Raw genomic sequence first — 288,358 nt, 5'->3', positions numbered from 1 at the left:
TCGAGTGTATCGTATCGCTCCAATTCAAACTTGCGCCCTCTTTTTCTCATTCTTTTGTATCCCGCTTCAACAGCTTTCGGTGATCCAGCAATGGATGAACCATAATCCAAAATGAGTACGTGATCTACACCCAAATGCTTCAAACGCTTCCTGTAATATCTTTCCAAAGGTCTCCAATCCAATAGACCGTCTGAAAATTGAATACAAGATAGCAAGGGACACCTGGAAGTGATGATGGTCCAGTTGGATGCGCAGGTTTTTTGCAGGGTGGATACCTTTGCTTGCAGTCGAGCAGCAAAATTTTCCAAGACCAAGTAGTTGCGTAACGTGTCATTGTTTGAGTCGTGAAAGAAATCTGGGTCAGTCTCTATCATGTCGACACAATCATCTATGTAACCATCAACCGTTGGATAAGAAAAAATTTTCATAACGGTAGTTTTGCCGATACCTACAAAGGAGGCTTGAATCTCTACAAGTATTTTGACCATGTCCGTCAGCAGTAATAATTTGATTCAAGCAAGAAGCCACATTTTAAATAATCAAAAAAAAAAAAAAAAAAAAAAAAAAAAAAAAAAAAAAAAAAAAAAAAAAAAAATTTTTTTTTTTTTTTTTTTTTTTTTTTTTTTTTTTTTTTTTTTTTTTTTTTTCAATTGAACAAAATAACTGTACTAAAATTTTTCTTGTCTTCTTGGAGCATTTGTTTCGTTGATTATTCTTGTTTTCCATTATTACCATATCTAAGGCTTATTGCGTGTTCGGATGGAATTTCAAAATAACAGCTATCGTTATTGCGATCTCCACTCATCTGTATAAACTCCAGTTCAGCTAATAAGTCACCTTTGGATATTTCTACCTTCTCCTTATCTGAATAATTAACTAAAACCACTAAAAGCCGACTATGACTGTCTAAAGGCCGAACATACTTGCTTGATTCATTAAAAATGTCAGCTAACACACGTACTGTTTGATCCAACCATAGTTCTGGACTTGGACGAGGTATCACAAAACTAAATCTTGGTAAGAATTCCACGTTTTCTTTTATGATTACGTATTTTGATTGTAAAGGTTCAAGTACTATATCCTCTGAGCAAAACAGCTTGTGTTCGATTGCAACACGTGATTCTGTTACTAGATTCATCATGATATTTGAGCTATGATTCTTGATGATATTTGAAAGTGTGAAGCTTCAAGCAACTCGCAGCAACTTAAGTAGTCACAAAAAAAAAAAAAAAAAAAAAAAAAAAAAAAAAAAAAAAAATTTTTTTTTTTTTTTTTTTTTTTTTTTTTTTTTTTTTTTTTTTTTTTTTTTTTTCATACATTGTTACTACTCAATAATTTCATCAATTGCTCTCGTCCAACTTGTTGCCAATTTTCCTCACAAGACGCATAGACTTGACCCAAGTCATTTAAAATTTCTGTCGTTACTTTTCTAACGTCGGTAAAATATTCCGCATTTCTATGTAAAAATGTTTCGGCCCACACTTTGACTCGATGTGTTTGCATCGCAATTTCATCGTTGAGCATGAGGCTCTGCAATTCCCGAGTGTACAGTTGCAACAATGCCAAAAAAACGACGCAGCCTGAATCCGTTCCACCCAAACTACTTAGTTCGGGTTTGTTATCCAACCATTTATACATTTCGCGTACAGATCGAGCGTGTGAGCGATAGTCGCGACGCATGCTATTTGGATGTATCATTGCCAACAAGTAAGTTTTCAAATCTTTTGATTCAAGTCCGTCAAACCCGTCTACTGCCAATAAACGATACATGTCACGGTTGCCCACGTCATGACTTGTTGTATTTTGACTTAACCACTGTTTGAACAATACGCACCAATCCGCTTCATCAGAGGGCAAGAGCTTTAAATTTTTTCTCTTTACGCCTTTTGAGAGTATCGATACCAATTCTTCGCGAACCAGTCCATCGTGAAAATCTTCCAAATCATTGTCAAGATGTAACCATTTAGCGACTTGCTTCAACACATCCCATCGATGTTTTCGAATCGTTTGCCGTCCCAGGAAACAGTGACGCGCCACTTCTTGGTGCAACAACCTCTTCAAAACGTTATGAGAGGAGCCAGTCTCGAAAAGTTTCTGGTGAAACTGTTTTAAATGGTTTGTGCTCTGGCCAAATTTTGTTGATAATCCAGGTTGGCGCAACAACCGTTTGTGTGTCATAGGTTTTTTGAAAGAGCTTTTGAACGATTCTGGATGAGACATCTTGGGCAATGCGTCCGAAATGATTCAATTCTCTTTGAACAAAAATATCTGCGTATTCCACTCGAACACAAAGTCTGGTAAATTGTTTAATAAACCACACCAATGGTTTGCTTCGTAAAGACAAATGGCGTTGCAAGTCTTGTTCAACGTTAAAGTTTTTGGTTGTCTTCATCAAAATGACGTATTTGCAAGCATCGGGAGACACGTCAGCTCTTGTATTTACTAGTTTTGCATTATGCCATTGATCAAATGATGTGTCCATGAAAAAAGACAATGATGCAGCGTAGTGGTAGAAGGTTTACTGTAGATCAAATCAATGACATTCGAAAAAGAGTAAAAACCTTGAGACACGTTGATGAAATGGCTCTATTGGTGTATTTGTTGCTCGAAACTAAACTAAAAATGAACGATTTGCTGACGTGGTTCAACACGGATAAAACTAAACGTATGGAATTTTTGAAAATGCATCCAGAGTGTATGGCCGACTATGCTCGTGCACCCAGACTCTTTCCTAAAACACACCAAGGGTACTTGAAGCAATGGAGTAGAAAATGTCTCGAGTGGTACGGTGTTCAAAGGGCAACGTTTGAAATGTTGAAACGTTCAATATCGTTCTATACTGCAAGCTGATGAGTTGTCAGAGCTTTAGAAAAATTTTCATGCGTTTAAAGTATCAAGACTCACCGCCTGCCTTTAACAGACAACTTAGAAAAAAAAAAAAAAAAAAAAAAAAAAAAAAAAAAAAAAAAAAATTTTTTTTTTTTTTTTTTTTTTTTTTTTTTTTTTTTTTTTTTTTTTTTTTTTTACAAGGTTATTGACGTTTAAGCTAAAGTTGCAAATTCTAAATTTGTGTGAAAAGATGACAACATGGATTTATAAACATTTTTTTATTTTTTTCACAAGCGTAATACAAAATTATTTTCATAATAATAATAATAATAATATATATTAAATGCGAGCATACTACAAAAATAAACACTCACATTCGATGTGGGATCGGTTCCATTCCCAAATGCAAAAATTTTGAAATGCCTTTCGTCACGGCAATCCACCTGTGACATTCTGCCCTCGAGCAATATACACACCTGCTCGAGTCTATGGTGGCATCTGGTTTCAATACCACCGCTTTTAGTTCCCTGGCTGGATGATAGGGGGGTAGCCTCGCCAATACTTCACCCCATTTTGATTTGGTGATGGCGTCCGTGTGGATCAAAAAACGGACCCGCATGTCGTAGAGTTTCTCCAACAGATGCTGAGGGTGCATGGGTCCATCCATGACGTCATATACGTAACCGTTGGTCAGGGTGTGTCCGTCTTTTCGAATGCACAGCACGGCAAAGGTCTGTGAATGCCGCCCTGTATAATGAGTCTTTCGCCTACGTTCGTAGCCGTCTCGACGATAGTTATGACTCGTCTCCTCGAAGGCTGGCGGGGGAGAGTGAGAACGCACGTCGTTGATGGTGCTGGGCTTGGCAGGTGGGGCAGACGTTTTGACAGTCTTCGAGGCCTTAGAGTCCACTGGTGTCTGGCTCGAGGTGCTGGACTTGGCAGGTGGGGCAGACGTTTTGACAGTCCTCGGGTCCACGGGTGTCTGGCTCGAAGTGCTGGACTTGGCAGGTGGGGCAGACGTTTTGACAGTCCTCGAGGCTTTAGAGTCCACGGGTGTCTGGCTCGAGGTGTTGGAGTCTACGGGTGGAACAGAGATGAGACAGGTGGGAAGCCTGGACCTGGAGATGGGTGATTTCAATCTTTTGGGTGGATTGGAGAGGCGAGGTGGAGAGGTGGAGATTCGCTTCTCTCGGGATCGATAGTCAGAGGCCGAGACCAAGGGTATTCTGGCAGGATGAGCACGAGAGGGGGCCACTTGGACGATGGAGCGTGGAGTGGGTTTCAGTGTGTTGGTAGGTGGTGAGGCCACAGGCATGGGTGGCGACATGGGTTCAAAGAGCTGAGGCTCAGGTGAGGGAGGCAACGGAGAAATCAGCTTCATCTGGCCAATATCCATAGAAGTGGGTGTCGGAGGTGATGGAGGAGGCGCCGACTGGAAATTCAATTCGGTCAAATCGTCTTCGTCAGAGGAGGAAGACGACGAGGAAGACGACGAGTCAAAGTCCGAAGAGTCAGCCATGGTTAGAAGAGCAGAGAGAACTGGCAAAGGCAAAGCACTGGCTCTGAATGATCTGAAGGCTCAGAAGGCTCTACCTTATATACTGCTCAGGCAGGAAAAAAAAAAAAAAAAAAAAAAAAAAAAAAAAAAAAAAAAAAAAAAATTTTTTTTTTTTTTTTTTTTTTTTTTTTTTTTTTTTTTTTTTAACGTTGGATATTTAAGTCGAGCATCGAGTCGGTACTCTCAGCGATACTCTAAATTTTTTTTTTTGCTCGACTTAAATATCCAACGTTTAAATTTTTTTTTTTTTTTTTTTTTTTTTTTTTTTTTTTTTTTTTTTTTTTTTTTTACGTTGGATATTTAAGTCGAGCATCGAGTCGACACTCTAAATTTTTTTTGCTCGACTTAAATATCCAACGTTTAAATTTTTTTTTTTTTTTTTTTTTTTTTTTTTTTTTTTTTTTTTTTTTTTTTTCCTACGTTGTTGTGCAACACGTAGCTCGTCTAAAGTGTTGAGAGGTTTTTTAATTTTTTCATCATTCAACTTTGCAAGTTGTGAGAGCTTCAAAAAATTCAGATTCTAAAATTTCTGTTACATTACTCCAAACGAAATAAAGCAAAGATGAATCTTCCGAGGTACAGCACGTTGTATAGCAATTTTCATGGTTATACGGAAGCCAAAAATGAAGGAGATTTGATTGTGTTAAATTTTGCAGATGCGAAATTTGATCCTTGGTCCGTGTTGCATTTGTATCGATACGATACCATCTGTAGAAATACAACAAAACCTTTTGCTCAAGCACTCAAAGTGTTTTTCAATACAGAAGATCCCATCACTGTCGTGTGCCAAAATAATACTTGGAGCGCTCTGTTGGGTAATTCCAAGACCATTATGCCTATGCCCGAGGAATCTGCTACATTTCAAATGTATGCCACCCCTTACTTTGTAAGCGATCCCGCTCTTGTCGCCGAATACATGCGAGGAATATCTCATCAAGCGTCAGATATTATATTTTCTTACAAAAACTGCGTTGTCTATTTGGATAAGGAGGATTTACCGTATCCCGGTGGAAACTATTTTGGAAATTGCAGACCGTGTACAAATGCCATGTATCGCATTTGCATTTTGAGTAAGGAACCATCCCAACACGTATTGTCAGTTGCTGAAGAATGGCGCAGCAAACAGAATCTGGGTATTGAAACTCGATTGTATTTGACCAAAGATAAAATTACAGATGCAAAATTGATTCCCTTTCAAGTTGTTGAAAGACCTTATTTACCAGAAGAGAGGGCTGTCGGAACCGGGGCGATACAAAAACGCTTGTCCATAAACAGGCCCCACCTTATCATACAAGACATTTTAAATTCGTATCACCGTAATCATGTCGTCACTCTCCAAGGAAAACCTTCAGATGACGTTTTGCAGCGATTGGGCGTTATTGTGGAATGGCCATTTCGCATTACGTATGAAGGAACGCGAGCCCATTCACAGGAACCCAACGAATTTGTGGCGTTATCTGTAAATGGTCAATTGCCTAAACGTATTTTGTACGTCCGATATCCATATGACGTGTATACAGAATTTCATGAAGTTCCCACCACCGCGTGGACACCCATTTATTATGTCCCGACATTTTTAAAATTACCACCCAATACAGAAAAAGTGAGCGTAGACTCGACGGTGCTGGGATACGCGTACAATGGAGGATTTTTCTGTTTTAGCTTCCCGATTTTGGAAGGACGCCCTGCGTTAGAATCGCAACGAGGCATTCAATACATTTTTCAAACTGCGACACTCACGGATGAATTTCAAGTGATGGAATCGTTTCGATTTGATCACGTACACGCAGTCAACAAAGGTATTCAAAAGGGTGTAGCGTATCCATCGTGGTGCCTCACAAAATCCGACACTGTACTTCCTTCAAAAGTTCAAATGCCAAAGTTGGTGATGGAGTGGTTGAATTTGTTTCGGCACAGCAAAAGCAATTTTGTCGATGTCAAAATGGTTCCAATGGCGTTAACATTAGTTCAGCACAAAGTTTGCTTTCAAACAAAAATTACAACCCCTCATAAAAAGGAGGGCTACGTGTACATGTTGAGTGATGACGACATTGAGCTGCAGATGGGTCAAAACGAGACAAATTACATCAACAGTAATCGTGTATCTAGAGGAGATGAAAAGACTTTGGAGGAACAGAGTACATGTGTGATAAGTTGATTTTCAAGTCGAGCGAGTTTCAAGAAATTCTAAAGTTGAGGTCTTGACGAAATTCTAAAGTTGTGAGTTTAGAGAAATTCTAAAGTTGCGATTTGAGGGCTTGAAGAAATTGTGACGATTCTGAGATTATCAAGACTCAACGCGTGGCTTTAACAAACAACGTTAAAAAAAAAAAAAAAAAAAAAAAAAAAAAAAAAAAAAAAAAAAAAAAAAAAAAAATTTTTTTTTTTTTTTTTTTTTTTTTTTTTTTTTTTTTTTTTTTTTTTTACAATGTTAATTTCTTATTTTTCAACAGACGATGAGGTGCAACAATTAGATGGGTATGATTCCTGGTTCCTTTCAGCAAAAAATCCACAGCCACCCAATTCAAATGAGGGTTGATTAGCAAAACCAAAAAGTATAACAATTCCAATCGAGTCACTTCATAGAGCATTGTATTTTCTCTCTCCCAGGTTTTGGCCAAGTCTTCAATGATTGTGACAATTTCATCCCTTCGTGAACATTGAATGGCCATTTCCCCATTAAATCGAATGTCTAATTTGACAAAAAGAGGTTGATTAATTAAAAAATACAAGTATCCGCAATCATTTTTGTTTTTCAAAAGATGTTCGATATACGTCTTGGCCATTTGCTGTACCGTAGGACATTTGACCAGCTCTAGTGTTATTCTTTTGGTAAATGGTTGCATTGTTTTACATGTTGGGATTTCTTTCTCAATGTCCATCCTGTGTCGTTTGCGCATGAGCTGAATCAATTGATCGTTTGGTAAATCCAATTGTCTCAGCTGTGGAATCATATCGCTCTTGTCTTTTTATAAATTTTCCACGCTATCCACAACACTATAAGCGCTGTCGTGATTCCCGCTGCCCAATAGAGTAACGGTACCAAATAAGCCACCCAATTCCAAGCCCCCAACGTTAAACCTTGAGCATAATGGGCCAACGCTTCTCCAATCGTGGGTCGACGGCATTCCATTTCTTGACCAGGCAAACAATTATAAAATTGACAATCGCATAATTTACAGCACGACTTTTCCTCGTCTTCGTCGAAATTTAAACAAGGATCACCTTGCACGGTTTGCGAGCAGAATGAAAGCTCATCCACTGGATCCGGTTGACAACAACTGAGGTCTTTCACTTTACACACAGAGTTTTCGGATTTTAAAAAACAACCCGAATTGGATTGAATGTAATCGTTGATGGCCGACACGCCAACACCCACCACAGTGGCAGCAGTGACCGCCACCAAACCTTTTTTGGTAAACACTTTGGAAATGACGCGACGCAGTGAATCATTCTTACTCACAAAAGATCGTAAGTGCTTTACATTTTTTACCGTCCCCCTAAACCCTTTGAAGCTTTTTCCTATTTTGGGGCGCTTAAACACCCATTTTTTCCAAGCGGCCATTGCTTGATTTTCAAAGTAAACAAAGTAAGGAAATGGAATCAACTGCTTGCCTTTTGAGTGGAGGAAATACCTTTTGCACTGGACGTAAGAACAGTCACTTGAACAACCTCTTGTGTGCCAAACATTTGAAAGAATATTACGGACTCGAAATATATGCGCATTGCATAGAAAAGCCTACTTCTTATAATTTTACGGGTTGGGTTTTGAAGCCATGCGATGGAATCATTTTTAAACGAAACGAAGTCATTATCCCCGTGCAAAGTTTCATCGATAAAACGTATCGAAATAAAAATGATGCAAATACGCCAGCGCTGACTAATAAGGAAAAAACGTATTCCATGAATCACGTATTGGACAAATTTATGCGAAGAGCAACTGACAAGACTCAAGTCGTTAAAGGTGATCGGAAAACATTCGAAATGCTTCGAAATTTATCCGAAGTATCTAAAAACGTAAACCTTAACCCTAACACAGCTTGTGAACTGGATCCAGTCAACATTGGTTATATCCGATCGAAAATGACAGTATCGGAAACGTTTATTGAAAATCATGCCAACAAGGAGCATATGAATGGAATTGTATTAACCACGGATAAACGAATGAGTCTCATGGAAGCACAAGATTTGTCTCTATGCCTTAAATACTTTCTCAGTAGATTTGAAACCTCCCAACACATTGTACAGGATTTAAATTCAAAAACGTTGGAGGTGGACAATACAAGCTACAGTTGTGCGTATATTGAAGGTATTGGTGTTGTGGCCAGCAATGATGTTGAGTGTAGTGCCCCGCTCGTCATTTTCGGATCTTCCAGAGGAGTTCACGAAGTAGGGGCAGCATCCGACTTGGGATTCTATGCGGAAAATGTTATCGTGTATCCCAAAGAAGTTGTAAACCAAAAAGTCTCGAAAAATATGATTAATCAACAAAATGCATTGCGTAGAACAATAATTGCTGGACGTGCCTATTAAATACATACTCGATTAAAAAAAAAAAAAAAAAAAAAAAAAAAAAAAAAAAAAAAAATTTTTTTTTTTTTTTTTTTTTTTTTTTTTTTTTTTTTTTTTTTAGCAATAGGCAGTTTTTTTTAGTTGAAATCAATAACTTCTTCTTCCACGACAACGCACTCAGGTTTCTCCATTTTCATCATTTTGCACGAGTACACATCAATTATCCCGTCGTCATCATCGTTGTCCAAAGCTCTTTTCTGAGAAGCATCTTGTGGTACGTCAGGCTTAGGTTCCCAAAAAACGTCTCCCAAAAATACTTTCGATTCTTTTAAATTAGATTCTGGAAAGGCAATCATTTTCAACACGTTGCCACCTAGACGAACACATTCATCCCGGCTTTCCTTTAACGTATAAAAATATCGGATATTAAATTCCAATTTGAGAATAGCGATAAATGTTCCCTCAAACATTTGCGATATTTGAGTATCAAATCGATTCAGAACCCTACGCCCATCATAGATGGCTGTTTTCACGATACAACTATGAAAGTTGTTTAATTTTAAATGTGCGCCTTTACTAATCATTTCTTCTCTGGCATCATTGCAGTACTTGCAAAACATGCTGCATGCACCAAAATTTAATTTGCTCGTGTCTGAAAACTTTACATTTTCCACATCGCTGTTCATCGCTGCACTCAATACGTTCAAAATGGGACACTCTTTTAAATTAATGGCGAAATACTTGCTGTCACTGCGTTTTGAATCCTTGTCGTACGAACGATAGACTGAGCATTGTCCAACTAGAATCACTTTAACGGATTCGTTGTTCAAGTTTTGAACGCGAAATTGTTGGTTGTATGAAACTTTTGCAGGACCATAAAGAGATCTGGCATCGGTTTGTAATCTCTGGTAAAATGAGTCGTTTTCCAATACTTGCTTCCAGTCTTGTGTTGTGAGATTTAAGGCATCGCCTTCGGCAGCCAACTCCTTAATCTGTTCGGACAGGGTTTCATTTTTCAAAACTCGAGCGATGAGAGAACTGTAATCTTCCATGTCTTGATTTGGTTGGTTTCAGTTGTGAGTGAAAATTGTTTCGAGGCAACCGAGCTTTTAAACACAACATCGTAAAAAAAAAAAAAAAAAAAAAAAAAAAAAAAAAAAAAAAAAAAAAAAAAAAAAAAAAAAAAATTTTTTTTTTTTTTTTTTTTTTTTTTTTTTTTTTTTTTTTTTTTTTTAACGAAGCTATTGACGTTTGAACTTGGACCAGTATTATCTAAAGTTGTGAGCTCCAAGAAATTCTAAAGTTGTGAGCTCCGAGAAATTCTAAAGTTGTGAGCTCCGAGAAATTCTAAAGTTGTGAGCTCCGAGAAATTCTAAAGTTCCGAGGCCCCAGAAATTCTAAAGTTGCGAGGCCCCAGAAATTCTAAAGTTGCGAGGCCCCAGAAATTCTAAAGTTGCGAGGCTCTAGAAATTCTAAAGTTGCGAGTTGGAGGGCTTCAAGAAATTCTGATAAGACTGAGATCATCAAGACTCAACGTCTGACTTTAACCAGCAACGTCAAAAAAAAAAAAAAAAAAAAAAAAAAAAAAAAAAAAAAAAAAAAAAAAAAATTTTTTTTTTTTTTTTTTTTTTTTTTTTTTTTTTTTTTTTTTTTTTTTTTTTTTTTTTAACGAAGCATTGACGTTTGAACTTGGACCAGTATTATCTAAAGTTGTGAGCTCCAAGAAATTCTAAAGTTGTGAGCTCCGAGAAATTCTAAAGTTGTGAGCTCCGAGAAATTCTAAAGTTGTGAGCTCCGAGAAATTCTAAAGTTCCGAGGCCCCAGAAATTCTAAAGTTGCGAGGCCCCAGAAATTCTAAAGTTGCGAGGCCCCAGAAATTCTAAAGTTGCGAGGCTCTAGAAATTCTAAAGTTGCGAGTTGGAGGGCTTCAAGAAATTCTGATAAGACTGAGATCATCAAGACTCAACGTCTGACTTTAACCAGCAACGTCAAAAAAAAAAAAAAAAAAAAAAAAAAAAAAAAAAAAAAAAAAAAATTTTTTTTTTTTTTTTTTTTTTTTTTTTTTTTTTTTTTTTTTTTAACGAAGCATTGACGTTTGAACTTGGACCAGTATTATCTAAAGTTGTGAGCTCCAAGAAATTCTAAAGTTGTGAGCTCCGAGAAATTCTAAAGTTGTGAGCTCCGAGAAATTCTAAAGTTGTGAGCTCCGAGAAATTCTAAAGTTCCGAGGCCCCAGAAATTCTAAAGTTGCGAGGCCCCAGAAATTCTAAAGTTGCGAGGCCCCAGAAATTCTAAAGTTGCGAGGCTCTAGAAATTCTAAAGTTGCGAGTTGGAGGGCTTCAAGAAATTCTGATAAGACTGAGATCATCAAGACTCAACGTCTGACTTTAACCAGCAACGTCAAAAAAAAAAAAAAAAAAAAAAAAAAAAAAAAAAAAAAAAAAAAAAAAAAAAAAAAAAATTTTTTTTTTTTTTTTTTTTTTTTTTTTTTTTTTTTTTTTTTTTTTTTTTTTTTTTACAATATTTGTATGTTTGAGGTTCTCGAGCCAATATTGTCTAAGGTTGACAGCTCCCGGAAATTCTAAAGTTGAGACCTTCGACAAATTCTAAAGTTGTGAGCTCCGAGAAATTCTAAAGTTGTGAGCTCCGAGAAATTCTAAAGTTCCGAGGCCCCAGAAATTCTAAAGTTGCGAGGCCCCAGAAATTCTAAAGTTGCGAGGCCCCAGAAATTCTAAAGTTGCGAGGCTCTAGAAATTCTAAAGTTGCGAGTTGGAGGGCTTCAAGAAATTCTGATAAGACTGAGATCATCAAGACTCAACGTCTGACTTTAACCAGCAACGTCAAAAAAAAAAAAAAAAAAAAAAAAAAAAAAAAAAAAAAAAAAAAATTTTTTTTTTTTTTTTTTTTTTTTTTTTTTTTTTTTTTTTTACAATATTTGTATGTTTGAGCTCTCGAGCCAATATTGTCTAAGGTTGACAGCTCCCGGAAATTCTAAAGTTGAGACCTTCGACAAATTCTAAAGTTGAGACCTTTGACAAATCCTAAAGTAGGTCAGGTAACGGGTCTCGATAATCTCAACTCGTGAGAATTTATTTTTCATTTAAACAAACTCAATTTTTTTCTTCCAGGTCTTGATTTTTCCACGGGAGGAATTATCTTTTCAATCGTTGATCCTCCCCATTTTCTTTTATTCAATATACTATGTATTTGATCTTGTGTGTTTCCCGTCATACGATCAGTCCTCTCACGCAAGACACGACCATCCGATATAGAAACCTCGTAAATGTGGCCGTTTATCAATGCATCTTCTTCCAATGATTTGAACCGATGCTGAGGAATGTAAAAGTATCCATCGTTGTACATGACATCCAAAGAATGGTTTTCTTTTACTTTAAAAACATTATCGCTTTCCGTATCATGGATAATATAGCCGTCTGTATTGAAATCTGGTTCGGGTAACTGAAATGCTGAAAAATAATATTTTTGCGCGCGATACCCTTTAGGCAAAGAGATACTTGGCAAATACTCCAAAAAAATGTTTCTCTTGCACCAAGGTGCTACCAAATGTCCACGGACTTGATACACATCCAGCAAAATAATTGTGTGACCCAAGTTTTCTGCAGAAAATACAATTCCGTCATCAATTGTGATGCCCTTGCGGAGTTTTTGCAATCCACCTTCCCATTTTTCTACAATGCGATCCGAATAGCTATATACCATTCCAAACGTACCATCCCATTTATGAGCCACCAAATGGGTATCAGAGTAGATGAGATCAGGAATGCACGTCACTGGTTTTCGGGACATGTGTTCATCTAATGTGTAGGTTGGGTGTGGAAAACCGCGTAAATAATTATAGATTTTTTGATATTTTGTTAAACATGATAACAACTGCTCTCCGGGAATGGATTCAAGGGATTTTTTAAACACACCATACTCCCATTCAAATACTAACCGAAACATTCCATCGATTGCTTGAAACGTGTAAATTTGGGCACAATCATCCAATTTTAAAACACGTCGCTTTTCGATCCGAAACGGACATTGAAAATTGCCCACTGCATCCAGAAATGTCTTGTGATTCTCCATATTCCATTCTTCATATGGGATTTCCTTAGAATGTATCCATCTGAACCATAAACGATCGTGATAAACCATTTTTGTATTTAAAATTGTTTTGATTTCAAGAGCTCTGTCACGAAACCGAAAATGGGGTTTTATATAATAGACTGGGCGAGTCACAACAGAGCCAAGCCATTCAGACGCAATGTGATTTAAAATATAGTCGAGACTAGAACTGTTTTGAACGACCAATCGAAATTCGTATTCATGCATTGTATAATGCGTGGAATTGTTCTGAAAGATACAGCAGCCAATTCAATCGGTGCTGAATAACAAAATATATGCTTCCCAAGTACAAAATCAGAATGAATACTCCCCAATAAATATTTTTCCAAACGATATGAAGCACTGCTGGTATGGATACTGCTGGAACCGCAACGAGAACCAATACAATCTGGGCCAGTTGTTTTTCACTAGAACCAAATGATTCCTTTACACGATCTGCATCATCCGCGGCCAATATGTTTTCAATTCTCTGTGTTAGAGTAGTACTGGACATTTCTTGTTTCGTCTTTACCTTTTAACAAGGTTAAAAAAAAAAAAAAAAAAAAAAAAAAAAAAAAAAAAAAAAAAAAAAAAAAAAATTTTTTTTTTTTTTTTTTTTTTTTTTTTTTTTTTTTTTTTATCTGATTGTTGTCTGTTGCCTCACAACTCCAAATGGCGGTGGTTGCGTGCTGCGATTCATAAACATACGTATGCTCAGACCAAGACCTACAATCAATAATCCCATTATAATGAGTAGGGTCACCACCAACCAATTGTTTGTTGAAACTGGTGTTGTTGGTTTCACAGGAGGACCTCTTATGACGGGAGGGTTGTTTTGAGCTGGAGGGTTGTTTTGAGCAGGAGGGTTGTTTTGAGCAGGAGGGTTGTTTTGAGCAGGAGGGTTGTTTTGAGCAGGAGGGTTGTTTTGAGCAGGAGGGTTGTTTTGAGCAGGAGGGTTGTTTTGAGCTGGAAGTTGTGCATTTTTAATAAACGGTATTGTATTATATTTTTTCTTGGGTACCCTTGGACTACTAGTATGTTGGACCTTTGTTAAATAATCGACATATCCTTTGTGTTTGCGATATAATCTCCCAATGATATTAACTTCATTCACTTGGGGATTGATACCTGTATTTATATAGGGTTTGTTGTCGAAAGATGGGACGATCACGTACCCATCGTTCGTTTTGGGATATCCCAATGGAAAAAGTGTTTGGATAGTAGGACCCGGTGTCGAGAAATCCTTAGTATATTCGTTATTGTATTCATCTACAGGATATCCGATAGCGTCTCCAAATACTCGAGCATACGTTTGGTTTAAAATGACTTCCTTTCTGTCCAAAGACAACTCATCTGTTTTGATCCGGGGGTAAATTTCCTTGCCGTCGGACCGTTTCGCGTATCGGTCAATGTCTTTACCATTCATACGTGTGACATCACTCTCTGTAGTTGGATCTGTAATGTAAAACTCGTTCCCGTCTTTGTCTTTTGGAAATATAACTTTTCCATGTTTGGTAAGGGCATAAATGTAGTTGCCATTTTTCAATCTTGCAAACGACATAATGGTTGGGTAAAACTCATCTCCGTTCGCCTTTCGGGCGTACACCTCGTCACCTCTTTTGTTTGTTGCTATGTTGTCCATGTAATATTCATCGCCGTTGCTGTTTTTTGGATAAACGGGTTTACCGTTGTGACACAAAGGGTAAATTATAAGACGATTTATATCCATAATCCATTCATTGTCGACCACAAATTGACACCCTTTTCTATATTTTGGATAAAATGGAGCTCCTGTGCTCATTGTGGCGTATTCGGGACGTTTATTATCCCTAAAGACATACTGATCACCATTACGAAGTTTTGGATAAAATTCATTTCCCAAGCGATCGCGAGCATATTTAAACGATCCGGTACTCGTTTTGAGGAGTATTTCAGGAGTCGGGTAATATTCGTCATTGGAAGCAGTTTTCGCGTAATACGCTTCACCTCCGCGCTTGGCAAACACAGAATTCTCACTTGTCTCATCAATATCATCACTAGTGGGATAAAGCTCACGTCCATCCAGGCTTTTTGTATAGCTTTCGTTGCCAAATGCATCCACGATAAAATATCTAATGTCGTTTTCGTGATCTTCGGACATGTCGGAATCCCCCATTTGAACGTCAGGCTGTGTGTACATTGTACTTGATTTATCAGATTAATGCAGAGTCGCACCTGTAGGCTTCAAACCTTTATAATACCTTGGATACATGGCTACACCTTTTTCATCGACTGCATAATAACCGTTCAAATTGTCTTTAGCGGGTACTTCTTTCCAAACACGAAAAATGTAATACTCGCTTCCGTTGGCTTTTTTAGGATAAATCTCCTTTCCAGACAAATTGCGCGCATAGTAGTACTCATCGTTATTTTTAGGCGCTACTTCGAGATTATGAGAATCTTTGGCATAGATTGGATTTCCCAAGGCATCACGCGCATAGTGTTCCACACCACCGATTTCAAGGTAAGTTTCATCGCCATTTTCATCTTTAGGATACAAGGGTTGTTTGGATGTCAAGTCGAATGGATACACGATTAAATCGTCTTTGGTAAACAAATATTGCGGAATTCCATCTACGTTTTTTGGAATGTATTCAACTGTACGCAATATTCCATCGACTATAGATTGATAGGAGGGATAACAGTTAAATTTTTCATTTGAAATTAAAAATGGGAGATGAAAGGGATTAGGGAAATAAATGCCTTCTGTATCGATAGTCGCGTAACGCACAACCATCGGTATGATGGTTGATTCAAAATGTTCATCTGGTTCATGCGCCGTGTCCATCGGGGGCAGTGCAGGTGTATCTTTTGATGGATTCAAAGAATTTTCAATTTTGTTTGTGGGGACAGGTGTTTCTTCGAAAGGAGTTGCAGTGTCATCGGCTGGTGGTTCGAATGAAGAATTTGCAGTATCACTGGCTGGTGGTTCGACGGAAGGATTTGCAGTGTCCTCGGCTGGTGGTTCTTTAGAAGAATTTGCAGTATCACTGGCTGGTGGTTCGACGGAAGGATTTGCAGTGTCATCGGCTGGTGGTTCTTTAGAAGAGTTTGCAGTATCACTGGCTGGTGGTTCGACGGAAGGATTTGCAGTGTCATCGACTGGTGGATTTTCGGAAGGATTTGCAGTGTCATCGGCTGGTGGTTCGACGGAAGGATTTGCAGTGTCATCGACTGGTGGATTTTCGGAAGGATTTGCAGTGTCATCGGCAGGTGGTTCTTTAGAAGAATTTGTAGTATCACTGGCTGGTGGTTCAACGGAAGGATTTGCTGGTGGATTTTCGGAAGGATTTGCAGTGTTATCGGCAGGTGGTTCTTTAGAAGAATTTGCAGTATCACTGGCTGGTAAATCTTCAAAAGAATTTGCTGGTGGATTTTCGGAAGAATTTGTGGAGTCATTTGCCGGTAGTTCTTTGGAAGAGTTTTCAGTTTCATCCATTGGTTCTTCCTCAGAAGTATTTGGCGCGTCATTTGCTAATGGTTCTCCCGAAGAATTTGCAGTTTCATTTATTGGTGGTTCTTCAGAAGGGTTTCCAGCGTCATTAGCTGGTGGTTCTTCGGAAGGGTTTCCAGCGTCATTAGCTGGTGGTTCTTCAGAAGGGTTTTCAGTGTCGTCCATTGGATCTTCTCCATTTGAACGACGCTTTTTTGGAGCAGGAATCGCAAAAGTGGAATAATCATCGCTTTTTACTTCGAGTTCATCAGGTTCTATCGTGAGTGGTCTACGGCGATGTTTCGCATTGTCAAAAGCCATATCAGGATTCATCACCGGAATGATTGAATTTGGAACGTCATACCATACTTTACCTCCGACCATACCTATTTCGGAATCATTGGGGACAGCCTCAAGTCTCTCCAATCTAGCCTTTCGACGTCGCTTTAGAATGGGTTGACTTTGATCACGTCCAATATTCATACCTTTATTTATGTTTAAGAAAGATGATTGTGATACTGTTATGTGTGATTATGGTTTTTGTTGGCTGGAATCATCGGTTTTATAGAGCCTATATAAAACTTTCATGGTATACATTATACAAAAACGTTATGCCTAAAGAGTGGCGCTTGTATATGATTCAAGAAAAACCTCTGGGATGGATCGTTTAATCATCGGCACGTTGATGGCTACAGCTGCTTATACGACAGGCGTTATTACGTTATGCATGCTAATAACAAGAAAGTGGTATTTATTGCTATTTTTTATCATAAATATATTAATATTTATTTTTTTCTTCTTCAGCTACATCAAAAAGTGGTTGTTTTTGGAATGGTTTAGTGATGTATTTGATCTGTGTTATTGGTTTTGCAAAGCGAGACAATGGTGGCAGACTCCTTAACTCTCATGAGCTTAAGAAATTTTTTTTCGTAGACTGAATTAAGAAAATTTTGATGAGCTGAGATGATCTAAGACTCGACGCTAGTAAGTAGTGAGGGCTCCATAAATTTCGATGAGCTGAGATTATCGAGAGTCAACGGCTGACTGAAATTATTCATGATACAACATTTGTAAGTTGTAAGGGCTTTGGAAAGTTTTGCTGAGCCTAGATATTGAAGACTCCACTGTCGCAAGTTGTGAAGGTTCCAAACAAGGCTATGGACGTTTGAGCTTGAGCCAATATTGTATAAGATTGAGAGCTTCAAGAAATTCTAAAGTTGCGAGTTGGAGGGCTTCAAGAAATTCTGACGAGACTGAGATCATCAAGACTCAACGTCTGACTTTAACCTACGACGTTAAAAAAAAAAAAAAAAAAAAAAAAAAAAAAAAAAATTTTTTTTTTTTTTTTTTTTTTTTTTTTTTTTTTTTTTTTTTTTTTTTTTTTTTTTAACGAAGCTATTGACGTTTGAACTTGGACCAGTATTATCTAAAGTTGTGAGCTCCAAGAAATTCTAAAGTTGTGAGCTCCGAGAGATTCTAAAGTTGCGAGGCCCCAGAAATTCTAAAGTTGCGAGGCCCCAGAAATTCTAAAGTTGCGAGGCTCTAGAAATTCTAAAGTTGCGAGTTGGAGGGCTTCAAGAAATTCTGATAAGACTGAGATCATCAAGACTCAACGTCTGACTTTAACCAGCAACGTCAAAAAAAAAAAAAAAAAAAAAAAAAAAAAAAAAAAAAAAAAAAAATTTTTTTTTTTTTTTTTTTTTTTTTTTTTTTTTTTTTTTTTTTTTTTTTTTTTTTTTTTAACGAAGCTATTGACGTTTGAACTTGGACCAGTATTATCTAAAGTTGTGAGCTCCAAGAAATTCTAAAGTTGTGAGCTCCGAGAGATTCTAAAGTTGCGAGGCCCCAGAAATTCTAAAGTTGCGAGGCCCCAGAAATTCTAAAGTTGCGAGGCTCTAGAAATTCTAAAGTTGCGAGTTGGAGGGCTTCAAGAAATTCTGATAAGACTGAGATCATCAAGACTCAACGTCTGACTTTAACCAGCAACGTCAAAAAAAAAAAAAAAAAAAAAAAAAAAAAAAAAAAAAAAAAAAAAAAAAAAATTTTTTTTTTTTTTTTTTTTTTTTTTTTTTTTTTTTTTTTTTAACGAAGCTATTGACGTTTGAACTTGGACCAGTATTATCTAAAGTTGCGAGGCCCCAGAAATTCTAAAGTTGCGAGGCCCCAGAAATTCTAAAGTTGCGAGGCTCTAGAAATTCTAAAGTTGCGAGTTGGAGGGCTTCAAGAAATTCTGATAAGACTGAGATCATCAAGACTCAACGTCTGACTTTAACCAGCAACGTCAAAAAAAAAAAAAAAAAAAAAAAAAAAAAAAAAAAAAAAAAATTTTTTTTTTTTTTTTTTTTTTTTTTTTTTTTTTTTTTTTTTTTTTTTTTTTTTTTTTAACGAAGCTATTGACGTTTGAACTTGGACCAGTATTATCTAAAGTTGTGAGCTCCAAGAAATTCTAAAGTTGTGAGCTCCGAGAAATTCTAAAGTTGTGAGCTCCGAGAAATTCTAAAGTTGTGAGCTCCGAGAAATTCTAAAGTTGTGAGCTCCGGGAAATTCTAAAGTTGTGAGCTCCGAGAAATTCTAAAGTTGTGAGCTCCGAGAAATTCTAAAGTTGTGAGGCCCCAGAAATTCTAAAGTTGTGAGCTCCGAGAAATTCTAAAGTTGCGAGGCCCCAGAAATTTAAAGTTGCGAGTTGGAGGGCTTCAAGAAATTCTGATAAGACTGAGATCATCAAGACTCAACGTCTGACTTTAACCAACAACGTCAAAAAAAAAAAAAAAAAAAAAAAAAAAAAAAAAAAAAAAAAAAAAAAAAAAAAAAAAAAAAAAAAAATTTTTTTTTTTTTTTTTTTTTTTTTTTTTTTTTTTTTTTTTTTTTTAACGAAGCTATTGACGTTTGAACTTGGACCAGTATTATCTAAAGTTGCGAGGCGCCTGAAATTCTAAAGTTGCGAGGCCCCAGAAATTCTAAAGTTGCGAGGCCCCAGAAATTCTAAAGTTGCGAGGCCCCAGAAATTCTAAAGTTGTAAGTTGGAGGGCTTCAAGAAATTCTAACGAGACTGAGATCATCAAGACTCAACGTCTGACTTTAACATGCAACGTCAAAAAAAAAAAAAAAAAAAAAAAAAAAAAAAAAAAAAAAAAAAAAAAAAATTTTTTTTTTTTTTTTTTTTTTTTTTTTTTTTTTTTTTTACTTTGTCGTTTGAACTTCCATCAATTCATTACTGGCTGTTTCGACAAATCCATGTTCCATTGCTACACGGTCAATATACTCAACCGTTTTCTTGAAATTTTGTTCGAGTAAAGTTTCAAGATTTGGATAAACGTCATCGCCACGCTTAATCAATTGCATTATGTCAGTTTCATCATCAATTATAGTCTTTAAATCATATCGGACGTAGTAAAGCAAAAGTTGAAAAATTGCACTTGCTCTTGATTTAACATCTATTTCGCTTAAACGTTTCAATTTTTCTCGTATTTCGAGCAATAAATCCTGTGGAATTGAGGGAATGCGTTTCCATTTAAAGTGTGAATACAATGAAAACACGTTTTGATAAAATATTATAAACAATTGGGTCAATTGAGCCACGGTAATTTTGCTATTTTCAACAGCATCATATTTCTTTTGCAATCGTTCAAATTCCATTCTCCAATTTTCATTTTTTATTTCCTCATCTGCTTCCATGCGCTTGCGTTTTCCTTTTACCTCTGGCTTTAAATTTGAAAAGTTTTCATTTAAGTGAGTAATTTCTTTTCGTAAGTTTTTAACTTCCAACGTCAAGTTTGAATGTTCGCGTCGCAAATTAACATTATCCTTCTCTACTATTTTAATGTGTTCTTGTAGTTTGCTGGCACCAGGATACTGTACACTCGTATAAATTTTTAATTGTTCGTGGTTAAGTTCCTTTTCACTTTGTAGAGCTCTTATTTCCATGTTCTTTTTGTCGATGTTTTCGTTTAGCATATCGATATCCCGACGCAATTTTGAAACAGATTCGGAAACTGATCTCTCGTTTATTTTTTGTGTCAGTGTTTTTTCCACGTCACGTAATTTTTGCAATTCCTCAAACATTGCTTTTTGCGCACTAGTGTTTTTCTCATTCGTTTCTTGGAGAGTAACGTTTTCTTGAGTCAATTTTTCGAGAGCGGTTTTACAATTGTCAAATTCAATGTCTTTTGCCTTTAAATACTTTTTGTCGTTTTCCCTTTCTTGGGTCAATTTTTTTATATCCTCATTCATTGTTTTGAGATTGTCATTACATTTTTTAATTTCATCGTTTTTCTTTTTTATTTGCCCCTTTAGCTTTTCGTTTTCTTGGGCCCAGTTTTGTGTTTTGTCATTTTTTGTTTTGAGATCGAAATTACATTTCTCAATTTCCTTGGTTTTCGCTTCTATTTGCTCTTGCAACTCTTTCAGTTTTTGGAGATGAGTATCGGTCAAATTCTGCAGTTGATCGCTTCCTTCTTTCTCGAGTTTTTCCTTTTCTCGTTTTAAAGTCTCATCGAATTGTGATTGCAATGATGCTACTGCTTGTGTCAACCCTTCCTTTTCTACAGTCAAAATATTTACAGTTTCAGTCAAACCCTGTATTTTCCGACCTTGTGCTTCAATGGTTGCCCAATGTTCAACAATTTTTTCTTGTTTTATTTCATTTTCCTCTTTTAATGCAGAGAGAGATTCAACTATGGAATCTTCACACACTTGCATTTTTTCCGTTTCCAATTCTTGCGATAGTTTGATGTTGTCTGCTTTCAAATTGCTTACAGTGGTATTCAATTGACTGATATTGTTTCTCAGCGACGCAATGTTATTATTAAGTTGTTCAATTTCATTACTACAGTCGTCATATTGTGTTTTCAATTCCTTTTCCTTGGCGTTTTTAGCGTTTTCGAGTTCAGTAATTTTATCCTTGTACGGCTTTACTTTTTCTTCTATAGACTGTTTCAATGTATAGAGTTTAGACACCCATTCAGATATATTACTAGAAAATTGCGTGTCATAGACATTTTCCAAAGCATCTTTCAATACTTTTACATTAGACCTGTACAGAGTAAATTGTTTATTCAGATTGTCAAATTGTTTTTTCTTTTCCAACATTTTGGTTTGGATTTTGGCCCCCCATTCACTCATAGGGTTAGAAAAATCCTCGCTATGGACATGTTCCAAGACACCTCTCAATGTTTCTAAATGGGTTGTATAGTACTTTAATTCATTTTCAATTGATTCGTGTTGATTTTTTATTTCAAACATTTTGTTTTGGATATGATCACCCCATTGATTCAAGGTGTCAGGAAATGTGTCACCATAGACATTTTTCAAAACACCTTTCAATATTGCTAAATTGTCAATATAGAGATTTAATTCGTTATTCACTGATTGGCATCGATTGTTTAAATTTGTAACTTTTTCTCTGATTGGCGACTCCCATTGGTTCAGATCCTCAGGGAGTGTCTCGTGTAAAACGTCTTCCAAAACATTTTTCAACGTTTGTATGTCTTCATTCTGTTCTGGTACACTTTCGATGGCCAATTGGGCGGTACTCGGTAAGGCCTGTTGCACCGACGATTCATTTTCAATAAACATGGAATCAGAATTGGACTGAGCTTCTGGTGGTTCCTCAATCTGGGGTCTTTCAATCCATTGCAGTTGCAGGGTCTCCAAATGCGCCTGTAGATCCATGAAACGTGATTGAATATAATTTTGTAAATGGTCAGTTTGGTTCAGTGTGCCCATGCGTTCATGGATAGACGAAAGCGTCGCTTGTACGTCTTGCCGCAACGCATTATTGGTCGTTACTAAATTCATATTTTCATCCACCAAAGGTTTAAAAAGTAACATTAAATCTAGTCTAGGTTCAGTCTCCTCACTCGTTATCATGGGTATTTCGACTAGAAGCCGTTGCGCCATACTGTTTCTAACCCGGTGATATTGACCCATCATATCCGTTTGGAATTTTTTGTATCGTTCAATCAGCTCAATCAGTTGCTCTTGCCAATTCTCTCCGTATCCAATCTCTGCAAAATGCATTTTTAAATACTGAGTAATTTTGGAATCCTTATCGATGCGAGCCAGTTGAGTATTGCTTTCCGTGAGATGCTGTTGCAACTCGTCGATGCGATTGGACAAATGGACGACCGGTAAATTATTACCCAATCCCGTAGATACTTTTTGCAACAATTCTCTCGCCAGTCCCATAATATTTTGCTGGCTGCGACTAATTTCAGTTTCCAATTCAGTGTAGGCTACACCTGCTGTGACATAAGTTTTCAATTTTGTTTTGAGCGATTCGAAATGAGCCTCTACTTTAAACATGCCCAACATTTCAGTCATTTCTTCGTGTGTAATGATACGATTCATCAGTCCTTCGAGTTTTTGATACAGCGCGTCGCCAATGAGTTGCACGTTGAAAGTGGGCAACCTTGACATTAAATTGTCAAATTTTTCATCTTTATCCTTTTCAAGTTTCGACAACAAGAGATTCATTTTTTCCTCGTGTTCTTTGGATGTCGAAAACTCTTTCGACCATTCCTCTTTAAAATTGACCAACATCTCCTTGAGAGCAGTCTTCCATTCGCTCCTGTGGATATCCGTCAAACGCTCAGGCTCCATATTTTCTCGTAATTTTTTATTCTCCTCTCCAACACCGGCAATTTGATTCCGTAGACGCGAATTTTCCATTTCAAGGTCTTTCAGTTTGGCTGTCATAGACTCGACCTCTTCTTTCATTTGATTCTCTAGCTCTGCATTTCTCTTTTCATAGCATTTCAGTTGGGCTTTCATAGACTTGACCTCGTCTTGTAATGACTCGAGTTGATTTTCAATATTCAGCTTCTCCCCTTCCAATGCGTCGACTCTGTCTTTGAAATGATTCTTGGACGCTTTCAAATTTTTTATAGTTTCGTCCCAGTTTGACGTTTCGACAGACACCTGGCATACGCGTGGCTCCTCGGATGTGTCCACGTGACACATCTGAAGCAAAAAATCCAAAAAACTCTTGCTGTGTCGATACAGTTCGGGATGGCGTTCCACCAAAGGTTGACTCATGACGAATGCCTCGGAAATGTCACGGGACACATTCCTTTTCAACGTTTGCACGTGCTGCAAATGCACCAAGTCGTTCGGATTCCTTTGGGATTGTAAAATCGCCGCCACTAATGATTTAAAGACCATCTTGTTTCAACGGATCCATTTAAAAGTTGATACACTTGCAACAAATCGTTTTTAATGTGTCTATGCGGTTCTGTTTTTTGAATCGACAACCAATCCAATAAGGCCATCAAGATCCTTTTGTAACGTTCCAAATTGCTCTCGTAAAACTGACATCCAAACGTCCGCCAAGTAAGGATATCTTTAAAGAGTGGAAACCAGTTGCGGCACAGGGTTAATTTGGAAGTGGGTACAAAACAGCAAGCCTTATTATTCGCGTCCAAGTACCATTCTTTGGTGTAGCTAATAATCATCAAAGATACGTATTCTACTTTACCGTTTATCAATCGAAAGGCAATTCCCACGGGGTGCTCATTGCCGAAAGTGATTTGACACGTGTAAAAGTCTGGTGGCGGGAGATGCGGAAGAGGTACAAAGTGTTCCGTGCGTTCTGCAATTTGAAACAATCTTTTTCCAAAGAGTGCGCAGGGATCGCGACCATGATGTCTTACCGTGTCCCTTTGAACCATCGCGAAAGCCAGGGCATACCACGTACTTATAACGTTGATATCTCTTGTATTGCGTTTAAAATGCCTCATCAGTGCCGCTGTATTTATGTCAAACATACATTTGGATGTGTGTAAAACGCAACACTCTAAGAATGTCTTTAATGCTTCAAAGGCCTTTGTCTTTCTCGCACGCTTCCAAATTTTTTTAAATGGATTCCTTGTGGTCACAATGTACAGGGTTTCTCTGTCAAACACTGAAAATATTACGGATGATCGTGGGAAAAACGACAAGAGAATGCTGTGCTCTGTAGGTGTAGCGTTTGAGTTTGCAGGCATGACAAACATCAGAGGGGTTCCAACATATCGTACTTGGAGTGGACGATTGCTTGCCTCGACCAACATGCAAGTACTACGAGGAATGTCTATAGGATTGCAGTCCCCTCCAAAGTGTTTCAAGACAATAACTGGATTCGTGAAGCGCACGGCGAGAAAAGTAAAACTTTTGTGTTGATTGCCACTCACGCACAAAACGTCAGACAGCACTTCATGACTGATATCATATTGAGCCAATTCTGGGCCAGCAGGCAACACTATAATGGCATTTGGAGGATTGGAGGCCTCTGATGATTCAGTGGATGCGTTTTGTCTCTCGTTGGAAGAGGCGACGGGTGGTTGGGTGTCCATCGAATCGAGTGGCAATTCTCGAGACACTGGTTCGGATTGTAAATTTTCCACATCGGGAGAGATGATGCGTGGTAACTCGTCGTGGGCTGGATCAGACTCTACCGCTTCAGCGTTTAAAACAGATAAATTCTCGTGCGTTGGATCAGGTGATTCGACAGACTCTGCTTCCATGGATAACTCGTCAGGCGATGGATCAGACTGTACTGCTTCAGCGTTTGAAACAGGTAAATCTTGATGCGTTGGATCAGGTGGCTCCGCTTCCATATCTAGAGGAGGTAAATCCTCATACAAGGCATCAGGTGATTCGGCTCGCCCCGCTTCCATATCTAGAGGTGGTAAATCTTCATACACTGCATCATATGATTCGACTCGTTCCGCTTCCACCAAAAAATCTTCATTCTCAAAAATAATCTCTTCATCAATGAACACAACGCCTTGCCCACGGGGAAAAGACATTGCTTTTTTTAAATATATATGCTTCAAAGCAGAATTTCTACGTTGAATGCTCATCGAGGTTTAGGATTTGAAAGGATCCACTCGCCATGTGCTCTGAAAGTTATAAGGACAATTTGAAAAAAAAAAAAAAAAAAAAAAAAAAAAAAAAAAAAAAAAAAAAAAATTTTTTTTTTTTTTTTTTTTTTTTTTTTTTTTTTTTTTTTCGTTGTTAGCTTTCGATGAAAGCTTCCATGCTGACATACAACGGATTCTTCAAATGTGCATTTCGCCATTGGTTTTTCAAGTTCTGCTTTGCATGCCAAGTTTTTGCTTCAGCTTTTGCAATGTTTAGACACCACCAAACGTTTATCCCCTCTTTTCCCAAACGTATAGCTTGGTAAAGGCGATATAGCAACATATACACGTGAAATACAATCAATGTCGGGAAAATGCCATACACGATCCAAAACACTTTTCTGTACACGCTATTCAAAGGCAGCAAACATCTAAATTTTCCTGTAGTGATTCCTCCTCCAGAATAATAATCATAGTTGCATGAAGCCATTTCGGGAAATAATAAGGATATGGTATTCCAATGCCAATCAGACTGCGACCAAGCGTAGTTGAAAAAAATATTCAAAACTATCGGAATCAAAACATTTTGCGCGAGGTAAACACATTCTAATCCAAACACTTTCCAAAACAAGCGGTTTCCTTGAGATGCCTGAATAATTTTAAAAACTCTCACGGAATCATCTGTGGTTTTGATTTCGTGTGTAATTTCTGTCATAAATTTAGACATTTGATTCGACCAAATACGAAAGGGATAATGAAACATAAACGCCAGCAATAAAAGTACCACCGATACCCATTGATAGTAATTGTGATATAAAATTCCACTTGAAGACTCTGTAAAAGTACTATTAATGAAGCATTTGGTGTCCAACAATTCTTGGTGGACACGATGCCCATCTACTTGACAGATGATGTTGCTACCGAAAAATTGTCTGGTCATGGCAAGTCCAAAGCAAAACAAGAAAACATTTCGTACATGTATTTGTTGCACGTCAATCAATACGCTAAAGCTCTTTTGTGGAACCTGGGAGCGTTTCCATTTCAGCAGTTGCGTAACGTTAAACATGATTGCTTGTTTTGAATGTGTAATAAAGTAAAAAATATGAATCTACAGATGCTAATGATTGGCGTACTCTTGGTAGTAGTGTTTATAGGATTTTTGTCCTTTGCGTATTCAGCGTATGGAATGTATTACAGTACTGCAACTGCAACCACGGGAGCGGCTTTGATCAGTTCGCATCAAATGCACTATATCATACAACTGATTACATATCTCGTATCGTTTGGTGTGGGTGCAACAATGTTTTATACTAGAAAGCGCTGATGAGTAAAAAGAGACCTTGATGCTGTAGCTGGATGGTCCATCAACAACTGACTAGTTTGACAAACGTAAAACTTTTGTAAGCATTTGAAAAAAAAAAAAAAAAAAAAAAAAAAAAAAAAAAAAAAAAAAAAATTTTTTTTTTTTTTTTTTTTTTTTTTTTTTTTTTTTTTTTTTTTTTTTTTTTTTTTTGTCTTAGTCTCGAGTCTTAAATCTCGATGCATTTATGACGGCTCTTCATGAATTTTGTCTGAACACGTATCGCAGAACCTTATTGAGCGAAAGGGTCTATTGCAACCGTTGTTACACAAATACAACTCCAAGACTTTTTGACATCGTATACAATAAATTTCAGAACACATGTTTTATTTTTTTTCGGCGTTCGTCTTGACTTTAAGAGATTTTTGTAAGAGGATGTCGAGGATATCTTCAATTCAGAAATGATGATTGTGAGATAAAGCTTATTAACAAAAATAGTCTAAAGTTGAGAGCTTGTTGAAATTCTAATGATGCTAGTTCGAAGTAATTCTAAAGTCGAGGGCTTCAAGAAATTCTGACGAGACTGAGATCATCAAGACTCAGCGCTTAACTTTAGAACACATTGTAAAAAAAAAAAAAAAAAAAAAAAAAAAAAAAAAAAAATTTTTTTTTTTTTTTTTTTTTTTTTTTTTTTTTTTTTTTTTTTTTTTTTTTTTTTTTTTTTTTTTTTAATTTGTGTTATCAAATTTGTCGTCGTCATCTCTAACATTGTAATCATACTGTCTCATATAATCAGTAGCCAGACTAATAGCATCAAGCTTTGGTCCGCAATATCTCACACTATCCATAGGTAGTAATGCATTCAAATACATAAATGTGCCCATATCCAGAGTCGCTATTTTTGCTTGCCATCCATGAACTTTTTCTGCGGGTTCATTCAAATGCTCGTGGTAAAATTCCGTTTTCAAATATAGTTTCATCTGTGTAATAGGTATCTCGAAATGCTTGGGTGGTAAATTGTGCCAGTCCTTAAAGGGTGATTGAGGTAATGCCCAATTTTTCAAAACTTCGTTAAACGTGAAAGACGTTAGAGAATCCTTTTTTGCGACCACAGCGTAATCGTGGTTTTCCTCATAGGTGGCAGCAAAGTACAAAGAATACGGTACACACTCTCCATTGTAATGCATCCATTGAATCTTTGCAACGTAATCAATATTTGTAGGCCACCTAATAGTCGGTAGTTCCATCTTTTAACAAGTAGTGATGAGAGAATGTCCAACAAGTAGTGATGAGAGAATTTCCAACAAGTAGTAGTGATGAGAGAATAGCATATGAATCCTGGGTTGATCGCGCAAGCTTTTAAACAGTGCTTTTAAAAAAAAAAAAAAAAAAAAAAAAAAAAAAAAAAAAAAAAAAAAAAAAAAAAAAATTTTTTTTTTTTTTTTTTTTTTTTTTTTTTTTTTTTTTTAGCGATATCCTATCCGTCTTTGTGATCGAGTAGCAAACTCTTCATAGTCAGAAAAGCTGACTCTGTAGGTATGGTAACGCTTCTTCTTAAACGTATTATTCCATCGTCAACCATATATGTCCTTGTTGTCAAATATCCAATTCTTTGGTACTTTTGCAACACAACAGTCTCATTTCCCTCTGTAGATAATTGCAATTCAATTTGTCCTTCGTATCCAAGGGGAAAGAATTCATTGTGTACTTTAACACCTTTTAATTGGTTGCAGAATTTAGCTGCTTCATTTGGTCGCAGTTTAATTATTCTTTCTATTTTTACAGTTTCAATTTTTCCAGGGTTTAAAATGATTTCTCTATTTGGCAAATGCAATGGATCTTCATCGAACCACAATAAAAACTCTGTTTCTTCTTCGGGAATTTGATTTTCTACCTCAGCTTGGCCGTTTAACTCTTGTTCAGTCGTGTGATTTTGCACTTTATCCTTTTCCTCGTTGAGCAAGTGTAATATACGTTCCGACATCTTCCAAGTAGTGATGAGAGAATGTCCAACAAGTAGTGATGAGAGAATAGCATATGGATCCCGGGTTGATCGCGCAAGCTTTTAAACAGAGCTTACAAAAAAAAAAAAAAAAAAAAAAAAAAAAAAAAAAAATTTTTTTTTTTTTTTTTTTTTTTTTTTTTTTTTTTTTTTTTTTTTTTTTTTTTTTACAGTTTCAATGTTTTGCTTAATAGATGTTGGAAGCTTTCGCTACTCATGACATCTGTAAAATGTAACGCGTTCAATACATCCATTTCAATAACAGTTTTGCCATCCATCAAGCGTCCCTTGTAATCTACATACAACCCTTGTAAATTGAAAACCATCTTTGAATAACTGTAGCCGGGTTCCCAAATTTTACACGTTTTACTGAGCGCATCGTTTGAAGTTTTGGCATGTGCCAATGCTTGCACTGCGTCCAATCCATCCCAAAACGAACTTTTAACGTACATGTCTTCCTGATAACCAATGCACCCAAACATTTGATACAAGTGTTCATAACTGCCTTTGGCACCCGATTTAACCATAGACACCAGACATCCATTGGTTTCTTCAGCTTTTTGCTTAAACGTTTCAAAGGATCCCCTTCCAAACTCGCTCAACATGTCCATTTCTTTCAGCGTCAAACCGAAACATATTTCGTTTTGCAACACTTCCAAATAAAATAATCTCAGACGGTCAATGTATTCAAACGTTTTCTGGGATCCATAATGGTCGTACAACACTTTAAACGTAGTATGTAAATTTTTCGCCTTGAAAGGTAAAAAATCAATCTCCTCATACTTTAAGAAATAGACCACCAGCATGTCCTGGTTGGGCGTCAGCTTTGGGCCCTGCATGACAAAACAACCCAAAGAATATTCGGAATTTAAAATGGTGGCGGCTTCGGCTTGCGACAAACCATTGGGTATCACGTACAAGTTGCATTCATCCCCATCGAAATCACCATTAATAGCTTGCAAAATAGTTAATGGAATTCCAAAACAATCATATTCCCATCCAGGAGACGAAACGTACAACCCTACAAAATTACCGGGTTGTAGGGAGGGCATACGATTCAAAATGATCCATTTCTTATGCAAGTTGAATGATTTTACAATGTGGATAGGTAATCGGATTTCGTTGGGCCGTAACGTGGCGTCCGGAACAATCATGCCCCGCATGGACAAGGTGCATCGCTTGCCGAATCCATGATATCTCATGATGGTGTATTTGCCACCCGATCTGCGTGCTATGCTCCCGTAATTCAATGGCGTTTCCAAGATATCCATCAACATTTTGTCTACTTTTACCTTGGGTTGAACCACTTTGGTGCGTTGCGTCATGGGTTTACCTTGTACAAATTTCATGACTTTTTCATACGTGAGTGTGGATTTGACTTGCCAATAAATGGGATCGGGAAGAATTAAAAAATCTTGATTCGATACTATACGAAACTTGTCCAACGTGCGTTTCAACACGGGTAAAGCAAACGTATACCCAGGCGTGGGGACTGCAATCGATTGGACGGGGTAGGACCGAATACTACCATCATAATAAAACTGCTTACAACATACTGTCCACGACACCTTTGTAAATTTTAATGTATCTTTGCAAACTAAACATTTGGTTTCGTTGGTGTGACTCTTGCGCCATGCTTTTAAAATTTCAATTACATCCTCAGGATGGTATTGAATAGGACAATCTTGTAAAGACAAGAGAGATATCTTGTAATTATCAATCGCCATGGAACGTTATCGACGACGAAGAAATGGTTCCGAGTATTATTCCAAAGATAAGAAGGGTTTTTTAAAGAGATTAGGTGGTGAGGTGTATGCCCGTGACAAGTACGGAAACCAAATATATCCAGACCGTCAAGATTATATATTTGCTCGTGACAAGCGGTTTGAAGAATTTTACGCTAGTGACGTTGATGGAAACGAGTATTATCCTCTTCGAAACAAGAAAAGCTGTTTAATACAACAAGGACAAAGTGTCAAAATTGCAAAAATGTATGACGGCACACAACGTTATCCGGTGGACAAACACGGTAACGAGTATTACTTATTGCATGAAGGGAAACCGTTTTTATTGCGAAAAAGCGATGGTACGCCGTATTTGGCAAAAAATCATAAAGGTATTTCAATGATTCCTTGGAATTTTTTGCTAGAGTACGTAAAAGATGATACTCCGTATCTCTATTGCAAAGACTCTACAGGTAACGGCGTGTATGTACGTGGTTCAGAGTTGCCAGCAGGTCTCGAAATGTTGTGTGATTGCATATGCCGGTTGACGTTATCTCAACCCTCCTTAATCCCTTGTTGCCTGCGATGTGTTGTTTAATATTTACGTTGTCTTGGCATCGAGAGATTATCCAAATTCTTCTTCATTTAAATTTTGCAAGTTGCGACAGCTCCAAAAAATTCTGATGAGGTGGGAACATTGAGACTCGCCTTAAAAGCACAATGTCAAAAAAAAAAAAAAAAAAAAAAAAAAAAAAAAAAAAAAAAATTTTTTTTTTTTTTTTTTTTTTTTTTTTTTTTTTTTTTTTTTTTTTTAGAATTGTCGTCTTGTGCCCTTGAGCAGTTTGAAACTCTCACCCCCCTTGGATTTTAGGATTCTATTGTCCTACGCAAGTTTCTAATGATGATGTGATCATAATACACAATTGCAGATTCCACTTTTCGTTTTTTGTTTGTCAAATCTTCAAACGTTGCGCTTCTTTTGCTTTTGTTTTCTTCTTGCAAGATACTGTTTTCAAATGTCAAGGGCTCATCCTCTTGATCCAATATACTATTGTGACGTACCGATCCCAATTGTAAATCAGATTTACGGTATTCGCTAAATTCCTCCTCAAACTTTACAATTAAATCTGCCTCTGGAGTTGTGTTATTTTTGGTATTTTTCAGAAATTGACGCACCGCTGATCGAAGATCCGTCATGGTGGTAATGTGATCATCGCTCATTTGCACATCCATATGCGTTTTAAACTGATTGTAAACATCCGTATTAAACAAATACATTTGAGTATATTCCACTACACTGGGTGGCTCGTCTCGATAATGCAGCAACCCATCTTTAATACTCATGTGTTTTTTCAAGTGATACAAGAGTATTAAAAAACATCCCACAAATGATCTTTCGACGGCATATTCATCTTTTCCATATCGATTCAGCTGCACTTGTTCCGAAGTTGTTTTCGGTGGCTTGTTGACAAATCGCGACAAAAAGGGAATGGCTGTGACGCGATCTTGAAATGCTTCAGTGGCTTGACAATCTGGTACGTTGTTGGTCGACGTAAACAGCTTGGCAGTGGGTATGCCGCCTTGACTGGCCTCATACATGTTTCGAAAGGTTACGCAAGAATTTCCCGTAATTTGCTTGACACGATTTTCGTTCAATTTACCTTCCAGTTCTTCGGATGTCACGATGCGACAGTTGAAAATGGTCGAAGCCAAGTCGGGAGTCGCGTTACCCGCGGCATTGCTGGGTTTCAAATTGTCCGATTGGATACAATGGTAATAGCCTCCAAACACGCGGCCCAGAATCTCAAAGAGTTTGCTCTTTCCGTTGGATGTTTTGCCTTTGCACACGAAAAATTTTCTCTCATAATTGGTGGCAATGAAAATGCTCGCCAACACATCGCACAAGTACATGAGCAAATCGTGTTCAAATGCAGTGTACTTACACAAATGAACGTAAAAATGCATCATGGATTTGGCATAGGGATCGTAAGCAATGTGCGACATTTCTTCTTGAATCATTTCGTGTAACGTGTCAAACAAATCGTCCGTCCGATCCGTAAACAACGCTTTTAAATATTTTAAAAAGAAAAATTTGTCAGTCATCAATTCGTACAATTTTTCCAAATCGGGAGAGTTGTGATACAATTTGATCATTTCTTGCCTGGAAACGTCGATGCCGAGACGCTTATCGGATAAAAACAACTCGGGTACCGTAGCTCCAATGTGTCCAGTCAAGATGTCTAGTAAACCGTCCTGCAAACGGATAAACCACTTGTGACGATCCATTTGAATGTATTTCTGTTCCAGATTCGAATCACTTGTAATGGTGGACGTCACTGCCCTGAGGTTAAATTTCTGAATCGTTTCATCGTCGGGTCCACCCAATTTGCCACACCTCTTGTACTCTTGCAACCACGAAACGATGGATTGCCACAAATTGCTCAGGTGCGATTCCTTTTCACTTTCGCTCGAAATTTCTTTCCACGATTCAATCAAATAATTCCAAATGTACGTCGATGGTTTTCGCAACGAATTGAGCATGCGCAGCACCTTGATGGGAAAGTGACTCTCTTGGATGCGTCGATACAGCTCCACCATTTGCTGTGGCGTCGTCACACTCAGAATGGCCCGCTGTGAATCGGTCACAATTTGCTTGAGCTTGTCCTTGTTGCGGACGTAGCGATTGCACAAATTGTTGCCACAAAAATAGATGGTTTCTTCTGTGAAATCCTTCATGGTAACGTTGGTGTGTTCCACATCCACCAGTTCCATGCGATCCAAGAGCGGAAAAAAATCCTTGCCCAAGGTTCCTTTTAAATGCGCCACCATCACCACAGAGGAAGTGTTTAAGCATTTGCACAATGCATAAAACATGGGTAAAAAGTAAATACCGTCGTTAAACTCCATGATGGTCTTGATGGGATTGGAATCTCTTACAAACTTGTCGTTATTTTCTCGCAATCCTTGATTCATTTTATGAAAAATGGGATTGACATTGGTAGAGTTGGGTGTCAAACGTGCTCCGCGCTCGTACCAACTCTTTAAGGCGGCGTTATTGGTTTCGAAATTGCTTAATAAAAATGTATTGAAATGTAAATAATGATGGCTTTTCAAGAAATGAGTGCCGTCAAACAATAGTTTTTTCCCTTTGAAAATGTATCCCATGGCCGAAGAACTCTTGTATGAAAATGAACAAATGGCTTGAAAATCACTCGATTCATTTGGAATGCATCCAATCAGGGTCGGGTAGGACAATTTATACAAGGCAGGGAAGGGTGTTGCGACGGGCATCATAAAATTCAAAATGTGTTGTCGAATCTGTTGCCTTTCGACAAACAGAAATTTGCGAAAATACGACTCTAGATTGTATTTGACGCGTTTAAATGATTTTTTAATTTTTTCCAGTTGAACATCCAACGGCTTACTGAAATCAATCATGTATTCATTTTTCTCGTCCACGTAATGTATTTGAAGCGCCATGTAGGGTTGTGTGTCGGGTTTGGCTGATCCCGCAAGTGTCATGTTTTGCAAAATATCGAGCGTATAGGTTCCCCTGTTTACAATGGAATATCGTAAGATGGGTTTCAAAGATTCACACAACAGTATGTAATCGTCGTGCGATATGAGAAATTCAGGTAAATGAACGTGAACACCATGCCCGTCGGATCGAGCAGCAATAATATATGTAAAATGGTTAACGTGTGTCAAAAATGTCATTTTGAGGGTGGAATGAATCTCAGGAAGAATGATATCGAACAAGGATTCAGTCGTTTGGCCATCCGCATGGAAATCCAAATCCAAAACCACAGAATGACATTCGGCCGATGCCAAATCCAACGTGCAAGCTATAAATGTATTTTGTAAGCACCAATGATGAGCAAAATGGAGATAATCTTGCTTTTTTACATAGGAAATACCACCTGTAATGTTATAGAGGAGGTATACATCGGAGACGGGAGCTTCTTCCACAGTATTGACTCGATGTAGATATATAGACATTGCTCTCGGCTGACGTCTTTATTACACCATCGCAACGCATCAAAGAGATTTTTTTTCAGGCAATCGAGATAAAAATCCATTAAAAAAAAAAAAAAAAAAAAAAAAAAAAAAAAAAAAAAAAAAAAAAAAAATTTTTTTTTTTTTTTTTTTTTTTTTTTTTTTTTTTTTTTTTTTTTTTTTTTTACACTATCTCTGACGCAATTTTAAGAGCACTGATAAACGCCACAGCTCAACTTCACGTATGACTTTTAAAATAAAAATATGAAGCCGCTCATTCACAATATCCAGGCGTTTAACATGAGCGTCGATTTGAATTTGTTTAGTTGACGTCGTACATTTAATTTGTTCCACCAAACGTTTAGATATTTCGTTGTAACATATGGGACAAGTCTGATGCTTATTCATCCATAGATTGAGACATGGCACGTGGAACACGTGGTTGCAGGGAGTTTTATAAATTTTCGTAAGTTTAATAAAAGAAACGAAACAAATTGGTCATATCCTATTCATCTGACGATTCCGAGTCCTCTTCATCTGACGATTCCGAGTGCTCTTCATCCGACGATTCCGAGTATTCTTCATCTGATGATTCCGGGTGATAATCTCGATTATCATGATATTTATCACAGGCAACGTCAAGAAGTAATTCTGGTGTTACGTTCTGTATAAATGAATCTATACTAGTGATTGAAGTTGGATAAACAACAAGTTCTTTATCTTCATCTAAGCACACTACAATCTTTCGTGTCTTTCGATATCTTCGAACTTTTAGATAAAATTCAACTACGTTCACGTCACCGAAATATATTTCTCTAACCTTTGGCAAATGCCCCTTATCGATATCCATACTTCTATAATCTCCTTGTATGTTTTCCAAAATAGCTCTAAAATGTCTGTTTACAAACAAATCCCTGATTCCAAAGACCGAACCATCAAATCCTTTAGTCATTAAAATTCGAAAATTCAGACGTTGGTTTCCCTTACGTCTATGACAAAAAACATAACTCTTGTAAAATTTGAACTGCTTTTTTATAACGTAGCTCATGTTTGGATTAATAAAATCTATTCCTCGGAACTTTTTTAAAATTTTGTTTTCCAAAATGGCAACCATTAAAAAGTTGATGGGTCTCAGTTGAGGTTTCGTTTTTCTTTGAACAAATTTATATTTCAAATCATATTCAAACCACTTTGGTAGTTTTAAGTCATTTAAATGATCATAATTTTCAATAGAATCCGAAACTGCGGCCATAGACATTTGGAAAAGGCTTGGACAAGTGTTAATATCATTGGAATCGCAATTTCGTAGCTCAGTCGGTTCAATCATTTTCGCCAAATATCTTGCTTTGCATTGAATATGTATTTTTCTAGGATATATTTTATGTTCTACAGATGAAATCAGAGGATCCATAGCCTTTGGATATTTTCGAAAGTTGATGGAATTTAAACATTTTATTTTGATGGAATCGTGATTACCAAAGATTTTTTGAAAGAGTTTGAGTTGATTTATTCCATCTACAAAAATAATGGCGTTGTTTGGAATAAGTTCTAAACTGGATTGTCTGTCTGTTTCATTATCAAGTACTTTCAAATAGATCATTTCTTTCGTCAAAATGTTGAATAATGCATATTTCAATCGCTTCTTAAATGTATTGTACGCTATATATCCAGAAAAAATCATGATTATAGGTAAATAGTTTGCGCTCAGACCTGTGCAGCTGATGATGATGTGACGAATTCAGATATCACCAACAATTTTTATATTCTCTAAAAAAAAAAAAAAAAAAAAAAAAAAAAAAAAAAAAAAAAAAAAAAAAAAAAAAAAAAATTTTTTTTTTTTTTTTTTTTTTTTTTTTTTTTTTTTTTTTTTTTTTTTTTTTTAAAACTCTTCTACTTAACGCTTGGCACTGGATGCAAATTTAAAATCTTGTACGTGCTGCAATTGTTTAATGCTGACGCCATCTCTGCAATACCGTCCAAGAGATTGTTCTCTCTTTCATTGTTGAGTAGCACTTCCTTCAAAATGTCATCTGTGTATTCAGAATCTTCAAACACCAGTTGGTGAAAGCTTTGACTTGCCCGTTTTTTCGATATAAATCCAAACAAGTCAAACTTTTCAACTTTTTTGCGTCTACCATTTTGCACAACTTTTGGAGTTAGATACTTGCGTTTTGAAGCATCGTATATATTTTGCGAACAAGCCGATTCGAAATTTTCTGATTGTAGATCCTCTGGAGAACAAAAATCCCCTTGCACCTGTTGAGCATACCACAGGCTGTGAAAAATTTTGTAATTCCCATCGAGTACAGCTGGATATAATCTTTTAAACTCTGCTGCCGCCAGCTCACTTTCAGCCGGTTGAATATTGGCATACTCCAGTTTCTCGTTGAAAATCTTTTGAAAGACGGCGTTTTTAGTTAAAAGATCCTTTGCAATTTTTTCTACATCAGGAGTTTCCATCGTCTTGTTTAAGTCATGGAATTTTACGCAAGCGTCATCAGAAACCTCGCTACCAAACCAATACGCAGCATCGGTTTCAATTCAAATACAGTATGCGTAGAATATGAGGATGGTCAAATACTTTCCGAAAAATTTGATTTGGCATGTAGAATGTTCTTAATCACGTTGCAAAATGTTCACTATCGACGAAAAGAGGCCAGTCCTGATTGCATTTCCATACCTTTAGGATATTTTCAGCTGTTTGGATGGAAAGAGGGTGATGTCGTTGGGTTTTATAGAGATGATTTAGAATTGGCTATCGTATTTTCATAGACGCTACAATATCATCCATTTTCTCGCATGTATACCGATATTTCAAGTATTTAAACATGGTGATTGACACGAGTGCCAAAAAAATAATCAATGTGAGCACAATGAAATGCAAACGAAATGTAGTTTCATGAGTCTGCAATGTCAAAACACCAATAGAGTATAGTAAACCACTTGCTAGAGATAAAATTCCAAAAGGTTCCAAAATGGAGACACTCAACATTGTATTCGCTCCTTTGCTGCAAGCAAATTCAAATACACTTGATTCCAAAATGTTTCGTGGAAAGTCAAAGAGTTTTGTAAATTTCTATGAAAAGATTCATCCGCTGACAGCATATGAGCTAAACTGGAAATTGTTTCTTCCCGGCGACTCAATGAATGATTGACGAGAAAAAAGTAGAGTCTTTCCCACAAGTGATTCCAAGTGGGGAAGAGGTTATTCTTTTGAATAAGGAAAGCTTGAAATGAATTGGGATCCAAAGTGTTTTGTAGAAATGTTTCCAGCCCAGCAAATGTCGTTTGCAAAATTTCTTCAGACGTGTATGAAGGATCCATGTATAACCTTTATTTCAATCCAATAGTTTTAGCATCGACACTCAAAGCAGAGCTTAAATATACAACTTCAAAAAAAAAAAAAAAAAAAAAAAAAAAAAAAAAAAATTTTTTTTTTTTTTTTTTTTTTTTTTTTTTTTTTTTTTTTTTTTTTTTTTTTTTTTTTTTTTTTTTTTAATCGTTATGTTTACGCTTTTACTTTTATACTAAAGCCGCAATTCTTACAAACGCGATATAAACTCGGCGGTTCATCTATAGCGCGATCTTGACGTAAGGTATTGTTGAAATCTGGTTGTTTGCAACAATCACGCCGCTGTTTTCTTTTCAACCACTTACTAGATGTTTCATCAGAGAATAACAATTCCATTTTAAATGGCGAATGGAATGACTTGCTTCAATAGGTTGTTTCTCTAGTATAGTGTTGAGACCTTCAACAAATTCAAAAGTTGCTAATTCCAAGAAATTCTACAGTCACTAATTCCAAGAAATTCTACAGTTGCGAGTTCCAAGAAATTCTACAGTTGCGAGTTCCAAAAAATTCTACAGTTGCGAGTTCCAAAAAATTCTACAGTTGCGAGTTGAGGGCTTCAAGAAATTCTGACGAGTCTGAGACCATCAAGACTCAACGTCTGACTTTAACCAGCAACGTCAAAAAAAAAAAAAAAAAAAAAAAAAAAAAAAAAAAAAAAAAAAAAAAAAAAAAAAATTTTTTTTTTTTTTTTTTTTTTTTTTTTTTTTTTTTTTTTAACGAAGCTATTGACGTTTGAACTTGGACCAGTATTATCTAAAGTTGTGAGCTCCAAGAAATTCTAAAGTTGTGAGCTCCGAGAAATTTTAAAGTTGTGAGCTCCGAGAAATTCTAAAGTTGCGAGGCCCCAGAAATTCTAAAGTTGCGAGGCCCTAGAAATTCTAAAGTTGCGAGGCCCCAGAAATTCTAAAGTTGCGAGTTGGAGGGCTTCAAGAAATTCTGACGAGTCTGAGACCATCAAGACTCAACGTCTGACTTTAACAAGCAACGTCAAAAAAAAAAAAAAAAAAAAAAAAAAAAAAAAAAAAAAAAAAAAAAAAAATTTTTTTTTTTTTTTTTTTTTTTTTTTTTTTTTTTTTTTTTTTTTTTTTTTTTAACGAAGCTATTGACGTTTGAACTTGGACCAGTATTATCTAAAGTTGTGAGCTCCAAGAAATTCTAAAGTTGTGAGCTCCGAGAAATTTTAAAGTTGTGAGCTCCGAGAAATTCTAAAGTTGCGAGGCCCCAGAAATTCTAAAGTTGCGAGGCCCTAGAAATTCTAAAGTTGCGAGGCCCCAGAAATTCTAAAGTTGCGAGTTGGAGGGCTTCAAGAAATTCTGATAAGAGACTCATCAAGACTCAACGTCTGACTTTAACCTGCAACGTCAAAAAAAAAAAAAAAAAAAAAAAAAAAAAAAAAAAAAAAAAAAAAAAAAAAATTTTTTTTTTTTTTTTTTTTTTTTTTTTTTTTTTTTTTTTTTTTTTTTTTTTTTTTACTATGCTGGTATCATTTCTTTTACTCGTTGCATTCCTTGGGAGAATAAATTCTCCACCCAGACTCCGACCGATTTCAAGTGTTCATCATTGTGTGACGTCATGTACATCATGTAAGCAGTCAAACCGATTGTCAACAATATCAATAGTAAAAATATCCATCTCCCCGTTAGAATAGCGACAGAAAGCAATATACAGTTTACATAAACTGTCGTATAAAACAATACACCGTGTATAATGGATCGGTCACCCATCCTTGTTTCTCATTCCATTTCAAAGTCAATCGCCTTATAATTCAACGTGTAGGTTGGAAAACCCAAAGATCTCGTTGTAAAGTCTCCTCTCTTCATTAAAAATCCACCCCCAAATCTAGACACTCGACCTTGCAAGTCTTCCGTCAACACCACGTCAGGTGGATAAGTGAGTTGGTATTGGTATTCTATAACGACTTTATTTCGAAACGTTTGCAAATTAAAACCCTGGGGGTATTTTTTGTCATCAATCTCGTATCCTTCTTCTGGAATGCGGACGTCTAAACCGTCAATCTTGACAATTGGTGTGGGATCTCCCCACACTATTCTTTTGACCTGGTTTTTTGTAAAATAGGCCGTAGAGTAGCTTGGCATGGTAAAACTCATGCTCGGCGCCATACAAGCAAATTTTTTCCCTTGTATCAGTTCAATGCCCGTCGTGCTGGAGGATGGGCAAAACAAAAAGGGTTCGTTTTCATCGCACGTCATGTAAATGGTAGAGTCCCAGACGAAATTTCCAGACCGGAGTCGATTCCCGGGCTCGCATGGATCGTCGTACGTCTTCTCCACGGGCCTCTGGGACCAATACAAACGTTTTTCGAGCGATTCCTTTTTAATCAACCTTTCATTTTCCATCAGGCACTGCGAACCGTCTTCGAGCGATAGTTTAAACGAGGGTATGAGGGAAAGAAACGGATATTTTGCGCACTCTGGATGACTGCACACGTTAAACGCTTCCAAATATGTCTCAGACGCCTCGCAAGTTTTGGTGGGGAGCTTGTAGTTCCACGGCTTTATCCAATTACTGATGCTCAACGAATCAAAGGAAAAGAAATCGAGTCCTTCGAACGAAAAGACATTTTCTCGGCGTGGCTGACACAATTTGGTATCGAAATAATGGTTCGCAGGGCATTTTTGGACTGTTTCCGTCTGACAATCATAATACGCGTCGGGTTGTCCACCCATGGGTACTTTTTGAACAGTGTTGTCACAAGCCGATTCTCGCTTAAAACGTTTGTTTATCCGTTGCCCTGGATCCAAGTGAACTCGTTTTCGCGTCTCTTTGAACTCGTAACCTGTGACGCGATCCATTTGAGATGAGTACTTCCAGTTGGGTACGTGTTTTAAAAAGTGATAGGCTGGCACCACAATTTCTGGATCGGTAGAGTGGACGTTTTTACCAAAGGAAGGGACGGAGCATTTCTTGCCATCAAACACGAGTGGTAAATGAGTCAAATCATCCCCTTCGGATAAATAGGGGTCCCAATTTGGAGAACACATGTTAACGCGTTCCACTTTACCACCCATGCACACTCTATATCCTGGCGAAAATGTGAAAGGTCCATTTTGCTGATCGGGGAGAGGGATGAGCGTTCCATCTGGTATATTGAAACAGGCATCCGACTCGCATACGGCTGTGTCGAAATATCGAAACCCCTCTGGACACGTGTCGTACGTCATTTGATTGTCTCGACAGACGAGTAGCGTTTTGGAATTTAAAATTTTGGGTTCCTTGTGAAACTGGCAATACACGGACGCATCAGACGTGTTGACACATTTGTCGTGCATGAAAATTTCATCGGAAGGGCATTTTTTAGCCGCTCTCGTTCCCTTTTCGCATTCATAATACAAATTTAACTCATAAGGATTGGCAAAACGTTTTCCATCCTTTTCACCCGAGCAAGGTTGGATGGGTTCACATTGTTGGTTGGTAAACAGGTGACCAGGAGGGCACATGTGCAGTTTATCGATTTGGGAACCTTGGCACGTAAAGTAAAAAACTCGTTTGTCTCGTAACGTGGTAGTGGCATTGGATTCAAATTGCACATTATTTTCGAGAGTTTTATCCCTTTTTAAGTACTCGTACAAGGGTTTTCCAGTAGCCAACACGCGAAAACCGTTGGGTTGACCGTGGCAAACATCTCCCAAAGTAATGGTTTCGTCTTGTATTTTGAATTCATTGGGCAAATCTACTTTCCAATCGACAGTAGAGTGGGTCGAGTATTGAAATGTGGATCCATTCAACTCGAGTTGTTGAGTAAACGTTGGTTTGGAAGGGACGTATGGAGTCGAGGGTTTAGAAACGGATAAGGAGTCAGATTGCGCCATGTAATAGAAATACAGTAAAAAAATGACTAGCGCTAATGCTGTCACCCACATTGTAAACTTGCTTTTGTTGTATCATGTGGGGAAACGCAATGAAAATGATCCCGCCACCAAATCTCGTTTCCCCGTGTTTCCAAGTCTAAAAGGTCGAATATCGTGTAAGAGACAAAGAGGGGGTTCGGGATATTTTACACGAGTGTTTGGCTTCCTCGTTCTAATTTTATCCATTTCCAAAATCATTTCAAACCAATAGTGTCCAGAAAAGAGTTTGTGAACAAAGCTTGTGGAATGTGACGAGGGTGGGAGGCGAGAGCCTAGGACACGAGCAAACGCGCTTTCACGTATCTCAACGGGTGGTGTTTTCTTTTCCGTCAAAACTGTGGAAGCGAGTGTGGTCATCCAATCATAAAAATCAAACGCTTCAAACATTTCATTTTCAGTCGAATCATCGGGCGGGTATTCGGTCGGCAAGTCGGCCAACAATTCTTTGGTGAGGTCATCCATAGATTTCAGAGTGTTTGAGAGCTGCAAGAAATTCTAAAGTTGAGGCCTTTAACAAATTCTAAAGTAGCGAGTTCCAAGATTCAAGAGATTCTAAAGTCGAGGGCTTTAAGAAATTCTGACGAGTCTGAGATCATCGAGACTCAACGCTTGCTCTTAACCTACAACGTAAAAAAAAAAAAAAAAAAAAAAAAAAAAAAAAAAAAAAAAAAAAAAAAAAAAATTTTTTTTTTTTTTTTTTTTTTTTTTTTTTTTTTTTTTTTTTTAAACGAAGCTATTGACGTTTGAACTTGGACCAGTATTATCTAAAGTTGCGAGGCCCCAGAAATTCTAAAGTTGCGAGTTGGAGGGCTTCAAGAAATTCTGATAAGACTGAGATCATCAAGACTCAACGTCTGACTTTAACCTGCAACGTCCAAAAAAAAAAAAAAAAAAAAAAAAAAAAAAAAAAAAAAAAAAAAAAAAAAAAAAAAATTTTTTTTTTTTTTTTTTTTTTTTTTTTTTTTTTTTTTTTTTTTTTTTTTTTAACGAAATTATTGACGTTTGAACTTGGACCAATATTATCTAAAGTTGTGAGCTCCAAGAAATTCTAAAGTTGTGAGCTCCGAGAGATTCTAAAGTTGCGAGGCCCCAGAAATTCTAAAGTTGCGAGGCCCCAGAAATTCTAAAGTTGCGAGGCTCTAGAAATTCTAAAGTTGCGAGTTGGAGGGCTTCAAGAAATTCTGACGAGACTGAGATCATGAAGACTCAACGTCTGACTTTAACCAACAACGTCAAAAAAAAAAAAAAAAAAAAAAAAAAAAAAAAAAAAAAAAAAAAAAAAAAAAAATTTTTTTTTTTTTTTTTTTTTTTTTTTTTTTTTTTTTTTTTTTTTTTTTTTTTTTTTTTAAACTTGTTTCTAGTTATTCTTTTTCTCGTTCGCTGTCATCTCTCGCCGGTTCAACTTCATCACATGGAGTGGATGATTTTGAAATTCCTTCGAGTAGAGCCAATGCTACTTCGATAGCTTCAAGAGTTTTGTTCAACTCAGTGTATGACTCTTTATATTTTTTCAGATGATTCTGCAAAATATTAAAACGAACATCAGTCCGATCTAACATATTTATAATCTGTGTAATATCATCCATAATGCTTACTGCATCATTACTGAGGTGTCTTCGGTCACGATACATACTTTCACGGTACACATTAATCTGACATTCTAAGTGGTCTTCAATCAATTCACTCATCTTGTTTAATCAAAACTAACAAGATCTCAAGACAAGTCATTTCAAGGCATGACTAGATACAGATTTTAAAAAAAAAAAAAAAAAAAAAAAAAAAAAAAAAAAAAAAAAAAATTTTTTTTTTTTTTTTTTTTTTTTTTTTTTTTTTTTTCAATAATGTGTGTATAGAGAAAAACTTATTTTTCTTTGTCAATTGGCAATTGGTTATTTATAATTGGGTGATTAAATACATGCATTTCCGTGTTGACCATGGAATTGTGAAACTCCATGGTTAATGAGTGAACGACATCAATTTCTCTTTTCAAAACGATATATTGTATTTCATCTTTGTTAAATTTTGCAAGCAAGTTTGACAAAAAATATTTGAGATATCTCATGCTTGTCTCGGCCCTATCTCTGGCCCGACATGCTTTTTCCTTTTCGATATTAATGAGGCATTGTCTATGTGAATTCATCTTTATTTATCTTTTTTGCTCGATTCTGAATTTGCGTGTTTAACAGTGGCCTTTGTCGAATCCATTGGATATTTTTTTTTTCTTCTTGGGAGCAGTGGATTCAGATTTCTCACATTTTCGTTTTTCCTTGGGAGTGGCAGATGCTTCCAGTGCTCGTTTTTTCTTGGGTGTGGCAGAACGTTTGGATTCACATTTGCTTTTCTTTGAAAGTGTGGCAGATTGTTTCTTCTCCAGAATTTTATTTTTGATGGGTAATGTGTTTTTAGATGGGTGGCTGGTAGTGGGTCCATCATCCCACTCGTCCGGCTGCAATTTTCGTGTGATACGCACTTTTTTATCAACCACATGATTGTTGACACTGAATGTGTATTTTATTCCCTTTTCCACCAGCATGACGATATTTTGTTTTCGAGCGTGCCAATACAACAATTCGGCATGCATCAATTGTTTCCATTTCAATGTATTCATGACCATGTCACATTCTTCTATAGGCGTCTTTGATCTTTTCCAAAAGGCCATGTTTAACAAAATGCAAAATGTCTTTTTGGTGTTGATAAACATTTGCGCATAATCCACCCATTTACATTCTCGCGCGTCCATGATAAACGATCGGCAATGCTTTTCGCTCACATCTGCTCGAGAATACGTGTATTCAATGTAATCGTTTGCCTTTTCTGGGTACCTTTCCAACATGCGGTAAGCGGCGCAATTTTGGGATTTGTACTCGCTCACGTGTTTTGTTTTCTTGATGATGGAGTATTTCGTCGGATCTCTGCATTTGTAACAAGCCTTTTGAATCAATTCGACCCACAGTAACCATCCACGACTTTCCAAGGAAAGACCCTCCTCCAGCCAAGCGTTGGATACGGCATTTTCTGGCACATCTTGTATGGCCATAGGAGTTGAACGGGTCGAGTAGATGAAATTCCACACATTTTCCAACACCAAGGCTGTCATGAATTCAACGAGTTCATTCACCCGTTTCTGAAAACATTTGGCCACCACTTGTCCCTGCACCGATTCGTAAATGTAGCGTTTTCTGGATAAGACCAGCAAGCGTTTAATGCGTTTCTCATATTTGAGCTCCACGTGAGGCAAGTTTAAAAAAGCATTGATGCTTTCGCAATGGTCGTGTGGCCATTTTTCCACCATCAAGCTATCGGTGTCGGCATAACACACGCGATATCCCAAACGCTTGCAGTAGTGATACGACCCCAGCAATTGATAGCGTGCGAGTGTGACGATAATCATGGCAATGGGCAAGTACGACAGACACGACTGTTTGTTGCCCATGATGCCGTAGAGGGAATTTATCAAAATTTTGATGCACAGTTGGACATTGTGATGATAAATATCCTTGGTCTCCTTGTATTGGCGCTGGTGTGATTTGCGTAAATTGATAAAATGCTTCACGATACAAGGCAGGAAACCCTTGGTGTGGGGGTTGATGACCATGACGAACGATTCCGACTCGTAAGATGGATATCGAAAATGCTCGACGTTTACATTTTTTTCAAAATCCTCGTCTCCATGAATCTTGTACGGAATGGCCAACATGGTTTGGGTGTTGGGGGAGGCCAACCATTCTTCTCTCGTCAAAATGGTGCAGGTGCTGTAACAGAGATTGCAATTGAGAAGGGCACTCGGGTACATGCTCACAAAATCCATTTCGGCCACGTCCTCGTAAGCCGTTTGAGGAATGCAATAATTTAACGCTCCCTGATAGGTTTTGGCGTTGGTTACCATCAACGCATTGTATTTTTTGGGATCGATGGGACTCTTCATAAACTTGCTGTTGAAAAAATAGCCCAATCGTGAGCCATACGTTTTGAACAGTTCCAACAAAAAGCTTGAATTACCCATGTACAACGCACGCCCGGCATCCCAAGCCGTGAAATTGGCTCGTTCCACTAGAAACGACAAGACCATTTCTTTGGTAAAGAGCTTGTACACTAGAAAGGAATCCTTTAAACAATAACGCACATAGTCTTTGAACGTTCCAAATTGATGCTGGAGCAAACGACGCGGTTGTAAAATTTTGAAACACTCCTCCGCCTGATTGGAGAGAACGAGGGAAGGAGTCACATTGGGATGGGTATACCAAGACCAAAGACCCGTTGAATGGATGGGTACTTTGGTTTCACCGAGCTTTGCTCGCGCCACATCATCCAATTTCAATCCTGGTAAATCGTATTTTGAAAAGACGAGAAAATACTGATACAAATCCAACACCAACTTGTTTTGAAACGTGGCTACGGTGGTCGTGCCCACGAGTTGGGAAGTGTACAGTTTCAAGATTTTGTACATTTTTAGCCACAGCAAGCGTGCAAACACACACGGAATGTCAAATCCAGTAATGTTGTAACCCGTTAAAACGTGACAGTCTTGAATAAACACGTGAAAATCGTTCAGCATGTGTCGTTCGGAGGTGTAGGCGATTGTGTCTTCCATGGAAAGGCCCTCCATCTCACAAGGCAAACGATACAATAGCCATTTGCGCACACCGTCCCGCTTATTCCATTTGTACAAGCTAATCATGACAATTTCGTCCGATGGGTCCATTCCGTTTGGAATATGATCGGTCCCGTCCATCGGCACCGTTTCCAAATCAAACGCTCCAATGGTCCAATCGGGAGACTGTGTTTGTTCCGGATGCATCTGAAACGATTCCAATAACCACTCAGACTGATGAGACACGGTGTACCATTTGTAAAAAAATCCGGTAGAATTGTATTTGAAGCAAAGATCAATGTACAGCCGAACCAACCAATCATCTTTTTCGTAATAACTCAATTTGTACTTGGACAAGAGCCTTCCCACATCAGCCACCGAAACATTTTTGACAAACACCTTGTAAAAGGGTTTGGTGGGAGAATCCAGTTTTCCAGAATGCAATCGCGATTCAAAATAGGGTAAAATCTTGCGAGTAGATCCCAAACTAACATGTCGGACGGGACAATTTGGAAAATTTTCTCGAATGGATTCCACCACCTTGTCAATGTGGTTTGTACAAACACCTATCCATTCCTCATATTTTCGAGTGACTTGGTTAATTTGTCCAGACTCATCCAAAAACGTGGTTTTGACTTGAATAATGTGAGGTTCATAGCTTTTCTTGTTAAAGACGGAAACCACCTTCTCCCAGCGGATCGAGTACAGCATTCTTTGACGTGAGCAAGCCTCGAGCCTCTAGCATTTAAAAGGTGATTACAAAAAAAAAAAAAAAAAAAAAAAAAAAAAAAAAAAAAAAAAAAAAAAAAAAAAAATTTTTTTTTTTTTTTTTTTTTTTTTTTTTTTTTTTTTTTTTTTTTTTTTTTTTTTTTTTTAGCAAAGCTATTGACGTTTGAACTTGAGTAAGTGAGCTCCGAGAAATTCTAAAGTTGCGAGCTCCATGAAATTCTAGAGTTGCGAGCTCCATGAAATTCTAGAGTTGCGAGCTTCATGAAATTCTAGAGTTGCGAGCTCCATGAAATTCTAAAGTTGTGAGTTTCAAGAAATTCTAAAGTTGTGAGTTCCAAGAAATTCTAAAGTTGCGAGCTCCGAGAAATTCTAAAGTTGCGAGCTCCGAGAAATTCTAAAGTTGGGAGGCCCCAGAAATTCTAAACTTGCAAGTTGGAGGGCTTCAAGAAATTCTGACGAGTCTGAGATCATAAGACTAAACGTATAGCTTAAGACTACAATGTCAAAAAAAAAAAAAAAAAAAAAAAAAAAAAAAAAAAAAAAAAAATTTTTTTTTTTTTTTTTTTTTTTTTTTTTTTTTTTTTTTTTTTTTTTTTTTTTTTAGCAAAGCTATTGACGTTTGAACTTGAGTAAGTGAGCTCCGAGAAATTCTAAAGTTGCGAGCTCCATGAAATTCTAGAGTTGCGAGCTTCATGAAATTCTAGAGTTGCGAGCTTCATGAAATTCTAGAGTTGCGAGCTCCATGAAATTCTAAAGTTGTGAGTTCCAAGAAATTCTAAAGTTGTGAGTTCCAAGAAATTCTAAAGTTGTGAGTTCCAAGAAATTCTAAAGTTGCGAGCTCCGAGAAATTCTAAAGTTGCGAGGCCCCAGAAATTCTAAACTTGCAAGTTGGAGGGCTTCAAGAAATTCTGACGAGTCTGAGATCATAAGACTAAACGTATAGCTTTAAACTACAACGTCAAAAAAAAAAAAAAAAAAAAAAAAAAAAAATTTTTTTTTTTTTTTTTTTTTTTTTTTTTTTTTTTTTTTTTTTTCAAAGGTATGGTGATTGCAAACTTTTTCGGCAAATTGGACAAAAATTATTTATCAGCATCCAATTGTATAAACAAGCCTTATGGAAAATGTGATTGCATCCAGTCTTATTTGCAACGTCATGTGGTTTATAGGTAGCCAAACAAATTGAACAATCAGTTTTCAAATTTTCGACCGCCATGTCTTTCTTCTCAAGTGAAGAATTGTATTTCCACATATTCGAATCCCAATCTTTAGAAATTGTTCCAAAGCTTTTAAAAAAATCAAACCAGTAGCTTTGGGTGTAACTCTGATAGTTACATGTGCACCTGTTACTTTTCCTAGTTTTACATTTTAATACTCTTTTCATTGCTTGAAACATGTTTGTTGCGGATAATGGCATTGGACGTGATACGGATTACCACAAGAGAAGACCCAATGGAATGAGTGTGGTAGATGATGCCGAGGTAAATATCACGAGATCCAATTCAACCAAGTCAATTTGTCAGAGGACCATCCGTAATCCAAATCGTCAGACACAGATTTTCTTCATTAAAATTATCAAGCAAAAAGAGCAAGTTGTCAGAGCTTCAAAAAATTCCAATGCGATGAGATTATATAGTTTTAGTGTTTGGCTTAATACTACATTGTAAAAAAAAAAAAAAAAAAAAAAAAAAAAAAAAAAAAAAAAAAAAAAAAAAAAATTTTTTTTTTTTTTTTTTTTTTTTTTTTTTTTTTTTTTAAATGTGTTTTGTTTTTAATCTCCTTCGGCAAAATGGACAAGAGTTTTTTATCAACATCCATTTTTGTAAGCAAGTCTTATGAAAGATGTGTTTGCATCCAGTTTCATTTACAACCTCATATGGTTTAATGGTATCTAAGCAAATTGAACAATCCTTTTTCAAATTTTCGACCAACGTGTTTTTAATCTCAATTAAAGAATTACATTTCCAAATAATCGAAACCAAACCTTTAGAAATTGTTCTCAAGTTTTCAAAAAAAATATTCCAGTAGCTTCGCGTGTAACTCCGATACTCACATCTGTTCTTGTAGCTTTCCGTTACTTTATACATTATTACAGCTTTAATTGCTAGAAAAATGCTCGCCGTGGGTGATGGCATCGGATGTGATGTAAATTGCCTAGCGGGAAAGAGTCTGGTAGGCAGAGGTAAGATCACGAGGTCCAAGTCGTTTTCGTCTCCAGAAGGAGAACGTTCGTAATCTAATTCAACCGAGTCGTCTTCGTCGGAGGAGGAAGACCAACTGTTATCGAAATCGTCTTCATTCATCCAATCGTCGGAGTAAGACCATCTGTTATCGAAATTGTCTTCATCCATCCAATCGTCTTCATCATCAGTCGATATCATTCTTCATCAAGTTGTCAGAGCTTCAAAAAATTCCAATGCGATGAGATTATTTATATGCTATGAGATTATTTATATTATTGCTTCATACTTTTTTTTTTTTTTTTTTTTTTTTTTTTTTTTTTTTTTTTTTTTTTTAACAAGAATTTATTGACACAATTTTGCAAGTCTTATGAAAAATGTGTTTAATTTGTTTTCAAATTTTTGACCAACATGTCCATCTCGAGTGAAGAATTGTATTCCCATATATTCGAATCCCAATTTTTAGAAATTGTTTCAAAATTTTCTGAAAAATCATGCCAGTAGCGTTGGGTGTATGCTTCTAGTAAGTACGACCGAACAAATGAAGGCATCCAATTTAAAATCCTCCTGTTTACCAAGTCCTTATCAATTATTCTTTGTACTTCGATGGAATCTAGACTCAAGTCCCGTATCATTTCAAAAGCACTAATTTTTTGTCCATGAAAGCGTTCATTCCGGAGATGAATCAATCTATTATTTGAAGAATTGGCCGGTTTGCAGTGCGGACATGTCTTATACATAACATTCCACAAATCATAACACCTTTGGTGAACCGTATGTCGACAACACTTCCAAGTGCTCACGTTATAATCCAGCAGACATATTCGGTCACTGCAAATGAAGCATTCTCCAGGTAGAATGGTGTATAGCATATTAACAGAATTATGCTTTATGTATTATTGAGTTGTATCGAGCTTGTGACACGTCATATATTCAATAAATTCTAAAGTTGCGAGTTGATGGCTCCAAGAAATTCTGACGAGACTGAGATTATCAAAACTCAACGCCTGGCTTTAAACTACAATGTAAAAAAAAAAAAAAAAAAAAAAAAAAAAAAAAAAAAAAAAATTTTTTTTTTTTTTTTTTTTTTTTTTTTTTTTTTTTTTTTCACGCTGAGCATTGAGTCTTGTTGTAGTTTAACCAATCCATATGAGCAGCATATTGGTGATTCATGTTGCAGTTTGTTACATAATCAATTGTGAGCCAGTTGGCATGACGATTGACCAACAACGCATAAAATATCAGCAGATACAAGCACGTGGCATCAAAGTGATCCGTTTCCTTTGGATAAAATTCCTTGGCAATCTCTTCAATTTCGGGCAATGCATTCTTCTCTATTAATGAAAAATCATTGTATTTAATATACACTGCATGGGAGCACCGATCGCGATCATCAATAATATTGTATAGAAAACCATAGTCCACCAGTCCCGTTTGTATATTTTTTACGTGAGCAATGGCTTCTGGTTTAAACTCTCGTACCAACTCTCTCGGTACTGTGTAAAAGTCTTTTAAAACGTGGCTTTTGATTTTGAATTTGCTGATGCGATACTCGTTTCTCACGGCAACGGAATCTACGAGGCGATCCAAACGCAAGTTTTGCGCTTTCAACATTTTTAAATCGTAATACTCGCTAGGCTGGGTACGCTTACAAGACATGTTCTTTAATTATCCTTGTCTATTGAATGGCCATTGACACAAAATCTAGAGGAGAATTTCCAGATTTCACAGGTACGCGAAAACTCAACGCCTCTTCATCAAATGGACAAAAAATGGGTTTCTTTTTCCAACTAAAGTTTGTCATGCAATTCACGCGTCCGGTAAAAACGTTTTGCTCCACCCGCGAGCGTTCCACCACACAACGAGATGTTTCATCTTTTTCGTGTAAATAAGGTCCGCACTCGCATTTGTTACCGATAAACTTCATCATGGGTAAAGGATTTGGAATGTCTTGAATGCAATAATCAACTGAACACGTAAAAGGTAAAGTGTTTACCATCGCGTGCCCACGGGCGTCGGGAGAATCACATTTGCATCGGAAACGTAACGTTTTTCCATCAGACAAAGTTTCGTATGCATTTTCAATATTTTCTGCTGGTTTGTTTTTTAAATGGTCCCACAGCACATTTTTACTGTTGTCTCGAGCATCATCACTGTAACACGGATTTTGAAAAATGGATTTGTTTCTCGGAATACAGGTCCAGCCAGATGACGAGAATACGTGATGCGATGTTGTTTGATTGCAGTCACCCACTCCTTTGGGTAAGCAATACGTTCCCGGTACCAGTTTCTGATCCATTAAATATATGGATTCCCCCTCCATCACCTGAAAGGAGACATACTCTCCATTTCCGCAGATTTGATGACAGTCACAGGCTTCGTCCGTGGGACATTTGAAACCGTATAAAGGACAGGCGAACGCGTTGACGGTGGATATCCACGGACCTTGCAATAAATGGGCCACAGGAGACTCGTTCAAAAATGGTTTGTAAAACAAATTGATGATGGTCACGATCAAAATCAAGAACAAGATGTATTTTCTCTTTACCATTCTTTGTCTATTGTTATTATTGTTCCATTTAGATCCGATTCCGGGTCGACCGCATCACAATCATTATGCCCTCGTGTATTCGTGGAACGAATTTAGGGTCGTACGCATATTCCCACAAAACTGGTACGTGTTGATCGACAAAAATGGTGTGTTTTCGTACGAGCCCACGGAATCATTGGAAACGTATATCCCGGCTATTCGTTTGGATAATCATCGAAAATATGACATTTTTCACTATCGTTATTTACTAGATTGGATGAAGGAAGCACCCGTTGTCATATCGTATCCATTGGAAAAGAAAAACTTGGTCGACATTTTAAATTACATTACGTCGACAGCTTAGCCATTTGGGCACACACCAACTTGAACGCGCCAAAGGAACTGGAACCATAAATTTTCAAATTTGAACATTTTTCTTGGAGCGTGGAAATGATTTTGTCTGTATAACTCATCTTTAGAAATCCAATTCGCTCAATTCCAGTCATTTCCAAATACATGATGAGCACATCCAAACCATCTCGACTGCATACCGTCCCATGTTTTTTACAAATCCGAAAAGGATACATGGGGAAGACACTGACGCCTTTCATGGAGCCTTTCATGGTATTGGGGAAGGGCACAATGAGCACACCGACAGCTTTGGAAACTAAACGATTCAATATTGGAATTTTGGGATCGAATGAAACAAAATCCTTTTCTTGAGAATACATTTCGAGTAGATTCAACCAACGATCAATGAATGCCGCCAACCTGTCAGATTCAATGTATCGCAATGTGCTATAATAGTGATCAGCGACAATCTCCTTGGCTCGCAGCAAGTCAAACATTTTTAAATGGAAATGTTTCGTTAGCTTGATCGTTCAGCTTAAATACAACACTGTAAAAAAAAAAAAAAAAAAAAAAAAAAAAAAAAAAAAAAAAAAAAAAAATTTTTTTTTTTTTTTTTTTTTTTTTTTTTTTTTTTTTTTTTACAGTGTTGTTTGAATCTCTATTGAATCAAACGCTTTACGATTATTTTTCTCACGATCCACTTGCAATTCATTCAGAATATTTTGCATGTCCAGACTTTTCAAACACAACAATTGTTTTAAATCTGATTTAATGTCTTGTTGTTTCATCAACTGCTTAAATGCCTTATTCATGGACACCACTTGACCATGATATATGAGGCGATCATCAGTCCAAGATTTTATTTGTTTATCAGCAGCATAGGATGATGTAAATGAATTAAAATAGGAGTGTCTCTTCAAATGCTTCACATTTTCTATCAAGAAATAATGTTGCTCATACACAACGCCATTCAATCCTCTAAATGTTAAATGTACCATTGGAAGATTTTCAATTTCAGATTTTGGAATATCAAAATGAAATCCAGTTTCTTCTTCAAACTCTCGATAGGCGGCTCTAAATAAACTGATAGTGTTTATCTTTTCGTGTCTTTTGACTGAATATGGGAGTTGACCATGAGGAAAATCATACACGTCCTCAAATATCTCGTCATTTTTATAGCGTTGATAATCTATAACATCATGTTGCGGCAAATTTACAAGAATTTTCTTTTCAAACCATTCGTGTACAATTTTTTGATTACTCTCGTACGGTATCTTCTTTTTATGTAGGTAATGATAAAAATCCTGTACACAGTATGGAACTTTTCGGCGCAAAAGAACAATTTTGTCGGTTGATGTCTTTACGACAAGTCCATAAGACGTGGTTAATTTGCTTTTCATATTGATACTTGAGAATATAGGAATGGCTGGTTTTGCTCTTGCTTTCAAACAAGTGTTAAACATTCACTCGTGGCGAACTTTTAAACCAGCCTTAAAAAAAAAAAAAAAAAAAAAAAAAAAAAAAAAAAAAAAAAAAAAAAAAAAAAATATTTTTTTTTTTTTTTTTTTTTTTTTTTTTTTTTTTTTTTTTTTTTAATTATTTATCATCTTCTGTTGTTGCATCATCTTCTTCGACACGCTTAACTTTAATTTTTTTGCGGTGGCCTTTTTCTCCACCATCGCCAGGTCGCTTGTTGCTACAATCTCCTCTCTCACCTTCTGTTACATCCTCTTCTTCGACACGCTTAACTTTAATTTTTTTGCGGTGGCCTTTTTCTCCACCATCGCCAGGTCGCTTGTTGCTGCAATCTCCTCTCTCACCTTCTGTTACATCCTCTTCTTCGACATGCTTAACTTTAATTTTTTTGCGGTGACCCTTTTCTCCACCATCGCCAGGTTGCTTGTTGCTGCAATCTCCTCGTTCACCTTCTCCATTTTTCTTTTTCCATTTTTCATGTGAATCCAACCGCCAGCTTGCGACATCTACGAGATCTTTTCCAATTTGTTCCAAGTAAAAGTTTGAATAAATACTTCCTTTTCCTTGGAATACACCCTCCAAAATCTCTTTCATATGTTTGGGATTCGCAATGCCATCAAAATCTCGATACAATTGCCGAACTGCTCTTATATGCTTCCCTTTAATGTCGTCCGGTCCAAATTTAAAGGCATCCACATATGATTTTAAATCATCTCCCAAGAATCCGTCGACGGCAAAAAATATCCACAACTGCCTCTTGTCCTTGACGAAGCGATTGAAACAGGTTGCTATCCTTGACAAATCCGTTAATCTAACATAATCTCTTCCCAGCACTCGTTCAACGCAATGCTGGTCTTCAGCATTCTGAGTCTTTTTCCTCTGCTTCCAAAGATCTTGCAACATTTTATGCAATTCAGCATCCATCAAACATTGCCCCTGTTTGATGGATTCTTGTATTGCAGTCCATGACAATTTGAAATTTTCTTCTGCCAATCTTTTTAAAATACGAATCACCAGAGTCTCATGTGTTAAATGTGGGTTGTTTTGAGCAAGAGTCAATTCCTTATAAAATAACCATGTAGAAGTTGCATACTGCTGCTCATTAGTAAAACTTTCTGGTTCGAAAATTGCAACAGTGTTTTGAATATCATCCATGGTCGAGCAAGGTCCGGCTGGAGAAGTAGAACAATCCTTGGATGTGTAGAACTTGATTTTGATGTTTGCAAAGACTCGAACTTATATAGCTTTAAAAAAAAAAAAAAAAAAAAAAAAAAAAAAAAAAAAAAAAAAAAAAAAAAAAAAAAAATTTTTTTTTTTTTTTTTTTTTTTTTTTTTTTTTTTTTTTTTTTTTTTTTTTTTTTTTTTTTTTTGTAATTAAAATAATATTGTCTAAAGTTAAACAAGATTTCTCAAGACTCAAACTTTAATTAAAATTGTATAATCAATAATCGCCCAAAGTAAAAAAATTACCTGGAACGTAATTCAATTTTTTGCATCTCGGAATTAGATTTCACGACCTCAACTGTCAAATACAACACATTTCAATGTTGTATTTTTTTTTTTTTTTTTTTTTTTTTTTTTTTTTTTTTAAATCACACAACACTATTTTAAAAACAAAACACATTTATTGATTCAAGTTTACATTCAATTATTCTTTACATTTAGCATTTAACAACCAGTTACATTACGCACGCTCAAGTTTAACGGCTCGATAAACTTGATTGCTGACCGATTGCTGTAGGATCCAGTCTTTCGGCTTGTTGTCAAATCCAGAGGCACGTCTGGATCGTCTTCCTGGCACGTCTCTGACGTCGGATGTATCGCAGGCACTAGATTGTCCAGCGTGGGCATGTCTCGTGTCGTGGGCCATTCATACACCTCGCAAGTTTCTTGTAATTCCCTTATGACGCTGTTATAGTCGTTTTTTTCGTTTTTTTCCTCTAAGTTGAGCATCATTTGCTCAAAGAGTGTGTCCTCCATGTCTGGTTGGAAGAAATCTTCCAACAGAGTCACTTCCTCCGTTTGACTCGCCCCCAGGGAGGGAGGCGACTCGAAAAGGACTGGCTCAGATGGATCAGGCATCATGAATTCTGGCGCTGGTGGATCAGGCATCGTGAATTTTGGCTCAGATGGTCCAGGCATCAGGAATTCTGGCGCTGGTGGATCAGGCATCGTAGGCTCTGGCACTGGTGGATCAGGCATCGTGACTTTTGGCGCAGGTGGACCAGCCATCGTGAATTCTGGCGCAGGTGGACCAGGCATCGTGAATTCTGGCGCAGGTGGCCAACTGATGGGCTCTATGAATGCTAAGGGTTCCATTGGCTCGGGATGAAACACCGGAGGCGGTGGCGGCGGATTTATTCGAGTCTTTTCAGCTGGCGGACCCAATCGAGATCTCTTTGCCGGAGGTGCCTCCTCCGGCATGGGCACGGGTGTGGGAGGCGGCAATTTGTAAGGCTGGGGCTCAAATTCCCGGTGGTCTCTGTAATCATATCCCTCCGGCACCGGGCAGTCTCTCTGGACAATGTCCAAGGTGAAGATTGTTTTCTGTACCGTCATCACCACATACTCGACATTTTCTGGAATACTATAGCGTTTCCATGGCTGAAACACAAAGAGGTCATATTTAAACTGGTCCGTTGGCTTTAAGCTCTTTCGCACCGTCCAAGGCTTTTGGACCCGACTAGAGAGCACGTACAGTTGGAGGGGTGCGTCTGAGGTCTGGTAGACGTGCTTCGTTCCACTCTGCACGGTCCTAAATCCAAACGTAAATCCAAATTTTACAATAAACATATTGTCCATTCTGAATCCCAGCCGTTGGTCTGAATTTTTCAAGTTGTTTCTGTTTGGGTTTTTGATCAGCTTACGGACTACCTTGTCCCATTGCGGCTTACTCGGCGAACAGTGCCGCGCCTCCGACACACACCGCAGGAAATTTTGAATTGCTTTTTTTTTCTCTATCCACTTTAATTCAAGTATCGAGTAAAACATTCTATAATTCTCTTGCTCCTGAAATGCTATGAATGCGGTGACTCGTCCCATCTTGGCAGCATGTTCAAAAGCATCCAAGTTATCCTCCAGGCTAAGAGAACGGAGTGAAGAGCTCAGGGTATTCGGAAACACATCCATGGTTTGACACGAGTTGAAAGGCTTTTCGATCTCTTGAGTCGAAAGTGAAGTTTCTCTCGCGGTGCCTCTGCTTTTATAGCCGAAAAGCAGGATGTGCATCCGTTTAGTGGGCGAGTCTATTTAACAGATGACGTCAGGGGGTGTTTTGCTTCCAAAAGGTTTTTCGCACACGGGAATCAAGCTTGGCGCAATCTATCTTGAATTGTTTTGGGTAGAAATTTCTTGGTAAGAGTTGTGCAATGACTCAACAAGCTTGATCCTATAGATGATTTCGAACCATTGAAATGTCTCATAGATTTTGAAACTGTTTAACAAGCTGGGTTAGATTTGGCATTTGACTCAGTAGATGATTTCTTGAAGAACTGACTTTATCATGGTTGATAGGCAACGTTATATACATTCATACGAAAAAAAAAAAAAAAAAAAAAAAAAAAAAAAAAAAAAAAAAATTTTTTTTTTTTTTTTTTTTTTTTTTTTTTTTTTTTTTTTTTTTTTTTTACACTATTGAACAACGGCTCAACTTTTGTTTCAATTTCAACAGTCGTTTACTTTTTCGAATCGATCCGTTTCGAGTTTTTCTTCTTCCAATTCGTGCCAAAGCGGGTGGTTTTGCTTTGGGTGTCTCCTGTTTCTCCAGAAGCTCCATAAGATTTTCTACAAATTTCGCGTCTCCGAATTCACTTGGCACGTCGCAATCATCTACACTAAAATTTTCCGGTTCATCAGGATTGGGTAGAAGCACAACGTTTGAAAAGTATTTTTTTAAAAACATAAAGGTATCCTCGTGTATAACCCCGATGGTTTTAGATGGTAAATCCCAAGAATGCAAAATTTTAGCGATCCATGAATCTGTTTCAGATATTTTTCTAGCGGCCAGCTGGGTCAGAAACGAGTGTATTTGACCCAAATTAACTTGAACATATTCCACATTCTCGTAATATCTTGGAGCAAACGATTCATCAGAATCATATAGGTAAACCAAACCCATAGTCTTGACGGATTGAGGAGATGGAATCATGACAAATGTTTCTTTGGGATTGAGTTTGTTGCTAAAGGTAATTTCCCAAGGAATCTTTGTTGGTAAAAAATCTCCGTCATTATAGTATTCCCATTGGGTTGCAAATACAACGTTAATGTAGTAGTCTGTGTTAAAGTTGGCCATGGTCACAAATCTTGAACAATTTAAAATCAAGATTCGACACTTGCTTTATACTAGCTTTAAAAAAAAAAAAAAAAAAAAAAAAAAAAAAAAAAAAAAAAAAAAATTTTTTTTTTTTTTTTTTTTTTTTTTTTTTTTTTTTTTTTTTTTTTTTGACGTAGCTTAAGAACACATGTTATATTTAACTATGGTTGGTTGCTTTCAACAAATTTTTTTAGAGTTTCGAAAATGTCAGTGTCTACATTCTGTTTTCCAACATTGACGCTTTGAAGTGCTTGCTCAACAAATTGCTTTTGTTGTTTCAATGTATTGTATTCCTTGTACAACTGTTGGAGCTGCTTAAAAAAGTTTTCCTCCACCGGGTCCTTGTCAACAGTTTGAGACATTTCGTCTGTCGTTTGAGTTGTTTCATCGATGGTAAGAATCACTTTAGGTGTTTGAGCCTCTCGTGACATTTCATCCGCCGCCGTCGCTAGAGTCCTTTCCTCAGCAGCAGTTGCTAGACTCCTTTCCTCACCAACAATTGGGTTTGCTCGAATCACGTCTCGAGAATTTTCAGGCCTCACAAGTTGTGAGCCATCATTCAAATCATCTTTCCAAACTTGATTCTCAGATTCCATGCCACTATTGGAAGGTATATTCATCTCTCCAGAGTCGTCCATTATCATTCTATTATCACGTGCACTCTCTATAAACTGTTCTAACCAACTTTCAAATGTTACGCCGGTGGGATGAGGTTTCAGCACATGACAATCACTGTACAATTTACCAAATTTCACGTGTTCGTAGGTCACATTAAATTTTTCAATCTTTAAGATGTATAAAAAATAGTCATACATTGTTGAACTTTTCGATTTTATAATCTCCAATGCCGTTGAAGTATTGATTAGTCTACATCTACTACTAACAGAATGTTGGGCTAATCCTTCTGATAAAATGTCTGCACCCATCACAGATCTGGTGATGACGTAACTAGACCTTTGCAAATCGTAGGGTTTGCTCATTTGACACAGAAAACCAACATCTACCACTCGCCAATAAAGAATTCCATCCTTTCCCACAACACATGACATGGGAGGTGAAGAGTGATCCTTATACAATCTTATCCACATGGTTGCAGAGCTTTCAATCAGGGACGAATTCATCTTTCTATACAGGCAGATCTGAATTGATCTTTCTATATAGGCACACCTCGACTTAAATAACAGAATCAAAAAAAAAAAAAAAAAAAAAAAAAAAAAAAAAAAAAAAAAAAAAAAAAAAAAAAAAAAAAAAAAAATTTTTTTTTTTTTTTTTTTTTTTTTTTTTTTTTTTTTTTTTTTTTTTTACGCTATTGGTTTTAGGAGCTAATTAATTTTATGCATCAGGCGCTTTTGTCAAGAGTCCTACAACTCTCAAAATTTCAACGTTTAACATTTTCAATCTCTCGTTCATCTGTAAAAGTCCTTGCTCCAAATGATTCTTTTGAAATTCCAGGTTTGTGTTGGTTGAAAGCAACAGACGAAGTCGGTTAAACAATGCTTTATCCACCTCGACAACCGATTGATCACTTGAACCAGCATCATTTTCAGACTCGGGTTTGTTTGGAAAAGATTGATCCACCCTTTGAGGTATTTCAGGTGCATGGGATACCGTTTCATACGCAGCCACTCGAGGCATTTCGTTCTCAGTCTGAGGCATTTCATACACTTCCAACGGAGGTATTTCATCAGCAGTGTGAGGTACGTCATTGGTATTGGATGTCATTTCATCAGCAAACGGTGAAATTGCTAACGCCGAATCTTGCGTATCCTCTGGCTCCGTAATGATCGAGTCTTCATTCAAAACTTGATTGGCGACATTCGCAGTACTAGTCGAAGGAACATTAATATCTTTAAGGATGATTTTTTCCCGTTGCACATGTTGAATAAACGATTCGATCCATTCGTAGAATGCAGCACCCTCAGGACTGGGATACATTGCAATACAACTCTTGAAAAATTTACAACCCTTTGTGATTTGTAGCGTTGTTTTAAATTTGGCTTCCTGTATCGCGAACAAAAACTTGTCAAGCATCTCTCGCTTCCACCATTTCAAAATGATAATCACAGTGTCTGTATTAACCAACTTGCATCTCTTTAGAATAGAATGGTATAAAGATACCTCGGGTAAAACGTCTTCACCCTTAACAATATTACGTACAATGCATCGGATTTTGTGCAATCTATAGGGTCTATTCATTTTACATAGTACACCCACTTCGACCAGACGCCAATAGATACATCCATCCTTTCCCACAACTCCAGATAGAGAAAGAGAATCGCTGGAATCCAAATGCAACTTGAACCACATTGTTAAAGGCTTAACAGGACTCGTGGATCAGAATCAAATCGTTACAAGTTTAATGTGATGTGAGGACCTACCGACTTGCATTTATAAGACTGTCGTAAAAAAAAAAAAAAAAAAAAAAAAAAAAAAAAAATTTTTTTTTTTTTTTTTTTTTTTTTTTTTTTTTTTTTTTTTTTTTTTTTTACAATGTAATTTAGAATTTCAGAGAGTTTTTAAATCAGAGAGTTTAGAGAGTTTTCAAATCAGAGAGTCTAGAGAGTTTTCAAATCAGAGAGTTTTCAAATTTTTTCATCCTGCAACATTTGCAACTTCTCATTCTTGAGGGCCTCCATGGCTCCTTCAATTCGGTGCAGACTCTCGTTTGCCAACGCGTATGATTCTGTAAACCGTTTAAAATCGTCTTTTATCTCGCGATGGAGGACGTTGCTCTCCTCACTCAATGTTAGCACTTTCTCAATATCAAGTTGGAGTTTTAAAACGACGTCTCTGAAGATTTTTCGCTTAGGAGGTATGCAATTTCGATAAAAGTCGATTTTGTCACGTTCGTCTGGACGTTGGCTTTGCATGTTTATTCCATCACTCCTGTATTTACTTGTTAGATTTCCGAGTAGTGTTACAATATCAAGAAGGTTGTAAAGCGCCCAACCGGACGATTCATAGAACTGTTCGCCTAGTCCACAAATCGATCGAAATAGGGATTCGTCTTCCTGAAGCAATGGTTTCACACTCTCCAGGCAGTGTTCAATTTTTGAAAAGCATCGTCTGAATTCAAATTTCGCATTATACAGCTCAGTGTCGTAAAAATCAATTTGACATTGCGTAGGCATATTAAATGTTTTTCTGTGGTAGTAAGTTGTTTCACACAAATCTCTCGATATTTTTTTGCGGCACACGGGGCAAGTCTGACGTACACGGACCTTCAACCATAGATCGAGACATGGCCTGTGGAACAAGTGTTTGCAGGGAGTTTCATAAATTGGTTTTAGCAATTTAAAAGAAGTACAACAGATTGGACATTCATCCTCATCCACATTCATCCTCATCTCCATTCTTAAAGACAATGCAGAAAAAAGAAATGTTTGCTCCAAGAAATCGAGATGAGTTAAGATCGTAAAGCCTCGATACTGGCTCTTTAATACTATAAAAAAAAAAAAAAAAAAAAAAAAAAAAAAAAAAAAAAAAAATTTTTTTTTTTTTTTTTTTTTTTTTTTTTTTTTTTTTTTTTTTTTTTTTTTTTTTTTTTTTTTTTTACATTATTCGAAAGGATGAGACATTGTTCAATAAAACCTTTTTTATTAATCTATTCAAAATGATTTACAGCATCAATGATATATTGGTTTAAAGTACATATTCAGGTAGCGTGAAATACCACCCACTACTGCAATCCAACGGTGACACTCTTCTCGACCACAAGACTCGCATCGTCCGATGGGCGGCTCAGGCAAAGTATCCAGAGTCACAATCTTTATATCATGGGCTGGATGATATTTCGGCCACCTGCTCAGGATGTCGCTCCATAATTTCCGTGTCGTGTCGTCTGGTAAGACGAGGGTCGTTGCGTTTAGGCTCGACAGTTTATCAAAGAGCTCCTGCTTCGGAATGGATCCGTCGCCCGACTTGCACACATAACCATTGGTGATTGTAAATCCATCAGAGCGCAAGCACAGGACTGCAAACGCATTTCTGTGTTGGTAACGGTAGTATTTGGGTGGTGGCTGAGCACGAGGCGTCTCCCTCCATCTCGAAGGATAGCGTTGGAAGGCAGACTGTCTAGAAAAATCCAATCTACGAGGTGTGCATGAGAACTTTGTCGGACGATGACGAGGCGTATAGAAATCTCTGGGACGCTTCCAGCCAGAGGCATCAGAGTTTGAATTTCTTGGACGCTCAGACATTCTTCGCCACGTGCCATGTTGGCTGGAATCGTGTATCCTCTCCGTAGACTTTGTCGAAATGGGTGGATCCACAGGAGTAGGAGTCATGGGTGGCGAGAATAGTGAAATAATTTCAGTGTCCTCTTCATTTTGGTCACGAGCATTGGCTTGCACTCGAGCCAATGTGGCTGTAAATTCACTATTGTCCTCATCAGTTGAAATGTATGGATGATTGCTGGCCATGATGCTATTCAGTCGTCCAATTTCCACAGGTCTTTGGGTTGTGATCAAGTCAAGCTAAGAGTTTTTTCAGACTTTATCTCCGGATGCTGGAGCAGCAACGAGTGATTTTCAACTGTGTGTGAGCGCCTTTTATACTCGCTGCTCAAAAATTTGAACCATTCACAAGCGACTTTTAAAGAGGCTGGTTCCAAGAAATTGGCAAGGTGTGACAGCTCCAAGAAATTTGCAAGTTTTGACAGCTCCAAAAAATTCTGATGAACTGAGATTCTCAAGACTCTACGCATGGTTTTAAATAGCAGCTTCAAAAAAAAAAAAAAAAAAAAAAAAAAAAAAAAAAAAAAAAAAAAAAAAATTTTTTTTTTTTTTTTTTTTTTTTTTTTTTTTTTTTTTTTTTTTTTTTTTTTTTTTTTTTTTTTTTTGAAGCTAAAAAAATTTTTTAAAGTTGTGTTTAGATTTTTCAAAGTCTATTTTCAAGGTCATCCAAGTGGCAAAAAAAATTCACTAGATCCACACTAGTGAGGGGATGATGGGGGGTACCATCATCCAACTTAAAACTAATTGTAAATCTAAAACTAATTCTAAACAACGCAAAATTTTCAAAGTCCATTTTCAAGGTCATCCAAACGGCAAAAAAATTCACTAGATCCACACTAGTGAGAGGGATGAGGTACCATCATCCAACTTAAAACTAATTCTAAAACTAATTCTAAAACTAAATCTAAAACTAAATCTAATTCTAAATCTAAAACTAAATCTAAACCTAAATCTAAAACTAAATCTAAAACTAAAACTAAATCTAAATCTAAATCTAATCTAAATCTAATCTAAATCTTAAACATTCTATCCATGGATAGGGTCATGATCAACACATAAGCTCCAAAAAAATATCTCATAGGGGGGTGCAAAACCCCTACGGAAACGCTACCTCGGTATTGCCAAAGCAACTCCGACCTGCAATATGTGCATCATAGCCGCCGTAGCGACTACGGGTTCTCTCGTTGGGCCGAAGCCCCTACGGGAACATGCTCTTCTCGATGACATCGTCGTGATGTCACCATCCTCCCTCTCTCCGCTGGACCGCAGAGTCTCCCTCTCTAATGAAACATTAGAGTTTTTAATTCAGCTATTTCTCTCGATTTTTTTTTAATTCAGCTATTTCTCTCGATTTTTTTTAATTCAGCTATTTCTCTCGATTTTTTTTTAATTCAGCTATTTCTCTCGATTTTTTTAATTCAGCTATTTCTCTCGATTATCTCCAATTTCTCTCGAATTCTTTAAGGCAACGCTTCTTCTGTCATCTCATGGCTGGAACATTCCATCGGGTCGTCTCCACCTGAAAAAAAAATACTTACCTGCTGGTCTGGACCTGAAAAAAATAAGCTCTCCTCATAGCTGCCGAAGCCACTACGGAAACGCTACCTCGGTATTGCCAAAGCAACTCCGACCTGCAATATGTGCATCATAGCCGCCGTAGCGACTACGGGTTCTCTCGTTGGGCCGAAACCCCTACGGAAACGCTACCTCGGTATTGCTAATGCAACTCCGACCTGCAATATGTGCATCATAGCCGCCGTAGCGACTACGGGTTTTCTCGTTGGGCCGAAGCCCCTACGGGAACATGCTCTTCTCGATGACATCGTCGTGATGTCACCATCCTCCCTCTCTCCGCTGGACCGCAGAGTCTCCCTCTCTAATGAAACATTAGAGTTTTTAATTCAGCTATTTCTCTCGATTTTTTTTAATTCAGCTATTTCTCTCGATTTTTTTTTAATTCAGCTATTTCTCTCGATTTACTCCAATTTCTCTCGATTTTTTTTAATTCAGCTATTTCTCTCGATTATCTCCAATTTCTCTCGAATTCTTTAAGGCAACGCTTCTTCTGTCATCTCATGGCTGGAACATTCCATCGGGTCCGGACCTGAAAAAAAAGCTAATCTCGTTACGACAGACGTCCACAGCTGAATAGGATTGTTTCATCCGAAAACTCAATTTGCGCAGCAAGCAAAGAGACATGCAAAGAGAAAGACATTATCCGCTTCCAGTTGGCCAGGCTAGTCGCAGATAATGTTGAAAAGGAGCACACACATGCAAAAGGTATAAGATAGAGAGTAGCAGCGGCAGCGGTCCCTGCGCACAATCCTATTCAGCTGTAGATTCATCCATCGTAACGAGATGACTGTAGAGGCTCTCCAGGCCTGGTGACTGCTTGCCAATACAGTGAAGATCCCAGATCTCACCAGCGCTTTTAAAGCCCAATCTCAAAAAAAAAAAAAAAAAAAAAAAAAAAAAAAAAAAAAAAAAAAAAAAAAAAAAATTTTTTTTTTTTTTTTTTTTTTTTTTTTTTTTTTTTTTTTTTTTTTTTTTTTTTTTTTTTTTGAGATTGGGCTTTAACTAGCCAGCGAGTACCCAGTCTCTTCACTCCTCATTCAGGATTTGAAAGTTCAAGAAGTATTTTGTCATCAATATCATTATTCAAAAGTTCTTCCTCGAGTCAAGACGTGTCTTCAATTGCTCCTGGTCGACGGCAAAGGCTGCAGATCGTTCCGGCAAATATCAGAGAGAGCTTCGGCAAGGCAGACGGCAATCGTCGGCCAGTCGTTCATCTAGTTCAGACTTGTAAATTTTTCAGGCAAATCTTCTCAAGGTGGAGTCGCGGCTGCGACTGATTTCCAAAGCTGAAGGAGCTCCTTTTAAACCCAATTTTGAAAAGTTTGAACCAATCAGAAGCGACTTTAGATTATATAAGAGATTGATAGTCAATCTATAATTTGAATGCTCCCGGGTCCATCGGACCCCCATGGGACATTATTTAAAATTCAAGCAAAGTATATCGTGTGGGGTATCAATAGATTTGTCTCGATGAGCTGAAAATTTTGCTGGCCCCCGGGGTCGGATGGACCCCCCATGGTACAATTTGAAAAATTCAAGCAAAATATATCGTGTGGGGTATCAATAGATTCGTCTCGATGAGAAAAATATTTTGGTAGCACCCGGGGTTGGATGGACCCCCCATGGTACAATTTGAAAAATTCAAGCAAAGTATATCATGTGAGGTATCAATAGATTCGTCTCGACGAGAAAAAAATTTTGGTCGCACCCGGGTCCATCAGACCCCCCATGGATAAGAGTTGGAAAAAATTTTCGAAAAGCATATCATGTGGGGTATCAATAGATTCGTCTCGACGAAAAAAATATTTTGAGGGCCATGAGACCCCCCCTGGAGCAGAGTTGGGAAAAAATTTTCACAAAGCATATCATGTGGGGTATCAATAGATTCGTCTCGATGAGAAAAATATTTTGGTAGCACCCGGGTCCATCAGACCCCCCATGGAGCAGAGTTGCAAAAAACAGTTTCGCAAAGTATATCATGTAGGGTATCATGTGGGGTATCAATAGATTCGTCTCGACGAAAGAAATATTTTGAGGGCCATGAGACCCCCCCTGGAGCAGAGTTGGGAAAAAATTTTCGCAAAGCATATCATGTGGGGTATCTATAGATTCGTCTCGACGAGTAAAAAATTTTGGTAGCACCCGGGTCCATCAGACCCCCCATGGATAAGAGTTGGAAAAAATTTTCGAAAAGTATATCATGTGGGGTATCAATAGATTCGTCTCGACGAAAAAAATATTTTGAGGGCCATGAGACCCCCCCCTGGAGCAGACTTGGGAAAAAATTTTCGCAAAGCATATCATGTGGGGTATCAATAGATTCGTCTCGACGAGTAAAATATTTTGGTAGCACCCGGGTCCATCAGACCCCCCATGGAGCAGAGTTGGAAAAAACAGTTTCGCAAAGTATATCATGTAGGGTATCATGTGGGGTATCAATAGATTCGTCTCGACGAGAAAAATATTTTGAGGGCCAAGAGACCCCCCCTGGAGCAGAGTTGGGAAAAAATTTTCGCAAAGCATATCGTGTGGGGTATCTATAGATTCGTCTCGACGAGTAAAAAATTTTGGTAGCACCCGGGTCCATCAGACCCCCCATGGAGCAGAGTTGGAAAAACGTTTTTGTAAAGTATATCATGTAGGGTATCATGTGAGGTATCAAAAAATTTGTCTCGACGAGTAAAATATTTTGGTAGCACCCGGGTCCATGAGACCCCCCATGGAGCAGAGTTGGAAAAACATTTTCGCAAAGTAAATCATGTAGGGTATCATGTGAGGTATCAAAAAATTTGTCTCGACGAGTAAAATATTTTGGTAGCACCTGGGTCCACGAGACCCCCCATGGAGCAGAGTTGGATTTTACGCAAAGACTTTCCAACGAAATATATCGAGTGAGGTATCAAAAAATCGATGAGTCTGCCTAGAATAACCTGGAGGAACCCCTCAGGGATTCACTCTATGATAACCCACTTCCAAAGGTTGCATTGGAAACGTGTCTGCCTCCTCCTGTCACAGGGGGTCCACTGAAAAAAGGTCTTTAACAAGGCGTCAATGGCGGGAGCCGTCAAACCAGACCCCAGATTCGGTTTGACGGCTCTCCACGGCTCTGCGCCTACTCGACACGCAGTCACTCGAAAAAATAGCTGAGCACCGTGACCCTTGCAAAATAAAATTGGAAACGCAAAACGACACAATAAATAGTCTCAAGCCTCGATTCTCACTGCTCTTTTGTCGTGACACCATGTTTGGAAACGTTCTCACTGCCCTCTCGTGAAGCAGTCCATTGTGTATGTGAAATGGGTGACCCCCCAGAAAGCCCTGTCCAATGCATTTTCAAGGGGTCTGCACCCAAACGCCCAATGTTGGCGTTGTGTGTATTTTAAAAAAATGGGACGAGTCCCCAATGAGGGGGACTCGTCCCATTTTTTTAAAAAAAAAATGGCTTTTGACACAGAGTTAGATTTCGTGTCGGCAAAGGGGACATGTCCTGTGTGGACGCGTGCGCAACCAATTGTCCAGACACTGTGCGTGAAACACGTGCTGGCAACGAGTTGGATGAGGCATTTCCAACATTTCCTCCAAACAAATCGGACAAGGCTCGGGTGGGGCGTAATACCAGCTTTCAAAAGGTAACGAGAACAGACAATTTCGAATTTCGCTGGCTAAGCGAATCCGCAAATCGTCTGTCAAGTTGTAGCCTTTCCTAAACCAGTCACGCACAATATTCGACAACCATCTCATGCCGAAGCTATCAAAGCTCCGGTAAGCTGGGCTCACGTGACTGACATTATTCTCGAAACGCAACTCTCGATCGAGAAATTGCTTAAAAGCACCCCTCAGTGGTCTTGTACTTGTAAAAAACGCCCTTTCTGAAAAGGTCTAAATTCCTTGGTCTAAAACGGGTAAGACTAATTGAGCCAGTTCTATAAATAGATCCGTTCTATAAATAGATTCTTTTTTTTTTTTTTTTTTTTTTTTTTTTTTTTTTTTTTTTTTTTTTTTTTCAATCGTCTGACGACTTGGGCCGAGGCAAAAAAATTTTTTTCAATCGCCTGGAGATTTGGGCTGAGGCAAATTTGGGTCGAGCCGAAATTTGAAATTTTCGAAATGCAAGTTTTGAGTTGTCATGGGCAAGCGTTGTCGTTACGTCACATACCACTTCCGGTTTATAAAAAAAAATTTTTTTCACTCGTCCGGAGATTTTGGGTTGAGCAAAAATTTTCTCGAGACTGAATGCATGGCACTTGGATCTGACATCCTGGAGCAGGGTTGGATTTTTGGGTTGGATTTTTTTCATCTATTATATTTCATCGTTTAAAACGATATTTCCCACGCTTTGTGGGTTGGTGAAGGTGTGTATTATGAAAAAACGATGTTTTTTTTGAATGTGCAAACTGTTAACTAGGGTAGAAGAGCTGTTTGATCATTTTTTAATTACAAATAAGAATTTTTTTATTCAATTAAAAATTAGAATATTTTTTATAACTACAAAATTGAAAAAAATTTTTTTTCACTCGTCCGGAGATTTTGGGTTGAGCAAAAATTTTCTCGAGGCCACAGACTGGGGTCTAGCAAAATTTGGATCGAGACAAATTTCAAATTTTCGAAATGCAAGTTTTGAGTTGTTGGCCACGCCCACTTCCGGTTAATTTTTTTTTTTTTTTTTTTTTTTTTTTTTTTTTTTTTTTTTTTTTTTCACTCGGTCGCAGATTTGGGTCCAGCAAAAATTTTCTCGAGACTGAATGGGATGGCCATCGAGCGTCACATGCCAATGGATGGATTGGACTGTAGACCAATGGACGCATTGCTTTGGATGCGTCACATGCCAATGGATAGGTTTGACGTGTATTGGGATGCGGGTTTTGGGTGAAAATGGGCTTTGGAATCACGTGACATTTTTTGGAAAACCCTTGCCTTGAGACACTTATCTTTTCACCACTTCCGGTTTATGAAAATTTTTTTTTCACTCGGCCACAGATTTGGGTCCAGCAAAATTTGGGTCGAGACAAAATTTGAAATTTTCGAAATGCAAGTTTTGAGTTGTCATTTGGCCACGCCCACTTCCGGTTTAAAAAAATTTTTTTCAGCTGAGCCCCGAGCCTCGAGTCTCGAGACAATCTCTCCATGCATCATCCAAACATTCTAATGACCTTGGGTCATTGACCTTTCAATCACAATTCCCATGTCCTGTCACGTGATATCCTAAAAGTGCATCTGGTGAAAGTGTTTTGTCGCTCGACTTCTTGGAATTACATCCGGTGATATTCTAAAAGTGCATCTGGCGAAAGTGTTTTGTCCCTCGACTTCTTGGAATTACATCCGGTGATATTCTAAAAGTGCATCTGGCGGATATGATGTGTCGCTCGACTTCCTGGAAATGCATCCGGTGATTTTCTAAAAGTGCATCTGGCGGATGTGATGTGTTGCTCGATTTCTTGAAAGTGCATCCGGTGAGGTGAATCTCATCACGTGACTTTCTGGAAATGCATCGTCTTTTCAGGTCACGTGGCATTTTCTAAAACATTTCAGGACGACTGGAGCGCCCTCTGTGGGTCTATAAAAAGGGCTTGCACGCCGAGGAGCCGTTATATTTTTTGACATAGAGTCGATTCAAAATGGCAAATCTTTTTATTGTAAGAAATCTCGTTCTCAAATCCCCCGATGAGGTGTTTCCATGCTATGCTTTTCCTCGGGAGGTGTTGTTGATGGGAGAGCCAGAGGTCGTGGAATTGGGGGACGAGGCGCATCCAGTGCTTCGATTCCTCGACCCGGAAGGCTATTCCGATGTGAGGCAGGTGAGGGGTGCTTTTAAGCAATTTCTCGATCGAGAGTTGCGTTTCGAGAATAATGTCAGTCACGTGAGCCCAGCTTACCGGAGCTTTGATAGCTTCGGCATGAGATGGTTGTCGAATATTGTGCGTGACTGGTTTAGGAAAGGCTACAACTTGACAGACGATTTGCGGATTCGCTTAGCCAGCGAAATTCGAAATTGTCTGTTCTCGTTACCTTTTGAAAGCTGGTATTACGCCCCACCCGAGCCTTGTCCGATTTGTTTGGAGGAAATGTTGGAAATGCCTCATCCAACTCGTTGCCAGCACGTGTTTCACGCACAGTGTCTGGACAATTGGTTGCGCACGCGTCCACACAGGACATGTCCCCTTTGCCGACACGAAATCTAACTCTGTGTCAAAAGCCATTTTTTTTTTAAAAAAATGGGACGAGTCCCCCTCATTGGGGACTCGTCCCATTTTTTTAAAATACACACAACGCCAACATTGGGCGTTTGGGTGCAGACCCCTTGAAAATGCATTGGACAGGGCTTTCTGGGGGGTCACCCATTTCACATACACAATGGACTGCTTCACGAGAGGGCAGTGAGAACGTTTCCAAACATGGTGTCACGACAAAAGAGCAGTGAGAATCGAGGCTTGAGACTATTTATTGTGTCGTTTTGCGTTTCCAATTTTATTTTGCAAGGGTCACGGTGCTCAGCTATTTTTTCGAGTGACTGTACTTAATTTGCTCTTTCTTTATTTGATTTTTATAAATTGTAATGATTAATAATAATAAATAACATTCTGTCTTTATGAACACAAAAATCTGAAATTCGCTCATTTTATAACACATTTTTTCCGAATTTTTTAGTAATTTATAATTCATAAATTTTAAAAAAAAACTAATATGTTCTTAAAAATAATTCCTTTATATCATTCTGAAATTCAAATACTCGAAATAAAAAAAAAGCACAATTTATATACTTACAAGAAATAAATAAATAAAATAAAGAACATTTAGTAAGCAATCTAATCTACTCAAAACATTAAGGCTGGAATTCAACTGCAACAAGTCCCGCAGTGGACTGATCGTTAAGACGCGGTTCCCAGCAGATCACCGAAGTCAAGCATCACTGGCTGCGGTCAGTGTGCGGGTGGGTGACCCACTTGGATCAGTCTGCGTAGGGACCGAGGGTGTGCGGTATTGGTCCTCGTTAAACTGTGCTACCGTAAAGTGCTCGACTTCGCGTGCAGGTCGTTGGGCTACCGAAGCAGGGGTGCCATCCCCTCTGCAGAGGATCAAAATTGTGATGGCATGTCTTCGGATCATCCTCAGGGATGTTTCCCAGACCGTCGCCAATAGCCCATTGTGCAGATCTAGTGCGACGTAAATGAACTACAACTCAACTGCAACAATCTTAAGACACGCCACTCGCCAGCTATTGTCTGTTAGCTTTCAGTTAGTTTGTTACTGAAACGTTTTCCTGGTTTTCACTTGTGCGTAACGGAAATTCTAGTTATTTTCATTCAAAATATGATTTCACTCCTCTATTTCAATTACAAGTTACTTTGATATCTGGGTTGTGTACAAAAATAGGAAGAGCATTTCACAACATTTACTAAAATGATATGCTATATATCAAGGATGATAAAAAAAATGATTGATTAATACAAAATAATTTCATTGCTATAATGAATATTTAGATGGAATCCTATTATTACCGTTCAGCAATCTCAAAGACTTTTTCGTGGTTTTCCTTTGCATGTAACGCAAAATTTGATTTGTTTCAATTTTAATTAAATTGATTCAATTTAAATTGATTTAGTAAATGGGCAAAATTAGAAGAATGTTCTTCCCAAATACACTATTTCCCTAGTCAATAACACAGGAAAGTGAGTTCTGCTATGAGGTGAGAAATGTAAGTTAAAATATTACTTTCTACGTGCAGAACCGTCAGTGGGTTAAATAATATATAGGTTACTACAATAGCTTTTATAAATATGATTTTACTCTGCTACTTGAATAGCAAGTCACTTTGATTTCTGGGTTGTGTTAAGAATTAAAAATATAAGAAACGTGTTTCACAACATTCACTAAAGTGACAGATTGTCTGTCATGGATGATAAAAAAAATTATTGATTAAAAAAATAATTTCATTGCGATGCGATAATGAACATTTAGCTGCAATCCCGTTACCGTTCAGCTATCTAAAAGACTTTTTCAAGGTTTTCCTTTGCATATGTGACGCAAAATTTAAATAATTTGATTTAATCTTAATTAAAGTAAGTTATTCTTATAACTTTAATGATTATGATTGTACTCCGATACCTAAATTACGAGTTACTTCGAATTCTGTGCTCAATTGCATGAAAATATGAAGGGCGTTTCGTTATATGCACAAAGATGATCAGCCATTTATCAAGGATGATAAAAAAAATAATTGATTCCTGAAAAATAATTTCTTTTCGACAATGAACATTTAGCTGGAATACCTTTAACCGATAAAAGCAATCTAAAAAAAAATTTTTTTTTTTTTTGTTTTCCTTAGCGTGTACCGCAAAATCTTATACTTTTAATTTTATCTTATCATGGGTTGAGTTAAAAAGAAGAGCTTTTCGTTATATTCAGAAAGATGATACCCTACCTATTTTATAATTTTATAACCGACGTCGAAAAGCCGACCTAATTTTGTGTTTACGACTACTGATGTTCAACTTCGTTGACTTGTAATTTTGAACCCCATCCAGCTGACAAGGCAACTCCTGGATCAAGTATGGGGAGAAATTTGCCTTCGCGGAGGACTTCTTAATGGAATTGGCCCGCAATTGCATTACATGGAGAGGAAAATCACGAAAACCTCACGCAGTTTGCCTGACGGTCAGATCTATTTTATTTTATAACCGTTGTTGAACAGCCGACCCAATTTTTTGGGTTTACGACGACTATATGCTCATTACCGTTACCTTGTAATTTTAAATCCAATCCAGAAGACAAGGAAAGTCCTGGCTCAAGTATTGAGAGAAATTTGTAACCGTGGAGGACTTTTTGATGGAACTAATCTGCATTTGCTTTACACGGAGAGGAAAACCTCCAACGGTTAGCCTGACGGTAAGGGGACTCCTGATCTTCCGAGCCGCAACGACTCCGCCCGATTAATAATAAAAAATAAAAATGGTTGCATGTAAAAAATAATTTCATTGAAGTAATTATGAACATTTAGCTTGAATCCTATTGCAGACAAGTGATCTGAAAATATTTTTCGTGGTTTTCCACTTGCGTGTAACGCAAAATATGGTAATTTTAATTTCATCTTAGTTAAAATAGATTATTTTTATAACAACTATAATTATTGTTTTACACCTATACTTATTAAATTGCGAGTTACTTTGATTTTTGGGTTGGGTAAAAATCACAAAATATATGAAGAGCATCTTGTTATATTTACAAAGATGATTGGCTGTCTGTCAAAAACGCTAAAAAAATTATTCATCATATAAGAAAATTAATTGCCATTACTGAGCATTTAACTGGAATTCTTTAAACGTCAAGCAATCTGAAAGATATTTTCGTGGTTTCCCTTTACGTGTAACGTAAAATATGATTGTAGTCTTAAAAAAATGTTCATAAAGGCAGCAATGCTTAAATATTTGCATAAATTATGAGTTATTTTATCTTTTTTCCTTGTAAAAATAAAACAAAATAAAAATAATTTGATTGATTATAATTCATTAGCAGGGTAGATAGTCATTTGCGGATATTAAAAAATGATTTGGCAGATTTTGATACGGATATATATATTATATATCTAATAATAATAATTGAAATAATTATTCGTGCAAAGGCATTCATAAAGATCAGAAATTGATAGATGCTCCATACAATTTAATTCATAATAAATGTTACGAATAATTATTTTGATGAAAAGGAATTATATTTTAATTCTCATAAGAAAATTTAACAAATTTACGGTCGCATTGCTTATATTTGTCAAAAAAACGCTTCATTTAAAGCATTTTTAATTATAACGATTTTAAAACATAGTAAACTAATAAAATTTTAAGTGTTTTAGTTTTGAATTCATTCTGTTAAATCATATATTTAAGTGTAAAAAAATTGCTGAAATAAGCATTTATACATCAGTTATAACAGAACCAGACGCTTCAAACTAGTAACTATGGTTGAATAAACATATATCCTTCCTTCGGTTTTAATTAACACAAGTTCTGAAAGCCAAAACTAAACAAAACCGAAACTTAAGTATATAATTGCCCGTAATCTGAATAATCTGTGGCTTTAAAACTTCAATAAACAAATAAATAAATTACGAGTGATCTAAAGACATCTTTAAGATATATACAAAATAATGTACTGGTTTTCAGAAATAAAAAAAAACTAGAATTGAAATTAAATTGCTTTTTAATGATCAACACTGATTACGTGCAATGCTTAGAAACGGCTGGGATGTCGGAAAATAATGTACTTAAAGATGCGAGCGCCGCTTTCTGTGCGTTGTTTTGTGCAATAGCCTGTAGCTTATATTAGTCCTTGGGAAATACAGAGCTATAAACTTACGCAAAGAGCTCGTCGGTCGTGTTTCAATAAACTACAATCAATCTATCATAAATTATGTTTACTATTTGAATCTGTTTTAGTGTTTACATCAAACTCCTCGCAATTTTTATAAATCTTAATAATAAATTGTACAATTTGTTCTTGTGCATGTAGTACTTATTTAATCTTTATAGTTTTTTTTTTTAAATCTGTACTTTTCTTGTATTTAGCACTGTTTATCAAAATGTCAGAATTGAAAATGTAGGTTCTCAAATTGCTTCTCATTATTTATTTGTGTTGTGTTCTCCCTTTGCATTTGTATACATACTGATATTGTTTAGTTAGTAGTTAATATAAAATTGTTCAACTTTTAAACTATGAAAAATTTTGTAATTCCTTTTTCGAACTAGAGATCGAAAAAGTTATTACAAAATTTCTCCGGTGCTAATGAGAACCTTACTTTGTATAGGCTCAGATTAACCAATCAGATACTTTGACCGCCTCATATAAACCAAAATTATTATTAATTGAATGAATTAGTCTGCCCTTTCAAAACTATATACTGCAAAGTAGCAGAATGATTTTTAAAATTTTATTTCAATTACATTGAAAGTTAAAATGAATGCCCCTATTTCGTACTTGCAGTACGCAAAATGTGATTTTGCGTATCGTGATCTGTGGCAGAGTAATCACCACGTCTTGGAAACTTCCAGGTAGTGGATCTCGAGAAACTAAAAAAAACATCACTGAAAGGGAGCAAACCGAAAGGTATAACTCAATGCCTCCCCCAGACAAACATCTACTTGTTTTTTTTTTTTAAATTTGCAAGTTTTAAATCTATTTGGCACCTATGTGATTGTAGTTGGTGCAACAGATCATGATACGGAAATATCCCCTAAAATTATATATTCATATGAATGTACATGCATGTGGTGGTAATATATAAAAGTTTTAAAGCCCGAAATAATATTCTTGACAAACTTTGTGTAGCGAGGACGATACAGCTGTTATGCAAGCTTTCAAGGTGTCTACTTGTCGCTAAAATCATATAAGCTCTGAAAAAGTCACAAATTTGAGAAAAGGGCACAAAAATAGGAAAAATGTTTCTTTTCTAAAGTCACAATTTTTTTTCTTTTCAAGCACTATGAAAAGTGAAAACTCAAATTCGAAATTTTAGCTTCATAATTATTATTAATAATATTTTAATAATTGTCGAAAAACTCAATTGTATGTATAATGAAATTGTTATGAATAGAGTCACTCGGAGTAGTTATCTTGATTTCATAATTTATGTGTCATAATAGCTTCTTAAAAACATCTATGTGGAAATCGCCAAAAAAATTTATACCTACAGAAAACGGCGTGCATGCTGTATATACTATGGAGTCATTGAAAACCAAGCGCGTCTAAAAGTGAAAACTCAAATTAACAATTTGTGTATCAAATTAAAACTATCAGAATTTTCTTTTAAAAGAGAAGGGATCAGAAATGTCCTAGATTACAATAGAGTTGTTGTGAATAGAGCATGCAAAAAGTGAACTGAAATGTGTAATTGGCGTATCATAATAACATAAAAATTTAAAAATCACATGGAAATGGCTAAAAATTATGTGCATTTACAATTTAATTGTTGAGAATGGAGTGCCTCAAAAAGTGTAAAATCAATTTCAAAATTTATGTGTTGTGATAACATTATTTTAAAAATATTGGAATTTGAAAAACTAATGCATAGTTGAAGAAAAACTATTGGAAATTGATGGATATTTACAATAGAAACATCAAGAAAGATTTTTTTTATTTCCAGCAGCAGCGCTTGATATACATTATTCTCTGGAGTGTAAACACTCTGCACAGACCCATAAGGAATAACAACAAATTAAACAAAAATTTAAAAACATCAAAACATTCAAAATACTAAAACAATTAGAACAAAGAAACATTAAATAGAATATCAACAATAGAAATGTAAACAGAAAATCAGTCAGTTAGCAGTGCCTGCAACTGTTCCCTAGCATTCCAGTATCTGTCATAGTTGTTGCCATTAACTGCAGGTCAGACCCCCAGATGCTCAGCATTCATTGGGAAGTCCTCCCCACACAAGACACAGTTTAGATCGGGAAAGATATTAAGTCTATGGAGATGAGCAGCAAGGCAGTTGTGTCCGGTTTCCAACCTAAAGCAGCAACCGCATTTCGTCTCGGGTGATCAGAGATCTTATTCCTCGGGTGATCAGGAGTCCCCCTCCAGACCACATCACTAATTTGTTCATTTAAATTATTTTCATGACTCTTAATTATCGTGTTTTTAATTATTCTGCTTATGGTAAAGTAAGTAATTTCTCTCTGGGAACTCTATAAAATACCAGTTCCTCTTTTAGCAAGAAGATTTACCATCTTGTTTCCATAGATATTACAGTGAGAAGGAACCCACTGTAACACAATATTCTTTTTTAAGGACAAAAGTAAGTCAGGAGAGAAGAACGTAAAAAATTGAATAGTAAAATTCGCGTATTATTGTATCATATTAAAAATAACTGAATTTAATAAGGAAAAGCATGCAGAGAAGGTTGAGAAACTGTCAGAAAATAACATAGATTTTCAATGAAATAGTTAGTTGAGCACATCAAAAATTGATCATCAAATTTGAAATTTTTGAGTCATTATAACATCACATTAAAAATATGGGAATTAAAAGAATAAGGAATAGATAATACGGTACATAACTGATTATTCGGTATCCAAAAAACAGGAAAAAATTTTACTTGGTTTTCCCGCCATTTCGAACGAGAACAGTTGAGGCAAGATGCAGAAAGTTTACTCATCCTTGAAGTTGAGTAGAGGAAAAGGAGGAGTACTATACTTTAAGAAAATGTAATATGCTTCATAGAGACTTCAATATTTCTTCCTTAACCTTGAGATCTTTAAGTTGAAAGGGGGTGGGGAAGAGACAAATTTTTTATTTTCTCCTGTGTGTCAGAAAGAATCAGTGGTTCTCTGATAAGCTGCTATTAATCAAGCATAAGCTGTTAATCAAACATTTGTTTTCTCCTTTTTTGATTTAAGAGAGGGAGGGGAAATTCATTGCACATGCATGTCAGTGAATAGTAGGCAGGGTCTAATACTGGTTAATTTTACTACCATTTATCGGCAATTTCACAAAAAACAACATGGCTAAAATAATAACTTCAAAAAAATTGTTGCAGTAAAATTGGCACATTCACAAAAATCTTAAATATCTTAGCAAAATCAACACCTTCCCAGAAAGAATAAAAAAATGGGATCTGTAAAATTTTATTAAACATGTGGCCCTTTTGCAGAAAAGTAATTCATGTACATATTTCATTAGATCGTGAAACTAGTGCGAGAGAGAGAGTTTAATGACACATTCTCCAACCTAATCTTATTCAAATGATTTAAAAAATCACAATTAGTATTCACGCGTTTTAAAAGTCAGAAGTGATTCTTCTTGTAATTTATAAATCACATCATGATTTGTGCTCAGGAGCTTTGAAAATAATGTGTTGCCACTCTTCTTTTCACAATTTAAAAATCACACATTTCGTATTCACAAGATTTAAAAATAATATGTTGTCATTTTTCTCACAATTTAAAAATTACGCATTGTGATTCATATTCACGTAATTTAAAAATCACATACTTCAAAAGGATGTTCCTTTTATTAACTGTATATCTTGAAAGCTTTCTACTGAAAACAATTTTCAGTGTTATAAATGACAACAAAAGCTATTGCACAATATAACACTCTCAAATCTCTTTTATTGCTATTTTAGCATTACGTGTATTTGATTATAATCAAAAGCTCACTATATTCCATGCACAATAATGAATTGTTGCTGTAAAAGACTTTTACTGTATTTTATCCTAGATGATATTGGCATTGATAGTAGTATGTTATCGTTTGAACTTATAATGCATATTTTGTGACGGTAGGAAATAAATTTAAAGTATTTGCTTTGTTTTCAGATTAGTTTGTGGAGATGTCCAAGGTCAATTTAAATCCTTTTTCAGTAAAGTTGGCATGATTCATCAAAAAAAAGGTCCTTTTGAAGTAATATATTTTTATTATTGATAATAAAAAAGAAAAATAATTTTAAATGACATTAAAAAAATATTCGTATTTCCTGGTTTAAGAACATGTTGAAGTTGATTGTAACTATTGAACATTAGTTTTATTTACAAATCATTAAAAAGAGCAATTACTAATGAAAATTGATATTTTGTAACAAAGTTTGAAAATGATATTTTGTAAGATTTTAATCAAACTCACTAAAATGTCCCTTTACCTGTTCTGCTCCTAAAATCTTCAAATATGTCTTTCTTTTATGTATAGTAAATTCTTCAAACAACTGTGCTTTGCATGACTGTGTTTCCTTATAGTATCAAATGTGACAGTTGTGTTACAAAAACTTAGCTTAGAAATATTTCTGTGGTTGCAAAAATATAATTAAATATTGTAAAAAACTTCCCTGTTGATTACCAAAATTTCAAAATGTCCATGTCATAAAAAAAATCCGAAACATTTTAACCAAAATTTAGAACACAGCAAAAGGATAGCAATTGCACATGTATTAAAATGGTTGCAAATAAAATTAAAAAAAAAAAATTTCTATTGCGATTTGATTTCAGAAAGCTTCCAATGAAGATCAGTCAACTTAAGATTGTTTGCATAAAATTGCTTTTGAGTATTAGAATTCGTTCAGAACTGAAGAATTTCAAATTGATTCATTAAAAAGAAATCCTTTTTATTATAAAAGTGAATTTATCAAAACAAATTTAAAGACTGAGGAAAAGTGAGAATTTTTTTTTATCTCTTCTTGTCATACAAAAGTTAATTTTAAAATAAATTGACTTAAATGTTGAAAGAAAAAATTAAAAAAAATTATAGAGTTATATGAATACAAATTAAATGCTTCAGTTAAAGGAAATTTATGGTGTTTAAAATGATTTAAATTAAAAAAACAAAACAATACCCGAACTCAAAATAAGATTCAGCATTTAATTAGAAATATATTTTCAACTTAAGAAATTTGATGTTTAGTGAATTATGTGAAGTTTATAATTGTTATTTCTGTAATGGCGTTTTAAGCTACAAAAAATTAGAAGCAAAGTTATGAAGAGTTAACAGTTAAAAATTCATATAATCCTATATTTTTAAGTTTTGTGTGTGGTAATTGTATTAAATAATATCGTTTTTTTAAATATCACGTGAAAATGCAAAACAAAACTGCAGAAAAAAAGGTTAGAAAAATAACTCGCAATTACGAGGAAATCAGCACAAATTAAGCATATCAAAAAGTGATTATTTAAATGTTCGAGTCATATTAATACCTTATTTAAAATCTTGAGATTTTCATTTAAAATCTGAGAAAGATTTCATTGAATTACGATGAAATCCGCAGAAATAAAGCATACATTTAAAGCACCGAAAAGTGGTCGACTTCGCTCTCAGGTCGTCAGGCTACCAAAGCAGATGGGCCATCCCCTTTGCAGAGGATCAAAATTGCAATGGCTTGTCTTTGGATCATCCTGAGGAATGTTTTCCTGACTGTCGCTAATAGCCCATTGTGCAGCTGTAGTACGACGTAAATAAAGCACCTACCTTCCTGGATTTTCAAAACCACAGAGAAATTTGCAGCAATAACTACCAGAAAATAATAGAAAAATTATTTATGATGGAAAAAGTGGTATGTTAGAACCTTGCTTTTGAGCTAGACTGTTAACTGAAGCTCTGAGATAAACAATACAAGAAAAGAATTATATATAATATTTTATTTCTTGTGAGAAAATAAGATGTTTTCTTAAAAACATGCATATTTTATCAAAATAAAGTATCACAATCTAAAGTAAACAAACAAAGGAATCTGTAGGGAAGTTATATATTTAATAATTTCTTTTTTTGGACAAAAAATGTTATAAAAAAAAGTTGCAATTACTTTTAGAATTTTGAATAGTAGTTTAATGAAAATGAATTTTATGTTTTTTCATTTTATATTAAGTATTATATAATATATTTCTTAGAATCTTTCTTATTTTAATATAAAAGGCTAGATAAAAATTTATAATCACCAGTTGTCTAAAAAAATCTCTTTTATTTCTGATTATTAATAATTAAGTAAAAGTTATATGTTAATTTTTATTTAAAAAAACTGTAATTCATAAATATTTATTTGCGATGTTTTTTAACAAATATTATCAGTTTATAAATTAAACATGCTATTTCTAATAAGTAAATTATAAATAAATATATTTAATTATGCAGATTTTTGTATTTCATATTAAGTAATAATTTGCTCAACTATGTTAATGAAACACTGATTCTGTTTTTGTCAGAAAAAGAGTATTATAATTTTGAGATAATATTGTGTCATATTTCATTGTTTATTTGCAAGAAATTTTTATACATTATTCTAATTTTAGGGTGTTGAAAGTTTTATACATGTAAACATTTGTTTGTTAATTTATGAATACTTTAAAAGATTTTTTAATCTAGTAAATATATAATGTACTATTATATCAATTTTTTTTTTAAAATTTATAGTTTCAGATTAGATGTAGTTAAAAAATTACAAAATATGTTAAGACTACATCAATGAATTTGCTTTTTAAAACAGAATAAATGTCTTTAATAATCACAATAGTCAGATCATTTAAAGTGCATCGTTCAGATAACCTATCTATGAAATACAAATTTTATTATTAAAATTATATTAATACTAAAATTTGCATGTTTTACACAATATTTATATATCGAGCACAGTAGTAACAAAGTCAAGCTTCAGTGAGCAAATATATAATTGTTTTTTTTATTTACAAATATTTTTTTCCCTCTTTAAATTTAACATTACAACACTTATTAGCATATTTTACCTTCTTAATTTCACTCACAACTGCACATCTAAATCAAAGCAAAATTAATTCGAGCACCTTTTGACACGGAAGCATTGTTCTAATGACCTAAGTTGACCACTCCACAAACAGGCCAATCAGGGTTTAATGCTCTGATAGTGCTGATATTTAGTTATGCAAACTTGCCATAACAAACCACATCTTTAGGAGTAAGTTTTACCCAGTGGACATTTTTACAAAGCCTTTAACTAATTTTGATCATAAAAAATTCAGTTCAAAATCATTTGTAATAATGATGGATTTGTATCAATGTGTCTGATATTTTGTACTTACAACTTGAAGTAATCTAGTAATCTACATGAAGTAATCTAGTATATTTTGTATCAATTAATTTTCAAAGTACAAAATTTTTTCTAGCTGACAGCTTCAAAAATGCTTTGTATCGTTTATCAATTGCAAAATTATTTCAATTTGTCCATAATATCAGTTTCATTTGGTTCTGACAGAATTACTAATAAGTTTTGAGTAGCAGTTGCTTTTGATCTGGATTAAAGTAACCGGACTAATCTATGGACTCCACTTGTGGATTAATCATTACCGAAGCAGTTTGTTTTTATAATTATTTTAATGCAGCTAATACCTGATGTTTAACATAGCTTTATTTGTAGTTAATTAAACTATTTGATTTTTTTTGTGATGTATTAAATTACTTTACCATAGTTTAAATTTTTTTTTCTTTTTTGTCAAACTACAAAAACTATTAAATAATTAGCTCAAATGCTTATTGTTAAAAAAATTGTAAATATTTTTAGATTTTGCATTCACTTTAGTTTTTTGATGAAATATTTTCTAAATATTTTGATAAAAGTTGCAACAGATTTATTGATTTCACTTGTTAAATATAAAAAAAAAAAAATCTTTTTTAATTAAAACTTTCCAAAACTCTCAATTTAAAAATTAAGTGTGTTATGTTTAGTGTTAAGCTATGCAATGTTACTAACCAAAGAAGGCATTTCTAAATATGCTTGTTTCAAATGTCTAAATATTGAAGAATGCCCTATATGGCTCATTGACATTTGTATTAAACTTGCAGTACTTACTTTGTGTTGGAAACTTTTTTGGTCCTGGAGATGAAGAATGGCAAGACGTACTGAAGGGTAAAATAACAGGTACAAGTAATTAGAATTTAGTTGTTTTTAAATGTTTTTTATATTTGCTTGGAAAGTTATGGTTGAAGGAAATGTATAATTTGCTAAAATAAAATTTTACTCTTTGAATAATATTTGACCTTATGAATGATTAAATAATCAGATTTTCATGTACTATGAAACAATTCTTAATGGTTTAGAGAACGCACCTTAAATACATTAATTAATTAGTTAGTATAGAAAATATTTTAAATTACAAAATGAGATGCAGCTTACTCTTATTACTCTTTTTGAAAAATATTAAAAATTTTTTATGAGATTAATATTTCACTCTACAGTATTTACAAGTATTGCACCTTTCTAAATTTTAAAAGGGGTACCTTTTTTTATTTTGTGACCCTTTAATCCATGACCATTAAATACTACTTTACGAGAAGTTGAGGATTGTGTGGGTGTTTTTCTTTTTTCATTTATGCCTTAATTTTTCAAAAATTACTTTTGTCTAAAATTCTTAAAAAAAAAAGTAAAGTATTACATCAGGTTTTAAATGTACTATGCCTCTTTCCTGCTGAATGATGAGTGACACTGTCATATTAAACTGGGACATAGTCAATCTGACTTTCGACTGGTAGCTATATTCCATAACACACCAAGTCAAAATTACTAGAAGATTGGTTAAAGTGTCACAATATCACCTTGAAGCCTATAATATACCAGAGAAATATAACGAAAATTTTATTTTTAATTTCTGTTCGGATCGGTTAACTTAATTTATGAAAAATTCAAAACATATTCATAATATTCCTACTCCTGGAAGTTTCTCAGTGTAGGAATGTTGTAATATTAATTTGCTGCAATAAAATGTATTTCAGTTGGAAAAAAGAAATTTTTTCATAATTTCTATAAATACCCAGCTGTATAGTTTTATCCGATCAAGTTTTTGCGCACTTCCTTAGAATAACAAATTTACAGTCAAAAATAAAACTTTTTTTTACATGAATTTTTGTTTTTATTTTTCAAGCTAAAGATATGATTTATCATGCAAATAAAAATTTAAGTAGTTCTGTTATTGAAATTGCTTGAAAAGAAACCTTAAGGACTCAGTTTTGTTCATTCCCGTATTTATAAAATTTTTCTATATTCAAATTTTTTTAAAAAAATTTTTCTGTTTTTTAAAAAAGTTATAATTTTTATATTCAGAATTTTTCCAAATCTTACTAAAACTTTTCATTCAAAATTTAGTTTTTGTAATTATTTCCCATTGATGGTCACTTAACAAATCAAGAGTAATGTTGAATTGAAAATACTTTTTTATAATTATAATTACCTTCAGTTCCAACAAAATAGAAAGTTTATTGCCTTTTTATCACTAGCATTTGCTTTGCATTTCTTTATGAAGTATAATAGTGTGTTTCAAAATTATTTTCTGATAAAACAAACATTCTAATTTTTTTAAAATAACTTTTTAAATAATGGCAGATAAAAATAAAATTGATTCTTTATGAAAAAATAAATAATTAATTAAAAAAATACAGCTTTCTAATCTTTTTGCAACACTTAATACCAGCCACCTTTTTCTCATTTGCGGAACCTTTTATTTTTTAATGATATCAAGAGTAATGCTTTAATTTTTTTTAATTCTTTCTTGGTTTAATGAAATTAATTTAAAGTTATCCTAATTAGTATAAATAGAATTAATTTAAACAGATTGATATTCATTTGAATGTCTATTTAAGTTAGCGTTCTAGTTCCCAGTTTTTCTTCTAAAATTTCTGTGTACAATTGACTGTTAATATTCATTTCGCTACCACTAGAGATATCCACAATAAAGAGCAAAAAAAGTAAAATGATATGCATTTAAATCTAAACTCTGTTCATGTGTGCATGAATAATTTTAAAATGAGTAAAATAAACTCCTGGAAAAAAAATTTCTACAACTAGTTTTAAGCAATTAATTCAAAATATTTTTAGAGAATTAAATTTAAAAAAAGTGTCTGTCAATGCATTTTTCACAATTAACAAAACATTCTCAAATAGTTTATACCTGAATAAGGTTAGGAGATTAATCCTGCCTTATAATTTTAAAATTTATCTTAGCAAACAAAATGGAATTTATAACCTTTTTGCAACATTTCTTATTTTGTATCATTATAATATTAAATTAATGATTTTAAAAACTAAAATAAGTTCATTTTTAGTTCCATTAACTACTTATATATTGGGACCAAATAGAGCAGAACATGTGAAGCATTTTCCTGATAACTCAGAAGAGCTTGCTTCTAATATTATTCATTTGGGTGAGTTTCTAATAATATATTCTGCTAGGATAGTTTTCACTTGCTTAATTCAAACTGACTTTGTAACTGTTTTGTCATTAACAGTCTCAAACCAAATTTTTTATGTTAAATTACTGCAAAGGTTAGAATAATGTGAACGGCATTGTTTTAAGTCTTATGCTTGTCATAATTTCACTCATATGTAAGTGGGAACTTGTCTCTTTACGATGGAGTAGTTATCAAGGAATAGGTGTAGTCTACAGCTTTGGGTACTAGACTCACCTTTACATCTGGTTACATTTAGTCCATTTTTGGCCTGTTGAATTCAGATAAGTTTAAATAGATGGGTTATTTTTTTAATAGTTAGATTAAAAAATCTACCTAGACATAACTGTAGCATATGCTGAAAAATATTTTCCTGAATGCGCTTTTCAAAATTTATATTGATAAAGATAGAACAATTACTGAAGCAAAAATATCAAATATATATTTATTTAATCAATATGTATCTATTGTTTAAAATCTTGTTATATGCATCTTTGATTTAAAAAATTATTTAATTTGTATATATATTATGTAATTTATTATTTATTATCCAATGAATAAATATTTTAAATATGTTTCAAGTAAAGTATGTATTTAATGAAAAATATGAAATAGGTATTTTTGTGATTCCATCTAAGATCAAATCTTTAATCTTTGGGCTACTATTCACAAATTTCTTAAGAGGCCTTATCTAGTATTCTAAGAAAAAGCAGATACATGGTAGAATAAACCTTAAAAGTCTCCATTTAAAAATTGTTTAGTACAATTCAACCTGTTTATCTTGAACCTCTTTATCTCAAAAAACTTTATCTCAAAAAACTTTATATCTCAAAATTTCTAAAATTCCCTACATTTACCATCTAAAATCAATGTATTTTCCATGTTTATGTCGAAATTTTTTTTTAAAAAAAGAACTTATGTTTCTCGAATTTCTAATAATAGAGCAAAATGTCAAAACTTTCTTTATCAGTAGAACTTGCAGACAGAGATGAATTTTGTGAGCCCACAGGAAGTAGAGATGAACAGGTTGGGGGTTTTTCTTGGAATTTCAATCACTATCCATGCACTTTCTTAACTAGAAAGGAATAAAATGATTCTGGCAGTAAGCGAAGGATTAATGAGTAGTAACCACAAAGGGTTAGCTTTTTTTTGAAACATAGATAAGAAAAGCTAAGAGTAGAAATTCATTTTAACTTCAAAATTGCAACCAATAGATCAAATGATAATTAGGAGTTTTAAAGTGAACTATAGAAAACAGTTGGTGTGAGCAAAGTTGTAGATGCCATTGATGAAAAAAGTTCTCTTCCAAAAATAAATGTCTTAGATGCTATTGGAATTACTGTTTTGCCTGGAGAAATGTGTTTCTAAAAAAACTATCCAAAATGGTTTTAAAAAGCTGGTTTTAAGAACAGCTGTGAGAATGATGAACAAGAGGTTGATGGCATCAGTAAATAAGAAGAAACTATTGACGCTGAAAATGCAGTGACAGATTTGCCAGAATGGAATGCAATAAAATCTGGATTTAATGTTGGCATTAATTATGAAGATTTTTACAAAAGGACAACTGCCTGGCAACACGCAGAACATTGAAAGATGCAGAAATCATAGATAATGTCAAAGGAATATCAGATGAAGAGGAAGAAGCTGAATATCACATTGATGAACCAAAAATGAATACAAAAGAGGTAGAAAAAGCTGTAGAATTCTTATAAACTATTCTTATAAACTATTCTTGAATCCCAGGAAAATGTTGGCTATGACGGATTTGCGCTCTTTCTAACCTTAAAGAATAATCGAAACAAATAAGGTTATACATCAAAAATCTTTGAAAAATTATTTTCAGTGTAAAATGTATGTTAAAAAATGTTATGTCAATAGATGTATGTGATATAATTAAAGAAATGCCTATATTTTTCTACTAAAAACAATTAAGGTACTTTTAATTAAATTTAATTTTTCACAAGTATCTGTATAACTCGAAACCTCTTTATCTCAAATTTTTGGCCTTTCTGATGTAATTCGAGATAAACAGGTTCGACTGTAGTTTAAATTGAATTCAAAATTTATACATACTAACAAGGAGAGAGTATAATTTAGGAAATCCCATTTAGGATATAACTTGGTAAATTAGTAGTATATCTTAAGGGTAATCAGTTCTTAAATAATAAAGCACACTAACTAGCCAGCCATTTCTGAGAAAAACATATTTTAAAATTTAAGCATACTTTATATACTAGTTAAATCGTCACTTTTTTAATAGCACAGTCTTCTAGTGGCAAGTAACCCACCTAATAATAAGACACTTGGTTTTCGAATTGTACAACAGACTATTTTTTACTGTTTACAAATATTATTAATTTAATTCCATATTTTTTACTGTATTTTTTATTACTTGATATTAAAATTACAGTAATAATGAATTTTTTCAATAATAGGATGTTAGTCAAAATAATAATATTTATAAACAGTGACTGTAATAATTAAAAAGTTACGTTTTAAGGTGATTCCTCCAAAATATGCAAATTTGGTATTACCTTGCAGTGTTAATTATTTTATTTAATTTTTTTAAAATATTATTTTAACTATTATTTAACAACAAACAAAAAAGAAAAATCTAATAAAGCATTTATAAAATTCTGCATAGTTAATTGGAAAAATTCACAAAATAAATTTTTGTGAAGATTTTATTATATTTTAATAACTATATTATTTTTGTAACTTAATTAAGTTATTAAAATCAAAAAGCAGTTCATTATCAATTTCTTTTGCCAAGTTTTGATAAAATGAACATGATTGTTATGTTTCCAAGTTTCAAAAGATTGAGAAATTTTTTTTAATGTTACTGAAATATGTTTTTCTGCAGATCAATTTTAAACACATTATTCTTGTAAACAATCATCTTGTATTAGCTATTCGTAAAACAAAATATGCAATGAAATTAAAGTTAACGTTTTATAAATATTATTTTATTAAAAGATGAAGTTATTATTGTACTTTAAATATCAATAAACATCTAATAATTTAAAAATACAGTAAGTAAAATGAAATTGCATTTAAACTATTTGTAAACAAAAAGAAAACCTTTTTTAAGAGAAAAAAGTAAAAGAACAATCCACAGCATGATTCGAACCCCACGTTTCTCATAATTATGTAGGTTCCCTGCCTCTAGACTACAGCTTCTTTACCAGAGTGAAGATTGAACTAGTATTAAAAGTAAGCTTGAATTTTCAAATGTATTTTTCTGGAATCGGGAAATCATCTCGATTATTTTTAGGGGTGAACACTCTTAAGGTATACTACTAATGCACCAAGTTTTTTTCTAATTTGAATTTCCCTGGTGATACCCTTTTCTTGTGAATTTTTAGCTACATAAAATTTTCCATTTTCAAATATGTTGAAAAATTGTAATATTAAAAAAAATGCTGATGAGGCTGAAAATGCTGATGAAGCTAAAAATGTTGATGATGCTGATAATGCTGATGAGACTGAAAATGTGGATGAGGGTGAAAATGCTGATTCACTATTTGTCTTAGAACCATTTGCTCTAAATCTTTCAACACTTTGTATTCATATTTTTAAACTTTCTATTTTATTTCTCTTTTTAAGAAAAATTGACAGTATGGTAATAAGTTTCAATTTTTAAATCAAGTAATATAAAACATTTTTAAAATGGGTAATATAACTGATTTCGTGCTTGTTTTTAGTTCATTCTTTATTGAAATAAAATAATTTTATTTTGTGACTATTTTCTGTCGATGGCTTGGTTATTTTTTCTTTTTTCTAATTATTTTCAGTTTTACTCTGCTTTAGTATTGGTGTTCAATATTTCTATAAAAGAAAGTAATTTTGTTTAATGAAGCTGAGAGCTTTTAAAAAAATTGCCTCCTTGTTGATTACTTTTTAAAAATTAAAGGGATGAATCAGAGAACACCAAGTACTAACATTTATACCATAGGGTTCAAAACACTTTAGTCTTTCTCGCTATGCCAAATGTTATACAAATGAGGTTAATGCAGGTGGCCATATGCCTGTCTACTAGAAGTCAGTTTCAACTAGGACAGATTTTCTTAATTGTAAATGACATGTCATTGATGGGTATACTATTTTTTATCACTTTGTATGTGATTTGCATTAAAGTAAAAACGTCTTCTTTTTCATTTAAATAAATTTAAATGACATTATATTTACAAAACACGATTATGGTATAAGTCTGATGTTCTGTAGGGGGATCTGGATTAAAAATTTTCGGTGCTCAACCTGAATTTTCCTCAATCATTGTTTGTGTTTTCTGACTTATTCTGCATCTCTGATTTTTAACAACTAATTTTTATAAAATACTATTTTTAGAAACCAGTTTTTTCTACATGAAATCTACATCTATTAATTTTATGATTTTGCTCATTTAGTATATTTTTCTGCAATAAAGGATGTGCCCAAAATGTTTAAGTTAACAAAAATTGCTTAAATATAGTGGATATTCTGAGAAAAAGGGAAATACTTTGAAATTTGTGAACAGAGAGGATATTATAAATTTTTAGTACAGTGTGAGGATTGGTTCTTTGATGTATATTTATGCTAAGCACTTTAATGAATGCTTTACTTTTTAATCAAATTCTTATATATGTTTGTTTTTTTATATTTTTTTTTGACTAATTAAATCTACATACTTCATTCCTATGACAAAAAGTATTTTTTTTAATACTAAATAAATTATTTCTGATTAGGGAAACGAGGAATGTTTACTGGAGTCTCTGGATTACGCATTGCTTATCTAAGTGGAGTTGAGCATAAAGATTCTAGCCGCTACACATTTAATAGAAAAGATGTGACAGAGATTTTAACATATACATCCCAATTCAATATTGATATTTTATTAACATCCCAGTGGCCTAGAGGAGTTTCAAAATTTGCTAAAGAGCCAGTAAGTATTAAAAACTACAGTTAATATTTTTCACACAGACATTTACAAACTTGTTTATTAACCTTCTGGGTATTATTAATTGAAATAAGCTTATATGGTATTTTCCGATCAAATTTACTACACTGATATCTCACCTAATTGTGATGCTACTTTTCAGGCCTAATGGGAAGAATAGAATTTTACCTAATTCAAATTATTGCTTAATTTGTTTGTGAAAACTTTTCTTTTATAGAAAATGTATCACTCTTTATAACATCTTAAACGGAAATAAATAAGAGTATTTTTTTTAATTCTCTAATGTAATTGTAATGAATTGTATTTCATTATTTAAATTAATAATATGACAATTTATAAAAATGGACTTTTATCTAAGTCATGTACATGTGTTTTGTACTTGCTTTTAACTGCAATTTTCCTCTGTTACAGTTCTGTAGAATTGCTGCAAGTAATCAATGGAATAATATATTTTAGAGAATAATATAATGGAATAATATATTGTGTTTTACCATTGTTTGAAATAGAAAATTTCAAAAATAAATATTTGGTTTAGTTGTTACATTTTTAGGTTTTAATTATTTCCTTTATTTTTCTTCTTAGGAGCACATTGAAAATAAAGATTCTAATTTAATTGCTTATTTGGCTAAGGAGTTAAAACCTAGATATCATTTTTCTGCTTTATCTGAAACTTTTTATGAGCGACTGCCTTACAGGTAATGTATATTTGACTTTTTTTTTTCTATGTTTAGAAAGTTGTATTTTCATTCATTCAAAAAGAAATTCTTTGTAGGCTATTATTTTTTATAAATTAAATGGTTTTCTTAACTTCTGAAAAATTTGGTAAATATTTTAATTAGGGAAAAGATATATTTTTTAGCATTAAATTACTATTTTTCACCTATAACAATATCCATATCACCATGTTTTGCAAGGTTTTTTGCCCCAGATTAGGAAGTTCTTTTTTAACTATCGACCATCCTGACTTATAAAATTTTTTACTAGAAGGATATCAGGTTTTATTAAACTTAAATTTAGTATTTCTATTGATGTATATATATTATATATAAACCAAAGAACCTGCTGTTTTAACCAAGAACATGTAGTTATATCAAGTTGATGGCTTGGTGTAGCCATTTTTGGCTCTTGTCTCAAAACCAAAGTAATTAACAAACTTTTTTGAAAGAGATTTAAATAAATATTTCATTCTTGAATTAACATATTGCTTTAGGTAATTTTGAGTATTTTGGAAAATACAATATAAGAATGACTTTCTGGAATTAAATGAACCGGAATTTTTGAAAAGTTTAAAAAATGTGTAAATTTTTTCCTATTTTTTTATAACAATCTCTCTTGTTAAAATAGGTTTCTCATGAAATGAAAGAGGGATTGGAAAATTCGAAAATCTACTATAACTTATGCCTAAAAGAAATTATGCCTAGTGGAATAAATGCCCTTCCCCATTAAGTTCATTCAAATTTAAACTAGCAATTACAGGGTGGGCTTTCTGAAAAAGAGGAAGCCTGGAATTCCCAGAAAATTAAAAATACCTTGAATTCTCAAGAAAATTCACAAATTAGCTTTGAAGATTTTTTGATTTTTAGCAATTAATAATGATCACAGATAATTTCACTGTAAATATAGATCAATCTATTGTTATGCATTTTTAAAACTGTTTTATATAACCTATTCTGTGGCACTGTTATTTTTTTTCTTGTCGTCAGTGTTGTTTCCACTTTCTATTAAACAAGAATTATTTTTTAAATTCGAACTATATTTTTTAAAACATTGAAATATTAAAAATTTTCTTTAGCTTAACCTAATTTCTCTAAAACTTAAAACAAATTATGGTTTTTATCAAACAAAATTATGGCTTTTATTCATTTCCTTATTTTGTTTTATATCATAAAATGTTTAGCACCACAAATTGAAAAAATTCAAGTAGAAAAAAATTAAAATTTTAATTTAAAAAAAATTCACATTTATAATTATTTCTTTATCATTGTTATAAATACGTTAGAATATTTCTAAAGTATGATTAATATAGTCCTAATTTAAATTGTAAAAATCTAAATAAGTTTTAGAATTTTATTCTGGAAATGTCAGAGAATTTGGCTTTGTCTGGAGAGTGAGTACTTTGAATTAGTACTGAAAGAGCACTTTTCTCCCTATTTTGTAAACCATGATCCATACAGCACCAAATGTAACAGTTACATTACAAAATAGAAATATTTTGGTAATTGTAAAATGTAACTAAATTTTGAAAGTATTTTCCCTGTTGATAACAAAATGTCATAATGTCCATTTCATAACAAAAAATACAAAAATAATAGTTACAAAACTTTTCAAATGTTTGACTAAAGAAAGGTTTTTGAAATCAAACTGATATCACAGTTTGATTCTAGTAAGCTTATAATTAGGTAAGAGATAACTTGCATAAGATGAAGTGATGGAGGGGTGGAATAAAAATGGGGATGGTATTTACCAAACATTTTAGCTCTTTTGCTCAGTAAAATTTTAAAACTGCATTTTTCAATTAAACTAAAAAGGAGAAGATAGATTTGTTTTATTCGGACCAAAAACAAAAATCGTAAGGCTTGAAGAATCATTTCGTAGAAGTTTATTACTAAAGTAATTAGCAGTTATATTGCTAAAATAGTAACCGTACAACCTCTTGCAAACTTGACTTTATAATAATAGAGAATAATGATAAAAGAATCGAACTCCAGTCCAAAGGGGCAATGGTTCGATCCTTGACTCCACCAAGACCCACAGATTACATGCGATATGCATGTTTGTAAATTCTGTGGAATCAAAAATTGTGTGATCAGTCTCTGAGCAATATCTGGAGACAATTTCCTTCCCTTTCAAATATGTGTCTAAGTTGAGGAAGTGGCCTTACAAATGATTGGTTGCTGCCATCTTTTCATGGGGTTCTGATCTAAGAAGTACTTTTGTTCTTGCAGTGCTCTCTTGTCTAACAAAAAGCACACCTTCCTGACTTAATTTGTAAAAGGCTAATTGTTGGCGAGCTTGGTTTGTCCTTGTATCATTAAAAACAACTACAACAGAATCCAAACAAATTTGCTCTAGCCACAATGAAAGTTTTGAGAAATAAAAATTATAAACACTCATTAATGGTTAGACAAACTTAAAATATTATTGCTTACAATAAATTAGTTCAACCATTAAGAACTATGCAAGTAAAACAGAAATGCCAAGAGAAATATGAAATACAGAGATATTATAATCTCCTCTTTATGAAAACATAAACAAATTATTTAATAATACCTTACAATTAATCAAAATCAATAAAATTTCTACAAAGCAAATTGAGTAACAATCACAAGACAAATAATATATCAGGAATTTCTTTGATAAACAAATGAAATAACACTAAAGTATAAAATTTATAAGTATTTTTATTTTATTTTAAAATAAAAATAAATGACTTCTGACATAACAAATTGATAGGAATATTATACGTATAAAACTTTCTCACTTATTCTTTGGATGGTACAGAAAATATCATTGTATCACTGACTTAATACAACTTGATGATGCCATTACAGCTATAAAGAATACAATAATTGCTGATAATAGTTGTCTATGTGGTTGAGTTTCAAAACAAGAAATCTGATGTTACAACTCAAGGCAAAAATTTATAGCTTCTTAAATTATTTTATTATAAAGTCAGAAAAACAATTGTAGCAGAAAACAAAATTATAAAAATTTTAAGATATGTGTGTTAGCAGGATAGCACTTTATCAGGGGACACACTGCCCGCTAACACACAGCAGCCTTTCTGTTGTCAGTTGTGAAACCAAAGACCCAAAGTGCTCTGAGGCCCTATAATCGAAAATCAAATAAGAAGAAGCAATTAGAAAAATTGAAATGCAAATAAATGCAAAGAAAAATAAATGACAAACTATTACAAAGTAAATCTTAATGACTTATAAGTACACAAAATAAGACATAATAAAGAAACACTCACATATAAGAAAATTAAATAAATTTAGTTAGAATAGTCACATCAAAATAACATATAAATTGCCTAATCATTAAGAAAACTTTAGAAATAAATAAAGTGCTGACTCCTTGGTGAAAATCTTGAAAAAATAAAATAGAAAACGTTCAATTAGTAAAAATTTGAAAAAGGTGCTGCCATCTATATTCTTCAGGAACATAAAATCCTAAATTTCACCGCATAGGCATATTTATGCGGGCTTAAGGAAAATTATTATTCTCTATCATAATCCTGAAATTCCCAATAGCTGGAAGAAAATCTATTTTATTATTACAAATAAGTTTAAATCTAACAATTTGACCAATCAAGATATTCTTTAAAATCTTAAAGTAAAGGTTAGAATTAAAATGTGTTAAACTAATGACATTATACTTAAAATCTCTTCTTTTATCGTATAATCTGATGGTTGGTTGGTTTCGTATGCCTGTTCAGGCAGAGGGGTGCGATTGTTCTTCATTTCCAATGGCGGCATCTATGGTCAAGAATTCGACTTCTGCCACACCCATTTGTTGCACCCGTTTATAGCCCGGACCCATTCATTCAGCCATAGATCGTAATTTTGACCTAAATCAGAGAACGATTGATCTCCAATCCAGTACCCCCAGAGGTATTGATTTGCTATGGGAACATGGAGGACTTTCTGACTCAACATATTTAACGTGCATCAGTCATCATTTTACTACACGGGGTTCGAACCCACAAACTCTCAGACTTAGGCCCAGAACCCTACCGACCAGGCTATCCCGGCCCGTATAATCCAATGAAACGTTTTTGGTTATGAAGTTTGATATCAAGATCTAAAAAATAAGCAGAATTTTCATCTGAATTAGTCTTAATTAAATTTAGTTCTTTATAATAAAATTAGTTCTTTATGTAATTAAATCAAAATCATTTCATTCAAAAATAATTAAATCATCAATAAATCTAAATCAAATTAATAAATTATGTTGTAAGAAATTTTGTTCATAAAAATGTAAGAAAATATTAGCAAATGCACTTGAATAACAATTTCCCATTGAAATACCTTGAATTTGTGTGTAAAAACAAATACCATTAAAAAGATAATTTTCAAAAATGTGTATATTACATAAATATATCCGGTCTTCCTTATTAATGTCCTCATTATTCAAATATTTGTCAAATATTTCCAAACAAATATTCCTTAAATTATTGTCTGCTATACTCGCAAAAAGATTTTCAAAATCACATGTGAGAACAGTATTAATATTATTGTAATTCAAATATTTAAAAACGTCTTTGTTGTTATTAAAAATTAAATGCTTATCATTTAAAAAAATCTTATTTAAAATAATGTTTAAATAATTAAAAAATCTTTTACCAAAAACAGAATTATAACAGCCAGTACTGCAAGTTACAAATCTAAATTTAACCGGTGTTTTATGGAATTTAATTGTAGGAAATAAATAAGGATTACTAATGCTATTGATTTTTAAACCAATTTTCTACAGCTATTTCTCTATATTTCTAAAATCTAATATTCGATTATCAATTTCATTTTTAGAATTATTAATTTTGTCAAAAGTATTGTTATCATATTCATTACTCATTAAATGTCTAAAAAAGTTTGCAAATAAAACAAAAATTATTAGAAGCTTTGTCAACAACACATATAATAAAATTATATTTTAATTCCTTAATAGATTTAATAATATGAGAATTCAGATAGAAACCTTGGTATTTTATTTTATTGTTCAAATATTTTTAATTTAAAATAATTTAAAACACAAAATTTCCATTCACTAAATCCCTCTATAGGCCAAATAAATTTTCTTGAGCATTTTGCAATAAAACAATCTAAATAATTGCTGATTGAAACTATTTTGATTTATTATTTTAAATGTTACTTACTTATTTTGTCTTTTTCTGAATTTGTAAATTAGTTTCATTCTTTGATTAGATTATTTTATTATACTATGTTTAAGTTATATGAAAATTCTTTTCCTGATCATACAGACAATTTTATTTCATAGATATAAGAATACAAACTAACAAAAATATAAATTTTTCCTTCAAAGATTGAACTTAAAATTTGTTTCCTTATGTAAGCATTTAAATTTTAAAAACCTAACAAATGCAAGATGTAAACAAAAAGTCTAAACATTACAATACAAAAATTATTTGTTTAATACCCTTGAATAATTTTTTGATCGTCAAATTTTAAATGAATATTCATATAATCAATACATATAATTATATAAATATTGATTATATAAATAGTTTGAGATCTCTTGAAGAATTTCAGCATTGGTGATAATGTCATTATTTTGCTATGATCATATTTCTAACTAAAAAAATAAGAATTATCTGTTATTAATGCAATAATGTTATTTAAAAATTAATATAATTCTTACTGAAAGATAAGCCAAAACTTTTCAATAACTCTTGAGAAATGTCTTTAACAGGTTTTAGCTGGATGTAGTTTATATCTGTACTAACATGGTCATGCCAAAGTCACGTGTTGCTCATAGTAGTTATCAGGTTTATCGCAAAAATAGTAGCTGCAGAAACATTTTTTCAATACCTTTTGTTATGCTGATTATTTCAACTCTGAATTACTGAGAAAGAGATGAATGGAACTAGCCTTGTGTGTAATAATGCAATGTTGTATCCACAGATTTTTTTAAATCAATGGTGAAATCAGTCAATGACACAAAATATTATGTATTTGATATTTTTATTGTAATATAAGGTACTTGTATATTTTTAGGAATCATAAAGTTTTGCAAGAAATACCTACCCATGTAACCAGATTTATTGGACTAGCTTCAGTTAACAATAGCAAGAAACTAAAAGTAATTTTTTGGAATTAAGTTAACATTCTTAAAAGTGTCTATGAAAAATTCTGATTTTTTTCATCAAAAAATTTTGTGTTTGTATTTTTTTAAGGATTGATGAATTTTTAATTACCATGCCACTTGGACAAATTAGTAAGAATATTTTCCTGCCAAGCACAATTGCTCCATTGAATATGATAAAGAAAATCTGGTTTTCTGTGTATGAAAGCAATCATCCTATCTCAAAAAGTCCTATTATCCTATCCTATCTCCAAAAGTCCTGTCTCAAAAGGAATTCATGGTTCACATTTAAAGGGTTAAGGAAAAATTAGTGACAAACAAAATCTGTTAATTATACAGGGATGAAAGACTTCCACGAAAAAGTGGAAATCCGCTTTTTTCTCCCAATTTTTAAAATTTCCAACCATGTTCCAAAAACTAAAATTTTTGGGGAGTCCAATTGAAGAACCCAAGCCCCCTGAACGATAGTCGGATTACCGCGACTTCTGTTATAGAGTAGAAAGGAGTCTAAGCGTTTCGTTTCTGACCACCGATATTTGATTTCTTTTGTTTGGCTGATTTTCGGAATTTTAAATATTAGGAACTGTGCCGGAATCTGCTAAAATCACGATTTTTAATCAGACGATTTAATATCAATCATCGATTTTCGTATTTAACTAATTTAAAAGTTACGTGCTTTAAAAGTCGTACTAGCAATTCCTATTCACTCAATTTGAAAATCCAATATCGCGAGTTTAAAATCCAACGTCGCGTTTAGTTTTCACGCATTTTTAAATCCAATGTTGAGGTTCATTATCGCTCAGTTTTAATATCAGATATCGTTTTCGTATTTGTACGCTATTTAAAAATTACTCATTGCGATTCGTATTCACGTGATCTAAAAATTATGCATCGTGATTCTTAATTACGCTATTTAAAAATTCAATATCGCAATTTGTATTTTCGTGTTTTTAAAATCCAACAGCGCGATTTATATTCACATGATTTTAAAATCCGAAAACGCGATTTTAAAATTCAACCGCACGATTCATATTCACGCTATTTTAAAATCCAATATCGCAATTCATATTTACGCGATTTTATAATCGAAAATCGCGATTCATATCCCAAAATCGCGATTCATATTCACGCCATTTTAAAATCCAAAATCGTGATTCATATTTACGCGATTTTAAAATCCAACATCATGATTTGTATTCACGTGATTTTAAAATCCAAAATCGCGATTCATATTCTCGCGATTTTAAAATCAAATATTGCGATTCATATTCACGCGATTTTAACATTCAATATCGCTTTTCATATTCACGCGATTTTAAAATTCATTATCATGATTCATATTCATGCGATTTTGAAATCCAAAATCGCGATTCATATTCACACGATTTTAAAACCCAATATCGCAATTCTTGAAAGAAGTAGAAGTAAGTTTTCTCTTGAATTAGTTACTGTAAAGATGTGGTATATTTTTCATTAGTAAGTAATTTATTAGTTGCGCCTTCCTATAATTGCTTAATTTTTTTTGATATGGTAGTCAAAATTTTGAAATTCTATTAAAGAAAAATTTAAAGTTAACTATCTAAATGCTTCTGCCACTTTAAATGTTAAATAAAAATCTCCCAGCATAGTTAAAAGTTGCTTTTATAAATCTCAGTTTCATATAGAGCACCCCCCCCCCGTCCTCCCAGTGACCTGCTTTGTAAAAGTTCAGCTTTTTTTATTTTTGTCACTTTCATGCCTGATTATATTTAAAACATATATATTAACAGTAAAGGAAATTATTATTTATTGCATTTTTCTTAGCTATATTAATTTTTTATAGCTTTTTATTTGCAACTGAAAACACAGCAAATCAATTTTCAACTTGATAAACTTATTTCAGCCATGATCATATATATACAGTAGGGAACCGATTATCCGGAACGATCGGGACCATCGCTATTCTGGATAACTGATTTTTCCGGTTTTCTGAATCGCTACAGAAAGCCGTTTTTTTATTGTTAAACCCGACTAAAAAAATTTTTTTTTAGAAATCTTAAAAAGAATAAAAAACGATGAAGTAATACACTAATGATAATTTCCAAAATGATGGTAAGGTGAACGTCTTTCAAAAAAGAAAGAAAAATCCTAAAATCCGAGGAAAATTTTTTTTATTAAAAAAATGGCGGGAAAATGTATCGAATTTCGTTCCGGTTTTTTGGTTTTCTGGTTTCCGGATAAAGGGTTCTGTACTGTATATATATATATATATATATATATATATATATACATATATACAGTAGAGTCCTGATTATCCGAGTTAATGTGGTCTCGAGTTAATCTATCTCGGATAACCGAAAAACTCGGTTAAAAGAAAGAGTATAAAAATGGAGAAAAAAAAGAGTAGGTATAGATGTAATTTATTTAACAGATGCAAGACTTATACGAGCCCACCACATACAATTTTTATTATTATTAAAATCTTACTTCAAAGCACTTAAAGAGCATACTTAACGAGAATTAAAGAGTTTTCACTGAAAAAAAGTCCTTAATCATTCTTTGTTTTACATTATTTCGACATGTTTGGCCATTTTTTAAGAGATAAACAGGAAATCTGGTGTCCCCTCCTCTTGTTGTTCTATATATTCAATAGCACTTTCGATAGTTTTTATGATGATTTTTTTTATGTTGAGAGATTTTTAAATGTTGGTTTTTATCGTCACTGTCTTCATCATCTAAGCTAGATTCATTTTCACTATTGATGATATTAACGATTATTTCATCGGTAATCTCGTGTTGTCCTTCAGCTTGTTTTACTGAGTGTTTGGAAGATAAAATTCCGAAATTTTTTTGGCGGTAGTTTTAAGAATAAAAAATAAACTAGAAAAAAAAAGATGTGTGAAATATTTGATAGCTCGGTTAAAGCGGAAACTCGGATAATTGGGGCTATATATATATATATATATATATATATATAAATAGATATACAGTAAAACCTGTCTATAACGATACTGTAGGGACATAAATGAAATATTGTTATAGGCAGGTTATCGTTATAGACAGGTTTGAAATTTAAAAGTATACGTTTAAAGCTAATGATAAATTAAACTTCTTTTATAGGCTCCAAATAAAAATTTTTCTTAGAATTATGAAACAGCACACAAGAAAAATTTACTTACAATTTTATGATTAAAAACAGAAATTATTTAGAAAAATAATCGGTTAGTTTTGTTTGCTTATTTTTGGAAGCAATTGCCATTTCTATGCACATAGATTTCAGTCCATCTAATGAATTCAAATGAACATCAGTTGCATTTGGTAATGTTGCAACAAAAACTTGCAAAGTGTTAATTAGCAATATGGCATTCTCGGGTGAAATTTGAGTCCTATTTTGAGAACAGTCAGCTGCTTCTTCCTCATCACTTTGATCACCCGGGAAAACTTCTGCTAAAATCTCTTCATCACTTGCACCACTGAAAACCAACACATCATTATCTAAATTTGAAAATTCATCTGCGTTAAATAGAAATGATGTATTAGATGATCTTTGGAAATCATTGACAATCGAATTTAAGCCTGCCACACATTTTTCTTCTTCATCAGTGATTTCAGTAAGCTCAGTTTCTACGTTTCCGTTGCTTTTATCCTCAAAGAAAGAAGCTTTCTTCCAACAATTTTGGATGGTGGATTGTGTCAATTAATTCCACCCTTCGGAAATCCAATCACATGCATTTTTTACATCAACTGCATAAGGATTTGGGAGTTTATTTATCCAGATTATAAACAACGTTCTGAAGTAATCTTTTTCGATAGTATCCTTTGAAAAATTTTATTATTCCCAAATCTAATGGCTGTAGAATCGACGTGCAATTTTGGGGAAAATAAAACGATTTTATATTTTTCAAACTTGGAGGATTGCTGTGAGGAGTGCAGTTGTCAACTAAGGGACCTATTTTTTTCTTCTTTCTTTTCATCTCCTTATCCACATCAAGCAGCCAGTTGTTAAATATTTCTTCTGTCATCCAGGCTCTTTTGTTTGCCTTGTAGTCAACCTCTAAACTTTTCACATTCTTAAAACATCTAGGTTTAGCGTATTTGCCTATAACGAACGGCTTCAGTTTATCGGTTCCAGTACTGTTTGCATAAAGTAGAACAGTTAACCTCTGTTTTGATTTTTTACCGCCTTTACAATTTTATACCTTAAATGCCATTGTTTTATCTGGCATGAGCTGATAAAATAAGCCAGTTTCATCAGCATTGTACACGTTTTCTGGAGAATAAGTTTTTTTCAATAGTCTCTTTTTCTCGTTGCTTCCAGGATGCAACATCATTCACTGGAGCTGACTTTTCTTCACCTGAGATGGTTTTAAAAACAATACCATGACGTTCTCGAAATGATGTAATCCACCCATTGCTAGCTTTAAACTCGTTGTTGCCTAGCAAAGACGCAAATGTTCTTGCTTTTTCTGCAATCATTGGACCACTAATTGGCACATTTTGTTGTCTCATTTCGTGGAACCATCTTAGGGTAGCTTTGTCTACATCCTCATTAACTGCACCTTTAAATATTTTCCTTTTACCATCAATTTTGCTTCCTTCCACAGCATCTTCGATATCTTTTCTTTTCTTCAAAAAAGTAGCTATTGTTGATTGTGAAATCCCATATTTCTTAGCAGCGTCAACTTGCTTCAATCCTTGATCAATTTCCGATATGATATTTAATTTTTCTTCAAAAGATAATGCTTTACGCCGAGCCATCACTTCAAAATTAAAATTAACTTTATTGCAAGGAAAACATGCCAGTCCGTAGTGAGTAACGATGAGGACTTACTTATGAATGAGAAGATTTGAAAGTGACCATTCTGAAGGAAGAGCGCCCCCTTGCAACTTGTCTCCTTTCCACAGCTAATGAATGGTGAGGAAAGCAAAACGATTGACCTTCGGAGTGTTCTTTTTAAAGCAGGGATATCATCATTGGCGAGAAACTCCCCCTCCCCCCACCTAAGGGACCACACATTGACGAGACATCGATGCAACAGTGACACGACAAGAGGGGAATCCCTATTCAACAGCATTAAGACGCGCACATTACCTCTGCACTTTCTAATGCTATTGAATAGGAATTCCCCTCTTGTCGTGTCGCTGCCGCATCGATGTCTCGTCAGTGTGTCACCCGTTTTTCTGACGAAGCTCTGTCCCTCCTACAATACCCCTTCACCCGTTTCTACTGCTCTAATTTCCCCTAAAAGTGGCTTTTTTCTCAGAAACAACGAAAAAATATTGCATACAAAGGAGATGAAAAAAACAACAACATTTTGTTATCTCACATTTAGGCTCGATGGGGAGTCATTTTCCAAATCGGAATAGAACTATCAACTATCAAAGGAGGAAAAATTATCGTTGTAGACATGTTTAACTGAAAAGTGGTTATCGCTATAAACAGGTTAAAAAATACATTGAGTAAATAGGAATTTCACCAGGACCTCAAGGAAATATCGCTATAGACAGGTTTATCATTATAGACAGTATCATTATACACAGGTTTCACTGTATATATATATATATATATATATATATATATATATATATATATATACTAGCTGACCCGGCAAACGTTGTTTTGCCATATGAATTATTTCTAGAGTATGAATATGCATCTTATTTATAGTAAGTGTGTGCGCATGTGGTATATGAGTGGAAGAGGCATGGAGCGCTGTGAACGGTGGCAAAATGTGAAAATAACAGCACACCAAATAATAGTTTTTTTAATTTATTGTAACTTTTATTTATAAATTATATATACAACGAATTCTGAAAGTATTAGTCAACAATATTAATCTCTTAGTGCAATGGAGTGTACAATATTTTTTGTCTTTCCATCTTAAGCTAACACAAATAAATTGGATGGTTTGCCCACTCGAGAGCATGCCACGTATGAATGCTTATTATCCACGTATGAATGCTTAGATTTGAGCACACCGTGTGAAAAACATGGTGTGCTCAAATCTAAGACAAAAACAGACATTGTTTGGCCTTGTTATTGCAAATGCCAATCTAATGGAAGTGTTTGTCCGAAATCACCTGAAAGGAGTAACAGAGTGCCGCCAAATAATTTGTCATTGCTTTTTATATCTTTCAATGTTCTGTTCAACGCTTAAAGCGAATGTTTGTGTGCCATAGTGCATTCATCCCAGGTGATAATTTTACAGTGTTTCAACACTGTGGCCATAGACGATTGCTTTTTTTATGTTGCACACTGCATCTGGGTTGTTTTGAATATTTAGCTGCAGCTTAAATACTGAATGAGCTGTTCTGCCTGCATCCAATAAAGTTGCCGCAATGCCAGATGATGCAACGGCCAACGTGAGGCCATTATTTGATCGCATTTCAGCGAGAATTAACGAAATAATAAATGTTTTGCCAGTTCCACCTAGTGAACCCAAAAAAAAAATTCCCCTTGTTCTGCCAAAACTGCGAGCATAATGCCGTCATAAATGTTCCTTTGTTCCTCATTCATTAGTGGAGTATTGCGAGTAACAATCGCTGCCATTTCTATCGTATTGTATTGAAGTTCACGATTCATGTCAGTGGTTAATAAATCAGATGCACTTCGATTTGGCGAAGGCATACCGAAATGACTGAGTTGCAAGTTCGCAATAATAATGTAAAGATCCTCAATAGCAATCAGTGCTTCATTGCACATAGCATCGCTGAATGCTATCGTTAGATCGTTGCAACGTGTGCGATGTTGATACCGTATGTCATCAGTCATCGAATCTTTGTGATTATCCCATAATGTTCCTGTACGGGCCGGGAAACATGTAGTTAATACTATAGCAAATAGTAGAAGAATTTGCTTTGCAGTACAGTTCAGTGCTGCTTCAGCAAGCATACATTTCCACGGGTTGTCGTCTTCCATCAAGCCGAGTGCAAGGCATGCATCTTTATACTTTGGATGCTGATGTCCATCGACTTTACGTATATCTTGAAATGACAATGAGCCGGTGACATTAGTCAACAACAGTCGAAAATAAAAGCACTCAGTCTGCCTTGGATTGACTGTAAATACTCTCCCCTATGTTGTTTGATTTGAATAAACCGGGACATGCATCAACGTGCGTGCCTTGCTTGCAGCGTGTCCATTTTTTCGTTTGAGCCCATGTGAAATAGTGTGGTACTTCTGAGTAGAGTAATGTCCGTGCAAAGGCACCAAAAGCATTCGCACGATTACACAATTCAAAAAAATTCGATTAGTGTAGTTTTTGGTGGATTTATAGCTCGGTCAATCGCAGTCTCGTTCGTGAAATATACGCTCTGACCGTTTTCAAGATGGACGGCTAAATGACTAACGGTTGGATCATGAATTGGGAATCCAAAGTTACGCCAAACAGCTTCATTGGAGCTGATGTACCGGCCAATTTGGTACAGCGTTATTTCGTCGTTGTTATTCACTGGAAGAGCAGTCACATTGGTATTTTCAACTCGAAATACTGCCATATCACTGCCTTCATTCACATACTTGCAAATATGTTTGATGCTCTTCTTTTAAGGGCGAGCATAAGTATTAAAGTTTAATGTGACTTGTTGCAACGTGCGTGAATATTACTTTTGATTTATCATGTCTCTATGTCTCTTTTGGATCCGAATACGATTAAATAAAGATATATTTAAAATATACGTTAAATTTGTCCAAAAAATGAAAAAAAAATTAGTTATAAACCTATTCTCAGACCTACTGAATATACGTATAAAAGTTCGCCAAAATCAGTCGAGCCGTTTAGGAGGAGTTTAACCACTAAAACTGTGACAAGAGATTTTTATATATATAGATATATATATATATACAGTGAAACCTCCGTTAAGCAGACATTCATGGGACCAAAAAATTTGTCCGTTTATGAGAGTTGTCCGATTACGGAAAGGGTACCCTAATAACGAAATTTAACACCGTAAATTGTTTTTAGAATATTCTCAAATATGTAGAAATAATTAAATAATATCTACAAGGATACTGTAATTATCTACAAGAATATTTATTTAAACAATAAGAAAGATAAAAAGGAATATATAAAGAAGTTTGATATAAATACATAATTCTGGATGTAGCTACAGATAAATAAATATAATTTTCTTCTTAGCATAGATACTCAAGTTAGACATATGATACCAAATAGGAGCGTACTGTCCTCAGTCCGTTTCAATTATTAGGTGCACACCCTCTTACCATTTGATAGGGAACATGGTTAATACCTTCTTGGAAAATAAACCTCCCATGATTCACAGAAAAAAAAGTAATGCATACCTGTAAGTCATGAGGACTTATGGAGATGATTATTTACAATTGATCAGCTATCAAGTGTCTGAATAAATGTTTCATTTATATGAACACCTCAAAGATTATACTTCTGTTCTCTTATTTTTACCCCACTTGTGTTAAATACAGTCTTCAAATTGATAAGAAAATTAAAGAAATTTTCAATGGGGAAGAAGCACTAAGAGAAGTCATTTCAACTTGAGGGGTCTCATAACCTGTGTGCTCCAGATGAAAAGATCAAAAGATGCCGATGTCAGAATTATTTCAGGAGTGCAGTACCATTTTCTCTCCTTCCTTTACAAAGATAAGGCAAGGTGACAGGAGAAAGATTGATTTTTCGGTGGTGAAATAGCTTAACAATATTTTAAGTTATGGATAAGGCAAAAAGTTTTATTTACATGCTTTAAAAATAGTGAAAAGTTGTATTTCTTTAGCTTGCAATTTATTTAGAAAAAGTAGTGCCCAGTTTGTAGAGATAAAAAACAACGTTTCAGGATCAAAATGACTGTCCGCGTCCGATTACGGGAGTGTCCGCTTTGCGCAGAATATACGTGATGGTTTATTCATAGAAGATTCCCGGGGAATTAAAAATATGTCCGTATTGAGAGGCGTCCGTTTTGCAGGAGTGTCCATAACAGGAGGTTTCACTGTATATATATAGAGAGAGAGTAGTTAGTATTATATATATGTATATAATACTAATAGAAATAAACAGAATAATATCAAGTGTACAATCATTAAAAATTGTGTTGCATATAGTATATTCACATGAAAATGTGATAACTGTCTGTGAAGTTCAAGACATTGATTAAAAATATTTTAATTAAGTTGCCATGCAACTCTACAATCAATAACAGATATAAGAAAAGAGTATCAGTTTTGAAACTGGATATTTTTTGCCTGGAATCATGCAATAACTGATAACTGACGAAATAAAAAATTAATACATTTTCTTCAATGCTCTTTCCAGTTCATTCGCAAGAAACTTCCTTAAGAAACTTTTTGTGCAAAATTTTGGATTTCATTATACTTGTCTTTATTCTGGTTTGAACCTTGCAATCACCAAAGCAGGGTAATTTTAACCCTCTTTGTATGTTCTTTCATCTTCCATGGTAAAATTGCTCTAAACCCTAAGCTAAAAATATATTAACAACCTTAACAGATATGCCATAATTAGGCTACATGCAAGAAACTTTTTATTGATGCCACACAGAAAATCTAACACACTTTTCAAAAGTAATGCACCCTACCTTTTTTTTTCGTTTTAGGTGTGATATAGTTAAAATTATTTTCTCTTTTTTAATCCCCTGAAAGAAAATAATTTTTAAATTTTTTGGTATTTCTATTATAAATGATGTAGAGAATGTATTTTCTCAGGAAGTACCAATTAAGAAATCAATTCAACATTTATTACTTATGATTCCCAATAGCAAATTCAAATGGTTGAGAAAATTTTGTTGGTAAAATTAAAGTGTTTTATTAAACTTAAGTGTTTATTAAATTTAGAAAAAAAATGAAATAATTGTGTTTTTTTATAAATTTATTCTGATAACTGTATGTATTATTCGTGTTCCAAAAATATTTTGTTATTTCAGTGGATATATGCATTTAATATCAAACCTTATTGTTCAATGAATTCAAAGCAATTAGCTGAAATAAGTGGACCAGTAACTGAATGTCCATATGAAGATCTTGCAGAAGACCATATAAATGAGGTATATTATTTTAATATCTTAAATGTTTTTTTTTAGTTTTGTAAGAATTTTGTTTGAATATTTGTTTACAATATTTTATAGCATTTGTTAACAATATGTTATGTTTTAGAAAATATTCGGAAAATAAAGTAACAAAATAATGCTTATTACAGCAATAGCAACAATTAATACTTATTCATCACATTATGTTGCATTTCAAATATTACTTAAAACTGAAATAAAATATATGTTTTATAAAGTTTGAGAATAGTTCTCATACAATTTATACTATATGGAAATACAGGGATTCACTATTATCTTATACTTCCCAGCCTTTACTTCCCAGAGAAGCTGGTGCCTATCTATCTGAAGCAGGGTGGGCTTTAAGTCAGCATTGACAATCCAACTATTTTTACCTTTTTCTTGTTTACGATATAGACATTCGACTTTCTAAATTTAAAGTGTTGGCTAAAACTGGATTATATTTACTCTACATTATGCTTAATTTGCTTTCATATTTTAAATTTCTAAATTTTTTGGCTTATTATTGTCTCACAATAAGATGTTTAAAGAATTTTACACATTGTTTCGCTCTGAGCCTGACAAAATCTGACAACAACTCCGTTTTAAGTAGTCCTGCAGTGCACAAAAAAGACCATTCTGATTAATCCTTGTTCTAATGATCGGATCTTCATGCTCTAGGGCTCAATCTCAATGTTTCAAGGGGGTGAGGCGACCTCAAATTTGCTTTTTAATTGGTGCAGATGATATTTTAAGTTACAAAATCAGGCATAAAAACATACTTTCTCTGAATAAACATATTTTTTTTTTTACAGATCCAGATTACTAACCTCTAAATATAGAATCTGGAAAATATGATCCCAATAGTATGATCAGGAGAGCAGTCCAAAATTTGAAGCTTTAATTTTATTTTTTGTGTATTTCACCATTTCTCAAAAACTTTTTAAATGAATTGGCAAATTTTATCTTCACTAAAATTAAGTTTTTAGCTGAAATAATTGCGCACAATTTTAAACTTCGTTTATCTAAAGATAGTTCCATGTAGAAAATAACTTTTTATTATTTTATTTAATAATAGTAGAAAAAATGTTGAATTGTAAGGTATTCCAATTTTCAACATCATTTTAAAGAATGTAATTTTAAAAAATTTGAGCAAAATCGGTCGGGGAATGGGAACCTGGGAATGCCAATTCCAAAAATACCACTTTAAGTCTTTTTAATGGGGTCTAAAATTACATGACATTCCTACCATGGCCATTAAGAAAAAGAGTCCTGAAAAATCAGGGCTATGTGTTTTCCCATGGTTGTGTGGTAACATATCATAATTAGTAATGGACTTTAAGTAACATAACTGGCAATGTCTAGTTAACTCTATTTTTTATTCTCACATTATTTATTTATTGCAGTTGAAAAATAATTAATAATTTTCAATAAGTTTTGAAGTAGCATCTTCTTGTAATTTCATTTTGTAACATTCCTTGGTCGTTTATTAAATATTTCGACTTTTTGGGAAGTTTGCACATACTAGGAAGTGTTTTATTTTAATGATAAGGATTTGTACACTATTTCTGTTAGTAAAGAAAAAAATGAATCATAAGGTAGTTACATTTAATTTTTCTTTTACTTTACCTTCAGCCAATTTATATCAGAATCTTTTTCAATCTTTTTCTATATTTTTTATTGTATTTTATTATATTCTGGTTCTATATTTTTTGACTGATATTTTGCACAGAACCCAGTATGTTTGCATTCAAAAAGTTCTATTCTAATTATATAAACTTTTTAAGATTATATAGTGGGATCACACCAGTAATGAAAATTTAGTGTTCCAATAAGACCACCTAGATATTCATTTAGCGGTCCAAAAACTTAACATGGTAGACAAAGTTGAGGAAAAAAAATCAAATCTTACAATTACATAATTAATGTTATAGTACACATCAAAAATTAGTAATTGCCATCTGTTACACCCTAAAACTAATTTCCATTGCCCCATAATGAATGAAAATTGGTATTTAATAAAATAAAATTAAAAAAAGCTAAAATAATATTAGTAAACAGATTTAACAAAAAGATTAAAATGCTTTGACCAAATAAATAAATGAAGAAAACAGAGATGTAAGATATTACAATTATATATACCTAAATATTATATACACCTAATAAAATATTATATTTAAAATTAATTACCTAAAAAATATAAAATTCGAATTAAAGTCAAGTCCATTCTTAAAGAGTAAAAAACAATGTTTTATTGATGAACAATTACACTGTCTGTACATGAATAATCTCACTTACGCATCTGAAACCTGGACCTTGTCCCAAGCTGATGAGAGGACCATCGCTGCTTTCGAGAGGAAGATACTCCGGTCCATTTTTGGTGGTGTGTGTGACAAGGGAGTGTGGAGAAGGAGAACTAACTCTGAACTCTACAGGATATTCAGAGAACCGGACATTCTGAAGTACCATAAGATCCAGCGCATGAAATGGGCCGGACACATTGTAAGAATGAATGATGACAGAACAACTAAAAGAATCTTTTTGGCAAGGCCAACTGGAGCTAGAAAGAGAGGCAAACCCCGACTGAGATGGGCGGATTGCCTCCAAAGGGACTTTACCACAATCAAGGTCAGAGACTGGAAAGCCGTGGCATGCAAAAAGAAGGACTGGTGTAGTCTTCTTGAGAAAGCCAGGGTCCACCGAGGACTGTCGAGCTACTGATGATGTACATGAATAAAAAGCACAATACAGCATGCAAATTAGAAATATCAACATATAAATTAAAAAATTTTTGTACTAGACACTTTCAATTATTCTGTTTGAAAAATTTTAAAACTAAATTCTAACCTATGCATAGAACATTGAAATAAGTACAACAATTAATTTCAAATGCTAGGCATTCGATGCAAAGAAAAAATATTTTCATTACTATTTTGTAATTTTGAACATATTTCAAAATGATAATTTTATTGCCTGGTCCCTGATTTTAGCAATATTTGTAGAACATTTGGCGATAACTGTCGCCAGACTGCTGTGAACCCTATTTATTCTGAAATTATTCATAAGCTGATTATCAAATTCTTGTGAATAAAATAAGTAATTAAATGTGTTTTTCGGAATGTTTATATTTTTTTTGCTATATATTTAGTTAAGTTACCTACCAAATTGAAAGCTATTGTTTAATTTTTTTTTCAATAAAGTTTTTCTATGATACCAATTCTAAGAAGCAGAAACGAGCTTTCAATATGGGAGAAGAAAATAAGCCGAGGAAAAGAGAAAAATTTTCTGGTAATTAATTTTAGCTTATTATTAATGATTTTTCAATCATACAATGCATGTCTATCATTGCATTTATGAAAAAAAAATAATATTGTAAATTTATTAATATATTAATTTATTAACTCACTGTTATTTATTCTTGTTACACTTATTTGGTTAATTAAATTAATAACATATTGGTTAATTTAATAAGTCTTTTTATAATAACCAATAATAAAAAATGTGTTCTTTCTAAAACTCTTACTTCATGTGAATAGTGTTATGCATCTTATATCAAGCATAAAGTTTAGGTTTTTAGACATTGTTCTTAATGTTTTGAACTGACTTGGTTTTGTAAGGCTTGAAGCAGCAATTACTTTTGGGCTCTATTTACTTGAATCTGTAGTGTCTGAAAAAGCAGTAATTCCAAACATCAACTTTTTCTGTAAAACAACGTTAAAAGAAAAAATACTGCAAAAGGGGGAAAAAGCCAAAATTTGGTTAAAATCACAAAACTTTACAATTTATGTGTTACCTAAAAATTAAATATTTTTTCTATATATGAAAAAGTATTTTAAAAAGAGCCGCTTGAATGGTATTAGAATAAAAATTTAATTTTTTTTATTTAAATAAATTTTTTCTTTTTTAGAAATTTGACCTTTTTTAAACTTTGCAGACCATGTGTGACCTAAAGACAGATATTTTTTTTACAATAAATTAAGAATGTCAAAGTACTACTTTTTTACTATTAGAAGTCCCTTATCTAAGATATCCATTTTTCAGGGTCTGCTCTAATATATATTACTTGAAAAAGTTTTGTGTCGACAAAAATATAACCATATCTAAAAACTTTCATTATCTTCTAAAATGTGGTAGTTATGACTTTTAAAACATTAAGCCAGGAAATTATGTCTCTGTATACCTTGCAATTAATATTATTCATTTGCATTAGTTAAAAGTTTTATATTTACCCTGTTTTTCTAATTGTTCTGTCTCTCTCTCACAAAATGCAAAATAGTCTATTTGAGTTTTAAGAACATGTTTACACCAGAACAATAAAAGGGTTAATATCAGTACATAACAAAAAGATATCAATAACTATCAGATGCCGGAGCAAAAATCAAATCACAACTTTTTACTGATCTTTTGCAACTGAGTTAACATCAATTCTGATAATTTTTTACTTTTTCGAAACTAATGTCAATTTTTAAAGGTGTTTTATTTTTAATATGTGTTCTCTATTTCAGCTACTTTTTGTCTTAAATCATCTTTACTTTCTGTTTCAAATTGACTAGAATTTTAATCCATTGAAAATGAATTGAGTTGTATCAATTACTCAGAAGGTAGTTATAACTCGGTACTGTATAAATTCACTAAATGGTGAGTTAGTTTCTTTCAAAGTTTCAGTCCCATCGTCCTGTTGTAAGCAAATTCTCACTCCTAAGTTTGAGTTGTGTTGGTGTTCTTCTTTGGGAGTGCAATATATTGTTTGTATCACTCTTAGACTGATTGCCTTGTGGAGGGGTAACTATTTTAAGAACAAATTATTGTGTTTAAGATGACTCATTAAACTAAATATTTAAGCAAAACTTTAGTTTTGTTAGAAACCAAAACTGTTTATTGGATAGGTGCTTATACATACATCCTAACATAATTGCAGACATTATACTGAAGATGGCACATTCTTCAAAGGAACCTATTTATTATTTTCTTGAAATTCAAGCATTGTTAAACCATACTATTTAGCATGTTATTTTTAATAATGGTTATCTTTGTTTTAAAAGTCTGAAATATGATAAAAATCTCATTTGTCTTTATGCTTTGCTAAAAAATTAATTCTAATATAACTATTTTTTTATTCACATTTACAGTTACTCAAGATAATTGCTGGTTTTGCTTAGGAAATCCAAGTGTAGAAAAACATCTATTAATTAGTGTTGCTGATTATGTGAGTATACTATATTATGCAATTTTTTTTATGTCTTCTTTATATTTGTGTTTATTCCTTATAACTTATTGTTTCTATAATTTGCTTAAAGAATCTTTATAGCATTACATTTATTTAAGAAAATTGTTTTTTTGCCAATATATACTGTTTTAGTATTTCTGTTCTTCCATATATTTTCTATTACCTCTTCCATTGGTACCTTATGGTTAATGATAAAGTTTTGTATCTTTCTATATTGTTTATTTTTCATATCATACCAATAAAAAATGAACTATAAATCACAAACTTTTTCATGAAAGGTAAAGGAAATGACCATTTTCAGTAAAAATTTAAGTGGTTTTGCTGTAGCATATTTTTAAATGAAAAATGTTCCATTGAGACGAAATTGAATACTGATATAATAGTAGAAATTAAAAATGTAGAAAGTATAAATAACATTCACAAAAATATTCAATAGTTTGTGTAACTGTTTGCATTGTATGAATCCCAATAATTATAAAGTTGCAAAAATTAAAGCTTCAAAATTATCCATAAAACAATAAGAGACATTAACAAAAATAATGTCTGAACACTCATCTCTAAAATCTATGATTTCTTGGTTGTGTCAGTTAATTGAAATGAAACAAGCCATTTTTGCTTCCTTGAAAAAGAGAGCAAAATTATATAGCCTCGTGCTAAACCAGTTTTTAATCATTCTGTTGAATAATTCTAAGAAAGCAAAAATCCTCTTTCTCCCCCATTTCTTTATTTTTCCTCAATGCATTTTCAACTTGATGTAGTTAGGATTAAAATAAAAAAGCCTGTTTGCAAGAGTGGGTAATGGAAGGGCATTTGATATTGATAGCTTGTTCAAATTTCTTAAAAATTACAGGGCGTGCTTGTTTAGTGTAACAGGATATAAATCTTTATTTAAGAGTTTTTATGATTTATTTTATGTAATAGTACTAAATTATAATCTCAAGTTTACAATTTTCTATAATTGGCTAGTTTTTTATTTGCATTTTTGCTAATAAAATTGTTGAAGCAGTTTTAACGTTTACTAAATTAGACTGAAGAATTATATTTAAAAAAAAATTCATATAGCATAGCTGCTGATTCACAGATTTTCTGGAAGATTTTATTTTTATATTTAATATAGAGCAGAAATTTGCAGTTTTTATTTAATTTAAAACAGTTTTCGCCACCACAATATATGAATAAAATAAATACAGTGGAACCTGTAAAAGTGACCACCTGGGTTAAGTGAACGCCTGAGTAAGGTGACCAGTTTCTACTAGTTTTATTTCAAGAGTCCTTTTTAAAGAGTCTTCGTAAAGTAACCACCTCTATATAGTGACCATTTGACTTGGTCCCGAGGGTGGTCAATTTAGACAGGTTCCACTATATATATAAATTCATGATAATCATATAACCTTGCATTTATGGTATGGCAAAATATATATATAAAAAAAATAGTTAGGCCTAAAATTGTAATTCAATTGTGCACTTATTCCGAATCATCTTCAGAAAGATTAAAAGTTAGCATATGATTACAAGAGATTATTAAAATATATTTTTTAGAAATTCAAGTAACATATCTTCTAAAAATTTTTGATCGATATGTAGAGTAAATGCAAAATATTTTCATACAGTTTTTTTTAATCACAAAATGAAGCTCTAAGAATAAATTTCACTTTTATTTAAAATTCAAATATCAATACCTCTTGTTTTTTTAAACTTTTCATTTGATTATCTGAACTGCAGTATCTTTGCTGTTCTTTGCAGTATCTTTGGAGTTGATAACTAATATGTTGATTTTAAAATTCTTACTTTTTAATCTAAATTTTTCAAGGTTCTAAGAAATTAAAAAATTGAAAACCTTAAATTTAAATATGGGTACTGAATGGGAATGCTATAATTTGTAAATACAGTTATATTACCAATAGTGCAAAACCAGTAAAAGAAAAAAATTGTATTGTAAAAATAGCATACGTTTTTGGAATGTAAATGTGAAATTGCTGCATTTTCCAAAGAGTGTTAATTGTGCTTGAACTATTCCTATTTATACTCAATTTGTATTTAATATTGCACAAAAAATAAGTACTCTTATTTAAATTGCTTTTTGCATTTAAATTTGATTATAATTTTTGAATTGATTTAATATTTTCATTAGAGTTATTTAGCATTACCTAAAGGAGGCCTTGTTGAAGATCATTTGCTTATTTTACCAATTGAACACAAAGATGCTGTTGTGAATGTATCAGAACCAGCTTACGATGAAATTTACAGATTTAAAAAAGTACTTTCCAAATATTTCTATGATAATGGAAAAGATGTAATATTTTTTGAAAGAAATTTAAGTTCAGCTCATCTTCAAATTCAGGTAATAAAAGTAATTTTCACTGAATTAATTATTCAACGTATTTATTGTTAAGAGAAATTGAAGTTTAAAATTTTAATCAATTAAAATTAGACACATATGAATTTTTAAAGCTTACATTTTTACCATTCACTTTTACTTAAAATCTTTGTGAACTTCGTTTATTATGAACTATTAGCTACGATTTTTTTTTGCAGCTAATTATTTATATTAGCCTAAATATGTTTAAAAATTCTTTTACAAACATAATTCAATTTTGTTTTATATAATTCATGTTCTACTACTAAAAATGTTTCTGCAGGTGGTTCCTGTTCCAGATAGCGTAACTTCAAAGGTTAAAAATACAATTCTAGAATTAGGTGCTGCTCATGGAGTTGAATTTGATGAATTGCCTGAATTTTCTTTGATTAAACAGGTGAGTTTTGTAGCCCTATACAGACACTTATTTTCATTGAACATTTAACTAAATTCTTTTTGTACAAGTATATTTTTGTACGCGGTAGCAGAACTAACATAGTGTCAGATGATACAGATTTATTCTGAACTAGCAGGCAAAATTAAGTTAAACTAAAAAAATTATGTCCTGTGTTAACAGTTCATTTTTCAGCTTTTTAAAGAGTAGGACCCACAGACAATAGTTCAGAATCGAGGGCATCCAAAACATTTCGAATAAATTATGAAAACATAAAAATCACGAGGATGGAAAAATGCTAAGAACAAATGTTTAAAATTGATAATATAAAAATTTGTTTCAAAACTGAGAACCTTTAATAATTGTTTGCTCTTAAAGTGGTCTTTTTTTCAATTTTAATTATTATATTGACAAAATGTGATAAAGCGAATTTTGATCCTCGATAAACAGGATGGAGTCTTTTAGAAATGAAGAAAAAAAATTATGTTATAGGACCTATTTCTTCTTCAGTTAATATCTGGGAATAAGGTTTATGATAGTTCAATATGAAATACTTTCTTTTGATGAACTGGATGATCTTTTCTCTGTTCTTTTGTTTATCTAAAGCAGAACATTGGTTGCAAAAAGGGGTGCTACTCAATTTTTTTTACAGGTTGCAGGGTTGCAACATTTAAAACACTTTGTTTTAAACTTGTTTGAAACATCAAATAAAACAAACATATGTTTCAAATATTTTTTTTAACGTTTAAGTTAGAAAAACAATTTTATTTTTTGTAGTATAACAGTGTCTAGTCTAACAAGTAGTTATTTTCTACTTTTACCTATAGACAATAAAAATTTTACAAATCCTAAAATGTTTGCTATTTTTTTAAAACTTTTCTTATATAAACTATAATTTTCGATTATAAAAACTATAACTAAATTATACTGTTCTATATTTATATAATATTTTTAAATCTAATGATGCAACAACAAAAAACCATTTTACTGTGGACCCATGCTTTAGAAAAGACTCTTAAACACTATAAGAACAATGGAATGGACTACTATGCTGCTGGGCTACACTCTGAATTGTTGTCCAAAATTATAAATTTCCAAGTGAAGCTAGCATAATTCTTTCCCTCTATGTTTGTTGCGGTTGATAGGATTGCTGAACAGAAAAGAAATAACAGCAATATTTACTGCTAAAGCTACAAACATTGAAAAGAATTAAACTTCTGAAGAATTAGTAAAACTAAAGTATACTGACTTTACCCCATTATTTTGGTAGCTATGCCTATCAAATGATATTGATGAAAATGTTATTACAAAAGAGTTGCATACAGCTGTAGGATTAGAAAGAATATTCCCAACATTTGGTTTTGTACACATAAAATACAGAATAGTTTGGATATTACTGAATCTCCAAAGCTTGTAACATTATTCAAAGCTCTGAATAAATAATTTCTTTTTACATTCTTAAATTAAATATGATTTAAAATAAGGTTCTATCAGATTTAAAAAAATTAAGAATGTGTATAAAAAGTATAATGGCTCTCAAATAAAAAACAGTTTTTCTCCAACCCTGAGGGTGACAGTAAATATTGTGGTTGAACTTTAACACATTCTTAAACAAATTCTCTTTTGGCTATAATTTTTTATTAATATTTTATTTTAATTTAGTCGAATAATTTTTACCTTAGCATATTCTATACACGTTTTTGTACTAATGTTTGTTTCATTGGTTTGGTATTGTTTACTTATTCTGTTTCTTTTGGACATCAAGTAAATGTTCAGCTGTTTTGGAACTGTTTCTTTAGAGGGAAAGACAGTACAAAATCGTTAGTTTGCTAAATGTACCTCAATAAACTGTTTCCATGGGTGTCAACAGCTTTAAAGAGCTTGTACATAAGGGTGATGAGGAAGAAAATGCACTGATATCGCATCTAGGAATAGTACGATTGTCAATAAGCAAGTAGAATAAGTTCAAGTCTTCATAATACAAATCTTATGTGAATCAATCGTAAATCAGAGTAGTAAATAGCAAAAGAGAGGCTAAAATCTCAAGCACAGACATCAAAAACTTAAGTTCATTAAAGAAGAACAAGCATGAGCCGGGATAGCCTGGTTAGTACGGTGTTGGACCCATGTCCAAGAGAGTTCGATTTCTGCCAGCCAAAGACTTTCCGTGTAAATAGTGATTGGTGCACATTAAATTTGTCAGGTCACAAAGTCATCATGTTCCCTTAACAAATCAATACCTACTGGTATTGATTTGTTAAGGGGTACTGGTTGAGGTCAAAATTACGATCTGTGGATGAATGAATCAATGGGTCTGCCCTATGAACGGGCTGTGAGGTATGTGTGCTCAAGTCATATTCTTGGCCATATATGGGACCACTAAAAAACAAGAAACCTACTCACTGCCATAAATTCGCTTGGTTTCACCTTGCAGGCTCACTGATATTGGTTATTAGCATTAGAAACAACAACAACAGAACAAGCATGCGTGACTCCAAAGATGGCTTCAATTTAAATACCAGGCTGCAGGTCAGTTATGAAAGTGTATCCTCTTCATAGACACGGAAGTATTCACAATAGAGCTGGTGCACAAACACCGAAATGACAGAACTTGATCCATTGATACTCTCAGTAACTTTTGTTATCATTGAGAAGTGGCAAGACACCTCTTGTTTTAGTAGATCAACTGGTCAGAATCAATCAAGAAGTGAACTGGCGGCACATCCTAGAGTTTGTGGTACTTCTGTAGTCCTAAAAGCACTTCAGCAATGCAGATTGGGTGTTTAAATCGGACAAAACTCCAGCTCACTAAGCATAAAGGACACAGGAGTTGTTCAAGGAATATTTCTGGAATTTCCTCACAACTGCAGAATGGTCTCCCTACTAACAAGATCTCAAACCCGAAAGTAGCAGTCAAAAATATACATATTTATTGTGAAAATGTGTTCTAATGTAGTTCTACTGATTTGTAGACATTTAAAGAATTTATTAAACATGTTTGCATGGCAGAACTTTCAATTATTTTAGATAAATATTTACTTTTCATGATATCGCTCTTTAAAATGGTACCCTACATAATGCTTGGCATTGTCTAATAACTCCAATACACTCCTGGCTGTATTGATTAAGAACATGCAAAATAAAAGTATTCAACATAGTGATGATTTAAAAATACACAATTCAAGCTTCATACATTCAATAATTATTTTTTTTTTGTTAACTTTTATAGTGTTAAAGTTTTTCTGAACAATTTTATAGCTTTGTGTAATAAGACTAAGAATATTAGGACATTTTATTTAGAATTTTTAAAAAAATTTTCTTTGAAAGTTCAGTACATTTTTTAAGTACACATTATTTTACAAAAACTGCAATAACTAAAAGATCTGCTTTTCTTAGTTTTCTCAAATAATTAGCATAATACATTTTATGAAAAGATAAGGATATAGGGACTGAGAATAAGTGAGACTTTTTAAAAAAAAATTAAATTTACCTTTTCCCAAATACTGTAATAATCAAATGTTGTAAAAGGATAAAATATCATGCATAAGATTGCTGAATAATAATTTGATTTGACTTTCTTTGATTTCAGATTGTTCCAGAAAATAAGCCTTACATTTATTTTGAGATAGTGAGGAATAAAAAAATATCTACAAAACTTTTGTGTGTCATCAACAAGCACATTCCAATACAATTTGGAAGGTAAGCTTTCTCTTTTTTAATATTTGCTTGTATAATCATTTTATGCATTTTAATATTGTAACACAATTCTTTTTATGAGTTAGTTCATTGACAGATGATATCTTTTTAAACACACACGTTTTAGTATTTTTACATAAAAAATGGCAATTTTTTTCTCAAAATAATTTAAACGGACATGTAATTTTATTGAATTTTGAAGGGATAGTATTTCCTAAGAATAAAATCAGATTTACGTTTGAAAATATTAAAGTGCAAAATCATCAATATCTTAAAATATGCTGATATATTTGCATTCCAAAACTATTTTATTATTTTAATTGGATCACATGTCTAAGTAATAAGATAAAATAATACATAAATGCATATAAAATACTAGAAATTACATTAAGCCCAGTGGTTGAGTGGTAACTGTCAGTGGGTGGATAAAATAAATAACTAGCATGCTTGGGGACTAAACACTGGAGGTTCCACGTTTGACTGACCAGACAACAGGAACATCTGCCACTGCACTACAGAGCCCAAGCTTAAGAAAACTAGGATGTGCAGAGTAGGCCTTGGGGTGTTGTGTCATTAAGTTTATTGCTACCAATGTTTGTATTTAGAAATGAATTGTTAATTCCTGATTATTCAATTTCTGTATTGTTTCTTTTAAATTCTGAACACTCAGTATGTGTCATCATAATACAACTATATTACTCAGTCGATCAAATTTAAAAAAGTCATTCAAAAACAGTGTTCCAAATAAATAATTTCATTAAATAAACAAGACTTAAGCTTTAAAACCTTATTTTATTCTTTTAGCATTGATAGCCCAGCACAAACAATAAAAATGTTGTAGTGTAATACCATTTTGTTTCCCTTATTTTAATCCAGATTTTCCCTTATTTTAATGTCAGTTTTTTAAAAAAAAAATCCTGATGTAGAAGGGCTCTTGAACAATTTTTTTTTTAAAAAAAAGAAAGAATGTATTTACACTAGACAGATCTATAGTTTTATTTTAAATGTTTAGATCATTTTTCTTTCTTTATGCATGACTCTAGGACAGTGAAGTCTTGTCAATTGCACATACCCAAAACTTGCTCTGAACTCAACCTAATATTTGTACATAAGATATATTTGTTTAAAACTCTGAAATACTTAAAAACAAAGAAAATTTATCTATCATAATTTTAATAAACTATTACTCATACATGCAATAGTAAAATGGAATTGATTACACTCACACCCCTTTAAGAAGGAAAATAAAACTGCTTTCCTAAGAGGTTTAGTGCAGTCATTGATTTTCTGAGGGGGAAATATAGAAAACATGAGAATAATTTCAAGTTAATGGATACCAAATTATATAATAATTGAAATTTGGACTTTTAAAAATTTAAATTTAGGACCTTTTCACTTTCTTAAAGATTTTAGTGTGTGTGATTGTTACTTTTCTATCACATTACTGAAACTTTATAAATGTGTATTTACTGAAATATTTGAATAATTTTACGATGCAATTATTACTTAATGAGAATTTTGAGCTAAAAGTAATTTTTCTCCAAGCTTTGTCAATAGAGTTAATAATTAAGTATTTTGCTAAAATTTTTTAAAAAAGTTGGGTAATATTTAAACCAAGAGTTTTGATTTGTTGGTGTATTAATATATGGTAAGATTTATCATAATATTGCATAATGCAATTATATGTAGGAAGACTAATGATTTTATATTGGAATTGAGCAACTTGATTTTATTGGTGTTTTTTGTTTTCATATATTACTCTCTTTTTTTTGCATTATATTGCTGCATACAATTTTTCAGAATTGTTATCATAGGAATTTTTTCACAAATTAGCTATGACTTGTTTATTTTGCAATATCTCGAAAACTTTTTAATCAAATTGAGCAATCGTTGCTCACAGTTATAAAATTCATTTATCCAAAGATAACTTCATGCAAAACTGACCTTGTATGTTTTAATGTAGTTTAAAAATATTTTTGATTTAAAATTTTTTTTTTTTTACAGAATGGTTCTAGCTAGCAAACCTATACTTGATTTACCAGACCGAATTGATTGGAAATCATGCGCTTTAACTGAAGAAGAAGAAAGAAATCTAGCAGAACAATTCAGAAAAAAATTCAAGGCATATGACTTTAGTCTATAAAAATATATTAAGTATTTTCACTTGTAAATAAACTCATTTTATTTTTAGTACAAGTAGCTCTCTTATGGCAACTGAGCCATTTTCACAGAATAAAACAAAAAGTGATCTAAGCAAATTTTTGACATTTATGCAAATGCGCACTATATGTCCGAAAATTAATTTCATAAGTTGGATACTAAAGTCACTAATATGTTTAATACAATGTTCATAGCTGTTCTGATATTTCGGATAAAATTTGTGATGTCCTGATTTAGTATTTTTAGAACTTACAGTTATCTACAAATAGACTTTAAAATAATCTATTTGAACAATCAAAAGATTTTGATTTATGATCTAACATTTTTATTTTAATCAATGGTGTTAAAAATCGTCCATATTTGAATATTCAAAACCTAAGGGCCATAGATTAATTATGTACATAGTTCAGGCACATAGTCCTATTCACAGAATTCATTGTTTCAAACTTTAAGTAGGGATTGTATGAAAAAGAAACTAAATTAACAATAATACATTATCAAGTGGTTATGAATTCAGGGATCATTATCTTTTTATTTTCTGCAAAAGCACTGTAAAATCTTGTAGGGGGAAATTTTAGTTTTTTAATTATTGATTCATTCCTTTCATATGATTTGAAAAATTATTAATTCCAAACAACAATCATAAAAATTTTTTAAATGGAGAATTGAGGGATCATCCACTAAATTACTTTAGCATAAAAGTGCTAAGCAGTATATTCATTATTTTCTTTGGGCAACTACGAAGCCTGTATAATGTCAAATTGAAAGTGATTAGTGAACAGCATGATTAAAAAGAATTGCTTAAATGATTAATTTTCTAGGTGTAGAAACTAGCAAAGTCGCACTTCTGTTAAAAATTTTGCTTTTGTCTCAGCAGATCAGAGTTATTGCAAATTGACAGTATGGTATATAAAAGGAAAAACTCTTACAAAAATTCACCATTTAAAATGGCAGAGTGCATAGTAGCATAAATTTTTGTTAAACAGTACAGAACTTCTAATCCGAAAATCAGAATGATATTCCATAAATTTTTCTGCCATATAAAAAAAAAAATTTTTTTTTCCTTGTAAGATTTTAGGATTTTTCTTTCTTTTTCAAAAGATGTTTACATTACCACCATTTTAGAAATAATCATCAGCTCCCTACACTGGCAGAAGTACTAAATATCATCAATCATTTCTTTTCAATCATGGCACAGTGAGAAAGGGTGACTCATTGAACACCTGTTTTCTTATCATCTGGCCCTTAAGCAGGGGGAGTCTGTTGATTGCTTAGTCCAGGAGAGTTAAAACAAATAATTTTGTCTTTGATTGTTAGAAATCTCTTAAAGTATTCCTTAAAATACTCCCCCGAAAAAAGCACTATCTCTTCCATACGCAGTATCCCCTTGTTCACATTAGATTCGTTTCTTTTAGAATGCTTCATTCTCCTCATTCTAGGCAAAAGGAAGAATATATTAATAAAAGAACCATTTATATTAATGACAGGACATGATTTCTTTCCCTTGCATGTAGCTTCCTCACACACATTCCTTCTAGTCTCTCTAAAATGCACTACAATCAATGCTTGGTCACAGGAGAAATTTTTGTTTTAAATATTTTTGTAAGACTGAAAAATTGTTCCTATGAACTATAGTGATGCTGAAAAATTAAGCACTTTTAAAAAACCTTGCTCCAAAATTACTTTTAAGAGTCCTTATTTTTCAAAATAAAAATTTAGCAGTTTTAAAGAACCGTAGGAACCCTGAAATAACTTTTTTAGTTGGGTTTCATAAACAATTAAAAAATGGTGATTCAGAAAACCAAAAAAATCAGTTATCCGCGGAATAGTGATGGTCCCGATCGTTCTGGATAATGGGTTCTTTCCTCCTACGTATAAAACAATTTAGGATTGATTTTTTTTAACCTTCTAGTTGGAACAAAGACATAAATGTTACAGTGAAAATAATTTGATTTTACGGAAGTAATGTCTCACCAGAATCTTGAAACTATGCATAAAAATTTTGTTTGACATCAAGATTTCATGTCAAACTTGATGCCTTTTCTTTGTCAGTACCAGGTTGATATATTACTAAGAGTAGGTTAATTTTGAGAACTTATTGTTACATGATGGTCTTGGGTCAGAGATGCTAAAAATGGCAGCTTTCCCTATTAAATAAAATTTAAGGATATCAGCCCAAGTAAGTTTTTATGATAAAACTGTCATTTTTAAAAAAATTAGCAAAATATTTTCCACCAAAAATTAACTTATTTTTGAGAATTTATTAACAATCTCATAAAAATTTTGTATTTCTACATTAAACATGTCAGTGTTTTATTTTCTAGCAGTCTTTTCATAATGTTACAAAAAGTCTATTAAATATTTGAAATGAACTTCATAACTAAGAGTAAACAAACTTTTTTTTAATAAATAATATTGTTTATTCTTAGACTTGGAAAATTTTGAAGCAGATTATTAATGGAAGAAACAAATATAATACACAACATTCATATTCTAAAACAATATTTGTAATTCCCAAATCACCTCAATAAATTTCTATATTTTTTTTATAACATATAACATAGACAAATTGACAGACATAAGCTGTATGAAAATTAGCTATACAACAAAATATTTCTATTTTAAAGCACTAATTTCAACAAGTAATTTCTTTTCAAAATATTCAATTTAACTGATATATTATAAATTAAAAAATGAATTGCTTCTATTCATTTTTTTAAAATGAATTCTGCTAAATCTACTTAAAAAAAATAATGTATATTCCCTCCCTTTTAAAAATACTAGACAGAACAAATGCACAAAACCAAATTATTATAAATAAGAACAATGCGACTTCTTGTCTCTAAAAGAAATAAAAAACAAGATTTTCTACATTTTCATATTCACATAAACATTTATCGAAAAAACTCCTTTACAACACATTAACTGTTTTACAATAGAAACAAACCATTCTTTAAAATAAAATAGTCACATATACTATTTTTTTAATCTTTAAACTACTTTGAATTCTGATAAGCACTAAGTACAGGTATTAAAATGTGATAAATGATTTCTATACTACTTAAAATTAAACCAAACGAAAACAAAAATTGCAGTTAAATTTAAGAACTATTTAAAACAAGCAATTAATTTCATACATGCAAATGTTATTTTTGACACCAATTAAAACATTTAAACTGATCAGTTCAGTCCCAATTAGCATCCAAAATTTTGATGCCTCTCCCAAAAGAAAAAAACTGCACTTCCAAAACAAATATGGTTTTATTGAGAATATTGATAATTTTACAAAATTAAAAGATAGACCTGTGAAAATCTGCATGGATCTTACACATTTAATACAATAAAAAAAAAGGTAATTTTTGTGCATTTCTTTATAAACAAATTTATCAAAACTTTTTTTTTTACTTCAAAATACCACTTTTGAGGTTTATGTTTAAGTTAAAGATTTGCAGTATTTGTGTCAGTCATCCAAGATTATTATTATTTCTTCATGCAATAGTTCTTTAGTTAATATTTTTTTTTATCTTACCCCTGATAAAGACTTCACATTATACTATTTGTTTTCCTTTGGGCGACTAGTGTAATATTGAACACTGATTGTATTTTATTGATCTTTTTAAAGGTTCTATAAGTTCAAGCACGAAATCTAATCTCCACAGAATTTTGTTTAAAATGTTATTTGAAGCAAAAGAAGCAGTTTTAGAAATTTGACCACTTGTGAGAGTGCCAAAAAATTAATCTAGCAATAACTTGCTGTGCCAACGTCAATTAAATTTATGTTAAGAAACTATTTAAAACTAAATTTTGTCTGTACTAGAAAAATAGAAATGGGTTTGAAGATAATAGAATTTATTCTCAACTACAAAATCGTGCTTACACATAGCTCCAATAAACTAAGTAAATATCTAAAAAGCCTATCAAGAATTATGTGGACTTTTTAGCCATTCATCCAAAATATAATTAAATTTGCCTCAAAATTAAAGCATTTATAACTTTACTTAAATACAAAGAAATAATAAATGTTGTAATATAGCATGTATTACCTACAGCTTACCTTTAGGTATATAATTAAGAACATGTCATAAATTATATCTGAATTTAACCTGTAATTTGAAAAAATCACGCTACACAAATTTGGTGTCTAATTGCATAATTAAAAGCTTTTAATTTAGAGTTCTTATTAATTGGTGAGTCAATAATTCACCCTCAAATTTACTGCATTCTATTGTTATAGTTTTTGTAGCTGTATGCAAAGGTGAAGAATTTTTATGTACAGAAATTCAAACTAATATGCTTTACTTCAAATGAAGAAACCAGTGATCCAAAATTAGAAGGCAAAAAATTTTATAAATTATTTCATCATAAAATAAAAGATTTTTATATGTCTTTTATGGTTATGTTTAGCCACATTTGAATTTAGTCAAATAAATATAACATTAATATACTTTTAAATATTAATATTTAGTTATTTAATACATAAAGGATTTTTGTACTTATAGTTACAATTAGATGTACTTTGTCAAACAATCAACTGACTAATAAAAATATTTTTTTCAAAATTTAAGTTTCATAGAAAAACACGTTTTTATTTTTATTTTCCAGAAACAAACTTTAGTGGAATAAGTTTTTTTTAATCACTCATTCATTTATGTTGCAACCAAAAAGGAAACGGAGTGAATTCTCCTAGAGGTCATGTTTTGTCTATTTTGGTATTTCTAGTTTACACTTGCTCCTTTTCTTGGGGAATATCATTTAATATGTGACTACACAGACTATTTTAATCTTAATTTTTTAAGAAAACAATTACTAGAGTTCTCTTAGAGATTATATGGAAGAAAAACTGACAAGTGCCAACGAGACATACAAGGTTTGCTGCAGGAAAATGTCATGAAAGGCTCTCTACTACTTTTACCTTCACTCCTTATTTATTGTGATAGTTGAAATCCATTTCATGGCAAAATTATAACTATTATTGCTTATGTAATTATTTGTTTTAACATAATTTAATAATTTTAAACCTAAATTTATTTTTTTCCCGAGGGAAAAAATTAACTATTTTAATTTGATCAAAATGAGATGATTGATGTTGATTGAACTTAAGTGAAAATCTGTAATTAGAATCCATTTTTATTGATTCAACAAAAAATAATTAGCAGTGGTTAGAGTTAGGGAAACATTGCAATCTCACATGTCTTAAGAATAATATTAAGAAACATTTTGTGGGAACAATTCATTGAAAAGCAAAGAATACTTTTTTTTATCTACTCTATTAATGCAATGAGTAAAGTAATTATAAGTTTAAATTTACATAATAAATTTAAACTTATAATTACTAGTCTTGCTCATTGCATTATTTTTGCAGAAGTGATAGATGCATATATCTTTCTAGTAGTATTAGTGCTTATTTATGTTATGCAATAAAAACTAAATACTGAAACAGATATCACTGGGCAATATAACAAGTTTGTAGAAAACAAGGTGAAAAATCTTTTGTTATCTTGACACATGAATTTTAAATGCTATGTGTTTCTTGCCTAAAGGATCTAGGCATATTTACTCACATTTACATTACGTCTAAAAATAACAACATATAGAAATTGCTCTTTGGTGAAAATCTTATGTTAAAAATTATTGCCAATGAATGAAGAAATAAGAAGTAAAATGAAGAAATTGAAAAATTTCTTAAATGCTCAACAAATACAAAACATTTCTAAGAAAATTTAAATTTGAAATACACATTTTTCATTCATTTTTTTTGCAATCATCTATGTTTGATTAAAGCTCTCCCTGGCTTTTTTTTTCACATTTGTGCTATTTTGATGAATTTGTCAATCACATTTTGATTGAACCTCAATGCCTCCCTTCTAAGGTTAGGATGGTTATTTCTTGTTAACCTTGAATTAATTTATTTATTTTGGTTAAATAAAGGTGGTTTAATGCCTTCAAATTGAAATTTGCAACCAATGGCACATTTACCAGGGAATTTTATTATGATGATAAAACCCTGCTTTGTTTAGATGCTTGTAGAAAGGTGATACATTGAAAGGACTTTCAAAATAGAAATAACATCCACATAAAAACTGCTGACTAACATATAATTTTCAAACAAAAGCAATAAAACTTAAGAGTTTGCTTCATTGCAAAGATTATAGTTAATATGCAATTGTTCTTAAAATAGGTTTCACAAAGGTTGTATTTTTTAAAAAACTATTAAAACCATATACATACAACAAATCAGAATATTCTTCAGTTAAAAAATATTACAGATTAGCCAAATAAAAATGTTTTCCCTCAGATACACCACATATTACACCGAAGAAAGTTTCATTGCTAGAATTAGTATTAAAGGTTCTATTAGTCAACAATTTGTAACAAAAATGAGTTACATACAACTGTACCAACAATTAGTGACTCAGTACTCTGTCATATTAAAGAACTTCACAAGTATTAAACGTATAATGTACCTGGTAGTCATTTTTATGCAATCAGTATAGGTGAGTTCCACACATTAGCATTAATAAATAAAGACCTCAAAAATAAGGCAAAAAAATTATTCCTTTTGAAAGCCTTACAAAAGTACACAAAAACTGAGCAGTTTCTAAAAGTTTACAAACTTTATAAAAATGGAACTGTTTTAATTTCTATCGCACTGAGGGTCTACCACCAATAATTCACCTAAAATATTTTAACTTGTAGTTTAACTGAACCCTCATCAGTTTGTGATAGAATCAATATTTTTATTTTTTAGAAGAATATGAAAATAAAAATCCTAGCAATAAGGTGATATATTTTAATAACAGGGAGTTAAATGCAATTTTTTTTTGCTATTTGTTAAGTGTTGTGGAAATCAGAAAATTTACTAGAAAACAACAAAATTTAACCAGGAATGCAAAATTTGAAGGAAATCCTTATTACAAATTTTACATTAAAGGCTTGAATAAAAAGTAGTCACAAATAAAGGCTTTTGCACAGTCTTTTTAATGAGACTTTAAAATTGCATTTTTCAAGAGCTTGGACAAATGCCTACAGAGTAACTCACGTAAGGAACACAAAAAATAAATATATTTATTTGAATATGAGTAATAAATACGTTTGTCAAATATCATAAGACAACTTAACCAATATATTAATATACATACACTTAAATAAATCTACAGTACAGTTGGATACTGAAAAAATATTCTGATGAATATAATAGTCTACTGAGTAAAGATCTTTTCTTAAGAGAAAATAATTTATCAGAGTGAATAATGAAAATATATTACCTGCCTATCACAAATTTACAATTTGGGATGTTAAAATACAATACCAGTTACAGATCAAATGTTAATACAAGTAAATCTGATTAATTTAATGAAAATATGTACAGGCTTCATTATAAAAAGGCTAATCTATTTTGTGCCCTAACTACTTCCAACATTGAAAGACTTCAAAAATGTGAATAAAACAATGAAATTTTTTTTTTATTTAGAATATTGCAAGATGTGAAAATAAATATACATTATATAATAAAAAGGCATGTATTAATAAATAACAATCATTTCAACTTATACAGAGAAAAAGCAATAAAAAACAACATATATTTTGTTTTTGAACACAATACTGAGTATATATTGCCTTAAGATGTTTAAAGTATGTTATATAGTCAGTGTTCCAAAGGCTTTTAGCAGGCTATTTTAATCAGAGAAAAATAAGTGCTGTTTCATTATTTTGCCTCTTTACACCATACTTGAAAACCCAACTATCACATAAACCTAAAAAAAAAATAATAATAAAATGCACCAAACGCTCAATTTAAAATTATCAAAAGACAAATTGTCATGTTAAGAATTCATTAAGATTAATTTAAAAGACAAAAAAGATGGGGAAAAAAAGAAAGATCTGACCATAAGGGTGGGAAAAGCAAAGAAGGGATTAAAATTATCACAAACTAGATCAGCTGTCTTGAGTAATTGTTTTTATCCAACTTTCATTAGGAACTGCCTTTAAGCTCCATTCTATAATAAACTGATTTCAGATCATTTTTAGCTCTTTTTATTCATTATTGACATTAATGGTGAATGGTCGGAAATTGAAAATGTTCTATTTCTTTTTAACTAAAATATTAATTTGCAATCCATAACAAGCAGTATTTTGGCTTTATTTTTAACAAGCATTCTAAAAATATATATTAGACTCTTATGGAACATTCAGTGTATTTGTAATAAATATTAATTTATTTTCATCAACAAAAAGTTTTTCTAACATGGATTCCTTACCTTAAACAGACTAACTTTTGTTTTATATTACAGTACAACACAAAGAAGCTCAAATAATCGAAATTTTTGAAAGCTTATATAAAAACTTTTTTTTAATTTCAATTTTTATAAAAAATAAACATTTTATGTGTAAAAAAAAGCTGAACTTCTGAAAGCTGAAGCATATAAAAATCCTCATAGAATATGCAGGCATGTCATTTGTTTAAAATCATTTTGATATATCCTTTCCCAACTACCCAATATTCACCTGATGGTATTATTTTAATTTCAAACACACAGATATGAAAAGGGGTAAAAAATTTAAATAAGAATTAGACAATTACTTACATTTAAAAATGATTATATATGCTCTCATGTATTAGGTGGTAAGTGACATGTAGCAGAGGCTTGATTAAAATGTGGAACTGCTAACAGATCTTCTGATTGACCATTGTTCATATTATGATTCAATATTTTAACAGCCGAGAACTTTGCTCTCTGGTAACCATTTAGAACATTGAAACCTAATAATCTGAAATAGATATACACAAGTTACATTCATACATTAATGTGAAATAATATCAGTGGTATTTAACAAAGGAAAACAACATTGATTCCCCTATTACTTGACAAGATTAAAAAATAAAAATGTTGAAATGATTTAAAGTACAGTAAGGAACCATTTATCCGGTATCCAGATAACCGGCAAACCAGAAAACCGGGAAAAATTTTGATCGGTTTTCCCGCCATTTTAAACTAGAACGATTATGAAAAAAAGCGGAAATTGAACTCATCCTTGAAGTTGAGTAGAGGAAAATGTAAGGAAGGGGAGAATTTTCCCCCCCGTTTACCCAGAGAAACGTCATTTCCTCCGCGACCTTGAAGGCAGGGAAGGGAGGAATGTTTTATTTTCTCCTTTAGGCCGTCAATCAAGCTCAAGGGTGTGGCATGCTGATTTCGTTTTCTGTTTGATTTACGAGGGGTGTGTGGAAAATGCATTGCATGCATATCAGTGAACAGAAGATGAAAGAGAAAAATATATTTATCTATTTGACATCAATTAATAAAAATAAAATCTTTTTCTACTGAATAAATTCTCATTCTTTGGAAGTGCGGTATCATTTGCAAGTTTTTATTGATGTGGAATCACATCTGCTGTAATTGAATATAGTGTTTTTATCGACAAAAAAATAAAAATAAAAGGAGAATTGTTTATTAATTTAAACATAGGATTATTTTATGAAGCAGATTGCAGTTTTGTTTTTCTGATTTCACTACGTTTGATTTTTTTTCTTTTCACGATAAATTTCGCACTCAATAAATTAATTCTTTTTATTCATAAATTTTATCATTAGGTTTTTTTTTAAAATTCCGTTGATCTTGCCCTGTTCCGGGTTTTAATATTTATGCTAGTGCCTATTTTAACTATCGTTTCGGTTCGATAATTTTCAAGTGTTTTTATTTAGATTAATAAGTTTTCCTTTTATTTTATCGTTTTCCCCGTATAATTAGGTATGAAATATATTGCGTTATTTAACCATTGGTTTTGTTTATATTAGTTAATCTAGGAATTGTAATTATTTTTAAAAAATAAATACGAGAATTTTGTATTTTTTTAACTCGTTTTTCTTGTCTAAACTTGCAAATTTTTTTATTCTTTTTAAAGTTAGGAGTACCTTTTTTTTCTCTTACTTTATGCATTACACTTTTTCCTTGTAATTCGGATTCGATAAAACATGGATTAATGACACGTTTTGGTCGATCCAGAAAACCGGGAAATTCAGACATCCGGGATAGCGATGGTCCCGAGCATCCCGGATAATTGGTTCTCTACTGTAATAGAAATTAGATAAATAGCAAACAAATATTAAAATTACCGTAATTTCACGGAGATAGGTCGCGGCGCTATTGATTTAAAAACTTGAAAATTTAGTAGGAAGGCGTATCTAACGGGGCGGCCTATATAGTATAACTTTTTTTTTTCCTTCAAAAAATTTTGCTTTTTAGAAACCGCACTGGAAATTTCATCTTCCTTTTTTCCACTTGTTATTGTACTTTTTATTTATTTTTTCATGCTTAATGTCACTCCAAGGAATGGTCAGCGCACCTGGAATTTTCCCCTCCCTAATCCTTTCTTGGAATCATATTCTGGAGACCACTATCCACAAGAGAACAAAGTCTCTCTTTCCCTTCTGCCATATGGACAGCTGTTGAGTGTAGGAAATGGGCGTGGAGTGGAGAAGCATAAATCAGAAAGGAATGAATGAAGAAAATCAGGGTGGGGCTGTGATAATGTAACTGTAAAACAAACACTCCCCTCCCCGTTCTTTCCACGAAATATGACTCTTCCACTTGTCATGGATGCCTCTCTCCACTCCCCTTTTTTCTTCAGCAGGTTGTTAAAAACATGTGAATGTTTGGTAAATAAAGCATACTGATGAGCTTGGAATGACCTTCAATAATCTCACAATTAGAATGTTCAAAAAGAATTTCAAACTTTCCACTGAAGGTCAGTGCAGAAGGAAAAAAGCAAAGTGTGTGAGAATTTTAGACAGGGATAAAAGAAAGAACGTCCTAGGCAGAGTCAGTTGAAAAAAGAAACCTGATTTGAGAAGCGAAAATAGGGGGAGGAATTGGTAAAAATAGAAACTTGTTTTAAATGCTTGGGAGAGAGCTTTTGATTTTTTTTTTTTTTTGCATTGCTCATATTTCTGTCTGATTTCGATCATCTTCCTCAGCTTATTATTATTACGTTTTTTTTATAGTTTTATCTTCAGTTCTGATGCGTTTTTGTTTTATTAATATTTTTCTTTCGTTAATATTTTTGTTTCGTTTATACTATTTTCGTTTTGTTTTAACATAACTTGTATTTAAGTTATCCATTTTAAATGCCTCCCATTAAGAGGAAAAATTATACCGTTGCGTTTAAGCTGTCAGCAATTAAAAGAGTAAAAGAAACTGTGATAAATGGCTTAAAAAAAGCGGAAATCATCCCGGGACAAACGAAACCGAAAGTGACGGAGATTAACCCGAAATAAACAATTAAATAATAAACCTAATTTGCTCTGATACAGAGAGTTCTGATTTTGAGGAATTTTTAAGTGCAGTGATATGAATATATATGTGATATCTAAATAAATTATTCTTAAGTTTTTCTTTGAACAAAATTTGTTTGGATTTATCGTTTATTTCTAATACAGGATTTTGGATTGTTAATTTAAAAGTAAAATCGTTTTATTCTTAAAAAATTTCATACTTATTTTAATGGTTTATGATATATTAATTATTTTATTTATTTTTTAATGGTTACTTCACTTTAAAATTAGAAAATGCTTAATTTTACTTAGAAAATTATTAAAATCTATTTTATATACTAGGATTGTTTCTATATTTTTTTAATATTTAATATCCTTTTATTTATTTTTATTTAACTATTTAAATTATATACATATGCATATTTAGAACATGTGTTAAGTCTTTAATCAATACGTCTTTAATTAAGTTCAAAATTCTTTAATTGTTAAAAATTCGGCGCGGCGTGTCCGATGAAAAGCTTTTCTCTGTCAGTCGATTTTTGAGGGAGCGGCGTATATACCAGGGCGGCGTTTCTCGGCGAAATTACGGTAAGTAAGAAATTTAATACAAAGATTAAAATTTTACTTGTTAGTCCAATTAAACAATGAATCTTATAATAAAATAAAACAATGTATGGTTCGTTTCAATGCATGATGTTTTTTTCTTAGATTTTAAAAGCACCTAGTACATTTAATAAATACATTATGCAATGTCAAGATTATGTAATCCAACAAAGGTATTCGAATTTATGAGATTACTAGGTAATCTTGCAATTTCATGAAGAGATTTCATTTACAGTTTGAAGCAGTTGGAATCTTGGAAAAAAACTTCAGGTTTGCAATTGTTTCATAAATGGCAAGTACCCAAAAAGGAGCATAGATACAAAAAAATATCACCACAATGTAGAAACAAGTAACAGATTTTATTAAAAGAAATTTGTGAAAATTTTGAATGAATCTTATTTAAATACTTTCTTTTTACCAATTCAAATTTAAATAAGAATGGGAAGAAAAAAAAAAAGAATTATTCATGTATTTGAATGAAACAAAATTTATTATATTTAAAAAAATGTTCTAGTTTAACAGCTCACTTTTAATAGAGAAGGGGATAAGATTCTGTAATCTCCCAAAAATTACTTTTTTGTTGTTGTATTTTTTGAAAGCTTCATGCATGTAATTAAAAAGGTCAATGGAAATGTAATATGGTCAAATAAAGAAATGACATTTTAACTATTCATATTTTGTTTTAATAAACAAAAAATTGTCAATAGGCTACATTTTCAAATCATATAATGTAATTCAAAAGCAAACATTTGATCTTCGTTTAAAAGTATATTGTGAAGTACGATCAAAAATTCCAAAACATATGATAATAATGAGTAGAAAACTTATTCAGTAACTACAGTTGAAATAACTTATAACAAGCGTGAAGGGACTGCAAAATGTGCTTGTTATAACCAAATGCTCGCAAAAAAATAGGCTGGTTAAAAATCATTTAAGTTCATACATACTTACAAATAGTGCTTAATATAGTACTTACATTTTTTTATTTTTTACTATGCAGTTCAAAAGTTAGTTAATCTGTATTGAACTTTCGTATTGTGTCTGCTGAGTTATTGTTTTTTGGATAAGATTCATGACCTGATAAACTTCATTTGCACCCCTGCTATTGAAGAAAGTTTGACATGTTTCTGCACACTCAAAAACCATTGAGTACATTGGAGACGAATTAGCTTAAAATTCTTCATATCTGTTGATATAATTATTTCTTTCATAATTTTTATACCTGCTTTAGCTTGAATTTCAACTACAATATCTTCAGGAATATCTTGGTAGTGATAACATTTGTGTTGACGGATATAACTTTCAAATTTTTCGCTACTTATTTTCAAATTTTTGAAATAAGTAATTTTTTCTCAGTCACAAAATATTGCTCACTTAAACAGGGGTCAGCTTGTTAAAAGTAAGTCAGGCTCATTGTACCAACTAAGTATTTTTGATTTCTTTATTAAATCTTGTTAATTCAGGGCTTATTATTAACTGGTTTGACTCTATAGTTTTGTTAAATTTAAATACCAAGACTATGTTTAGATAAAAATATAAAATGGGTAATGTTATGCAATTCAAGGACTTTTCATGAATGTTATTTGTATTTTTGTTATTTTTATGAAAGAAAAAATAGATATTTACCTTAAACAAATGTAAACAACAAGAATAGCAGAACCTCCAGATAATGTGCGAATTCCAACATTTTCAAACATTTTTATAAAAAAGCATGCTCCTGCAACAGAACTGCACATAACTGTAACAATCCCTCCAGTTTTTGCCCAGTGATAGGGAGTCAAGCCTCTTGGAAGCCAAATTGTGCTTTGTTGTAATTCATACTAAAAAGAAAACATGAATTGGTAATTTTAAAAGACAATATACTTCTCCAGTTCAAACAAAATGAGTCAAGTCCTGTCGTTTCTAGTACAACACATTAAATCAAATGAATTTTTAAAGCCAATATTGAATGGTACGATGTAATTTTGTTAGGAAAAAATTATTTCTGTTTATAAGTTTCAAATAAAATAACTCATAATATAGGAAAGTATTGTCATTATTTTTCATAAGGTCAAGCAATAATTGAACTTAGTCTACTCTACTATGCAATATACCATTAATTCTCTTATATTTCATAAAACTCTTTATTTTATTTTAATCAAAATATTTTTTTAAAATTTTACTTAAAAAATTCACATCAATCAAATATCTTTCCCCATTTCATGTCTTCGAATTAAAATATACAAAATAACCATTTAAAAACAACAGTGCTAAATGTTTGATATTAGAACTAGACATTACCAAAGCAATAATTGCTTTATTATGTTTTTTCATTAGAAACATTCTAAAATTCTTCTCACTAGTACCAGATTCAAGAGTTTTAAGACTTATCTAGGCACTGCTAGTTTTTTTTTTTAGTCCTTTTATTTTTGTAGAGTCTGATGAAGTCATCATGAAAGCAAATTTCATATTTTCTTGAAGCTCTTTTCATGCATCAAGATTCTTATCTCTTGCAAATTCTTGACAATTTACAACAAGTTTTAATTTTTATATCTCCACATTTAAGCTTTATCTTTTTATTTTTGTTTTTCAGGTTTTCTTTGGTTGCCTTTTTTTTCCCAACAGGCCTCCAAAGTTTTTCTTTTAAATAGTATGCACATGACTTAATGCAACACTTAATTTTAAAATGTTTGCTGTTAGTTTGTTTTGCTGCTAAATGTACAGCTAAGCAACTTCATATAAAAGTTATTTTGGGGATGATCCCTCCATTAACAGCGTAAAAATTGAATGATTATTGAATCAATACTTGGGTTTATATTGCATATGTGTAGAATAATAATAAATTTTAATTACTGTCCTTTTAAGAATTAGAGAAGAATTTCAATTCTGCAAGATTTGTTTTCAATCTGCAGGAATCGAAAATGGAATAACGCCTTAATTCAAAATTTTATAATTTTGCAACAGCATACATTTTTTTCCTTCAAAAAATGACAAAGCAAAAAATCGGAAACAAATTCAGTAAAGAGGCCTGAAACAATTTTCCAACTAGTGGATGGTCCCTAAATTTAAAGAAATGAACTCAAATGATTTTGAAATAGCTAATTAATTCATATTACCATTAAGTTATAATTAAGTATGTTGAAAATTTCAATATGATGAAGTTCTTTGTTGAGTAGCTTTGGCAGCTTAGCGAATAATCCATTGAATTAAGGATTATTCCCTCAATTATCATTTTATAAGTTTGAGAAAATAAAAGTAGAATTTTTTTTTTTTTAAAGAAAATGACCCACCAAAAGTTCTGAAATAATGAATCCAATAAAGATGACAAACAATTTTTTTATAATTTGTGAATGGTCCATCAATTCAATAGATGGAGTATATGAGATTTCAAATTATCTAAATCATGCTATTTTTAAATAATGAGATAACAATTTCAAAGCAACAAAGTTTCACGTTATATGAACTTCAGAATATTAGAAGGAAATTTATGTTAGTGATTAACATTTATATTAGTGATAATTAGAGTTCAATTAGAGAACAACTTTTTTTCCTTCCAATTTTAAATACTGATTATTTTTTTAAGGAGATAGCACTATAAAATTCTTACTTCTGGTAAAGTAAATAAAAACAATAAATAAATCCAGAAGATGATTTTAAAAGACAAAAAAGTAGAAAATTGGAAAAAAAGATACGGTAACAAAATAATGGGAAGAATGACAAGACTGCAGTCTTTGTATACCCCTTTAATTTTTTATATGACTAGAGTACATTAATATTATAAAAAATTCATATTGTTAATTAATATCCAGATTTTTTAGAACAAAATTATCATGAAACACAAATTTTGAAATGCACCAATTACAGTGTAAATTCACAATATTTTTCAGCACTTATTTTTATGGCTTTCTACAGGGTCTTTATATTCTTATTTTCAATACAATATAATTGCAATATACAAACTTTGAAATAAAGAGTAATCAGCCATTGTAAGTTTTGTTAATTGCTTTTTCAGATTTTCAAATGGTTTTTTAAGTTACAATTTCTTAATGCAATAATGTAATGATACAACTTTGAACAGCACATATGAATTGATGAAGCAGGATGGAAAAAAAATTTTAATTTTGGATTTTCAAGAAGCAGTAGACGCGAGTTTCAGCCCAAATTAGCCAAAAATGAGACATAAATAGGTGAAGCTGCTGCAAAATACGAAAAAGTTGGTAACTGTACAAATTAAAAAATAGTTGATGATGTATTTCTACTGACGTTAACAATGAAATTTTTTTTTATTACACTAAATAGTAAGTAGAAAAGAGGTTTCTTAACTCGAATTATTTTTGAAAGGAATTATGGCAACAAAACTTTTTTAAATAATTAAAGCTTGAGAGCATTTTCTGAAACTAACGAAAAATAATAATTAGCACATTAAAATAACATATTTATGCCTATTTCAATAATGCAAGAAATTATGACTTACAGGCTCATTACAGACTTTACATTTGGTAGCATCCGGTTGACCAGAAGACTGAAAACAAAAAACAACTATGCTTAATATGGTTAAAAACAAAACTATTAGAATATAGTGATGACCCTAGAAGACCAATTCAAAGATATGTTAAAAATATGTATATGATAATAATATGCATATGATAATAATATACGAATATAATAAAAGATGTATATAATAAAAATATGTACCTGAACACATTTAGCTTGGGAATAACTGCAATTAAAGTAGACAAAATATATCTTTATTTTATTATCCTATGATGAGAAAATTAACTTTCATACAGAAGAAGATCTTTATACAGTAAACCTTGAAAATGTCAGATTTTACATTACACAGAAGTCTGTGTTACATATATCACCCCACATAGCATTACGCTTAGCCATTGAACATCAATATGTATATTTTGGAACAGATCATAGCCTTGACATTTTAAAATACAGTACAGAACCCGTTATCCGGAAATCGAAAAACCGGAAAACCAAAAAACCGGAACGAAATTCGATAAATTTTCCTGCCATTTTTTAAAAAAAAAATTTTTTTTTCCTCATAAGATTTTAGGATTTTTCCTTCTTTTTTGAAAGATGTTTACCTTACCATCATTTTGGAAATAATCATTAGTGTATTACTCCATCGTTTTTTCTTCTTTTTCAGATTATTTCCAAAAAAAAAAAATTTTTTTTTAGTTGGGTTTAACAATAAAAAAAACGGCTTTTTGTAGCGATTCAGAAAACCGGAAAAATCAGTTATCCGGAATACCGATGGTCCCGATCGTTCCGGATAATCGGTTCCCTACTGTAATTTGTAGGCACTGACAAACATCAAATAGCTACTTAACATTATCTTACATTTCAAAAACTGGATAATTTCTTTCTATAAACATGTAATTAACTGCTGCTTTGTAAGCATTAAATTTATACATCCTAAACATCAGATTTCTCTTAAATATGTCATTTTGTAATTGATCTATTATCTGAAATGTTTTATCAATCATACATTATCGATTTCAAAACTTTAGAAAAGAGTTAGTTGGCATTAAAATATAAGTAATAAATAAATAAAATAAAAAAAATTTAAATTTTTTTTCTGCGCATTTTAATAAATGTGCAGATTTTAGAAAATGGAACTGAATATCAACAGAAACTTCCTACAGTGATAAATTTGCAATCCTAATTATAGACAATCACAGGGATAATCATAGCTAGATACTTACTTCTACTAGCCATTGTTTTAGACAGTCATGATGAACAATTGAAACATCTCCTCTACACTTACAAGGTTGAATTAAGGGCCCACAATCTGGTCGGTCAGGATCATAGCAAATCCAGCATTCTGGTATTTTTTCTAATGATCTGCATACGTCTGTATAAAAAAATTCATTTTAAATAAAAACAGAACATAAAATAATAATATTTTTTTTTTTAACAATTGTTAGATAAATAGCTGAGAACTTTTGTACTTTTTGTGAAATATTATCCTCTGGGTAGTGAAATATTGATTTATTAAATTTTTACAGAAAAATATTTAATTTTGGCAGCACATAAAAGTATCATCACATGTTTTTTTTTGCCTTAACATATATATCAATGTAGTGGTTCAGGGGAAAGAGCAATTGCCTTTCAAAGAAGGCATTCAGGTTCAAATACCAGTGTTGGCTGGTTGATATGAATTCTGCTCCTGGCTTGCACTGACATCAGTGCTCAATTTAAATATCCTCAGTGGTAGATAGATTATGGGTTAGAATCAGCCATCAGGTTAACCATGGGTGATTTTACTCTCCATACAAATGCAAGTTAGTTCCATCAAAAAGTCTTCTAATATGGCTAGCTTTTTTCAATGTGTGATCTAGGAGTTTTCAAGTCTTCTGGATTAGGTAAAAAATTACAAGGTTACAGAATTGAATATTGAAAGTCGTAAACACAAAAACAGTTCAGTTGATCATTGCCAATTATAAAATAAAATCCCATCCAAAAAATCTGGAAAATATTCTCATATATCTGGCAACTATGTAGATAAGTTTGATTGTCATGCTGTGTGGCCTGTAGGAAGACTTCATTTCCCCCAAGCCACACATGATAATTTTGCCAACACAATGGATTTATTCAAAACCAGATTTTTGCAGAAAATGTTCCAAAATTATGAACTTTTTTTGCAATGTTTGCTCAGAAAACATTTTTTTTCTTTCTTATTTATTTTTTCAAACTAAAATATGGGGTGATAAAAGAAATATTTGATTGACGAAAAACCGTATGACATCTACAAATGGAGTTACAAATTCAGATTTGTAACTTAAGAATAAACGAGTACTCTATAATTTTTTCTCTTCTCATCTATACTTTCCTTATAAATATTTTATTTTCAAATTGTCACAAAACCAGAAAAGAAATTTTTTTTATTCGATGCATCGATCGATTAGTCGAAAGTCTTTCTTATTTATTTTTCAACACCGATTAAAAATTTCTGCCCCTTTTGCTAACCAATGAATACAATATATAAGAAATAAAAAAAAACACTTCTGCATTAATTAAACATATCTAAAAAAAAAAAGAAATCATAGGGGTACGTAAGTCGACACCGATCTGCCGATTAACTGACGTAAAAACTGTCAGAGGAAAGCCAAAAAAAAATTTTAATTTCAAAGTAAGAAAAAAAGTGAGGTTATGCAAAATAAATTCCTCAACTAAGTTTGCAGAAAATGCCAAAAATAAAATGGAGCAAGATTTCGAACTATTAATATATTTAAATCTGGAAATTAGCTTTAGTCTCAGAAATTAAATTCATTCATTCGTCATCGAAAATTTATAATTTATTATTTTTTCTGTTGAAGGTATGTTTTTTTTAATATTTTGCATCATCTTTTTTTGAATCAATTTCTGTAAAGTTTTTTTCTGTTGCGTTTATTTTACCATTTCCTACATCATGTAAAAAAACTGTTCGAATATTTTAATATTTTTTATTATCTGTACACTTAATTATCACTGATATCTATGTTTCATAATAAATAATTTAAACGTAAGATTTGGGATGGAAGATTTTGTCCTATCAAAAATGTTTCTTTTTTAAATTAAGTGCAATTATAGTTTCTTTCTTCAAAGAGTTCTTTTACGAATTAGTTCTTAAAACTATTTTGTTTTATATTTAACTGTTTTGGTTTGAAAGGATTATAACTTTTTAATGATAAACAAAAAGAACTTTATTTTTAAAATAAAAATAGAATATCTTTCTTTAGAGTTCCGATCTTTTAATTATGAGGAAACCTGTTCTTTTCAGATTTCAGCATTACGCTCTTTTTATGTAGCTAGAACAAACCCAGCTAAGAGAACAGTTTTGTAAGAAATCAAATTTTTTTAAATAAAATGAAAAACAAACAAAAATTTAAATGTTGCCTGTTGCATTGCCTGTCTACATTTAGTGATCAAATGAACAATTTATTAGTTTTAAATTTTTGTTTTGTTCTGCTGACATTCCTGACACTTCCACGCACAAGTTATTGTGCCAGTGGTAGCAGAATGTTGAGGGGAGAAAGGAGTGAACATTTTATAACCCCCTTCTGAATTTGAAACCTTTCTAAGTCAGAGGAGGAGAGGGAATTTTCTCTTTCTTAGTTTTACTCACACTAAATTTATGTTGTGTTGTTCATGTCATAAATATTTTTGACATCACAGATCATCTTTCACAAGTTTCAACCCCTCCTATGACAGCTGTAATCATTTATCTTCTTTTTAGCCATTCATTCTCTTTACTGAAGGTTGAAGGTCACAGAAGAATTTCATTTTATAGGTTGTGGTTACATTCCCCCATTACTATTGTAACTAGTGAATGAAATAGTCGTTCTTCTTGGTTGCAACTGGAATAAGGTGACCTCGCGTGTATAGAGGGGGACGGCATGTATTTCAACATATTGCACTGCTATCTTCAAATTCGTCAGCTCATCTCAATTACTAGTTCTACAGAATTCCATTAATACATATTCTTCCTTTATCTTACTGTGACATGGGAGATAATTCCTTTCTGATTGTTTCATGCTTGATGTCTGATGACAAAGGTGAAGTGGAAATGAATTTGATGGTTTGTTTTGTTTCGAAAGTGAAGAGCCCGATTTTGATTAAATATAAGATTGGAAATATTTGAAAATAAATAAAAAGTTGGTGATTTATTTAAATTTTCTGATAAGTTTATTTTTATTGTGCACACATTCTCAAATTATTATTATGATTGGTTATAAATGTTTTTTCAGTAAGTATCATTCTCAATTATTTCTTTTTATAATAAGTGTATATAAAAAAAGATTTATAAACTAATAACTATTTTCTAATTATAGATTTTATGTTTTAAAGATTACTATTTCACAAGTGTATTTTCAAGAATGTGATAATTGCTAAAAATCGATGTGGCTACTGATGCGGCGTCCACTATTCCACATTTCTAAAGATATTACCTTCCTTCCCTTAACAGTGAATAACTTTTATTTATTTTCAAACGTAAGTACAAAATAAACAGGGCATTAAAGTATCGATATTAATTGTAATTTATTTTAAATTTTGTCTAAAGATTTTTAAACTAGAATATTATTTGGTCTCACATCCTTTTACTAGTACACACTGTAACTTTTACCAATTGCCCTTGATCATAATCAGAACATGATTAGAAAAATGAATAATGTTCAGTTATTAGCAAACGTTTCAAACCAAGGCATAAATAGCACTGAGTTGGTTTCCTTACTTAAGAATATTTCAATTTAAAATATATAACACTTACCAGACTTTACAATAGATATCTCTTTAGTGCAGGACACTAATGCTTCAGCCTCACCTCCAGAATGGATAGGCTTTTTTATTTCTAGTTTTCTCAAAAGCCTTTGAGGATTCAAAATCCACAACTGTTCAGGCCTATACAATATATTTTAAAGATAAGTGGTAGTAGTAATGGTAGAAATTTTATTAAAAAAAAACAAACATTTGAGTTGACTGATACAGATTGAATATATTTTTCAGTCAAAACTATAAAAATAGATTAGGAAAGTAAAAGCAGATAACTTAACATAGATATTCAAGTATATGACTCAAAACTATACAGTAAAGCATTGACAATCCAGCATCAACAGCACTTACGAGCTGCCGATTTAAAACATTTCCAGATTATGGATAAAATGTGAAAAGGTAAAAGTAAAAAATTATTATTGGCAATAAATAATGTAGTTCAGTGTTTTCAGGTAGAAAGGTTGCACTGTTGTACATACTGCATCAGCAAAAAATATTTTTAAAATTTCCGATCATCACAATAGCTTCACCGACATACACGTCACAGCTCTAATTTTAGCTATCAGTATAAGGTAAAATAAGGAATTTTAAGCATAAAAAGAGAAAAAAAATTGGCAGTGTCGTAAAACAAACACAAACTCAAAAAAACATAACACAAGAGAATTTTTTCCCTCCTTTTTCTTGACTAATGTGCTTTACCCTTCACCCACCCATTCACTCTCGAGAACTCTCTCTTGACAGAAAGAGGAAATCAAAACACTGCACATCGATCCTGTGATGCTGAATATCTTATCAATAAGAAAGGCAAGAATTTTTTCTCCTCTTTCTCTCTTCTCAACCAACGTACTTTTCTCCCAAGAACCATCTATCAATAGGGGGAAGGAATCAAAACACCACACACCAAAGATGTTGATGATCTCATCAATAAGAATGGCTAGAATTTCCCCCTTCTCTTTAATGTCTAAATTTGCAGCCTTCGAATGTGAAGAGTGACACCACTATTCACCAAAGTCTATTTGATAGCCTTGCCCAATAGTAAAACCTAATCTTCAACTCGCAGCCATCAATTTAAGTTTTGGACCCTCCTCCAAAAGGTGATGTGGTCCATCAATAGTCATGAGAACATGACCAATGGCTTTTGTTTATTGTTTAATCAATTTCTCTGCTAGGGATGGATTACGCTGCAGATAATCCGTGGATGTGTAATATACAATATGCTTTTCCCTTGTAAGCCAGAAACTACAGTTTTGGATTGTCTGCCATCGCGGAAAATCTGTAGGAACATATGGTGCATTTGTTAGAAAAAACTTGTTGCTTAAGCATCTTAAACAGAAAATAAAAGATTTAGCAAAGTAATAACAACATGGTTTTCGGCAGTAAATTTAGCTTCTTTGTTTACTGGATTTTAATGTCTGCTGTTATCTGAGTGACTAACATGAGGGTAAATTTAGACATTAATATTTCTTGTTAGTGACAATTCATGTATACTAAAGTACATTATCTGAAGTTTTAATTGAAGATAAGTAAGTACGTAGGTGGAAATGGTTATTACAGTAGGACCGAACATAAAGAGGAACTCCGGAAACAGAAGAATGCTCATTAAACTTAGTGGCTCACAAAATCAATGTTGGTACCAATAAATAAATAATTAAACTCAGAACACAGAAAAAGAACTCTGAGACACTGGAAATACAAATCATAGTTTTTTAAATGATGGTTTTATCCAAAGTTTTATTTTTAAATAAATGGATTGTGTACATTCTAATTTTTGTCTTACATTTTCTAGTTACCATGAAATTTTAGCAAACTTTAAACTTTCATTAAATTAGCTTTGTGCTTTTGTTTGCATTTTTTTGTTGAAAAATAAACATTTGTTTTATTGCAGTTTTCATTATAAATTTCTCAGTTTTTTTTTTAGAGAGAGGATTTGCAATTAATTGCGCATCATAAATGCATAAAATTCCCAATGATTTAAAAAATTTCCAAACAGTTAATTTTAAAAAAATAATAATTGCTGTTTAGAATCAATCAAAAATAATAATAGAAAAGTTTATCTAAATTATATTGCAGTTTATTTTAACATAAAGAAACATTATTTTATTAAATTGTAAGATTTATTTTAGCCAAATAAATTATAGCCCTTTATTTAGCTCGAAACTTAATATACAAAACTTTATTATCACAATACTAAATATTTCACTCAAGTTTGATATAAAAGTAGGGGACTACCAACTACTACGCTTTCCACAAAATATCTTAAAGAGTGGTAGACAATAACTAAAGTTTTCAGAACTTTCCTAATCTTACCAACATTCTAAAAGCTTCACCAAATGAGAGCTGGGACAAAAAGTGTTTCATAAGAGCTTTTGAATCATTTACATGGCATGGTGTGGAAACTAGTTTTAAATCATTTTTCAAAAACAAAGAATTATACTTTAAAACAGGCTTAGCTACCACTAGGAGAAAATTTTACCAAATGTGTAGAAAGTTGGCAGCCCTGTGAAAGTTGTAGCTCTAGAACAAGTGAGCTAACTTTATTAAAAGTAACATTTGAAAATAAAAAGAGTAGTTTGCAAAGTGATTTCATAAATAACCAGTTAGAAATAAGCTTGAGGCAATATTAATTAGTTATTAATGATTTCTCATATTTCTGAATTTATAGATTAAAGTTTTTTAGAGTTATTTATGCATTTTTTTTAGTGTTTCATTCATTACGAAAAATTCTATTATTTTCATATTAACAGAGAAGTCAAAATAACATACCTGATACAATTCCACAAAACACAAGGAAACCAAAGAGCAACACCCATCTCTACTACTCTGAACACAATATTATAATAATTTCGACTGATTACAGGAACCCTATGGTACAAAAAAGATTAATGATATAACTTATTTATTAAACTTAAAGGAACTCACAAAGTTTGCCAGATGAGAAATTTTTTTTTAGTTTAAGGACTAACACAAACAAATATTTATTAATCTTATTTTTTGTAATATGTTAACAATGTTGCTTCAAATATTTTGCATATATTTAATATTTGTTGTAAATCATCATAACATAGCAGGGGTGCAGAAAAGTCTCTCAGATTAATACTTTCCTAGAACACAGTTTTTCTGGATTAAAATTTCTCAAAAAATTATTTTTTAGTTACAATTATTTTTTCAAAAGGTTTTTAGATAGTCAATTTTGTATACTGTTAAAAATTTTAATATTTCCTTAAAAAAAAATCATTTGATTTTACATAATTTTTGAAAAAAACTAGCACATGTGTTAAAAATAATAATGGAAATCAAAATATATTGAATTAGCAATAATTTATAAAACTGAATTTAAGGTCCCATTCATATACTTAAGGAATTGAAAGTAATAAATAAACATTCACATAAAGTTATATGTGTTACATTTTATACAACTAAAAAAACATGCTTTTTAGACAGAAAATTGATATGGTTTAGGAATTATAAAATATTAAAATAAGCTTTATAAATGTATATTTAAATGATGACTTTATAATCCCTCTTTCTCATGTCTTATTTGTTCAAATACTACATTTTTAATTTAATAACAAGATTTAACAATTGCCAGGAAATCAAGTAGTTTAACTTGCTTTGGTTAAAAAAAGAAACATTCATAAGTTGTTTAAAATAAATGTTCATTTATCATCTATAAAGGACAACCTTTTATTCTCCTTATGCATGCTGTAAATTATTAAATGCATAACACACTTTTTACCGGGATACCTAGTAAAACTTAGTAAAGTGATATTTTTCACAATGAGAAGTCTAAGAAAGGTTTGTAATTTGATAAATTGGCAGTCCATTCCACGAAATAAACACTTCATGGACAACTTGCGGAATTGAATATTCTGATTATGCAGACAAGTGATTGCTGGAACAAGAGATTATCTGAAATTTCTTAGAAACTCAATGGTTAGATGGTTTTGCTTTAAACAAATTTTTTTTCTACATGTAAAGAAAAATAAATTGCAAATAAAAAAAAACATTTATCATATTAAATGAAAAAATATTAAATAACAGATTATCATTTTCATACACAAAAATAACATGAATAAATTTTAAAGAAAGAAATTTAAATGTATAAAAGATATTCTAATATTGTAGGCAATATTATTTTTATAATTTGAAAAAAAGATGGTATTTTTGTAATATTGTATAAAATATATCTGAATAATTTTTTTTTCAAAAAAAAAAAAAAAAAAAAAAAAAAAAAAAAAAAAAAAAAAAGAAGAAAAACAAGAAAGTTTATAATAGGGATAACTGGCAAAAAAAAAGAGAAAATTTTGTGACACTTTCATGATAGAATCAGTACAAATTAGCCTTGATTAAATTTTAATTTAGCCAATATTTTACATGAAATTTTTTTATAAAGCAACCTTTTTTAAACAATAAAAAATTTCATAGAAATTTTTTTTCCAAATAGACCAAAAATTTCTCTAGGCTGCTTTCCTTGCATCTCATTCATGCAATTAGACATATTCTGTATCCCTGCAATGTAGTATAATGTGATTCAAACTATACTGAATAGAACTAGTCAGGGTTGCCACTTAAAACTGAAAAAAAAAATTCTTGTGTTTTCCCTGTATATATATGTAGTATATAAGGAGTAACACATAACTACAGTGTTCACATGTTGTTCCCAAAATAATAATATCCCCTTAGTTCAAATCACTGAAATAAAACAAGAGGTAGTAACAATTCAACACTATTTGAAATAAAAATGGTAACAGAGTACTTATTGTTCATATTTACATACCAAAATTTTTTTAAAATAAATTATCATATCAAAAATATAGAAAATTTTGAAAATGCCCGACACAAGTTAAGAGAGTGAAAATATTGGTAACTAACCTATAGACTACTAAAAAAATTAAAAACTGGTTAAATAAAATAAAGAACAATAATCTTGCTATCATAAAAAATTAATTTCCAAGCAAAACTAATAATTTTTCTTCAATTCATATATTTGAGAATCCATATCTACAACTTCTACAGAATTTTCAGTTATTAATTACATGTTTTTTCTTCTGTAACTGTTTAATTGGTCTGTTAACTTTCCATTTGTAGGACTGTTGTTTTGGTTCCATTAACTTTACATTTGTAGGACTTCTTTTCAATTTTTTGGATATTTTTCTGCTTTTTTTTTAAAAGCTCCATGATACTTCATTCGAGCTAATTTATACATATTGGAACATACCTTTTGGCATTGGAACTTTTAAAAACTCCTCTATAAAAGTTTATAGCATTGTAGATAATTCTGAAATCAACTAAGGATTCTTCTTAGATATTTTCAATAAGCATGTCCTTATTAATACTTAACCCACTTTTTACAGCAGCATTGCCATGTGATAATATAAGAATTATTTACAAAACCTCTTACAAATCTGAAAATTCTTTGGATTTGCAACAGCAAAGTAAAAATCTTTTGAGTAGCTCCTTTATACAACACAACAGCAAATTACCACACTGCTATGTCAGAACAGATTAAGTATTGACATTCTTGTTTCCCATTAAAGTTATGCCCGTCACCCGTACAGAAATTAAGAAATTACTCACACCTATGACGAGGAACATTGGAATATGGGTGCATTTATAATGTCATAAAGTAAAATAAAGAGGAAGGAGAAAGAACTGAGAGGTGAAAAAGATATGGATAATTGGCAAGCTTTCCATAATTGGACAGCAGGTATGGCTGCTTTTTCTTCTTTTGTAATGGGAGCAATTATTATACTCTTTATTTCTTTGATGTTTAAAGAGATGCTTTTTCTCCAAAGAGAAGAATAAAATTTCTAGAATTTTCCAGTTTCTTAAGAAATAACTGGGAATCCCTGAATTTTCCCTGTCGCGGCAACCCTGCTAGTGGTATTACGTTGATTATTTTTTACTAACACACATTATCTTTACTGACACAAATTCTGAATAAAAATTATGTCTGAAGGCTCCTAAGAGCATGAAAAACAGATAGAGGTTTTGTGTAACGGCACTTCTTAGAGAGGAAATTAATTTTAATTGAAATTGATAATAAAAAAAACTTACTTGGTTTTCCAAAAATCACCAAGGCTGTCAGAAAAAATGAAAAGGATAGTGAATATAAGTAATACTGCTTGAGAAACTAGACCAATGCGAGATTGATGAAGTTGTGATGCATCAGTAGCTGATGTAGAACCTTGTAAAAACTGACCTCGTACCTATCATAAATACATAAATAGATAAAATTAAATTGCAGTTTATAACTAACCATAACTGATTTAGTTTAATGGAAAAAAAATACCTTGAAATATACTTCAACACCATAGATCAAGAAGAAAACAACAACCACCAGCATTAAAATAGCATAGCAACCATGAAACACTTTAATAAACAAGCTCTGTAAAATGAATGGAAAATAATTAAAGTAAGCAAAAAATTATTCTTGCACCACAATTAAAACATACAATTAATAAATTAAATTTAGAAAGAGTAAAAGGAAAATTTGAATAAAAGCATTTTTGAATTACTAAAAATGCACTTAATTAAATGAGCACATTTAGGTTATTTTACTTACATGAAAAGAATTGAAAATAAACTATAATTTTTCACCAATATTTTTACAAAATAAAATCACTAATTTTAAAACTATGCATATTTTCATTTTAAAATTATTACAGGAAAAGGTAATAATGAAGCAAACTGGATAAAAAATACTTCAGATAATTTTGGTTGTGATATGACATGTACAATAACAAAGAATAATTACGTACATGTTTATTTCAGCTGTAATTAGGTTTAAGATTTTTGTTTTGTTCGTTGAATTTATTGATCTTTATCTTTATGTCTATGTTTATGTTATCTCTATCTTTATCTCTAGGATTTTTATTAAAACTAAGTTCAGTCATGTCTCAAAACCATCTGAAATGCTTAAAAAATATTTGCTAAAAAGTAGAAAAGGGGCAAAAAAAAAAAAAAAAAAAAAAAAAAAAAAAAAAAAAATTTGAGTACAATATAAAGAATCACAATTAACATTATAAAAAAAAATAGATTATGAAAAAACGAAATCTTTTTACCTCTTAAATGTACAACAAAAAATAAATAACTGTACTTCAAAGCATTTTAATTTTGCTTATTTAAAGTTTTCCTTTTCAGGAAACTAATTCAGAGGTGCAAACCACAACGGATTTTCTATAAAATTTTATATCAATTAATTTAATATAATAAAATTTTATTTAAGTATTTAAAGAAGCAGTAAGTAAAATTTATAAATTTTATCTGATAACTAGATTTTTAAATTTAATTTAAAATTATTTATGACGTTTTAATTTAGCTTTCATGAGGATTTTGGTTAAGGGAACTTATTTAGAGTTGCTAACCACTATAGATTCTCTGTAGAATTTATTTTATATTAAGGTCGCACAATCATTTTGAATGAAGGGCTACTTGTACAGCAGGTAGATCTAAGAAGGGCTGCATATTTAATACTTAGATATGTTCATAGCAATAATGATAATTTTAATAGAAACATCAGTGTATTAGACATAATTCTTATCAGTTTAACTAGTAATATATTTGCATAAAATTAAATTCTTTTAAATGTTAAAATTCAGTCAAAACTGAAGAATACCAAACTGATACTTTTAATATACATAATTTCCTTCGTATGAGAAAAATAAATTGCTTAAAATAATATAGATATATTTATAAAGATGGGGGAAAAAGAATTGTTGTTCTTTTTTTATCACATCAGGTAACACAAAAGTTTATTTCAAAATTAATGAACAGTAATAATCATGAATGAAAGTAAAAAAGTATTTTATTGAGCAATATAAAGGCAAATTTTATGTTTTGATCAAGGAAATTTTATAGGATCTAAAATAATTTAAAATAAAACGCATTATAGCTAAAAATAAGATTCAACATTCAGCTGTTCAGTTCAGTATATTTCTAATTTCAGGAGAATTGTATTCAGTGATAAGCGATTTTACAAATGTTAAATTTGCAACATTTTTTACGCACTTTTACAAAAAATTAGAAATAAAGTAAAAAAACAGTAAACAGTTTAAAAATCTATGTTTGTTGTCTATGTGTGATTTGGAAGAAAAAAAAGGTGAAATAAGTAGCTGCTACTACGGGAAAAAAAAACAAAGATCAAAAAAAATTTTGGATTGTAGATGAAAGCTGCATAAATAAAGCATGTCAAAAGTGATAATTAAAATGAGCAATTTAAAACTCACAAGTCTTAATTGTATAATCGTAATATCGCTTTAAAAATATTGAATAGACACAAATAAAGGGCTTTAATAGTTATAACTTAAATTCAAAATTCACACATGGTAATATGTTGTATTAAAAATATTGAGTTACTTAAAACTTTGGAAATTTGAAGAAATAATGAACAAAGAGAGAAAGTAATCAAAAACTACATTGACTTATATTGTGAAATAAACGAACATCTAAGACTAAAACTTGTGAGCATCAAAAACTGAAAGGCATACTTTAAAATTTCCAATTTTTTTCTTCCAAAAAAAATTTTCTCTTTATAGTTTTTATTTTATTAAGTTCAGTTGCTGCCGTGGACTGTACATTGAGAATTGGCGAGCTACAGGTAATGCTTCTTTATATATTTAGAGAAGCAGTAAAATTTATAAATATAAACTTGATTATTAGGATTTTATATTTAATTTAAAAATGCTTTTGATCACTACAGTATATAAATTAATTTATCATATACATTAAGGAAAGTATTCAATATTCAAATGAGAGTATGTGGTAGCCCTGGTAAATTAATACTTAATTTTACCTACAACTGTTATTTCAATAATCTTTTCACTGCCACTTGCAAAATTTAACCTTGGAACTTTTTGCTTACGGCACTTAGCATGATGAAGCCATTCTGGTCCACTTATTGTACCAGCCGTAAGCAAAGGGTTAAAAGTTGGCAGGTATTCTAATTATACACAAATATTTTAATATAAAGTTAAGTATATCTAAAGAGTTAGGAATTAAAAAGAATGCTTCTTTTATGCATAAATTTTCTTATAAAGCACCCTGTTTGGGAGAATGAGTAATCATTACAGAGCAAGAGAAAATCTTTTTTTTCTCTATCATTAGAGAAAAACCAGCAAGCCACATGAATGTCTTCTCTTCCTTGCACAGAAAAATATTTGCTAACAGTCAAACAAGGCACAGCTAATTTGTACCAGATTCTAATTCAGTTATTGTGAGATAATAGAAGTGCAGCTATTACCTACTTTTTTTGAGAGAAGATGCTTTTAAATTTAGATAAAAAATATTGAGTTCTTAATACTTCTAAATGAACTAAATTTTAAATAACTTATTTTTAATTAGTACCAGTATTTATTTAGAATATAATTATGTATTTTTTATAAAAATAATTTATTTGAAACAATTTGTTTTTTCATTTATTATTTCATTTTAAGTGTTCAATATTTTATTTTATTATTTATTTATACTCAATGTCATGCTGGAATAAGCATAACATACTTCTTAACATTTAAAACCCATATTTTTATCTTATTTAATCCCTTTTCAATAAATAAAAATCATTATTATAATCTGTAATCTTTTTATATCACAACCTTGAATTGAGAGCAAAATAAAATCTATTTTAAGAGATTCCCTCTACATCTGCCTAACACATTAGCCTAGAATTCGAAACCATTATAACAGGGGTGGCGAACCTTTATGCACCAACGTGCCATTTTTTCAAAATATTATTTAATGAAGACATAGACGTGCCGTCAAATAATTTTGACTTCCTGATTATTGGGAAAATAATACGTATTACTAAATACTATCAGCTCAAATCTCTTTATTCACTATGAAAAAAGAATATATTTTGCAATGTCTCAGTTATACGCGCAATTCAACTTAAAGTAACATGACTCCTGTTGTTGCAGATTAGATGAGAAACAACTTACATTAGGTTGTAAGATGTTAGTTTAAGCAGGACTGTTAACTTTTTTTGCTAGTTATTTATTGTTAGCTTGCTTTTTATGGTTATTGTTTATTTGACATTAATTGTTAATAATTGTTTTTTTTTGTGAATTATAATTTTATTTGTAAATATGCTTCATAGTGAACTTCGTGATTGGTGGCGTGCCACAAATGGCATGTGTGCCGTTGGTTCGCCATCCCTGCATTATAAGGTTGCTAATATTTTGGATTCATTAAAATTCGCTATTTCTCATGTTTTCTTTTTCGCCAACACATTTGAATGCGGAGAGCTAGGAAAAAGAGCCTTGACATTTAATTTAATCAATTAATAGCCAATACTTGGCTTCCTTAAATTTCTTTGGCGAAAACTATGCTAATTTACATATGAGATGCACATTTTTGATTTCATAGTGGGAGGAGGTGTCCTGAATATTTTTTTTTACTTTGAAACTCCACATGATTCCATATTTCTGAAAAAAAATTTTAAAATTTTTTATTGAAATCAATTATTGATTAACACAGTTCCTATTGTTTAATATCTACATTACTCTTGTCTACATCACACTGGAATAATATATGGACAACTGATAATAGATCCATCAACATTTTTAAATAATGGTAATTCATCAAAGCTCTTCAAAGAGAGTAATTTCTTTAATCAACAAATCTTTTCATAACAAAATATGAATTCGTCAACTATTGTAAATCATCAAGTACTTTCTTCAAGCATAAAATTTTATCACAACAAAAGCAAACTCTCTCATGCCAGCCAAAAACATTGCTTGTTGCACACATAATTTGCATACACTGCAAATATAAATTATGGGCCAAAAGATAAAGTTAGCTCAATTAAAATATAACAGTCAATCAATAGGTTATAAAAGAAAAACTTACTTTTTCAATATCAGATGGGTCAGAAAATTGAAGTAAAAGTAATTCTGCTAGTAAAAGGGAATAAGTTATAATATTGAAGAGAATGAATCCCAATAAAGATTTGCTTAAAAATCCAGGCTTATCATAAGTCATATCTCTTAAATGAAAAACCTAGAGAGAGGAAAATTTAATAGATTTAATTTGATAAAAAAAAAGTATAATAGCTTAAAGATGCTTATGAACGCTTATGAAAATACATTTTTTACAATAAACATACAATACATTTTTGTTGTAAAAATGCTATTAAACATACATTACCATAACTTCCTATGTATTATCTGTAGAACATATGTTTTAAAAAAAACCATGGAAATCATTACTGCGGATAATCTACTTCCTCGGGTAATCCAAGGAAATAATATTTTGAACATCAGACTCTCAAATTATCAATTGACTTTTGTCAGCCATGAAAGTGTTAAGGACAATAAAAATTCATGTATGCAAATTCGGATATATGAACGAGAACCATATAGGTGAAATATATTTATCATTGAAAAACTTACCAATTAGGTGTGCATTCACATTTCTGAATTTGCATACATGATTTTTTTCGCATCCAGTGTAAATGCCCCTAGCATGATTGCATCACCCCACGTCTCATTTCCTGCCGATGAGCATTGGCTCATAAATGACAAAGATTCTGCTGGTCGGCGGAACTTTGAAATTCATTATTTTTTTCTGTGGATCTGGCAACATCGATTATACAGGATGGCAGATTACCTGTTGAAATTTTGCCACTGGGGCAGAAAGCAGAAGCAAAAAAAAATTTATAATTGAAAAGTATAAATGAATTGATTAAAAAGACAAGATTTATAATTGCAGGCACACACAATTTATTGGAAAATTTCGAATTAGAAATTTATTGTTCCTACATTATACACTCTTTTGAGAATCAACAATGCATGAAGCAAAAATTAATTTATAAAGAAATTTTAACTATTTTGAAATAAATTTTATTTAAAATTTTATTGTTTTACATTGAGAAATTTTACTTACACATACTGGTAATACTTAACAAGCAGTAAGTCAATTTTCATTAATTTCTGTTAAATTCTTCATTTTACTCTTTATGATAACAATTTTGGTAGTTATTGTTTCTTATTTTCACAAATTTTTTAAAATATTAATGATTTAAAACGAATTAATTGCGTACCACAAACTTTGAATCTTGCATTTGATTAATCACTTTTTATTACTAATCACTTAGATAATACTTAGATAATCACTATGCAATTTTGTTGATCGTTAATACATATTTTCAAATGGTTTTTAAAATCTCAACGTTTTAATACTATATTATTTCATTCTACGAACTTGGAATCGCATATTTGAAGAATCATTTTTATATACTTCATTATTGACGATTCATTAATGAACCCATGTAGTTTTATCGATCACATTTTTGTTAGTTATCATTGTCAAATTTTCTCATGGTCTTTAAAATCTTTATTTTTAAACTACATTTTTAACACTATATTGTTTAATTCGGAGAATTACGGATCCTGCATTGAAGAATCACTTTTTTACACAGTCTATTATTAACAATTCACCCATAAACACACATGGTTTTTATCAATTGCATGTTGGTTAGTTATTATTGCCACGGATTTTCATAGTTTTTAAAATCTTGATTTTTTTTTATGCTGCATTATTTTGTACAGGAAATTTCCTTTGCCTCTATTTATTTAAATATTTATTAAATTTTATGCTTTTGATAACTTGAGTTTTCAAAAGTTCGAGGTAGGCTCGATCCAGTCAACCTTGAATTATTGAGTTTCTACTGTTGTTAAAAAATAAACTGCTACAAATAAAATAGGACAAGAATTTTTACGTCAGTCACTGTAAATAAAATTAAAAAAAAAAAATTATGTGTAGTATGCATACAGCTAAGTACCTTTTAAAAATAATGCTTTCTTAAATTTGTACTTAAAAACTATGTTAGCCTGAAAAATAAACAAAGTTATCTTAAAATAATAAGTTAATGCAAAATATTTCATTATTGAAAAAGCTTACTTCTGCCCAAAAACACACTATCAAAGATGATCCAGACAACAGTATAGGGTAATATGCACTCATTAAACTAGATGCCCAGAGCATAGCTTCATGATCCTGAAACAAAACAAGTTTCGTAAAAAAAAAAAAAAAATTAAGAAGAAATCAATACTGCAGTTTAAAATTAAAGGAAAACAATGATTCTTAGAATTCATTTGTCTGGTTTTGACCTTTTTTTGGAAGTGGGACCCAGGAACATGAAAGGTGCAGTGATTTTGGTTGTTATGTCAATTTACGGTAGCTCAATTATTTAGCTTAATGAGAACATTATCAAATTGATTAAAAAAGCACAGTAAATTATGTCATAGGCTAATTGGAAAATCCTGCTCTTTGCAAACTCTTGACAGCAAGGAAACCTTTCTACAAACAAAACCAAATTCCCTGAGATTTCCACAGTTAAATGAGTAAAATTTTGCTAATTGTCCCCATATAATTTAATTATTGATTAATTGTCTCCATCTTGGAATTTTAATTATTACATCCATAAATGTGTATTAAGAATTTATATCTAAATATGGCAGAAAACATTTACATCAATATTTTCCATTTTTCAAGTAAAATTGTTTATTGTTTCAAGCCTAAATTTGTCATGACATTAAACAAATAATATTACGATTTTAATTAAACTCTTTGATAATTTTATTGCAGGCTTTAGAAAGATCAAAATTGGCTTGAAAATATTATAATTGTCCTAATGTTTAAGAGAACTGAAATTATTCATTAGAATGAATAATAAAAATGATTTATTTAATTAACAATGACAAGAAAAATAAATATAAGTGAGACAGACTGGTTAAAAGATATAATTAGTTACATAAATGTGCCTAATTACAGATTGTACATACTCTGTGCGTAATGAGAATATAATACTCATTGAAATGAATTTGATCAACACAATAATATAGTTAATTGCTGATTTCTCTAATTAAAGAATTGAAAGTATATTTCCCTGAGAATTTTAGGTTTTTCCTGCTTCCAGAGTGAGTGGCTACCCTGTGACATTTTTTCTTTCTTTCACTTTTTATCTAATGATGTTTAAGCTACTACAATAATTTTTTATAAGCAAATCATGTTTTCAAAGTCATTTGAAGACTAGTGGAGTCATAAATTGACTATTTGAGGAGCCATATCTCACCCACGGTTAAGAGGTTTTGCACATCTAGTTTGATAGATTATCACAGAAGTTTCATCTCTGTTATGTTTGATTTTTGATAGATATAATGGTTGAATAGAAATAATTTTCATGTTAGTAGATTTGCTGGAATATAATAACTTGATGATTAAGTTTAGGTAAAATTTAATTAAGGAAGTTTCCATCTTTAAATACATAATTTTTCACAGCTTAGCTGATATAGATATATTGCGTGTCTCTTTTAAATTTAAAATTAACTTTTTTATTGAACATTTTACATAATTTTTTAATCTCAAATTAACGATATATTTCAAATCAAATTATATTTTTATAACAAAAACTTAGATTGCGCTAAAACTTTTCACAAAAATATATTGACAATAAAAGATTTTCATAAAAGTCATCAATATAAAAGTCTTAGATTGGTGCCTGGGAATGATAGTTCACAAGTTATGCTAATTTGTGTATCCATAGAGGTTCAAATAAAAATTGTTATTTTTTTATAACTCAAAGCATCAATATGCTTTTAATGATAATAAATTAGCTGAATTCTTTGACTGAATTTAAAATACTTACTGAAGTTTAATTATTTTTTAAGTATTTTAGTTAAAAAAAAAAAGAAGAGATAATTTTTAGATAAACTTGTTTATAGAAAAAGTTTTATATGTATATATATACACACATATATGCTTTAAGCATTTACAAATGTGACCTCACATTTCTATAGGGCAAATCCCAAGAAAGAATAAAATTTTAAAAATTAAAAAACAAATTGTAAGGCTTTGAATTAATATTTAAAATAAAGTACAGTTAAAATTTGTGTGGTTTGTAATGCAAAAAGAATATCAATTCAATTAGTAAATTATAATTCACTTCAAATGTGAGATAAATCTCCAGTTACTATTAATACCAATACCATTATCAGTTAATATTTAAAGTTAATCTCCATCAGTAAATTTTATCTTTTTATTCAGGTACAGATTAAATTAATGTACAGTGCATTAAACAAATAAATTTTTTTCAAAAATGGCATAACTTTTCATCTAATTATTTTTAAATTTCTATGTACGAAGGTAATCTTATTGGTTTGATATTGTTATTATAAATGTTCTGATTAATTAGTAAAATTTTATTACCCACGCTAATCATTCATAGTTTAAGAGTTAAATGATTACATACAGAGTAACATTGATTTAGACGTAATATACTGTAGGAAATGATGTATTCAACCTTAGTTTTCTGCCAGATCATGCAGAAGTCACAGTCATTACAGCTACATTAAAAACCAAATTAATTCTTACAATCAGAAAGAACATTTAACTTACTGGAGATGAAAAATAATAGCCTCTTAGAGCAGTAGCCATACAGATTAATATATATAAAGTTTTTTGGGTTGTCACATTAAATGCTTTGAAAAAAGAGCGCTGTTTCATTCGACTGAATTCAGACTTGAGACAGAGAAGCTGCAAAAAAAAAGAAAAAAATTATAAATAAATAAAAAATAGTCAAATGTTAAAATTTTTTATAAAAATGAACCAATGTAAATAAATTAAGATATTTTTTTAAGATTACTATAAACTATATCGCTGAAACTCACAGCACTAAACATTATAAATATACGATATTTTTTTTTCAAATTACTAGAAAGAATAATTTATTTTGGTCACTTACATAACCTTACGACTTTATCTGTTAATATTTTTCCTTATAAGAACACATTTGAATAAAATTTGAGTTTTCTTCAAAACAAGAAACTTGTTAACATCAATTATACATAAGATAATAAAAATAATCAAATTAATACTTTAAAAGATGTCATAATTATGTTGCTTTAAAATATGTAATTTAAAAAAATACTTACTAATTGTATAAAAGATACTGCACAGATGATGTAGAATATGGTAGAAAAAGCAATATAATAATTCAAGTTAGGATCTCTACAAGTTCCGCCACTGTATTGCACCTATTTTGAGAATGTACAAGTTAAGACAGCGAGTAAAATATAATAAAATATTAGTTTTTAATCAATAATTGGTAATATTTTTTCAATGAAAACTATTTCACGACTAATCTTAAATATTGTATCCGGAATAGTAATTTTAAAATTGTTGCAAAAGGATAAATAATTTTATTATTAACTTGAATGTTACCATTTAGCTTGACTACTTCAAATAGCAGTTAAGTATCTCAGAAAATAAATTTTAAAATTGTGTAAGAGAAAACTATGCTTTCAATTTTAGCTTTACTTAAATTCCACCACATTTGCATTTTTGTTTCTTTGCATGGACCAGTCTTATTAACTCATCTAACATATTTTCAATTGAATTGAGGTTCTACACATGCAGTAGGAGAAATTCATTGTTTGGTAAAATGGTTATTTTGAAGCATTATCTTGTTTGATTATGCAGTCTAATCAAACCAAATGCCTGAACATGTTAATTTTGTTAAATTAAACATCGATATTTAAACAATGCACACAATTAAAAACTACATGAATTTTAGGTTTATTAAAATTAAATTTTTTCTCTGACATTTTACATTTCGTGAAAACTATTTGCAGCGGTACTTTCGTTATTTTGCGATTGCTGTGCATTTTATTTCGTCGGGAAGTAACAGTTCTTGTAAGTTATTTTTAGTGAGACTTCTGCTACTTAGCAATTGTGCATTATTTCATCACTTTTTTTACCTTTTTGTCTGTCAGGTTCTTTTTGTCATTAAATTCAGTATTTTTTTTCTTCTTTTTACTTTTTTGACATGTGTTTGTTTAATAATTTGCTAGATAGTCAGGATTATTTTTAAACAAATAAACCTTTAGTTGATTATATTTTTAAAAAATAATATAATAAAAAATTATTAAAACAAGGCTTACGTTTAATTTTAAATTTATTAAGCATAGAATTTGACCATTAGTCAATACAACTTTATTACTTTAAACAAATAACAAAAGGTCTAAAAATGTTTTAAAAGCAATTTTTTTTCAACAATCAATTTAAAAAATGTTTTACTTAAGTGAACATTGATTTGATTTTTGCGTTGATTTTTTTAAAAAAACTTTTAAAACATGTAAGTAAAATATTTTGTTACAAATATGGACTGTTCGCTATCATTTATAGATTAATTGTTATCTTTTTGATATTCAATTGGCTTACAATGTGTCATTGAAAAAAAAAATGAAATAACTGTTGTAACTTAAAAAAAATATTTTTTAAGTTACAACGATAAAGATACATGTTTAAATATTATTTAACTGATAAGTATTTGATTAAAATATTATTTTAAAAATTACTATGGCCTAAACATTGTCAATGTAAAAGTTTAGTGTTGATCATCAATTTTTTTATAAGGTTTAATGGCACATATAAGCACTTAATAACTATGTTATTGTTCTAGGCTTTTAAGTTTAAAAAAAAATAAACAGAGATTATATTTTAAAATTAAAACCAATTTTTTTAATAAATTGTTCAATGAAATATTTATCTACTACTAAGTCGAGATTATGAAATTATTATCATAAAACTCTTTCTAAAATCAGAATGTAACGGAATAAAGAAACTTACTTCACAAAAGCAAACACCGTCATAACAATCTCCATGGCCAGAACAGCCATTAGAACAAGTCATATTTAAGTTAGCCATTGTAGCCCATAAACGAGGAAGCAACACATTGGAAGTCACTTCATTAGGTGAGTGAGAACAGTTAATCATTCTGTCCCCAGAGACAAGCACTGCTCTTCAACCCTTTAGTAAACCAATGATGCTGTATACAAGAAAAAATGAAATATTGATCACTTTTTGACAAATTAACAAAAATTTGCTTAAAATTAAGACTGAATTTACAAAATAAATAATAAATACTCTGACAATAAAAAAAAATGATTAGTTGAACTTTATCTTTTTTACATTGCTATTGGATATAATTTGATATCAAAGTTCATGTTTTTTAAATAAAAAGTACCACAAAATTCAAATTTTTATCACCGGAAAGAGCAGCAATTTACTTTAAAATTCATTTTAAGCAATGTGTGCTTAATTATACTAAACCAAATTGCACCTCAAACCATTTACCACCGCTAAGTTAGAGAGAATTCAAGTGGTTTTTTAAGAGTGCACAACTTTTTTGAGTGAAGGGCTACTTGTATAGCAGATAGATTAACGAATGGCCACATGCTTGCTTAGTCATGTTAGCGGAAAATATGATAATTTTTATAAAAACATTAGTGCTCTAAGCACATTTTTTTAAAGTAATTAACTTACTTAATATATATACATATACACCCTTTGGCAGAATTTTCTCAGGCTTTCTCTGTGACGAAACTCTCCAGCACTATTATTTTTCTGCAAGATACTTTCAATAATAACAAAGATGCATGTTTAATTTACAGTAACAAAAACGCTGTTTACAAAAACAAAAAAATTGCAATTCAAATTTAACATGTAAATTTCTGCAGAAGAGCAAACCAAAATTATTTACTACCCAAAAGAAAAATCTTTCTGCAAGAACTCTGTTAAGTTCTGAGAAATGTCGTCGCGATTCTGCCACGGGGCATATACACATAAATATTAGGGGTGGGATATAAATTCTAACCAAAAAAAGAAAAAACCTGTAGTGCTTACAGAATATAAGTGCAATATATATATATATTGCACTTACATTCCGCACATATGCACAATATAGATAATATATATATGTATATGCATTTTATAGAGTAATATGAGTTTGAATTAAATATTTTTATTAAAGAAAATTTATAATGTTTAAACAAAAACTAAAAATTAAAATAAATCCATTATAATACAAAATAAGATTAAATATTTATTTATTATTATTCTTAATATTATTTAGATTTCTTGAATTATTAGAGCCTTTAAGAGTTTTAAAAAGAAAACATTTCCTTCAGTTTTTTCCTAAAAATATCACCCAAGCCAAAAAATTTTTAAAACAAAATAAATTACAAATAATAAGCAGTATAAAAACTCTCGTTTTCCTCAAGTTTCATGGTGCAATAACGCCGCATTAAAATATTGGGATACTAAATACCACGTACAATTGCATGGTGCCAACTGCGGAAACGATTAAAAAAAATTTTATTTACGATTACATATGCATAAATAAATTACATCAAATAGCGATTAATTTAATTCCCGATTAGAAATTACCGTGTTATTAACATTGCAGTTAAAGTAACAGGAATATCAAAATCACAAAGAAAAGCATTTTAATAATAGCAACAAAAAAAAATTACATTTACGATGAAATTAGCATGAATAAAGTGTGCAGATAAGTAATTATTTGCATGTCGTAATAAAATTTGGAATTTTTAAAACTACGTGAGAATGCATTGTAGAAACTGACAAAAAAATGATTGAAAAGTGATGACTCAAATGGGAGGCTTAAAATTTTCATAATTCTCTTATGTTGTTAAAAAAATTCATTCTGTTCAGAAGTCCCTGAGATAAAATTTCATATTATTTTATATTAGAAAAAAGAGTAGTTAAATATAAACACTCTAAAAAATTAAAACATTAATTTAAATATATTTTTATATATAGGTTGTATTTTAGGTTTCTTAAGGGACAGCATTTCTATTATACAATTTTTATTTATATTTAGTAAAAATATAAATTCAATAGATCCATTCTTCGAATTAAAAAAAAGAAAAATTTTTTTTTAGTGACATGTACTGAAAAATACTAATAGAAAAAAATACTAATTGAACAAACTTTAAAAGTTTATTTAAGCAGGCAGAAACAATTTCTATTTACAGGTTAAAAAAAATTAACTTTTTATTACTTTATCTTAATTTATTCAAGCCTACCCAAATTGTTAAATGGGAAAGACAAATTCTTGAATGAGACTATTTCCTTACATTGTCTGCTTGTAAATATTTTCTTAAATTTTTGTAGTCCTAAGGCCCCTCAGGGTAAAATTAGTTGAGACAGTTTATTATTATCATAAAAATAATATCAGCTATGAATTAACATTCTTTGCTGCAACAAATAAGCAAAAACACAAAGGCATTTAAATTTAATTACTAAGCATTTAGCATTATTTGTAGCATATTTTTTCAGGGGAAAATTTATTATATCCATTATACTGATAACAGTTGCAAGTAGGTAAATTGTAACCTGTGTATCAAATACTTGTAGAGAGGAAAAAGTGATATGATGGTAGGGTGAGAGGAGCTAAGATATGGTGGTAATTGGGAATTACTTAACCTGATATTTTTTAAAGTTTAAGCAACATTGCCAAGCATAACTTTTATCCATGCTTTTGTAAGATTAAGGGCTATTAAATGGTTGTCTAAAAATTTATTTACACTTCTTAGAAAAGTTTAGGATTAACAGATCAACTCTGAAGCAATGTGCTGAACCAGAGTAGATGTTTGGAGGCATTTTACTTTATGTTATGCATTTTACTTATGTCAAATGAATGTGAATTGAGAAGTTTGATTGCATTATGCAGGACTCGTAGTGGGCCAGGAGATTACTTTTCCCAAAAATCAGGACATCTTCTGGAACGGTATACTTATACTAGCTTACATAAGTAAAACAGACTAAAAATATATAATTTGCTCAAGAAACAGGATAAGAAAAAAAAATTTTTTTTGCCTTATTAATAATAATAAAACAATGCTTTTAATTCAAGAATTTTTTTGTTAAGAACAGAAAAATCTATCAACTTCAAGTAAAATTTTATTAATACTAGAAAACTCATAATAGTTTTGGAAAAAAATATAGACAATTTTTAAGGTATTGTTACATTAAATAAGTAAACAGTATAAATTAGTTTACATTCTTTCAAACACCACTATATATTTGAAATTAGTTATAGAATTCAAGTTTCTTTTTACTCAAATAACTTTTATGTACGATTTCAATAATCTTGAAACAAAAACAGACTGAATATGTCACCCTAATATTTTTGAACAAAGTAATTTAGTAGATGAGATTTCTCAATTAAAAATTTTATAATATAATTACTGAATTTTAGATTGGAAACTATCATTCCTAAAACAGAAGAAAGAGACCTAATATTATTGAATGATAAAAATACACAATTCCACTTTATAAAATTTATTATTGAATTTGCAAAAAATGATAAATAAACAATGACCCTAGTTTAATATTTTCTTAAATTAAAATAAATGCAGTATTTGATTTGCATTAAGAATTAAATACTTTGAAAATTTCTATTTTTAGACTTCTTAACACAAAATTTACAATTTTTATTATTTAAGACAGGAAAATAATGGGTAATCAATAATATAAAGATGTATGTCATGTTTATTAACAGCAATTTTTTCAGAACATTCTATATTTACAGAAATTGTATCAGCTAAATCAATACTCAACAATAAAATAAAAGAAATTAAGATCGATAGAAAGCTAACAAATATTTCCTTGGATGCTTCACACCTAAATATCATTTCAGTCTTCAAAATTTCCATCAAAACTTATTTTTTGTTGCTTTAGCATGGCATAACAATAAACAAGTTCTGTATGAATGGTTGTTTTTTATTGTCCAAAGGAAAAATTTGAGAAATTTATCTCTATTGCAGCACTACTTGTAGGACATGTTTGAAGACTTAAACCAGTGCACAGAAACCTTTGGATATTGCATTGTCATGGCATTATCAAATCACACACTGCACAAATGACAATCGTAAAACAACATTAGTTGGAATTTCGTCATTCTTCATATTTAATAGACATAGCGTCCCTTTCTTTCTAAATTTGGCTAACTTTTTAACGGGGAAACAATTTGTTCTTCCAGGAATTCCATGGAATGATGTGGGTTCATCTATCCTCAGTTGCATATTCCTGTCATTTAATTTTTCATTGTTTAAAATTCATATTGCATGTACATCTGAATGAAAAATTATTTCTTTGTTACATCTGGAATTCCAGCAACAAAAAATAAAAATATGATTTTCAATTTACCAACACTTTCATCATTACAGTATCATTTGAACATTATTTATCATTATAGTATCTTTAACTGGTTTTTTTATCAACCATATCCAATGTTAAACTGTACTAATCAGCATAACAGATATTTTATGAATATTTAACAGATCTTTGAGGAGTTGGGAATAACTAAATATCATAAGTATGTAAGAGATAATATTTCACAGAAGTGTCAAATTTTCTTAGCTCGTTTTGGATTAAAAATTAGTAATTCTACCAAACATTGAAAAAAAAAATTTAAAGATAGGCATACAAAAATAATATTCACAAGGGGATTTTTTTTTAACTTTAAAAATAGAAGTCATAATTTTGAAAATTATCTGAATGTTTTGGAATGACTAAGTTCTTATTATGTCGTCACATACAATAAGAATTATATTGATCCACCCCGTATAAAGAAATTTATAAGTGTTAATTACTGACAGGAATTAAATATTAAAAAGTAAATGGAAGAGCAACACAATGACAAGGTCAGAAACATAATAAATTCATTTTTGTGAAGAAAAAAAAAAACTCAGTCATAAAATAATTGTACCTTGAAAATTTCAGCAGCTAAGTAAGATTGGTAAATAACATAATGTGCAACGAATACAAGTTTTGATTATAAGGATTAGTATCTAGAGTTAATAAAAATTATACTTGCAACTACATTAGTTAATCATTTTCATAAATTCTCATTCATTACAGACAAGTTTTTGTTATGATACACTTTCACTAGCAGGGCATTGTGGGATAGATTGCACCAAGAACATTGAGTAGGATAGAGACACAAAGCTAAAGGAAAGTTTAAACCACCCAAATAGTGCGTGCATGAGAAAGTGGAGGAACCGTTATCACTGCATGCGTTTTAAGCATATCCCATCAGAATCTATAAAAGGATGAGTTATGCTGATGACTGATTGGTGACTTCTTCGCGGAGGAATACAGTTCACTAATGGAGCATTCTCACTATATGTGATTGCCGTGGACGCGCATGATTGTTGTTGTTGTTGTTGTTGTTAATTTACGTCGCACTAGAGCTGCACAATGGGCTATTGGCGACGGTCTGGGAAACATCCCGGAGGATGATCCGAAGACATGCCATCACAATTTTGATCCTCTGCGGAGGGGATGGCACCCCCGCTTCGGTAGCCCGACGACCTACGCGCGAAGTCGAGCACTTTACGGTAGCACAGTTTAACGAGGACCAATACCGCACACCCTCGGTCCCTACGCAGGCTGATCCAAGTGGTCACCCACCCGCACACTGACCGTAGTCAGTGATGCTTGACTTCGGTGATCTGCTGGGAACCGTGTCTTAACGATCAGTCCACTGCGGGACAGGACGCGCATGAAAATGTCACGAAACTACATGTAAAATTTAACTTCTCGCTCATGCGCGAATTACATTACATGCGATCGTACATGTGAAATTCATTGGAAGTGTAAATAAAAATCTGATGAGTGAAAAATATTTAAGATCAAAAAAAGTAATCATTCAAATTCTCAACGCATTGATATGGCATTTGCGATTTTCGCATGTAATAAGAATTGGGTCTGTTCCGGGACACGGATTTTCAGAGCCCGCTCCAAATTTCTTCTACCTTAGAGCAGGGCCGTAACTACGTCGGGGCAGTCAGGGCCCCGACGGTCAAGGGGGCCCCACATAAAGAGACCACATCATGTTTTTTCAAAATACAGTACTCTAATTATATATGCGTAGGAAAGAAATTGTGTTAATATAGAGTTGCTGAAAATTTTCTTTTTAGTAATTACGTACCTACTATAACGTAAAGGAAAGGGTAAAAAACGGTAAAACACCTTTTCGCGAATTATTTCCCTTTCTCAAAAGAACAAACACGCTTTGCAGAGAAGGGGAAAGGCCACAGCTTCATGTAGTTGATTGTTAACACTTTCTGTATATTGCACTTCTGGTTTACTTAGTTGTTTCCTCTACTATCTAGCGTCAGACCCAGTAGCGTGCCAACCAGGGGGAGGCAGAGGGCTTTTCTAAAATTTAAGTGATGGGGCAAACAATGCGTTTCGCCCTTCCTGAAATTCAGACACTCACAAAAATAAAGTAAAATCGGAAATTTAAATTTTTTTTTCAATTTTGAAGCTATTTTTGAAATAAAAAAACTTTATATTCCACTAACATTTATGTGCCTTGCCTCTTCTGATATTTAGTTATTCGCCAAGACGAAGTCCATTAAAATAGGTAATTTTAGAGAAGAAAAAAAAAAAAGCTATTCTTTCTCAGCTTTAAAGTTAAACATCAAGTAGTAAACTTTATTTTGTTATGGGCGATTAATGTTCCAATTTTCCAGTTTCCAATTTTCACTCTTCCGAAATAGTAATGAGGGGGCGAACATAGTGTTTCGCCCCTTTTGAAATTTCGAAGTGCTAAAAAATAATAGAAATTGGTAACTAAAAAAAATTTCATCTTTGAATCTATTTTCCAAATAGAAAACTTTATTTTCTTCTGAGATAAAAGTCAGGGGGGGGGGAATTTGCTTCTCATCTTCAGAAATTTAGTTATTAATAGAATAAAATCAAGTAAAGTAGGACATTTTAGAAGAAAAAAATTGTTTTGTTTCATAGCTTCGACGATATTTTCCAAATAGAAAACTTCATTTTCCTCTTAAATTATAGTAAAGGGATAGGAAACTTTATTTTCTCCTGATATAAAGTAAGGGGGGCTAAAATGTGCTTTGTATCTTCTGAAATTTAGACATTTGAAATAATAAAGTCCAGTAAAAGTTTTTTTTGTTTTAAAAAATAAAACTTTGAATCTATTTTCCAAAAGGAAAATTTTATTTTCCTCTTAAATTAAAGTGAGGGGGCGAAGAATATATTTCACTCCCTCTGAAATTCAGACATTCGTAGGAATAAAGTCAAGTAAAATATATATTTAACTCTTATTTTCGACTTGAAAGCTATTTTCCAAATCGAAAACTTTATTTTCCTCTGAAATTTAATTGATATGGCAGATAATGTGCGCCACCCCTTCTGAAAATTTGACATTCGCTACAATAAGGTAAAATAGAATTGAGAATTTTAGAAAAAGAAACTACTTTTTTTCCAATTTACTAGCTATTTTCCAAATTGAAGTAGAAATCTTTAGAAGTAGAATCAATAGAAGTAGAATCTCCCCACAAGAAAAATACCTCGGGTTTGTTTAATTTTTTTTCTACATAATACGACTTTTAATTCATTAAAAAAATTTAAAACTAAAATACGAAAGGAGAAGAGGAGCACATCATAAAAAAATATAACAAGTGTTTAGAAAACTAAAATAAGTACCACTGTTTTGCATCCTGAAAAATGCATCCTACACTGAGACTAAATAGATATATTTTAAAGAATCTTTTGACTGTGGGTGGTATGAAGGTGTTAAAACCTTCATACCACCCACAGAGTTGACCCACAGTTATCTGATTCCTCAAAAAATAGCCATCTCCTTTTACACCATGGGAAAATGACCTTTTGCTTCTTTAAATTGCCTTAATCATTTTTATGACCCCGGGCTCTTTTGTGCTTCTATAAAATGTCATATATTTACAGTACCATCTATATGTCCCTTAAGTTGTCCTAAACTAGCAATTACCTAGATGTTCTAGGAAAACGGATGTAAGCTTTTTAGGGATCCAAGGGGATGACTCTTGTTGACATTTACTTAGGTCATTTTGTCAAGAGATTTTTTCTGAGACAAACGTAAAACGTTCCAGTTAAATTCCAGTTTTTAGCTCATTTAAGTGCGTCATTTAAACTAGCCATTTTTAATTCAGATATAAATTTTCTGTTAGCTTTTATTTTATTCAATTTTTGAAATTAAAATTTAAATTTAATTAAGAGTTATTGAAATTACTTGCAACTTCCTTTTTATCAAACATAAATCATGATATCAGTAATTCCTATTCTTAATAAAAATTTTCTTTGGAAAACAAGAAAACCAAATGTAAATTTATTTATAAGGAGGTAAGTAAATGTTTGCATTAACTCATTTAATACATTTAAATTTTATATTTATATACTGTTCTAATTCTTATATAAGAATGGTAACATAAAAATTGCTTTTTTTTATGTTCGTATATAAAATTTCATTTGTATAGTAAATACTTTAATTGATAATTTTACTGCTTATTGTGTGCATGGATTTTGTTCTTATTTTATATTTTTCAAATTATTAAGACCTTTAAATTTTTTAAATTGAAACTTCGAATTTTTTGTGCTTTTAACAATTTTGTTTTCATTAAAAAGTGAAACGCAATCTTTATTTTATATAAAAAAAATCATATTTAATTAAATAAAAGAACGCATTTAATTTAATAAAAAAGCTATGAATATCAGCTTAGAAATCCGCAGCAATTAAAATTCGTTTCCAAGACAAACCATTAAAAAGAATTTTTCTTTTAATTAGCAAATATGCTTTGACTTTTTCTCATTTCTCTTTCATAAAAAAACTATTACTCTTTGTCATAATTTTGTCACATACGATTACATGGCGTCATCAATACATAGGCCAAATATTCAAGAACGATTTTCTAGGGACCTGTCCATATTGGAGTAAGGCAACTTTGTTTTTGTTAATCGATGTATATAGAGAAACAATTTCTGAATATTTTTTAAATTAGGACTATAGATCAATTAGGAATATTTTTTCAATTAAAATGTGGGTACATGTGCCGATAGAAAAAAAAAGTCTACAATTTCCTTCAGTTTCCATAACGCGATCAAAAACTTTTAGATTTGAAACTAAAAAATAATTTTAATTTTTAAAATGGTTTTGTCTTGAAAAGACCTTCCTAACGATATAGTAACCGGATTTAACAGGTTTATAAAATTAATATTTTATGATTAGCATTATATTTAGAGGAAAAGGAGGCTACTGTGGACATGGGGGACAGGAGTGGACAACATGAATAGCTATTTTCCCCCAAGTCAAATTCCCTCGGTGAGATGTCGTAAATTGGTAACATTTACGTACAGTGAACCAAAAAAGTACCACCCTGAATAACTTTTGATTTAATGATCGGATCTTCACGTTCTAAGACTCCATCTTAATAATTCGAAGGTGTGACATCAAATATGCAAATTAATTAGTGCACGATATTTTATTTTGAGTTATGTAATCAGACACAAAAACATACTTTCTCTGAAGAAACATAACTTTTGTTCAACAGATTCGATTTTCTAACCCCCATAATATAGGAGGTAGCTGTAATCTGGGGAATATGGTCCCAATAGTTGGGTCGGGTGAGCTATCCAAAGTTTGGACCCCCAAATGTTAATTTTATTTTTTTGGATTTCACTACAGATAGAGAGCTTTTTAAGGGAATTGAAAAAATTTTGCACACGATTATAAAATTCTGTTATCTAAAGATAATTCCATGCAAAAAATAACTTTTAGTAAATATTTATTATTTTTTAATTAATAATAGTCTGATGTTGATCATTTACGTCGCACTAGTGCTGCACAATAGGCTATTGGCGACGGTCTGGGAAACATCCCTTGAGATTAGATCCTTTGTAGAGGGGATGGCACCCCCGCCCGGTGACCTGCATCCGAAGTCGAGCACTTTATCGTAGAAGAGTTTAACGGGGACCAATACCGCACACTCTCGGTCCCTACGCAGACACCGTGTCTTAACGATCAGTCCTCTTTGGGACAATAATAGTCTGAAAACTTTTGAATCGTAAGGCATACAGTTTTTTTTGTATCATTCTAAAGTATCGAATTCCACATGGAAAATACAAATTTGAACAAAATTGGTTGAATAGTGCATTAGTTCCTGAGAAATCGAGTTTTATAAGTACGACTTTTTTAAAATTTAATTTCTCAGGATTAGTCTATTCCTCTGAAATTTTGGAATTTTGTCATGTTTAAAACTTACAATGTTTTGCAGTCAAATTTATATGCGTGCAAATAACTTGTTTTCATAAATATATTCTCGAACATAATACATAAATAGCTAAAATGGCGGTTTGAGATGGAGTACTGAAAGTTTTTGAAAGGGCCCCCGCCAAAAATGTTTGCGCCAGGGCCGCGAGGGATGAAGTTACGGCACTGCCTTAGAGGAATTTGACGAATAGCAGTTAGCAGTTTTTAATCATTTAACGATCGATGCTTCAATTGATTTAACTATCCATTCATACATTTCCCGAGACGCAGTCCCGCTGTGGGCTGATCGTAAAGCTGCGATCAGTCAGGGGGTGGGTGACCATTTTGATCAACCTGATTGAGATCCAGAGTACGCGGTATCGGTCCTCTGTAAGCTGTTCTACTGTAAAATGCTCGACATCACGCGCAGACAGTCAGGAACGAAATGTGCCATTCCCTCTGCAGAGGGTCATAGGCAAGGATGTGTCTCTGACCGTCGCTGATTGGCGATCGAAATAGGCAATATGTATGGCAATATTTCGCATGCTGCCACCAATAGCGTGTGGACAGTCATTGGGGAAGGAAGTACGTTAGTTTTTGTCTTTATTTTCAAATAAATTAAAAAAATTTCAATCAGAAAACCATATGAAACTCAAAACTGCATTAAATATAGGTTTTAAAGAAAGTCTCTTGGAAAGTTTAGAAAATATTTTTAACAATTAAATACGAAAAATGTTATGGAAGTGGAAAATATCGTAGCAGATTCTTATACAACTGAGAAGAGGTGGAGAGGAGAAAGAGGGAGTGTAAAGACATGGAACCGAAATTCTCCCTAGATTGCATATTCGAGCGTTGCGATCGCAGATAGTCCAAGGTGCTCCACTAATGTGACGTATATAAAATACCAACCTGCCTCCACGTCACGCATTTGGAGATCGAAATGGGCTACATGTGGGGTATAGTAGAACTCTCTACCTATGGTAACACTTTGCATGCTTTCACCATTAGCGTGTGGGAAATCATCGAAGAAGGAAGTACGTTAATTTCCCTCATGACTTTCAAATATACATTAAAACTTTCAAATTCCGAAACTGTGTGGAACTGAAAGCTACATTGAACATAGCTCTGAAAGAAAATATCATGGGAAATTAAAAAAAATATTTTTTACTTGTAACAAAAAATATTAAGCAAAGGAATATTTCCTGTACAACTACGAGAAGAGGAGGAGAGGGAAGGGAAGGGTCAGGACATAGACCCAGTCTTCTCCCCAGACGGCATATTCGAGCTTTGCAATCACGAATAATTTTTTTTATTTAGTAATGGTCCCGCAGTGGACTGATCGTTAAGACACGGTTCCCAACAGATCACCGAAGTCAAGCATCACTGGCTGCTGTCAGTGTGCGGGTGGGTGACCACTTGGATCAGCCTGCGTAGGGATCGATTGTGTGCGGTATTGGTCCTCGTTAAACTGTTCTACCGTAAAGTGCTCGACTTCGCGTGTAGGTCGTCGGGCTACCGAAGTGGGGGTGCCATCCCCTCTGCAGAGGATCAAAATTGTGATGGCATGTCTTCGGATCATCTTCAGGGATATTTCCCAGACCGTCGCCAATAGCCCATTGTGCAGCTCTAGTGCGACGTAAATGAACAACTACAACTACTACTTATTTAGTAATGATTCTCTTATTAATATTATTAATATTTCTTTCAGAAAATTCAACTAAATAAAGAAGTTAAAATCCAAAAAAAGAATTAAATACAATTCTTGATATTTACTAACTTAAGGAGTATTCCTTCTTAATTTAATTCGACCGTTTTACTTCAAATGTACCAATCAAATTCTCAATTTCTGAATGCATATTATATATGAATGTTTATTTAGAAGATAGGTAGGTATTTACTTTATTTACTGGCTATTGGCGTTTGATCCTCCTTCATGGTAGAAGAGTTTAACGAGGACCAATATCCGGCACCCTCGGTCCCAACTCAGGCTGATCAAAGTGGTCACCCACCCACTTACTAACCGCAGCCAGTGATGCTCGACTTCGGTGCTCTACTGGGAACCGCGTCTTTACGATCAGTCCACTGCGAGACTTTTTTTAATGAGATATTGTTAAGAAATATTCTCGATCGCAACGCTCGAATACGCAATCTCGGAAGAAAACCTCCATGTTTTGAGTCTTCCCATTTATCATTGCTATACTCATTTGTATACCAATATACTATATTTTCTCCTTCCAAATCGATGGTTGACTGAATTTCAATAATAAGAAGCTTTTTAAAACTAGAAGAAATTTGGAAAACTTTCGTTGCATCCTTCCGCTTTTGTTATGCTTGCGAAGCGATGTGTATAGTTTGTCTAAAATAAGAACTCTTTCAGACATTCGTCCGGACCTGTGGCAGTGACCATGGTAACGAGGTAGGACTATTTCAAGTAAGGGTGCGAGGTCACGGTTTTGGAGTGGTTTCAGCGGCGGAAGAAAAGGAAGTTCTTTTTCGTTCGTGTGTTAGTTCTAGAGTGAAGCTATCCTCCCTAAAATGTTTCCATTCCTGTTTCCATAGAATCAGACGGCCTCAGACATTGTGGCGGGAGGAGTTCTTAGCTTAAACACATAATAAATAGGCTTAATGTTCTAGAAAGTTTTATTATTGTGATTTTTGTTCGAATTTTACCATTCGCAAGAGTTTTCTGTAATTAATAAACTCAAACAGGTCATGGGCCTAAAACAAATAAAAAAAACTAATATCGATCACAACATAAAGTATAAAGTTTGCCATGTTTTGTGTGTTATACCTCAATTGCGCTACATGCGTTATATTGTCGTCATTTTTTAGTTTTTGGAGAAATATCATTGCACGCCTGCGAATTTTTCCGAATTCATTTGTTATTTGTGTTGTTGAAGTTAATTAAAGGGACGTGTCATATGGTTAACACTACAAACGAAATAATATTGGATGTCGCGCTTTTTCAAGTTTGGCCACAAAAATCAATCAGAAGTAGTAACCCAGAAGTTTTACGACGAATTTTAACCACTACACCAGTGTTACCCAAACTTCTGACTTTTCTGAATCCTTTCTAAATTTTTCGTAACGCTTTGTACCCCTAATTAAAAAATGAATGTATTTTTTACTGTAAAAAAATGTATTTTTTACTCCACAAAAGTTAAAAATCACAATTGACTGTTGACACCACTAATTATTAACTGCTAACTCTGCAAAAAATAGCCAATAGAAAAATACGTAATCATAAATTTTCATGGCTAGCTTTGTTTTTTAAAAGGAATTTTCGTTTGTTGTAAGATATTTCGCATAAGAAACATACCCCCGCTGAACTGTTCCCGTACCCCTGGGGGTACACGTACCACACTTTGGGAAACACTGCCCTACACCATCTGTGCTTACCTTTACATGGTCAACCATCTAAAACTTTCGTATTAAATTGTCAAAAAATTTTCTAAAATTTCCCACGAAGCTTTTTTGAGAACTATGTTTAATGCAAGTTTGAGTTCTATATAGTTTTCCGACTTAAAAAAATTTAGTCTGTTTGAAAATCAAGATGAATAAACTAACATAATTCCTTCTCCTATGACTGTCCACACGCTAGGGGTAAAAACATGCGAAGTGTTTCTATAGATAGAGAGTTCTGCTCTTAGCCTCCTTTGTCCATTTCGATCGCTATTTGTCTGTTCAATGCTGCAAAACAATTATATTAGAATGAAAAATTTGTTTTCAAAACATTTAAATTCTACACAAAATAATTTATTTGTAAGGAAAAGGAAAGAATATCTACACTCTTCTTTAAGATGAAAATCGATTAAACTTTTCAGTCTGTTTTCGAACGGCATCGTCAGAACAGTTTATAGCGGGCTCCAAACGCTCCGTGTCGGGGAACTGTCCCGTTGGCCCTTCATGTGCGAGCAGTTCGTCTTAGGAAGTAGACACACTGCAAGTGCAAACATTTCTAATCCGAACTTGGAAATCTGAACGCGAACCGTATTAGTAAGTTTCTTTTGAGGAGGGGGGGGGGATATATCTCACCAATAAGATTTTCATTGTCATCCCCGAATTCGTATACACGAAATTTTTGCATGCAGTGTGAATACTCCCTTATATGGAGCTCTAAACTCGCAGCTGTCAGACGAGATAAGTATGGAAAAATGAATTCATTCTGATGACATGTTTTTAAACCTAATAAAAACCTGTAAACTGGGGCTTTAAAACTGATTTTGCTAATGGACGGCGATCTCTATTTTTCCTCTCAACTATTGGAAGTCTTTCACCTAGCAATTTGCTCGTGAAAGCGAACGCTCGAATAGAATATTTTTAATGTTGGGATCGACTAGAACTAGGATTGACTTCCAAAGCAGGGGATCAAAATTGTAATGCATGTTTCGGATCATCTTCACGGATGTATCCTAGACCGTCGCCAATAGCTCATAGTGCAGTTCTAGTGAGACGAAAATAAAATACTTCTACCACTACTAAAAATATTTTTTGAACATTTATCTAGATATTTTATGAATACATTTCACAGTCAATTTTTTCCTTCACAAATTTATTGTTTCATATAATAATTCAATTAAATAAATTAGTGTCTTGCTAATTAAATAAGTTCGATTAAATATATTAGTTTCTATTTTGAAATATAGTAGAACATTTTATTAATTTATTTTTTGAAATTATGAAATATTGCATTAATGAAATTTGTTTGTTTTAAATAAAATTTAAAATTAAACTTAAATTTAAAAAGTAAAATTTATTAAAAACTTTTGTCAGGAATTTTACTAAAAAATACTTGAATATGAGAAACGCTTTATTTATTTCCTAATTTGTTCAACTTGAATTTTGAGATTTTAAAAATACTTATTTTTAGTAAAATGGTTAATTACAAATTGTAAGGGAAAAAAAAACTCCAAAGTATATTGTTTTCGCTGTTTTAGATTCTTCATTAAATATTAGCTAAGTATTTGTAAAGATATTTAGTTATATTCATTTGGTTATTATTATACAAACTTTTTTTTTCTTTATTCCAATAATATTTTAAACTATCCGAATGAATGCGATTCATTCTAATTCAAAATGTTTTTAAGAAATTTATGCGATACGAGGGAAAAAAAAAAAAAATTCTTTCGAATGACTTTTGCTTAGCGAATTTACATGCACAGTAGTTAATTATAAGATAAATAAAGAAATAAATAAAATCCGGCATCAAATCGAAAAACAAGGGAGAATATTTCGTAACTGAAAAATTGTTTAATTAAAAGTAAATATTTACATCTCGTACCAACATTTGCAGCGTAATATTTGTATCGTGCACTAAAATCTACCAAAACGAATATGTAATAATAATAAAAAATCATGATTAACTCTTATGGCTAGACCGAAAGCAGCGAAATTGTAGAATTAAAAATTCTAACTTGAAATACTTAAATGGGAAATAAAGAGCGGCTACTTTGCACCCTTGTCTTCTGAGTTGGGTTCAGTATAAAAAAGTTATAAAAACAAAAATTCAATTGCAGAGAATTTATTACTAGAATTTAGTATAACATAACACGCAAAGATATGAAACTCTGTTTTCTGAAAGGAGATTTTTGAATTTAAAAATAAATTATCGAAATTTTTGAGTCTACAATTTGCAATTTAGTAAAAAAAAAAAAAAAAAAAAAAAAAAAAAAAAAAAAAAAAGAAGCATTCTAAAAGAAAGTTTTGTTTTTAGAAATGGTAACGACTAATTTTGTAAAATATTTTAGTTTGAGATTGCGAAATAAAGAAGTCACACAATTATGATAGAGAAAAATGCATGGATAACCGTAAGCACAGGTGGAGCTAGGGGTTAATATTTGTCGTAACTTCTCCGGGTTACTATATCCGATTTATTTTTACACCGAAAAGTTTGAAAAAGCTCGCCAACCAATATTAATATGCATGCATTGTTGACAATAAAACGAGTTCTTTCATTTAAACTCTGGCTTTAATCCGCTTAATTTTAGCAAAAGACCTAAATGGACAACTTTACAAGCATGCTATGACGTTACCCAAAAAATAACAATCGGCTATATTTCTCATAAATATAGTTAAATAGAAGATAGCACTTAAAACATGGCAAACATTACGCTTTAATTATGTTGTAATAATAGTTTCCCTTAACGTATTTAAGGCTCACTACCTTTTAGAATTTATAGATTACAGAATTATAAACTTTTATAAATGATAAAAATGATAATTTAGAATTATAAACTCTTATAAATGATAAAATTTTGCACGTAAATTTAAACACAAATCACAATAATAAAATTTCCTAGAATTTAAACAAGTTCACACACCGCCTTGTAAATGTAACATAAGCGAGGGATACACTAGAAGTTTATTTTTTTTTCTTCATATTTCTCACAGTTTTAAGAACTGTGTTATTGCTTACGTTCAGTCATGCATCCATAGAAAAAGCAGTTTTTTAAATTTTTATCTGAATCTTTTTATTTGTTTATTTCTTTTTTGAGTATGTCAACTATCAAGTATTTAACAAAACACTATTACATAAAAAAGAAGAATTTAACAAAAAAGCAAGTCTATTTTATACTTTCTACTTTTTTATTAATACTTATTTATTATACATTAATTTTGATACTTATGGATAGTGTTTTGTACAGAAGGAGCGCTACGCTCTCATTACCGCCTATAATTTTGGGTTACTGTATCCATTGTATTTTGAGGCTATTTGGCTCAACGTTTTCCTTGTGTGGACAATGAACACAGTAAATAATGAAATGGCTGTAAATAGTAAAGACAGTACTTGTAGCTGTACACTGCTTATCATAAATTAAGGAAAAATTGCAAAAAGTTAACAAAATTACTTAGCGATAATTCTCCCGAAAATAAGCCAATCCAAATGAAATTTGAATATGTTGTCAAATAGGAGTTGCTAATTGAAACTGTGTTAATAATATTAGTTTGTCTGCAATGGAATGACGTCATCTGCAATGAGCGTAAAATTGTATGTTGATTGCAAGACAGTGAATTTCGCTGTGTTTCTGAAATTGGAAATCTGAGATAGAATGTAATAATGACCTCCAGGCATCATTTATCAGAAAAACTGCAATGGGAATTTGCTGGAAGACTAGAGGCAGGGCAAAATCAGTTAGAAGTGGCCAGATGGCTAAATGTGAGTCCTTTAATCTAGTTCATAGACATTGGCAACAATTTCTAACCATAAGTTTGGCATCCAAGTGGTTCAGCCAAGGCTAAATGTGTCTCTCTCTAGTTCATAGACTTTGGCAACAATTTCTAACCATAAGTTCTACATCCATATTGTTCAGCCAAGAACAGCCAAATGCTACGACGGGAGCCGATGATTGTTATTTATCGTTATGTGCACGAGGGAATAGATCCGCAACTTCGAGTCAGCTCAGATCCTCTTTTTGTGCAGTCACCGGAAGATTGGTGTCAACGTTTACTATGCGTAGAAGGCTTCACGAACGTGGTTTGTTCGCTAAGCGACCAGTCATTTGAGTACCACTTTCGTCACACCAATAGAAGGGAATGTTTGAGGTTTGTGCAGTAACAAATACATTTGTCCACTCACCAATAGAGGGCTGTTTTCTTTACATATGAGTCCAGGTTTAGACCCCAAAGCGATAGTAGGCATTGTTTGATTTGGAGAGAGCCTGGGGCCCGATATCATTCATCTGCAAAAGACATGCAGCATATCAAGGAGACAGTGTCTGTGTGTGGGGTGATATCTCTTTGGGTGGACGCACAGGCTTACATGTCTTTCCACGTGGAACTGTGAATTCTTACATGTATAGAGATGACATTTTTTATGTGCACCCTTATGTTGGTGCAATAGGTGATGATTTCGTGATATAGGACGATAACGCAACGCGGCACAGGGCTCGCATCTTGGATGATTAACTTCAACAACAAACAATTCAGCTCATGGAGGGGCCGGCTTGATCACCGGACTTAAATCTTATTGAGCATGTTTGGACTGCTTTAGGAAGACGTTTAGCTGCTCTCAATCTTACTCTTCAAACCCCTGCCAAGCCTGCCGCTTCTTTGCAATAACATTGGCTCGCCCAACGAAGCAGGTAGACTGCATAATTAAAAGCATCACATATAGCGGTATGTGCTGTATTGCTGATAGAAGTGATTATACTCCCTACTGAAGGTAAATTTTTTATTCTAAACTGACACCTCCGATTTACTAATTTCATACTTACGCTAATTTCTGTAGCACCATAATTGCTTATTAATACTTTTTATGCTATTTTTTATATTATCTGCACTATAAAGTTGCCCATTTCATTAAATTCTAAGCGTAACTTTTTGAGTAATGGTCCTTTTCGGGATTTTTACCTAATTTATGATAATCAATGTATGATAATAAACATAAATGGTTAAAAGATAGTAAATTTGGTTGAAAGACAGTAGCCAAATTTGCATTGTTGGAGATCCTTCATTTCTATTATGAGTTGTATTCTGCTAGAATTTTGCTGTTTTAGGATTTCGTATGCCTTTTAATTTGGATCCTAATATCAGCAGCTATCACAGCATCAGTAACAATTACAGAAATTCAAAGTACAGTGCTCAAAATAAATAAATAAATAAATAAACTGACCACCCTAACTAGCTATGATCGGATCTTTAAGTTCTAGGACTCAATCATAATGATTTGAGGATGTGATCTCAAATATGCTAATTAATTAATGCAGACGTAATTTTAAGTTGAGAAATCAGGCACTAAAATGTAGTTTCTCTGAATAAACATACCTTTTGCTTCGACGGATTCGGATTTCTGACCCCCAAGATATAGGGGGTAGCCGGAATCTGGGAAATATGGTCCCAATAGTTTAGTCTGGAGAACGGTTCAAAGTTTGAACCCTTAATGCTAATTTTACTTTTTGCGTGTTTCACCATTTTTCGAGAACTTCTTCAGCGAATTTCAAAATTTTTGCACACAATTATTGAATTATTATGTCATATTATTTTATAATTTACTCAAAGATAATTTCATGCAAAAAATAAATTATCGTAAATATTTATTATTTATATTAAAAAATAAATTTTAGTAAAAATAAAATGTTTCAATTCGCATAAAAAGTTCTCAAGAAATGGTTAACTAAGCAAAAAATTAAATTAACATTAAGGTGTTCAAACTTTGGATCACTCTCCTGACCAAACTAAGGGGATCATATTTCCCAGATTGCGACTAATCTTAAGGGTCAGAAGAAAAGGTATTAAGTAAGGATATTCGTCGAAGAAAAGGTATGTTTATTCAGAGAATGTTCTTTTTTGTGTCTGATTTCATATCTTAAAATACCGTCTGTACGAAATAATTAGCATATTTGAGGTCACCTCATCGAACCATTAAGATAGAGTCCCAGAACGTACAGATTCGACCATGAGATTAAAAGTTATTTAGGGTTGTCCATTTTTTTTTGGCGTACTGTGCATTGCGAACCAAATTATCTTGACCCTATTCTAATGCTTTATTGGTTGATTTTACTTACACAAGTAGAGTTGAAAAACTTGAGAATACAGTTGTTGTGAATTGTTCTGTTGAAAAAACGTCAAACTAAATTTAGAATGCAATAATATTCTCAAGAAGTATGAAAACGATCAACAATTTGAGTCACAATTTTTCTGCACGAGCACTGTATTACACGCAAAAAACTGTAAAGAATACTTACTTTCTATTAAATGTTTCCTTAGAATAAAATAATTTTAATATTCGCTCATTCACGCGTTTTAATTCCAAAGGAATAATCTCTCGAAATAAAAATTTATTTATTCCATTGCAAAAACTCCTGCATTTTTTTTTAAAGCAACCCTTTAAAAATATTTTTTAAGTATTTACAAGAAGTTCTTTCAAATTCTTTGACTGGAATATCTTTCTTTTTTTCCATATATATTTAATTTCAAACATTTAGAAGCGCAAGCACATTTTTTCAGAAAAAAATTATTATAAAAAGTTTTCTCTTCATGGAAGTAAAGAATCGTGCCACCTAGATCAGAAGAGCCACTTAAAATTATTAATTTTTCCTTTTATACCACGTGATTAGGACTCAACGGGGAATCTCTTGCAATGCGTATCCCAAAAATCCCTATTAAAAAGGGGGAGATCAACGATGGCTCAAGGGATAGAGTATTCACCATCCAATAAAGTGATGGTGGTTCGAATCTCAGCGAAGGTCAGTTGATAGGAATTCTGCTCCCGGCGCGCACCGATCACAATCCTGACATAAAATAATCTAAGTGGTGGACAGATCATGGGTTAGAATCCCACGTTTTGGGGGTTTTCCTCTCCATGTAACGCAAATGCGGTTTAGTTCTATTCAAAAAGTCGTTCATGGGGGCTAGTTTGTTCCGACGCTTGATCCAGGAGTTCCCTTGTCTTCTGGATTGGGTTCAAAATTACAACGCTATGGAGTTGAACATTGTTAGTTTTAAACTCAGAATTGGGTCGGCTGCTCAACGCCGGTAATAATTATGAGAAAGGGTGGAGAGGGCCAATCGGCCCATATGACAGTGAGAGAGCTGACCTCATGCCAGAAAGGTCCCGAATTCGAATCCCGCTCCGGGCTTTGATGTAATCTCTCTCTCCTTCCCTGTTTTGTCTTTCTTAAATTTATATATATATATATATATATACAGTCAAACCCCGTTAACACGAAATCGTCGGAACCACCGAAATTTTTCGTGTTAACCGAATTTCGTGTTAACCGTTTAGGTAGTGGCGGCATCTAGTCAACAATTATTGAACTACTAAACAATTACTTATATATTACAGTTCTTAAAAGTTACTAATGAAGACATATTGCAAATTTAAGTGAATTTAACATAAAATTAAAAATACTAAAAACAATGAACATTTAAAAATAACTTGAAATTTGGAGAAGAAATAATGAAGTGAATTGAACGCCAAATTACGAATTTATTTATCCGTTACGGAATCAAGGTTGAAAAAAGTAAGTTATTGATTTATGTTTTAATTTCTTAAGATAACACTTATTAATAAAGTCATTTATATGTTCTAAGTTATCTAATGCATCCATAGCATTTTCTTGTTGCATGAGGAAACGATTAATTACTTTCATTGCACATGTCGCCTCATTTAAAGTAACTGGATTTTCTTGTTCAATATCGGACTCTTCATCAGTTGTATCCATGTCGACATCATCATTTTTCGCCGATAGTTCAGCGATTATGTCTTGATCGGTGGTTATATCCGATGTTAGCAAATCTTCGTCTATAGTGGTGTAGTCTTTGAACAAAGGGGCTGATAGAATCCCGCGTTTTTCCGCTTCTTCGATCAAATTAGTCAACGTTTCTGGTTTTGCTTCACTTATTTCTTGAAGATTCATTTCTTTTCCATCTGTGAACCCACCGCACTTGAAACTGTTTATAATTGTTTCAGAAGAAACATTGTTCCAAGCACATTTTAAGTATCTCATTGCGTCTAATAGATTTACAGAAAATGTAATTTTATTATCAAAGCAATGGATCATCTTGCGTACCATTTCTTTTCTGTATTGCACCTTCAAGCTATGAATGATACCTTGATCGCACGGCTGAAGTTTTGCTGTGGTGTTAGGAGGTAAAAAAACACATTTAATCGCTTTTAGTCCGTGAATATCATTATGAGCACTACAACTGTCAAGCATCAAACAAATATTTCTTTTTTCCCGAAATAGTTTCCTGTCCAAGTCTGTTAACCATTTCTTAAAAAGCATTTTATTCATCAAGGCTTTCTTATTTGAAACATATACAACGGGTAAAGTTTTTAAGTTCTTAAAACAACGTGGGTTCGCTGATTTACCTACGACAAACAAGGGCAATTTTTCGGTCCCATCCATATTACAAGCGACCAAAACAGTAATTCTCTCTTTAGAGCATTTTCCGCCGGAGCATTTTTCTCCTTTAATGCTCAATGTACGGGAGGGCAATGCTTTGAAAAAAGAGTCCCGTTTCATCAGCATTGAAAATGTCACGTGGCGCGTAATTTTTCCTAAGAGCAGGCCACTTTTCAGACAAAAATGATTCCACAGTCTCCTTATCTACAGTTGCTTCTTCGCCACAGATTTTATGACACACAATTCCATGACGCTTTTTGAATCGTGTTAACCAACCGTTTGAAGATGCGAAATTTGTCACGCCGAGAGCATCCGCAAAAACTTTTGCTTTTTCTTGCAATACATGACCCGTTAAAGGCAGATTCTGACTCCTTGCTTCACGCACCCATCGCAAAAGCGCTACTTCGATCTCCTCAATTCTCCCTGTTCTCATTCGCTTTCTAGCTGGCTCAAATTGATTGATAGCATATGCGACTTCAATTTTTTCACGATTTTTTATAATCGTAGATAGCGTGCTGTTGGGAAATCCATATTTCGTCGCGATCTCTGTTTTCTTTAATATTCCATTACAAACTTCATTCAAAATTTTTTGTTTAGTCTCTAAGGACAAGGACTGCTGTTTTCGACTCATTTTTACGAAATTTCAAGGGCAACTGACAGTCGGACTCTACCACGATCATGTGTGCTTATGCACCTTTCCACCCCCTTCCACGCACGTGCAAAGAACATTCCGAAACAGAATAGCAGCAACCAATCAAAAGAGATAATTATGAAAGGATGGGACCTCGATTCGAGGGTAGGAGTAGAAATTTCAAAACACTAATTCCAAACTCTTGTAAAAGAAGAAATTTTGACTTGGAGTGAAAAAAATTCTTTTCGTCTTAAGCGGTATTTTGCGATTTGGGTTTCGCGTTAAAAGAATTAATTAACACTATTCTTCAGACTCGATCGACGGGACCTAACAATTATTTCGCGTTAAGCGAAATTTCGTGATAAGCGATTTCGCGTTAACGGGGTTTGACTGTATATATATATATATATATATATATATATATATATATATATATATATATATATATATATATATATATATATATATATATATATATATATATATATATATATATATATATATATATATACACCGAAGAGCCATTACATTATGACCACCTGACCACCCTGCTAATAACATGTAGGACCACATGTTATTAGCAGGGTGTTAGCAAAGCTGCTAGCACCCGCCGTGGCATTGATTCCATAAGGTGCTGATAGGTAGCCTGAGGTATCTGGTACCAAGCGCTCACCAACTGGTCCTGCAATTCCCTCACATTGCGAGGGGGTAGCGAGGCAGCATGAATTTGGTTTTCCAAGTAGGACCACAAATGCTCTATCTAATTAAAGTCAGGTGAATTTGGAGGCTAAGACATGACTTGAAAGTCACTGGAATGTTCATCGACGATTCGACCCTTATGACATGGTGCATTATCCTGTAGGTAAACACCATCCCCAGCAGGAAAAACTGTTGCCATGAATGGGTGAACCTGGTCTGCAACTATGTTTAAGTAGCTAACAGACATCAGGGATTGTTCTATGAGGATTATGGGTCCTAATGTTCCCCATGAAAAAATTGTTCCTGCTCGAGAAACCATAAAAACCTGGGCGAGCCCATTGTTATAGATGGAGGGTGGTCATAATGTAATTGCTCTTCCGTGTTGAAATACCATGAAGCATACAAGAGGTGATTTGTATTAAGATGAAACAAACTAAACAAAAAGAAAAAAACTAAAAAAATCAAAATAATATGTTGGTTAATCAGCATAAAAAGCAAGATATTTAGGAGATTGATATTCGTTAATAAAGGGGAAAAATAACAACTTTGCGAAATTCCAAATTAATTTGGAATTTAAGAAAAGTAGGATGCATTTTTCATCTTCAGTTCATCTGCAAAAGCTCATTTTCGAAATTAAAGGTATAAATTAAAGGTAAGTTAGTAAATCACATTACGATGTTAATTGAAATGCTCATCATCAAGCAGGAAATCAAGTAAGAAATTTAAATTTAAACAAGTAAGAAATTTAAATTTAAAAAATTAAAATTCTGGAAATCTATAGTTATTATTGTTAGTAATGCTAATAATGGTATAATTTACCTGTCGCAACCGTGGGAAGATGAGTTTTTCAGCCCCATCTCTCAAAATCAAATTAGTTTATTTAATCTTGAAAAAAAATAAAATTGTATACTAAAGCACTTTTATTTAATACTGTTTCAGACTCAGACTATAAAGTAAGAAAATTTAGATAAAAAAGGTTTACAATAACATTGATTTCGTTATGATTCCTTTTTTTCTTCGAGAAAGAGTATGCGGTTTGCGAATACGTTAGAGATGCGAAATATGTTAGATAGATAACTAGAATATTTCTTTTATATTTGTTTCAAAAAATTCAAATAAAGTGAAAAAAATGCCAGAAGCATGTATTTTAACTAATATTTAAAGACCATCTTAAATTAATTCACACAGATTAGAAAAACGAGCATTTTAGAAGTCAAATTAATAGAGCGTATGATGAAATTAAAATGGAAATTGAAAGTATCATTAGCATCTGGTTATGTTTGACAGGTTCTACTGATCAAGCGGAATGAATTATAATTAATTGTTGTTACAGAAGATGATTCGGTTCCAGGAGAATGAATGATGATTATGATTATTACCCAAGATAACCATAATCATCATTCATAATCATCATGATAATCCAAGGTGATTATTTATGTCAGTAGAAAAAGCAAGCATTTTGTAATATAGTCAATCCCCGCTATAGTGAACCTTCAAGGGACCGAAGTTTTGGTTCACTATAACAGGAAGTTCACTATATCCATTACGCAGGCAAATTAACTAATGTTTCCCAAACTCCTCCTTTTTATTGGGCATTATTCAAATAAATGACTGAAAAATATTATGTAGCAGCAAAAAATGCGTTATTTTTCATTACTCTTCATCTTAAAAAAAAAAAAAAAAAAAAAAAAAAATTAGTAATCTTTAGATCAGAGTTTCTTAACCTGTGGTTCATGAACCCCTACGGGGTCCATGAGTTATATTTTGGGGGTCCGCTGACTACTCCTAATTTTTAAAACGTTTGGAAGCCTACCCATTGCTTGTTAAGCGAGTTATGGCAGCTATAATTCCGTTTGCTACAGTGTATCTTTGCGAAGCAGGATTTTCCACAGTTGTGACAATAAAAATATAACATCGAAATCGATTGAATGTTGAACATGATATGCCCGTTTGCTTTGTTGAAAACCATCCCCCAATTCAATTTGTTAAGTAAGGAAGAGCAGCAGCAGCCTTCACATTAAAAATTTTGTATACTATTAAAATAATAAAATTAAATTTTTTCTAATAATTGACGTTTTTTGCAATTATTTTTTTCACAGGGGGTGGTCCGGGACTTCTTAAAAATTTTTAAAAGGGGTCCATTATATCAAAAAGGTTAAGGAACACTGCTTTAGATGATGAGCAATCCTCAACATCAGATATGGAAACACTTCCCGATTCTCAGATAATTTTTCCTGAATTTCTGTTATTCCGCTTTTTTAACCTGTCCAACCTGCCATTTGAGCACATAAAAGTAGTCACATAAAATCACTTTGCAAATTCATCGACATTTGTCCAGATAATGGAAGATTGCGGCTTCTTCGATTGGTGAACCACTTTAGTAATGCTTCTTCAACATCCTTGTGATCTGCTTTTCTCAACTTTTTTCTGCCATCTAAATTTTTTTCATGAGCAGAAATAATTAATTGCCCATATTTCCATATGATACAAACTGCAGATTTGTATAGTTTATATTCCCTACAAATATCAGTTTGATTGCATTCATTTGCAATTTTTCTGATTATGCCCATTTTATCATCAGTGGAAAACGTTTTACGTTCACTGCTCGCCATAGTGAAATTTGAGACACTTGTTTGCAGGCTTTTTTTAACCGAACTGAGAGCAAGAAGGAGTTGAAACGAGGACCTTATCAACACATATTAGTGTCCAATCCTTTGACCAATAATGAATAATTTACTCATTCCCTCTGACAGAAAATGCATATTGATCCCACTGACACCTTACAGGTGCATTATCTGCCTGGGTTGGAAATATCTGCTTGGTTTGTTTAGGGATGGGAAAGTTAGATAAAAGAAGCTTATCGCTAAATTCCCCTCTATGGATGGTTTTAAAAATAGATATATGTATTTATTTTAAAGTAAAAATTTAAAAATTATTACAAAAAATGAATAAAAAAAATCAGTTGAAGACAGAAAAAAGTTCATTATATCCAAATTTCTCACTCTTTTGGTTCACTATATCCACAAAAAATAACATTATACGTGTATAGCAAGGCACGGGACCGAGCATTTCGTTCACTATATCCGGGAGTTCACTATAAACCGTGTTCAGTATAGCGGGGTTTGACTGTATATAATAATCATGAATGAGTGTAATAAATATGACACTTTGAAATCATTGCAAGTAAAAAAAAATTATAATTTGGGATAAAGGCAATTTTGTGATTATTGATATCACATCTCTAAAAATGTGAAATAGCAAATATTAGTAATTTGTAATAAAACTTTTCTAAAGTTTAAATTATCTTTGAAACCTTACTTGGCGAAAATTGAATATTCATTCATTTTCAATAAAGATGAAATGGATTTAAACGATTTAAAAACTTTATTACGTTCATTTTGAGTTTTCAAAGTTTTTGATAGATTAATTAAAAAATATTTTTATTTATCGATGGTGGTTCTTAGTTTTGTAATTTTACTTCGTTTATAATCTATTTATAATTTTTTTTTACATGAAATGATAAAAAAATATCATATATATTCTTATGAAATTAAACTATAAATAAATAAATAAATAAATAAATAAATAAATAAATAAATAAATAAATAAATAAATAAATAAATAAATAAATAAATAAACAAGTAAATAAATAAATAAATAAATAAGTAAATAAATAAATAAATAAATAAATAAATAAATAAATAAATAAAGTTTTATAAGTAACGCATTGAAAAATTTGCATTGATTATTTCTGATGTTTAAAATGAGGAATTTGTTCTTAAAATGTAAATCATAATTATGTAACTGAATTTGTATTAATTTGACTAACCTTTGTTGAAATGTATAGTGACTTGATATACATTAAATTTTCAGAAATTATTGTTTGATTGATTTGTTTTTAACAAAAGGTAATGGAACTAGATTTATGTAGATTCAAAAGAAATGAAATGGAAAATTTTCCTATTTCCTTTCATAAGGAAAAGGGAAAATTTCATACAGTAATTCCACAGAAATTTTTTTTTTTAAATATTGTATTGAGTTGATTGATGTTTTATTGTGAAATAATTAAAATTTAAATTAGCAAAGTAATAATTAACGCATCTTCAATAAGTTCAATTCTTCTGTTAGAAATACATCTTAAAACTGTAATATATTAAATTTTTTATTTTACAAAAACACCCTTTTTTCAATTCTAGATTCAAAAGAAACATATATAAATTGTATTTTCTGATTATTTCCTTGTATAGAATGTGTTAAGTAATGATTGCCCTTAATATGTTTTCTGTTAAACTGTGGCAAGACTGAAGTTAAGAAAAGGCCTACATAAAGGGTCTCAAATAATATTTTAAGTGACGAAAAAAACTTTATTGAAATCAAGCGGATCAGTATTTTGGAAGATCGGACTAAAAAATTAAAAATATGTTTGATTGCTGGAGAGAGATGGTGTTGAAAAGAGATTTTTATGAAACTTTCCAAGTGATGTCCCAATATTTATGAATTAGTATAAATAAATTACTAAAATAAATGTTTCAGTCCTTAATGGAAATATACGTCATGGAGTCAGATAATCTTCGTTAAGGAAATGAAAAATTTAAAAACGAGAATTTAATGTAGGATCTAAGAGTTTTCGATAAGGTAATGGAAATCGATACAGCAATTTCATAAAAAAAACCCTAAAATTTTGTATTAAATTGCCTGAAGTTTTAAGGGGAAACAATTTGAAATGTGAATTCAATTGAACTATTAACTATTTCAATTGAATTAAAAAAGATCTCGAGCAGGTTTGAAGTAATTTTCTTGTAGAATTTATAAAATTTAATATTTAGGATAATAAATTATTGAAAAAATGTGTTTTGGCAATTAAAGGGAATCTTCGTTTAGAAAATGAAAAATTTGGAAGCATAAATTTTATGTAGAAGCAAAAAAGCTTCGATAAGGGATCGAAAAAATGTTACACAGCAATTTCATGTGGAAAAACTTTAAAATTCTGTATTGATTCCCTTTCAGTTTTAAAATGAAAATTTTTTTTATTTAAAATTATAATTGACACATTTTCAATTAGTCTAATAGATATTCTATGTGATTTGAATTTTTAAAAAGATATAAATTTTTAAACTGCATTATATTTGAATTTTTTTTCTACATCAGCACATTTAAAATAAAAATACACGATTTGTTTTTTTCTTCGGATATTTTATTACATTCAGGATGTTATATAATGACTTTCTTTAATATGTTTTTAAAACTATATGAAGAATGAAGTATAAAAAGTATTCACACAAGGGGGCTCAAATAATACTTAAGCAAGGAAAAATTAATCTATAAAATCAAACAAATCATGAATCACAAGAAATCACTACTGTGGATGCTGAGACTGAAAACTTAGAAACCTTTTTGTTTGTTGGAGTAAGAAAGGCATTAAAAAGTGGTCATTGAAAACAATTTTAAATTTAATCAGGAAAGCGAACTGGTTTTTCTGTATTAGAACTCACTTTTCCCCTCAATAGTTTGATTTCGATAATATTTTTTTTTAAATGTTTCCTCCTATTTTGCAAGCTTTTTTTAAACTTTAATTTGACTAACATTCAAACAATATATATTAAGTGTATTTATGATGGGGTACACTTTATATCAAATCTACGAAGCAATTATACATTGCAAAATAGAAAGGAGTTCCTATCTCCGATGCAATAACAAAATCTACTTAAGTTCAAATGTTTTTCAAATTGTAATATAAGCATAATCCAGTGAAAAGACATTAGATTTATAATGTTACTTTAAAATCATTTATTATTTTTTTTTATTAACTAATCTTTAGTGAAATATTTATTGCTGTATATCAGACTCAAACTCTATTCTTTTCAATTTATTTTTAGTTGAATTCAGTAGAGATTTTCTGCTCTATAAATGACTACTAGTGCTCAAAGCTAGTCAAAAATGATGCGCAACGAATCCTCTTAAAAAAGGATGCCAAATCCTCTTAAAAAGCTATTTTCTGCTTACATTCTCTAAATCTTGATACATATTTATTTGAGAATCTATCTAACAAGAAACAAAAAATTGAAAGAAAAGCGAGAACTGCGAATCTAGTTTTTTGGTTTTATTTTTTTCTTAACGGAGTACATTTAAAATCTGGCAATGAATACCAGAATGAACTAAATGTTTTTATTCTAATTTAATGCATTATTTAAAATAAAACTACATTATTTTATATAAAAATACGAGATAGCTCTTTCATACAAATTGGTTAACTATTTCTCTAGGAAATCTTAATTTAAACAATCTCCATTTTGTAAAAAAAGAAAAAAAATATAAGCTTCACTAAATGTTTATATTTCAGAAAAGAAAACGATCTTTTCCTCCAAAATGTTTGTTATTGTACTAAAAAGAATTTGACGTCAAATACGCTGGAAATTGTTTGTTTCTAATGAATCAAATAGTTAGGGAATGGATGACGAACGGATAATTTATATTTAAACTTGACTAGAAGAATTTTAGATATCAAAATAGAAAAAGATGATGCAACTGATTTTTATTAATCAAAATCAGGTTATAGTACACAGTAAAAAATTTTGGTGTATGGTTGCTACAATTTTTGGTGTTGAGGTACTCTGTTAAAAATAAAGTTCATCATTTCAGCAAATAATTGGTGACAAATCATAACCAATACAATAAGAAATCTGGTACGAAGTTCTACCCAATGACGTGGTGCTGTAAGAGGTACTACTTTTGTAATTAAACGTTGAACTAAATCCAAGGTTTTTCTTTATACTCATTTTTCAATGAGACGCCGAACAAAGTTAAAGGCTGTTCAAGTTCTGTTAACAAAATTTTAGGTGAAAGATTGAACAATGTTTCAAATTATAATATAAACCCTTTTTAAAAGAAATGTTGGTTTTAAAAGAAAACCAATGATTTAGTTCAACGTTTAACGTTATAGTGACTTTGGGAGCACCACAACCAAGATACAACTTCGCACCAAGTTTTTTATATCGATTGGAAGTTGAATTCGTTTAGTTAAACGTTGAATCACGTTTTCAAATGTATATGTCCTATTTTCTTCTGCACGTAATCCTGTAGTTTAACGTTGAGAAACAATTTTAAGTGTTACATTTCACGAATTTTTCGATATTTAATAAATTGAATATATTAATAAAAACATTTTTCATTAAATTAATTAAAAATATTATGTATTATAAGTTTGTTTCAATTTTTATGAACTTCATCGACCTAACAGGTATTGGAATTTTTGTATGTTGAAATATTAAAAAGCGGAAACGGTGATGTAATTACAATTTTGTAATTATTATTCTGTTAGCTCAACTGAAATAGCTTTTTTTTACTTTTGAAGATCCAAAGAACATCTTACAAATAAATACTTGCTTAATTCAAGAAAATAAATATTTCGGAGCTTTTGACATAATCTTGACAATCACCCTTTCCTTTTCTTCGTTATTAATACATAATTGATTACATTTTTATAGTAATACTCATTATGTGATGCATATAAATTGCCTATATTAATTGTTTATTTAATTGTAGACTTAACTAAAAAATTGTAATGGAACATGCTCTTATTAAGAAGAAAAAAAGACAGTAACAGTAAGGTTATATTTTTTCCACATTGTACTTTTAATTCTAAGAAATTAATCGAAGAAAAACATATTGTTCTTAAATCTACTTCTTTTAGAGGAATTTTAATATGCAAATAACAGTAGTTCACCACTTCTTCTACAGCTCTGTAATTTTTTATTCCTCATAAACGTCCTAAAAGTATATTCTATCACTGTCTACCATAGTTAAATATTTGAAACACACTTCTGCAGCTTTTTAATCTAAAACTAAGTTTTGCATTAATATAGATTTCACAATAGCATAAAGCATTCAAAAGAAAAACAAAACAGATAATTTTAGCTAATAGTATAGTATTTCATTTCAAGAACCTTTTACAGCAGTGACAAATCATTTACAGTAAAATCAGAAAACCAATTACAACCATCAGATCGATCTAATAATATAATAAAAAATTAAGTAACAAAATTTAATTTATTTTTTGAATAATAGTTCAAGTTAGTTTTCCCTGATTGTTTTATCTTTTCCACCTAGCGATAAAAGTTGCATTTGCAAATAAATAAAAACTTTACCTTCTAAAATGCATTACAATATACTATTATAATTCAAAAATTCTGCAAATTTATATTCAATTAACAAAAGATTTGACAAATTTCAGTTAAGCAGCTTTAAATTCAGGTTACTTTACATAGATTTCCATTTACTTATAGTCTTAACTGCTGTAATGCATATCTGCAGAATGTTCGCTCACCAGGAGCTGATACTTGGTTTCTTCATTGTCACATGGTATCCGACGATCATTTTCTCTGTTTTTGCAGATTTGTTGATTGCAGTATTTACATCAGACCTTTTACTAGAAGAAGAGTAATGCAGAATTCGAATAGTGATTTGAATCACTTGATTTCAATCAGTTATTTGAATCACTTGATTAGAATAGGGATTGGAATAAAATGAATCGAATCTCTGATCTAAATTGCTTGTTTCGAATCACTGATCAGAATCACTTGATTTGAATCAATGAACAGAATCATTTGATCCGAATCAGTAATGATCATGGAGACTATGGCTCCTCAATTTTGTGACTAACTGCATGATTGTGGCATTTTGATCCAGGGCATTTGCGTTACATGGGAAAGAAGCCAATGAAAATGGTCATTTCATGAAACCAATGAAAGGGTCATTTCATTGGGAGGTGATAACTCTAATCCCTAAGTCTAAGCTATTATTGATGTTATGAATGCTTAATTAATTGTGGCCATAGAAAAATAATATACTTATACTGGTACTAAGGTAATAGATTTTTTTTGGTCAACTAAAATATATATGAGTCAAAAGTTTCACAGGAAGTACATGTTTAATATTTTTACAACTTTGTTTTAAAAAGTGTGCCATTATTCATACAAAGTTAGACTAAAATGTTACTTGATTAAACTCTTCATTCGCTTCAAAAATATAAAAAAAGAAAAAACAGTCGACATGTTCCTAACCCTTAAAAACAGGCACCCATTTTCAAGATTTGACAGACGTGAATCAGAAGAAACAAAAAAGATTTGAAATATAAAACGTAAAGTTGCTAACAAAAAATAAAAAACTCCAAATGAGAAACGAAATTATAAAAACCCCAGTAGTCGAGAAAGGAAAAGATGGAAAACAGAACAAGAAAAACCACAGTGGCTAAGAGGAGTAAATCAGGGTAAAAAGCATTTCCCCGCGTTATGGAGAGGTGGAGAGGAACTAAAGTCGCTAACAAGGAAATCAGCATTGGTATGAATAAAACAAGATTCAATGGCATCAAGATGAGCTGATGTGGCTGGGGTGGAAACAATTTTAGCATTGCTGAAATTAAATTTATGCCCAAGATTCCCAACAATGCGCAGCAATTGATGATTTTTCGAATTCTCAATAACGAACATATTTATTGTTTTCCTTAAGATATATTTTTTTTTTCAATTTTGCATATTTTTGAAGCAAATGAATTTAATTTTAGACTAAAATATGTTAGCAATAAATGAGCGAGCCGGTTCGTAAAGCCATTCGAAAGGAATTACAAAAGCAATTGGTGAACACCACGAGCAGGGTCTAAACTTGATTAATGTATAATTCTCAAGCTTTTTTGAGCCTTACTTATGTCAAAATTTAAAAAAAATTTTAAGTCACTTTTATGATAGAAAAATAATATTTGTATCATTTTTATCAATTTAATTATCAAAGCACTCGCTGATTCGAATCAGTAAGTGATTCGAATTAATAATGATTCACCAAACTGAACTGATATTATTGATTCAAATTAATTGGGGTTATGGGTGATTTGTTTTGTTCAACTCTAATCATAACTTTCACAGGGATATCATGTCTTGTCGAAAAGATATTTTCACAGTAAATAAAAAAATGAAAAAGTTGACAAATAGGGGAGAGTCGGGTAGCACCGCCCACCTAAGGAGTTTTGCTTATATTTCTGTATAATATTGAGTAATAATCAATATTTTTGTATGTTTCTATTGTTTTACCATCTAGTTAAATAATGCAAAAAGAATAAACCAAAAAAAGAATAGTTTAACTTAAAAAAATAGAAATCTAAAAAAACATGTTTTTTAGCTCCTTTCAAGATGTGTCGGGTAGCCCAAAAATTGGGTTTTTTGGCTATTTTTTCAGGTGTAAATGAGAATGACCAATGTATCGACAATAGATAAACCTCATTTATCATTTTTATCACAAAATTATTTTATTTATTACATATTTATATACTTTTAGTGAATTCTATCATTTAATAACAACAAATGTCATACTTTTTATCATTATTAATGTATATTAATATATTATAATATTAATATATATTTATATAAAATATTTAACGAAAATAATTTAATTTAAGTAACAATAATTAATAACAATAGTTGTTTTTCTATATAAACTTATTTGGTTGATCTCTTCTTATAAACTTAACATAAAATATTTTTTATAAAATTACAAATTCACTTTGTATTTTAATTGCATTCAAATGCTTCTGCAGATTGATTCGTTCACAAATAAGTAAGCAAATAGCTTATCATAATATTTATGATTTCTTGATATTAAATTTAATTAGGATATATCAATTACATTTTAAAAGTATTTAATTTGCATTTTTAAATATATAAATTTTTGCATTTTTAAATAGATAAATTTATGTTTCATATAATATTAAAACATATTGGTAATTGATATATCCAAATTAAATTTAATATCAAGAAATCATAAATATTATGATAAGCTATTTGCTTACTTATTTATTTTCACTCATTTGTTAACGAATCAATCTACAGAAGTATTTGAATGCAATCAAAATACAAAGTGAATTTGTAATTTTATAAGAAGTATTTTATATTATGTTTATAAGAAGAGATCAACCAAATAAGTTTATATTGAAAAACAACTATTGTTATTAATTATTGTTACTTAAATTATTTTTATTAAATATTTAATATAAATATATATTAATATTATAATATATTAATATACATTAATAATGATAAAAGGTATGACATTTGTTGTTATTAAATGATAGAATTCACTAAAAGTATATAAATATGTAATAAATAAGGTAATTTTGTGATAAAAATGATAAATAAGGTTTATCTATTGTCAATACATTGGTCATTCTCATTTACACCTGAAAAAATAGCCAAAAAACACAATTTTTGTAACTGGGCGGGGCTACCCGAAATCCAATTTTTTTGTAAATTTGTAATTACTAGAACAATTTTTTACATACAAACTTCTTTCTTTGTGCAAATGAAACTTAAGACTACATACTTTAATGCTGTATGTATAAAAAAAAATTATTTTTTTAGTATTAAAATGAAGTTTAATCGAAACATTCAATCAATTTTTCTTTATTTCATGACTTCTGTATTCAACATAATTTCAAAACTATTGCTTACCATGTTACCAGCTGCATAAATACTTGAAACTTTGAAAATAATCTTTTTTTAATATAACAATTAATGTCCGATGGCCCATTGATTTGAAAAAATATTCTATACACATGAAATTGACTGTGGGCGGGGGTACCCGCTGGGCGGTGCTACCCGACTCTCCCCTACGTTCTAAAACTCGTTTTAGCCAGCAGGAGCACTTTGGTTGACGGTGAGGAGCATATTTGGCAACATTTAAGGCAATAAGGTTCACTTTTTCTACTATTGGTCATTTTTCTTTCAGTTGTGTTCCGTTCAAATTAAGTGTAATGTTAATAATTTGCATTGTTAATAAAGTATTTTAATAACAATAATGCTTGTTATCATTTACTATTACTACTTTTACAAGCAATTAAAAATTATTCTCATTATCAGAATGCTTGCTGTTTTTCAATACTTTTCTGCAGAGATAAAAGCCTCGTTTTCGTTTTGGTGACAACAGAGCTCCGTCATTTTGGTGCTTGCTCCAATTTTTAAAATCTTTCCAGTTCGTAGCTTCAACTAAGATTAGATCGATAATAATTCTATATGATTAGAATTATATATATAATGATGAATAATAAATAATTTACTTTTCAGTGAAATATAATTAAATATTTAAATTTATTGAAAATTTTGATATAAAATAAATGCATTCTAATGCTTGTACTACATACCAAAGCACTACATACCAAAATATAAGAAAAGAAAAAGCATAATGTTTTTCACAATAAATACTAATTTATCTTTAATCAGTGTTCTGAACTAAAAGTTAAAATAAAAATTACTAAAATATCCATAAAAACACAAAATTTTCGCTATTTTATGAGCTTTTGCGCTGATATAGCTATATAAAATGCCGATTTACGAAAATGGAAATTTTAATTTAATTAAAAACACAGTAATGACTTGAATTGTTAAAAATGGCATTGTTATTGACAACAGACGAACTATTTTACACTTTGCAATATTCATCGTTAAAATTTTGATGACAACGCTGCAGACATTTTTAAAGCAACTCACTTTAATATATGCATTTTCGGGAAGTAAATAAAAGCGAATTAACTAACAAATGGAACAAGCGAAGCAAACATTCCATAGACATGTGCTCAATCAAGTATTTTGTATTTAAATATCGTACATACAAGGCAGAAATATTACATGATCTGATCTAAGCAATAATCAAAAGCTTACACTTACCTTGCAAAGTATAGAGATTGTATTTAACTTTCACGTTAACCTACTTAGATTGATGTGTCGTTTGTTGAAATATGCCTGTCATCCGCTATTTGCGTCAGGTTGATCCACGGATGTGGTGAAATCACTTCAAGCTTACTTCAATTCGTTATTATTTGAACGGAAATCTTCGTGAAATCGGAATGCAACTCTCTGGTGGTCTTCGCTTTCACGAGTTTTTCAGTAAAACGTTTATCTATTTTTTTAGTGTAAACTAAAATGTTTTACAGTGTATGTAGTCCCTTTTTTATTTACTTTTCCACTGTTATGGAATTTTTTTTATATATTCATTTTTTGTTTGTTTGTTTACTGACAACACACATCTCATGTGCATTAGAATAAATTTTATGGCTTTTTTTTTTTTTTTTTTTTTTTTTTTTAAAAAAGCCTTTTTTTTGTAATATGCTCACACTAATTCTCTCAAACTATTGCTATTTTGCCAATTTTATGGAATTTTTTCAGTTCTCTACTTAAAACTATATTTAGTTTACCTCCACTCTCTTTTTGTGATTTTTTTACTTACTTTTGAGATATGAAAATTTAAAAATGTGATTTTTTGACACCTCTTAGCGGGAATAAAAAGTAAAATTGCCATTACAAGTTTCCTAACTTTTGACCACTCTCCTGTCAAAACTATTGGGACCATATTTCCAGATTTTGGTTACACTCACGCTGTAGAAAATTTTCATGTATCTTAACACCAAAAATAGTGGCAATTATTTTGATCTACAAGCACACCAAATTGGTGGCCCATTATGTGTTCCTTTACAACAAGAATATTCTTTTACACTACTTGGTGTAAAGTAGCCGCCACCATTTTTGTTATTCTGTAAAGCTAAAACCTATAGTTACAGTGAGACGTGATACACATAAGAGTCGGTTAATTTATTTTTGCGATACAATAAAAAGTAAGAATTATTCACTTAGGATGCATACATTAATTCTTAAAATGAAATTAGTTCGTCAATCAAACATACTCGTTGCACAGAGAGAATATAAAGATGAATTCAAAATAGGCTTAACCGCTTAACAGAAGCAGATAGAAATTATGCATGATAAAATCACCTAATACCGTGCACAGAGATTTAAAAATTAAAATATAATTATCCTTATTACACAACTAAAAATATACCTACATTTTTTAATGGTTACCTTTTGTTTTGCTTGATGCATAGAAGAGTCGAAGACGTCTTTTAAATCACGCCAACTTGTTTTCATATGTAAACAATCTAACGACACTATTCAAGGCTCGCCAACATCGGTGTGTTTGGAAGTGAAAATAATTCTCGCTTGTAGCGGATGAACTACTATTTGTTGTAAGCTTATTTTATTATTCATTAAGTGTTTTGATTTAAACTACACTCTCTAAATTGTATATGAAAGCTTGATTTGGTGTTAATCTGAGATAAAGATTTTTCTCCTCACAACTCTTTTAAGGTGTTCAACATCATATTTGGAGGGCTATTACATAACAGTTTATGCAGTGCATATTTTGGAGGGTTAAAAATCCTAATCCATCGAGAAAAAAAAGGTATTTCTTTCGAAGATAGTACGCTTTTGTTTGTAGCATATTGAATTTGCAGCGTATTGTTTTTTATTTGTTTTAGCGTACTTGATTTGTAGTTTAAAATATCGCCTGCTCTAATATTTTAGAATATTTAAGGTTAGTCCCTCGAATCCTGGAGATTGCATCTTAGTTCACGAAAATCTAATAATTAAATCAAAACTTATTGAGGTAATTCTTTTTGATTTCGTAGACTGTTCTGCATTCTTTTTCTGAATTTTCTTTCGCTCGAAACGAACACTAAATACAAATTTCCTACAACGCAAGAAATTGTATAAAAAATTAAAAGTTTTTAAAGGTCTAATCACGATTCCCATTATAATATTTTTACCGCTTCAAGGCTTACAAATGTTTCCCTCTGTTAGAGAAAAAAAAGTTGAAGATATTTTTATTTTGGTACAGTTGAATTGATTTATATCAATAAAATATTCTTCAAACAACATTAAAAAGGTTTTTCTAGAAAACTTGTTTGAGAAGAAAGTTTTATCTGAAACTTTAAGTATAATTAAATTTTATGATGCGTAAAAAATGAATATTTATTTTAAGAAATAAATATATGATTCTGTAAAATAATTATTCATTCTTTAGAAGTGATATCAATTAAATTTTCAACTAGCACTTAAGAAAATAAATTTTTACTTATGGCTTAAAAAATTTCCTTTGTATTAAAATATTTCAAGCGGCTAGTCTTTGCTAAGTTAAAGTTATGCTGAAGACAACCATTAAACAAAACAAAATAGGTCGTGGTATGACTCATTGCATATTTAAAATTTTAATTATACTTTGTGTTAGGTTTCAGTTGCTGTGTTAATCATAATTCATTTGGTTTTATATATCCAATATCGTTACCTAAAAAAATTTTTTAGAAAAATTCTCTCCATATTTCTTATCTGAAAATTTTTTTTAATGAAAAATATTAAGTTTTGAAATATTTGCTATTTTTCAAAAAAATATGCCTCATTTCAACATGGGGTCTTTTCTCAAATTTTTAACATTTAATGCATTTTGAGCAATGTATTTTATACTAGTATTTATTATGTTTTCATATTCAATTTTGAAAATAAGTAATTCTTTTCCTGTCTCTTAATTTTTCCTGAAATAAAGTGTTTCATGAAGCGAAACATATCTTCGGTTATATCATCATTTTAATAGCTTATTAAATTATATGTCAGTGTGCATTAAAAATTCGTGTGCCTTATCATATAAAATGTCAATAGGACTTTTCAAAAAATATCCTTCAATGTAAGTATTTCAAAATTGAATTTCTTTAAAATTTTAAAATCTTATGCATTGTTAGAATTTTTTTATGCTATTTTTAATGCATTTATGTTTCAATTTTGAGAATGTGTATTTCTTTCTTTTTCTGAATTTATTCTTGGAATAGTTTATGAAGCAAAATATATACTTTAGGTAATGAATTTAAAATTTGTTAAGACCAAATTCAAAAATCTTGAAATGCAGCTTTTGTTTTACTTATTTTTTTATTTAATCACCTTTTTAATTTTGTTGAAGTTAACAATTCTTTTCTAATAAACATCCAGAATAAACCAGCTGCATGCGACTATCAAATGTATACTTCAAATCACTGCATATCCCCCCCCCCCAAAAAAACAACAACTTATGTTCTTTCTGCTCGCCTTAGATGAAACTTCTCAAATAGAAATTTTATCAATTGTTTTCGTTAAAGCACTCATTTTTTAATCAATTAAAATCAGATCTCTTTGCAGAATATATTGGTACATTCATACGTTTTTGTGTTTAAAATTAAATTCAAGTGTAAAAATTCTTGCTGTTTCGTATTATAATGAATGCTTCTCTTTTTATTCATTATCTTAGTATTGACTCAAATCTTTAGAATAACTTTATGAGTGAGAGAAATACTATGAGTTTTTAACACTCATACATTGGTTTCACATTAATAGTAATGATTTGAGCTGAGCAATATATCGACACTTCGTGAAATACCGATATTTCGTAAGCATCATGATAAAGATGTTTTAAAACAGTATTCGCAAGATGTATCGTGAATAGCATGTCTTACGATAGATATAGAATGTACATTAATTAGTAAATGCGATAATATCGTGGTAAATGCCGACATTGATAAACACCAAATATGATGAAATCATAAGTATTAACGATTAAAATAATTACCGAAGAGGATATTATCGTGAGTTTTCATAAATGTCATTTGAGTTACAAAAATATTGATCATTGAAAAATATTGGTTAAACTATAAGTCTATTATTAAACTGTAATATTCAGGTTAATAATAACGATTAGAGCTGGGAAATATATTGTTGTAAAATATCGATATTTCTTTAGCATCATGATAAAGATATTTTAAAAATACTCCTGATTTATCGTGAATATATGTCTCACAATAAATATAGAATGAACAATGCGATAGTATCGCGATAAATAGAGTACCAAAATTATTAAAATTGCGATAAAGAGTATTACGATAAAAAGTATTACAGTAAAGATAATTATAGAAGAAAATATTATCGTGAGTATTGATAAATTTTTTAGAATGATGAAAATATGTATCATTGAAAAAATAATGCAGATTGGTGAAATTTTAAAAATATTGCAATATATCGTGAAGTATCAATCTTTATGGTAATAAACCGCGATATTAAAATTCCGATATCACTCAGAAGAAGCTCATCATTTCTGATAGCCCATTAGTCTAATTCAAGTGCGAAGTAACAATAAAATCAATATATCAATCATACAGGAAAATTTTATTTGGTTAATTAATTACACTACCTTTCCTCCCCGCGATTCCTATTTTCGCCTTTGTCCCTAATTTATAAATCAACATTAGTGCTTTCGTGAATTTTAAATCTACTTAGTTATACATAAACAAAATAATTGTTAAGCAAAACTTATTTATTTTCTGATTGTTATATCATCTTACAAAAATGTAAATTAGAGTGCTCTACTTTACTCTTTGTAGATCTCATTTTTCATTAAGTCTCCAATATTTGCGATAATATTATGAGTGAATTTAATAACGCTATCTTGGAAGATTTTAAGTGTAATTTGAGAAGTAGCAACTTACTATTTAGTAAAGAATTTAGAGGAAAACTACTTCTTATCAGGGGCTTATTGTTAGAGCAATTACTGTTTTAAGGGGAAAAATCATGCCAAAGGTATTTTCTCTATTTGTAAATAGATTTATGCGAAAATTACTTTCTTACTTACTTTCTTCATTTATATGATATATTGAACAAGAACCTAACTCAAAAATAAAATAAAATATTTTTTAAGTTATTTTTGAAACTATTGGCACTGAAACTATTGCAACGGCAGTTTGAAACTGTTAAAAAGGCACGTCAAAAATTTTCCCGCATCTTTGCTTTGTATTCAATTTCATAAAATATTTTTTTTAAATATTTGTCACTCGAAAGAAGAACAACTTGCTGTACAGAATCTTCATTAAAACTTTCTCCAAAATTTTATCAAAATTATATAGCTTGAAAATCGACAAATTTCAACGAAACAACATATTTCCCCCTTTTTTATTTCCTTAAATTTGTATTTAAACAAATTAATGCAACATTATTACTTCTCTCTTTTATTTGATCATCTTTTACTTTAACATCGTACTCTAAAAATACTCATTCATGAAAATCGAGGAAAATTGAGGTACGTTTAGCATTATGAAGATTATGAAATATGTAAAAAGAATTTTCTGCTAAATTCATTTCATAGATTTATGATATAAAGGCTCACATTGTGAAGATTACCATACAGTATTAAAATTGAGTTTCTAAGAACACGATTAAGAACTTTGTTATTACATTCTTTCACAAAACTTATACTATATTATTCAGAACATTTTAAAATAATGAAATTTGTAATAAAATTTATTATTATAAATTGTTAATTTCTAGTTATTTTTGATAAGTGGTTTCTTTCAATTTTAAATTTTTTCATGCTCTGTCTTAGTGACAAGTGAAATAATTTGAATAGTGTCAAATCATCATTCTTTTAGATGTTTTATGAATTTAAAGTTCTGTTTTTCGTATCATGAATAATTTCTATAATTCAGGATACAAAGCGAAGTAAGAATATGTTAAAATGATAATATATCGCGAGCAATGATTAGGTATCGCATTGTATGCACAGAAGAGGGAAATATAATGAAGCATTATATATTTAAAAATGCATAATGTTTTGATTTTGCTAGAAAATTTGAAAATTTGATAATTTTTTTATCACTTGTTAGCATTTAGTGATTCCATAATTTTTGTCAAAGATAATATTCAAAATTTTCCCTGTGTGGGAAATATTTTCTTGTAATCTTTTTCTCGTGTTTTTATATAGCTAGTATAAGTTCAAACAAAATATACATACATTTATATTGAAACTTAATAACTATGGCGTATTCATGACAAAAAAGTGTTAAATAATTTTTTCATTGTAAAAGTATTTAGTTTTGAAAATTTTTTTGAAGGATTTCTATGACAATTCTATTATTAAAACGTATTAACTGTAGGAAGATTATAATTTTTAAAAGAATTAGATTTTTATGTACAAAAATAGATAACATTATTTAAAAAAATTTTAAAAAATTTTTTTGAAGATTTCTTTAAATTTTTTTAAGGAATATTTTTTTCATAACTACATCTTGTTTAAGTTCGATTTCTTTCCTTAAAAAAATACTACTTTTTTGAATTAAAAGAAATATGTCCACTGAAGTAAATGAATTACATTTTTATATAGCACTTTGGTAATAAGTACAAAAAAAATCTCAGTTTCGCATGCGATAAAAATATGTTGCATAAGCAAATGTGTATAAAATCCACATATAAGGTTCACGAAAATTAAAAGGGTTTAAAATGCAGTTTGACTTATTACAATTTCATGCATGACAGATTTATTTTTGAATAGAAACTTAAAAACTCTTTCCTATTAGAGGAAAAAAAATATTCTTGGAAAGTGAATTTCTTTTTGAAGATAATTGAGCTGAAAACGATAAATGTTTTACAAAAAATTATCCATAAAAATTACACAAAATATTAAGAAATTACTTTTGAACAAAATCATAATTAGTTTTATGAGAAGCTTCTGTAGTTGCTACGGAAATTCGGTTTTATAAAAATACAATTAATGGAAATTACAGTTTCTAAAATGAATTACTTTATGGGCATTAACATTCCAAGTTTCTTCAATACCATTGAAAATTCAGTATTATGCGAACACATTTAAGACTCAGCTAAAAGAAATTATATTGCATTAGCGCAAAAATAGGTAAATGTTTTCGATTAAACTATCTTATAACTGCAAACACATCTTTCATATTTTTCAGCCCCTTTTTAATTTTTCTTTCTTTCCTTCCTTATTTTCATCTTTCCTCTTGGAGCTCTTATTCTGTTCCGCTTTTCTCTTTATTTAATTCCTTCATCTTTCTGATCTTCCAGGACACACTAAGTCCATCCTAAAAACAGGAGAAAGAAAATATGCCCCTTCCGATACCAGCGCCATCAAGTGTCGAAACTGTGCATCATGACGGGTAGCCCTTTCGGAGTATGATTATTGCTATCCGAATCTGGCGAACATCCATTCTAATTACACATCTAACGATTGAAACCGGTGAGTGACTTTATTCCTTAAACAGTGCGTTCTCATCCTTAAGTGTTGCAAACGACAGAAAACCCCAATTTTAACCATATAAGGTGTTGAGAAAACTGGAAGATGACTTGATTTGTAAAACGTCCGAATACCCCTGGCTCTCTTGTGACCTCATTTCCCTCGATCTCTTCGATAAAAAAGAAAGTAAGTCACTCAATTTTTGACATTCGTATTTTTGATATCGTATAATATATGAATAGAAAGAACCTCAGAATTAAATATTTCGAAAAGCCTTATTGCACATGGTGTTGATAGGTAGCTCTTTCGTTAAGAAAAACTGATATTTTAAATCAGGATAGTGGGTAGAGATGGAAATCGCTTTGCAAGAAAGGGGTAGCAAGGAAGAGAAGGGGCATTTTAAACAGCTGATGTACTTCAGTAAGTTCTCGCAGTGAGCTTTTTTAACTAAAGTTTTTTCTTAATTTACTCTTAGAAAGGAAATAATTGAAAAAGGGAATACGATTAAATAAGATGACGATTTTGAGAATTTAAGTTTTAAATAATTAATGCGCTTTTGAAACATAAAGAACCGATTAAAACAAAATAGGAAAACAATTCGAATAAATTAAAACATTTTACATTAAAACAAGTCTGATTTATGGAAGAATTTGTTTTTATATAGGTATTGCACAGTTAGAAATAGTAATGTTATACTAAAAATAAAATCACGACAGGACAAAATGCTACTTTTTTGTTTGAAATGTTAATATACTTAAATGTGATTGAAGTGATTCGATACTGATGTAGAATAAGCAAAGTATTTTATATTACGGTAAGTTGATAATAAATTTGTTTATGACAAAGAATAAATTTGCAGCTATTTAAAACGAAACAATAATAAATAACTTTTAAAATACGCAATGAACCCGAACTTCACTTTTAGACTTGTAAGTAAATTAATTGAAATAGTTTGAAAAATAAAAGTTTTAAAATTAATTAAATTAATTGAAAATATTTAAAGCAGATGTAATAAAAGTATTAATAGCAATATAATAAAAAGTATTTCAGAAACAGAGTCTAATTTTTTTTCGAAGGATCTTTGCTTAGTCTTCTATTAAATTACTTCATAAGATAGTTTGAAAATAATTAAAAATATTTGAATTTTAATTGAGAATAATTAAAACAATGGTACCTAAAATTAACGTTAAAAGCATCATAAATATAGTAGCGGTAAATATAAATAATGATACACTCTTAAAAATATTCTAACGTTGATTTCAAATCAAATTAATATTATGGAATATCTAGAAAAGTGTGTAAACTGAATTTATTTCTGTCAAGCAGTTGCAAGAAAAGCATTATGAGAAATATACACTAAGAAAAATATTATAGTCAAAACTACCAAAATATGGCAAAATTTACAGTGTTTTTGGCTCTATGGCAAATGTTTGGTAATTTTTACCTATGAGCTTTGGTTATGATTTTGGGGATATTAACAATAAAATATGGTTTTATATTATATGATAAAACTCGATAAAGGTTCTAAATTTCGGTTATTTCAACGTGGTACTTTAGAGATTGGCATTAAAACCATTTATTCGGTTAAATTTACTTTTTGGTATTTTTTACTAAGTGTGTGGTAAAGAGAACTATAGTTTTGAAAATCATAATTTCCTCTAAATCGCTACCATATGAACTAAAAAATCACCAAATGTATGATTTAAACACTGTGTATTTTACTGTATTGCATATTATTTTACCGTTTTATTAACCAGGCTTTTTTACGAGAAATGTCATTACATTACGGTGATTTTACCAGAATTTTCTTCTCTGTGTAGTTTAATAGCAGTGAAAAAGATTAAAAAATGTGACTACGTGCACTGTAAAAATTTTTAATTTAACCTCAACACTAAAAATGGTATTAACTATACACCAAAAAATTTTCTATAGTGAAGTTGACTAGTGTGACTAATCTTTGATTTCTCATATAAATGTTACATCTGAATTAAAATTTAAAATACAGCCTACCAAAATCACCCTATCAAAATAAACTTACTTCTTTTAATGGTAATATTTCGATAGTGAATAATAAATTCAATGAAATTTAAAAATATATAGTAAACATAATTTCATATATATTAAAAAAAACATAAAATATTAAAATATGGTGGCAGTAATAATTTTCAAACTATATTAACGCTATTGGAAACTGATATTTTTTAGAAAGTGAACTAAAATATAAGAAGCACATGGATTTGTTTTGAAAAAAAGTATTCGCAAATGCACTTTATATTACTTACTATAGCAAACAGCAACAGACTAATAATTTTAAAACATTTATCTTTAAACCTCTATTTGTTTTATTTTCCTTTTTTCAAAGTGTTTAAAATATTAGCTATTAGATAGTGACCCTGTAGTGAGTCTTTAAAAAATATAAACAAAAAATAAAAGAATAGAACCTAAAAAATCTTTACAAATTATTTTTTTTCTCCTTCAAAATTTTTCAAATTCTATTCTAAATCTAAATTCTAATTCAAATTCTATTCTAAAGTTCTATAAATATTTCTGTCAAATTATTTTACATTAAAAATGAATTAGAACTATTTGAACCACTGAAATGTTACAACTATAAGCGTAATAAATTTAATTAAAAGATTTAAAAAAACATTTTTAGAAGAAAATTTTAAAAATTATTATCAACATGAATCTTATTATGGTAAGAACAAAGTATTTAAAATATTTAAAGAAATGATGAATGCATCAAGTGATAGTATTTTAAAATATATTGCATTATGCATTAAAAAATATTGAATGAAAATTATTTGAACTACTTTTTTTTGGATACACATAAGAATCAATTATATTTTCGTTTACATTTTGTAGTCTCACTCAAACTAAAAACGTTCATTGTTTCATATTTCATTAAAGTTTTCGCTAAAATGTTTCATATTTCGCCAAAGAAAAATATGAAACATTTTAGCTCATTTTTTTTTATCTAAGGTATGGGAAATATTAGAATTAATAACATAATGTTTGCGTAATTAAGATTATTTGATCGAAAAACTGTTTCGTAATTTAAAAAATTTCTTAATGAAAATTATTTCAAATGCTTTTAGAAGTTAAATGAATTTATAGATCATCGTCAATTATGTAAGGATAAATTATTATGTAAAATAGAGTTCATGAAACCAAAAAGTTTATATATTTTTACCAAGTAAATAATTTTAAAACTTCCATAACTGTAATTCATAATTCATCACAATTTTATTTTCTAAAAATATTTGGAACACATAAAGAAATAATTTCTTACTGTGATCGATTTGATTAAAATTGATCGTAAATGAATTTAATGAGTGATTTGAATATATATTAAATTTACTTAGTTAATTTTAATATAAATAAGTTTTAAGAAATAAAAACCCTGCGTGAAACTAAAAAACATCTTATTTTTTAGAATGCATAAAAATATCGAAAGAAATATTTAATTAATAAGCAGCATGCATAAAGTAGGTATATTAAATAATATTGTAATAAAAATTATTAAAATATTTCGAAATTAGTTTGTCTGAATTTCCGTAAAATCAAATTTCATACTTAACTTTATGTTATACATTCTTAATTTTAAGCTTTTCCCTTATTATGTGCTTTAAAGAGATTGCATAAAATATTTCACTTATTTAAACTTTTTTTTATTGATAATGTCTCACAAGAGAATTCTTCATATTTTATCTTTATATTAACTCTGTCTAAAATTTTCAATTTAATTATTTTCCTTAAATAAGTGAATAAATTTATCCTATATAACAAATTAAATGGAATAGATTTAATTTTTCGTAGTGATTCAAAATTTGAATTTAAAATGCAATTTTTTCCACACAAAGTAGCAACGTTAAAAATAATTTTCGAATCTTTCTGTATTGAGCTTTTTAGTATTGAATACTTGATGCTTTTTTGTATGAATTTTTAATTAATTAATTGCACTAGATAATTATAAACTTTTAATCTAATTACAAAAGTTGTAATTAGTAAATGTTAGACAATTTAGATCAATCAAGCAAAATAAATACTTGTCCAGTTTATAATTTTTTTTAGATGTTTTTAACTAATTATTTATTATTCTATCTAAAAGAACATTAGAATTTTATTACATTTGTGTTATTCGATTTGAATAATCATAGGAAATCTATTAAAATATGTACACTGTAAAAAGCTCTGGGTCAAATTACGAAAAATTGTACTGGCACTCAGGGTGCTGGTTCTTTTTACAGTAAAATTTTACGAAGCAAAAATCTGATAAATCGTAATTTTTGTGAAGTAATATTTACTGTGAAGCCACTGAATTGCTGAAATTAAATAAATATTACTGTATAAATTATGGTATAAAATTTTACAATAAAAATGGACTTATAGTAAAATAGATTTACGAATGATGCACCCAGGGAGTCAGTACTTTTTATCGTAATTTGATCCAGAATGTTTTACAGTCTCAAAAGGAAAAGTTTTAGAATTCAAGATTAATATGAGCTAAATATGCATAAATTATGATGAATCATAAATTTTATCAAAATGTTATACATACTATTTTACATTGCCTTAATATAAAACAAAAATAAAGTCTTTTTACTTACTATTGCATATCTTTTAAAATTTCTAACATATTAGACATGATTCAGGCCATACAAAATAATCAGGGTCAATCAAATCTATTAGAGAAATGAATTCGTACGATAAAAATTTATCAAAATAATATTATTTAGCTCTTACATCGTATATAAAAACTTTCAGGAATAACTGCACACAGAAGTTCAAATATATAATAGTTAACACTATATAATGAATTTCCGCACACTCTGAATGAACAGTGTATAACAAATAACTGTCAATGAGGAAATCTTTCTACATCTTTAGTTGTTTTTCTAATGCTTGAAATATTATCATTATTTAGTCTTTCAAGATTTAAGAAGAATATCTTAATGATACTTAGTCATCTATGGAGGAAACAGACAGTAATGGGTGCATGTGTACTTTTTGAAAAAAAAAAAACTATTTTCCTTTCTGTTTGTTTTTTACCATTCTTTATTTTATAAAAACGTGAATCAAATATTCTCTTTTTCTTTCTTTTTTTGTACTCAAAAAGGTTAATGATAATTTTTCTTTCACAAATTGCATAAAAAGAGCCATTTTGGAGTAAATGTATTAAAAATAACTATTACACTAATACATAAAGTGTTATAATTTTAATTTTGAAACTGAAAGTCGTGGAAATATTTAGAATTAAAATATTTTTGGTCATAAAAAAATTCAATAAAAAGTTTTTAGCTGGATATTTAATCTTTACTCTATATAATAAACATAAATTTTTGGTGTTTTCAATTATTGACATTGACTATCAAATGCACATGCAATTGTTAGACAATATGATTGAAATAAAGTATCTCTATTTGAGTTTGAAAAGAATTTTAGACTAGTTCCAAACGATTGAAATTTAAAACATTGAACTAGTAAGAATTTAATATTGTGCTCTTAAAGATAAGTTATTAAATATTTTTGTGAGAAATTTTTTTTTTTTTTGATGAAAATTTCTGAGAGGTTTTAATTATAAAAATTTCCATTCCTTCATATTCAAAAAACTAATAGAAATTTTTCCAAATAGCCTTTTGAAAGCTACTTCACTAAAATACAAAATGTTTTATTGTTTAAATTGAAATCAAGCATCATTTATGCATATTTTATAATTACTTTTTGAGGAACATTTAAATTTTTCATGTATTTGTATATGTTTAAAATTAAAATTAGCATTAGTAACTATCATTAATTTATATAAATATGAATTAATTTCTTTCTTAAAAAAGAAAATTTTTTATCAGTTCTAAGTAATGGTTTTAAAATTTAGCTAAAGCTCTTATTTTATATATATATATATATATATATATATATATATATATATATATATATATATATATATATATATATATATATATATATATATATATATAAAATAAGTAAATAAAACAATTAAACAAAATAAATAAATAAATAAAGGTTAAAAATGTAGTGTATTTTTCATATTGGCCTTCATGCGCATTGGAATGAAAAGAAATACATGAAGCGTGAGATGTGGTTCTTTTAACTCTTTGTTCCGTTGTAAAAATCTTAAGAAGATACATCGTTGTAAAATCATAAACAGATTAACCAGATCAAAAGAAAGGATATCCATCTTTGATAATGGTGATATTGGAGCCTGTTTTAAAGCTCAGATAAAAAAAGCTTTTTGTAAAGAAATTAATAAGCCCTTTTCCTAATCATTATCACCTCCTTGAAGTAATAAAGAGATACTCGGTAAGATTTCCATTGCTCTCAGGTTATCCACCAAAGATCTGATTATTTCGTATACATTTTTGTAAATGTTGATGCTTTATTTCCCACATTTCTCAGTTAGATCAAATTTGTCTTGATGTTTTATTTGGTAGTTCCATTGTTTACTGAATTGGAATCAAAATTACGAAATGTAGAAGTTAAAAAGAGAAAAATCATTAAACTCAGAAGCTTATATCACCAGTCATTGGATATTTAAACAGAAATCATTGTCATAACAAAGTTCAAATATATATTTTTTAAAAAGACAAAACATAATTTGTTTATTTCTAAACTGAAATTTTAATACAAAAAAAAAATTCCATTATTTTGCTTACGCATTGTAAAACAAGCAACAAGGGCAACAATTTTAAATTTTTTTGTACTTTTTCTTCGTAACTTTTTATGATGCATGTCTTTATTTTTGTGTGATCAAAAATTAGAGTGGAAAATAGGCAAACGATAAACTAGCACGTACATATAATGTGAAAAATTAAATTTTTTTGCAATTATTTCAAAAAACTTAAAGGAAATTAAGTGAAATTTGTTATAGAGATATATTTATTTCCTTTGTATTTTATTTTTAATGTTTTTTTGTTTTTTACTTTTAAATACACTTTGATAAATATCTTTAGAGAGAAACTGTTATTTTGCGCAAAATTATTTCGTATTCTAGAAAGAAAACTTTTTTTAAAATCTTTTTTATTTATGTTTGATAAATTTACTTTAATATGAAAAATGAAGTCTAAGAAGAATATTGAAAATGGGAAATAAGTCAAACGTTTTGAGCTGATGAAGAAATTTATAGTAATATTGTAATTTTTGTTTATAAGATGGAATACTTTTTCTTCAAACAACTCTTTTGAAAGCAATTCTTTTAGAATTTGCTTAAATTGTCAATGCAAATATAGTTCAATTTTGTTCTATTAATGCTCTTTTATCAACTCATCAAACACATTTACTTTCAAAACATTTTTGTGTTAAAAAGTTTTTGTATTAGTCCGTATTTTAAAAGCTGAAAACACTACTTTGAGGGTGGGATAACCTGGTTGGTAGGGCGCTGTGCCCATGTCCAAAAGGTTGTGAGTTCGATTCCCACGTGCCGAAGTTTCCCCGTGTAGTAAATGATGACCGGTGCACGTTAAACTTGTCGGGTTGCAGAGGCCTCCATGTTCCCATTCCAAATCATACCTCTGGAGGTACTGAATTGGAGATTGAAAATTACGATCTGTGAATGAATGAATGGGTCTGCCCTATAAAAGTGGTATTCTTGGCTATAGATGTCGCCACTGAAAAAAACGCACCCTCTGCCTTAATTTAGCTTAGTTTCAACAAGCAGGCTTGCTGGTATAGGCAAGTGGCATTTGAAACAACAACAACATACTACTTTAGCCATTACTGGTGCTGTAAAATTCTCAAAAATGTAAGTAAACTAGACTGAAAAAAATAAAGATGGTCAAAATTACCTGCGTGTGGTAAAATTTACCATATTTCTGTCTCTACGGGAACACCAAAAGCTCAATATTTTTTACTGAGGTGCTTTGGTAATGATTTTGGTAAAATTAGTAATAAAATAAGGTTTTAGAATGTGTGATAAAAATTGGTAAATGTGTTAAAATTTAGTAAATTTATAATGGCGCTTTAGAGCATGGCATAAAAATCATTTATTCGATTCGATTAAATTTCCTTTTATGTTTTGCATTTTTTACAAAATGTGTGGTAATAAAAACTATAATTTTGAAAACCAAAATTTCCAATAAACCGTATGAACCATATGAACGGAAAAACTACCAAACGAATGGTTTAAATACCATGTATTTCGTTTTTATTAGCCAAAATTATGTTTTTTTCTTTTTTTTTCTTTACCGGAAATGTCATTACCATACAGTAAGGTAATTTTTTCAGAATGCTTTTCTCCGTGTACAGTATTGAAATTCTAAACTGAGGTATTCCTTTCAACTTAGCAATATTTAATCAAAAATATAATTATTTGTGTTTGAATGAATTTTACTTTTTATGTCATTTTCTGTTATTCGTTATTTATATACTCTGAGAATCATCCATATTTCAACTGGTGAAATAAAATTCTTTATTCAATGTTCTCTCTCTTAAACCATCATTGTAGTTATGCTGTATTCATCTTTGAGTTGAACTCTTGCCAGACTTCTACAGTATTCATTTCCGGAACTCCCAGTAATCGTAAATCAAGAATATGAGACAATCGTTAAGAAGATTGTGCGGTTAAAATTTCTAAACCATACTACTCAATGTTATAAATGAAACAGTTTGTACAATCTTAGTTAAATAGAATTGCATTCTAGGGTTTTGTTTAGAAGTAATGTTTATGTATATTTTATTAGATCATCAGTTATAGCTGTTTGATAAAACGTTGTAACGTTTCTCAATTGTTCATTTGCCAATGTACACAACATAAAATTCAATTAAATTAAAATTAAATTAAAAATTTAGTAAGGAAATATAATTTTGAAAATCAGAATTTCCTATAAGCCGTTACCGTATGAACGGAAATATTACCAAACGAATGATTTAGATACCACGTATTTTGTTTTTATTAACTAGAATTATGTTTTCTTTTCCTTTCTTTTTCTTCTTTACCGGAAATGTCATTACCATACAGTGCGGTAATTTTCTCAGAATTTTTTTCTCAGTGTACAGTATTGAAATTCTAAATGAAAGTAATCCTTTCCAAATATAAATATTCTATTTTGATATAAAAACATCTTCGTAAAACTTGATATCGTTACTTGATTTTGTTATTTTTATAATGATATATATATATATATATATATATATATATATATATATATATATATATATATATATATATATATATATATATATAAATTATAATTAAAATTTCAAAATTAATAAAAATGATAATTATTTGTGCTTGGTTGAATTTTACTTTCTATAGCATTTTCTGCTATTCGCTATTTATATATTCTGAGAGTCATCCATATTTCAAGTGGTGAAATAAAATTCTTCATTCAATGTTCCATCTCTTAAGCCATCATTGTAGTTATGTTGTATTCATTTTTGAGTTGAACTCTTGCCAGACATCTATAGTATTCATTTCCGGAACTTCCAGTCATCGTAAATCAAGAATATGAGACAATCGTTAAGAAGATTGCGCGGTGAATTTTCTAAACCATACTACTCAATTTTATAAATGAAGCAGTTTGTACAATCTTAGTTAAATGAAATTGTATTTTAGGTTTTTGTTTTAAAGAAATGTTTCTGCTTATTTTATTAGATCATCTGTTATTGCTGTTTAATAAAACATTGTGAAGTTTCCCAACTGTTTATTTGCCAATGTACATAACATAAATTTCAATTAAATTGAATATTTAGTTAGTTCATCTTAGTAAATAAAGAAATTTGTTTCAAAGTTATTTCTTAGATTTTAAAATAAGTGCAACGTGATAAAAACTATTTCGCAATGCATATTTATAAGACTTAATATAGTTTTGGTTATATGTTACAAGAAGAAATAAATTTAATAACTAACATTTTACAACATTTTGTTAAACTAATACACATAAGTATGACAAATATTGTTTAAACTAAATTAAATTGAAACTGATTCACTGATAAGCAAATCATAGGTTACCTTTCAATTTCCGACGTTCTAACCATAAGAATTTGTCCATTTCAGGAATTGTCAGGTCTCTTTGAGTATATATATCATAAAAAGCTTTAATGAATTTTTTTCTTCATTTCTTTATCTAAATTCCCTTTCTTAATTTATTATTTAAAATGAAACATGTTCTCATATTTATCATCATATATATCTGATTTGGCATTTTAGTTCTAAATTTAGATTAGAGAATGCTAGAATTGTCATTTTAAGTTTTTTCCTTAACCAAGCATGAGAATCGGAGAAATTCCTCGATCTTTTTTTCTGAAAGAGTTTTAAAAATAATGATTTCCTTTTTGCTTGTCATTGGAATAAGTTTGCAAGATTTTCGCAGACATTTACAGTGAAGGACTTCGATTTTGAGTGATTTGGCTTTGTGCTCTTAATACTATGATTACTAGAAACTGCTTCATTCGTTCATAGGCTTGCCTATTTTATTTTCCTGGTTGGCCACGTTGCCTCGATATATATATATATATATATATATATATATATATATATATATATATATATATATATATATATATATATATATATATATATATATATATATATATATATATATATATATATATATATATATATATATATATATATATATATATATATATATATATATATATATATATATATATATATATATATATATATATATTTATATATTTCTATATATGTATATATATATATATATATATATATATATATATATATATATATATATATATATATATATATATATATATATATATATATATATATATATATATGTAAAATTATATAATCCCAAGGTTTGTCTTGGTTTTGAATTATTAGCCAGCGACTACGGCCCAGTACCATACTGCCCACAGCCCATTTCTCGGCAGCAGCCTCCCATGGATTGGAAACCACTGATTCAGACAGTGGAGAGCTTAGACTCGTGTTCCCATCTCTGTAATAGCTAGTTACTTGGTATGCTGCCCTCTTCTTACTTTAAATTTCCCCAATGAAAATAGATCATAGGTTAGAATTCCCTTACCATCGGAATAACTGATGGAAGGTTTCGTGGTTTCTCTCTCCATGTAACTCGATTGAGAGTTAAGTTCATTAAAAAATACACCACAATTACAAATTTGTTAACATTGTATTAACAAACCATATACTACTAAAAATCACATATTGTATTCTCAATAGCTGAATAGCATATTAATTTTTGTATTCAAATATTGTTAAATATGAGTACTCAAAACGACTCTTAAAAAAATACAGTATATGTATTTTAAAATTCTCCTCAAAACTTAAATAAATAATATGTAAATAATAACTTTTTTTAAAAAATAAATAAACGGGAAAACTTTTAACTTTTTGATACTTCATTAAATTTAAACTATTTTTATAATACTAATTGCTAAACAATTGTATTGGCCATTTTAAGTTTCGTCCATTTCCTCCAAATTCGTTAATTGTATTAATTTTTTTCCTGGTATTTCCTATTTTTCCTTCAGACGAAAGGCCTGGTTATAAGTTTTTATTCTAGATTTTTTCATGAATTAAATAATATAATACAAAAACACTGTAAAAATTTGAGTGTATCTTAACACCAGAAATGGTAACAACTACTTTATATCAAAGTGGTATAGAGGAACGCCATGCACAGCTCTTAGTTCTTGCTGTTTCACTACACCAGGAGAATATTTTTTTAAAAATACTTGGTGTAAAGTAAATACCACCATTTTTGTACTTAGTAGCACTAAAATTTATAATTAGTTCAAGATAAGACGACTCAGAAAAGTTATTTTTGTAAGACAATATATTTAGAGTGTGCATATACATTAAATATTAAAATTAAATTAATTTGCCAATCTAACATTCACTCATCATAGATTAAATATTAAGACGAATTCGAATTCATGAAACCAAGTAGATAGAAATAATATAATACAGAATCATTTAATAAAGTTCACAGAGATTTAAAATTTCAAATATGATTATGCTTATTACACAACTGAAAACATGCTTTATCGGCACAGCTTAGTTTCTGAAGATGTATTACAGCGTAGAAGAAAACAACAAACTCAACTGGATTGCAAACAATATACTGATGATATTTAAAGTGCTCCAACATTGGTGTTTTCGGAGAAATAATTTAAGCATGGGGTGAATGCGTGTGAGTTTGGTGTTTAAATTACACCCTTTGTATTATTCAGTATAAAAATTTTGTATTAATGTTTGGTGTTGAGATGAACTTTTTTTCCATATAAAGTTCATCGGAATATATTTTATTATACACAATGTATTCAAGAATGCTCGAGTTAAAATCAGGAAACAGAAAAGAACATCAAGTGAAAATGTGCATAAGATATTGTAATTTACAAATGATTTTAATTCTTAAAATTCTACTCTGTTGAAATAAAAATTGTGGAATTTATAAAGCATGATGGTGTAGAGATTTTATGCAGTAATATCAAAATAAAAAATATGATTTTTCCAATTCTTTTTAGAATGATGGAGATAAAGAAATAATGTAGTAGACAAGGGCTTAATTTTACATTAATGACATTTTTTAAACCCAAAAATAAATTTTTTGATTTCTCCATTGATCTTTTTCACACTTTAAATCGAGATAATAAATTTGTGATTTACAATAGTTGACAATAACGATGCATTTTACTGACTTAGTCAGAAATTATTCGTAAAAAATAAATTAGTTTCGCGCTCAATCTAACAGAATGTATCAAAGTTTTCAGTTAAAATAACTCTATTTTAGAAAAACATTTTACAATAACAGAAAGGGTATTTGGGGGAAAAAACGAGTTACTTTTGCTATACTTAACAATATAATTGAGTAGTTAAAACATTTTGGATATTTGATAAAAAAGATTACAAATTGCAAGTGTAGAAATTTTTTTTACTCATTCTAACTTCTTGGCGTTTAAAAAAATTACAAGGATTTATTTTGTTTCAATAAAAATATCAAGACACTGAAGTATTTAAGTGCCACAGATTATTCTCATAAGTTGTTTTATGAATGGGTGTTGATATAAAATGTTTAAAGCTTAAAAAATGATTTCAAGCATTAAAGTATCGAATAAAAATATTATATATGTTAGCATGCCAAAAAGAATCATTTTATATACGCTAAAAATGCAGTAATCGAACTATAAAAAATAAATATGGCTGTAATCCAAAACTTAAATTTATATTTTTGAGACATATAACGTGTTCACTCAGTTTATATTTCAAATTTTTCTATGAGTACTTGGTATTCATTTGAGATTCGGTATGAATTTAAATATTTTATTATATTACAACGCATATTAAGAGTTCTAATAAAATGTTATATCTCCATTGAATGTCTAAGTGTCTAATGTCTTAATGTCTAAGTGTAAAATTAAACTGTGAAAATTAACTATGAAAACTTTTTATTTTTATGCAAATTAGACGATTTATTTAATTATTTTGAATAGAAATATTTAAGAATAGTTATAAAGTGAGAATGAGGTTGCGAATTAAAAATTTAAAATTAAAATAAATTGTTTTTTTGAAGTGAAAAAATGTTAATAGTGATGGTATTGATAACTCTAAAACATTTTGTTCCTGCTTAAATGATTTATAGAAATCATCAGCTTAAGATAATAAAAATAAGATAGTTCCTCACTTTTTTTTATCTTTATTTATTTGTTAGAAAACTTATATAGAGAATTAGTGTAGAAATTTGATAATATGAAACTAGAACCATGAAATATTCTCAAACATTTTAAGATTATGTTAATTACAAAATATATTTTATGAGTTTTCAAATATCGGAGAGCATATTTAGACTATTTATAATGATGGAATTATGATTGAAAAAGATCTGGTGAAGCTACATTTGGAGTAGAAAAACTTTTTCTCGCAGTTCAGAATTTCACGCCAATACAGTTTTGTCAGTGTGATCACATAGTTACTAAAATTTTTGTTGATTGACATTGGAAAGTATTTAAATCTCCAGTAAAAGTACCATTTCCTCGATAAACACAGAAACTTCAATTTATTTTTAGTCCAGTTGTAGCACTTTTAACAGTGATCCCTTTTTAAAACATATGGCTCCTTTTTCAAAAAGTTTTAAACGTTTAAAAAAGCTGTTGACATTAATAACGTAAGGCATTATTTTAAATTCTTTTGAAATACTTCAAATATGGTAAACATTACAAGGTTTATTTCTAAAATGAAAAAAATTTTAAGACACTAGCTTGAAATAAAGCAATTTTTAAAATATTATGAAATATTAATAATAATTCTATTTCTATGAAAAAAATTATAATAAAATGCACAAAGGCCAAATTTTTTACGAAAAAAAGTGGCAATCAGGTGGCGACTGCAGACAATTTATTATATCACCATTTGTTATACATATTTAGTCGTTCTGTGACTGGTGCGACTATTGGATTTGAACTTGAATTTGTTCTTATGACGTTCTTGAACTTGAAAAAATTACATTTTCTTTTATTCCAAAAATTGAGTTTGAGGTTCATGACGAAAGACCTAAATATTTATGAATTTCTCTAAATAAATTTTTAGTGAGCAAGACGAAGTGATAAATTTTTTTGGAAATTAGAATTTCAAGAAATTCTTTTTTCGTGATGCACTCTAATGGGGACTTACAGTGTACATTACCGTCCAAAAGTTCGTTAATATGATTTACGACGTTTATTTCCAAAAAGTCGTCAGTTCGCACATGTGCACTTAAAAATATATATTTTTGGATAAGAGAAAAATCTAATTTCTTTCATACACTAAAACCGTCCTATTAAAGTATAGTAAATTAATTGTTTCGTGTTTTCTTGGAAAAAAGAAGAAAAATCTTGAATTTTCGATGATTTTTCATTTTTTGAATTCCTTGAATATATATATTTTTGCCTGAAAATGTCATTTGAAATCTTAGTAATATCCTCAATAAGCCAGTTTTTCCCTCAAAGAAAATTTAAAAAGTCATGAAACAATTTAAGTTTATGTATCGAAGGTGTTTTTGCAAAATAGTTGAACAATCATTGATTTTGTCTAGGAGTTTTGGAATGAAATCTATTATCGTTTACAATAGTATAGTTTTAGCTACAGTATTTATGCAAAAATTTTAAAACTATTTTTTTAATAATTTATCTTATTAAGTATAATTTATTATATGTTTAAAAATTCTGTGAGAAAATATATTTAATTAAGATAATCAATTTATGCTTCACAATTAGTAATCTAAATTCTAAAAGTTTGAATTAATATTCTACTTATAATTTGAATAATATGTTGTAAAATGATGTTAAATATGAATGCTTTGATGTTAAATGCTTTGGGACTAGGCTGCCCAGTTAAGGAAGGTCAGATAACGGCGGGAAATTCAGTTCTAGATGTTCTTGATTTCGTGTTTTGGATCATTATCTTGTCAGAAAATTATGCCATGATCAAGAGAATAGATATTTGGTATTTGAGATCAATCTAGTCCTTGAGGTTAAAATGAGTGCAATAAAACTGAGGATGTCGAACCAAATGTATCCCATCCGTACCAAACAACACGTGTTTGTTTTCCTTATCCAAGATATATCTTACCACTCCTTTTCAGTCCATTCTTTGTGAGTCTTTCCTTTTTTCACACATGTCTTGCGATTCGCTGTAGAGATCATTTGTTTTGTAACGGAATACTATTCATTCAATCCAATTATTTTAAGCCTACGCCTAATATTACAAATACATAGGGTTTTGTGTCATAGGGTTACAAAGCTATTGTGCAATCTCTGCAGACGTCAGGTGGATGTTGGCTAGTGACGTTTCTTTCGAAAAGGCAAAACTTAGAACTAGGACGTCTGGACTTGTCAACATTCGGCACTCCTTGATCATTCCATTTCTTGACAGATTTAGATGTATTGAATATTGACATACTCATTTGTTTTCCGTCTATGAGAAGAATACGACCTTGATTGAATCCATTAACTGTGGCTTCCTGCTGCTGAATAGTCAAATTACGTATTCCATCTCGAGAATCCATTGTAAATAAAAATAGAAAAAATTCTAATTAAGTAAAATACTTGTTTAGAAATATCCCAAAATAAAACTGGTAAATGATAAAGATTTAAAATGATGTCTCTGTCAAATCTTTAAAACTGTTAATACTATAAAGTTCAGGCTTAGGGTACAGTTAAAGACACGGAATCGTTACTTAAATTCGTCTAAGAATTTTCAAATAGATCCTAAATGTAAACACATGTTCAAGAAAAGTTAATTTTGCACTTTTTACACCGGCACTGTGTACGGCATTCATTTTTGGATAAAGAGTGCTTAAATATTTACTTCTTGCATAAAATCATAATTTCAGAGTTTTTCATTTGCCTAAGTTGAATTAAAATACTATAGCCATTACCAAAAGATAGCCATTACCAATTTTGTAGTAAAAAATTTGCACGGAAGCTTACAAAATTGCATAAATTTTTTTGTTCATTACCTTTTGCAATTTCAATTTTTTTGTTCATTACCTTTTGCTCCGCAAAAAGACCTGCAACATCCAAACTATTAAGTTTCGTAATTTAATGAATTTTTATTGTAGTTCTTATCGTGCCTATTATTTATTTTATTTAACAATACACATTCGAATACAATTCCTAAGGATATAAATTGAAACTCTTATAGACAAGACAGTTACCTACAGTTTGTTTTATGTCGACACGTATACAAGGAAATTGGTTCGTATGAATGGAAAACGCATTGGGAAACGCTAATATGTTTTTTTGAAAACACTGATTTTCTTACTCGTTGACATTATAAGTTATATAATATTCGATCAGAGGTGTTTCAGGGGACAGATGCTTCGCCTCCTAATAAGATGACTCAGGTTTGATTCACGATGATGGCCTGTTACTTCGTTAACTGTGCCCGACTAGCACTGACCTTAGTGGTAAAATAAAATGTCCATGGAAGACAAGGCATGGGTTAGGGTTCCCTTCAGTTCAGTTAACCAAGAGAAGAATATCTTTCTACCCAAGAAAAGTCTTCCACGAAGAAGAATTTTCTGAGCCATAAATTATCTTGCTTTCTGGGTAGAGTTAAAAACAAAAGCGAGTTCAACAGTATAAGCAAATCGCAAACCCGATATGAATTTGAATAATTGAGTAATGTAGCCATTGTCTACATTACTACTACTGTATATCACGAAAAAATAAATAGGGAATGCTTAACTTCCTTTCTAAATAAATTTTGTCCCGTAGTGGACTGATCGTTAAGATACGGTTCCCAGCAGATCACCGAAGTCAAGCATCACTGGCTGCAGTCAGTGTGCAGGTGGGTGACCACTTGGATCAGTCTGCGTAGGGACCGCGGGTGTGTGGTATTGGTCCTCGTTAAACTGTTCTACCGTGAAGTGCTCGACCTCGCGTGCAGGTTGTCGGGCTACCGAAGCGGGGGTGCCCTCCCCTCTGTAAAGGATCAAAATTGTGATGGCATGTCTTCGGATTATCCTCAGGAATGTTTCCCAGACAGTCGCCAATAGCCCATTGAGCAGCTCTAGTGCGACGTAAATGAACAATAACAACAACTCTAAATAAAGTTTAATCAATGAGAGTCTTGAATTTTTTCGTATAAATTTAATATTCGAAATATACAAATTTCTGGAAAGAGCAAGAAGACTGAAATTGAAAAGTAACCTCGAATAAAAGCTATCGAATAAATATTGAAGGATTTATGGAGTTAGTTGTTTCCAGAAGTGTCTAAAGGGAAATTTTTCTTCATTGACAATTATATTTTTTAAATTCATAAATTTATTTTATTGACAAATTAAATTCTGATCGTATTGTGTCAAAAAACGTAAACTAAGTATTTATACATTTCTATTTATGAGACGTGTTTCCATTAGAACAGCAGGATTTTTTTAACTATAAATTTATTGATCACTTATTAAGCAAAATTATGTACACTATGAAAAAAAATTAATAATCCTGAACAACTTTTGATCTAATGATCGGATATTCACGTATTAGGACTCAATCTTACTGGTTCGAAAAGGTCACCTCAAATATGCTAGTTAATTAGTGCCGACGATATTTTAAGTAACGAAATCAGACACAAAAACGTACTTTCTCCGAATACCTTTTTTTCGATGGATTTGGAATTCTGACCCTCCAAATGTAGAGGGTTGCCACAATCTGGGAAATATGGTCCCAATAGTTTAGTCAGGAGAGCGTCTAAAGTTCAAACCCCTTAATGTTAGTTTTTTTTTTGTGTATTTTGTCTGTCTCGAAAATTTGTTAACTAAATCTAAACATTTTTACTCACAACTATAAAATTTGTTTATCGAAACATAATTCCACACAAAATAGGATTTTTAATAATTATTTATTATTTTATTTAATAATTGTCGAAACTTTTTGAATTGTAAGGTATGCAATTTTTATATAAACTTTAAGAATGCATTTTATAAAGCAAAATATGAAATTTGACCGAAATCGTTTGAATATAGTTCCCGAGAAGTCAAATTTTAAATTAGTCGTATATTTAGAATTTAATTTCTCAGGAACTATTAGGCCAATTTTGTACAAATTTTGCACTTTCACACCTAAATTAAGTACTTTAAAATAATGTAAAAATTTTTATACCTTGCAATTCAAACATTTTTAGACTATTGTTAAAGAAAATAGTAAATGCAATAAATAACTATTAAAAATAATTTTTGCATGGAATTGTCTCTAGATAAACGAATTTTATGATTGTCAATAAAAATTTTCGATTCACTTAAAAAAATTCTCCAGACATGGTAAAATACGCAATAATTAACTTAACGGAGTCCAAACCTTGGACCGCTCTCCTGACTGAAATATTGGGACCATATTTCCTGGAGTGCGGCTAAACCCTATATTTTGAGAGTCAGAAATCCAAATACGTCGAAAAAAAGTACGTACATTCACAGAAAGTACGTTTTTGTGTCTGATTTTGTAACTTACAATACTAATTAATAATGTCTGCACAGATTAATTAGCATATTTGACGTCAACCTCTTTGAACCATTAATAATGAGTCCTAGTACTTAAAAATCCGATAATTAGATCAAAAGTTATTTAGGGTGATTTTTTTCACACCGTACATTTATTTTATATTCAATTATATGTTTTAAGGAAAAGAAGGAATAGTGATATTTCAATAATAATGATCTTGCGTCGGTGACTGCACAAATGCTTCAGAACGTATGGCGTGCAATGGACTACCGCTTAGATGTTGTCCGTGTCACCAGGAGAAGTCACATAGAAAATCTGTGACGCATGCATAGAAAATTCTGAAGTTCCTTCTACATTTTGTTTAAAATTTATCTACCAATTCTTATAAATTATTATAAATTCTTTTTCATTAAATAGTTATAGCAGTTTGTAATCGCTATATTTATTTTGAATTACCTTGTAGTACTCGTATTCCTCATACTGTTTCCCTATCCAACGGTTTTCCAATACTCTGCAGTAGATTGATAAATGTTGTCATCAATGAACAGTCTTCATATTTAATTCGAAATGAAGATGCACGCAGTATAATTCTTCGAATCACTCCCTTATCCTCGCTACTTTTTCTGCAAAAAAAAATCAAGATTTCTTTTTTGTTATTTTCGTTTTCTTAGTTTCTGCTAATGCGATGGGTTTAATGGAGAGATTAATCTTCGCCAAAGCACGCTTATTAAATTCTGGATTTATTTCAATATTATCGATTGATTAAATATGGTTTCGCAATCCAGCGCCTACTAAGAAAATTTTCATTAAAAATATCCAGTCGTAATAATTCATCCCATTTTAGTGTTTCAATTCTGGAAGTGCACACCGAAGTTTTTCAGGCATTTAATTGAACTTGAAAATCAACAATTTGCTTCTGCAATAACCTAATTTCTTCATCTTCAGCCATACTTCGGTATCAGAAACAGTGAGAAACAACGACATGAAATCAAAACTTACTTTAAACTTTGTCATAAATCGATTACGGTATATCGATTGCATAATATATTAGTTTTACTGACATAAATTTCTCTTTGAAGTGGGCTTTATGTTCTGTGAGTGCAGAGAAAAAAAACGATGAAATTTGTCAAAAGGAATGTATATTAAAAATAAAAAAGAAAGTTGAGATAGTCAATGACAAATGCGTCTAGCCGACGAGAGTGATGCTTCCAATCAGATTCTGAACTGACATTGATATATTCAGTTTTGGAATTGAGTGATAATCTCCCAACGCAAACAAGGCTAAATGCATTATAAAAATAAATTTTTATTTGCTTTACATTTTTCTGAAAAATTAGCATTTATTTAAATACGCATTGAATTTTAGTATTATTTTAATACTTCACGATTACTGTAATGAATTTAAGTCACCAGATTGTTAAATATATTGTAACTTTATACCATTTTGAGTGCGTTTAAATGGATGATTTTCAACAGTGTGGAATTATACATTGTATAAGAGACTATAGGTGTATTTAAACTACTACCCTCGATAGCGAGATTATCGAAATTAATGAAACACCATATATCCATTGATCGTATCACAACTTGTGATTAATTTATACGTTCAGTTTCTGATGCTTTGAGATAATGCTTATAATTCAATTATAACTGCAATTTAATTTCATTCAACAATTAAACACGCACAAAGCTTATGTTTAAATGATAATGATTTCATAGCTATATTTAGAAAAGTAACAACGTATTTGTAAACGAATATATATATATATATATATATATATATATATATATATATATATATATATATATATATATATATATATATATATATATATATATATATATATATATATATATATATATATATATATATTTATATAGGAGGAAAGATGAATGCTAAACTTTACTGTTTTTTAACCCTTTACAACTAGTATGGTAAAATGTCTAGTAAAATTTTTTTAAACTATAAAATTTTTTTACTGGGCATGGAGCAAGGCTTTTAGATAGGTAATGAGTATTGGAGTTAAGTTGTGGTTGAGGTGTGTTTTATCAAATGAACCGTGGAATGTGGTTTAATTAGTTCATCAGGTTGTTTCACCTATAGTAAGAGATAGGGAATACTAGACTTAGCATTGATAGTCTAGAGTCACAAATAAGGGAGAGCAGGACACTGGAAATTCTTCATATGTTGAAGGGAAAGGAGGAATTATTGTAATGTCAACGCTGGGACTCGAACCTCTGTTTTGTCTGTCATGAGATAGGCAGAGTAGCTCTCTCGGCTATACTGTAAGCTGTCTAGCTGTAAGCTGCTAGGCTTCGTTAGGTTGACCGACTTGGTGCGATAAAATTCAGGTTGTTTAACCGTATAAGTTGAAAGCAGTTAATAAACAGCTTTTCTCAGAGTTAGCAGTTTGAATACCATCTTATTTACGGTTATTTGACTTTTTTGTTTGAATACGGCTAAATAACAATTAAATAAATTGGTATTTAACAATTTTTTCCGAGAAATTTCTAACTGTGTATAAGAGCAGAGAGTTGTGCCTGCACTGTTAAAAATTCTGAGCCAGGTTGCACCAAAAATTGGTGTTCATTTGCTAGTTGCATAAAATGAATTTTTGTATTTTCACTAGATCTAAATATCAATAGAAGGTTGTACCAAAAGTAGGTGCTTTGAGAAAATAAAACACCTATTTTCATTCTTCCGGTTTTTTTCTTAGGAGGATATAAGGATCTATAAAAGGAAAGGAAGATTGCACTATCATGAGGTTTTGTTAAATCGCTCAAATGCAAGCTAAAGTTGCTATTTACCGTAATAAAACCATTTACTAGAAATAGGTTATTTTATGACATATCTCTAACCATTTTATACCTCTAACCAAATTTAAAAGGGCAACGTAAAAGAAATGCGCTTTAATTAATGCAAATAAAACACTTACCAACCTAAATAAGCTGATTCTTAAAACAACAAGCATTAGTCGTCCCAATACACCGAGACCGAGTTGAAAAGAAAACATGACTTCGTAAACAAATATCGCTCTTTTTACAGTCACCGTCAAAGTTTTGTGCTTTTTACTAAATTTTGGTGCAGTCGGTTGCACCATGGAAGTATTTCACGAACACACTTCACAATTTCTGGTGTAACAAAAGCAAAATGATCTTCCATTTAACTAAACTTTAGGATAATGAGAAACCTTGCACCAAATACTAGTGAAAGATTTGCCGATTTTTTTTGGCAGTGTAGGACTGATTTTAACTTTTTGTGTTTTATGCGGAAAGTAATAATTTTATAAACTTTGAAAGAACTTAACTTAGCACCATATTCAGATTGCAGCAAATTTAAAGGATATTTTGGTCCAACAGGTTTAAAAACTTTTATCATTGTATTTTAAAAAGTGTGAAAGATAAATAATTTTTATACTTGGTTCTTTTTTCTTGTACTTTTATTTTCATTCCTTTTATTCTACTAATTCTTAAACGTTTGTCATCCATTTAATGTTTTTCTTCAATTGTCTTAAAAATATTTCTGTTTAAAAACAAAAAAGTATTTTATTGATACAAATTTTAATGTAAAATAATAAAAATATATTTTGATTTCTTAAATTAAAATAATTATTAAATATTATTCTGAATTTTACACACTTGGTTGAATTGTTTTTATCAAATGAACCGTGAAATGTGGTTTTATTCATATCTGTTATAAATATAAAATATTATACTTTATATTATTAAAACTCAATTAATGGTTAAATTAGAAATTTAATATAACAGAGGATTGCAGCAAAAGCTTCAAATACAATATAATTTATAATTTTATGATCCTTCCCTTACTAAAGGTTATTGCGTTGTGATTATAATTACACTCTCAGTTTAAAATTGAATGACCACCGTGTACTAGAGTTTGAAGCGCTGCTTTACGAACTAGTCCAAAAATTAGTTTCCAAGATTCAGATAGCTGCATTAAAGTTCGCTAAGTACCGTTACCCTATTAAAATCTAACTAAATTTTAATTCACGATTATAACAAACTCTCAACTCATTATAAATAGTCTGTTAGGAAATAAATGAATAATTGTTTTTAATTAAATACTTTAAGTGTTTATTTAAAACTGTCATCCTCAAGCTAGAGACATTTTTCATGAAAACTTGATTATCTAAATAATTTTAAGTAGTATGTAAGATAATTAATACATGAAAGTTAAAAATAAATTATGTTCAACAAATGATTAAATGTGCATTTCTGAAACGATATTTCACACTGTAAAAATTTCGGATGAAATTATTGTAAAAAATACCAGCACTCAGGGTACCGTACTTTTTACCGTAAGATCTATTTTTATTGGGGCATGTTACAGAACAAAAAATGTAATTTTTACAGTAATAATTATCGTAAAACCACTGAATCATTTTAATTAAAATTATAATATTCAAAAAAGTAAGGTATAATATTTAACGATAAAATGGATTTTATTGATGATGCATCCAAAGTACCGATACTTAATACCAAAATTTGATCCGGAATCTTTTACAGAGAAGAATTTAATTCAAAAATAAATCTTGGTAATTCTATGAAAACTCATTCAAAAGTTTTTGCTTTTTATATATTATTCAAATTATTCAGAAGATGCCGTTAGCTATATTGAAATAGATAATTTCCATGCATTGCTTACGTATTTTAAAATATCTTAAAAAGGATTCGACCAAGCGAATTTTTAACGCTTTTTTGATTAAAATTGTTTTGGCACTTTTCACATCTTTTTGTCATAATTGATATCAGCTTAAAAAAATACATTTCTTAAACACAGGAGATTTAAACTGTTTTCTATCATCTCAATTTCCAGCTTTAAAGAATCTTTGTATAAAGAAATTAGCTCGGTTAGTAAGTATTTTCAAAGTAAGAAGAATGTAGAATAGAGAATATAATGTAGAGAAATATAATAAATAATTCATTATTAATTTTAATAAATTTTCCTGTTGTCATCATGTAGTTCTTCATATTTTTTATGTTTGTAATTGAAAACCATGTATTTTAAATTTTATGGGATGCGCGCCTATCTGTCAATCCTCTTCTTTCCAGCTGGCACATACGGCCTCAAGTCTCTTTTTCCAGGCACCTCTGTCCAGAGCCAGTCATTTTGCGTTCTCCCATTTATTTAGTTTTGCTTTGCACAAATCTTGGTACATGTATCTTTGTCAAATAAGTCTCGGCTCTCCTATTTTTCATTTTCCGTCAGGTGCCCAAGTAAATGCGATGTTAGTAGGGCTATCCCGTTTTTGACGAAAAATGTGTCCTGTCCAGTTACATCTTCTTTTCAAAATTTCCTCATGAATGGCTGATAATTTTGCCTTTATTAGTAGATATTTATTTGAAATAGTGTTAGGACAGAAAATTTTTAAAATTATTCTTAAGCATTTGTTCTGAAATGTTTACAGTTTTTCTATTTTAGTTTTGTGGAGGTTCTAACATTCAGCACCATACAAGTATATGGAGCGAACAACAACTTCAAAAACTTTTACTTTTGTGACGATTGAAGCTCTCCAAAATTTTTGAAGGTCTCTGAAACAGGTTCTAGCTTTTATGGTTCCTTGATTAATATCCTCATGTTGCCTCCTTGTTTATTTACTCTTGCTCCAAGTTTTGTAAAGGAATCAATTTTTTCAACTTCTTCAGAATTTATTATTAGATCCATTTATCTTCATGGTTTTTGTTTTATTCTTATTAATTTGTAGACTAATTTGATTTGCATATTTATTAAATTTCTCAGTTTTCTTTCCAAGATCCTTGAATCTAGATGAAATGAGGACTATGTCTTCTGCATAATCAAGATCTCCTAAGGTTATGCGATGCAAGGCCCAACAAATGTGTGCAATTGGCACGCATTACACTTAGAAAAAGTAATCGTCAAAACTACCAGAATGAGGTAAAATTTACCAAGATTATGGATTTCTGAAATGGAAACACCAAAAACTTCGATAATTTTTACCGAAGTGGTTTAGTAATGATTTTGATAAAATTAACAATAAAATGTGGTTTTATAATCTGTGATAAAATTTGACAAATGTGGAAAATTTTGGTAATTTTATTATGATACCTTAGAGCATGGCATAAAGACCATTTATTCGGCTAAATTTACTTTCAAGTTTTCTACTTTTTACTAAACGTGTGGTAATAAATACTATAATTTTGAAAACCACATTTTCCGGTAACCGTTACTATATGAATGGAAAAATTACCAAATGAAGGGTTTAAATAACGTATATTTTGGTTTTATTATATATTTGGTTATTAACCAGATTTATATTTGTTTTTTTAACTAGAAATGTTACAACAGTATGTTAGAATACAGTAAAATACTAGAATGTTACAATACAGTACGGTAACTTTACCAGAAATTTTTTCTCCGAGTACACATTCATTTGTAAACTCATTAAATGCAAGATTCGCTTCTCCCCTTGCTTAAAACTTATCATCAAAACCATCAACTTTAAGTTTGCTTCTGTGTTGTTGGAAAAGTATATAAATCATTGTTTCGAAGTTAAAACAGCTTGAAGAAGTTCCCCCAAAATACAAAAGAGGAACTTTCGTGCGTTTATATACTTTTTCACGCGACAAAGAAAATAAAGGAGTTCAGACTTTACTGAGGTATATTCACTAGGAAAGATTCATGGGAAACTAACTGCTGCATTTTCCTCCATACAAAGCTTACATATTCACAATTTGTTCATTTTCTGTGACAGAACATTTAACTTTGCATTTTTGTTCGCCTTAAAAGAAAAAGACTCCATAAATTGTATGTTACTTTTTCGTGCATCCAAATACCTCTTCAATAGAATGGAATGAAATAAAAATAGTTTTTGTAAACTTTTTGTCTTTGTTTTTTAATTTCTCTTTTACGCATATTTAATTTTGGAAGAATTATCATATATAGAGTAATCTATAAATATTTAACACAAAATGCTAATTTAGGTAGTTATTCTTTCGGAGCAAAATGGACACCGTTGTCCCTTTAATATATTTTTTCTAAAGCTCTAATTACACGTAAAGATATATTTTGGTATTTTTAAATTGCAAAAAACAGTCTAAGAGTTTCTAAGAAAATCTGCTAAATTATTGAAATTATATTTTTATTAAAATATAAAAGTAGTTCTAAATTTTTTCCCATTCATAAATTATCAATAATTGATTTTGTAAATTAAAGAAAGTTCCATGATGAATTACTGTTTCTCTCTTGGATCTAAATAACTGCAAATAAATGCAAATTTGAAAAAATATTACTTGGAAATGAGCAATGCTGGGAAAATTTTATCTGTAACCAAAAAGGGATACCTGTGTCTGATGCTGTATTTCATGAAAAAAATAATACAATGGTAAATATATTATTTTTCAGTTATTTTGATATAAATTACTGCAAACTAATAAAAAGTATGAAAAATATATTTAATGAAAATTCTGAGTCAAAGGGTTTTTGATTTTAGAATATCAGTTGTATTTTTTATCGTGATATATAACCCAACATGAATTGCTGATTTTTCTACAAAAGCGCGTTATAGAATAATCGATGGAAACTTTCCCAGTGAGAAGTAAAAAATCAATTATATTCTAAAATCAAATAAGTTATGTTTGAAATAATTACCATAATTTATTGATTATTCATAAGATAATTTATTTTTACAAAATTTAAGTGCAAACATATTTTTGAAAACTTATAATAATAGTTGAAATCACATAATAACTTATTATTTTTATGCGAATTTCCTTTTGATATTTTAAACATTGATATTTTATACTTTCTATAAAACTATAAAAAGAAAGAAAGTTTATCAATATTTTGCATTTGGATTTTTAATCTTCAAAATATGGACTAGTTTAAATAGACAAAATACTTAAATAGTTAAAATGTGGTCTTAACAGTTTAATCAGAAGAACAGTAACGTAGGCTTTCTAATATTATTTTTTACTTGTTATTATTATTTTTTTCTTGAAATTATCTTCGAGTAAATAAATGTTTTAACTAAGAGCAATTAGCTTCTAGATTCATAAGATTAACGAAAAAAGTAGAAGTAACAAAAATAAAAATGAAATAACTGTAAGTCACTCTTCCTTCTAAACAACCAGTCATATTTTCCAAATTGAGGTAACTACTTCAAGGATTAACCCAAAACCTTTTTTATTGTTTTATTAACACAACTAAAACATTAATTAATTGTCTAATTTGGAGTATGCCCTTCGAATTATTAGTTTATTTCACGGTACATGAAATTCTGACAGTTGAGTCATAAGTATTTTTTTTATTTTGTCTTTAAATTACTTTGCTAGCACACAATAAAATTAAATCGCATATAACACAAACTGCTCTAGTTCGATTTCCGATTATAGTCTGTTGATTAACTGCTCCCGATTACAGCGCGAACGTGACAGTTAACGGATCATGCCTTAAAGTTATGTTAGTGTTAAGTCATGAACTACTTTAACCTGTTAACTGGGTATAACGAAAGATTTGGTCATACACGAAGTACTACTGCAGGGAACTACATTTTTCGTCATGCAAATTACTTAAGGTGTGATGTTATTATTTATGACCATAAAGAAAGTAATCATTGAAGATTTTCGAGTTTTTTTGCATGTATGTAAATACAGGTTAGTTTCCTTCAAAAAGATCTTTTCCTGATATTAATCAAGAGTTGCCTTGTATTTTGATTCAGATTTAAAATAACAAGGTTACGGAGATCAGTGATAGGTTTGAAATACAATTACGTAGATACATTGTCGATTCACAGCTTTGAAAAATTTCTCCTTTGCATGCATAAAGCTTTTTGGTTCTATGTGTGTATGTTTCTTTATTTTTTATTCTTGGATTTTAGCATATAAAGGAACAATAGGTATTAACACCAGTAGTCACTAAAAGTATATCTTTTCAAATTATATTTCTTTAACAACGAATAATCATTCCCACCAAAAATTGAAATATACTTCCAACCTATTAATCTCGTACATGAAATTAAATGTAGTGAATAGCTTACCTTATACAGGGTGTTTTAAAACTCCCGCTCTTACTGCATATGTTTAGAATCCCCATTGGAAATAATGTCATCAAGAGTTACAACGTAGTAGTTTCAAATATTTAATTACACAAAGAAGAAAAACCTTATTAGAATTCAAGAAATTTGTTTGAAGGTCAGTTATTACGCTATAAAAAAGGGTTCCTCAAAATTAAGCAAAAATGTGTCGAAAAAGTTCCAAAGTAGCTTTGAAGTAATTAGTAATCCAGTTTAAAAATCCTATGCATTCAAAATTGAAACAGCATATACTCATTTTTGAGCAACGTGCATAGCATTAAAGGTAATATGGAGGAAGAAACGTATAAAAAATAGGTTTGTTAGCTGTCGGCAGGATTCGAACCAAGGATCTCCGGGATCATAGTAGGAACTCTAACCATCCCAATACAAGGAGAGTTGTAAAGTTTTGTATAGTGAAGGTAGCATTATTAAATTTTATATGTTATAGTTACGTTGTAACAAGTTGTATCAGAATCTATTAGCTATCACAAATGCATTTAAAACTTAATGGTAGTTTATAAGGCTTAAACCGCAATTTAATGCTAGGATTTCGTTTTTCTTTTCTGTCTTTTGACTCCACAAATAGACATTTACAATGTCACAATGCAATGTCATTTTCAACGAGAGTTATAAAACATTCCTTGTAGTAAAATAATTCTGTAAAAATTTTTTTTTCGCTATACTAATGTTCTCTATAACTAAAATTTGTACTTTACCAAGATTAATAGGCAGCAAAGTTATTAAAAATATGTCTCAGGAGTAATAACTAAAAATAATGAAACGCCATCTTACCAAGAAATTTTAAATACCTCAGTTCAACAAATAAATAATTTTTAATTAATTCACATTAGTCCCCGGATAAGTCCTCGGCTTGCTTATTCCACATTATAAAAATAACAGTATAAACACTTGATGGGTTCAAATCCAATCCTTATCGTATTAACCTTATAAGTATTTATTTTACTTAAAAATTCTCAAGGTCAAATAAAAGTTCTTTTGCTTTTAGTGTTAGATTTAAAATTATAATATTAATGAGCACATGATATCTTTGACCTGCTTTATGAAAATGTTTGAAATATAATATACACTATTAGAAATATTGTATCTATTTGAACCATACTATAGCTAAAATTTAAACGATGCAAAACTAAACCATAAGAGGAAGCACCTTAAAAAGGTGCAAAGCTAAACCATAAGAGGAAGCACCTTGAAAAGGTGCAAAGTTAATTGATATGAAGAAGCTATTTAAAAAAGTACAAGGCTAAACCATAAGAGGAAGCACCTTGAAAATGTGCACAGCTAAACCATAAGAGGAAGCACCTAAAAAGAGGTGCAAAGGTGAACCATATTATTTTCTTTTTTAAGCCTGATTACATGATGCTATGATTAAACTTAAACGGAAACACAGATCAACTTACAATTAGGTTGCAAGAAGTTTTCACGATATTATGTTTCAGCAATGATTCATTTTTTTAGAGAGTTTAGATACCATACAATAAGCAAAACAGTGATAATCTTATTCTGAAACCGATGCAAGTATTTAATCCTTTTATTTTTATTTGATCCCACCTGAAATAACTCTACTTTATCCTTTTTATCAAATATTAACGCAATTCTACGTTTCAACCGCATCTTCTACCGGCGGTTAGGGAAACGCTCTTAACAATCCTTCTTTTTATTAGTTCCACTGACGTTAATTTGAAGCTCTGACCATAATTTTACCTGCAGTATAAATAAAGTCTATATAATAACTTTTAGTGTTATATTTAAAAAATAATTGATGAATCATATTTTGGAGGATTACGGAATTTCTCTTCCTAGCTGGAGTTCAAAGTTCTATTTTTAGATCAGAACAGCGCTTACTAAATCGATCGCACATTAATACAAGAAAAAGGACTTAACCTTGCAATGTACTCGCAATATTGCATGCAACTTTAAAGCTTTGCAAAAGGAGAATAAAAAATAGAAATTAAATTGACGACATGTTTCAACTTGTGCACTCAATAGCATTCATCGAAACATAATCGACTAGACGTAACTTAATCTATTCTTTTGGCGGTCAATTACGCATATCCTGGTTTGAATAGGATTTTTCTTAGTTTTTAAAACTTTTTACCAGAACAGTCTATATTGTAGTGTTCAAGATAAGAAGAAAATTTTTTTATTCGAATTTTTTGTTTTTAATTTAACAGCTACTTTAACTTTTTTTTATTGGAAGAGTAATGAAGAATATTTTTTTACCCTTGCAAAAAATCTATTGTGTATAACTAATTAATCTTTGCTAACGCTTGAATGATAGCGTAGATTGTGAATTTATTCAACTACTCTACTCTTTTGTCTTATTATACAAGTATAAAAAGAAGTAATAAGATGGTAATGTAATTAGGAGAAAAACTGTTGATTTTTATTTTCATTTAGAGATGCAGTACAAAAATAAAAGATGACATGTAGAATATAAATGTGAATGTTGTAAAAGTAAATGTTACTTATTTAAATAACGTGCACTTTTCAAAAATGAAATAAAAATTACCTTATTAAGAACTTTTTTGAAACTATTAAATATCCAAACTTGCACTTAAGGCTGATTAACATGCTAAAAAACTGCTATTTCAATGTATTTAAAGCTGCATTGAATGGGGCTAATGATAAACAAAAATTGAAAGAAAACAATATTATATGCTTTATGTATCTTTTAACGAATAATTTGTATTTTATGATTTTATATAATAAAAGAAGGTAAGAAAATATGGTTCGAGTCTTGTAAATTAAATAATATTCACTTCAAATGTATGTAGCTTTTTTCTGTTAAAAATAATCTGAAACAAAAATTTTTTTATATATTCATTTCGCAATATTTTTTGATGAAAACTATTTTCTAGCATTTAAATAAGTAGTTATCTTGCATAAAAATAACTTCCTTGCAAGAAATTTTCTTATTTGAAAATATTTTGTAAGTAAAAACTTTATCTACCCCATACACCATAATAATATTTCGTTGTAAAATTGTAGTTATTTTAAAGTGCGGATAGCACCTAAATTAAGTGCATGCAAGAAATAATAATAAATTATATAACAAAAGATTAGTCATTAGAACTTGCACAGACTTGTTTCTTTCATAAACAAGTTAGTAAACTATTTTCAAATAGTAACACACAATTAGAGTGTTACTTTTTTCAGTTTGAGAGTAAGCTACCAGAAGTGTATACTACTATATTGTGAATTTTGTAGTTATTAATTTTAAATTTGTGAAAAAGAATTGATATCATTTAAATATGTATTTTGATATACTCTAGTTATTTATTAATGTTTATTTATTTATTAATGTTTATTTATTTATTAATGTATACTTAGTAATCCATAACAATTTTGTTTACAATTATCGAACCTAAATATCAGTTTTATGCATTTTAAGACAGACACATATAGTTAATAATGAGAGCCCATGTAAATATTGATGGATTTTGTTGAAATTTAACATAACATGGATTAATATTTTGATATAAATTATGACGTCTTTGCAAACGCCTCAGTTATTTATCACTTCCCCTCGCCAAAAAGAAAGAAATATTTTTTATCAGTGTTTTCACAAACAATTGCTTAAAGCTTTCAAAAATAGCATTAAAAGTCTGTGAAGATTAACATTACTTTCTAATACCAGTCTTTTACATTGAAATTAATTTTGAATGTGAGTATGAATTTTTTTTAAAGTTTGTAAATGAAATTATATTCAAATTTAATTGCGATAACTATTACTGCTTTTTAAAACACTCTTTTTTTAATTGACGGTGACTTTTAAAGTTAGCTGCCTATACCTTATTTCTTTCTATTTTTTCTCGAATTCGAAAATTATATTTATTGATTCTTAAAGTTAATCCATTAATCAATGAATTATATAATATCTGTAATCGACAAAGTCAAGCCTATTAATTTTAAGATTCGAATCAGCTAGATTCAAAAGACCTCAATATGTGATTCATTTGATAACATTGATGGAATGTTTTTCTCATCTCTATTGTAGAGTGAGTTGTAGTCATAAATATGAAAAATTCAACTTTTTAGTGCATGATAATAAGTTGTTAAACCGGTTAGACTCATAAGTGCTTGAGTCAGTCAAATGATACAACAGTTCTTTAGAGATCAAACTCTCCTCCTTATCTATTTTCGCTCCTGAAAGCTTTACTTATTGGTAAGAGATAGTAAGATGGCAAGTATGTGAAAAAAAGTAGTTCTCGCTTGTTTATCATACTAGGTGTCATCGTTCTTCCATAGAGAGATATGAAAAATATATACTTATATTAAATGTTCAACACGAAAGAAAATAATTATTGAAATATACTACAATATATGAAGAATAATGTGAAGTTAATGTGAATGAGGAATAATGTGGAGACTAAACACTGGGAGTTCCGCGTTTGGCTGACCTCCTAACCGGAACATCTGCTTATGCACCCCAGAGCTGAAGGTCAAGAAAACTTGAGTGGGCACTATAGGCTTTGGCCCTCCTTGCGTTGTTGAGCCACTTAGTCTAGTTTAGTTTCTTTCTCTTAATCTAATAAAGCAACCCCTTTATTTTTCTCTTTTTTTTTAAAGGTAATGTGTTACCGAATAATACTATATCATCAAAACTTTGTTATACACTAAAAATATCAAAAAAGTGATAATCAAAAACTTAACCTGGAATTCAAAGTGGCGAGGGTGTTCTCTTCTTAAGTTTTCTCTTTTTTATAGAAAATCTACGAGGAAAGTATCACTTAAGTTTCTAATTGAAGTTTAAATTAGCCCTTTAGTTCCAAAAAGAAATATTATGTAATGCGTTCACTGCCGATCTCGTGTAAGTGTGACTCTAGTGATTATCATACGCTGGCTTTAGATTGGCAACGAATATGTTTTGGAAACCTGGTTTTATACGATTTTATTGAACAAAAACGGTCATACGTTGAAATACGCTAAAGAAAGTTTTCTTACTGCTGAAACGTTTGTTTATCGTAGCATGGAATTTATTCAATGAATTTATTCTTGTGTACACTGTAAGTAAAAATTGGAGCATAGTTGCCCCCAATTTTGATGTTAAGGTAAACTAAAATCTTTCACAGAGCATTAAGTCGCATTTAAGTACTTTTTCATTGTTATAATTTTATTCATTTTTTTTGTTTGTTTATTTCTTGACAACACCTATTTTCCTACTCATTAGAATCAATTTGTGGCTTCATTATAAAAACATTTCACTTTAAAAACGAGCACATTTTTAGTAATATATTCACACTAATTCTTTCAAAAAAATCGTTATCTTTATCGATTATGGATAATTTTTTGTATGATAACTACAGTTTTGTACTTAAAAATGCATTTATTTTACCACAACACCAAAAATTTTATTTTATCACAGCACCTATACACCAAAATTTTTACAATGTACTACTTAGTTTTGTCCAACTGACAAGTTTCCGATTTTATGCGATAACGATAGTTAATAGAAAAAAAGACTTATAATATTTTAAAAACGATGCAGAATCTGTTTTAACAATTGAAATTGAATTATTATGAGACTTTGAACTTACTGAAAACAAATCATCAAGCAATTAAAAACTACAGAACAAAATAGGTGGTGTAAATTCAAAACTTTTCTAATCAAATTTTATAAAACGTTGACGCTGACTGTCTTTCATCTCTAAAAATCATGCCGAATATCTACAACTAGATTCTTGAGATTTCTGATAAATGGCAGCTGTAAAGTTAAAAATAGGTCTCATTTTCCATTCATTTACATATTTTTGCCCCTTACTGCAAATTATAATTTTTTAATATGTTTTAATATTTAAAATATCTAAAGTACCTACCAAAGGTATCTCAAAAGTACCTACGATCTCGAAAATATGAGGCTGGGATAGCTTGGTTGGCAGGAGGCTGGACTCACGTTTGTGAGAACGGAAGTTCAAATCCACCCGGCCAAAGACTTCCAGTGTAGTAAATGGTGACTGGCACACGTTAAATCTGTCAGATCAAAAAGTCCTCAATGTTCCTATAACAAATTATAACTCTGAATAGGGTACTGAATAGGGGATTGATCGTTCTCTTGGTCTGGTCAAAATTACGATCTGTGGATGAAGGAATAGATGTATGAATGGGTCCGCCCTATAAGCGGGTGTGACGTATGAGTGGGGCAGAAGTCAAATTCTTGGTCATAGATGGCGCCACTGGAAAACAAGAACATTCGCACCACATCTGCCTTAATAGCCGACGACAACAGCAACAACAGCATCTGGAAAATATAGTCTCAATAGTTTAATCAGGTGAACAATCGAAAGCTCGAGCTTTTAAATATTATTTCTATTTTTTTAGCTTTCTTCTGCATTTGTAGAAATAATTGCATGATTTTTCAAGCTGTTTTCAAACTTACTGGAACAAAAATAAATTTGAGTTTTTTACCAATGTAATCTACTTTCTGAACACTCACTGCATTTTAAATGAAATTTATGCGAAACTGACTGTTTTTTGGATTACACAACTGGCTTTCTTCTTATTCCTACAAAAATATCCTACATCGTCTTCTTAGTAAAAATTCTTTTCTCATGCTTTTTTTGTTACTTATTTTTAGCTACGAACAGAAATTATATAAGTCAATATGTCAACTTTAGTAAATAAACAGGATAATAAACATTACATGCATTTATTTTTATATTTCGAAAAATATGGCCTTATTCAAAAAATGGCTTTAGTTTTACAATAAAACTGCTCAATATCACAATTTAAGCTAATTAAACGTCAGAATAGGGATTTTTTTGTTACTTTTTGCTTAAAAAAGTAGGCATTATCAAAACACAATGCTCTTATTAAATATAATCTGTTAGTAACTAGATAATATAACTTTATATTATAAAATTCTAAAAGAAAGCGAATTATTATAAATATAATACAGACAAAACAAAAGCCATGGAAGGACAAGAAAAATTATTAAGCAAACCATTACCTAACTTTTACAACATAAATTTATATTTTACTAAGCTTTCAAACGCAAGTTCTACTGAGGTGTAAATAATTGTTGATAAATTATTAAAATCAATCACAGAAAACAACGTCAAAGAAATAAAAATAAATGAAACCATGCGATGAAAACGGGTAAATAATGAAAAATAATGTAAGCAGAATTCCAAAACTTTCACTTTATCTCTTCGTCACATTTCATCAATTCAAGATGCGTTAGTTTCATTTGATTTAAAGCAAACGCACTTTTCTAGTTTTCCCCTCCAAACACATCAAATAGTTCGTTTCAAAACATACCAAAAGTTTTCCAACACATCAATTCTCTTCTTTATCAACCGCTTAAAAATATCAACATATTTTCCCTTTAGAAAATGATGACTCTTAAAAGACCTTTTAAAACTGAAGGAATCTCGTTTTAAAGGTATGTGCTCTATGTTTCGCAAAAGACTGACTCGCAGTAGTATTGACCTAGATTTGTTGCCTTGCTTTTTGGTAACCATGGTTACTACTGGCAGAATCAATATTGTCTTTAGTTGAACATGTTGAGCTTTGAAGAATGTTCCCTGATTTTTGAAATTAATGATTTCCTTCTTTAATCTACTTGTGTCGTAAATCTGATATTCATGTGCTTCCAAGTCGATCTTTCTAGGAAAATTTAATCTAAGAATTAATTTAAAAATTGCGGTTTAATTTAAAAAGGCGCGGCTGTGATAAATTACTTGTACGGCTATGAAATTTGCTTTTGATTCGGATCTTGATTCGTGATTGTATTTGCTCTTGATATTTGTCGGTTATATTTGCCAATTTTTTTCTTGTTCAGAGTATTATTGAAGATGATCTAAAAGTGAAATTTCGATAATAGCGCAGTTCTAATTTTTATTTTGAGCATTATTAAAGATAATCTGAAAATGCAATTTTAATAAACGTTGATTAACTTTTTATAGTTGATGAGCTAAATAAAGTGTATAATTGATATTTTTGAAAAAATTGAGATTGATCGGGAAAGTTTTTATTTTATTCCTATTTACCTATGCAACCTTTATTTATTTTGCTACATCTTTCTATTTCAAAGATTTCAGAAGATGAAGGATACAAAGTAACATCATTTAAGTGTTTATTGTAATCGAAGAACTATTAAAGTGTATTTGGTAAGAAACAGCTGGGGAATAACCTTAGAAAACCTGTCCTCTGGCAGCAAATTAAAACGCCAAGAATGCAAATGTTACGATGCAAACGTCTTAAATAAGTGTTTAATGATTTATATATTTAGTCAATTGGGAACTTGAGAATGAGAAATTGAAATAAGACATAGTCATCATTTCTTATTGTCAACTTTAAATATCATTTACTCAAATTAACTGAAAAGTCACTTAAATTTTTCATCTTCTCAGGGCTTTATTTGTTAACTTATACGAGGATGTCTTAAATTTTTTTGAGGTGCGCATAGGCGAGAAGTCGTACAAAAAGCTAATAGGTTAGATTTGAAAGTATGAATTATTTCAGTGGTATTTAATTTTTTTATCGAGCAATTGCGAGTAGTTTAGGGTGAAATAAATTAAGACAGAAGGAAAAGCGGAGTTAACATTTGGACATTACACAAAAAGTAATTTTGGTATCATATTTTTAATTAAAAATTATGACTTTTTTTCATTCACTTAGAAAGTATACAGTATAGGGATATGTATGGAATGGTATATACCGGGTAAATGGCTTTCAATGTTTTGCTGTTCTATGCGCACTCTTTTGTCAAAATTTTCAATGAGCGTTTTGCATTAATGTTACTAGATTTGGTTAATGCAGCTCTCACTTTCCTTATTCAAGGTGTATGTTTGATGACATAAACCTTAGACTTCTAAAATAAAAATTCGCACAGCATTAAATTGTATGATGTGGGCAACCAATTCTGATCATTATAACGGGAAATTACACGATGAGGTAATGATTCAATATTGCGCAAACATTAGAACATAGAAGAAACAAAATATTACTCAAAAATAAAAATTGATTGTTTTTTCGTGTAGCACCCTCTGTTTAATAATCCTTAACTGTAATGCTGTCTTCTTTTGTTGGCAAAATTCAATTGCACAAATGGTGAAAGATTTAAACCTTACAAGAATTTAGGAAACATTTCAGCTAGGATATATGTTAGACAAAAAATCTTAATGATTTTCTATCTAACATAGATTTTAGACAAAATATTATGTTTTACATTTTTGTATAAAAAATTTATGTGCAAATTTATTTGGGTCCGAAATAATAAGCAATAAGGAAATTTCAATTGAAAATGTGATACTACAGTGATGTGCCGTACTATTAGGCCCATATTAGTGATTGTGTTATTAATCAGCTATTTGTAATATAGGGCGACAATAATTACATCTTTTCATTAAGTTTTAGTATGGTAATGTGAGTGAATATGCTGACAACATTCTAGTTTTGTTTTAGGAGTTAATAATGTCTTACGGTTGTCGAAAACGTGTTTTTTCCATTTGAGTTTCGCTGACTAATCAGATCTCAATTGTTTTTACTTTATTATTTCATCTTGGTATATAATGATGTACTTTATATACTTTTTAGTATTTTTTACTTAAAAAAATGCCCAAGAGTTAAAATTGCTAAACATTTTTTTTAAATAAATAACAGATTTTTTTAAAGCTTTTTTTTCCAACACAATAAAATGTTTTAAATCAAGCAAACATACCTTATTTTATACGTCATGGTTCCATAACTAATAAAAGAATAAATATCACTAATTTATTTTAAAATTTTCAGCAATATATAAGTAAATAAATAATATTCTCCGCACTGGATCCAAAATATGGCATATAGTACTGTTGGAAAGATGTATTTTTAAACTAATAGATTTTAAGCAAGTTTCTTGCTATTATGTTAAATCTTATCCGTGGCATATGTCCTACAGAAATTTGATTTCATTGGAAATGAAAGCATTTATTATGATGCAGTTATGTTTAATTCTGACTAATTGGCCAATTGGGGAAAATGTGTCGAAATCAGTAACTTTTTGTTAAATATTAATTTAATATTGCCATTGTCAGATTTACCTTCAGCTTCTAATGCAGCGATATGCAAATCTTAATTCCTCATTAAAATTTATTAATTTGTGTACATTTTTCAGATCATGATTTTTGATAGCGATGACAAGTAGCACATGCACGTTGCACACATAGCATACATTTTCAAAAGTTATTTAAGGTGTAATCTTTTTCATTTTGCGCAATGTGCAAAACCGGGTATTTTATTGATTTTCTGTACATTGAAGAATTTTGTTACACGTTTGTAAATGTTTAATTTGACATCTAAGAGACATTTAAAAAAAATAATGTATTTTTTATGTGTGTGTCTTAATACTCAAAGTAAAAACAATGTCAAAAAAAGTTCAAATAACTGGCTACGATTAAATAAGCTATTATATTCTTGAATATATGTGATTTAAATGAAATAGTGACAATTTGCATGCATTTTTTTAACTGTGTACCAAATTTAAAGCCAATATTAGAAAAATTTATTAATTATATGAGCTAATAATTAAATTAACTAATTATTACATTATTTTATTGTCCACCCTCCCAAGTAAACTGATTTTCGAAAAAAGGCGATGCAAAATTAAGTTTACAATTGTGAGAAACCTTGAAATCGGAACTGAACCTGAAATTAATCACTCACGACGTGGTGAGTCAACAAAAAAGGGGCAACTTAAATTAAATAAACAACTGGTCACTTTTTCCCATAATTTTTTATTTTATTTAATTATTTATTTTTTATTCCGCAATGAATTTTCTTGCACGGTGAAATCAAGTTAACATGCTTGACTAAATTTTATCACCTATTTATATTATTTTTATCGTCGAATTCAATTTTTATAGCCACAGATTACTTCCGATGTGATTTTATTAAATATAATTTAATCTAAGCAAAAAAAAAGCAAAAAGTGGCTATTAAATGAAAAGGACCTACCAGTATTGGTCACCTACTCATTAGGTTTGAGGATAAAGTGGCCACTAAGTTATTAGAGATTACCGGCACAGGCTATTAACTGAGCATTTAAATTTTTAGGTCCACGTGGAACTGATGTAATAAATATGTAGAGGTATAAAATAATTAATTTAATACAAATTTGCTTAAAAAAATATTGATTTGGACTTCTTTGTATAAAGAAAATCATAATTTGATTTTTAATAAAAATAAACTTCATATTTATGATGAAACTGTTGTTTTTTTAAAAGAAAAATATCTAAGGTACTAATAAATGCTTTTAATTTTCTAGAGGCGGACAATCAAAATTAAAGGTCACATATTTCAACATGATGTTGCTGTCGTATTCCGAGTTGAAGGATTGGTTTAGTTGGCAATATATAGGACAACAGCTAACTCCTGCTGGCTGAAAATCTTCTCCTGCTGTTGGTAAGAAAATATTTCATAAGAAAACTAGTAATTAAAAGTATTCTCATATATCGATTCAAGACGTAATTATGAAATAAAAACCTTAGTATTATAAATCATTGTTTATTGGCAGTTATAATTACAAATTTAAATATGTATATGTTATTCTTTACTAGGGATTAGATTTTATCTAGTATTAGGTTTTACCCAATTAACATCTCAGAAAATTTAATTCAAAATAGTTCATAGTAAAACGACGGATGGGACCAATTTGGCCATTCTTGTTTTTTGTTGCTCGCTAATTCAAAAAAATAGACTAATTGAAAGTGTTGAGTATTTCTGACTTTTTGTTACTTGATCCAATTTAAGTGCTTAATTAATCATTTATGCGTTAGCCTTATAAAAAGGTATATATAGAACCTTGCATCTAGAATGACTGGGGCCAGTGTTGCCCCTTAGGTATTTTGGCATGTATCTTATTACCCCAGGTAGATTCGGGTATAAGGTACCCATTGGTAAATATCCCAGTTTCATAAGAAAAAGGCATTTCAACATCTGTATAATTATTATTTATCGAGAAAAGAAAGCTCAATGATCTAAGAAACAAAAATGATATTTCGCATTTTCAAATGTTTATGGTTGTTCAATAAAATACGTTCCAGTACTCTAACAAAGGCATCCCTAATAAACTTAGAACAAAAAACGTATACTCTTCGTTGACACTTCCTGTAAACATTGCTTCAAATTTATAAACATTTAAAATTGCACTCCAGTGAAAAAGTTGACAGCAGAAAAAAGCTGAAAATATTCATAACGATTAAGTTTTTCTTCTTTACTTTTTCAAGTTTTATTGGCATTTCTTGGTTTATCTGGTATAAGAAGAATTTAAGTCTCAAATTTGAAGAATTTTAAGTCTCAGTTAAAAGGTAATGTTCATGATACTTTCCGCATTTTAATCATTCATTATTATAATTTGAATTCAAATCATAAAATTAATGTTTAGTTTATTATATAAAGATACAGTAATCATATTTCCCAAACACATGTCAATCGTTTACTCCGTAATGGCATTTTTCAACTCGTAACTTCTAAGCCAGGGCCGATAAGAGTTGCTTCAATTTCCTTCTTTTGTAGTTTATGGGAATCATATTATAGCTTTAAGAAAGAGAAAACCATAATATAAGCAAAATCTCTTTGTGGCTTAGCGTCGTAAGCTTGCGACTTTATCGATTATCACAAAAATGATTCGACACAAGTTTGAAGTTGGGAGTGGATCGATTTTCTGGAATGGAATGTTTTAGTATTGGAGACCTATACTGAAAAGTTTCGTTTGATTTTGCTTAAAAATAGCAACAAAAATATGCTTTTGAAAATTTCCAACACTTTAAATTTTTAGATACAGATTCAATTTTTCAGCAGTAAAGTAAAATAATAACCCAAAAGGATTGATTATTTCCTAATCATATGAGGCTATTGTGTCGAATGACAACCTGGAGAAGTAAATTCTGGACATTTCTGGTAAAAAAAAGATTAATTCTGGTTGTAAAAATCAAAATATGCCGTACTATTTAAACCATTCATTTGATGATTTTCCTTTCAAATGGTAACTTTTTACAGGATACTCTGGTTTTCAAAATTATAGTTCTTATTACTAGACATTTAGTAAAAAATATATAATTGACTGAATGTGACTGAATAAATGCTGAATGATTTGATATGGCATCACATAAATAATTTGGGCATTTGTTTATTACATAGAAAGTTTATTTTTCTTAAATCTAAGCAAATAAATTCAAGCTCTAGTGAAAAGTCCAATTGAATTTGATCCCGCCAAAATATGCTCCTTATAAGCGAATGAATGGATTTCTTTACATCATATTTGATGCGCGAATTGTGCTTTCCTCTGAATTGAAATCTGGTAATCAAAACACTTTTCTTTAAACTGCATAAGATATAGTAACGAAAGTTTATAAAAATAAAACAATTTTATAAATATATTCGTTCAGCTAACTATCAAAAATAAACAGAATAATCAAAAAACTGAACTGAATTATTTCAAAGAAGATTTCAAAAGTTTTCCAAACACATAACTTAAAGTGATATCTTTCCAAGATAACATTATAACAGTATTTTTAAGAGCACATAGAAATTATGATGTATTTTTGGGAATTGTTGCGTTATTTCTGATGCAAAACTTTACATATTCTGCTATATGCCAACCAACACCTTTATTTTCAATCATTTCTTGATTAAATTATTAAATTTCATTTCTTGATTAAATTAAAATATGCCATTGAGATAAGCATTAAGCAATTAGTATTTTTGTTTTCCATTTTTGTCTCCTATTTCTTAGATGTTTTAGTTATTTTATGCATTTACACTATCTTGCGGTTTCTTAAATTTTCTAAATTTTCAAACAACATTTTCAACAACAACAGCAATTGAAAAAACAGCATTTTCATATCAAAAATGAGAAATTAAAATTAGCCTTGGTAGGCTTGAATGACAATTTGATTTACATATTTACATTTCGTTACATTCGAAGGGAATCGGAGATGTATATCATACTTTGCCGGTTTCTCATTTGGCATACTGTAAAATTTCTAGGAAATGTGTAAAATAAGAATCGTTTACAGCACTATCGGCTAGTTTTATGCATTCTATACAATGCTTAGGCTTTGCATAGAATGCCGAATTTCAAGCCTTGAATGTAACATATACAATAATTTTTTTAAATAAAACTAGTAAGCAAATTAAACATACGTGTAGCACAGAAAGATTATAAAAACGAATTCAAACTAGGCTTAAAAGAATTCAAACTAATTTAAAATTAGCCTTGGTAGGTTTGAATGACATTTTGATTTGCATATTTACATTTCGTTGCATTCGAAAGGAATCGGAGATGTATGTCATACTTTGCCGGCTTCTCATTTGACATACTATAAAATGTCTAGAAAATGTGTGAAATATGAATCGTTTCCTGTACTGTCGGCTGGTTTTGTGCATTCTATACAATGCTTAGGCATTGTATAGAATGCCGGATTTCATGCCCTGCCTGCAACATATACAATAATTCCTTAAATAAAATTAGTAAGCAAATTAAACATACGCGTAGCACAGAGAGATTACAAAAACGAATTCAAACTAGGCTTAGCAGAGCAAGCGGATAGAAATTATACTTAATAAAACTACTAAAGAATTTTATTAAGAGTTCACAGAGACTTAAAAATTTATACATAAATTGAACTTCTGTTTACGAAAGCGAAGTTTTGTTTTCGAATATGTATAGCAGCGTGAAGAATATCGACAATACACACGAAGTCGTGATCGATTGTAAGCATTCTACAAAAGATATTAAGAGGGTGCCGAAGAGAGGGGTTTCGCAAGAAAAAACGTTCAATGTATAATGTGAATACACTTGAATTGGGGTAAACATTTTCTATTATAAGAGTTTTAAACTCAATTGCACCAATTAAATTGTTTATGAAAACTCTATTGTGAGTTACCATGAAAAGAAGAGTTCCTTCACGCAATTCTTTGGATTGCTCAACTATCAAATTCAAGGAAATAGTGCCCCACAGATTTTATAGTGTAAAGATTACCGTACTTTTGGTGTTCCTATCGAGATACTTTAGTGTTTCCACAAATTTTAAATTTTACCGTATTCTGGTAGCTTTGACCATACTGTTTTCTGTTTGCACTTATTAATAAAAGGTAAATAAAAATAATTGTAACTATTTTTGTTTATGTCCAAAATTATATTGATGGAAATGATAGAGTAAGCAAGAAGATGGTTAATTTATTGTGACATATATCTTTTTCTATTTTGAGCCTTAATTTGTCTATAGTTTTTTTCTCCTCATCATAGGTTGTTTTTAAAATACAAAAGAAATTACTTATTTTAAAAATCAAAGAGCATGTAAAAACCTTTTTTTTCTTTAATTAACTCATATCGCTTAAAAGTTTTAGTTTACTACATTACATTTACATTTGATACTAAGATGAAACATAAGGGTGTTTTTAATAATCGTCTCTCAACTCCTCTCACTGTTACCACTGGCATTCAAATCAGTTTTGATGTTTATAATCTAGTATTTATCAATATTAATTCGTCAAAATTCAAATCAGTTTTGATGTTTATAATCTAGTATTTATCAATATTAATTCGTCAAATTTTAAATAGTGTTAGATTTTACGTAATAAAAATTATAATTTGCTTAATAACATCGTAATAATTTCAGTTCTTCATATAGATAGTAATTTTAATTGTGACAAGAGTTTTAAAAATACTGAAATACAAATACTGATTATTTTTCAATACGTGTGCTTTTTTATATTAATTGAAAGTTTAAGTAAAAGAAAACAAATCGTTAAAAGATTTTTGATCCTGTTTTTATCACTTCTTTTTATTATATGATATATTGAATTCAATTACAACATTTAATAGATTTATATACAAAGGAAATTATAAATAAAACTGTATTCTAATACAATTATTTCATGGTTTTATTTAATAATTGTAGTTATGAAGTTTGATTTCTAAAAATAAATTAAAGCATAGTTCTTTGAAAAATTTAATTTGTTTCGTTTCCAACTTCCTTTTCTTTACGTATAAATGAAAATATTTCTTTCAACATAGCAACTATAAAATTAAACCAAAAAATCTAAATTTTATTTTAATTAAATTTTCTAAAGGTCAGCACAAAATACACAACATGAGAAGAATTCGTAGTGTTGTTGGTTTTCACATTTTACTAAAACTTCTCGATGCATAATTCTAGGTAAATTTGAAATCCTGCTTGTTTCTTGACTTTCAAAACTATTTGAAGTGTGTTAAAGTAGTTTTACTTTGAATATTATTCCGACAAAAAAATTCTTTTATTCATATCTGATTGAAATTTGAAGGTTTTCATTTCCATTTTAAGTTGGCGAGAGAAAAGATCAGATGTAGTGGAAGAAATGGAAAATGAATCACCACTGCCCCCTTGTGGAAGAAAATGCAAATCTGGTAAGCAATTTCATTTTAGTAATTCAAAATAAATGTTTTCATTTAAAACATTCCATTTTTTGGGGAAAGTGACATATGTCGAAATTTTAGGACGAAATTTAGGACGTATTAAAATTTTATTTACCTCCAAAAATTTATTTTATTATTTTAATATATATTTCAGTATTTTTCCCCTCATTGTATTTACTAGTTTTACTCCAACATTCGGTAATATTTAATTTTTAATAGCACTCTTTGTTCTATTGTTTAGACATTTTTATTCTATTTGTCAAAAGTTTTTAAAAACAACTTAATTTAAGCTTTTCTCATATTGATTTAGGAAGAAAAAGGAAAGCTACATTTCCCAATTTATGGAAAGTGTACCGATAACTTTAATCTTAATATTCAAATTGTGTATCATTATCCATAGAGTTATTTTAATTCATATTTATTCTAAAAAAATCAAAAGTTTAATCCTTGTAAAAAGCAAAATAAATTGTTCCTGTTTGATTGTAACCTATACTAAGGATGTTTATTTTTTGTATTATCTTTTAGATACTACAATCTATTGAAACAAATCATTTGCTTGAAACTTGAATCACTTGTAAATATTTATGAATCATTTCTTTGATAAAATTACCATTTTTTTTGTTTTAAAATTACTTATTTATGTAATAGTAATGTAGCACAATAAACATTTCAAACCAAACAGCATTATACAATAAGAGTTATAATGAATATATGAATTAATTTAACGTACCTGGATATTCATTGGGTCCTTGCTTAATTGCATCAGTCTGAAGTTGTGTTTTGAATTTTAATTAAGAATAAAGGGCTCTCCAAGACAAAATTGCTTTTATGATACCTTTCAACTATATAATTCATAGCTATATCAATAAAGACGCAAATATTTAAAATAAAATTCATATTTATAAACCTAAATATGTTTTTAGTGATATGTATATTAACGTAATCAGACTGATGTAAAAATTACTTAGCACATACAATTAGTTCTCAAACTTCCAACTTAAATCTATATTTCACATAAATTCTTTCTTATTAAAAGTAAAACTAAAATACGCACTTGAAAGGAATCCCAAATTCTGAAAAAATGAGAAAACAAAGTAAAAAATGTTTTTAAAATTTGATTAATATTCAGGCCAACAGCACAAAAAAAATGGAATTAGAATAGTAACCAGTTGCAACAACCAGTTTATTTGTACTATGGAAATGTAGGTAATTAACTAAAAAAAAACCTTAACTTTGTACTATTAATACATTGGGTTTGATGATTTTAATTTTTTATAAAACTACAATGAATAAAGGAATATAAAGAGACAATAAAGAATGAAAGAAAAGAGGAAATTTCAAAAAAAAATTAAGAATTTAAGATTTAATAAGTTTTATTAACTGCACATAAGCTGCAAGTACATAGAATCCCTATTAGAAGATAAAAACACAAAGCAAACAAGGAAAGGAATGGGAAAAAAAGGATTTTAAAGTGCTAAATTATTAAAAATTATAAATTTAAAAAACATTTAAAAAATTAATCAAAGATAGAAAATTTAACAAGGTACTTATTATTATCTCCTAATCATCAAACACAATTATATCCACAAAAATAAAACTTTCTAATACTGTATTAATATAGCCAAAGAAAAATATATTAATAAGGCAGTGTAATAAGCACAAAAGAGAGATTAATTCATAAATAAAATTTTATCAAGTAACAATATCACAAAAAAATCAGAAAACATTCAAAAATATTCATAAATAGGAACATATAAAGCGAGGAGGGAAAAATGATGCCATGTACTGACTAATAATAATTTCGTAACTAATACTGCAGAAAAAGGATTTCTCAAAATTGTGCAAAATGTCTCTAAATTGCTCCAAAACAAATGATAGTCAAATTTACAAATCCCATATATTCATCATTTAAACAGCATATACTCATATTTCATAAAAAAATGAAATATATTTTAAATTGGAATTTTAAACATACATATTATTTACAATTTGATTTCTCAGGAACTATTCTAGCGATTTCTCTCAAATATTTTAATTGCCATATAAAATTACATTTGCCATATAAAATACAACGTTGTAAAAAATTGCGGATCTCACGGTTCAAAAACTTTTCAACAGCTATTATATAAAATAATTAAAAATAATAAATGCTTACTAAAAATATAGTTTTGTGTTGAATTATCCTCTGATAAAATAATTTTAAAATTGTGTGCAAAATTTTTTAAATTCGCTTAAAAAGTTCTCGAGATATAGAGAAATACGCCAAAAATAATATTAACAATCAGGGGGCCGAACTTTGAATTGCTCTCCTGAATCTCCTGACCAAGCTAATGGGATCATATTTCCCTAATTACGGCTACCCCCTATATTTTGGGGGTATAGTATACTGGATAATTCGCAGCATATAAAAAATGAAATGTTAAATTTTAAATACAACACTTTAAATCGATGTTTTTTCAGAAATTATTATCATTTATTGAATAATAATAATTATTTAATTGAATAATTAAGGAGATTGTGGACTAAGACGAACTTTAGTCACGGTTTTTTTCTGAATTGGATTCTCACAAGGCAAAAATATCAATTTTGATAACTAAGAGATTTGTTTGTAAATCTATCCTTTTATTAATTTTAATACGCAATTATTTCAATAATCTTGAATAGAACTTAATTACGTTTGCTGGATATCCGTTGTTATTATTCAAGTTTTGGAAAAGTATATCTATTTATTTTTTGGATAAATAAATTTTACTACAAATTGTTCTAATTCTATTTATTTGATTAAAAATAGTATTTTAATAAATGTTTTTAGAAACATTAGAATTCTATTCAATCATTTCATTTGTATTAAGTTTAAAATCCTTCCTTTTATCGTATAAGTCAACAATGCAGGTAGTTTCTTCTTTTTTAATATTTAAATCCAAATAATTAAAATTAATATTATTGTCATGACTACGAAGCAATAATAAATGCGCGGCGGAAATATTATTCAACAATTTTTTTTTAATTTTGAAAAATAAAGATAATTATATCATATGAATAATTTTAAAAGCAAATTTCATATTTAATGTGCACATTTTTCCTAATAGTGTAAAGATAAGTCAGACAGAAGTGATAATAAATCAGATCATTGTAGTTTTCTTCAGTTTGAATGGAAACAATGTTCTCAATTATAAAGATAATGATTCAAAAAAGACATATTATAATGAATTTACCTGTAATCAAATTCGCAATTTTGGATATTTTTATAATCATAGAAGCAACTAAGAAAAAAACATCTTTAAGTTTTGAAAATGTAATGGTATTAAAAGAAAGTCATGAAAATCAAAGGTCATAACGAATTTAATTCTGAAGTTTTTAACAAAATCTAAAATAGATCGATTATTGGTAATAATTCTTGAAAAACTTTTTTATTAATATTGTTAATAATTTTATTTAAATGGTAAGAGAAAATAGTGCCTTGTTCAGTTAAGTATGCATTCGACCCACTAGTGGTTATTCTAAATTTGATAGAAATTTCATAAAATTTTGGACTGATTATTTAGTATAGAAATTGAACATGATTAATTTTAATTTTTTACCTTTTGTGGTAAGATAAAAAAAAATTAATAACATTATTATTTTTAAATTGCTAAGCTTAAAATTTTCACTTTTTGTGAATTTCGTATTTAAAAGTTCAACGTAGAATCTTTTAGAGTAGATAGTATAACTTTCGTTAGCTTTGTCTATGGGGGTTACTACAAAATTTGTTGAAATTGCTTAATAGTAGGATTAATTTTAGAAAAAATATTTGGAATGTTATAGCATCAATTATAATTCTCTTATTATTAAGAAAAGTTCTTAAAGCAATGATAAACTACCCGTTTCAGAAAGGTAACAACCCTAAAGGTGAAGAGAATCTATTAGAAATCTTTAAACAAAGACTATAGAAATAAAAGAATTTTTAAATTTTTTTAGTAATTGTATAGTAAATGGGTCAAAATTTTGTGCATTTATTTGTGGTTCTAAATTTTCTATGATATTTAAATTACCAGTAATAATATGTTTATGATACTTATCAACAAATTCATAACGTGCATAATTGGTTATTTTAATTTTTTTTTTTAATTTTTGTTGAAAAGGTTCTTTCTCGAGATTTATTATATTTATAGCTTTTAATTATGTTTAAATTTATTAATGGAAATAATTTCCTTAAATTGTAAAATATAATGATATCAAATTTAAACTTATCAAAGATAAGGTTATGAAAACCAAGAAGAAATTTTGAGTTATTTTACTTTTTCTTCTTTTTTAGAGAAATTTTACTCATTTTAGCCATCACAAGATCAAAAATAAAACTAACGTTTAAGAACATTTAACAATTAAAAAAACATAGAAGTAAAGAAGTAAAACATAGAAGTAAAACATAGAAGTAAAGAGAAAGTAAAGAAGTAATTAAAGTTAATCTGCGCATGCTGTAAAGTTTCATTAAGCCAGTATGACAGAATTGATTTGTATAAATGTAAGTTATAGTACTTTTTTTTCTTAAATCAAAATCATCGACAATGTCTGAAATATTAATTTTAACTCTAAAATTATGTATTCCATAATGATTGAATTTTAGAACATTTATAAATTTTTTTTGCTATTATTATCTGTGAGATGTTGTTTAATTCTAATATTAAGAGAGTCGTTAGTTTTTCTAACATATTTCAGATTGCAAATAAAACACAGGTTAAGATATAAATGACGTTATTAAATTTGCAAACATATTGAATTATGTCTTGAATTATATGTTTGAATTATATGTTTTTGATCAACTTTGGAACAGGTCCTTAATCTTTTGTAGCTATACACTTTATGACATGGCAAAAATTCTAGTTTCGAATGAAATTCGAAATATAGTTTATTATAATTATTTTATTATATTACCTGTCGATCCAAAAAGCCTCTCTGAATTAGGCTCTACGTACCGGTATAATATATGGATTTTTATCTGGCTATATAGTATTATCTCTTTTTAAATCGATATTAAAAATATTAGGCACAACACATACTGCACAAAACCACAAAACTTGAAAAAAAATTATTGAAACAAAAACGAAATCAAAGTCGAGAATATTAAGAACTAAAGCCTAATATTGATTAATGATTCTTTGCTGCCTTGTGAGGATATATATATATATATATATATATATATATATATATGCATAATTGCATCTTTTAAAGGTTAAAATATTTTGTCTTTTCAAGAAAATAATTATTGCTTATTATACTTCAGGTGAAGATGTTGAGTTAGTGGCTAGAGTGTCAACACCTGAGCTGGAATACCTTCCAGCACCATCTAGGATGACCTGCTGTCCTGAGGTTGAACTGTTATTCTTAAAGTGTATAATTTCTAGTGCCCTTTATTTTAAACTAAGAATATATATTTAACTAATTTGATTAAGAAAATAATTAAAAAACATTTTAAAAGATAAATATAACTAAGAATACATTTTAAAAATATAGAATACATTTTAAATTAAGGATATATATTTATGGACAGCGAAAAATGGCAATTACACACATTTGAATAAAGATATCAGATACACTTCAAAAACAAATCCAGTAATATTACAGGAAATTGCTAGCAGCACAGTTGGTTGAAAATTTCTGTATGCAACAGAAAAAACACGTTTTCCGAAATTTTCTGTAACAATAACATACAGAAAATCTCCGTAAATAACAGACTTTTTCAGAACAATAAGGTAAAAGTCTATGTTGTTGACATCCAAAAATTTGGTGTTGATTGTGACCCATTGTGTTTGTCGTGCCAAAGCGAATCGTGGAAAGAGACGATGTACTGTAGACTGCCCTCTGTCTAGAAGAAAGAGATTTACATGTTCATGAATATGGAATGTTGTGGAAAAGACGTTCATTGACCATCCACTGGGATCAAATAAGGGATCATTGGGACCGTAGCTGGTTGCTCTAATCCCCACGGAAAAGGATGTACGCTAGGGATGTACCAGGTGTCCGATAATTACCTGGTACCCGACCTACTTGGCTAGATTTTCATCACTCGGTTAATTGTCCGGAACCGGCAAAAGAATTTCAGTAATCGGTACCGGGAACCCTTACGTAGTTTTTAATCTCAAGACCTGGTACTGGGTACCCAGACACGGTAATTTTTTCGGGTATCCAGAACAGGGTAAAACTTATTCACATTCGGCACAACCATATTCGGATATCTAGTAACCTCATAATTATCCATAAATAATAATTGTATATTTTAGACATCTGCTCACTTCATCAGTTTCTTAATAATCAAGCTGAAATTGTTGGTTTAGACACGACATATTTCACTACTGCGCAAGGAAATCTCCGTAGACTGGACACCTTAGAGATAAAGAGATTTGCTTGCAAAAGAAAGACGTCCACTTTGGAGCAGACATGCAAATTTCAGAAGTCTATTACTAAAAATTGTTGTTAAATTAATATGATAGTAAAATGGATATAAAATTGGAAATAAGGAATTTCCATTGTTATTTATGAATTTATGTAAAGTTAAAAAAAGCGTAATGATTAACAGTTTTCTAGTAAAAGGAGGCTTTATATAATATTTTTATTTTTTTTAAATTGCAAAAAAATATTACGTTTGTAACCAAATGGCAACATTTGAAAGAGAACATCTTTTAAACTATACAGCCCATAAATGTTGAAGTAATTATATGTTTTAGATAGTTTAAAAATATTTTTGAAACCTAAATGTACAAATATAGGTACAAATTCCGTGTACAAATAGACGATTTCTTTAAAATGACTCATTACTTAGCAATTTTATTGCCTAAATTTGATAAACTTTATTAATTTTTTTTTAATATGGTGCTTTTATTTTAGGGTTTAACATGCATGCTAGTGTTTTCAATTTTTGCAGCCGTCCTAGGAATGTTTCAATTTGGCTATAATACAGGTGTCACCAATGCTCCCCAAATAGTAAGTGTTGATAATATTTTATTTACACTCTTAGAAAGTTTTGAACATTATGGTCGAAGGTAAAACACAATCGCGTTCAAATTTCTAGTAAACTAAATTTGTTAGAACCATATTATCTTTCAAAAAAACTTGATTGTACGATACTATATGGTTCAATTTGAAAATAGCTACTATGCTATATGGTACGATACTATATGGTTCATATAGGAAAACAGCTTATTAAGATTGCAACAAATTAGCACCATATTGTGGTTTAATTTACTGATATAAGTTAACAATTATCCGATACTTCTGAGAATGTAAAGCTTACTATAGTTTTTCACAGTATTTTTTTTTTAAAAAAACATGTATTTAAATGCTTTGTGATTTATTAATTTTGCAGTATTTTTCTTAAAGAAAAGCTTTTATGTATTTAAATTCTTTGATATATTATTTTATTTACGCAGTTTACAGTCCCTGGATAAGTTATTAGTCTCACAGTAATTTTTTAATATTTACATCTTTTGCACGAGTTTATAAGCAATACTTTTATATTTAAACAAACATGTAATGTGTTTTCGTTCAGGAGATTTTTTATATAGTTATTTACCTATTTACATTTAATTTTAATGCTTTGCATTACAGTGTTAACCAATTGATATGCAAACGTAAACAAGTGCAAACCGGTTTCGGTCACGTTGTCGCATGAGTCAGTTGTGGACTTGTTTCAGTTTCAGTAACTTTATGCTCTGTGTTTCTTTGTTTCGCAGTTTTATACTACGCAGTTATTTATTATTTTGTGTGCAGTGTTTAAATAATCTATTGGAACATTTTCATCACGGGTAAAAAAAGACGATCTTTCACTATGTAAAAAAGCTGAAGTAAAGGCCCCTCGTGAATGTCAAAATATTTTCAAACCGCGAAATATCACGAAAATTGAAGGCTTATCTAGAATACGACGCGTGCAGAAGAAAATTGATTTAGGAGACGAAATGAGCCCGAAACGAAAGAAAAGATGCAGCAGAATATTATAGTGCTTCTAATAATTTGGCCAGGGTAATACATAAAGTAGTTTCAAAAACTATTGAATGGTATTGATTAATAATAATTCTTCTGAATAATTTTTCACCGGAAATATTCAGTTTTCATATCAAAGTCTTTTCAAAGTTTTAGTTTCAAACAGTATAAAAAAGTGTTGATTACTTTAATTATCTTGGAATTCTTTTTTATTTCAAAAATTTAAGATATGTTTCTAGATTTCTTAATAATTTCTCTTGTGCTTCTTAACATCAAATGTTTTGAGCTTCTTTTTGACAGTTCAAAAAATTTTTAATACTATGAAAAAAATATTTTTTAAAATTTGAAAAAGATATATGTCGAAACTTTCAGACTTGTATAGAGCTGTAATTGCAGAAAAAAATTATGAAAAAAAAAATGTGGAGTCAGTTATATTTTTTTTACTGCTGTTGTTGAAATATACTAGCACAAAAAACTAGCGTCAAATTTAATATGAAACCTTGATTCTAGGTTACTAAAATTATTATCAGATTTTAAGTGTCAGATTTATAACACGCCATTTATTTTTATGCTATTTGAATGATTCATAAACTATTCCCAAAAACATAGGAGAGAACACAGAGAATAGGAGAAAACAAGCCGTAGCATTGTCAAATTAGAAAAAGTTAAACTTTTAATCATCAGTTGCCGAGTTTATGCCAACATAGCCCAGAAATTTATATTTAATGTTTTTCTTTCATTTCTCAATCATTTCAAGACCAAAACAGTTTTTTGAAATGCGACCAAAAGCTTTATATTTCTCTTAACAAACACATGTTATAAATATTCAAGTTAAAGGATTGTCAAATGTGCTTGGCAAGAAATATTTTAAAAGATTTCCTTCAGGGAGTAAGTTTGATGAATCAAATTTTCGCATGTCTAAGAATTCGGAGAGCTTGTGTTACGGAGACTTTATTTGATGCTCTTAAGTCTCTCTCTCTCTATCTATCTATTTATCTATCTAGCCAGTTTTTTTCTGGAAATGACTTCGAAACCATTAAAGGGAAACCCTAAATAAATGTCAGATTTGAATTCTTTTCCTTAAAATGCATACCATCAAAATTTCTAGTCATATTTGGCACCGTTATCTTTCTAGATCAGAAACACATATTTAAATTTGATTTTAAATTCAGATAAAATAATAATGTTTCTAACTAAATAAAGCTTTTAATTGTTTTTTTATGTTTTCAGATCATAAAAAAATTTATCGAAGATGTGTACAGAGATCGAACAGGGGCTGACATCTCGAACGATTTTCGTGACTTGCTGTGGTCATTGATTGTATCTGTGTTTGCTGTAGGTGGGATGATAGGAGGTATGATAGGGGGTTCCCTAGCTGATAAATTTGGCAGGTATGTTTTCATTATTAAGTTTGTTCTATGAATATCGTTTTTTCTTCTGTTATTCACTGTACATCCTTATTTAGAAAAACCTATATCATTGTTAAATATTATCCTAATTTAGTAAATGGTCTCAATATGCATTAAAGTTAGTTTTGCAATGTAATATACGCATTTTCAAATCTAATTTCTTAAGAGTAAATTGAATTTCAAATATCAAATGTGATATTTTATTCATGGCTATGAGAAGACAATTAATATAGTGATTGTGCACTGTTAGACTTTTTTATTCTAAATTCATGATAAAATAATTGGCAACAGTCTGTCCCTCCAATTAACCATAAAATTTAAGATAAAGAACATTTTTTTACCTTTACTGTTTTGAAACCGCTTACAACAAAAATGGTCAAGAATCATGAATACAAAACTATACTGTTTTTTAACCATTTAGTTCAAGCATAGTTCGAAAACCGTAAAAAAAGAAATTTAACTGGATACAGGAGCTAGGCATTTCGGTAGGCAATGGAGAATACAGAACACAAATGAAGGAAATATTCTGATGTCAACAATGGGACTCGAACCCTAGTTCTGTCGTGAGACTGACATGAGACTGGCAGATTACCTCTCCCGGCTATAATACGTGCTCAGTTGTAAGGAACCACGCGGTTTCAATTAGGTGGGCTTAGTTGGTACGACAAAATTCTGGTTGTTTAGCCGTCTTAAGAGATAGCAGTTAATAAACAGTTTTTCTCACAGATAACAGTTTTATTACCTTCGTATTTATGATTATTTGTCTTTTTTCTTTGAATAAGGTAAAAAAACAACTAAATAAATTGTTATTTAACCATTTTTTTCCTGAAATTTCTAACAGAGTAAGTCTTGCTGTTATAAAGTTGATTACTTGAGCTTAGTTTGTATAACAGTGCGAACTGGTTATGGCGAATACATTTGCTTTCATATGGGAAAAGTACTGAACGAATTATTACATCCTTTCTCAGCAAATGCGTTGTTGTTTAATATATTTTGTACGAAAAACACTTAAAAATGATACATAGCACTAGTTAGAAGACATACTTAACATATTGCACCAACTCTCTAAACACTTATTTTTGCAAATGGCAAAACAACATGCATTTTCCATATTTATAAAGTAATGAGAACAAAATTTAGTTTCAGTATAGACTATTTCAATCTATTTGTGAGATTTGAAATAATTTTACTTTGTGTAAATACATTATTTTAAAAAAATCGAAATTTTAGCATGAAAAATATCACGTATATTTCCTAAAAAAAGTTTTTAATTTAAATATGTGAAATACTTATTGCATTTGGAATTGATCAGAAACCTATCTCATTTTGAAAAGTGAAAAATTGATATTTTTAAGAAAACACAGCAGTGAAAAATGAAAAAAAAAAGTAAAGCATTTCTAAACACTTTTTTAATATGGCCAGGAATACCAATAGGTATATATATATATATATATATATATCTATTATATCTATCTTATATCCTATCTTACATCTCGAAATATATCTATTTATCTGAAAAAAACTTTACTCGCTATTACTGTGTCAGGTTGCCTCAAACTTCAAGTAATTGCATTCGGACACATTGCATATTGTTATTTTTACATTGAATACTTTACGAAAATGAACTACATAAACTTCTAATATATTTTGAGTTAAAAATTATTAAGTTTAAAATAATGCTACACAGTAATTCATATTAAAGTGTAGATTGGAAAAAAATGGATGAAAACTATACTTTTTTCAAAAATAATACAAGGCTATAAATTAATTTCGTATATGTTCGATGCATTTTGAGCATTTGATATTTGCATTTTAATTATTTAGATTTCTAAGGAATCTTAATAATTGAGTTCAGAGAAGCGGCAGCATGAAAAAAAATGTACATTTAATAAAACAGATTTCAAAAGTATAAGTATTTCAAAAGATTTCCTTGTCTGGGAAAAAAACAGTTTTCTCATACTTTAAAAAAGGTATTTTTCAAAGTACCAATTGTGAAAAAGGAATTAAAAATACTCAAAATAGGATTATTTAGGATAACTTATATACTGTAAAAAATTCCGGATCAAAGTACGGCATAAACTTCCGCACTTTGGGTGCATTATTACTGTAAAAATTATGGTATATTAAAATTTTTGTTGAATTTTGCGGTAAAATGTGTCGGCATCCTAAGTACCGTCGCTTTTTACCGTAATTGATCTGAAATTTTTTACAGTGTATATAGAAGGAATCTTCTAAACAATAAGAAAAATATATATGAAATTGCCATAACTTTACTGTTCCTAACATTCAGGTTTAAATATTCCAGCCTACCACACATGCTAACATTTTGAAACATGAACGTGAATTAAGTGACCAATTTACAACACAAAATTAAATTATTCTACTTATTTTATTTTTAGTTTTATGATTACACGGTTGCAAACTTTCTACGCTTTTTGTGAAACCTCACTCTTGTAGCAGCTAAGTTTATGCTATAATACATTATTGTTTTATTCATTTAAATTTATTTTACACACCACTACAAATAAATAATTTATTCGCTCATATGCATCACCACTTTTCCCCAGCTCTCTCGTGGAGAGGCGTTTAAAATGTTGGTAAAATTATCAAAAATTCAGAAAGTTTTGGTTTTTTACATGTCTACCACTCTATAGTACATTTTTCAAATATCGTAGTAGTTGGCTGGCCTGTGTTTATATATACTCATATCAGCTGTAATTTTTCGCTAACTTTTACTAAAATCACACCCAGAAGCACTACCTGGATAATTAATTTTAATTAATTCAAATTAATTCATAAGGATGCACTCTTGTAGTATTTCCAATGATGCCTAATAGCTATTAATAATGTAAAACTGTTGCAAATATACAGAACCAAAATTATTATAGTCTACCGTATGTCGCGACTTATATGGTAATATAAATAAAATTCTAAGTTGTTTAATAAATATAAATAAAAATCTAAGTCATTAATTTGTTATTTTATTTAACATAAACATAATAATTATGAGCTAGAACTATCGATTGAACATAATTATATATTTATGTGATACTTTTAATTCTGAGCAGTTTAATTGGGAATTATTTTATAATTACACTAATGTACAGTTTCTTAAATTTATTCTTGCAAAAAAAATTTAACTTAGCATTGCGTAAATATTGTTAAAGCGTGCTGCAACATGCCACACCGGCGCATGGATCATATTTATAGATGCTAAATCTTATAAGGTTCGATAAAAACGAGTTGGAAAACTTTATTTTAAAATGCGATTGCATTGAGAAAAAAAATCTGACAAAATTACCAAACCTGTATAGTAAAACCATTTCTGACAATTAACCCGAAATCTTTCAATTGGTAATTTTTTAATTTTTCGTGTTAATAGTTAATCAGGAATTAAGGTTTTAAACATTATAATTCTTAATACCAGATTGTTAGTAAAAATACAAAACTAAATGTAAATTTAATCTAAAAACGCCAGGCTTTGTAGAATCACGATAAAATTACCAAAATTTTCCTCAGAACTGTCATTAATTTCACCATTTATTAATTCAACATTTCAATGTCTATGACTTTTACCAGATAGAATGTTAATAGACCTTATTATTTGTTTACCCTTTTATGGTTTATTTAAACAGGCCGTTTATTTAAATGGTTGATAGGAGTAAGGTGAAAGCTAATTATTTATTTTCCTAATATATTTCTCAATTATAACATAGGAAAAATAGACCAGAATAATGCTGATGAATTTAAAACTTTTGGCAAAAATGTTAAACTGTCCCATTCCATCCAACATTTTCTACGTTGAAATGTTATTTATGAATATAAGTACATTTTATAAGACATTGTAAATATCCTAATTCTATTTAAATCCTTTTAAAACAATGTTTTTATAGGAAAGGAGGCTTGCTTGTAAATAATGGTTTTGGTATAATTGGAGCGGCTCTTATGGGATCCAGCAAAATATCACAAAGTATAGAAATTTTGGTTGTAGGAAGGCTTATTATCGGAATGAATTGCGGTGAGATTTATTTTTGGAATTCTTACATTTTTTTCTGATTTTATGTTGTAATGCTCTTTGTGTATTATGGTAGAAGGAAATATGCTAGTCTTTAGTTTGAAAATTTATTTGCAAAACGGAAAAAAAATCGTTTTTCTTGTGTATCAGATTATCCATCGTTCTTACTGTATTCATTTATCTCGATTTACGAAAATAAATTACGCAGCATTTTTTTTGTATACTTTATACCTTGGCGTTTTTAATTGACAAATAACATAGGGATTGGTAGAAATCCGTGCAAACATCTGTTTTTAAAATGAATATTTGAAAAAGTATGTGAGAAATTTTTGTGGAGATTGCAAAAGGTAGGCTTACCTCGGTTTATTGGTCCAGGTTTGCATTCCTTAGATTAACTAAGCACTACAATCTAATTTTAAATAGAAGTAGTTTATTTAAATTAATTATGCTATAGTTTTTATTTTTATGTCAAGTTCTTTAATATTTGTTACACTTAAGATATTTTTCACAAAGCGTTTTTACGTGAAATTTTTTTATATTTGTTATATTTCGTACAATTTCTTAGACAATAAAATTGTGCTGATTCTAAAGCAGGTCATGTGAAATCCTCTAAACTTAGTATAAAGCCATCTAATTTCATATCAAGATTTAAATTAAAGAATAAAAAATCCTGTAATTGCTAATTTATAATTTTCACATAAAAACAACTTTAAATATACTTTTTTCAAAACATTCAATATACTTTATAACATTAGGAAACTTTATTATGACATTTAATAGCATTAACTATTGCTAATAAATTTCTTGTCAGAATAGTTTTAGTCTTGATTCCCTAAATTTAAGTTAAAAATCAAGTTCTTTTTTCTAAAAAAAAGTTTTAAAGAAATAGTGCCTCGTATACTCTTATTTAATTCCAATTTCATGTACAAGGTGTTTCATAAACACCACCGTAAATATGTATTTTTAGAATCCTTATCAAAAAGGAAAACAGAAATGTATATACATTGGGAGTCGCAAATTTTAAAAGAGTAAAAATCAAAAACTTTATTGAAATTTGAAAAAACACGAAACAGGAGGACGTGTATAATAAACTGCAAGACTAGTTTAATGCAGGAGGAAACAGAAAGAAGTTTAAAGGCGATCATTAGAAACACTTTCAAGTTTTAACCTCCATTTAAACCTGTTTTGGTGATTATTACATCTGCATTCATACTTTTGTAATTTGTCTAATTTCGATAGCGTATTTGTTTTTTTCATCGCTCTAAGATTAATTTACGACCCTTTCCGTATAGTTTTTTTTCCTCATTTTTGAGAAGTATTTAAAATAAACGCATTATGGGTGGTATTTAAGGAACACACTGAAAAATTCGAGGATCAAAGCTGTAAATAAAGTTAAATAATTAAGGTATTCTATTGCATTTTAACAATATGACGTACGTTTCCATACCATGTCAAACATTCAATATTTGCGAACAAAACTGAGACAATCTCTTTGAAAAATTCTCTAAATGTTACAATAATTAAAAAAAGCCACAATTGGAAAATAGATTCTTTACCATTTCACACTTGTCATAAAAAACATAAATATATAATATTTTAAAAGTATTTATAATCTGAAACACTTTAAAAGTTAAATTTTAAGTTTAGTTAGTCAAATTTTAGTTAATTCTTTAGTTTCTGAATGCGAATTCAATGTATTTGAGTTGTTTTATGAGTCATATCCTATAAAAGTGTAATAAATATTTCTATGCATGGCAACACTAATAACGCAAATTTTTAAACAAATACAGGTGTAAATTCTGCTTTAGTGCCAATGTATTTATCAGAAATATCTCCGCTTACATTAAGAGGAGGCTTAGGTGAGTTTTCCGTAAGAATATTAAAGTATAAATTTTATGAATTTTTGATCCTGAAACAAAGTCTCTAATTCCATCTTGCTTTATTTTCAGGGACCGTAAACCAGTTAGGAATTACTATTGGTCTTCTGTTGTCGCAGGTGCTAGGTATACAAGCCATTCTTGGAACTGAAAGAGGATGGCCTTTTCTATTTGGTAATGGATTTTACTACAACCTTTGAGTATTTATTTCTAAAAGTAATAATTTTTAATTAACTGGTAACACCATAGGGGCTATTTAAAAAATGCTTATTTACCTAAATAGAATTATTGATGCTATTATGAATAAAACTCGGGGCATTATTTAACACGTTTTGAACTACATGAAAAATAGGAAATGTTGGAAATTCGGTGAACATTAATGGTGGGTTTAATAACTTCCACAAGTTTTACCTGATTACTTTGAAATTTTAATACCAATATACTAGTTGGCGCAATTCTATGGCATGTAAACTTGGTGGCTCATTGAATGAAAAATACTTTAAAAGATGTTGTCTACACTTGATTAGTAAAAAACTATAAACTCAGTTTAAAAAAAACTCTTTTCCTCGGAACTACATTAGTAAAATTTCGTTTGTTCGTCAAAAAAAAATGTTTTGAAGTTTTCAAAATTTATTCATAATAGTATTGCTGAAAATAAGATAACAGTAGCTATATTTCCTGATATATCAAAAGCCTTCGATAATGTCAATCACAATCTTTTAATCAAAAAATTAGAATTTTCTGGTTTCAGAGAAATTATTTTAAATTGGTTTATTTCATATCTTTCAAACAGAGAACATAGAGTTAAAATCCGAAGTAATTTTAGTAATTATATCGCTGGTTCAAAGTTAAAACGACACTTCTGCACTCCTGCACTCACTTCTCATTCAAATAACATGAGAAGTGAGTGCAGAAGTGTCATTTTAACTTTGAACCAGCGATATTTTTTCAAACCGTGGTGTTCCTCAAGGATCTATTCTAGGACCCTTATTGTTTATTACATTCATCAATGACTTTTGTCAACTCAAACTTTTTGGTAAGATAATAACAAATGCTGATGATTCCGTAATTTTGTATTCTTGCACTGATTTAAATTAACTAATTTTTCAAATTGAATCTGATTTACGCGTAATTTCAAAATGGTTTACAGTAAATGACTTAAATTTAAATCTAAATAAAACTAAATTTATTTATTTCAGTTTTAGAAAATCAGAATTTAACTTAAATTTGAAATTTCACTCTCTCTCTCTCACCTGTAAAAGTATTAATGAAAATTGTCAATGCTACATTCTACAATCTGTAAATAATATCAAATATTTAGGACTATATATCGATTCTAATTAGAAATGGAAAGTTTAGTTTTAGTTAAATTTTATCACCTTAAGAATAAAATTCATTTTAATTTTGTGAAAGCACTCTATTACTCTTGGTTTTATTCTTTAATTAATTATGGTGCAATTATATATGATGCAATAATATATGGTGGCGATTATAAAACTAATTTACTTCCTTTAATCTCAGTTCAGAATAAATGCTTTAAGATTATTAATTTTCTGAATATAAATAATTCAAGTATAACTACTACCAATATATATACAAGAATTAATCTATTACCATTTCGCCGTAATGTATTTTTTCGTATTTTACTTTATTTACTCAACAATAAATTAATATGCAAATTAAAAACTAATGTGTCTGAAAGGAGACCAACTGAAGTATATGAGAATCCCGTTTTTACAAAAGAAATTTCACGAAAACAGTTTTTTTATTTAGCACCTAAATTAAATAATAAATTACCATTTCAGTTGCAAAATATCCAAATATATTTATCTTTTAAGTGTGCTTTATTTCAATTTGTGATGAACATCGACGATTTAGATCTCTATTTTCCCTTTAAAGGAAGCATTTGATTTTTTATACCAGTCTTGTGCCAATCCAAATGAATTTCTTATGTTACCTTTCTTATTTTTTTTATATAGTTTCATGTATTTTTTTTCTTAATTTCTTTTTTAAATCTATATAACTGCTGTGAGTTTGAAACAGTTCTTCGTGGCTGCTAGGTCAAATTTAGCCCACCTTTAGTCAGCGCTCTTTATGCTAATTTTGAAAATGGCGCAAAACTGAAAGTCACTGTTTTGTGAAGATGAAAAGCGTTTGTGATCATACTATTTACATTTAAAAAGCTACGCCATTATAAAAATTTTCTCATGAAAATTTTTCAAAATTAAGATTTATTCACTGATTTTGATAATTTTTGTTTTAATAAAAAAATATTGTCGAATTGGTGATTTTTTAAAATGTTTAATATCTTTTAAAATATTTAGCTAATTTTTCCGTTCTAAAGCCCATATAATTATTTAGGGCAAGATCGTATCTATAGTTTAAAATTATTGTTTTACCTCAAAAAATTAGGCACTTAAACTGCAATTTTATTTCGTTTTCCTTGGTGAAAGAGCTTCAAAAAATGTTCGATGTTAAGGATGGATTATTCCAGTGATGAGAACGCCAATGCAAGACATGTTATCTCTTTCTCGTTTATGGAAGTGTCAGTTTACATATTTTAAAATATGCTCTTGATTGTGTTTGCTGAAAAATCAAGTAAAATAAACGATGGTAATTTTTAAAAAAATTTCATTGTAGAGTTCGAACTTTAGGCCAAGGTAAACTAAATAATGTTAATTTATGACAAGAATCCACGCATTAGGAATTATGCAACTAAAAGCAAAGTACTTGATCTAAATACTAATGTGGTTGTGAGGGTAGAAACAAAGCCGGACAAATTACCCTAGTCTGACGTTTGCACCCTTCTTAAAAGCATTAAAAAAATACGAAAGATTTCATTGAAAGTGTCACCACAGGAACGATTTCCCACAGCTTCCCACATTTGTCAAAATTGACCTACCACAACTGTAATATAAATCAATGCAATGAAAAAGATTTATAAAGTGTTCATTATATGTATAATATAATTTTTAGCACTCGAATAGTTGAGTGAGTGTCATAATGTTTAATTATCCAAGCTTCATACATTTTAACTGAGCAAAAGCATGTTCCAACCAATAATTCTTCTAAACTTGGAAGGGACATGCTAATGGTATTGCATTATTGGAAAGAAGAAAAACTATCATTGTAACTACTTTATTGCAACTAATGTCTTATGTGTGTTTTGGATAATTATTTATTTTTAAAATAAAGTAGGCTTTTGGACTACTTTGTATCCCTTATTAACGAAATAAAAATTACTTCATTTCAGCATTTATCATTTTGAAATATATTGAGCTAAAATGCTTTTGTTTCTAGAAATAAACCTGTAAATATTTCATTCTGGTGCTAAATGTCATGTTTCTTTCTATGCATACATAGGAATCTCTGTAATTCCAGCAGTTTTGCAACTTCTCATTCTTCCTTTATGCCCTGAAAGTCCAAGATATTTGCTCATTTCAAAACAGCAAGAATCTCTCGCAAGAGAGGGTAAATAGCACATTTTTCATTTATTTTGCAACAAAGCTATTTAAAAAAATTAATAAATAAATAAGTTCAGAATGTTCACAATTACTACTATTGTAATAATTAACAAAAAAAAAACGTTGTTCAGTTATCTTGATTTTAGGCTTAATTCTCAGATGTCAAAGTAATATGCGTAATTAATGAATTTGATAAATAATTAATGAATTTGAAATAGCGTAATAGAGCGAGACACATTTCGTAAATAATAATACAGGGTAAGCACAAAATAATGAATGAAGTTGAAAGTTGTATTTTATGATGAATGATAGTTATATTTTCACAACGATTACACGTGCTACAATAAATTATACACAGAATTAGAATAAGTTTTACAAATTACAATTACAAATTACCCTTTCTTTCAGTTACAAATTACCCTTTTTTTTAAGCGACAAATATTATTGTGCTGTCAAGCTCGTTTTGTTTATTTTGCAGTTTTACACTTCGAATGGGTCATAATGTTTCATAAATGCGTTAAGTTCTTGCTGTGTTTTCAACATCGATGGTTCATAAAGAGTGACGTAAACCCCCAAAAAACATATTATATAGCGTAAAATCTGAGGATCTTGGTGGCCATATAATTAAGGCTAAAGCATCTGTTTTCCGTGTGCCCCATACACTGCTTATGAACAAAACATTACAAGAACTTAAAAAACGCATTTGTGTTACAGTAGGATCCATTGGCAGTATGAAACTGTAAAATGCGTGGAATTAAATTGATTGCAGATTATGATTTTCCTGTAACAATAGACACATAGAACATTTGTAACTGAAAAAAATGGTTTATTTTTTCTAACTTTATGCATCACTTATTGTTTACTTAAAAAAATACTATAAATATTTAAAATCTAGTTTTTCATTTGCGTTGTGAGTGATTCTTAAATCATAATTTAAGAATTACTTTTGCCAAGATAAAAAGTATCTTTTTTTATAAACTTGTCTCATTATAGTTTAATGTTTTACTTTCCTTGATTTAAAGCATAATTAATAGTATTTAAAAATTATAAATGAGCAAACGAGGATTTAATTTAATTGAATGTATAATTTTAGGATACAAGGTCCAAGAAGAATATGCTGAGTCAAACCGTAATAAAATTCGCATATACCATTATAGGTAAACTTAAAAAAATGCTATTAGCAAATTTTAATGGGGGAAAAAAAGAGGAAATAACGAGGAATTTTTATTCCCGTACTTTGTAAATGGAAACTGACTTGTAAGAAACTTAACTTAGGAATCAGAGTAAATTGTTTTATTTCACTTTCATGAAATACTTTATGCAATTCTATGCATCTTTTAAACTCTTTTTGAGACTTTATTTAATTATATTAATAAATATCAAACTAAATCTAAAATATAATTAAATTCATATACATGATAAAGTTCATAATACAATTAAATTAATAAGCAATATTATATTAATAAATATTTAAAAATAAGTACATATAATTAAATTTATACGTATAATTAAATTTATACACATATTTTATACCCATAATCTAATTCATAAAATTCATTACATGTACAGTATTGCATATATAAACTTCATTTCAGCATTGCAGAAGCTTAGGTGCTCAAGTTTAGTAGAAGAGGATATAGACGAAATGAAAGCTGAAGATAGAACTCAACTGCATGAACCTGAGGTAAATAATATTAATAATGCTAAAACTTTGTTTTTTTTTAAAGTAGAAAAATTGCTAATTTATTTTGGTGACTTTTTTCTCTCTTTTTGGCATGGCTTTCACATATGACTTAAGTTATATAATGTTTGAATCAAATTTGAAGTCTACCTTGATTATTTTGGGACAGAATAATTGGAAAATAAGAAATAAAAGTATTATTTGAAAATTTAAAATAATAAAGTAAAATGTTACCTACTAGATTACTGATTACACATTAGAAAATACTTCATAAAATAAGAAATTAAGATATTTCGCTCTTCAATTTCATCAACATAGTTTAGTAACAACATACAATCTATGTTTCAAAATATTTATAAATAATTTGAAATTAACTATTCATTTTAATATCCTTTTAAGAAGAAGTTCTATAATGCTCCATGAAGATATGCACATAAATTTTTTTTTCCAAATATTCTTCATCATTTTTCTTCAAGACATAAATCTACTTAAAGGAGAACTGCTGGTGAAAATAACCTATTCATAACTGTGGCTAAAAACCAGCCTTCTTAAAGAAAATACTATGGACTTCCTCGATATGATGATTATCTTTATACCAAAAATAAGAGGATACCTCGAAGTTATTTTTGCTACTGCTTTATATTCTATATGAGTAGTATTCTATATAAGATTTGATATATGAGTCTTATTCATATACCGCATACTTTGATTCTCCCTCATGGTACACCATCCGATTTGTTAGGAAGCCCTTGAGATTAAAAATGAGCATAACATATTTCTTTTTCATTTAAAAACTTAATTATTATTTAATTTAATTTTGCTTTCGATAAATATATCTGTTATTATCGATCTATTATCGGAAATCGATCTATTTTTTGCGATTTCTTCTATGGCTGACAGGAACATTTGGATAGAGTTCAAAACTCGCTAGATGGTTGCTGCAATGCTTTGATTTTATAAAATTGTTATTTTTAATTCTCATCACCAATACATTTTAAAATTTAAGGCCCAGAAGGGATGGATAATATTTAGGAAAAGACTTTGGCATAGACAATGCAAGTATTTCATTATTTTCCTTAGAGAAAACTAAACAAACGTATTCATACACTTGATTTTATGGTTTTATGGTGGATGAATGAGCTCTGTTGGTGTACATCTCCTTTTCAGTTGCACATTCTTTTCGACTATTCTAAATTTATATATTATTTTCAAATGTTATTTGGATGATGCATTTTTTTTACTAACTTGAACTCTACATTACCTTTTTGAAAAATACAATTTTCGCTTTGATTAGTATCTTGTTTCATCATCTATACTTTATTTTATTTTTAACACCATCCTAAACTATGATAAATAAGTAGTTCCCTCCCCAAACTGAATTTTCTGTCTTCTTATTTAATTTTCGGATATATTTCCTCTTCAATAAAATTGTTTACTTCAATCTCCTACCTGTTTACTTCAATCTCCTACCTCTCTAAATATGCAGCACCTTATCTTCTCATGTACAGCCTTAGCATAGACAAAAACCTGCCTTCATGAGTTATGTACGCCAACATTTAATTGAGTTCTTGCAAGTGCAGTGGATAACAGGGTTTTTTCCCATCGTCTATAACATGAAATAATTTTTTTTCTGGTCTGTGCCAGATTAGAGATTTTGTTTGAGCGGGAATTTAAGTTAACCTTTTTTTGCCGACTTCAAGCAAGAAGTATTTTCATACACTGATAAAATACAAATAAATAAATTTATTTTTAAAAGTAAATAAATTGAATGAAATGAGAAATAAAGAAAATTAAGCATAGTTCAATCTTAATCAAACTAATTTTAAAGCCATTGCGAATGAAATACCATCATAAGAATGTGTGACTTACAAATATTCCAAATCTATGCCTTGAAAATGCATTGAAACAATTATGACTCATTCATGTATAAAAATTTATTGATATTGTTGATAAATTAATAAAATTAGAATGAGAAATTAATAAAAATGTATTTTATTTATTTTAGACGGCTTTTACGGAAGAGTTTCGTATACAGCCACCACCTATGCAAATAACGATATGGAAACTTCTTCAAACCAGATCCCTCCATCTTCCATTAGTGATAGGAGTTGTAATGCAACTCACCCAACAACTTTCAGGCATAAATGCTGTAAGTTCATATCCCATGTTAAAATGGTATTCAATTCAGATATCGAGCAGATAAAAAATCAAATGCAATGTATTTCTCTGATATCTTTATTTTAAGCAAATAAGCATTTTACGGGGAAAAGATATTTTGAAACTTTCAGTTTTCAGGCTTTTACAAACTTTTCAAATAATGTTGGACAAACTGTTTTGTATTTTAAGAATATTAAGATCAGAAGGTTACACACACTTTTCAATAAACATTTAGTTACGAGAGTGTTTCAGGAATCCGTTCAAGATTACAAATCAAAAATAAGAAATACAAACCTTTTGACATTCTGTTCCGTAAAAGTTAGCAATCAGTATGTAGCAAGGATACGCTAAAATTAATAAAATGATCTAACTTTATTTACTTCAGTACTCTCCATTTCCTGTAGTTATTTAATAGTAAAAATAAGAGCATAAAAAGAACAACACTCATGGTAATTGCAAATCTATACAAATTATCTAATTAAATAAACCATCAATAATTGAAAAAGAATATTTAAAAGAAATTCTACTTGCTACAAAAACTACATCTAAAATTGCCATAAAAATTTAAAGCCGATCGAATTAAAAGTGAGGACATTGAGCTCGTCGTGTATTACATGTCTTTACTGTAAAAGCTTGTGTTAGAAGAATATGTCGCTTTGTTTTCGAAAACTTATTTAATTATATATTTTAAATATTTTAACAAGCACGGATAACAATATCAAAAAAAAATACATATGTTTTATTTATTATGTGACTCATAAATTTATCCATATAAACAAACGATTTATATTATTTATTAATTTATAATTTTTTTTAAAATCACTATTGTGCTCACCCATAACTACTTAAAAAGTAGTCGAAAAATCTCTGTACGGGATTAATTTACTCACTTCGTTTAAATTGTGGAAATATAAAATACTAAGATAAACAATATAAACTTGTTTTAACCCTTAAGTATTAAATAAAAAAAATAAAAATTATTGTATTTAGTTTTAATGTAACTATTTTCCTAACATACGTTTTAGAATTATTATCTAATCTACTATAACACGTACAGTGTGCAAAATATAAATAAAAACCTGAATGACTTTTGATCTAATGATCAGATTTTTCAGGTACTAGAACTCAATCTTAAAAATTTGCAGGGCGAGCACAAATAATGTGATAATTAATTTGTGCAGACGATATTTTAAGTTACGAAATTAAGCACGAACTTTTTTTGAATAAACATACTTTTTTACGATGAATTAGGATTTTCGATTCTCAAAATATTGAATAGCTACAATCAGGAAAATATGATCTCAATAATTTAGTCAGGAGAGCGGTTAACAGTTTGGGCCCCTCAATGTTAATTTTACTTTGCATATTTCCCTATATATTGGAAAGTTTCTGAAAATTTCTTGCGCATAATGTAAAATACGTTTACATTATGTACACGTTTGCATTACATGTAACTTTAAAAATAGTTTTTTACATAGAACTGTTTTTGAAGAAACAAGTTTTATATTTGTGTGCAAAACTGTTTGATTAGTTTCATTAGTTCCGGAGATGTGGCGAAATACGGAAAAAGTGAAATTAATAACTGTCTCAAACTTTCAACCGCTCTTCTGATTTAACTATTGGAATAATACCTGCTACCCCCCCCCCCCCTAATTTGAGGATCAAGAATCCAAATCAGTCAAAAAAATACATGTTTGTTCTGAGAAAGTAAGTTTTTGTGTCTGATTTTGTAACTTTATCGTTTTCAATAATTAATTAGCATCTTTAAGCCCTTGAACCATAAGGATTGAGTCGTAATACGTGAAAATCTAATCATTAGGGATCAAAAGTAAAAATTCATTGTGTTAGTCTTCATTTTCCATTGAAAACTTCATATTATTTGTATTTTACAAATAAATTCGTCACTCAATGGTCACATGTTGGACTTTTACTGCAATTTTATCTTTTTTTAATACTTATTACAGCTCCTTTCGAAAAGCGTGAATTCTGTTCAATTATTATAATTTTAAGAAATCTGACAAATCTGATTAAATAATTTCAGCAAGATCTCACCTTAATCACTCATTTTTATTATTAGGTTCTTTATTATTCAACTGGTCTTTTTATGGGTGCTGGCCTCCCAGAGAATGCAGCCAAATATGCAACGATAGGCGTTGGTGTAGTCATGCTCATCATGACATTAATTTCTATTCCTTTAATGGATCGTAAAGGTCGTCGGACTCTACAACTCTACGGACTTGGAGGGATGTTTATATTCAGTATTTTCATCACTATCACTATGCTTGTGAAGGTATAATTTTACGATATGATGTAATATTAAGTCCAACGAAATAAATTCAAACAGTATACATACAATTTTTTTCAAAAAAAGATGTTAACAGTTAAAATTCTTAAGTTGAAGCCATTATTGTTAATACTTCTAAAATATTCTGCATATAATGTTCGTATACATTCTGAATGATCGTATATATGCATGAATGCAATAGCTTTATATGGCAATGACATGCATTTATATTATTTATTAGCGATATACTTTGCTCATAGAATTCTGAAAAGTGCTATTAAGCTGTGCCTGTTATTTTGTATAACAGCATTATCTATTGGAAATATGGTTTATACATTGAAATGTGAAAAATAATCATAAGCTTTATACAAATAAAGATTTGATATCAATAATGTAGAAGTAAATTAAACTGTTAATATTAATAGTTTTAATTTTTTAAATTTTACCTGAAGTTTAATAGCACTTCAAGTTTAATAGCACTTAGAGTATAATAATACTTATGTAAAGTTTTTATCATAAATTTTGATTTAGTTGTTACAAGATTAGAAAATTTAAAAAAAATTAGCAGCTTTTTCAAGCACAAATATCGCATTAAAAATCTATAAAATACATTAAATGTTCTGTGGCTCAATGTATCTTATTAAAGATTCTATCTTCCATATGCAGAAAAACAGTTCATTCGTATTTTCTTTAATACAAATGAAAATTTGGGCTATATGATAATACGCTTTATATTGAAAAGCGATTTTCACACACTGTTTGGAAATTTCTGAGAAAAAATGGTTTAATAAAAATTTATTTTATTGTTTTTTTACCGGCTGAATTTAGAAAGTTGCAGGTTTGAGCAACAAATTAGTATGTGGGTTTGAGTATTAAACTCTTTAAAAATTTAGATGAGAATAAAAATTAGCTATATAAACATGAAACATAATAAATAAATATACTCTATAGAAATTAATGTACTCTATAATAACTAAGGTTAATAAATAAATTGGAAATAACGACAGGGACCCGATTATGTCTCAAGGTCATTAAACCGAACCTTCAATACTTGGGTGGCTCTTCTATAGCATAAAGCTATGCATTACTTCGCCTTGACTATGCATTACTTCGTCTTGACTATGCATTACTTCGCATTCCTCTACTGAGTCAGGCATCTGTCCAATTGGGATACCAATTGGGATTGTAAAGATTTGCAGTTTTTTAAAATAAGCATGTTATTATAGCAAATAAACTTATTGCGATTAGTTTGAGATATAGTAACATTTCTACGGATACTAATAGATATATTACAATTCCAAATATATATATATATATATATATATATATATATATATATATATATATATATATATATATATAAAGTGGGCTGCAAATGCATTTCTTTCACTTTACGTTGCATGCAAAACTATGTATTTCTCAGTCAGAAAATACTAATGCATATTCACGTATTAATTTATAATATTTATCCTTGACGAATGAAAAACCATAAATGGAAGAGTAATGTAAGCATTCATTCCAGCTTGACGAAGGTATGATAGGGATACAAAGCATATTAACTAAGCAATATTTATCAATTTCACTCTTTTTAGGTGTTAGTAGAAGGAAAACCCAATGCTTCTAATGTTAATTAATGATTATACGAATGCTTTTATTTGAAAACAAATTGTTTCGTATATAGCTCGCTTCTCGTATATTGCAAAATAGTATGCCTCGTATCTCGTATATAGCAAAAATTTTACGCGTTATTACCTTTCTTTGATTTATAAAACCAGTTCATGTAAGAAATCAAGTTATTTTTCGTAAAATTCTTAACCTAACACAATCGCAAATTTTAATTCTTTATTTCTAACTTCTTTAAAATCAATTTTAGAATTCAGACGAAAGAAAATTACAATCCTTTTGTTATTCTAAAGAGTCATCATGAAGGTGAAATTAATACTTCTGGATAGATAATAAATTGTACAATCGTTGATTTCCTACGTTATTTTTAATTCAGTCTTATTATTCTTTCTTCTTTAATTACAAACTAGTAAAGAATGTAAGGATTGTAAAAAGAAATAGAAAAAGGAAAACACAAACGATTTAAATTCATACTTTGGTTACTAATTCAAGTTTGGTTACTAATTCAAATCAAGTAATTTTCTGATCTCACTTAAATTGTAATTAATCGTCTGAAAGTGCGTTATCGTTAAGGTATTTGTTTCGATGCTGTTTTTTCTGGTGATGAAATAATAGAAGCTTTATATTCACATTTCTTAAAAGAATTCGTTTTCAAAATTTTTACTACCATCAAATTCATATTCTAAAATAAATTATTCCAAAAATATAGATAATTTATTAAAAACAATATTAATTAGTGAGAAAAATAAAACAATGTTTCGAGCAAACGATTCTTTCAACAGATCCTTTTTATAATCGTTTTCCAATTTTTCTATTTTAAATTTTTGTGTTTTAATGAAATATTTTGAACTGGAAATGCTTTTACTATTATTTTCTATTCTAATTAAGTTATACTATTTCTAAAGTAAATTTTAAGGTCTAATTTTGCAGTTTTGCATATAGTTTGACATAACCTTTTTAGTTATTCTGGTAGAAAAATTTTGAACAGTATTATCATTTTCAAATATTATGAAATTCGGGTAGTAATTTCTTGCTTTGAATCAGTTCCGCGAAACGAAACTTTTGAAGTTCTCTCCAAATTTCTTCAAGTTTGAAAAGAAAACTTCAAGTTTGACTTCAAGTTAAATTCCTTCAAGTTGACAATCGTTTGACAGTCGATTTTCGAATGATCTAGTTCATAGTTTTCATGTGATGTCATTATTTTTTTCTTAATAATAGTTATTTTATAAATAAATCTTTTATAAATAATTTATTTATGGATAATTCTTTAATAAATAATTCTTTTATAAATAATTCTGTTAGAAAAAACAATAATTCAAAAAAGTTAAAATCTTAAAGAACAGTAAAATACAATTCCTTATCATTAGAAACTAAGGAACAATCTTACTGAATCTGGTTCGATCGTTATGCTTTAAATGCACCAATCAAATTCTCAATTTTTAAATGTATATTTGCTGTGAATTTTTATGGTGATAAAACTTACAATAAAGAATACTATTGAAGCAGCGTTGAAAAATATTTCGTTTTTTAATGAAAAGTTTGTCTTCAAAAAATTTTGATTCAACTATATCGTTTTTTTAAAAACAAAGATTAAATATTTCCACTCTTCTCTTAAGATTAAAATTAATTTAATTTGTTTACGTGTTTTCGAACGCTGTCGTTAGGATATTTTAAAGTGAGCTTCTAAAACTCGTCAGTTTGTCTAGCCTTTTATTGGTCCTTTCTGGAATTTTTAACGTGTTACTGTTATTTACTAACCAATTATTTCAAGTACAGATCAGCACGTTTTTATTTTCTTCCCAAAATAAATTTTTCTCAAATTATTATTTTTAGTTCCTGTATCATTGGATAGCCTATTTCAGCGTCGCTAGCACACTCTGTTTCGTGATATTTTATGCCATGGGTCCAGGTAAGGTATGAAAATAGCTTGGTATGCCTGTTGTACAAATTCCTGCTCAGTTTTTACTGATTCCTTATAAATATTTTGCAGGACCCATTCCATGGATGATAACAGCAGAACTGTTTTCTCAAGGGCCTCGGCCAGCAGCAATGAGTATAGCTGTTACAGTAAACTGGTTTGCCAATTTCGTGGTTAGTTTAGTCTTTCCGCAAATGCAGGTATGTTTTCATACTTACAGTAGTTAATAATTTTCAAAATGAGAATTTATACAAATGGTGAGATTTTTTTTATTGATTTTCCAGAGAGTATTCGAGAATTACACATTTTTGGTTTTCACAATGTTCTTAGCTGTTTTTTGGACTTTCACTTACAAGAAAATTCCTGAAACAAAAAACAAGACATTCGAAGAAATATCTGCTTTATTTCGAAGAGACGATGATCCTATGAATATCAACGGAATGAACGTCCTACAAAATTCTCTTCAGTCTCCAGAGATGCTGTATGAGGATAAACCTTTGGATCAATGTAAGAATAATAGAGTTTACTTAACCAACCTATTAATATCCCTTGGTTCCTTGTAAGAATAATAGAGTTTATTTAATCACCATATTAAAAGCATTTGGATCAATTTAAGAATAATAGAGTTTTTTTAACCACCCTATTAATAATCTAAACTTAGTTTTTCAGAACCCATGTTTTACATATTTACAAATTGTAATACAAATACACAAGTTGTAATTGTATTAGTCTCTTACTAGAAAATACTTATTTTCTTTTTTTAATTTAATAAAAGATTTAAATTTTTAAATTTAAATAAGTATTCTGTTAGTAAAACTAAATTTTTGAGTTTAAGTAATGCATCTGAAATCAATACACTTTTCTGATATTCTGAGAGGATTGTAGTTTAAAAAATTTAGAAAACGTGAATCAAGTTATTTTTTCCATAGGTATGTTTTTTCCATAATTCTATAGAAAAGAAGACTTAAAATTATCCTTAATTCTAACTTCACGATGCTCAGTTTTGTCGATCAATAATTAACGGATGGAGTCCTAATCAATTTATATTATCAAATGTATTGAACAAAATTATCCCCAATTTGTGCTCTAATTATCATCTTCTGTATTTATTGAAAATCACTGAAGTTATTTAAAAAATCATTAATTTTACAGCCGTAGAATACTCAAAAATGATGTTTAAAAATAAGATAAATAACATAATTTTTTCGCGGAAATGACTCAATAAAAAAGGCCATTTTTTATTAATTGAAATATTTTTAATTGAAGATTGACACCATGTATTTCATATTTGAAGTATATTTCTTTTTTTTAATATATTTCTTGCAGAAGATATGAAAGCAGACTTTCCTTATAGCGTGGTGTGATGAAATTATAGCCTTAACCAAGTCATATTCTAATATTAAGTATCTTTAATACTCTAAATACACCCTTACTGTAAAAAATATGATTAAATTAGACTAGAGTTTTAAAATAGAAAATTAGAAAACTTTTCCAAAATATATAAAATAATTAACGCAAACAACTTCTTAAATTTTTCTTATTCTAAATATTACTTTTTTAAAAACTTAAGGCATAGAAACACACTTTTGGGTAGAAAATTATTTCTTGTTAAGATATTTTAACTGTCTAAAATTGGAAAAATATTTTTCATCTAATACTATTTTACAGAAAATAATAATATTAGGTTTTCCTATATTTTGACTTTGAGAATGAATAGCCTCGAGATGTATCTTATTTAACTAACATATATTTATTGATTTCAAAAATTTTAATTTTGTTTGTTTGTCCTCTAGCAATTCATTCTCATGAGCTTTCAATAGATTTTTACCTAATTTAAAATGAAGTTAAAAACATTTAAAGTTTTTCTAAAGACAAAACTAAAGGAATTTTTAATCTATTCTAATTTGATATTTTGAATTATTGGATTGATCTAAAAGTAATTTCATTTTTTATTTTATTTAATAAAAAGAAAGGCGATTTTTCTTACAGTGAATAGATATTTTTTTGAATTATATATTGTCCACTTTGGTCCAATACCTTTTACCCTCTTTTTGGCAGTAGAATGATTCGACACGTTTACAATTTTCCCCCCTTGCTGGCAAAAAAAAAATGATCCAGATGACTTTTGGTTACCTAATTTGAAGTAAAGATTTCACCATATAAAATTTTTGTAGTGACGAAGAAATTGTTGTAGTGTAGACAATTAATTTCTCATCCCCAGTGCTGATACTCTTTTTAAAAACAAAAATAAAAATCTTGACATTTAAGAAGCAAATCACAGACATCAACACAGCGGCACAATTTTTTTCCAATAAGAATATAATACCTTTATTGTGTCTTCATTAGCTTAAACTGGCGTCCGTGCATCTTAATCGAAATCTTGCAAACTACTTTTGGTACTGGCTTACTGACAATTATTTTTTTCTTGCTTGAGCAGCATTTTCACCTTTTTAATTGCAAAAAAATAAAATATGTAGAAAATTCTGCTTTTCCCTTTTCGCATTTGAAAGGGTACCAACCAAAATCTTTTGCGTAGAAATAATCGAACTTTTTCCCCAGCAAATTTTGATGTATCACCTGTCAAAAAAACTAATGATTGTGTGGCATAAGCATGAAGTTGGTTATGAAAAAATATGCTTGAATTTTGCTGTTAAAATAAAATTACTTTCAGAATTACCGATAGTTTGTTTCTATACATTTGATATGCGCAATAATTGGCAAAAAAAATAATAGCGAGCACATTGATATTTTTTAACGTTTGACCTACTTTCTTTTGTAACATTATTGTAAAAATTAGATTTAATTATATTATGTTTTATAGACTAAATTTTTTCATTGGAAATATACTCTCCAAATTTAGTCGTTGTAGATCTATGTTTAGTGTTATTGCAACTGTACTACTTACTTTCTATGTCAAACAATATTTTTTATAACTTAATAATTGGTTCATGCAAATCAGATTGCGAAAAACATTTAATTGCAATATAACGAATTTATAATTGCAATACAGCGAATGATACTGTAAATTAAAGACATAAGAAAATTATTTGGCTAGATGTATAGTTTTTCAGTGAACATATGAAAAACTCATCTTACCATATCAGTTAAGCTTCATGTTAGTGTCAACATTTAGAAAATGAAAACCTTTTAGTCAAGAAATTTGATACATCGAATACAAAATGTTTTTGAAAAGTATTTACTTGGGTTTTTTTTCCTTCCCAAAACGCTTTTATGTAGTTTATCCCCCTCTTCAGAAGCTGTTTCCTTCTTACCTCCAATAAACTGTGATTTTTTTATCAGGGAAATTGGAAATCAGGTTTTCTCCTAATCTCAACTTTTAGACGAATGTCATTTGTTTTCTTTATCAAATGTTTCGATTCCTTAGTATACTGTTATCATTTTTGCGTTTCCAAGTTATTTCACACAAAAGTTTTTTTATTCTGTCAAACAACATATTTCAAATACAATGCAATGTTTGGGGCAATAGCACTCGAGGTATTTAAAAAAGCTATCAGTTTAATCTCCTTACTTAAAAGAAGTAAAAAAAAAACTTTTCGCTGTTTAGGTCGATTAGTCTCAGTCTGTTCTATTTTTATTATAAACCAGAACGTAAATAAATTTTCTTCTTACCCTGTTTTTGATATTCTTCCCCAATTCTGACTATCTTGTTTACATATGCGGACTTCAAAGTTCAAAAAGTGTTATGGGATTATAAACTTACAAAAAAATATATCTAATTTCATTTGGGGTATTGGACAACATCTAACAAGAAGACACAATAAATCATAGAAAAAAAAATTGCATCAACAAGAAGGGGAAAAAACCTCTAGAAATTAAAAATTCACACCAACAAAAATGCTTTTCTTATCATCGAGAAGTTTCCTACGCGTCTTATTTTCATTAAATAAAGCGAATTATGCGTCTTTAAATTATTGATACACATGTAGTATAGAATGATTATTGAACAGAGACGTTTAATCCCATTTAGGCAAAATGTAACCTTTTTCGATCAAGGAGGACAGAATAAATTCAGCCCGCAAATATAAAATGGCTATAAACTCGAGTATTTGAAGGGTGCGAGTAATTTCTGAAATAAAAATTAAAATTCACATTGATCAATAAAATTAATAAGACAAGTGGATCGGAAAGCATTATTAAGATATAGATGAAAAAGTAACGAAAATACAAGCAAAAGGAATATATATATATATATATATATATATATATATATATATATATATATATATATACACACCGAAGAGCCATTACGTTATGACCGCCCTGCTAATAACATGTAGGACAACCTTTAGCCCTCAAAATTGCTAGCACCTGCCGTGGCATTGATTCCACAAGGTGCTGATGGTCTGAGGTATCTGGTACCAAGCTCTCACCAACTGGTCCTGCAATTCCCTCACACTGTGAGGGGGTAACGTGGCAGCACGAATTTGGTTTTCCAAGTAGGACCACAAATGCTCTATTGGATTAAGGTCAGGTGAATTTGGGGCCAAGACATGACTTGAAAGTCACTGGAATGTTCCTCGAACCAATCCATGACTATTCGACCCTTATGACATGGTGCATTATCCCGTTGGTAAACACCATCCCTAGCTGGAAAAACTGTTGCCATGAAAGGGTGAACCTGGTCTGCAACTATGTTCAAGTAGCTTACAGACGTCAGGGATTGTTCTATGAGGATTATGGGTCCTAATGTGCCCCATGAAAACATTGTTCCTGGGCGAGAAACCATGAAAACCTGGGCAAGCCCAATGTTATAGATGGAGGGTGGTCATAATGTAATGGCTCTTCGGTGCATATATATATATATATATATATATATATATATACATATATATATATATATATATATATATATATATATATATATATATATATATATATATATATATATATATATATATATATATATATATATATATATATATACACTCACTCCAAAGATTTTGACTTTTTTTTACAAAAATCCAAATTCTTAACTTTTTTTTTCTGTGCAAACAGAAGAACTGTTTTTCAGAGTTTAGAGAACTTTTTTAAGCCAATAGTAGTAATGAAAAGGTGTAGTGATGGTGAATCTGGTTAATTATTTAGTAGTCTCATACTTCAGGTTGTTTTAAGTAAACTAGAAGACGCAGAAGAAAGATGATCTCCGCTGACACAAACTTGTTTCTAATTAAAAAATGCAAATTTTAACTTCTTATTTACTTATGCATTTTTGAAAAAATAAAATTAAAAATATAAATATTGATAAGGAACAGAAAATTGCTATCGATATAATTATTTAAAAATTAAACTGAAAATAATGCACAGTTAAAATTAATGAAGGATTTCGTTGGCTAAAATGCTGGACTAAAAAATTCTCCAGTTCACCAAAAAACAATATCATCAGTTGGATTTTTGGAAAATTCGGTCTGAAGTCATTGGTCTATTTGTAATTCGATTTAAAACCAAAATTTCTCTTTGTAATTATTGATAGGTGAGTTTCATCATCGACACCATTGTCGCTTAAGGAATATGCCTGGTGGACCACATCAAGTTCAAGTACAACCAAATCATGTTGAAGATGCTCTATGATGCAATACATAATATCAAACATTCGGTAAATAAGATGTTGCAGATGCATACTCAGGTGAGTTACTTTGTTCTAAAAATATGAATTATTTGTTGGTGATGGAAAAAAAATGTCTTATACAGCCCTAAAAATACCGGTAGAGTTAGCTAAACTTCTTACAAATGAGAAAAAACACTAATGTTCCTAATTAAAGATATTTCTTGAAAATAAGTGAACAATAATTCCATTTTCTAATGTTAAGCAAACACAAATTATGTGATATATGACGTTTTTTATATTTTAAATCAGAAATATGGCTAAATTGTAATTAATTTAAGGAGGAAATGATGTTAAATATTTTGAATGCTAAATATTTTGAAGTCATATTTCAGATAAATGTGACCATACCTCACAAAATTTGTCTTCAAGCAGAGAAAAGTGCAATTTCTATAAAACGTTTTAAAGTTAATAGTCCCTAAATGTATCCAAAAGCATTTAAATCAAGGCTTTTACTAGAAATTTTACAAAAAGTTTGGACGAGAAAAAAAAGCGTTGAAGTAGTTAATAACATCACTCAGGAAATCAATTTTTGCTCAATTAATTTTCACGTAAGTGCTCAAAATGTTTGTGGGTATCGCCATGAGTTTATATAAAAAACAATGAAGTCATATTGAAATAAGGGGAACATCGAACAAAAACATCGAATGACAATTAATAGAAATTAAGATCTAATTTATCCAGATGTTTCTCTGGTGAAAACCCCTTTTACAGTTTTGAAATTCAGGTCACGAAAAGCTGGGGTTTTCTTACAAAGTTTCAACTTCAAAAAGTTGGTGATTTTTTTAAATTTGACCATGCCAAATTTGCTAGATTTTAGTTTGTATGGCTTCTGACGATTTATCGTACTCTTAAATAAAATTTTGAATTGTGTTGAAGTATTAAGTGAAGAATAGTAAATCTTTCAAAAAGATAAGGTCATTGTTAACTGCTCCAATCTACAAATTCGTTTTCCTTGTTTAATTACATTTTAGTGATGAAAAACTAGCTTGAAGTTCTGATTTCATACCTATTGAAAACATTTTGTAATTTCGCATAAAATTTACGAAATTTGTACTTCAATGTAGTTGGTATATGAGGAAAATTTGTTAAATCAGGTCGCTTAATTCCAACTGCTACGATAAAATTCTTGTAACATTACATATTTATAATGCAATTAGAATTTTTTCAACGAAGCACTCATTTATAAAATTATTTTTTGTCTAAGCAAAATTGCCTTTAATTGAATTTCTATGTGTGTAAGCCATAATTAGAAATAATTTTTTTTTAATAAAAAATAACACTCCAAAGCCAAGATTTAGTTTATGTTACATTTAAGTTAATAAAACTGTAGCTCATTAAGGATTCACTTACTAATAATGCTTCAAAAATTCAAATTTGTGTTAAAACTTTCGATTTTATTTCTGAATATTTCATTTATTTATTTATTTGAATAATATAATAACTTTAAAAAATTTCTTGTCAACATTATTCACCCTAATACAAGACTATGAATTACTTTAGAATTGGAGTTTTCTTGTAGTTTTTTTAATTATCTGAGTGCTCTTTTCTCTTACATAAGACAAATAAAGCTTCAGTTAATTCTAATGTTGCTAAAGAACTTGAATGTTTTAAATATTTCTCCATTTTTACTTTAAATATTTGTTTAAATTTCATTTCAGTGCATTTTTAATTTTCTGTAAACAGAAGCATAGAGTAGTATTTTACTATGAGTTATTTTAACTTGCTTTTGTATTTTTTAATTTTGATTGTTATTTTATGAATTTTAAACCCTGAAACTGAAAAAATTACAATTACTTCATTGCAAGAAAAGGTAAAGAGAGCTAAGCTTTCCTATTCTCTCATTAATTTAAAATTACTTTTCTAACAAAGTTTTTTTTTAATTTTTATCTAAATTAGGCAAAATACTATATTTCAATGCAATATGTGTGCATAACTATTACTGAATAAAATATGGAATTTAAAAAAAAAGTTAAGAAATATCTTTTTAGCACATTGTTTGAAACATCAAATTTAGAGCAAAGTTATGATGCAATCTTTTCGACAATCGAATCAAAAATAAAAACATTGTTAGCCGAAATCACCTGTCAAAAGGTATACAATGTAATTATTACAATGGATTCAAAAGTTTGTATGAATTAACCAATGTAATGATCGAATGTGTGGGACTGTGACCGTTTCAATGAAAGCTATTTTGATTAAGGGAAGAAAAACTCTGTGGTGTATACTAAATTATGCAATGAAAATATGTTTGCTTGAATATAAGATTATATCAAGGTTTTTATAAGATTCACAAAATTATTTCATGTATTCATGTTATTAATTTATATATTTTTTGGAAAAACTGCAAAAACAAAGGTAGTATTAAAATCAATGAGTAGTAGGGCACTGTAGAAAATCGATGCTCAAATTTCAAATTTCATGAAACTTTCTTCGCTTTTGACGAAACCGTTTCCTGGTGTATACTCCGAGCGAATTTTTCGTCGAAGTGACGAAATAACTATCGTGTCTTCTTTGAGAAAATGAATTTCGTCAAAATTAAGAAAATATTCCATCAATCTATTTTATCCAAAGGAAAAAAAAAAACTCTTAGCGCTTAATGTATCTAACTTTTCTAGCAATCCCTTTATCGTGGGCACCTTATAGATGGATCAATGTTGCCCCAACAACTTAAGAATGACAGATAAAGCAGAGTGCTAAATTACACCTATGCCCGTAGCGGGATTCGAACCTGGGTCTTCCTGGTACGTGGTCAACTAATTTCATCAATTTATTTTCCCTCTTCTAGTCTTCATTCTAGTTTCGTCAGCAGTTTCTCTCATTACACTCCGATATGGTTTCGATTTAAGGAAGCGTTTTCATCATATATTTGGGAGTTCACGTTTCTTCATAAATCACGTGATTTCGCAACAAAATGATTCTCAAAACTAACGAAATACAGCTCAAGGATTGATAAATCGTCAAAAGTGAAGGTTTTATTTCTGAGAGTATGTATCTCTAAAATCTTACCTCTTAGTTTATCACTCAACAAAATTTAACGGTACACCTCACTTTTTCGAAAAAACAAATTAAAGTAGGACAGTCTATAAATAACGGTATATCGGAAGCGTTCTCTGAAAATTTCTATTTTTTATTTTCTTTGGGACCATAACTTAAGTAAATTTGGAAGTTAATCCTAACATATTAAGGTCGTGGTTGACCAGTGGTAAGAGAATCTAACTCCGGTCCTGAGTGACAGGGGTTCGACCCTCGACCCCACTAAGACCCACCGAGTGCATGCAATATACGTTCTCGTAAAATCTGTGGCTTCGAAAAGCATGTGGTCGATCGCTTAGCAGCACTATGAGTACAGGGATCTTGAGAAAATTGCCTTCCCCTTCATTTATGTCTAAATTGATTTATGTCTGAATTGAGGAAATGGCCTCACAATTGAGATCCCCTCTGCAGAGGATCAAACGTTTTATGGCATGTCTTTGAATCATCCTCGGGGATGTTTCCTAGGACGTCATCAATAATCCATTGTGCAGCTCTAGTGTGACGTAAATAAAGTACCTATCTACTTACCTAACATGTTTCTTAAAAAATATATATATAAATATGGAGTTTGCCTGCATCATTTTCAATTAATTTATTTTTTCTGTTTTACACCTTTTATTTTTTTTTCAGGCTTTCGTGAGATGAAATGAACGGAAAGTGTAGAACTCACTCTTTAATTTCTTCAAAATCAGAGTCAAGAAACTGCTCTGTTTGAAGATATCAGTCACCATCTCTCAACTCTTGGTGTTCACGTCTTAGCTCCTTGACCAGTGACAAAAAAAGCTTTCTTAATGAATCATCGATCAGATATTCAAGGTTTTTAGAAGCCATCATTTCTGCCATTAGAAGTTCTTCCTAGAAATCCTGTACAGAAAAGTCTAAAGATCTTTTTATGTGAATAAAGATATATAAATAAATATATTATACATGTACATTTAAAGAGAACTTAAAAAAGAAGTTTTTAATGTTGGTGCCTTCAACTTTATTTCCCTTCATGATTTCCCCGAAAAACAAATAGGCAAATACCACGGGGTAAGTTCTTCCTATTGCAACTGAAAAGAAATCTACCAAAAGAAGTTCTGCTTGTTATCTCATTCTTGAGAATATCAAATTAATTCTATCGAAGATGTTACCTATGAAATACAGAATATGTGCTAAACCGTTTCACAGCTTCAGTTTTATCAGTATCATTCAGGCTTAATGTCTCTTTTTGTCTTCTTAGATTTTAAAAAGTAGAGTGTTTTACTATTTATTCAACTACATGTGAACTTTATTTGGACGAAAATTACAAACTCAGTCAAGAATTTCTTAATCTTGAAGTGTTGTTTAATTGCTCAGCGACACACTAAGAAGATCAGAAGAATTTAGATTTCACATTTAAATGTTTTTATATATGATTTTACTTGATTTTTACTCGCTTGTGTTTTCACATAGAGAAGTAAGACACTTGTATTTTTCCCCTAGTGAAGTGGATGAAATCCAAAATATTTTGCATCAAGCCTTGTGCAATAGGTATTTTTCAGACCAACCTCTATCAGCGTCGTTAAAACGAAATAACACTATTTCCGACGTTAGAAATCAACTTTAGTGTTGTAGATATTGTTCAGCCGTTGTATGTACTTAATAACACGTCACTCCTGCTCTATTTTGAGCAGCTGTTTAGTGCAATATGTTGCAATTTAATGAACAAAATATGTTGTTGATTGTTTAAATATAAAATTTATAGAAAATTTTGAGATCTATATTTCGTGTCAGGTGAAAAATCTGGCACTGTTCGTGCGAAATTTTAATATGGACTAATTATATGCATTGTGCTCGTGTTAAAGTTTAATGATAAAAAAATAATAAGCATGAGAGTATGTATGCGTACTAAAATTTAGCTCAATAAACTTTGAACTTTTTGTAGTAAATAAAAAATTTCCTCTCAAACAACATGCAATAGTTTTATTCACAATACAGAACTTGAAACATATTTATCTTTTTCATTTGGATGAAAGAATTATGACTATTGCAACACACCATTATTCTTTACGTTATTAAATAAATAAATACATGAACTAAGAGTTATTAAGATAACCATTTAATTCGGAAATCTTCAGCTGTTTTTACATTAAACTTCTTTGCTCCAAACTCCGCCAAACTCACCTCTATTTTGCTTTTTTGTTTTTATTGGACTATATGAATCACTAAACTTTATACATATCTTTAGAATCCTTGCCAAAAAAAGGAAGTAAAAAAACATACATTAATGGTCGCAAGTTAACACTTAAGGAATTGACGAACGAATGATTAAAAAGGAATGGGAAATTAAAACAACAAAAACTTTTTGATTGGTCAAGAAAACGAGGTAGAAGTGAAAGGTGAATGTAAAGAACACACTCAAGTTTTCTTAGGAAATCAAACTGCTTTTGATATTTTTAATCCCGACTACTATAATAATGATTTATCAGATCTTGATATTGTTATATTTTTTCCTTTGCTTAAATGTTACTTTGAGAATTCTAATGTGCATACTTTTTTATTTAATTTTTAATAATGATTTTAAAGTTATATATTAAAAGCTGCTATTCGACAGTATATCCTTGTTAATCTTGTTAATAAACGAATTCTTTATAATTTCGATTTAGATAGGCGTATTTTTTAGTTCTATTAAATTTTCATAAGTTTAATTTGTGTACTTAAAAAATGCTTTTTTTCAATTACGCTTTAGAACACTTGAATACATTTAAAAAAAAATTTTGGTAATTTTTTGAAATTAAAGCAATAATCCTACACAACAAGATTGTCTTATATTAATAATAAGCAAAATTTTATTCTCTGTTTGGGATAAGTGATCAAAGCATTATTTATGAGAGTTCAGAAACTATCACCTAATGTTATTATTACGCTATTTGCTAAAATTTAAAGCATAAAACCTTGATACAAAAACTCCTACACATCATAAATAATCTTAGAGACATAAACCGATCAAAATATTCTGTTATCGCCGAGCCTAATAACTATTTTTAAAATCTTTTCTCAAGCACGGAATCGAAAAATTGTGCATAATAGGGACTAGAAACTTATATTTAAACGAAAAAAATAGAAAACTTTATAAAACCTGACGAATTACTGTTAAGGAAGTCAGGATTAAAAACATCGAAATCACTATGTTAAGTACTGAGAACAGTTTGGTATCTTAATTTCCAGCTTACTTATATAAGTTATTTCTTGCATTATTATAATTAATTAGTTCAAAATATTTTAGTAAAATTGCATATTGTTGCAACTGTAAGCAAAAAAAAACTGCATAAATTAGAAAGTCCTAAACAGTATGTTATTCGATCATTAAAATGTGGTATTAGGTGTAAATTAAAGTTATTTATTTATCATATCTGCATTGTATATGCTTCAGAAAAAAAAATTATATTGATTAAAATTACTCTTTCTTAAAGAAAATAAAAAGGTTTAGGTAAATATTGAATTATATATGCTTCACTTTCCTTAATAATTTCTTTATTTAAAGAAATAAGTATGGTTGGTTAAATGTCAAATTCCCTGCTAGAAATTTTGAAACTTGCTAAATTCCAATTATGTTAAAATTGTTTTAGTACAAACCTACTGCAACCACAATATGATGCCAAATTAAATCAAAGTATCGTGCTTTTTAAAATTGACAACGTGATACTGTGGTTCATGTAAACGAAAACATGGTTCAATTTACACTACACTTTAACACTTTATTAAGTTGGCAGCAAATTTGAACCACATTATGGTTTAAGATACCGGTATAATGATTAAACGTTGAACAGAATTTTTTGAGAGTTTAGATACAAACTAACACAATTTGTTTAATGCTAATTAATATAATATAGAAGCAATTTTTATGAGGGATAACAAATTTTATTATAGCAGAGCAATATAAGTTTAAATACAACATAGCAATTGTGATAAAATAGAAACAAGATTTCAAATCAACCATTTTTTGAGATAGTAGCAGAATAATATAGATTTTATTGAATCATCAATAATGTTGACTGAAAAGTTTCAAAATTTAACAAAACCATATAATCTTTTAATCTTCATGGGTGAATATAAATTTTATCGAATTGTCAATAATATGACGGGGAAGTTCAAAAAAATTGATATTATTTTACCATAACTGTCGCATATCTATATCAAATGTTAAAATTTAACGAAGTAAACGAAAAAAAGCATTTAATATTTTGAAAGAAATCACATATTGAGGATAACAGTAATCAATTTTCGCATCAAAGAAAATTTTGCGCGGGATGAATCTGTTTGGATGGGGTGATTATAAACTGTATTGAATCGTCAATAATATGATGGGAAAGCTTAAAATAAACTGATATTATTTGAATAAAACAGTCTCAAACCTGTATCAAATATTTCTCTTTAGCATGTATTAAATATAAACATAAACAGAATAAAAATAAATAGAAGCAAGATTTCAACACAACCATAAAATATTTCAATATTACAGGATGAATATAAATTTTATTGAATCGTCAATAACATGCCGGGGAAGTTAAAAAAAGCTGATATAATTTCACCATAACTGTCGTATACCTATATCAAATGTTTAAATTTAATGAGGTAAGCAAAAATAGCATTTAATATTTTGAAAGAAATCAAGTATTGATGATAACAGTAATCAATTTTTGCATCAAAGAAAGCATTGTTCCCGGAATAAATTTGTTAGGATGGGCAAAATCTAGGGAGTAATCTGCCCGGGATGCAATATTCGAAAGGGAGCTAGACAGGCTAAAAATAAGCAGTTTAAACTGTATTGCCTGGAACACATTAATCCATCCCTGGGCTGATGAAAGTTCTAGCTCAGACTTAGTGCTATGTTGTGAAAAGGGAAGAAAGTCTGTTATTCATTCGGAGCGTCTTCGGTTTCAATTGATAAAAAAAGAATTTTAATTTAAAAAAGCTGTGACTTACCAATTTCAAAAATTTGGTTTTTGCAAAGAAAATTTATGCATATTCTTTCTGGTTTAGTATAATTTTATTTTATATTTTAACCGTCGTTGAACAACCGACCCAATTAAAAT

General features: G+C 30.5%; 6 protein-coding genes across 10 annotated transcripts in view; 2 read left to right on the top strand and 4 right to left on the bottom strand.

Annotated features, from left to right (window-relative positions):
* LOC147801365 (ribonucleoside-diphosphate reductase subunit M2 B-like) overlaps positions 1-593 on the bottom strand; it is a 1,913-nt gene extending 1,320 nt beyond the window's left edge. The window contains exon 1 of the mRNA XM_087154638.1: positions 1-593. This exon is cut by the window's left edge and continues 1,320 nt beyond it. Coding sequence (XP_087010764.1) covers positions 1-488 — 488 coding nt within the window. The 5' untranslated portion in view covers positions 489-593.
* Positions 594-25,472: 24,879 nt separating this feature from the next.
* LOC147801364 (innexin inx4-like) lies at positions 25,473-26,258 on the bottom strand. Its single transcript, XM_087154481.1, has one exon. The coding sequence runs from the start codon at positions 26,256-26,258 to the stop codon at positions 25,473-25,475; it is 786 nt and encodes a 261-aa protein (XP_087010607.1).
* Positions 26,259-73,852: 47,594 nt separating this feature from the next.
* On the top strand, positions 73,853-119,827 carry LOC107453301 (CWF19-like protein 1). Its single transcript, XM_016070081.3, has 14 exons — positions 73,853-74,124; positions 77,847-77,931; positions 81,823-81,898; positions 84,076-84,174; positions 88,923-89,119; positions 89,717-89,829; positions 95,869-95,953; positions 105,845-105,964; positions 109,165-109,252; positions 111,094-111,170; positions 113,323-113,532; positions 113,831-113,944; positions 117,531-117,640; positions 119,642-119,827. The coding sequence occupies exons 1-14, from the start codon at positions 74,108-74,110 to the stop codon at positions 119,778-119,780; spliced, it is 1,530 nt and encodes a 509-aa protein (XP_015925567.1). The 5' UTR covers positions 73,853-74,107; the 3' UTR covers positions 119,781-119,827.
* Positions 119,828-125,611: 5,784 nt separating this feature from the next.
* LOC107453283 (uncharacterized) lies at positions 125,612-206,611 on the bottom strand. 5 transcript variants are annotated; one of them, XM_016070052.4, is made up of 16 exons: positions 163,486-163,700; positions 159,237-159,317; positions 158,541-158,739; positions 156,845-156,946; positions 156,309-156,446; positions 153,813-153,908; positions 151,761-151,910; positions 147,208-147,303; positions 146,973-147,124; positions 143,679-143,777; positions 140,914-141,044; positions 137,369-137,517; positions 136,126-136,173; positions 133,299-133,492; positions 128,383-128,566; positions 125,612-127,551 (listed from the first exon to the last, which is right to left on the bottom strand). In XM_016070052.4, the coding sequence occupies exons 3-15, from the start codon at positions 158,685-158,687 to the stop codon at positions 128,407-128,409; spliced, it is 1,662 nt and encodes a 553-aa protein (XP_015925538.1). In that variant the 5' UTR covers positions 158,688-158,739; positions 159,237-159,317; positions 163,486-163,700; the 3' UTR covers positions 125,612-127,551; positions 128,383-128,406. The 5 variants fall into 5 exon arrangements, with proteins under 5 accessions (XP_015925538.1, XP_042900838.1, XP_015925554.1 ...); XM_043044904.3 differs by having other exon boundaries at positions 159,237-159,327; positions 163,486-163,669; XM_016070068.4 differs by lacking the exons at positions 159,237-159,317; positions 163,486-163,700 and adding an exon at positions 206,502-206,611.
* LOC122269861 (tigger transposable element-derived protein 4) lies at positions 179,757-181,287 on the bottom strand. Its single transcript, XM_043044906.3, is given in 2 exon segments — positions 179,757-180,761; positions 180,763-181,287. Coding segments are annotated over 2 exon segments (1,530 nt in total).
* LOC107453274 (glucose transporter type 1) lies at positions 201,779-285,233 on the top strand. Its single transcript, XM_016070031.3, has 18 exons — positions 201,779-202,077; positions 241,129-241,265; positions 246,170-246,252; positions 251,522-251,607; positions 253,123-253,218; positions 255,445-255,605; positions 259,517-259,641; positions 261,429-261,497; positions 261,588-261,689; positions 264,879-264,986; positions 266,575-266,663; positions 268,666-268,809; positions 270,895-271,107; positions 274,558-274,633; positions 274,715-274,842; positions 274,927-275,149; positions 280,134-280,286; positions 283,932-285,233. The coding sequence occupies exons 3-17, from the start codon at positions 246,204-246,206 to the stop codon at positions 280,229-280,231; spliced, it is 1,767 nt and encodes a 588-aa protein (XP_015925517.1). The 5' UTR covers positions 201,779-202,077; positions 241,129-241,265; positions 246,170-246,203; the 3' UTR covers positions 280,232-280,286; positions 283,932-285,233.
* Positions 285,234-288,358: the final 3,125 nt, after the last annotated feature.

Source organism: Parasteatoda tepidariorum, chromosome 11, assembly GCF_982258835.1.
Source record: "Parasteatoda tepidariorum strain Cologne lab strain chromosome 11, Ptep-v5.0, whole genome shotgun sequence".
NCBI lineage: Eukaryota > Metazoa > Arthropoda > Arachnida > Araneae > Theridiidae > Parasteatoda > Parasteatoda tepidariorum.
This window is presented reverse-complemented; position numbering and strand designations above follow the sequence as displayed.

Excerpts from the sequence above, each read along its gene's own strand:
- LOC147801364 (XM_087154481.1), bottom strand. The coding sequence starts at position 26,258 with ATGACCAGACAATTTTTCGGTAGCAACATCATCTGTCAAGTAGATGGG.
- LOC107453301 (XM_016070081.3), top strand. Across the intron at positions 89,120-89,716 it reads CAAAATTTGCTAAAGAGCCA|GAGCACATTGAAAATAAAGA; the intron begins GTAAGTATTAAA and ends TTTTCTTCTTAG. Across the intron at positions 117,641-119,641 it reads ATTCCAATACAATTTGGAAG|AATGGTTCTAGCTAGCAAAC; the intron begins GTAAGCTTTCTC and ends TTTTTTTTACAG.
- LOC107453283 (XM_016070068.4), bottom strand. The coding sequence starts at position 158,687 with ATGATTAACTGTTCTCACTCACCTAATGAAGTGACTTCCAATGTGTTG. Across the intron at positions 156,447-156,844 it reads CAGTATCTTTTATACAATTA|CTTCTCTGTCTCAAGTCTGA; the intron begins GTAAGTATTTTT and ends TTTTTTTTGCAG. Across the intron at positions 141,045-143,678 it reads GTTTTGTGGAATTGTATCAG|GCCTGAACAGTTGTGGATTT; the intron begins GTATGTTATTTT and ends TATATTGTATAG.
- LOC107453274 (XM_016070031.3), top strand. The coding sequence starts at position 246,204 with ATGGAAAATGAATCACCACTGCCCCCTTGTGGAAGAAAATGCAAATCT. Across the intron at positions 261,690-264,878 it reads AGGATGGCCTTTTCTATTTG|GAATCTCTGTAATTCCAGCA; the intron begins GTAATGGATTTT and ends ATGCATACATAG. Across the intron at positions 266,664-268,665 it reads CTCAACTGCATGAACCTGAG|ACGGCTTTTACGGAAGAGTT; the intron begins GTAAATAATATT and ends TATTTATTTTAG.